The sequence below is a fragment of the Pelophylax lessonae genome (genome assembly GCF_965119305.1).
Source record: "Pelophylax lessonae genome assembly, chromosome: 6".
Taxonomy (NCBI): Eukaryota; Metazoa; Chordata; class Amphibia; order Anura; family Ranidae; genus Pelophylax; species Pelophylax lessonae.
In genome coordinates, this window is record NC_138773.1 from 76,365,853 (window position 1) to 76,654,210 (window position 288,358).

Genomic DNA, 288,358 nt, shown 5'->3' on the forward strand with positions numbered 1-288,358 from the left:
AGGGGCCCTCCCTTTTTCCCCTAGCCACCCAGGGGTCTTCTCCTTTTCCCCTAGCCACCTAGGGGTCCTTTCCTTTTCCCCTAGCCACCCAGGGGCCCTCTCCTTCTCTTCCAGCCACCCTCTCTTCCCCCAGCCACCCAGGGCCTTCTTCTTCTCCTCCTCCTCCACCAACCATTCTAAGACTCTTCCAACTTCCCTGGGGCTACTCACCCCCTTTGCGTAGTAGACACCACAAATCTATGACCAGCCTGCAGAGTGACAAGTCAGGGGCCTGGTTACCTGTATGTTCCTGGGCCAGGGCAGAGCTCTACTCCCAGAGCAACAACCGATGATAGAGTGAGCTGGTCGGGCAGTCACTTCCTTCTGATGCAGGTACCCCACCGATTCCTCTACATCTTAGGATTACATGATCAGACGGCCAATCCCCAGGCAGAGAAGGCGGGGTAAGTGTCAGCGGACAACAGACACCTGGCAGCCGCAGTGAAGGGTCTGCAGCTCACTGCTGCAACTTTTATATCCGAGGATTTAAAACAATCTTTTACTTGGGAGATTTCCCTGACTGCGCCCTTCTAAATGTTGTCGCTCCGCCACTGGCCGTGAGGCCCCTGTAGGTGCAAGGCCTTAGGCGACCGTCTAATTTGCCTAATTAGAGAGCCGCCTATGTATGAATCAAGTGTACAAAATGCAGTCCTCAGTTAGTGAGCTAAAAACCTACCTTAACTGTCTTTTTATTGTTGGCTTTTGATGATCAGGGGTTCTTCTGCAGGGGAAACTGATGACACCTGTGGTCTTTGTACTTCCCCCCACTTGCTGTTGGTGAAAGAGAACCCACAATAAAGCTCCTGATCTTCTTCTGTAAGTTCAGGCTCATTTTCTTCTTTGGGAGGAGAAATGATTCCCTCCATTTCCATCTCGGTCGTTAGGTCAATTGGTGGGCACTGTGAAGAGAAGAAACATTAGTATTGGAATATGTACAATGATGGCCCTTCTATTTGAAATGGTTATGCACACTCAGGTGCTGGGAGAATATAGAATACAGAACATTGGACAGTGCACTGCCAAGGACCCATATGTGGTTCCTATACTTACCATCTTCATAGTAAATGGCGGGCTTACTTCCCCAGCCTCCAGTTCCACCCAGTCTATGGTCATAAAGAATGGGTGGCTTCGCAGATTTTCACAAAGCATTGCTCTCATAGCTTGCCATTCGCATAGGAGCTGTAACAACAAAAAAAAAAATAGGTTATTAATGGTAAATAGACAATAACTCTGCAATTCTGTTTTTAAAATAATAATGGAATAGCCATTTTTTTGCTGGCTACAGATGATGTTTACTTACTATGTTGCCTATGAGGTTCTTGAGATCCATATCAAAATCTTCAGGGAAATGTGGACGATTGTTGAGGATGGAGCATGCAAGCATGTTCTTTTCTAAGCCCATAAATGGGTAATTTCCAGTCGCCATCATATAGACTATAACTCCCAGGGAGAAATAGTCAGCGGGATATCCATATGGCTGCTCCAAATAGATCTGTGGAAATATCAAAAAGAATAGAACGGTCATTAACCACTTCTGGACCGGAAGATTTTCCCCCTTAACTGCTTGCCAACCACCCGCCGCAGTTGTACGGCGGCAGTCTGGTGCTCCCAGACAAAGTGCCGTGCATGTACGGAGCTAGCCTGGGAAGAGCTAGGGGGCGATCGCGCGCCGCCGGAGGCGCGCTTCCGCCCCCACTCGTTGGCTGGGGAGCCAGCACGTGTGCCCGGCGGCTCCGATGCCCGCCAGCCACTCGCGATCTTCCGCTGCAGTGAGAGAAGGACAGATGGCTGATGTAAACACAGCCGTCTGTCATTCTCACTAAAGTAATCACAGAGGCTATGCGATCCTGCTATGTAGGATCGCATGTCTCTTGTGATTACATCACAAGCCACGCCCGCCCACAGTTATAATCACGAACCTAGGGACACGCTTAACCCCTTTATCAGTGAAGTTAACCCCTTCCCTGCCAGTGTCATTTTAACAGTGACAGTGCATATTTATAGCACTGAATACTGTAGTAATGTCACTGGTATTCCCAAAAGTGTCAAAAATGTCAGTCAGGGGTCCGATCTGTCCGCCGCAATGTCGCAGTCCCGCAGTGACTATGGGGCTTCGCGTAGTTAGTAAACGCAATAACTTTTGCGCAAACCAATCAAAATATGATTTTTTTTTAACAAAAATATGTAGCAGAAAACAAATTGGCCTAAAATGTTAAAAAATTTTGATTTTTTATTTTTCTTTTGAGAATTTCATATAAAAAATGTGAAAAATATTAATATTTTTTCAAAATTGTCGCTCTTTTTTTGTTTATAGCGCAAAAAATAAAAATCGCACAGGTGATCAAATACCACCAAAAGAAAGCTATATGTGGGGAAAAAAAGGACGTCAATTTAGTTTGGGTACAGCGTCGCACGACCACGCAATTGTCTGTTAAAATCAGGCAGTGCCGAATCGCAAAATAGGGCCTGGTCTCTGAGCAGACAAATCTTCCGGGGCTAAAGTGGTTAATAACCAGGCCATTTTTTGCAATTAGGCACTGCGGTATATTTTTAATGAAAAATTGCGCGTTCATGCGCCGCTGTACCCAAATAAAATCGATGTCCTTTTTTTCCCCACAAATAGAGCTTTCTTCTGCACAATTTTTTTTATGTGCTATAAACAAAAAACGAGCGACAATTCTGAAAAAAAAACTAATATTTTTCACATTCTGCTAAATAATTTTTCATAATTTTAGGCCAATTTGTATTCTGTTACAAATTTTTGCTAAAAAAAAACCCAATAAATGTATTTTGATTGTATTGTGCAAAGGTTATCGCGTCTACAAACTAGAGTACAGATTTTTTTCATTTTTATTTATTTTATTTTTTTACCAGTAATGGCAGTGACTTTCTACCTGTGGGAGGGGGGGGGGATGGGTTAATGGAATCAATACAGAGACCTGTGTTCCTAAATAGCAGGAACACAGCTCTGCATTGATACCAGAGAGAACAACAGTCTGCTGTGTTTATAAGAGCAGACCGCTGTTCTCTCTTTATGGGGAGCGATTACGGGTGCCCGGCGGCAGTGGTGGCCCCCTGGCCCCATGGATCGGCTTCCCCGCTGGCGAGTGGGCGCCTACAGACCACCTTACGGTCATTCGTTGAAACCTGCTGACCTGCCGCCGTATAACTACAGCAGCTGGTCGGCAAGTGGTTAGTGATTATTTTACTGATAAAAAGAAAGAAAAACCAAAACGATCCAATCAATACTTACCTCTGGTGCCCTGTACCTTGGAGTGCCGACCGAGTCATAAAGAGCCTTGTAAATAGGGCTCACACCTATTGCTGATAAGCCAAAGTCGCCGATTCTCACATGTCCAACGCTATCCATCAGAATGTTATCTGGTTTGAGATCGCGGTGTACAATCCCACGGCCATGAAGGAACTGCAGGCCACAAATGATCTCTGCAGTGAGGAATCTGATGGGGAGACAGAAAAGATTGATGGTAAGCATTATGTATGGTAATCTAATCCAAAAAATAACAAAAAATTTACCCTAACTCTTCAATTATCAGTAATAGTCATGTATGCGTGCTATAACCAAATCATGTTGAAATTCTGCCAGTAACAGCAGAATTTATCACACTACACAGAAGTGGTTTATATGAATATTTAAAATCACTGATGAATTTGTAGCAAATACACATGGTAAACTCTCACAAATTGTTTTTTTGTGATAGTAAAAATGTTTAAATATGATTGAATGTGATTGTACAGTTTCTTTTAACTTGTATAGCCGTCCATACATTAAGCAATTTTGTAGGAAAAAAAAAATTGCTCAATTCCCTCATCAGCACAGTCAGTGTTGATGAATTCCTTCTGTGGAGCTTCTGTATTTTGACAGCGGGAGGTTTCCCAGCAGTCAGAATACAATGATCCCTGCCGGTGACTATAGCATGAAAAAACCAGACAGGCTGGTTGTACAGGAGTCATTCAACTTCAGTACAACCAGCCTGCCCAAAGATGGATGGAAATTCAGCTGTTCCCTGCTCAACTGGCTGACTTTTAATCCATCTATGGGCAGTTTATGTAAGGCCAAAACAGGAAGCAATACAAAAAAGCTTCCCCGCTCCATCCAAAATTACAAAAAATGTTTTACATTTACAAACTAACTTTAACAAAAATGATGTTATGCAAGGACCTGTTATACCTATCTTCTACCTTCTTTCTGCGATCTCATATCTAGGACAAGCCTACACTTTAATGTGATCTATGTAAAGTACTATGTTCTACCTCCATCCCTATTATCATGGTACCCTATTGTCTTACTTATCTCATATCTAGGAAAAGCCTACACGTTGATTTGATCTATCTCTAGTACTATGTTCTACCTTCATCCCTGTTATCATGGTACCCCATTATCTTATCTATTTCATATCTAGGACAAGCCTACACTTTAATGTGATCTTTCCAGAGTACCATGTTCTACCTCCATCCCTGTTATCATGGTACCCGTTATCTTATCTATTTTATATCTAGGACAAGCCTACACTTTAATGTGATCTTTCCAGAGTATTATGGTATCCATTGTCTTACCTTGTTGTTGCGATATCTAGTGGTGCTCTTTCCAATAAGAATCCCATCAGGTCTCCACCGCTCAGGTATTCCATTGCGAAGAATACATTGTCCTGTACAGAAGAAAGAAATATCAAGGTTAAAAATGATTTTCTATGGAATCCCTATGCAATCTTGGGTAGGTTGTGAGAAAGGTAGGTGTCCTCCAGTAGCAGTATTTTGAGAGGCTAACTATTTCACACCGACCTCTCCCACAAAATTAGTAGAAGGCTGAGTCACTTACCTCTGTCTGGAAGGCACCATATACATTGATGCAGAATTGGCTGGTATGAACTTCCTGCAGAATTCGGCTCTCATTGAGGGTCTCATTGACGTAATATTTGTCCTTGGTCATGATTTTGAGAGCCAGCAGTTCATCAGTGGAGGTGTGTGATGCCAAAACCACCTGGAGTAGACAGAAGGAGAGAGAATTATAGCTGACAATTACAGAAGTTCATTCACATTGTTTATTATTTCATCTATGGGTGCACCCCCCCCCCCAGTTTGGAACATGAGCTTTGCTGATTGGAGAACTCTAGCCTGGACTTATCAGGGGGCGTGGTAAACCACTGTAGAGAGATCACTGCTTCCCAACAGAGAGCAAATAGCCCACTCTGCAGCATGTTAGCAGAGGACAGGCTTTTCTACTTTGGCTTTAGCTGCTTTATAAAAAAAGTAACTGTAAAACCTTTTATTTTGATGCACCTGGAATGTGTTTAGAGTTAGAGTTAAATAAAAATATGAATTGGGCTTTTGGTGCCGGTTCACACATATGCGATGCAGGAACCCAGCAAATCCATTACGGGTTCCCGCATCGCATTCAAATCGCAGGCAGTTCACACTGCCATATGTGAATTGCTGGGGGTGTCAATACAAAGTTAACGACACCCCCAGATCATGTGATCTGATTCTACTGCGGACCGATTCTGATGCAAATTCATCCATACAATCTGTATGGCTGAATTCACATCGCACAGACTTTGCATGTGATTTTCAGAGCAGTGCGCTCTGAATCATATGCGATGTCTGTCATCGCTATAGTTTGAACCGGGACTAAAGTGTATGCCCAGGTCTGCAGCAGCCACATACACAGAAATAAAAATATGTTTCTGCAGTGGAGTAGAGGGAGGGGATTTCTGTCTATACCCTTATTTTAGATTCACAATTTCTTCCTATCTGGTGAAATCATCATCAGCAGGACAGGAAGTGAGGGGAAATTTCTCCAACGGAGCCCCGGACAGTGATAAAACCCGACAGGGGTTCTAATCCTCCTCCACTCTATTTGAACATTTTAAATCAGGGAAAAGATCTGACCACTTACCTTTCCAAAACTACCGGCTCCGAGGAAGCGATGGAATCTGAAGCCATCCAATGTGATTGGGACAATCTCCCTAGTGCTGAGGGGTGTCTCAATCTCAATGTCACGTTTTGGTGAAATCTCAATCTCAATGTCACATTTTGGTGAAGTCTCAGTCTCAATGTCACTTCTTGGTAAAATCTCAATGGGAATATCACTTGTGGCTGATATCCCAATTCCGCTTTCTGGTGAATGCTCAATGTGAACATCACATGTTGGTGAAGTCTCGATGGGGAGTTTACCATCAGTCTCGATCACTGTGGCAAGCCTGCCGTGTGAGCTGGGTCTGTGGTAAATTCCGTACATATCTGCAATAAAAAAGAGGAAATGGATTTAGCACCTTAACCTTCATTTGATCTATTTTTCTTTATACAACATCAAATTATAGAGAGATAAGTTGAAAACTCCAGTGCCAGGGACAAGAAATAATCCTGACACGACAGGGCATAGAGGCAGCTACTCCATTGTTATATGTATATTCATTTCTATATTTATATTTGAGCACCCTATTTTGGTTAAACATTCAGCGCCATTCCATATATTTTGATAATCACAGGGGCAGCTTTTGTTATTATTCATAATAAAACGCTGGTTTGCCTGGCACTTATCCCAATCCACTGATTGTGATAGTTTCTCAAAGTCAGAGAGTCAAGAAGCCACCAACAAGTATTTTCAGCAGTGTGACAATGACCTTTCATTGTTAAATGAGTGGGCCAATCACAAAGGAAGTTGCATAGTTGCATCAGGAAGTAGTGATGTCACCTCCCTGGTTGTGCATTGTGGCAGGGGTTTGTGAATTAGGGATAGACTGATATGTTTTTTTCAGGGCCGATACTGATACCGATATATTGGTCACAACGTATCGGTATTGGCCAATATGGGCCTATATTTTGTACATCCTATGTCAGGGTCTGAGACTAGGGGATTAGGGGATTGGAGGACCTTAATTATGAAGAGCTAACTAGTCTTCTCCTCCTCCAACCATTAGGTGGCGATGCTCATGTTGGGGTAAAATGATGTCACATAGCATAATTCTGTTTAGAAATGTTATTGAATCTGCCACTCACATAATGTACAAAAGATATAAGCAATTCCACATTGGGTGCGATATCGGGGGGGGGGGGGGTTGAGAGATGGAGCAGGTGAGGGCCAGAGCGGTATTGAGTGGATGCCGAATGGAGCAGTATCACCCGGGTATCACTTACGGCAAGTGGGTGAGAGATCCAGATCTGCCAATGTGGAATTGCTTATATGTTTTGTACATATGTGAGTGGCATATTTAATAACATTTCTAAACGGAATTATGCTATGTGACATCATTTTAACCTTACATGAACAATATTTGGAATATCGTTAATATCGGCCATTCCGGGGCCGATTCCGATATATTGGCAAAAGTGAATATCGGCCCTCCAATAATCAGCTTTGCCGATAATCGGTCGATCCCTATTGTGAATCATCAGACCGGCTAAGACAAATATATTTGAGTACAAAAGCAAGGGCTTTGTTAACTGGCAATGCTGCTCCGAAAGTGTGACTGGATCCCCAACCGTTTACACCCGTCGCTCCATAGAGAAGAATGGAGGTTCATATTGGGTCCATGTGAAAAACAGCAGAGCAGATCGGAACGTCAGTGTGAAAGGAGCCTATAGAATAATGTCTGTCAGCTGGGGGTAGGAAGTAGCTAGGAGTAATGCCTGTCAGCAGAAGGTATGGAGAGGCCTGTGGTATGTATGTATGCTGGGGGGGGGGGGGGGAATTGGCTGATGAATGATATCTGTGGGTTGGGAAATGGTTGGTCAGTGATATAAGTTGAAGGAGGTAACATGGGAAGTGGTGTTCTGGGTAGTGGTGAGTGTGAAATGGATGATGTGTGTCTGCGTTTACGTTTCTTTCACATTTGCGGTAGCGATCTGGAGGATTGCCTTTCAGAGGGTGGTATAGCAGCAGCTGACAGGTATCCAGGAGGTGCTATCACTGCCTCCTGGTGCCTCCTGGTACTATATATATATATATATATATATATATATATATATATATATATATATATATATATATATATATATGTGTGTGTGTATGTATATATACACGTATACATACACATGTATATATAATATATGTTTACGTATATATATATATATATATATATACTCACATATATATATATATATACACACACACTCACATATATATATATATATATATATATACTTTAACATTTTTATAGTTATTTATTATATTATAATTTATGATTTTGTGTTTCAAACTTTATCATACCCGAGATTATAAAGAAGAACGCACAGTAAAAAAAAATCACATGTAAATCGTTGGTTTGAGCTGCTCGTCCTTAAGAATTATGTGCAAAATAATGGTACCGCTTTCAGCACCTAAAATTGGAAACAATCACACCGCCAGAGAGGTTAATTGAATCTGTAGTAGGTTTGGTTATCTGTGTTAGAAAAGCATTTTCTCATTTGTTGTCATTTTTAAATTTACCAGTAGATGGCAGTGTGAGGCATTTTGTGTCCCAGCCATAGACTTACACTTAATGCTATTTAGGAAGAGGGTGACGGCGAGACTTCCCACCCCCGCTGATGAATTCCCTCATTGGACAATACATGTACAGGAGGTGGAGCCGCTCCTCACCCACTGCCTTCCTCTGATCATCTGTAGTCGGAAGCTGTGATTGTCGCAGCGGCACGGCGTCTCCCGTCACCAGAGGGCAGTGTTACCGGAGAGAGCTGTTCTGTTATCATCTGCTTTTCTCTATGGAAGTGCGCTCCTGTCTTATGTTTTAAATAAACAGTTCAAAACGGAGAGCGCTTAGATTGGCTTTTTATTTCATGTTGTGATTATCGGAATCAGTCCGGATTTGACCAGTTCCCTGTATAAAGCGGTGGGGGTGAGGAGTCGACCTCTGGTGTTTAACCCTTTCAGGGAAAGCGCTGATTTTTATATTTCAGGTGAGCGCGGTGTAATCACAGGGGGAGGGGATCGATCTGTTTCCATTTTTCCTGCACCATATGGACTGTTCTGGGACTTCTGGCTTTTATTATGGACTATTCCCTCATAATATGATCTGCTGATTGCGCTGCACTATATATATTAATGGTTCTGTATGAGATAAGAGTCATTTATCTTTGGTGTCCAGCTTGCAGTTTTAGTCTTTAGGTTCATCTGTCTGCGCTGATTGTTTTCTGTCTTTTTGTACACTCAGTATACAGATCCAGTACCGTTAAAGAACATTTTCTTTCTCTCATTTTTTGCTGAGTACAAGGAGATTTAAAAAAAAAAAAATGCTGTTATTGTATAAGATCTGTATACGGAGTGTACAGGCAGAATTTACAAAGCTAACAAATCAGGACAGGTTCCTTTATAACAAAATGTCAGTTATTTTTTGCTAAATACAAGGAGATTAAAAAAAAAAAAAAAAAACTGACATTTTATAAAGGAACCTGTCCTGGTTTGTTAGCTTTGTAAATTCTGCCTGTACACTCCGTATACAGATCTTATACAATAACAGCATTTTTTTTTTTTTTTTAAATCTCCTTGTACTCAGTAAAAAATAACTGACATTTTTTCTCAAAGGGACCCTGTCTTGGTTTGTTAGCTTTGTGAATTCTGCCTGAATGTGACCCGTTATACATGAGAACAAAGAATACCATGAAAGGGTTTCAGCCGCCATGTATCTATAAATATTCACAATACTTACCCAAAGAGTCTTCTGTCTGATTTGGTCCAAATCCATAAAAACATCCAGCAGCCGCTCTAATGCAGCCGCGTAGGAAAGCCCGAAAACTCTTCAGTTTTGTGGGCATCTTGGTTGGGGGATCTGCCAGCTGTTCAATGATCTCCCCTTCCATATGTGTCTGTATATCATTGGTGTTCATATGATAAACAGGTCGTTTGCGCTGAAATAACTTCATTATGTAGAATAATGAACGCTCTGAGGGTGTCACAATGAAATCACAAAGAAATCAATGTGAAGGAAATTGCTAGAATGGAATTGCAATAACACAACCGCCAGAGTAGAAACAGGTCTGTACAGGTACAGTGAGCGCTCTGTTTCTGCCAGGATCTTTCCCGCCGCTGCCTTATAAAGGCTGCTCCCAGGCTCCTCCCAGCCATGGCTCCTCCCAGCCATGACTCAGCAAAAAATAACTGACATTTTTTTTTCTTAAAGGGACCCTGTCCTTGTTTGTGAGCTTTGTGAGTTCTGCCTGTACACTCAGTATACAGATCCAATACGCTAGCAGAAGTTCGTTTTTTTTTTTAATTTCCCGGTACTCAGCAAGAAAAAAAACGAATGTTTTTTCTTTGTTAGCTTTTTTTAATTCTGGCTGTACACTCAGTATACAGATGCAATACACTTAGAGAATGGATTTTTTTTTTTTAAATCTTGTACTCAGCAAAAAGTAACTGACATTTTGTTATAAAGGAACCTGTCCTGGTTTGTTAGCTTTTTTAATTCTGCCTGTACAATCCGTATGCAGATCTTATACAATAACAGCATTTTTTTTTTAAATCTCCTTGTACTCAGCAAAAAATAACTGACATTTTTTCTCAAAGGGACCCTGTCTTGGTTTGTTAGCTTTGTGAATTCTGCCTGAATGTGACCCGTCATACATGAGAAAAAAGGATAACATGAAAGGGTTTCAGCCGCCATGTATCTATAAATATTCACAATACTTACCCATAGAGTCTTCTGTCTGATCTGGTCCAAATCCGTAAAAACATCCAGCAGCCGCTCTAATGCAGCCGCGTAGGAAAGCCCGAAAACTCTTCAGTTTTGTGGGCATCTTGGTTGGGGGATCTGCCAGCTGTTCAATGATCTCCCCTTCCATATGTGTCTGTATATCATTGGTGTTCATATGATAAACAGGTCGTTTGCGCTGAAATAACTTCATTATGTAGAATAATGAACGCTCTGAGGGTGTCACAATGAAATCGCAAAGAAATCAATGTGAAGGAAATTGCTAGAATGGAATTGCAATAACACAACCGCCAGAGTAGAAACAGGTCTGTACAGGTACAGTGAGCGCTCTGTTTCTGCCAGGATCTTTCCCGCCACCTCCTTATATAGGCTGCTCCCAGCCATGGCTCCGCCCAGCCATGACTCCTCCCAGCCATGGCTCCTCCCAGCCATGACTCAGCAAAAAATAACTGACTTTTTTTTTTCTTAAAGGGACCCTGTCCTTGTTTGTGAGCTTTGTGAGTTCTGCCGGTACACTCAGTATACAGATCCAATACGCTAGCAGAAGTTCGGTTTTTTAAATTTTTTTTTTAATCTGGTACTCAGCAAGAAAAAAACGGATGTTTTTTCTTTGTTGGCTTTTTTTAATTCTGGCTGTACACTCAGTATACAGATGCAATACACTTAGAGAATGGATTTTTTTTTTTTAAATTTCCTTGTACTCAGCAAAAAGTAACTGACATTTTGTTATAAAGGAACCTGTCCTGGTTTGTTAGCTTAGTAAATTCTGCCTGTACACTCAGTATACAGATCCAATACGCTAGCAGAAGTTTGTTTTTTCTTGTTTTTTTTTTTTAATCTCCTGGTACTCAGCAAGAAAAAAACTGATGTTTTTTTCTTTGTTAGCTTTTTTAATTCCGGCTGTACACTCAGTATACAAATGCAAAACACTTAGAGAATTGATTTTTTTTTTTTTTTAAATCTTCTTATACTCAGAAAAAAAATAACTGACATTTTTTCTTAACCACTTCCAGGCTGCCCGCTGTGTTTTTACATCGCTACTTTGCCGTTAAATACCGGGGTTTAGGCAGCAGATAACTGCCATATCCCTGGTATTTTTTTACACAGCAGGCGGTCCGCTTTAACATTAAAGTGGTCCCAGCTGCGGATTCGGCACAGGATCCCTTTTATGGGAGGCAGGAGAGGTGTCCACCCCCCTCCCGCCGCTTCTCGGTCGTCTCTAAGCCGTTGGAGGACTGGAGTGACATCAAACATCATTTCCACCCAACTTCCTTAACCACTTGCCGACCGCCGCAAGTACATTTACTGCGGCAGTCAGCCGCTCCTGGGCGAAAGCGACGTAGTACTACGTCGCTCGCCCAGGAGCCTCTAGGAGGCGAGCGCGCACCGCCGGAGGCACGCTCCTGCCCCCGCTCGTTCACAGGGATCCACGCGCCTGTGACCGGCGGCTCCGATGTCCCTCGCGATCTCCCGCAGGAGAGGGAGAAAGGCAGACGGCTGATGTAAACACAGCCGTCTGTCATTTTCCCTGATGTAAGTGCAGAGACTATACGATCCTGCTATGTAGGATCGTATGTCTCTGTGGTTACATCACAAGCCACACCCCCCACAGTTAGAATCACGCCCCTAGGGATACATTTAACCCACTGATCACCAATAAAGTTAACCCCTTCCCTGCCAGTGTCATTTTTACAGTAACAGTGCATATGTATAGCACTGATTACTGTAGTAATGTCACTGGTACTCCCAAAAGTGTCAAAAATGTCAGTCAGAGGTCCGATCTGTCCGCCGCAATGTCGCAGTCCCGCAAAAAAAAACGCAGATCGCCGCCATTACTAGTTTAAAAAAAAAAACAATAAAAATGACATAAATCTTTCCCGTAGTGCAAATGCAATAACTTTTTTGCGCAAACCAATCAAAATATGCTTATTGTGATTTTTTTTTTTTTACCAAAACTATGTAGCAGAAAACAAATTGGCCTAAAATGTTAAAACATTTTGATTTTTACATTTTTTTTTGAGAATTTCATATAAAAAAATGTGAAAAATATTGTTATTTTTTTCAAAATTGTCGCTTTTTTTTGTTTATAGCGCAAAAAATAAAAATTGCACAGGTGATCAAATACCACCAAAAGAAAGCTCTGTTTGTGAGAAAAAAGGACATCAATTTCATTTGGGTACAGTGCCGCACGACCGCGCAATTGTCTGTTAAAGTCACGCAGTGCCGAATCGCAAAATAGGGCCTGGTCTTTGAGCAGCCAAATCCTCCGGGGCTTAAGTGGTTAAAGGGCCAATTTTTTTTTTTTTTAATAAACTTTTTATTTGATTTTGCTTTTAAGTGTAAATGTTATATCTGAGGTCTTTATGACCCCAGATCTCACATTAACCACTTGCCGACTGCCTAACGCCGATCTACGTCGGCAGTCAGCCCCTCACAGGCAAAGTGACGTAGGGCTACGTCACTAGCTTGTGAGGGTCTAGGGAGCGAGCGCGCGCCCCCGGAGGCGCGCTCCCGCTCCCGCGTGGTCACGGACCCCCCCGCGCGTGTGACCGGCGGACCCGATGATCACTCTCAATACATCTGAAGCCAAAGCCAATCACAGTAGAAAGCACGCCCCTAGGGACACACATAGCCCCTCCCTTTCAAAAAAGTTAACCCCTTCACTGCCAGTGTATTTTTACAGTAACAGTGCATATATATAGCACTGATTACTGTAGAAATGTCACTGGTAACCCCAAAAGTGTCAAAAATGTCAGTCAAGGGTCCGATCTGTCCGCCGCAATGTCGCAGTACTGCAAAATAAATCGCAGATCGCCGCCATTACGCGTTAAAAAAAAAAACAACAAAAATTACAAAAATCTTTCCCTTTGTTAGTAAACGCGATAACTTTTGCGCAAACCAATCAAAATATGCTTTTTGCGATTTTTTGTACCAAACATAGGTAGCATAAAACAAATTGGCCAAAAATGTTAAAAAATTTAGATTTTTACATTTTTTTGGGGGGGAATTTCATATAAAAAAATGTGAAAAATATTGCTATTTTTGCAAAATTTACGCTCTTTTTTTGTTTATAGCGCGTGATCAAAAAATCGCACAGGTGATCAAATACCACCAAAAGAAATCTCTGTTTGTGGGAAAAAAAGGACGCCAAATTAGTTTAGATACAGCGTCGCACGACCGCGCAATTGTCCGTTAAAGTCACGCAGTGCCGAATCGCAAAATACCCCCTGGTCAGGAAGGGGGTAAAATCTTCCGGGGCTTAAGTGGTTAAAGAGGACCTGTCCTGCTTATTTCTATTACAAGGGATGTAACTCTGTAACTCTAAACTGGTAACCTGTAAAAATGTTTGTTTAAAGCATCGCTTTTGGAGATTTTTAAGTACCAAAGTTTGTCGCAATTCCAAGAACGTGTGCAATTTTAACCACTTACCGACCGCGCGCTGATGATTTACATCAGTACTTTGACGCTAAATACCGGAGTTATGGCCGCAGATAGCTGCCAAAACCCGGTCTTTTTCTAAACGGCGGGCGGTCCTCTTTCAGATAAGGGTGGTCCCAGAGGCGGATTCACAGCGGGATCACCCTTACGGTGCGGCCGGACACGCCGGCAGCGGGGAAAAAGATCTGGTCCACGCTCCTCGCAGACAGGAAGTCAAGTGAGGGCAAGATGGCCCCCACTCGACTCTATGGTCTTGGAGGACCAGAGCGACGTCAAACACCGTCTCCTAGCTACCGGTTTAAAGTGCCAATTTTTTTTCAGCAATTTTTCTTTTTTTTTCTTTTTTAGTGTAGTTGTGAGGTTTGAGGTCATTTTGACCCCAGATCTTACAAAAAAGAGGTCCTGTCATGCTTCTTTCTATTACAAGGGATTCCTTGTAATAGGAATAAAAATGATCACAAACATTTTTTTTAAAAAAATACTGTGTAGCAGGTTTTCCAGGCCTGTGGCCTGATGTGGGTCTGCCATTGGTACCGGTTACCCCTCCAGCCCATGTGAGCTGCGGCCCTGGGTGTGAGCACTGAGACATTGACAACTCCGGCTTCTTTGTTTTGTTGTTTTATTGTATTTAAAGGGATGGGAGAAGTGAGTGAGTGGGATACTCCTTTAGGCACAACTAGATACAATTGTGGGACTTTTGTGTCAAAAATGCCTATTAGCACTGTCTTGACGCCAGCCGACGTTAGCCAACGCTTCCTGACGCTTGTACACTGTGTAATTACTGAAACTGTGCTGGATCCTCGACTTTAGTCCAGAAGTTCCAGGACTGTAGAACTGCTTGACTGGTAACACTGCAATAGCTCAGAGTCACTGAATGGCTCCCTCCAGCTCTGCACTGGCTGAGAAAACTCCTTGTAATTTCCTGTACTGCTGCAACTCTCAACTGGCACACTTCACACTATACACTGACACTTCAGGGCCCAAACCACAGGCGCCCCCTTTACACTTTAAGCTCTTCAGGGTCCCCTGACTATGTACCCCTTCTGTCACTTCAGGATCCTCAACCTAGGTACCCCCTTTCACCACTAGCTGGCACTGGATCCCTGAACCTCTTCTGGAGTGGTCCCCTCTGACTTCAGGCAGACCCCAAGGGGCAATCCTCAGTACTCATGACCTGTGTAGGCTTTCCTGGGACTGGACCCCTCTGACTCTCCGCAGGTTCTCAGCACACCGGATCCCCTCAGCTTAGCTCAGCACTTTCTGGATCTTCAGGCAGCACCCCGAGATCCTTTTCCTCAGACAGGAGGGGAGACAGCCGTTCTCTCCCTCCTGGGACTCTGCTCCCGCCAAAGACATTGTGTCATGTGCTAACCCCAAACTAATACCCACTTCCAGAATCCTTTGCAGCATAATCTGCCTTCTGGGGTAGTTACAAGCCTGGATGTGTCCCCTGATTGGGTTTCCTCCACCGCCCTATGAGAAGCCTCTCACAGGAGCCCATGGGGAGACTCCCCCTTCAGCAGGCACACCTGGAAACCATGACACCCTGACTATTAAATCACAGCCCCGCTGTTAGGCAGACAAGGCCCACTATACCTTTACCTAGCACCTACCTGTAGGGTGCTACAACTGTAAAAATAAAAAATAATAAATAAAATAGGGAAAAAAAAATTAAAGCGCCCTGTCCCTGTTAGCTCGCACGCAGAAGCGTACGCATACGCAAGTCCAGCCCACTTATGTAAACGGTGTTCAAACCACACACGTGAGATATCGCCGTAATCGTTAGAACGAGAGCAATAATTTGAGACCTCTTCTGTAACTCTAAGCTGATAACCTGTAGAAAATTTTAAAGTGTCGCCAATGGGGATTTTTAAGTACCAATGTTTGTTGCCATTCCACGAGCGTGTGCAATTTTGAAGCATGACATGTTAGGTATCTATTTACTCGGCGTAACATTATCTTTCATATTATAGAAAAAAATTGGGCTATTTTACTGTTTAGTTGTTTTTAAATGCAGTGATATGTATTTTTTCCCCAAAAATTTGCTGTTTTCGTATTTTTTAATTCAAAAAAAGGAAACGTTTCCAAAAAAATTGTGTTTGGAACACCGCTGCGCGAATACAGTGGAATAAAAAATATTGCAACGATCTCCATTTTATTGTCTGTCTAGGGTCTCTGCTAGAAAAAATGTATAATGTTTGGGGGTTCTAAGTAGTTTTCTAGCAAAAAAAAATGATTTTAGCTTGTAAACATCAAGTGTCAGAAATAGGCCCGGTCCATAAGTGGTTAAAGCATGACATGTTAGGTATCAATTTACTCGGCGTAACATTATCTTTTCACATTATAGCTGGGTTTTAACTTTACTGTTTTCTTATTTTTTTAATTCAAAAAAGTGTTGTTGTTTTTTTTTTTTTAAATTGTGCTTGTAAGACTGCTGGGCAAATACGGTGTGATATAAAGTATTGCAATGATCTACATTTTATTCTTTAGGGTCTCTGTTCATATATAATGTTTGAGAGTTCTAAGTAATTTTCTGGAAAAAATACTGATTTTAACTTGTAAACAAGTGTCAGAAATAGGCCTTATCCTTAAGGGGGTAAAGGGACCCTGTCCTGGTTTGTTAGCTTTGTGAATTTTGCTTGTACTCTCAGTATACAGATCTAATATGGTAGCAGAAGATTATTATTTTTTTAAATTTACCGCTTAAGGACCGCCCCACGTACATATACTGCAGCACGGCGGCCCTTAGGAGCGAAATCACATACCTGTACGTAATTTTTTTTCTTCAGCAATGTGCAGGAACGCTGTCTCTCTCCTCATTGGACAGATTAATAGCAGCAGGAGCCATTGGCTCCCACTGCCGTCAATCAAAACTGGTGACAGGGTGGGGCCGAGTACCGCCATCTTTGTCAATGGACGCAGCGGGACTCGGGAGCGGGCACGCATCAGTGCACTCAGGGAAAGCGGCTTTCCATGGTGACACCCGATAAATAGGGGGGGGGCCTGGAGCTCCGGTGATGGACCCCAGAAGAGGAGGATCAGGGCTGCTCTGTGCAAAACTATTACACAGAGCAGGCAAGTATGACATGTTTGTGTTTTTTTTTTTTTTTTTTTTTAATCAAACGTTTACAACCACTATAAAGCTAAACCTCCAGCCTTCCCTTCAGTCCTGCACACTATATCTGAGCAGCGCTCAGCCATTCAGATAAAGCGAAGGATGCTAGCAATGAATACAGAGCTTCCTCTGATTGGCAGAGTCAGAGGTTGTGACATCATCAGCCAGCTTCTCTGACTCAGTCAATCAGCGGAAACTTTTTATTCATTGCTTTTTTTTATTAAAGCTTTGTATGCTGTTCTTTAAAACATTGTGACTACAATTATGCAGTAATTTACAGACAGCCAATGAGATGGGATGGCATAGATAGATGGCAGTATATGGATGAGATGGGATATGGAGGGGATGGGATGGCATAGATAGATGGCAGTATATGGATGAGATGGGATATGGATGAGATGGGATGGCATAGATAGATGGCAGTATATGGATGAGATGAGTATATGGATGAGATGAGTATATGGATGAGATGAGTATATGGATGAGATGGCATAGATAGATGGCAGTATATGGATGAGATGAGTATATGGATGAGATGGGATGGCATAGATAGATGGCAGTATATGGATGAGATGAGTATATGGATGAGATGGGATGGCATAGATAGATGAGAGTATATGGATGACATGGGATATGGAGGGGATGGGATGGCATAGATAGATGAGAGTATATGGATGAGATGAGTATATGGAGGGGAGGGGATGGGATGGCATAGATAGATGGGAGTATATGGATGAGATGAGTATATGGATGAGATGGGATGGCATAGATAGATGGCAGTATATGGATGACATGGGATATGGAGGGGATGGGATGGCATAGATAGATGAGAGTATATGGATGAGATGAGTATATGGAGGGGAGGGGATGGCATAGATAGATGGCAGTATATGGATGAGATGAGTATATGGATGAGATGGCATAGATAGATGGCAGTATATGGATGAGATGGGATATGGAGGGGATGGGATGGCATAGATAGATGGCAGTATATGGATGAGATGAGTATATGGATGAGATGGCATAGATAGATGGCAGTATATGGATGAGATGGGATATGGAGGGGATGATTGGACTGGGATGTGTTGGGACATTAGCAGCTGCAGTTTGCTTTTTGGACACAAGATGGCGCAGTGAAATCTCCTCCTCCCCGGTAATGTTTAGTTAGGAAAGCTCCCGGTCCCGGTGATGTGTGTCTCGTGTCTTTCCGTATTATACATAAAAACACGTGTTACATAAATTAGCTTTTTATAGAATCTCGGAGGGGTGGCGGCGTGCGCGTTCCCGCGTGTGCCGGCTTTGTGACGTGCGCGGCCCCGTCTCCTCTCTCTCTCTCGCCATGATCTGTCTGATGCTGACCATCTTCGCGCACATTTTCCCCACAGGTGAGTGGTCGGTGTGGGGGAGGGGAGCGTGTTGTGTCCTCCTCAGGATGTGTAGACAATGTGGGCCCCAATGTGTCTCTCACCTGTGTGGGGGGTGTTGCTTGTGGCACCCATTGTACTCAGAACATGCAGCCAGGAATTGGGGACAGTCCATAAGTAATAAAGACATTGACAGTGTAATATAAAATGGAGGGAAATGATTATATTGTCTTGGTATTAGAATGGTCTGGTATATGTCCGGGGTCTGGAGTGACCCCTATGGGGGGGTTTCTTTGCCTTGCACCCCAAGCCGGGGGGCTAAATCTTCACACGCCGTGTGTGGGGGGACACATGTGCAGAACGGACGGTGCACAGGGAATCATGGGACATGTAGTATGAGGGAATTGCCCCCCCCCCCCCCCCCCAGTTCAGGGGGGTGCTGAGTAAGATGAGACCAGGTAAAGTGCAGATGTGTGTCTAGACCGGCCACACCTCTGAAGAGTGATCTAAATTCGAATCACTTTCCAGGGATAATTGCCAGGCACTATAGATGTGACCCCTCACCATCTGTTTTAACTGTATTTTGGAAAAAACAACTGTGCTGCACCTCCCTGAATGACATGCAGTTGTAGGACGTTTGCACCACTTCCCCATTTGCTTGTGTGGGTCGCGTTTTGTGGGCTTGTCCCCCACCAATTTCACAATGTCCTGTCAGCACCCCATTCATTCACTGCCATCAATTGCCTAAAGCAGCACTAATTGCAAACATTTTTCATTTTGGAGGGTTACAACCTAACCTGTCTGCTTGTTTTTTGCTATCTGTGTCCCATTAGGGGAGATTTTCCTTCACTTCCTGTCCCATAGCCAAAAAAGGAAGTGAGAGGAAATCCCTCCAAAGTGAGGGAATCTCAGTGTGTCACCAGAGCTAGTGTCCCCATTGGAAGATTCCTCCTCTATTCCTGTTTTGGTGACCGCTCTAAATTTGGGATTTTCTTTCACTTTCAGTGACATCGGTAGGTGAATCTCCCAAAGGCCCCTTTCACATAGGCGGACCGTTCAGATCCGCCTGTCAGATTTTTTGGCGGATCTGAACGGTCACCCCATGGATCTCTATGGGGCATCGGATGTCAGCGGAGACATGTCCGCTAACATCCGATCTGTCAAATCTGGACGGATGGAAACCCTATTTAAAATGCAATTTTTTTTTTTTTTTTAGAAAAAAAACACTTCAATTAATAAAAATAAAAAAATAAAAGCAGTAGTTAGCCCAATATTTTTTGTATAACGTGAAAGATGATGTTGCGCTGAGAATCGTGAGAGAATTGTGATCTTTATTTCAAGCAAAAAAATTGTGATTCTCATTTTATCCAGAATTGTGCAGCTATACTACCCAGCATGCACCTCCTGTTCTTGCGCAGTGAAGACTCTCTGTGGTGCGCACTGTTAACCGGTTGCCGACCGCCGCACGACTATTTACTGCAGCGGTCAGCCCCGGCCAGGCAGAGTGACGTAGATCTACGTCACTTGCTTGTCCCTTCCTTGTGAGCCAATAGCGCGCGAGCGCATGCCCGCCGCGGCTCGTTCACAGGGAAGTCAGTGCGTGTGACCAGCGGACCCGATGTCACTCGCCGATCGTCGGTGCAGAGGGAGAAAGTCAGACGGCTGATGTAAACAAGCCGCCTGTCATTGTTGATCACTATTCCTACACTAGTAGCCACAGCCAATCACAGTAAAAAGCACGCCCCTAGGGACACACTTAACCCCTCCCTCCCCAATAAAGTTAACCCCTCCCCTGTCTTCTTGCATTGCGTTGTTTCCAAAGTGGAACTGAAGGGATTACAGGTGGAGTTAGGCGCCATTATAGAATTATAATGAGGATGCCTGACTCCTAGGATTGATGACATGGATATCCCCGGAGTCCATGGAAATTCTTGATGTACATCACCCTGGTGAAGGGAACCGGAAGAGGTGGCAATTTTATAATAAAAAAGGCGTTTTGTTTAGTAAATACACTAAAAAGCAATATCCAAGCAGTAAATGCGGAGGGATCAGCAATTTATTGGGGCAAAGTTGTTCAAGAAGGTGAAGCTTCACTTTAAGCTGGGGGGGGTTGCTTAACCACTTGCCGACCGCCGCAAGTACATATACTGCGGCGGTCAGCCCCTCACAGGCAAAGTGACGTACTGGTACGTCACTAGCCTGTGAGGCTCTGGGGAGCGAGTGCGCGCCACCAGAGGCGCGCTCCTGCGCGGTCACGGACCCCCTCCCCGCGCGTGTGAGCGGCGGACCCGATGTCCGCCGCTCACTCACGATCGTCCGTGACAGCGGGAGAAAGGCAGGCGGCTGATGTAAACAAGCCGCCTGTCATTCTCCCCTGTGTAGGAACAGTGATCATATGGTTCTAATATGTAGGATCGTTGTTCCTACACCTCAAGCCACAGCCAATCACAGTTAGAATCACGCCCCTAGGGACACACACAACCCCTCCCTCTCAAAGAAAAGTTAACCCCTTCACTACCAGTGTCATTTTACAGTAACAGTGCATATGTATAGCACTGATTACTGCAGTAATGTCACTGGTAACCCCAAAAATGTCAGTCCAGGGTCCGATCTGTCCGCCCCAATGTTGCAGTCCCGCAAAAAAAAATCGCAGATCGCCGCCATTACGCGTTAAAAAAAAAACAACAAAAATGACAAAAATCTTTCCCTTTGTAAGTAAACGCGATAACTTTTGCGCAAACCAATCAAAATACGCTTTTTGCGATTTTACCAAACATAGGTAGCATAAAACAAATTGGCCAAAAATGTTAAAACATTTTGATTTTTACATTTTTTTGGGGGGGAAATTTCATATAAAAAATGTGAAAAATATTGCTATTTTTGCAAAATTTACGCTCTTTTTTTGTTTATAGCGCGTGATCAAAAAATCGCACAGGTGATCAAATACCACCAAAAGAAAGCTCTGTTTGTGGGAAAAAAAGGACGCCAAATTCGTTTAGATACAGCATCGCACGACCGCGCAATTGTCCGTTAAAGTCATGCAGTGCCGAATCGCAAAATACCCCCTGGTCAGGAAGGGGGTAAAATCTTCCGGGGCTTAAGTGGTTAAAGAGGACCTGTCCTGCTTATTTCTATAACAAGGGATGTTTACATTCCTTGTAGTAGGAAAAAAGTGATCAAAACTTTTTTTTTTAAAGGCACAGTGTAAAAATAAAAAATAAAAATAAAAAAAAATTTAAAGTACCCCATCCCTTCGAGCTTGCGCGTAGAAGCGAACGCATACACAATCAAAATACGCTTTTGGCAATTTTTTTTTTTTTCCTAAACATATGTAGCATAAAACAAATTGGCCGAAAATGTTAAAAAATTTTGATTTTTACATTTTTTTTTTGGGAATTTCATATAAAAAAAATGTGAAAAATATTGTTGTTTTTGCAAAATTTACGCTCTTTTTTTTTTTGTTTATAGCGCATGATCAAAAAATCTCACAGGTGATCAAATACCACCAAAAGAAAGCTCTGTTTGTGGGGAAAAAAAGGACGTCAAATTCGTTTAGGTACAGCGTCACATGACCGCTCAATTGTCCGTTAAAGTCAGGCAGTGCCGAATCGCAAAATACCCCCTGGTCAGGAAGGGGGTAAAATCTTTCGGGGCTTAAGTGGTTTAAACACGGCTCATCTGCATGTCTAAACTTGGCCTAAGAGCTGAAACCATGCACCATACATGACATGAGTGTATTTCTGCACCCGGGGATGAGGATTTGCTGTACGCTGATAACTGCACATCCAACCATTTACTTGTATACAAGGACAGATCCGCTGCCCTGGATACAATCACTGTGTCAAGGAGGGCTCCTCTGTCTCTGTGTACAGATCTGTCACAGGTCATCTGAGCATTGGTGTACAATCACCTGTCACAGCCCTGTGCCCATGTAAATGAGCCCTATCTTCTAAAAAGTAAGACTTGGCGGTACAGGAGTGGAAAATTACATTATATTAGCTAGTATTTCGTCTTCATGCTCCCTGGGTGGATAGGTGAATAAGGAAAGCATAGGTGCACCATCCATCCCCGCTGATGTCAGCTTGTAAAGGCTTGTATACACGATAAGAAAATCGGAAGTAAAATTTCGTCCGGACGTTCTGCCGATTTTAGGATCATTCGTATGGTGCTTTCAACAGCCGATTTATAAATTTTTGGATGACAAAAATTGAATGTGCAGGCTATAAAATTTTCATCGTACGTGACCACATTGTCCGATTTTCGTTTCTACAGTTTTTGTCTGAAAAAAAAAAAATCGGAAGCGCAAGACTAGGCATGCTCAAGAACTAAAGAATACAAAAAAATTAAACAAATCTCACCTACCCAAGACCTACGCCTGCTTCTCCTGGGCAATCTCTGGCTCCCCTGGAAACTTTCCTTGCTTCCTCCTACGATGCAAACCTTCTTTCAAGCCGGGAGGATGTTGGGGGCCGCACAGGAGAAGCTGACTGAGGGTCCTACACAACGGATTACCTTGTTGCCATTCAGATTCCTCGAGTCCAAGATATCCTCCTTGACGACATCCCAGTTTGTTCTCTTAGGTGTATCTGAATTTTCACAGTTCTATTCGGCTGTTACTCTAAGATCCCGGCGGAGTTGATACGTAATTTTAACCTACCGCCCTCAATCTCTTTCGCTGCTCTTCGCATTCACCACTTCCTTACACAAAACCCCTGCAAACTCTCCGAGTACCCCTCAAAGCCTGGCACTTCTATACCTCTGACAGAAAAATCTCCAAAGGTATCTCTTTATTCTATGATTCCTTGCTACACGGGAAAGACCCTCCTAAATCGACCCCCATGCTTAGATGGGAATGTGACCTCCACTGCACGTTCACTCCTGAGCAATGGTCCATTGCCTCTCGTTCCACATACCAACTCTCCCATTGTACATCCCACTGGGAAATGATGTGGAAGATCACGAACAGCTGATACTATACCCCATACCGACTAGCAAAGTTTTCCCATCCCAATCTGACCTATGTTGGAGGGAGTGTGGTCACACAGGTACACATGCCCACATCCTCTGGGACTGCCCCTCCCTCACCAGCTTTTAGAACCAAATTTTGCGATGCATTTCCGCCTGTACTGGTATCCTAGCCCTGCCAAAAATAGAATTAGCGTTGTTGAATGGTATTGATGCATATCCAACGATGTACAGGCAGATGGTCCTGCATATTCTCCTGGCCTCAAGAACACTAATGGAGAACCCTGGACATCCCCAACTTCTCTGAAGTAGTCGACATTGTCAATGCTAATTACCGCTTAGAAAAGTCCTTGGCTTTCAACTCCCTTTCCTTCCATAAATTCAGCAGATCCTTGCAACACTGGATGTACTTTCATTAATATTGTTCTTTTTGGCAACATACAGTGGGTATGGAAAGTATTCAGACCCCCTTAAATTTTTCACTCTGTTATATTGCAGCCATTTGCTAAAATCATTTAAGTTCATTCTTCTTCCTCATGAATGTACACATAGCACCCCATACTGACAGAAAAACACAGAATTGTTGACATTGTTGCAGATTTATTAAAAAAAGAAAAACTGAAATATCACATGGTCCTAAGTATTCAGACCCTTTGCTGTGACACTCATATATTTAACTCAGGTGCTTTCCATTTCTTCTGATCATCCTTGAGATGGTTCTACACCTTCATTTGAGTCCAGCTGTGTTTGATTATACTGATTGGACTTGATTAGGAAAGCCACACACCTGTCTATATAAGACCTTCCAGATCACAATGCATGTCAGAGCAAATGAGAATCATGAGGTCAACTTCAGGAACTGCCTGAAGAGCTCAGAGACAGAATTGTGGCAAGGCACAGATCTGGCCAAGGTTACAAAAAGATTTCTGCTGCACTTAAGGTTACTAAGAGCACAGTGGCCTCCATAATCCTCAAACGGAAGACGTTTGGGACGACCAGAACCCTTCCTAGAGCTGGCCGTCCGGCCAAACTGAGCTATCGGGGGAGAAGAGCCTTGGTGAGAGAGGTAATGAAGAACCCAAAGATCACTGTGGCTGAGCTCCAGAGATGCAGTCAGGAGATGGGAGAAAGTCAACTATCACTGCAGCCCTCCACCAGTCGGGGCTTTATGGCAGAGTGGCCCGACGGAAGCCTCTCCTCAGTGGAAGACGCATGAAAGCCTGCATGGAGTTTGCTAAAAAACACCTGAAGGACTCCAAGATGGTGAGAAATAAGATTCTCTGGTCTGATGAGACCAAAATAGAACTTTTTGGCCTTCTAAGCGGTATGTGTGGAGAAAACCAGGCACTGCTCATCACCTGTCCAATACAGTCCCAACAGTGAAGCATGGTGGTGGCAGCATCATGCTGTGGGGGTGTTTTTCAGCTGCAGGGACAGGACGACTGGTTGCAATCTAAGGAAAGATGAATGCGGCCAAGTACAGGGATATCCTGGACAAAAACCTTATCCAGAGTGCTCTGGACCTCAGACTGGGCCGAAGGTTTACCTTCCAACAAGACAATGACCCTAAGCACACAGCTAAAATAACGAAGGAGTGGCTTCACAACAACTCCGTGACTGTTCTTAAATGGCCCAGCCAGAGCCCGGACTTAAACCCAATTGAGCATCTCTGGAGAGACCTAAAAATGGCTGTCCACCAACGTTTACCATCCAACCTGACAGAACTGGAGAGGATCTGCAAGGAGGAATGGCAGAGGATCCCCAAATCCAGGTGTGAAAGACTTGTTGCATCTTTCCCAAAAAGACTCCTGGCTGTATTAGATCAAAAGGGGGCTTCTACTAAATACTGAGCAAAGGGTCTGAATACTTAGGACCATGTGATATTTCAGTTTTTCTTTTTTAATAAATCTGCAACAATGTCAACAATTCTGTGTTTTTCTGTCAGTATGGGGTGCTATGTGTACATTCATGAGGAAGAAGAATGAACCTAAATGATTTTAGCAAATGGCTGCAATATAACAAAGAGTGAAAAATTTAAGGGGGTCTGAATACTTTCCGTACCCACTGTAAGTACAGCCTCTCCCTCATGGAGGGGTGGTTCAACTACCCTTGACGCGTTATTTCCCAGTTGGGGCGTCTGGAGTAGCTGCCCCTCTGCCCTACCAACTCACAATCTAGCTGTACACCCCCGCCACACTAAAAGTGTTCCTTGGGTCATCTCACCTCTAGCCATTACTACATGGAGGTAGCCTCCCTCAATATAACTCAGTTATTGTGACTTCATTATGCTTTGATTCTGCATGGTTGTATGTGCTAAACCTGCACTTTCTCATTATTGAACCTATCCCTCATTGTTGGAATATCTTTACTTCTTGCATTGTTTCTTATTTGTTGTTGCTGTTACCCTTTTGCTGCTTCTTTTGCATTTTTGAAATGTATGTTTTGTGATCTAACAATAAAAAATATTATTTAAAAAAAAAAAAAAATTAACACATGACATGACATAACTTCTGAAGTTGAATTCTGTCGTAAGAGAATTTTCGTATGAAAGTAACCTCTTCACTTTTGGATATGAGACGAGCATGTAACAAAAATAGACACAAATTCGTCCGATAATCTCTGATCGTGGGTACGAGGCTTTAGGCCGCTTTCACACGGGTGGAACTGATCAGGTCCACCTAACATTTTTTTTAAGGCAGACCTGATCTGACCATTTGTTGCTCTGTATGAAGCGGCACGTCCGTTGACACCCACTGACCTCTTATTTGTTCTTGTCCGCTAAAAACAGACAAATGGGGATCTGTTCCCAATCAGTCTATCGGATCAGATGACAGTCAGGTGGAAAGGGACAGGCGGTCTGTTTCCATCTGACAGCTCATAGAGAAGAGTGGGCGGTGTCCCATGTCCGCTCTGCATAGCGGAGAGATCCCCTGCTGAGCAGGCAGATCCGATGGTGGACTCTGCCAGTGTGAAAGGGTCCTTATACCTCGTACACAATAAGAATTTCAGCCCAATGATCGTCTGCTTGTTTTTTTTTTTTTGCATGCTAGTCTCTATCGTACCTCCCCTTTAAAACTGAGAGGCTGAAAGCTGCTGAGGCTGGACGGTGCACTAAGCGGTACTAAATGTGCATGCCCAGGGACAGATTCCTGGAACACAAGCAGTCTGCGTTCTGGGCATTCATCCCTGGGCTCTTCCTGCCTAAGATGGCACAGGCAGATCTACTAATGCCTGCTGCTGTTCTGATTGTCAAGGTGCGTCCAGCAAGCCCATAAACGTCGTTGTCAGTGGCCGCAGTTATTTGTGACTGTTCACAGGGTCAGTGATTACCTGCGGTTACACTTTCTGCACATCCAGCAGCGATCACTGCAGGTAATCAATGGCTGTGCAAACCACATTGAATAGCTGCAGCTGCCGACAACCTGTCATTGAAGGGTACTTGCTCAGCAACCTCAGCTCGCTGCTCAACACAGCAGGTTCCTGTTGCTGCCATTCACACTGGGGTAAATCAGCTTGTGCAAATGTAGCCTAAATATCACTATCACTCGGTACACTGTCCAGCCGCAGCAGCATTGGTTGTTAGAGAACAGGCTGCCAGTTCGTGGACGGTGTCCCTGTGCCTTCTGCCCGCACCTAAGCACTGGCGTTTCACGCAATCGTATAAGAACCAGCAAAATCATATTATAGTCATAGGAAATAAAACTTTGAGTTGAGATGTAAAGCACAAAACCTGGGGGAGGGGATGAATTTATATATTCAGGGCTCACTCTCATCGTGTCCGCTGATCAGCAAAAAAAAGGCCCCCATTTGATCTAAAAATATAAAACCTTACAATCACTGAGCTGTGTGACCTTTATTATTCAACTTCTTTTTTGATGGGTTTATTTTTATTTGCTGTAGAATAGTAAGAAGTGTACAACAACTAGGACTGACTAGATACACATTGTTACCTGTCTGTTCTCTCTCCAGCATGGACGGGGATTAATGAGCGCACGTTTTTGGCTATAAAGCCAGATGGGTGTCAGCGGCGTTTGGTCGGAGAGATCATCCGGCGATTCGAGAAGAAGGGTTTCAAACTGGTGGCCATGAAGATGATGCAGGTGAGTCACTGAAGTAAAGAAGACATTTAACAAAGTACTTTCAATGTTCCCATCCAGCCAATCAGATTCCAGATTTAATGGTTCCAATGCTAAAGTGATGATGGAAAGCACGGGGGTTGGTGTGATGTCACCAACATCGGTTTTTGAAAAGATACAGCCCATTCAGAAATAAATTCTGATGAATCTTGATGACCCAACCAACAAGCCAGGTCACAAATTAGAAATCTTTGCAAATGCAGCTTTGCATAGATCTGCAGTTCTATGCAGTTGCTGATCCTTTTTAATTTTTGTTTAGGAGGTTGCTTGGCTGGTAAGTTTACCCTTCACTTTAATGAATAGCCAGTTCTGACCTGAATGAAATATGCAACCAGTAGTGTTTTTAAGAATGTTTGTTTTTTTTTTCAAATGTTAGAGGGGTCACGTTCACGTTCATTTTCAACCACAGTGATGAGAAATTCAAAGGAGCAAAATGGAAAATTTGTGTTGATCAAACAAATTTCTAATGGTGAATGTGAGTTTCATTCAGGTAATTACAATAATTCCAAAATCAACTCTTAAAAGCAAACAAGATTTTGAAGTACTCTCGATCAACATGCTTCAAGTAATTGAATGTTCTGAGAAATTCTGTACAAATTTTTGTATGAACATTCGCTTGAAAATTTAGTGTATTGTCAGCTTTAGGGCTTCTCTGGGAAAAGTGTACCAGCAATCGTTGCCTGTGACAACCTGAATATTGTTGGCCACTGACCAAAATCCTTGTTTTAGGAATGAGATTACTTACTGTAGGCAAGAAGAGAGTTTGATAAAACCATTTCCTTTCATAATTATTATTTTACAGGGTTTATAGAGCACCAAAAGTTTGCTTTGCACTTTACAAAATAAAGACAGAGTTACAATGCAATTTACAGTGCCTTGAAAAAGTATTCATAACCCATTGACAATTTCCACATTGTCATGTTACAACAAAAAAACGTAAATGGATTTTATGTGATAGCCCAACACAAAGCTGCAAATAATTGTGAAGTGGAAGGAAAATGGTAAATAGTTTTCCAATTTTTTTAAAAAATATCTGAAAAGTGTGGCGTGCCTTTGTATTCAGCCCCCTTTACTCTGATACCCCTAACTAAAATCTAGTGAACTAATTGCCTTCAGAAGTCACCTAATTAGTAAATAATTTAATCTCAGTATAAATACAGCTGTTCTGTGAAGCCCTCAGAAATTTGTTAGAGAACCTTAGTGAACAAACAGCATCATGAATGCCAAGGAACACGCCAGACAGGTCAAAGCTAAAGTTGTGGAGAAGTTTAAAGCAGAGTTAGGTTATAAAAAAAGACGTATAATAAAACTATTGCAAATACGGTGTATGTCTCCCTAATTATTGTTGAAATAAGATAATAAATAAGTGACAGGTGACTAGATAATAAACGCTTATAAAGTGCCAAGTGCAACAATAATCTGGGTGATTGAATAAATGAAATCAATAGTGGGTGACCCAGTTCAGTGAAAAGGTACACTGGAATATTGTGCCAAATCCGAAAACAAATGTGATAACAAAGATGTAAATTCAGACTGATGATAACAGTGTCAGGTGTGTGGTAATATCACAGCCTGTTATGAATAGGTAATGTAAAAATTATAATAAATAAACCATAAACTAAAATCAGTAGTGACATATAATAGTGATAACAAGGTGAACAACTGTGTTTATCCTTGGGTGTGTCAAATAGATCCGCTAGCAATATCGTATATCGGCAGGCAGCTTTATATAAAACCTTACAGCAGGTATATGGAACAATATAAATCAACCATAGATAAATATAGCAGCAGTAATCAGAGCTTCAAAGGAATAAATAGTCCAAAAATAGCCTAAAAAAGGGATGATCCCACAATTAAGAGAAGTCCATAGGTATTTAGTGCAAAAAAAGGTGACTTCAGTGCAGGTGCTTCTAAATATTGCTTTAAGGGTGCCCGGACTCCGGTGATCACTCTGTGCTCCCCGCACCCCCAGGACCGCACTCACCAGAGTTAGTTACCCCTACAGGGGTACCAAGCCTTGGGTATATAATCTCTGAGTCCCCCTCTGGTCTCCCTGGATGGTGCTATGGATACGAGTGTTGTCCAACAACCTGCCCGAGTCCTTCGTCACACTATCCGAGTCCAACCATTAAACATCCGCCAACTCCAACCCGGAACCCAAACACAAGCCTCATATATGCTGGGGCTGTGTGGGTGGTCTGGTCCCATCTCCAGGGGTGGGGGCAGGGCGCTATGCTGGTGATGGGGCAGGGGGGTGCGCCGCCGACGACCGGACGTTAGGCTGTGCGGGGGGGTGTACCTGGTGGGGGGCTCCTGCCTTGGCCTGTCCTTGAGGCCTAGGTATTCCCTGGGGGCCTTGTGGTGCCGCTATTTTCTTGTAGCCTGTGTGCTCAATGCATGGTGGCCATTATTGTGTAGTCCAGCGGCTATTTTGCGGTGGTTTGCAATTGAAAATAGGGGCGCCAATTTCGGCGGTGGGAGCCCCTTCTTATCTTCTGGTGCTGACTCCTGGATCCTTTTATTTTCTGATCGCCACTCGTGCAGTGCAGGTTCTCCTAGTGGCTGCGGTGCCTGGTTTCTGCGGGGTGGTGGGTCTGGTGGGGTCCTCTCCCTCTCTGCTGAGGATCGATTGGTGCTCTGTGACTGGCATCTGGGTGGTGCTGCCAGAGTGGAGGGGGTTGTCCCTTAGCAGTGTTTTACACTTTTTGTGGAGTCCCCCTGGTGACTCATGGAGTCTTTGGAGCACGTCTCCCCTCCTGATCCCCTCTCTAGGGCTGCGGGGCTCATCCATCCATCGATGCACTGATGGCGGTCCTGGAGTCCCTTGTGTCCCAGGTGGAGGTAGCTTTTGGGCGACGGGCTGGCATAAAGCGCCTCCTGCCTTTCCCTGCCTCATCTGTCTCCTCAGATCCTGAATCTGATTCGGCCACCACAGACGTGGGTCACCCTGCTGGGTCTGCGACCATGAGCCTTGAATCCTCAGATAGTGAGGATAATTCCTCCTCTTCTGCAACCGCACACGAAAATGCACTGGTGGACCCACTGATTGTTATCTGTGCTTGAGACTTAAAGTTGAAGGACGCAGCTGCGCCTGGGATGGAGGCGCAGGTTCCCTTTGGCACTCACAAGCCATCCAGAGCGGAAAAGGAGTTCCCTTTCCCCTCCTATTTTGACAGAATTGTCACTGGGGACGACCGAAGCGTCCCTTTGGGGTCCCTAAGCGAGTTGCTAGGCGATACCCCTATGAGGAGCCCCTTCTTAAGAAGTGGACTGTTCCACCGGTGGTGAACCTTCCGGTTTCCAGATTATACAAGGCAGCCATGATTCCGGTTGAAGAGGACCCGACTGACAGGAAGGCGGAGGCTGTGGCCAGCAATTTGTACACCCTGGCTGGTTCGGCAATGAGGCCAATTTTCACCATTGCCCTGGTGTTGCAGACTCTGACCGTGTGGGCTAAGCTTTTACGCCGTGACCGAGAAGTAGTACTGCCCCCCCCCCTGCCTTTTCTGAACTGGCAGGCCAGCTGGCCCAGGGGTTGCAGTTTATCTATGATACCTCTTTGGATGCTGCTCCCCTAGTGGCTCGGCTCTCTGTTTCGGCAGTGGTCCTTCGGCATGTGTTTTGGCTCAAATGCTGGTCTGCGGACCAGACTTCTAAAAAGGCCTTGACTGATATTCTCTTTCAAGGATATATCCTGTTTGGTGCTACCCTGGATGGTTTCACGGGGGGGGGGGGGGGGGACAGTACCTTTTCTTCCACAGGCTACTAAGGGCAAGGACTCTCATTGTAGAAGTGGACCCTCTTTCTTGGCTCAGTTTTTTTCGTCCCTCAGGGTCGACTGACAAGGGATCGGAGCCCTTCAGGGCCTCCTCCTGGAGGATTCAAGCGAACTTGGTTTGGCAAGTCAAGTGCGGGCTTCTCCAGACCCGGACAAGGCCCCTTCAGCATGAGAGGTGCACCCTCACCCGTAACTGGGGTGGGGGGGCGTCTTCGCTGGTTCCCAGACCCCTGGACTCCCCTGGTACAAGAACAAGTGGGTCCATGAGGTCATTCGATTTAGCTACAAGATTGAGTTTTGTTCTTACCCTCCGGTAAAGTTTTTTCCTTCCAACGTGCAACTGTCCCCGGTCCGCTTTCAGTCTCTTTTGGGGGCGGTGCAAGACCTTTTACTTTACGGGTGATGGTCCTGGTTTCAACTTCAGAACGTTTTCAAGGGTTTTATTCAAACCTGTTTACAGTCCCCAGGAAGGAAGGCAATGTGCGTCCAATTCTGGACCTCAAGGTGCTGAACTGCTTTGTGCGGGTGCAGAATTTCAGGATGGAGTCTGTTCGCTTGGTGGTGGCTTCCCTGCATCAGGGGGATTTTTTTTTCCTCCACCGACATCAAGGACGCTTGCCTTCACATTTCAATGTGTCGGTCTCCTGCGCTTCCTCCACTTTGCTGTGGGAGAGGAGCATTACCAGTTTGTAGCGTTAACCTTTTTGGTCTCGCTTCTGCTCCTCGGGTCTTCACGATAGTGTTGACCCCGGTGCCAGAATTGTTATGGCAATGGGGGATCACGCTACTTGGACCTCCCTCCCTCCCTCCCTCCCTTTCTTTCTTTCTTTCTTTCTTTCTTTCTTTCTTTCTTTCTTTCTTTCTTTCTTTCTTTCTTTCTTTCTTTCTTTCTTTCTTTCTTTCTTTCTTTCTTTCTTTCTTTCTTTCTTTCTTTCTTTCTTTCTTTCTTTCTTTCTTTCTTTCTTTCTTTCTTTCTTTCTTTCTTTCTTTCTTTCTTTCTTTCTTTCTTTCTTTCTTTCTTTCTTTCTTTCTTTCTTTCTTTCTTTCTTTCTTTCTTTCTTTCTTTCTTTCTTTCTTTCTTTCTTTCTTTCTTTCTTTCTTTCTTTCTTTCTTTCTTTCTTTCTTTCTTTCTTTCTTTCTTTCTTTCTTTCTTTCTTTCTTTCTTTCTTTCTTTCTTTCTTTCTTTCTTTCTTTCTTTCTTTCTTTCTTTCTTTCTTTCCCTCCTCCTTTCTCCCGAGGAAGGAACGACGGACAGGGGCGAAGTACCACCAGTAAAGTGAACGTCAGGATAACACCGCCAATTCCGTCACCCTGCGTGCAGAGGTAAAGGCCACCTTCTGAGACAGCGTAACTAGGAGAATCTCCCGAAGATTCTCAAAAAGAGGCTTGGGATCTATGGAAAGGTTCCTGGTGGTCAGGGTTTCTTGCTCTGATGCCCTGAAGACCTGCAGGACTCTGTCTGGCAGGGCAGAAGACTTGACTGTTCTCTGCTGCAGATAAGTGCCACTGACTATTTTTGTCCCTCCCCCAGCCTGTGACTGGACAGTCAAAGGAGAAGCAGCAAACCGCTTATTATCTCCTTGTGCTGCGTCTCTCACCTGATCAGAGCTCTGATGTACAGCAAGAGGCCGATACAAAGGTAAATTTAGGTACATGTAATGCTTTCATTAAAAAGTTGTACATTTATTTGAGTGAATAATAAATACAAAGCTTTATTAGTTTGTGTATTTTATATCTGCTTTTAAGTTCAGGTTTAAGAAACTGGGTGCAACCAGCTGCCTTTCAGATTTGTTGGCTGTCTATCTTGGGGGGTCTTGTCCATCCCTAGATTTAATTTTTTTATGCACTCTAGAGCTGTATCTATGACTTTTTTTTTTTTTCACACAGGCATCAGAGGCTCTGTTGAAGGAGCATTACTTTGACCTTCGAGACCGTCCATTCTACCAGCGTCTTGTAAAATACATGGGTTCTGGACCAGTGATTGCCATGGTGAGAACTAAAGAACCCCATTATTGCACATTTACACCTAAGGTTATCAGTGTATTGGTATCTTTATGGTATAAAATGACATTGAACGGGAGATTTGGATTTTTTTTTTTTCTCCCCTTTCCTATTTATTTACTAATGCCAGCAGCACGAATAATCTGTGTTGATTAGGAGAGTGAAGTTCACTTTTAAATACAGTGCCCTGTCCCCTTTTCTTGCTTTTTAAGCCTTGCTCAAACAGCTACCCGGCTTTGTATTCAGTGAAAGCTGGGACTTCCTGAGCCCCCACACAATAGCAACAAAAGCTGCCCTTCAGCTTCTGTAATACATTGTCAGATATTCCAGGACCAATAAAATGTAATTTGCATTCTTCAAACAGCATGCAAGAACTCAAGATCTTTAGGGGGTTAAATATTTCCCTAATAGTGTTGTTATAGGGAGGAACTTTTTAGCACAGTTCTTCCAGAGCAATTATTATTCATATTTCTCCTGTTCAGCTTGTTATAAGTCTACACAGCAAACAAAGTTTTACCAGGCAGTATATACCAAGTCTTCTACACTTGAAAGGCAAACTGGTCCTGACGCTGATGCTTTTCCGTCTTGCAGATTCCACTGGCTAGCGCTCCAAGCCATGCTTTTGGTCCTGAAACAGCGATAGTACTTCTCCTCTCCTCCTATCGCCTATTCAGTGTGCAGCCTTTCCTGCGGCGCTGCCCTCTCTTCTACCCTTAGGTCACAGCTGCTAGTCTGTCCTCAGCCCGGAGCCTTCCCCTCACACTTCTGCTCTTCCTCCGGAGTCCTTACTATCCTTACAAAACACAGTAAAGAACACTGCTCCTTGTGTGGTAAAAGAAACCAAATTATTACTTACACATATAGCAATGACACACACTTTTTAAGGTATAGACTCCCACAGGTACATTGTGTCTAAGTCCAACACCAGAAAACAGACACCTAATAGGAAATGCTCTCTCCTTTCACACTGACACTACTGACCCAAGGCATTGCCCAGTTTCTTCTCTGAAGGAATAGCTCGTTAGATCATGTCTTGTGCATTGTCATTCTGAATGGGAGTGGCTTGGTATTGATCGAATAACATTATATTAGTGTTCCCGAAGACTCTTCCTGTCCTGATCATCTTCTAGGCCATTTAGGCATTTCTGAAATTCTTTTTCATCTATTTTTTTGAAATTCACCAGGTATATAAAGTATGATGTAGTTTATATTATATTTGCATGTGTGTAATAACACATTTTGGTTTCTGAAGGTCTGGCAGGGGCTGGATGTAGTGAAGACTGCTCGTCTCATGATGGGGGAGACCAACCCAGCTGATTCCCTGCCTGGTACCATCCGAGGGGATTTCTGTGTAGATGTCAGCAGGTAAGCTACCTCAAGGAAGATCCCCCCCTATATTTTCAGGGCCCTCGCACAGAGGGTTCCGGTCTTCACACCTCTCCCAGGTTTTCACAAGAAAAGCTATTGCAGCACAGTATTCATGAAATCCAATTGTTCTGTATGGGAAGCAATCTGTTTCATTGAGCAGGTACCATTCTGTTACTACAAGTGTCAGTGTGATTTAGATCTGCTTTTGTTTAGGGGGGGACAGGAATCCCTCTACGCAGAATGGACTTGAAAAGAATAGGTTATACCTAATTTTTTTTTTTTTTCCAAAATCCAATGTTTTGTGTAAGATCTTGAATTCTTTATTTGCTTTTGTTGTACAACCGTGTCACTCCCAGAGTTCCTAAATTCAAGATTAGTAACACTTGGAAATCATGCCCTGATTTATTTTGGCTGTACCCATGTCCATCTAAACAGCACTCATGTTCATTTTACTGCAAGCCTATCACACATGTTGGGATGTATGGTGTGGAAATGGCTTCCTCACAACAGTAAGCTGAAAGCTATTCTAGAAGAGGACACCAAAAACATACCTTGAGTGAAGGATGCCTTTCTCTGGCTGCCGCGATGACTGCTTAAGACCCCGTTCACACTGGGGCGACCTGGTCCCTTTTTTACATTTTTTTTTTTTTTTTTGCTGTCAAATTGAATCTAAACATCCCTTGTGACAGTAATAGGCAGTGACCCCAATTCCCTCCTTTGCACTTAAAAGCATTTAAAATGCCAAGTTTGGCTGTTATGAATGCTGTCAGTTTTTTAAAAATCTGGCGCCTTTAAGGCTTCAGTAACCAGAAGTGATGTCATGACATGGTTTCCACATTGGAGACTAGATCAAAGCCGATTCCCGCTTTGTTCGGGTGTTCGGCCAGCCAGCAGAGGTGCCGGTTGGTCACTCGGGCCTCACAGTGGGATGGGAGACCCGGACAAGCTGCGGAAGGTGAGGTGGACGTCCCCTCCCACTGCTTGTAATTCCAGCCAAGCGGCTGATTAGCCGCATCAATTGTTACTACATCAAAGCCAACCGTCGGCTCTAAAAAAAAAAAAAAAAAGGTACCAGGGTGATGCCTCTAGCTGCAGGCATCACCCCAGTACAACCACTTGGAAGCAGAGGCTGCATATTTGCGTTACATTTTTGGGAAGGGGTTAACTAGAGGTCTATAGTGGACGCCTTTTTTATACAGGGTTCATTCAAAAGAGAGATATGGACATCTGTTGTGGTTCTCAGGATTGCACTTTTGGTCTTCTGTGACCCAGCCATCAGCGGGCTATGGGACAGCGATTACTGAGTCACTGCTTTCCATCCTGTGCAGAGTAAAGACTGATCATTGGTCATGTGATTGTCAGTTCTCGGGCTAGAGCCGATGCAGGACAGCTGCAGCATCAACCGTTTTTGTTTGTTTTTTGTTGAAACCCCAATCTTCTCCAGTAAATTTTTTTTTTTTTTTTTTAATTTTAGAGAAAATTACTGATATTATTTATGGATATTGTGCAGTATTCTAGGCATTCGCCTCTGACATGCCATCCCTTTCTGATACAGCGGCTTACTTGGGAATCTGCTTATGGAAAACAGGTGAATTTACTTGACTCCTTTTTATTCTTCTTTCAGGAATGTCATACATGGCAGTGACTCCACAGAGAGTGCTCAGCGTGAGATTTCCCTCTGGTTTAAGGATGACGAGCTGGTCTGCTGGGATCACAGCGCTGAGAGCTGGATCTATGAGTAATCCACTAAGGAACAGAGAATTTTGAGAAGCTGTTGCAGAGAACAAGGTGGATTCTTCTCATTAGGAATAACAAAAAAAGAAAAGTGGAAAACTTGAATGTAAGGCAAACTAGGGGGGTTACAATTTGTAAATTGCTTACTGAGGGGTATCTGCAAGCAATTAATCTTTCCGTCCAATCAGCATTCATCCAAGGTAGGAAATTGTTACCACCATTGTCCTTTCGGCTCTCATATTACTACAGAGCTAAACCCTTTCTTGTAAAAGATAAAAAATAAATTTAAGTGTTACATGTTCAAAGACACACTACATAGCACTGTTATTTACTGGCATTAATAAAGTTTACAGGGGTTAGTTCTGCTGATTGCCCCCGTTTACACCAATAGCAATGACCTGTTAGCAATATGAGTAAAAGGAAAATCAGCGCAGCTTTAACCTTTGTGACCTACAAATAATACTGTGGTTTTTTTTTTTTTAAATAGGGAAACTGGGGTTTTAAAATGTCTAAGTGCTGGAATGACATCTAAAAACTTGAATATTTTTGAATGTATTTGTTAAAGTGCTTTTGAATCCACAGACCCTTGTATGAGATTTATGTCTGATAAACTTGTGATAGCCCAGCTGGGTGGGACTTGTCCGTGTGTTGCCCCATTTTCTACAATATCCTCCACAAGGAAGGAAGCTACTGCTTTATCTGTGAAAGCAGACTTGTAGGAGGATAACGCTTCTATCTATACTCCTCACTCCTTTAAAGAGATCATGTTGCTATGCCCATTCAGTGCTAAGTGACAGGTTCTCTTCAAAGGCCACCCACTAGTACTCACCTTTTGGGTGCTCTCCATCACTCCCGGTCATCTGTTGGAGCCTTTGGAAATAACTGGCGATTAGGGGTTTGCTGGCTTGTGTTAACCTCCAGGGCAACCCACACATGATTCCTTCTTTTTTTTTTTTTTCAGTGGATTGAATGAGAGAAAATGAATCAATGTATTGATGGGGGAATCTCTCCCTTGGAACTATTCTATTCTGACAGCGGGGAGGCTTCCCAGCCATCAGAATATTCTGATCAGCACTGCTGGCTACAGCCAACAGCACTGATTGAGTGCAGACTGGTTCGATCAAGGGTCCTATGGCTGGCCTTATTCCTCTAGGGATGCAGTATTCAGGCCTGAGCGGCCAACTGCTATGGCCTGAACACTATACCAAGGTGGAGGAGGTCACAACATTAGTCCTGTTTAAACTTGGATGCAAATTGAGACAGAGCTTGCGATCTAAGGCTCCAACAGGCAAGCAGCGGTGGGAAAGTTGAGCATCAGTGGGTTCCCAAGAGAACCCTTCTCTTTACTATTTTTAAGTGTCTGGAAGAGCAATGAAGGGTTGGAACCAGTTTATAAACAAGCAGCTATTAAAAAATCTTTATTACCCTCTTTTATATTCGTTTGGGGAAGCGATTCTCTTTGAGGTTTATAATCTCCACCCATTGCAGGAATTTTCTTCACCTCTTCTACAGACAGTGTTCATGGGAAGGGAATTGTGGGGGAATTCTCATCATTCGAGTCAGATGGCAATGAAAACCTGACGAAGTTCTAACCTTACATCACACTTTTAAAAACTAAAGGAGAAAAAAATATATCTGGAGTTGCACTGTAAATGAAGCCCTAAAATTCCTGCCGGTCTTGCACAGAATGTTGCCCCCCAGTTGATCAACACTCAGTAAAAATTGTCGGCTTCTGCACAGGCTTCAGCACAAGATTCCTCATTAACAAAGTTGTGTTCAGTGGGAGAAGAATACGGCATATTCCTAAGCACCCTCGTACCACCCCCAAAGCCCCCCTCCCTGTGACAGAAGGTGGGGGTTCTTCTCCCCCTGCAAGCGTTGTCATTATTATTTATTTTTTGCCCACACAGCCGAGTCATTCATTCACAGTGATTGAACTACAAGTCATACTTGAATCTTCCTCCAGATTTCTACCTGAAAGCTTTACAGAGGTACAGGCAGAAAGCTGGAGGGGGATTGTGCAGGAGCCTGACATTACACCTGCGATCCACTGATCACGGGTGCAATGCTTTGCAGGCTTTTGTGGAAAAGAAAATAATAAATGCAAATTTCTTCCCTGCAAAAATTTCTTTTTTTTTTTTTTTTTTTTTTTCTAAAAGGTGAACTTAGCCTTTAAAGTGGAAGTAAACCCTCCTATAATTTTCAGCCAAGGAAGCTGACATCTTGGCCTCTTGTTAATCTTCAACTGCCATGTATCTGCACATGTGATCACTTATGACACCAGGCATTGGATTGTTTGACAGGTTGTTTTGAGAGCACAACCAATGTGGCAGTTGGCATGTTTTTTTAAGCAAATCAATGGATTTACTTCCGCTTTTAAGGACAGTTGCTTTAAAGTGGAACTCCAGACTCCTCATTACCTTTTTGCTGTTGCCTTCATCCCAGTTTGAGATTTTTCCTCACTTCATGCGCTCAGTGAGATTGTTGCCAAGACAGGAACGGAGGGGAAATCTTACTAATGGAGACATGGACATTAGTGAAAACCTGATGGGAGGTTGTAACCCCTGACTCTATTAAAAAAAAAAAATGCCTGGTCAGGTTAATAACCATAGAAAGGGTCTCAATAAAATGGACATCTGCTGTAATTTTTACTTATTCATGTCAATGGTCATTCTAGGTAAATGCTGCATTTTTTTTTTTTTTTTCAAACCTATGCAGCTGCATTTAAATGGAAAATACCATGATTGACAAGAAAAGTCTGCATTTGAAATGCTTTGCTTGCAGTACAAACACAATTTAAAAGGAAACGCTGCATGCAAAGAAAGCGGGCCAAACAGTCTCTGAACTGCTCAGTTACAGTCAGTGGGGTTTGATGACCTGCATTTGAAGTGCATTCCAAAGCGGTAAATCTTCACCCATAGACATGAGCTCTGAGGCGCACAGGCATGCAATTACTGGAATGTGTACATTGTTAACATTGATAGCCTTTTGTGCAAAGTGTGTGTATATCTACAGATTGTATGGGCAACAAAAGGGCATCTACATGGTTTACAGGGATAATGATGGTTTTTGTTTTTTCTTTATTTTGCCCCTTTTTATAATAAAATAATTCCACAATGCATTCCACTTGTGTGTACTTTTGTATCCCATGAGACCGTATAACAATACAGGTAAGAAAGGGCTAAAGAAACCCATAGAGGAGTCTTCTGTTGTGTTTTTTTTTTTTTTTTTTTTTTTTTTTTCAAACGACCAGCAGGTTAGACAAAAATAAAAAATTGATCAAATCCTCCATCCACATACTCGATGATGGGGATGGGGGGATCCCCTCCTCTGAGGTATTGTATTCTGACAGCAGAGAGACTTCCCCGACGTCAGAATACACTGATCAGTGCTGCCGGCTAGAGCCTGTGCTGCTGACTTAGCAAGGAAAATCGAATAGGCTGGTTGTACAGAAGTCAATCGGTAGAACTGGCTGAATTTCGATCCATGTAGGAGGGCAGGGACTGATGTGAATGTACAATAAATATGTAAAGCGCTGCATTAATTGATGGCACTATGTAAGTACCTGTGAAAAAAAAAAAATGACCTCCAACCAAATCAGCGCAAAGCAGATAAAGCCTTCTAACCCTTTTACTGCCACCTCTGTATATCACAGGTGGGGTTTTACACAAAAGGAGGTTGTTTTACCAAATATACTGTGCACCTGCAAGTGCAGTTGCTCTAGATCCGAGGGGAAGCTTTGCTGATTTCTATCATCTAATCATGTGCAAGCAAAAATTCAGTTTTTTTTATTTTTCTTGCATATGATTGGGTATTTTTTGCAAAATGAAATGAAGCTTTACTAAGCTCTAGAGCAAAAGCACTTGCTGTGAACAGTAAGTTTGCCTTCAGTAAATCAACTCCTCTGTCTGTGTACACTCCCTAAGTGGACTGTCGGCTTTCTCATAAAAGCGATCTAGCAGCTGTACAGCAAAACTTTGAGCTCCCCCCACGAAGGCGCACATGGAACATAAACGCACTAATGGGAATACCTACGTACAAAAACAGTACTTACACTACATGTTTCACATATGGCCATGCACGCTGGAGTTAGAGCAGTAGTTCTAGGATCATAATCATGGGTAACTCTAAGGTGTAGGGGCTTTTAAAGCTTTGCCTATGGAAGATATAGGGGACTGAAAATGGTCATAGTCTTGCGGGCGTTTGCAATGTTAAAGTTTGACATGTTGGGGTATCTATATACTCAGAGCAACTTCATCCTTCATGGAGAGTGCAAGGTCTGGGGCAGCTCTGCATGGAAACCAATCCGCTTCCAGCTTTTGTTTTTTGTCAAAGCTTAACTGAACAAGCTGAAGTTTAAGGTCTCTTTCACATGGCACCTCCGCTAAGTGGAATCCGCTTGCCCAGTGGGGGACCTCTCCGCTGGTCCCCGCTGAGCAGACAGATGAAAGGTCCATGTCCGCTCCACTATGCAGATTACACAGTCCCGCTCTCCTCTATGGGGCAATTGGATGGAAATGGACCGCCTGTCCAATGCCATCCTATCCGCCGGACGGATGGTGAATAGGACCACTAACCGTCTTGTTTTGGTGGATTGGATGGCAGCGGGTGTCCGCTGACATCTGCCACTCCATAGAAGAGACTCGAGGGTCCAATCCGAAGCTGACAGGCGGACCTGATCAGATAGCCCATGTAGAAGGGGCCAGAAGCTGATTGGCTAAATATAGCCTAATATTATATAGCCATTTTTTTCCAAACTGCATACTGTTGTTTCAGGTTATTTAGACATCATCAGTGCGTTGGGGCCCAAAGAGACAGTGGAACCATACAGGTTTCCCAAGATAGTAGCAACATGAGAAAGATGGAGCACACATGGGTTCAGCCTACGATGTCATTTTGTAATACATTTATTACATACATAACAATTACATGGTGTTCATGTCACAAGGGGGAGAGCAAGAAAGCAGAGAGCATTATTGATACAGCTGTCTTTACATAATGCCACCAATAGAACCAGAGGACAGACAACATACACTGCGGAGTTTACAAGCCTTATTAAAGAGACACGTAGGAGCGCCCCCTTGTGACACTCTCTTTACATACATCACCGCTGTAGGTAGAATGAGCCGATAGAGCCAAGCTTGGAATACTTTTGCTGGCTGGTCAGAATGTGCTTTTTTTGTTTTCAGTTTCAACCCCCTGAACTCCAGAAAGGCCTGCAGCATCTGGTACTGAAAGCAGTCTGGCAGTGCGGGAGTGTTAGAATCACATGCAGGGAAGCCATCTAGGGAAATAGCACTTGTGGATTAAATTTGTTCTGTCCCAGCACTGCCCTTAGCCAAAAGAGTATTACTATGAGACTTCTCATGCTGTTCTAGGGCTCTGATTCCAGTAAATCAAGTTAAAGTATGGTCAAAAAAAAAAAAAAAAAAATGGCACACTTCTGCAATGTCCCTAATGTTTTGTCCCTTTAAAAATGTGGCAGCTCAGAAAAATAATGGTTGCTTTTACTGCCTCTGGTGTCAGCATTTTTCTGAATTTATGACCAGAATAAGCATGCAATCAACATCTGATTAGCAAACTTGCTTCTGACTCAAGAGTATTGAAACCATAGGATAGACTTGACAGCCAGGCAACTAGCATTTTAAGAAGGGAAGGTTAGCATTGCAGCATGCATGATACTCCTTTCAGCCCATATGCCTAAAGTCATGGTTTCACAGTTTACGAACTTTGGAATTTCTTGGGGAATTAATAGATTTTGGCCAATGAGAAGTACATTTTGTAGGGTAATTTTTCAGTTGAAGTACATTAGTCACTCCTATGGCAGTCAGCCATTATGTGAGCCGGATTATTAATTCTTGAATGATCTTGTGCATTTTTGGTTCATATTAATGACGTCTGAAAATGGCAGAGATTAAAACAGTCATGGTACGGATCTCTTTTTTTTTTTTTTTTTTTTTTTTTCCAATTCGCATATTTCTTGCTTGTACCAAAGTAATGTGACCTTTAGAGTAGGATCACATGAGAAAATCATAGCTGTGATATTTTTTTTTTACATTTCTGAAACTCCTCACCAATGATTGCTGCATCATCTCTGTGTAGCGTGTGGGGGGGGGGGGGGGGTATCCAATGGTTACAGTTATTCAGAGTAGATCTTCTCTCTGAGAGCCTCAAAGGGTGAGTAAGTGCATCTCTATGATAAAAATCTCATGTCCCTTTCCCCTCATATCTGGTTGAGTTACCATAAGATGATGCTTTCTGTATAGTGTATGCCTTTATTACAGTGTGGGAAAACATGTGTAGGTCATGTCATCTGGGGAGGTCCTGAGATGCCCGTATGGGCATTCTCTGTAGTGATCAAAAAAAATGTGCTGGTCCCTTGTTGTGGTATTGCCTGTATAAACCTGCATGTTTAGTTCCAATGTGCATATTGTGCATCGATCGTTTGGAAGACGCAAAGGTAAAACAAGAGCAGGGAGCTATTACTTATTAGGGTTAAGGAACTGTGCAATGTGATCTTTTCATTCTCTGTGAGCCTGGCATGACAGAAGCTCCGGGGAGATGCACAGGACACTCCACTTTTCTTAGGGTCAGTGGCGCCAGGGAACCTCTGGACACAGTGAACACTTCTCCGTGCTGCTGTACTTCTCTCCATTCTTTTAAGGAACACCTGCCTGGTCTGAAGTGTGAAAAAGCCCTTGGCTGTATCCAGGCAAATGCATCTTAAAGCAGAACTCCAGACGTAAAAGACACAAGTTAATTCAGCTGTGTATTCACTTTAACACCAGGCCTTTCTTTTTATTTATTTATTTTTAATCCGAGGCCCTAGGGAATAAAATGGTGGGTTTTGCAATTTTTTTAAATGTAAAACTGTATATGCGCAGCAGTTTTTGAATGCAAATTTTTTTGAAAAGAAAAAAAAAAAAAAAGACTTTTATGAATTTTAATGCACGCAAACATAATATAATGCCCATTTTCTTTTTTTAGGTAAAATGTAAAAGATGGTGTTATGCTGATTAAATAGATACCCAACATGTCATGCTTTAAAATTGCACATGATTGTGGAATGGCGCCAAACTACGGTATTTATTGGTATCTCCATAGACAATGCTCTAAAAGCATTTTCAGGTTGTCAGTGGAGCGTTACACAGGTCTGGTGCTGGAATTATTGCTCTCGTTCTGACGTTCATGGTAATACCTCATGTGTGATGTGATCGCCTTTTTTTGTATGCGTGCAGGACCAATGCATGCATTTACCTTTCTGTGCGAGCATGGGGGGGGGGCTTTTAATTTTTTACACTTTCTTTAAAAAAAAGTATTAGGTTTATTGTTGTCAGAAGGAATGTAAACATCCCTAGTGACAGCGATAGCCAGTGACGGATACTCTTTATAGAGCGATCTGGGGTCTATTAGACCCCAGATGTCTCCTCTGCCCTTAGGAGCATCTAATCACACCCAGATAGGTGTGATAAGATGCTTTCCTATTTTAAAAATGGCACTGCTTACATCCGGAAGTGACAAAGTACAGGTTGCTCCAGTTTCCTATACAATAGGGCTGATCGGGGACCTTCCGGTTCAGTTCTAGTTTCTCTGGTGGGACAGAGAATCTAGAGAGGCACGAGTAATTAGCCGCTAGGATGGCTTTACAAAAAAATAAAATACCAGGATGCTGCCTGTAGCTGCAGGCATCATCCCGGTATACCACTTGAAAGCTGCCAAGTAAATATAGGTATTGCGGTCTTCAAGTGGTTAATACATCTTTAAATACATTTTTTTAATGCGGTTTCTGTATTTGACTTGATATCAGGCTCTTGCATTCCCTATACAGCTACATGGAGTTTGCATGTTCTTCCTGTGTTCACATGGGTTTCATCCAGCACTCCAAGACCTACTGGTAGTTTAATTGGCTCATATCTAAACTGCCCGAGTATGTGTGTACCCAGAGGCGTAACTAGAACCTTCAGGGCCCTGGTGCAAGAAACCATGAAGGGCCCCCCGGACCCCTGGCCGGGCCCTTTCCTTTAAGCCTGGGGCTCTTCCCACTGATCCTGGGGCCCTTTACTCTCATTTCGGGGCCCTTTCACAAGTTCTGCACTGGGCCCCCTTCCTGCCATCTTGGGGCCTCCCAATGGTGGTGGAATGCCAGGGCTCTGATCGAAGATTTGACCTTTGCGATCCTGGAAGTTCACCCACTGGTGTCAGTCGTTTTTATTTTTTGGTATTTTAATTGTATTATTTTTTATCATTTTATTTTATTTTTTTACAATGTCACTGACTATGACTCTGTCCGTTCAGAAAAGGAAGGAGCTGATAAATGACATATTTACCGACCCCTTCCTGGTTATCTATTGTGAACCATCCCCTTCAGCAGCCAGCAGGAGAGGGAGCACAGTGGGGGGGGGGGCAGCACAGTAGGGGCGGGGGACCAGGGAAGCACACAGGGGCCCAAAGATAGCAGAACACAAGTGAAGTGGGTAGGAGGAGTGGCGGGGGCAGCATACAGAGGAACCAATCTCCTCCATGTTTCTCCTGCAGCTACAGGAGGAAAAAGGAGGACAGTGATTCCTCTACATGCTGCCCCTGCCGCCCTCCTATCCAGGTGTACAGGGGAGCTGAATGGGCCCCCTGGAGCATGGGGCCCGGTTGCGATTGCAACCCCTGTAGTTACGCCCCTGTGTGTACCAGTTGGCTATGCAGCAGTGTTATCAAATTCTGCAAGCAACATAATTTGGGAGGGTTGAAGAAAGACCGGCATCCTACCTCATAAATAAAACCTCCATAGAATTTCTGAGAGTTGCATATGACTAAACAGATTGAAGACGCAACAGCACTGGAGAAGAGAGGGGCAGGACTGTGAGCCAATCAGTTGTGGTGCATGCAAAGGTGTTGACAAGGGACAAATGCGGATAGGAGGAGAGAGCAGATTGACAGAAAGATGACCTTTTCTGTCTGCAGCTTCTCCTTTCACTGTCCAGTCACTGCCTAGGGAGGGAGTAGAGACAAGATGTGTAAGTACAACAAAGGAAATGTTGGTCTTCTCCCCTGCCAGAGCTCTGTAAATTTCAGAATTGGTTGGACAGAAACACAAATCAATTGGCACGTAAATAGCTCACATGTGTATTTCTTGGTATTGAAGGTTCATTACACACTGCATAGACAGGCACACAAGTTTTTTCATCCCACTGTAGTGCAAGCAGGTACAGCCTTATGAGAGTGGCAACTCTGCTCTGAATTCAGGAGCAGTGCAGCATTGTTGCCACACCATCACAGGAAGCTGCATTGGGATGACTTCAATAACAGGACCAACAGGTATTTGTGGGACTTTGCAGGGGGGCTCGGAGAAAACTGTAGGTGAACATGCCCTTATAATTAAGCTCTGCAGCACATTTTTTTTTTTTTATGTAGGACCATTGCTCTACTTTAATTATGATAATTTCTCTAGTTAGGCCCAGTATAATCCACTATTTTTAAAGGGGAAAAACTGAACTTGGAAATTAAAAAAAAAGTTAAATATTTATATGTATATACTGTATATTGCTTCCCCCTTTATAAACAGACCTCCTCCGGTGTATGTATAGAAAAAGGTGAGCCTTGTTTGGTAATTCGTATCTAATGAGTTAGATTGGGATGAACATCAATAAAACACAGTATAGAAAATGATCTTGCATCAAAGCAGAAAGTCTCAAACAATATAGAAGTCCATCCCACACCAGTTCCTTTTAGCAGTAAAACCGATGGTGACCATCTTCAGTGTAATGCCACAAAAGACACCCAGGAGGGCTAAGAGGACAGTGGCCAGCCAGTTCTGCCCAGAGAATAGTTGTTGTATCTTGTTTGTCACTGAGTAAACCATATGCTGGCAAGATCCAATCAGAATGAAGCAGAAATAGATTGCATTTCCGGGACTTGGTGGCGGCTTCATTGGGCTCTGGAATGGAGGGAGGTGCTGGGAGCATGAGATAGGAGATGTAAGAGGAGATTTAGGAGTTTACAGTAGTGCTGGGTCCAAGTCTCAGTTTTTTTTTTCCAGCGGGTGCAGAAAAGCAGGAGGCGTCTTGGCATTCTGGGAAAAAGGCGAAGGGTGTGTTTATTCCGGGAGATACGACACCTGCCACACAATGATGTGGCTTCTCTCTGCCTTGGAAAGCACAGGTTTGTTCTGGTTGCCACCATCTTCTGAGTGCTCTTCTGTCTCATCGTCTTCCCCGTCCCCTAAAACAAAAAAACATTGCCTCTTATCTCCTCATTCCAACCTGTGTAATAATTATTTGTATTAAAAATTCAAAACATTTTTGGTTGTGGAAAGATGCATACTTACCCCAGTTGGACAGGTGCGCTTTGTAGCAATTTTTTTATACTAAGGCCAACATTTTCCTAGCATTGCCCTTGCCTGTGTAGTCAATCCCCATAAACCTCTATGGACACATCTCCTGAACTCCTCTTGTTTCCATGGGGATCGAATGCGTAGGCATGACCAGAGTAAAGAAATGTTATGTCGCTAGGGTCTAAAGCTGGCAGCAAGCTGTACTTGGCCAATTCAAGTGTGCATCATGGGCACGTTAAAGTAGTATTAGGCACTTCAGCTCCAAAAGATAAACCCCCCCCCCCCCCCCACTTCATGACCAGTCCATTTTTTGTGATATGGCACAGTGTTACTTTAACTGACACTGTGCCCAATTAAAATTTTTGTCCTTTTTTCCACATAAATAGAGCTTTCTTTTGGTGGTATTTGATCGCTTCTGCGGTTTTTTTTTTTGCGCTATAAACAAAAAAAGCCCGACAATTTTGAAAAATATATATATATATATATATATATATATTTTGAAAACATCGAATTTATTCATGAATTTAGGCCAATATGTATTCTACTACACATTTTTGGTAAAAAAAAATCCCATTAAGCGTATATTGATTGGTTTGCGCAAAAGTTATAGTGTCTACAAACTATAGGATATTTTTATTTATGTATTTATTTGACTAGTAATGGTGTCGATCAGCGACTTTTAGTGGGACTGCGATATTGCAGCAGACATTCAGACACTAACTAACACCTTTTGGAGACCAGTGACACTAATGCAGTGATCAGTGCCAAAAAATATACACTGTCACTGTACTAATGACACTGGCTGGGAAGGGGTTAACATCAGGGGCGATCCAAGGGTTAACTGTTAGTGTTTTACTACTGTGGGGGAGGTGCTTTTACTAAGGGAAGACATGCTTTGCAGAGTCACAGGATCCATGCCTTCCCTCCTTTCAGGGATTTGCCTCATTTACATAGGCAGACCACCATTCACGTCCGCTACCTGGAAGAGCCGGATCACGTGGTAAAATTCTTACCCTAGTACCTACAGGTTACTGTAACCTGTAAGTACTAGGGTAACTGTCATTGCTGCTGGCTCCTGCTGTCTAAATGCTGCTTCCCTGAACTTATCTTCAAAGGAAAGAGTTAATAGTGGAGTCTCCATTCAGCCTGTTAGCTTGGAGAAGGAGAGAGCAGGGGAGGGCTATGCCATCCCAGGCTATGGGGCTGTGTGTTTCTATTGATGCACACTGTGTAGGAAGAAACCACTCGAAGGAGAAAGTCACCCTGGTGTCCATGGACGTCCTCCCAGAACCAATCCCTGTGATCGCTGTATGCTTCGGACACAGCTGATTACAGATTGCATTAAGGGGGCAATTACCACGCCCCTTTACCATGTGTCCAATCACAGCTGATCACATGTAAACTAACTTGCCAGTCATCGGCATTCCTTTCCTCACGCACTGTCACAGTGCGAGAAGAGGAAAGTCGCTAACCAGCAAGTGTTACAGGGGACATTTTAACAGATAATCAGGGCACTGATTATCAGTGCTGCCTATCAGTGACGATTCATCAATGCCTCCTGATCAGTGCCCATCAGTGCAGCCTCATCAGCACATATCAGTGAAGGAGAAAAATTACTTAATTGCAAAATTGTATAACAGAAACTAAGAAAAATGTTTTTTCTCTTTTTTCATAATTTTCGGTCTTTTTTTTGTTTAGCAACAAACACAGTGGTAATTAAATACCACCAAAACAAAGCTCTATTTGTCTCAAAATAAAATTATAAAGATTTCATATGGATACAGTGTTGCATGACTGCGCAATTGTCATTCAAAGTGCGACAGTGCTGAAAACTGGCCTGGACAGGAAGGGGGCAAAAGTACCCGGTGTTAAAGTGGTTAAATTAGAACATATGCAAGGATTAAAAGATATAAATATAATATTTAAAACATAAAGAAGCTGCATAGTAAGCGATTAATTCAGCTGCTTGAAAGTGCTTAAAGAAAGGAGGGTTTATTATCACTGAATGAAGCAGATAGGCCAACTGTACCGGGAATGGAGTATAGACCAGTTTTAGCATTCTGTCACAAAGCAAATAACCTGTAAAATGATGCCCTTAAGGAGGTAGTCATTCCCTAAATCTATCTAGCTTCGCTGAAATACCAGTGCCCCAAAACCAGAACGAAGCCTAGGAGGTGGAGAACTGTAGCTTCCATCTGAGGCTTCTCGGCTATAATGCTTCCTGACATATTCATAAGCTGTAAACTGTTTAGAATCCAGAACAGGATTGGGGCTCACAGTAATAGACTGATGTCATGTAGACACTCAAAAACCTTCACAAGAGAAACTGTTTCCTTCACACTCATTAGTTTGGACTCACCGATACGGAAGTCAATGTATCCCTCTCCTCCGCTTAGTACTAGCACATTCTTTAGTTTTTGCTCCTCGGTTTCAGCAGATGAGGTTCCTGGGTTCTCAGACGGACTGTCCAGTATGCTGCCATTCAGTGTGGCCAGAACATTACCTATGAAACATACAGAAGAAGGTTGGTATTTTTTTAATGTAAGTTTTAATTGATTTATTATTACTATACAAATTGGTTGATGCACATGCAGGGCAGACATTTGTTTTCTGTTTGTGTACATTCCAATTTTCTGTCCTGAAGATGGATCTGAAGTCCGCCCAGCAGGAAGACGCACTATCAGTCACTACTTTTTCATGTTGAGGTTGTGATATTTCAGTAAATGGTGTGGGGAAAATGCAAGGAAGCGGGGCTTAGTGACACCATGGTTCCTGCCATTTCTGAATGTTGCTCAGCACTTAATTTAAATGTGTCATTGTGGATAGTTTCCCTACAACAACACTTGGTTGCAAGAGTGGTGCAGTGCAGGGACAGGGGACCTTTCAGTAATACATGTCTGCATGAATACATTTCTGGCATGTCATAATATGTGGCAAAATAACATTTATTTTTCGTTCTTTGACGGACACAGCATCTGATATTCTTAACCATTGGGCTATACTTCCCCCTACAGGAGTAGGACACGAGTCACAGCGTTCCTCCTGGCCAACAGCCCCCATTTCGATGGCGAGGGGTTCTGTCCAGAGCGGTGCTCGCCTGGTTCCTGGTATGGTGAGTAGCTGTTCCCCCCTCTCCCCCTGGAGGGTTTTTGGGGTGGGGGTGGGCCCATCCATGGGACTCTCAGGCACCTGGGTTCCCTCCCTTCCTGTTAGGCACCCCCCTCGCCTGTCTACCCATCCTACTCCCCCTCCACTAATGCTGGGTCTGTGTGGGTGGTCTGGTAAACCTCCCGGGATGGAGGCAGGGCGCTATGGGGGCGGGGGTGCACTGCCAGCAACCTTGATGATCGGCTGTGTGGGGAAGGTTGTACCTTATGGGGGCTCCTGCCAGCCCCCCTCCCCTTTCCTGCCTATGCCTGTTCTGAGGCCTAGGGATCCCTCTTGGGTCCCTAGGAGCCTCGTGGTGCCGTGCAGGACTGCCATTTTCTTATAGCCTTTGTTAGCCATGTTTGTGTAGTCCAGCAGCCATATTGCAGTGGTTTGCCGTAGAAAACACTGGTGGCCATGGCAGTGGAGCCCTATAGGTGGCGATTTTGGCAGTGGGAGCCCCTCCTCATCAACTGGTGCTGACTCCTGGATCCTTTCCTTTCTTGATCATCGTATGTGCAGTGCAGATTCTCCTGGTGGCTGCAGGTGCCTGGTTTCTGCGAGGTGGTGAGTCTGGTGGGGTCCTCTCCCTCTCTGTTGAGGATTGATTGGGGCTCTGTGACTGGCAACCGGGTGTGCTGCCAGAGCGGTGGGGGTGTCCCTTAGTGTTTTACACTTTTTTGTGGGGTCCCCCTGGAGACTCATGGAGTCTTTTAGAGCATATCTCCCACCTGATCCCCTCCCTGAGGCCGTGGGGCCCTCCGGGTCCCAGCCATCCATCGACGCACTGACGGCGGACCTGGAGTCCTTTGTGTCCTGGGTGAAGTTGGCTTTTTGGGCCCCTTAGATCCTGAATCAGATTTGGCCGCCGCGGACGTGGGTCATCCTGCATGGGTCTGCGACCAGGCGCCCTGAATTCTCAGATAGTGAGGAGGATTCCTCCACTTCTGCAACCGCGCACAAAAAGGTGCTGGGGTACGCACTGATTATATCTGTGCATGAGACCTTAAAGATGGAGGACGCAGCTGCGACGGAGGCACAGGTCCCCTTTGGCACTCACAAGCCATCCAGAGTGGCAAAGGTGTAACCTTTCCCCTCCTATTTTGACAGAATTGTCACTACAGAGTGGGGACGACCAAAGTGTTCCCTTGGCGTCCCTAAGCGCTTTGCTACTTTACTACAATAAGGAGTCCCTTCTTAACAAGTGGACTGTTCCACCGTTGGTGGACCCTACGGTTTCCAGGTTAATCAAGGCAACCATGAGTCCCTGTCCTTTAAGGTATCGACTGACAGGAAGGCGGAGGCTGTGGCCCGCAATATGTACAACCTGGCTGGTTCGGCACTGAGGCCGATTTTCACCATTGCCCTGGTATCGCAGACTCTGACAGAATGGGCTAAGCTGTTGCACCATGACCTGGAGGGGGAGCAGCCCCCCTGCCTTTGCAGTTTATCTGTGAAGCCTCTGAATGCGGCTCCCCTAGTGACTCAGCTCTCTGTTTTGACAATGGTCCTTCAGCATGTCTTTTGGTTAAAATGCTGGTCTGCGGACCAGACTTCTAAAAAAGCCTTGACTGATCTTCCCATTTAAGGAGATCGCCTGTTTGGTGCTACCTTCACAGGGGGGAAGAGTACCCTTCTTCCACTGGCTACTAAGGGCAATGACCCTCGTCGTAGATGTGGGCCTTCCTTCTAGGCTCAGAAGAAGTTTTTTTGTCCCTCAGGGTCGACTGACAAGGGATCGAAGCTCTTCAAGCGAACTTGGTCTGGCAAGTCAAGAGCGGGCTTCTCCAGACCCAAGGACAAGGCCCCTTCAGCTTGAAGGTGTGCCCTTACCCATATCTGGGGTGGGGGGACATCTGGTTACGTGGACTTCCCCTGTACAAGAGAAGTGGGTCCATGAAGTCATACGGTCCGGCTACAAGATCAAGTTTCGTTCTCACCCTCTGGAAAGGTTCTTTTCTTCCAACGTGCGACTGTCCCCGGTCTGCTTACAGGCTCTCTTTGGGGCGAAGCAAGACCTTTTACTTCAAGGGTGATTGTCCCGGTTCCGACTTCAGAACGCTTTCAGAGGTTTTACTCAAACCTGTTTACAGTCCCCAGAAAGGATGGCAAGGTGCGTCCAATCCTGGACCTCAAGGTGCTGAACTGCTTGTGCAGGTTCAGAAGTTCAGAATGGAGTCTGTTTGCATGGTGGTGGCTTCCCTGCATCAAGGGGATTTTCTTGCCTCCATCAAAATCAAGGACACTTACCTTCACATTCCACATGTCGGTCTCCAGCTCTTCCTCCGCTTTGCCGCGGGAGAGGAGCATTATCAGTTTGTGGCGTTGTCCTTTGGTCTCGCCTCTGCTCCTTGGGATTTCATGAAAGTGTTGGCCCCAGTGCTAGCCTTGTTATGTCAGCAGGGGATCGCAGTCCTGGACTACTTGGACGACCTTCTTCAGCGGACAGAGTCTCCTACTGTGCTGGAAACCTGGAGATCTCCATACGGACCCTGAGGAAGTTCAGCTGGATTTTGAATCTTCCTTGGTTCCTTCCACGAAACTAGGCTATCTGGGTATGACTCTGGACTCTGTCCAGAGGAAGGAGTACTCTGGGTAAGGCAAACTCCAGAAACTGCAGGCTGCAATTTGCCTCCTGCTGACCAGCAGACGGTCATTCTTCCGGACTTGCATGTGAGTGCTGGGCCTGATAGTGTCTACCTTTTGAGGTGGTCCCATATACATGGTTCCATACGAGGTCCCTGCAAGGGAGATCAAAAGGGACAAGATGAAAAAACAAAGCCCTCCAGTGAGGCGGTGTAATCACTGGAGGCAGCATCCATCTTCACACAGTCTTCAGGCCTGAGCCGGGATGACGTCATTCCTGCCCATGCGCGGGGGAGCCATCATTCACGGCACAGGTATCTGAAGGTACGGCACGTGTGGCCGTTCCTTCAGAGCGCATGAGCTGATGACCTCATCGGCTGCATTTAATGTAAATATCTCCTACACAGTACACAGTTTAGGAGATATTTACAGTACCTATAGGTAAGCCTTATAGGCTCACCTAAAGGTACAAATTATGCCTATGAATTTACTTCCTCAAGGTTTTACCTTAATGCATTCAGGTAAAAAACCTGTGCTGCAGCTCCCCTCCCCCCCTTTTTCTTACCTGAGCCCAATTCGATGTAGCTATGTGCAGAAGCACAGCGGCTCCAGCTGTTGTCTCTCTCCTCATTGGACAGATTGCTCGCAGTAGGAGCCATTGGCTCCCTCTGCTGTCAATCAAATCCAGAGGCACGGGAGCAGGGTTTGAGTGTGAGCCCCACCATCTGTGTTAATGGACGCAGCAGCAGGACTTGGGAGCAGGCCCACACATGTGCCCCCAGGGAAAGCTGCTTTCCGTAGGGGCACCCAATGCAGAGGAGGGGTCTGGAGCGCTGGCTGGGCACCCCAGAAGAAGAGGATTGGGACTTCTCTGTGCAAAACAATTGCACAGAGCAGGTAAGTATAGGCGTGGTTGTTATTTTTACTTAAAAACAAAACAAAACAGGGTTTCCAAACCCTTTAACCCCTTTGTGCCGACAATACACATATATGTAGCCCCTCTGGACTGGGCTTTTTTTCCATGGGGCTGCATATATGCGTATCTGTCTTTGTGCTGGGAGCGCTCCCAGCACAGTGACCGTACTAACGATCGTGTACCGGAACTCCTGGTTCCATATCACCTGATCACTGTAAAAGCCTCTGATTGGCTATCACAGTGATCAATCATTGTGAGGCCTGCCCCTGTGTTTTTTTTCTCTGTGAATGGAGAGGAATGATACATTGTATCTCTATCTCCATACAGAAAGTAATTCAACAACTGTGTGTAAAAAAGAAATGAAAAAATACCTAGATCAAGGTTTGATCTAGGTCAGTGCCAGGGTTAGCATTTGGGTCAAGGGTCAAAGGCCATGGTCAGTATATTTTGGGCAGAATTTTTTTCTAAAAACATTTTTTAAATTAGTATTAGTGTTAGTCAGTGTGTTTTAGGTAGGATAAAAAAAAGAGTAAAATGTGCACCTATTGTTTCTTGGCTGTACTACGGGTACAGAACTAACATACACATATGTGGTATCGTTGCGATCATCCAGAGCAGAAGCATATATTTTGGGTTTTTCTTTGGTGGTAGGGTATGGTAGTAACAAGAAAATTTCAAGCTAAATTTAAACAAAATATATATATATTTTTTAAACTACAGTATTTTGGGCCAGTTTTTCTTTGATAATAAAAAAAATGCCAGCATCTCACTCTAGGAATTAGATGTTGAGATTAATTAAATTCTGCCTGAACAAAGATGGCCCTGTCCTTCTGGAGAGAAGAGTATAGGAAGGCATTGTTTGGGAGGTACTTTGATATCTGTAGTAGGTGTGGAGGTGTTAGACTTCCATCTTTCTTAGCATGCATGCATGTACTGCACATAAAAAAGGTTTAGTTATTAAAAATAGTGCCAGGTCCACTTGATGTTTTGCCATTTTTGCATATAGCGCTGAAGAGCTATCAGATGGTTTTCCCTGCCTGACATTTCCTCAAGGAGGTTTCCCATTGCTTCCTGTGCTGATAACATAACAAGGACAGGAAAAGAAGAAACATCTCTAAAAGGGGACATAAACAGCAATAAAAGGCTGATAAAGGTTCTAGGCTTCCTTATTTTACCTTTCCCTTACATCCTGTCCTGATGAAAACTGAGATGTAAAAACCAACAAAGGTTACAGCCATTTTACACCACTAAGTGCCGGTTCACACTTATGCGCTTGTACTGCGAATGCGATGCGTTCTAAATAGTCTCCAATCGCATGCATTTACAAAATACATTGAATTCGTGACGGTCGTTCACATCTATGCGTTGCGATCCAGATGCGAATGTGATGCGATGATAAAAAGGGTCTTGTGCGAGTTTACAGTGTTGCGTTGCGAATTTAGTCTCCATAGACATCAATGTAAATCGGTCTGGACTCGCATTATCAGTTCAGATATGTGCGAATTCTTATGTGCGAATTCTTATTTTTTGTTTGATTTTCCCCTCAGCTCCACCCCTCCTGAGCTTAATTAACATAATCAACGCAATCAAATTTTCATTACAATCGCGCTGGTACTATTGAAAAACATAAGGTAAACTCGCACTGCAAATTCGCATTGCAAGCGCAAGCACATAAGTGTGAACCGGCACTAAAACAAAACATTTATGGCTGGAGATATACAGTAAGGGCTCCTTTACACAAGCTTGAAACCTCTGAAGAGAGATTTGTAGGGGATTCCTTCTCAGAGGGCATTTGACATTATGTTGCCTCCTCACTGCTTAGTTTAATCCCTAAAAGCCTGCACCATCGTGTCTCAACATTGTGGCCACAACATGTGTATATCTCCATTCGGCTTTTGCAACTTGGTGGGGGCAGTTAAACCACGGCTCAACCGCCTGCCTTTGCTATCCCCAAACCATAAGTATAAACTAGCCCTCCCTAATACATACTGTATCTCTGCTTTCAAAATGTAGTAAAAGTATATACTGTACAACTTGACACAATCATTAAAATCTATTCTCTGTCAAGCAGTGACTGGATCTGGAACAAGGCTGCTTTACATGCTAAAAAGAGAGTCCCCAGAATGATTTTCTTGGTAGTCACTTGGTTAGACCAGTTAATATTTTGGCTTTTAGTAGAACCTCTATCATTTTAGGTCAAAGAGGCACAGCAAATTTGGAAATCCCGGAACAATATTGCAGGGACCTTTATAGGCATTGCTCTACGAGAAGTGAGGCCACCGGTGTAGAAAAGAGCATGGAAGCCAACAGAATTTTCACTCTGGGCTTATTCTGAGGACACTGATTTGTACCATGTGGGGCTCAATACACCATTCAAGATGTTCAGCCACGTACGTACCTTTTAGCCCATAGGGGATAATGACAGATGAAAAAAAAAATGTCATGACAATATGTATGTATCCAAAATATGATGGATTATCTGTGCAAGATCTCCACCAACCTCTTAATTTTCACATGAGTAGATTCTTATTATGGACTTACCTGGTACCGATACAAAGAACTTGACAGCATCACGGTGACCATGGAAGCAGAGCTGTGCCTGAGCCATGGAGCAGTAAGGGATGAAGCTCCCGGCAGTCTTGTCACTGTTTTCATCGCTGTACACATGTATTACTCCGCCAGGTCTTGCTCCCTCTCCAGAAGAAGTGGGAGATGTCTTATTGGCTAAGGATACAGATTAGTCATTAGTTTCTCTGAAAATGGTCCCCCCAATACTAGGAACGGCTGACTAGGCAAGTTTTCCTATTCTAGAAAATTCTATTTGTAGAGAACTACCATAGAATAATTACTGCAAGCTATTGTTGAAGTGTCAGACCACCCAAAATAGTATTCCCAGGACACCCTGGAAAGTGTCAGGTATCCAAAATGATATTCTCAGGACACCTTGTGATGTATCGGGCCACTAAAATGGTGTTCCCAGGACACTCTGGAAAGTGTCAGGCCACCCAAAATGGTGTTCCCAGGACACCTTGTGAAGTATCAGCCCACCCAAAATGGTGTTCCTAGGGTGCCCTGGAAAGTGTCAGGCCACCCAAAATGGTGTTCCTAAGGTGCCCTGGAAAGTGTCAGGCCACCCAAAATGGTGTTCCTAGGGTGCCCTGGAAAGTGTCAGGCCACCCAAAATGGTGTTCCTAGGGTGCCCTGGAAAGTGTCAGGCCACCCAACATGGTGTTCCCAGGACACCTTGTGAAGTATCAGCCCACCCAAAATGGTGTTCCTAGGGTGCCCTGGAAAGTGTCAGGCCACCCAAAATGGTGTTCCTAGGGTGCCCTGGAAAGTGTCAGACCACCTTAAAGTGTTTGGGAGCATCCAAAACCTCAAGGTGAATTAAAATAAAGCCATTAACTATAGCAGGGAGATTTTGCTGTTGGAGCCCCTCAATGACATATGAAGACAACTGGTGCACCAAACTCCATCTTTAATGAGAATCTGTCACAAAAAGGCAGGTTTTCCTTGACTGCATCAATAAGATTTTATGGTAAAGCTATTCCTTTCAGGGGTTTTATATGCAAGCAGCGGTTGAGTGTAGGAAAGGTAGGCATACATGATCACATGTAAGCTTCTTTATTAAAAACTCATCTTTCTGGCACTTGGTAACAGGACAGGGAATTTCCAAGGGAAAAAAAGGAATGGTTTCTAAAAAAAAATAGCATTTATTCAAAGCTGATGTTCATACGGTAGGACGTTTGACACAGTAACATCACAGAAAAGGTAAATAAGTAGTTTGGTCCATTAGAAAATACTCCACCAGCATGTTTGTCCTCACACAAAAGCACTTCCAAAAAACTAAAAAACAAACCAAGGAAGGATATTGTCTTTTTAAGTTCCTCTTCTAACAACATGAAAGGGCTTGCAATACCCTAAGATCTTTGTGTGCTAACCCTAACTCAAAGCCGCTCCAAATATAATAACCTAAACCGCTAGACAAGCCTACTGAAAAATACATTGAATGACATGCTGTATATTTATTGTACATAACAAGTTTTGTTTTTAGATCAGAGCAAAATCTTCCACAATAATATGTAACAAAAAAAAAAAAGATTCAAATTCACTCAAACACCAAAAAATACAGAATGGTCATGACATTGTTTGTGGCTGGTGTAAGGGGGGGGGGGGGTCCACTGATTTATGGCTACACTTTTTTTGATTAATAACTGATATGTTATACTTATAACTAATTTGTATTACAAAATATATTTATTTTTAACATAAATACTTCAATGCTTTTTAAAGCATGCTGGATTTTCTAATAAGAAAGCCCAGCATTAGCTTTATATTGGCCGCCTGCTCTTGCAGACTGGAGATCAAGATGGTGCTGTCTCTACAGGAGAGGTAGAGGGGCTATAGGCCCGTACACACGTACCGATTGTCGGCCGAAAATGTTCGGCCGCCGAACGATCGGCCGATTTTCGGCTTGTTAGTATGATGCTTCCGACAGCCGACAGCGCACTTTCGGCCGAACAGAATCTATCGTGCAAGCATTAAAATTTTTGTATGCCGACACCAGAATGGCCGATTGTTCGCCAGTCAGTACAGATTTCGGCCGACAGACAGCAGATTTGCAAGACTGAGCATGCTCAGAAAAGAAAAAAGACAAGGAAAGTTAACCATCACATGACATCACTTCTGCAGTCGGCTATTGTTGGCCGACAAAATTCGTGTGCAGTCTTTTGCACTTTTCAACAGACAATACAGGCCCTCGGACAAAAGAAGGCCGATCGTTCGGCCGACGATCGGTACGTGTGTACGGGGCTTTTGACCTCCATTTACTGCTGGGGAAACAAAAATTATGATTTCTAAATTGTACTTCTCACACTTCAGAAATAGACTACATACTGTTTTAAATAGGTAGCCACTGTATGAGCTTTAGGTAAGTCCTCCCTATCCTTTGTGACTCCAAATACTTAACAGCAGAAAGTAAAATGCAAGGATCCCCGCTTTCTTACTTCTTATTCTTGGTCTGCAAACATTTCTCTCTAAACCAGGAGTGTCAAACTCAATTTCATCGTGGGCTGCATCAGCATTGGGCCCCTTTAACACAGGCTTTCTGATCAGGTCTGTCTGTAAGTTTTTCAGGCGGACCTGTTTGAACGATCCATTCACCCCTGTGGGGCAGCAGGTGTCAGCGGTGACATGTCCACTGACACCCGCTGCTATCCAATCCGATCCTGTCCGTGAAGTCCAGACGGATGGTAACCCTATTTTCCATCCAACTGGAGGATCGGATGAAAACGGACAGGGGGTCTGTTTTTATCCGATCTCTCAATAGGGGAGAGCGGGGCACTGACAAGTCCGTCTCCGCACAGTAAGTGGAGACGGACCTGTTATCCGACTGCTCAGTGGGGAATGGTGGATCAAATTCCGCTGAGCAAAACAGAGTCCACAAAAGGCCGATTGTATCTGTGAGACTATATAAATTTATGCAGAGCTTTTTTCCTCAGAGAATAGGTGTGGGAACTCAACCACACCCCCCCCCACGAACTGCATCAAATAATGGGTGTGGCCAAATTGCACTAACAGTGGGAGGATCTTAAAGGGACAGTAAATACCAGGAGTGCGTTATGTGCGGAGTTCAAGGATGCACTACGTACAGAGTTCAGAGGTGCGCTATGTACAGTGAGTGGAGTTTTGAAAAGTGCTCTACATGCAAGTTTTAGGAGTTTGCTATACACATTGTGCAGGAATCAACTCTGTTTCACAGGCTGTTCTCATCTCACTTCCACCCCTCCCCCTGGGTGGGAGGGCCATATGAAATGGCCTGGAGGGCCGTATTTGGCCCCCAGGCCTTGTGTTTGATACATGTGCTCTAAACGGTACAGTGCAGACGCAGACAGGCTGAATTTAAACAAATACTGAGACATCCCAAACATGTTAATGGGGTAAATAAAAAGAAAGCAACTGAAAAAAAAAGTTGAAAGCAAATACTAATCATGCAACAGATATTAGAGAATACCCCTTCAACTACAACCTACCTTTCTCCTTCACATTAATATGTTTATTATAAAATGACAGGTGCACTTTTCTTTTACCCATCAGTTACAACCTTGGTGCGTTTTCCCCTAAATGTTGTCAGAATTTTATTTTGATTACAATAATGGGATCAAGTCAAAAGCACAAAATGACTGCTTGTTTTGTATGACAAGTGCACTTTAAAGAAAATCTGCCTTTACATAAAAAGTATAAAGTAGCAGTGTTATACAAGCATGTGTCATCTGTTTTTCAAACTAAACCTCAAAAGTGCTCAATAGTTCACCAAACTTCCTAGGCAAGGCATAAATGTCCTGAAATTTGGTGCAGAGGCATTCCCCCACCCCACATTTGTACAATCCTAAGTTTGATGTATAGTGATCTACTGAGAGACCCATACATATCGGATATGGCATGAAAGCAAGTGTGCCTATATCCAAAGTTAGTTGCCAGTTGCAGAGGAAGCCTACTAATTCATCCCTTATACCTTCATCCATTATACGTAGTCATATACCAAGGAAAACTACAATGGAACTTTCTGGGTACCAAGGCAACTGCTGAAAGTATATAATGAAATATATATATTTATTAATACTTCATGAAAAATTCATAATGATATATAACACTGGCACATGTATCCACATCCATAAAGGTGGTCCATAACAGTTATGACTAAGGCCTTGTAGGCTGAAACTCGTCAACTGATTTTATCTGTGTTTGTACACTGTGGTTTCTGAATAAATATGAAGATTTTTGAAAGTGGTTGTAAACCCACTTTAAAGACTTTAATCCATAGGTAAGCCTATATTAAGGCTTACCTATAGGTGCTATAAATATCTCCTAAACATGCACAGTTTAGGATATATTTACAGTGCATGCAGGCGATGACGTCATTGGCGCATGAGCTCTGAAGGAATGGCCACCTTTGCCCTTCCTTCAGAGCCCTGTGCCCTTAACGGCGGCTCCCGCGCCGTTAAGGGCATAGGAAGCAGGACGGCCGGACATGTCGGCCGTCCTGTCGCTGAGTGGGCGGCACTGCGGGGGCTTCATTTTAAGGTAAGTATTTCATAATGAGCTAGTATGCAATGCATACTAGCTCATTATGCCTTTGTCTTTACAGGTTTTTTTTTTGCGAGGTTTTACTTCCTCTTTAAGAGCAACAGTTGGTTGTGCAGATCATCTTTATGGATTACCTTCTCAGATAAATGACTGTGGATCAAGAACCAATCAGCTCTATTAATATTTTGTATGGGTAGAAGCTCGGAAATTATTTGCTTGCAATACATGTATCCACATCACATTTCTACAGCATCCCAGTTAACACCCCATCATATAGTCAATTAGCAATAACATTACATTTATGAGTCCCTTTTATTTTCAGGGGGATGTCTTGATGCATTTCGTTGTCATAAACCACTTCTTCAGGAAACTTAGGGGATAACAATCTAGATCTTATTCAGACACATGGTTACAATTATGTTCATTGCATATGCCTTATAATCACCAAATTATCCAAAAAACACATTGCACTTAAAGTTCATACAGTTTATAGATTGCCCTCTAGTCTCCTGAAGAAGTGGGCTTCTTATGTCCACGAGACGCTTTGAGGCGTCACTCTGACCCCATCATTATTCAACATGTAGGAAACTGGACTCCTATGAATTGAATGTTATTGTTATTTGATTATATGATGGGGCTTTAAAGGGGATGCTGTAGCAATGTGATGTGGATATATTTTATTATGAATGAAGCATTAATAAATATCTATATTTTAATATATATTTTCAGAAGTTGTGCCAGCCAAATATTTTACTATATTAATATTATATATTTTTAATAAAGTATTAATAAATATATAATTACATGGTTACATAGTTAGTCTGGTTGAAAAAAAGACACAAGTCCATCCAGTTCAACCAATAGAAGGAAAATGTATATATATATATATATATATATATATATATATACACACATATACAGTGTACATATGGTAAATTTTGAGCAGTCGTATTGAAACCCACAAAGTCCCATGGTAGCCTTTTCTTTAGAAATTTGTATAGGAAGCTTGGAGGAAGCCCAGAGCACTCTGGGGGCGCAGCCTGAAAAATAAAACGTATGTGCTGCCATCTTGTGCTGAATATATATAAGTGGTTTAAGCAGCAATGTCGGTTGTTACTGTTGAGAAGCAGGTTGACTATGACAACACGTATTATAACACAGTCACTGTTAATGAATGACATCCCTCCACCAAAACCCACAGACATGAACGGCATATCAGCCTTGTGAACACCAACAATGAACGGATGAGGATGGAGAAAGATGGGATGAGCTGAGACAGAGACAGGTCCTGGACTTACCCCTCAGCCCCAGCAGCTGCCCCCGATGTAGGACTACCGCTAGTGGAGGTGGAAGGGTGGGGAGCAGATTGAAGGAAAGAGGGAGAAAGGGAAAATTGGGGGAAGGAAAGGGATAAAGCATGAAGAACACAAAAAAATAAATTATTGGTAGGACTTTCAGGGTGTAAAAACTCAATTTGGGATTAAGATGCAACATTCCCAGGTTTCTATTATTCAACAGTGATAATATATCGGGAATACAACATATAGAAAGATACAGTTTGTTTTCTGAAAAATAAATTGCCCATATGACTATTCATATTAAATAAACAGTATATCACCACCATCACTGTGTTTCAAGGTCGTTAAAAGAGAACCTGTCGGGGGACAAATATGTGAGTCGGTAGGAAGAGAGGGCTAAAAAGCCTTTCAGTGAACCGCATGGCAGAGCCGCCCAATGTGGTTTGCCTAAGGATGGGTTGGAGTCATCAATTTTGACAAACATGAAATAGCTTTATTTCACCAAAGGATGCATTGCATGGCTATCACTCTACACTTCCTCAGTTTATGGTGATACACAAATGTTTGGCATTTCTTAATTTACTCTTCCACCCTAGTTTGAGAAATGAAATTCATCTTTTAATGAAATAAAGCTATTTGATGTCATCAAACTTGATGACTCTGACCCATCCTTAGACACATCACATTGGTCACCTCTGCCATTCGGTTCACCAGTAGGCTTTTTTTTATCTCCCCTTATCCTACTGGTACAATACCTACCTGAGAACCCATAGAAGATCCAAGATTGGAACCCCTGTGGTATCAAGAGCAACCGATTTCACTTTCACGTAGATACAGGGTCTTTTCTCCCCCTGTGTTTACAAAGTTGCATCATTCTACCTGCCTGGGTCACCGCACATTCACTAGATATACAGCTGCAAGAAAAAGTATGGGAACCCTTTGGAATGATATGGACTTCTGCACAAATTGGTCATAAAATGTGATCTGATCATCATCTAAGTCACAACAATAGACAATCACAGTCTGCTTAAACTAATAACACACAAAGAATGAAATGTTGCCATGTTTTTATTGAATACACCATGTAAACATTCACAGTGGAGGTGGAAAAAGTATATGAACCCTTGGATTTAATAACTGGTTGAACCTCCTTTGGCAGCAATAACTTCAACCAAACATTTCCTGTAGTTGCAGATCAGACATGCACAACGGTCAGGAGTAATTCTTGACCATTACTCTTTACAGAACTGTTTCAGTTCAGCAATATTCTTGGGGTGTCTGGTGTGAATCACTTTCTTGAAGTCATGCCACAGCATCTCAATCGGGTTGAGGTCAAGACTCTGACTGGGCCACTTCAGAAGGCGTATTTTCTTCTGCTTAAGCCATTCTGTTGTTGATTTACTTCTATGCTTTGGGTCATTGTCCTGTTGCAACACCCATCTTCTGTTGAGCTTCAGCTGGTAGACAGATGGCCTTAAGTTCTCCTGCAAAATGTCTTGATAAACTTGGGAATTAATTTTTCCTTCGATGATAGCAATCCGTCCAGGCCCTGAGGCAGCAAAGCAGCCCCAAACCATGATGCCCCCACCACCATACTTCACAGTTGGGATGAGGTTTTGATGTTGGTGTGCTGTGCCTCTTTTTCGCCACACATAGTGTTGTGTGTTTCTTCCAAACAACTCAACTGTAAATGTGCAGCAATATTTTGTTTGGACAGCAGTGGCTTCCTCTGTGGTATCCTCCCATGAAATTCATTCTTGTTTAGTGTTTTACGTATTGTAGATTCGCTAACAGGGATGTTAGCATTTGCCAGTGACTTTTGTAAGTCTTTAGCTGACACTCTAGATTCTTCTTCACCTCATTGAGCAGTCTGCGCTGTGCTCTTGCAGTCATCTTTACAGGATGGCCACTCCTAGGGAGAGTAGCAGCAGTGCTGAACTTTCTCCATTCATAGACAATTTGTCTTACCGTGGACTGATGAACAGCAAGGCTTTTGGAGATACTTTTATAACCCTTTTATGCAAGTCAACAATTCTTAATCGTAGGTCTTCTAAGAGCTCTTTTGTGCGAGGCATCATTCACATCAGGCAATGCTTCTTGTGAAAAGCAAACCCAGAACTGGTGTGTGTTTTTTATAGGGCAGAGCAGCTGTAACCAACACCTCCAATTTCATCTCATTGATTGGACTCCAGTTGGCTGACATCTCACTCCAATTAGCTCTTGGAGATGTCACTAGTCTAGGGGTTCAAATACTTTTTCCACCTGCACTGTGAATGTTTACATGGTGTGTTCAATAAAAACATGGCAACATTTCATTCTATGTGTGTTATTAGTTTAAGCAGACTGTGATTGTCTATTGTTGTGACTTAGATGATGATCAGATCACATTTTATGACCAATTTGTGCAGAAATCCATATCATTCCAAAGGGTTCACATACTTTTTCTTGCAGCTGTAAGTAATTTTTTCTTCACTTCTTTTGTTTCTCTCTAATAAACATTAACTGAGGAGATAACTACATTTTGATACATACTCGACTATAAGGGCTCTCCTGCTTCTCCCCTCTCTTTTCCTTGGGCCTTTTTCATCCAGCTACATACTCCTAGCCAGCCAACTAGGAAATATAATCTTGTCATAATTTTTGGGATCTGTCCGATAGCCGCCCCCTTTCCCTGCTGAACGTGATTGTTACAGGCCACATAAGGCACCCAAAGCTCAGGATTTAGCAAGGAACTGCACTTCAAGACTGCTATAGCCTCACCCACCTTAGAAAGTAATCGCAGCAACGCTGCACAAAAACCTGATCTTGTTCCCTTAATTATGGCCATAGGAGAAAATAGGGAAAAAGCCTTGCTTACGCAAAAATAAACAGCAGGCATTAAATAAGCAATAGTCATAATCACATATAGTCACTTATAAGCTAAATGTGGCTCTCAGCTAGTTGGGTGTTGCCTGGTGTTCAATCAATTATCGGTATCAAAACATCTTTTGTTATAAAGCTGAGCTCCAGGCAAACAGCTAAATACAATAGATGCAATATTGTACATACATGGGAGAAGTTTTACATGTCAAAGGATATGTATTTCTGTCCACCCAGTCCTGAGATTTACCCAGCTCTGCTTCACAGAACAGCCTTGTCTAGCATGGACCCGATCTTGCCCTGTTGCAGTTTAATTTTCACTTTCAGTTTTCCACCCAAACCACACCCTGTGATTGGACATTACAAAGCTCTGCCACACAGTACAATCCTGTCTGCCAGGGCAGGAGACGTGATTTTTCTCAGCTGCAGTCAGTGAACACCTATAGGTCCTCTTCCTTCCTGGCCTGTGATTGTAGTTCGAAAGGAGACGCATCATGGTAATGACTCCATTTCTCTCTGTCACTTTTTTCCTAATATTTTACCGCTCCGTGTACTACAGCACACATAATTAGCTTCTTGTGCTGCTTCTCTCTCCTCCACCCTGAGCTCTGCTGTACAGACTGTGCAATAAACTTATAACAAGTCAGATTCAGGTATTTACACTGCTTGTTTTTTAAAAAATCAAATGATGTATTATTGATCACAGAGCTGCATTGATTTGTGCCTTTTTAAGTATATAGGTCTGGAGTTCAGCTTTAAACTAGCATTATGGAGGTAAATAGGCTGCAATGCCCCAAAACATAATTATTTGTTTCCAGGTCACATATAGCAATTCCTGTTATTTCTTCCATGGAACGCTTGCCCACCCATGAAATTTGCACCCAGCCCTCTCCGGTCAGTGTCTGATGCCAGTTCTGCTTTAAACACTTATTTGAGAATCATAAAATCCAGTGGAAGTTTATTATACATAATGAAAGTGAACCCAGGTTTTCCCCATGCTTCCCTACTCTTCCATTCTCCTGTGAGTGTAGGGAGAAGTGGGGAGAAGAAGCCCTGTGAAATGATAGCCATACATTCCTTTGGGCTAAAAATTAAATTGAATCCCCCATCCATGTTATGCAGAGTAATGAAAGAATCTCTACTCCTTTCTATTGTAATCAAGCAGTCGCAGCTTTCACGGCTTCCTGAATACATGAACAGTGACTGCATCTGACGCAATCAGTGTTCAGCTGATCATTTCCCACCTGGCTTAGACAATTTTTACAGTATCTCACAAAAGTGAGTACACCCCTTACATTTTTGCAAATATTTTATTATATCTATTCATGTGACAACACTAAAGAAATTACACTTTGCTACAATGTAAATTAGTGAGTGTACAGCTTGTATAACAGTGTAAATTTGCTGTCCCCTCAAAATAACTCAACACACAGCCATTAATGTCTAAACCGCTGGCAACAAAAGTGAGTACACGTCCCAGACGACGTCAACCTATGATGAAACGCGTCGGACGGTACCAGACGTGGCGTTACCACGCCCCTTTGGATGCCGACTTCGCACTGTGTATGCGGGACGCTGCGGTTTTACTCACTCATTTTTGTGTAGGACATGCCCTTTGTATCCGGACGTTTGTAAGTGCATTTTTTATTAAAGGATTTTATTTACTTTAAACAATATTACGCTATGTGTTCCTTCCATCTCCCTTTGTATTTATGGCTCGGCACTTGTGATGTGTACCAGGTCCCCCATATAGATCCCCCCTTACAGCAGGCCAGGGTGAGGTGAGGTCCCCCATATAGATCCCCCCTTACAGCAGGCCAGGGTGAGGTGAGGACCCCCATATAGATCCCCCCTTACAGCAGGCCAGGGTGAGGTGAGGACCCCCATATAGATCCCCCCTTACAGCAGGCCAGGGTGAGGTGAGGTCCCATATAGATCCCCCCTTACAGCAGGCCAGGGTGAGGTGAGGTCCCCCATTAAGATCTCCCCTTACAGCAGGCCAGGGTGAGGTAAGGTTCTGTCCCACATATAGATCTCCCCCCTTACAGCAGGCCAGGGTGAGGTGAGGTCTCCCATATAGATCCCCCCCTTACAGTAGACCAGGGTGAGCTGAGGTCCTGTCCCCCATATAGATCTCCCCCCGTACAGTAGGCAAGGGTGAGGTCCCCGAACCTCACCTCACCCTGGCTTGCTGTAAGGGGGGATCTATATGGGGGACGGGACCTCACCTCACCTTGGTCTACTGTAAGGGGGATCTATATGGGGGACGGGACCTCACCTTACCCTAGCCTACTGTACGGGGGGAGGTCTATATGGGGGACGTGTTGCTGCTACACTTTTTATTGGTTAAGCTGACACGCAGCTCCTTCGTGCTCCAAACGGCTCCAAAACAAAACATAACGCGGCAGCACACACAGGAAACTTATTTTTAGTGTAATTGAACACTTTGTATATTGGCCCCCCAAAATAATACCTTGCCACCCCTTTGCCACCCCTGTTTTAAAAGTCTAGCTCCGCTACTGCATGTCTCCAGACCTAAAACCTATTGAGCATCTGTGGGGCATCCTCAAATGGAAGGTGAAGGAGCGCAAGGTCTCTAACATCCACCAGCTCCGTGATTTTGTGATGGAGGAGTGGAAAAGGACTCCAGTGGCAACCTGTGTAGCTCTGGTGAACTCCATCCCCAAGAGGGTTAAGGCAGTGCTGGAAAATAATGGTGGCCACACAAAATATTGACATTTTGGACCCAATTTGGACATTGTCACTTAGGGGTGTACTCACTTTTGCTGCCAGTGGTTTAGACAATAATGGCTGTGTTTTGAATTAGTTTGAGGGGACAGCAAATTTACACTGTTATACAATGCTGTACGCTCACTACTTTGCATTGTAGCAAAGTGTAATTTCTTCATTGTTGTCACATGAAAAGATAGAATAAAATATTTACAAAAATGTGAGGGGTGTACTCACTTTTGTGAGATACTGTACATTGATTTTGTCAAGTTGTGTGGGCTGGAAGGCCCAACCAGAGTTTGAAGCCCGATTCACACATATGCAAATTTGATGCAGGTTTCCCCGCATGCACGGGAGTTACTGTTTAAGGCACATCTCTAAAGGAACGACAAGGGTAGGCCATTCCTTCAGAGCGTATGCGCAGGTGACGTCACCAGCTGCATCTAAAGTAAATATCTCCTAAACGGTGCACGTTTAGGAGATATTTACAGTACGTATATTTAATTACTTATATTTATTACCTAGATCCTGTGAATGGCAGTGTATTTTTGGGACCAGAGCAAAAAAACTGAACTTTTTTTAAAGTGTACTGTATGTCATGCCAAGACAGTTTTCTAGTTTTGGATAGAGGAGGGAAAGTGGAGTGAGGGTAAATCTCTTTAACAGAGCCACAGATAGTGGTATAAAAACTAACAGGGTTTCTAAACCTCCCCCACATTTTTCATGTTAAGAAAAAAGTTTTGACTAAACATAAACTTTAAAGTTAAATCAGCCAGAATAAAGAAGGATGATGTTTGATTGATTTACAATGAGGTATGGCACTGTACATGTTTTTGGTTTTCTTTAATTTATGATAGATCATACTTACCGGAAACCGGAAATTTATAATTGCATGACCTTACTGGTGCAAAACAGTGCTGCAAATGCATGTCACAGCCCCCATAAAGTTCAAATGTAAAGCCTATGAGCTAAGGGCTTGAGCTATAACTTTGTAATTACATATGACATGGAAGTGATACCCATATTGTTTTCCAAGAACTGTATCATTTTCTTTATAAATTAAGGCATAAATAAGGAAAAAATATGCTTTTTTTCCCAAGTCATCCTCCAGGACGGTCACATGAGAGATAGGCTCCTCCTCCTGCAGGAAACACAAGCACATATAGGTTTAAAAAGGCCGCCCACTGGCTGCCCCTCAGTTCTTGTGTTTCCTGCCCTGCAAGCATGAGCTCTGAAGATGACAATCATCCCCAGTTTGTTATTTTTTTACCTTGTACCAGGCAGGCGTCCCTGAACACATTCTCTCTCTGCCTGTATTCAACTGGTGAGGCAGCCAGTTGCCTTACGATCGGCGTGGCAAAAGTGATGTTTTCATGATGGCGCCGCTACCAGAAGTAGACCGGCGGCCATTCTGAGTAAGGGCAGAAGCCGCTGCTAGCACTGGGGAAGATTCCCTTGCAGGGATTTGCCGGCGGCTGAGTGAGGGGCGAATTGGGTCCCGTCCCCTCCCTCTCTATTTCAGCCTTCTATTCTCCCTTATATATAGGCCACCCACAAGATGGTGACAGCACTTTTCAGGAGGTTAGCGTCCTCCCTTCCCTCCAGAGGGTCCTAAAGGCGGAGGACCTAGCCCCCCTACCAGAGGCTGCAGAACCAGGACCCAGCCTTGCAATGGTAAGTTGAGGGAAGGATGTGGGTGGAGTACTGCCTTTGGTGGGCAGCTGCTTTAGGGGGGGGGTGCCTTTCATGCATGTCATGTTTTTTTTTTGCTCTTAGCCCAAAACACAGGAAGCTGCAGAGGTGGTAGACAAAACAAAAAGGAAGAAATAGTGCCGCACTTGCGACGTAAAGGTCCCCCCCGGATACCGACAAGCTGTTATGCCATAGATACATAAAAAAAGATTATCAACGAGGAGACTAAGCCATTGACAAAAGATTTCCTAGATTTCAAGAAGGAAGTGACATCCACTCTAAAATCCGTTCAGGCATCCATTAGCAAAATCAAGAGTGCAGATCAACCACCAACATCGTCCGCTAACCCGAAGAGTGCACTTCGAGAGAAGACTTGGAGATCTCCAACCGTCCCTCAGCCTAAATTGGCCTCCTCCGACTCTGAATCTAAAGAGGAAGGGGAGCTCCTCTTTCAAGATAGCTTTGACTCCGATGGCGAACTTAGACACCTAAACACCTGTTCCCAGCAAAAGAATTGGAGGAACTCCTTTAAAGCTGTCAAAGGATATACAGGAAGTTCAAACCACCTATTCTGTTTGTGACCGGTTATATAGATGTCTACAGGAGACTAAAAACAGGTCCCTTCCAGTCCACTAATCTCTTAAAAGAATCAATAAAAAAGAATGGGAATGCCCAGAAAACAAATAGTTTTTTCCTAAAGCCCTAAAAAGAAGATTTTCTTTTGAAGAAATGGAAATCGTCCCGGCCAAATGCCCAAAATTAGACGCATCTTTTCCCAGGGTTTCTAAGAAATCAGATTCATCCTTTGAGGATATGGGTCTTCCGAAGGATCCATTGGATAAGAAAATTGACGTGATGCTAAGGAGGGCTTATGAGACAGGGGCGGCAGGATTTCAGCCAAATGTGGCCAATACGTGTGTAGCCAGGAATGTGGCATTCTGGCTTGAACAACTACGTGGTCATCTGGAAAAAGTCCCCAGGACAGAGAAAGCGCAGGATTCCTTACTCTTGATATAAAAGGGAGTGGCGTATATGACTGACGCCTCTGCGGAAGCTGTTAGGGTTTCAGCTCGCACCACAGGCCTAGTTAACGCGGCTAAAAGAGCCCTCTGGCTCAAGACCTGGGACGGGAACGAAGCGTTAAAGAATAAGTTATGTAACATTCCCTTTGACGGTAGCTTACTGTTCGGTCCGGAGCTTGACAAAGTGTTGGCAAGGTCAGCCGACAAGACCAAAGGATTCCCGTCCAAAAAAAAAGAGAAGCTGAAAAAATGTTTTTTCTTTGCACTAGAGGAGAAGCTCAATCAAAAAGGGAAAAGACAAATCCCCAATGAAGATTGGTCTTTAACAAAAACAAGGGGAAGTCGAACGTCCTCTTCCCAAACTCAAGGCCCAACAGTAATAAACCCCAATAATGCCACCCTACAGGGGAGAAGAAGGTTACGGCATTTTTTCCATCAATGGCAAAGTTTCTTTGCAAACCCTTTCATCCTGCAGAATATTAAGGAGGGATACAGGATAGAATTCATGACAAAGCCACCAACCAGCTTCCATGTCACATCTCTCCCAGATTCACTACACCTAAGGAAAGCCATTCAGGTAGCTGTCACAGAGCTACTAAAAGAAAGAGTGATCATAGAACTACATCCTTCTCAGCAAGTGTCGGGTTTCTACTCCCGAGTTTTGCTCAGAACAAAACCCTTGGCAAACATCGCCTAATCCTAAACCTGAAGGACCTCAACCAATAGATCAAATGCAGAAAGTTCAAAATGGAAACCATCTTCTCAGTGAGATCCTTACTTCCATAGGCGCCCTTTCTAGTATTGTAACCCTCTACCTGAAGGAGGCTTACCTCCATGTCCCGATCCATCCTAGCCATCAAAAGATTTCTGAGGTTTGCTATCCAAGTGAAAAGGCAAATCTGTCTCTTCCAGTACCAGGCTCTCCCTTTTGGAATTTTGTCAGCTCCTAGCATATTCACAAAAATCGTGGCACAAGTCATGCAGGAGCTCAGATTGAAGGGAGTCCAGATAGTAAGATATCTGGACGACTTTCTAATCTATGGTTAGACAAAAGCAGAAGTGTTGGCAAACCTTGGAAAATCAACACGCAAAAATCAAACAGAATCCTATTCCAGAGGGTGGTATTTCTGGGTTGTATACACTATAGATTCAGTGGCCCAAAGGATCTTCTTGCCAGAGGATAAAAATAATAAAACTGACCAAAGAGACAAAACAGCTGATCACCGCAACCAGGGCGATAAGAAGGAACAAAATGGTCCTCCTAGGACTCATGTCGGCTTCCATTCCAGTGGTTCATTGGGGCCAACTTCACATGAGAGCACTACAGTGCCATCTCTTAAGCCATTGGGATGGCAGGACAACCTCGCTGGAGAAGGAGATCTCTTTCTCTCTCATCAGAAAGTGCTTAGATTGGTGGCTAAAAAAGGACTCGCTGACAAAGGGAAGGCTCTGGCTTCCGCCTATCCAGGTCAGAGTCACAGCGGATGCAAGCGCCCTCAGTTGGAGAGCCCACATAGGCCACCAAGTAAGACAGGGAGCCTGGAACTATACGGGGCCAGAAGTTTCCTCCAACTCAAGGGAGCTTGCGGCAGTTCGGGAATCCCTGCTCACTTTCCAGAAATAAACGATGGGCAGACACACCCAGGTGCTGTCAGACAATGTCATGATGGTGGCGTACATCAACCACCAAGGGGGCACGCGTTTGAAACTTCTCATGAGGGTGGCTCATGACCTACTATCTTGGGCAGAAACTCATCTGCTCTCCCTTTTAGCCGTCCACATAAACGTCAACGGTTCTGGCAGATATTCTAAGTCTTGGACAGCTGGATCCAACAAAATGGGAGCCGAACCACCAAATCTTCTCAGCACTCACTCTAAGATGGGGTTCCCCAGAGGTGAACCTGTTTGCCACAGCGAAAACAAGAAAGTAGCGAATTATTTCTCCTTGAAAAAAGAAGAGGATTCTTTAGGGATTGACTCTCTGGGATTCCCTTGGCAATTCAACCTCGCCTATGCATTTCCACCAATCCAACTCATTCCAAGTACAATCAGGAAGATTTGGCTAGAGGGGATAAGAGTGATTCTTCTAGCGCCTTACTGGCCAAAAAGGGCATGGTTTCATGCCTTTGAAAAAGATGGCGGAAGAGGACCCTTGGATCCTACTGAGCCAGAGCGATCTACTATCACAATCAGAAGCTTATCACCTACAAATTCATACCTTGAAACTTTTTTCCAGAGTCCTTCTAACCAGAGAGAAGAGGTTTTCGCTACACGGACTTCAAGAGGCGCATCCTACATTATTTGGAGATCACTAAACCCTTCAGGAAGGCGTCTAACCTCTTCATATTGTTCGGAGGCACTCACAAGGGAAAATCGGCATCTAAAAGTTCTATAGCCAGATGGCTCAAGATGGCGATAAATACAGCCTACTCGACCCAAATCCAGACTAGTCATCCAGATGTGAAGGCACACTCCACTCATTCTGTAGCTACTTCCTGGGCGGTATAGGCTGGGGCATCCATCAAGCAAATTTGCTGAGCAGCCACCTGGTCCATTGACTCCACTTTCGTGAGACACTACAGGTTTGGTCTGGTCTCCACCCAAGATCTAACCTTTGGTCGTAAGATCCTGCAAGTGGTAGTCCCACCCTAGGTATGCATCGTTGGGGTCTCATGTGACCGTCCTGATAACTCCCTTTCCAGGAATACTCTAGGATGGTGGACACCCACCCTTACTAAAAGGAAATTGTAAACTAGATATATCAGGCTGTTAGCCTTTGCTGTCCAGGTCATCTTTATATGACTGAGGGGCAGCCAGTGGGTGGCCTTTTTAAACCTATCTGTGCTTGTGTTTCCTGCAGGAAGAGGAGCCTGTCTCCCAGGTGACTGTCCTGGAGGATTCCTGGAAAGGGAGGTATCAGGAAATAAATCGGACTTTCATTTTTCCCAAAGGAAATTCTAAAGTTAGTGTTACATTAGGTACAAAGGAGGTAATTCATTGTGCTTTTCATCCCATTTATCAGGACACCAAATATCGCTTGCAATTACCGGGCAGTTCATGGCCACCCTAAAATGGATTAACATCTATGTGAGCGTATTAACACACATTAAAAGATTTCAGCAATGTGCGTTGTGATTTATTCTAAATGCCATCCTAATGCAAATATACAATAATAAAAAAAAAAACGGATGTCCTACAGTGTAATCATAATACACAGAAGTGAATGCTTTGTGCATTGTGATATCCAGCACTGCCTAAAAGTAATGAAGGTATGTTTTTACATTGGGAAAAAAAACAAAGGGCTGCCTTTGCTTATTACATTTGAGATTAGTAACGTCACCAATATTTTAAATAATTCTACTCCATGTCTTTTTTAAATTGACTCTATACTCCAAAAATACACCACAAAATGCTTGCTTTTGACAGTATTAGGCAGAAAAACCTCTTCTATGTCCCTTTCTGGTTTAGTTTTACTTTAATGCATTGTGTGAGTTTCCATAAACTAATGGATGGGTTCCATTGACTGCCATCCCCTGAATGCTTGTTCACACAAGATGCTTTCAGGTGCGTTATTTTCACCCTAGTTCACTCCATCCTATTCAGCTCCAGTTCTTTAACAAAAAGTACCTAAAATGTAAACTGAAGCGCTACACCACTGCTAAAAGGTCCACACACTACTTTATTTAAAAAAAAGGTCAGGGGTGATGTTTTATTGATATTGTATTAATATAGAGATGCCCCTATGTTTTCTCATGCCCTGCTGAAGGGAGAGTTTTGAACCCCTCAAACAAATTGGTAATTCTTTCGGTTATCCCCCTCACTTTTATTGGAATAAACTCATACCTGGACTTTGTAGCTGTGGAGTGGTGCTTCAATTCATTTTTCTATACAGTACATTACAAGCAGAGTAGACCATGGATATCCTCTGGGGGTAGAATTTGCCTGCCTCTGAACCAGATTATGTAAATTAACATCAATAATTTAAAGAGGAGCTTCAGTCAGGTATGTGAAAATTAAACGTTAGCAGCTACAAAAACTGCAGCTGCTGACTTTTAATAAGCACTCACCTGCTCAGGGATCCAGTGCTGTGCTCTCCCAACCCAGTTTATGAATGGTCCAGTTTATGAATGGTCTCAGAAGGCTATGGGCCGCAGAGGGTGAGAACTTCCACTTGGAAATCCGAGCAGCAGTGGGAGCGGGTACCAGTCAAATATATATATATCATTCAAATGTGATAGAGGAGAAGGGAGGAGGAACAAGAGCAGAACTTCCTCCTTTGGGTGAAGTTCTGCTTTAAATTAGCAATACCATTGAGATAACCTTACATGTCCAGTGCTATTTTTCCATTTCCCTCGACTATTCAAAAAAAAAAGTAAAGAAGCATGCATTTTTTGCACCAGAACTCACTGGAACACAATGGCCAGCACAATGAATTTTCCTGTAAGGGCAGACTTCCTTAGCACTATGAAGATTCCCCACACTAATGCACACACCAAACAATGGAGAATCCTGGGGAAGAGGCAGGAGTGACCTCGAAAAAAACATTCTAGCATGCTCCTTTTCGAATGAAGAAAAATAAACCGCACTGGAACGCATTACAATAGCACAGTAAAATGCAGGTAAAAGTGCATGTGGAAATGCACACTGAACATGGAGATTGTGGTGTGAACTAGCCCTTTACTCAGTGAACGCACCATCGATGACTACCAAGGTGTTCTAAATGGACAGTGGAATGGCAGCTGGTAGAGCTTAGCCATGAAGACAGGGAAGATCAAGCCCTTGCCACAAAGTAAATCTAAAACAGAGGAACAAAGAAAATGCTTTTGGTGCTAATAAATGTAATAGCTTGTGATATCAACCCAAAACAGTCCTCTTGCTTTTAACAAATTAAAATAGTGTACAGGTTCCCTTTAACTACAATGGGTTAATATGTTGCTCCCCTATCTATACACACCTTGCCATGTAATCCTGTTAACCTATTAACTTAAACCATAACAGATTAGACTTTGCCATGTTAAAAGAAATATCCTTCACAACTTACTCTCTGTGAGGGGAATTGAGATGACCACTCCATTTCCTGTTCCCACCCAAAGACGATTGCCGGCAATAAGCAGAGCTGTGATCCGCACAAAGGAGAACCCTAATTTTCCAGTTCCTAATAGCAAAAGAGAAAATAATGACTTAGAGGAAACCTAACATCAACAATGGATAACATTTTTTTTTTTTTCTTGTAAATTCTAACAATGTATAACTTTTTCAGTCACAGCACCTTTTAACCACTTCTGGACTGGAAGGATTTACCCCCTTAATGACCAGGCCATTTTTTGTGATATGGCACTGCGTTACTTTAAAAGGGAAGCCAGAAGTTTTATAGTCTTTGCAGACGGTTTATCCAATACATGAATTCATATAAACAGTCCTAGTTATCCATTGCATCTAATGGATGAAGCAGTGGCAAAACATTAAACCAAAATGAGTGGATATGACTGGTCCTTCCCTCTCATTGTGCTTTCAGTACCCCTACTTTTATCCCAGCACCATAGCTTTCCCCTACTACTTACTGGAAGTAGTAAATTCACATGCTGCTGATCCTTTGCTTACAAAAATTTTATTCTGTCAGCAGTGGAAGAAAACTCCATCCACATTCTTCCTCTGATGTGTTTCACCTACTACTGGGGCTTAGTCACAGAGCTCTAGGATTTAGCACCAGTAGCAAGTGAAACGTGTCAGTGGTAAGAGATGGGTGGAGTATCTCTTTCCCTGCTAGCAGAATAGAGATTTTGGGGTTGATTTACTAAAGGCAGATACACTGTGCACTTTTAAAGTGCAGTCTCTCCAGAGCTTAGTAAATGAGGCAAAGCTTCACTACAAAGAACACCCAATCACATGAAGGAAAATAAAAAACAAAACAGCATTTTTGCTTTGACGTGATTGGATGATGGAAATCAGCAGAGCTTCCCCTCATTTATCAAGCTCTGGAGCAACTGCACTTGCAAAGAGTATAGTTGCCTTTAGCAAATCAATCCCTTAGAATGCAAGGGATCAGCACTGTGCTCATTATGTGCTTCATTATGGAGCTGCAATAGGAGCAGATCAATTCTGATCACGGTCAAAGTTACTTCAACCCCTTAGGCCACTCACCTAACATTTTACTGACATAAGGCTCAATATCCACATCCTGAAGGTGTTGGTGGGTGTGTGCATGGTACAGCCTGAGTGTGGAATCTAACCGAATCGATACCCACACTCCGTCCCCAATCCAGGCCAACTGCCGCACCTGGCTCTCCCTTCGAGGATGAGCATCAAATGACTTCTGTAGATCAGAGAGAAGAAACAGACTAATAAACAAATAGTTGTTGATCCTGTGTTGAAAAAGTATTCTATATAAGTAGATTTAGGTAATTACGCAAAAACTAAGGTAAACCATGTGAGTTAAAGGAGCTATTCAACTATTATCTGCACGTCTAAGAGGGACATACAGTAAAATAGTTATAAGACCCTCTTGACCTTTAACCTTATTCCAAAGGAAACCCCATCCCAGTCTGTATATATGTTCAGGTAATACAGTACATCCAGATTACAAGCAAAATTCTGTGACTGCCTGAATAACCCAACCCATTATACCCAGGGCTGTGTTTTGGCCTAGGCCAACAAGGCCCAGGCCTAGGGTGGCACTTTGCAGGGGGGCAGCAAAAAAGCCACCCCCCTCCACCTGAAACTCTATTGGCCACCAGTTGCTAGAGCCGCCTCTCTCATTCCCCCCTCTCTCTCTCACCCCCCTCCTCTCTCTCTCTCACCCCTCACTCTCTCTCACCCCCCCTCTCTCACCCCCCTCTCTCTCTCTCTCACCCCTCCTCTCTCTCTCTCTCATCCCCCTCTCTCTCTCTCACCCCCCTCTCTCTCTCATTCCCCTCTCTCTTTCTCCCATCCCTCCTCACCCACCCCCCTCTCTCTCTCTCCCTCACCCACCCCCCTCTTGTGAGATCTCAGGGCTTCATGCTGGGACTTGTAGTCCTTCAATTGTGGAGGGAGCCACATCCTTTAAAAAAGGAGTGGGGCAAATTTACATAGGGGGGGGGATGCCCAATTTTAGTCTTGCCTAGGGCAGCACAAAACAAAAATACACCACTGATTATACCACCATGAGGTTCTTTGGTTACTTTGTTTGTTCTCTAGTTACCTCTATCTGCATAGTTTTAGGCTGAATCACATGTATTTTGTTCTTGTATCCACACCATACTCTGTCATATACCACAGCCATACACCGGATGGAATGATGTGTGTGTCCGAGGTCCATTAAGTGGTAATTACTGAGGTCCCACTGTCGGTCTTTTCAATAGAAAAGGAAGATAACATTATACTCAAGCAGCAATGTTATTAGGAGCACACGTGAAAATGTAACAGTAGAGAAATGCTATTACCTTCTCCCCGGTGGAAAATGGCCAATGTCCCATCTGCTAAAGCCACCAAAACCCGTCCTTTGACGTGGCTGAGAAAAGGAAAATTGGGAGATAAAAAAAACTATGCAGAGTTTTATTGCCATTAGCCTTTTCTAGTGTCAAAACAATGTCACCTAATACAAACCCCAAAGAATGACTGTACATGTGAATGATGCCAATACTCCCATCTACCAACTCAATTCTATGTTTTTTTCCTTTTTGAGAATCAAATCTATAAATAAGTTAGTTGCTATGACTAGTATATCTATTTCCCATTCCTTTAGTTTAAAAAATAATTATATGAAATTTGTGTTCTAAATGGGCTATAGAAAAAACATTTCTTTTTCCCACATTTTTCAAAACGTGTACATGTGGGAATAGCAAATTTGCACAAATGTGTTGTAATCCATTACAGCACCATCCACTGTCATTTAGTTGTCAAATGTCATGATGTCAGTGGGATTCAAAGAGATAAAGGGATTGATTTGAAAACTTAGACCTGAAAACTCAACACTTTTGTAAACTTAAAAATATGAAAAGGCAGACTCATTTAGGATCCATGGTACCCAACTAGCAGTGTTGGCACCTACAGTGCCTTGAAAAAGTATTCACACCCCTTGACACTTTCCACATTTTGTCATGTACAACCAAAAATGTAAATGTATTTTATTTTATTTGGATTTTATGTGATAGGCCAACATAAAGTGGCATATAATAGTGAAGTGGAAGGAAAATAATAAATGGTTTTCAAAATATTTTACAAATACATTTCTGAAAAGTGTGACGTGCATTTGTATTCACCCACAACCACCTTTTGCTGTTATTACAGCTGCAAGTCTTTTTGGGGATGAAAGCTCTATTTGTGGGAATAAAAGAACATCAATTTTATTTGGGTACAGCGTCACGCGACCACACAGTTGTCCGTTAAAGTAACGCAGTACCGAATCGCAAAAAAAATGTCCTGGTCAATAAGGGGGTAAAACCTTCTGGTCCAGAAGTAGTTAAAATGGCTCCCAGTAAAAAAAAAAAAAATGGTTTATTTTTTTTTTTTTTACTATAGTTTAGTTTGTATGTTTTGTCCATCTATTTTTATTTTAGTAAGGGGAGCCTAATATGGAAGCAGTGATTTGTAAAAAGGGCTGTAATAGCAGCAATCTCTAGCAGTTTTGTGTAACTTGTCCACAACATCTAGTCTCCAACATCTCCTATAGCATCTCTGACCATCTTCTCTGGCATGTCTCCAGTCTTTGACAACTTTTTGTAGCATTGCATTCACTGAATATTATATGTGGCCCTCAGCAATGTTAGAGGCCACTTAAGGCCCCTATATAAATTAAGTTGACCACCACTGCTTTAAATTATACAATGTAATGTACTTGAAGGAGCAATATCTTGAGTAACAGATCAATGTGTACATCATGGGTAAGCACCAATACCCTAATAATAAAAAATAAGTGACTAGTATGTACTTACACAAGACTCAATACTGAATCCTTTAGCTTTATAGAATGCAGACACTTCTTCCAATTGGAAACTGCCGAGTGAACATATAGCCTGAAAAGTGAATGGAATTGTTCATTAATGGTTTATACACTATAAGCTCTTATCAAGTGTTAAACGCAGGGCCGGGACAAGTGGTGGGCAGGAGGGACCGCTGCCTGGGCGAAATGGGTTATTGCAGGGATAGGGGCACCCTGACCCTAACCCTAAGGGAAGGGGGGGGCACAGTTTGGCATCTTTGCCCTGGGCGCTGGATGACCTTGTCCCGGCACTGGTTAAACGCTTTTATCAGTACACACTCAAGGATTATTAATCAGACAGCACAAAAAACAGCAGTATGCAGCAAACCAGTTTCCTATTTTTCCCATGTAGGAAGTCAGAACAATAAAAACAATTATTTTTTCTGTATGATTCCTGTTGGAAGTACTGCAGGGCACACTGCAAGACAGTGAAGGTCTGCACATCTATTGAAAAGCCAGCAAAAGTTAATTCAATGTGTGTGGGGGGAGGTATAGATCAAAGTTGTGTACAGTTTAAGGGTATTGTTCTTGTTTTAAATATATTGGGAACTGAAAGGGCAAGTAGGACTTTAAATACCCCACCAAAGTACACACAAGTACAAAAATATATATAAAAATATAAAATATTTTTTTAGTTATTTGACAATAAAAATGTGTTAAAACCTACAACATATGAAAAAATGAGCTTGCACATTAATTCCACCAAATATAGCCACCATGGAGTTGCATAGTATATGATCAAGATGTAGGATAGAGGTCTACGCGTTTTGGGGGAGTTCCACTTCTACGGGACCACCTAACTCAAGGAATCATAGAGATTGTTTTTAACCACCTCCCACCCGGCCACTGCACATATACGGCTGGGTGGGAGCTTCCTCCTTCTGAGTGGACGTTCCCGAACGTCCTTTAGAAGGAGGGCGATCGCGCCGCTGAATGCACGTGCAGCGGCGCAATCCCGATGTGTCTGTGTCCCTAGGACACAGAGCATCTCCGCTCGGCAGGAGGGCTCTCTGATTGGCCCTCCTGATCACATGACGGCTGTGTCCAATCACAGCCATCATGTGATGTCAACAAAGCCATTCTAACGGTGATCGGCTTTGCTTCTCCTCTGACAGAGGCTGTCAGTGAGGAGGAGAGCAGATATCAGCTGCCAGCCAGGGATCAGTGAGTATACAGCATTTTTACTGCTTTTTACTCACTTATCTGGGTAACCAGTGAGTAAAAAAGCAGAAAAAGTGCTGTATACAAACTGATCCCTGGCTGCCAGCTGAGATCCGCTCTCCTCCTCACTGAGAGCCTCTGTCAGAGGAGAAGTGGATCGGGTTGCTGTCCCCAGTGTCCTGCAGTAAAAACACCTGTCCCACACATGTCCCACATCTGTCCCACACATGTCCCACATCTGTCCAACACATGTCCCACATCTGTCCCAATAAAATATTCTATCCCAGTAAACATCTTTTACATCTGTCTGATCAACTGGTGCACACCTGGCGCACATCATCTGACACATCTGTCCATGATCCTCTATCGCACGTCAGTCCTTGATCTGGTACACATCATTTACCACATCTGGCGCACATCTGCCACATCTGTCTGCGATCATATGGTGCACATATGGAACATCTGTCCGTGATCATCTGGTGCACATCTGGCCCACATCATCTGCCACATCTAGTGCACATCTGGCCGTGATCATCTGTCACATCTGGCACAAATATGCCACTTCTGCCCTTGATCATCCAGCGCACATATACCACATCTTTCATCCCAGTGATCAATCTGCCACTTCTGTCGTGATCATCCGGCGCACATCTGCCACATCTTTCATCCCAGTGATCAACATCTGGCACATCTGTCCATGATCATCTGACACATTTTTCCGTGATCATCTGTCACACATCTGCCACATCTGGCGCACATCTGTCTGTAATCTGGTGCACATCTGCCCCATCTGTCATCCCAGTGATCAACATCTGTCACACATCTGTCCCAGGAATCATTTGCACACATCTGTCTACGTGGCTAAAAAAGGATCCAGGGCCTTCAAAAATGTGATAGGTAATGAAATGAAATGAAATGAAATGTGTAATTTATGCTCCTAGAATGTCTGACGGTGCTCCCTGCATGTTGGACCTCTGTATGTGGCCGGGCTACGTAAATGTCTCACACATGTGGTATCGCCATACTCAGGAGGAGTAGCAGAATGCATTTTGGGGTGTCATTTTTTCTATGTACATGCTATTGATCTAAATATCTTATAAATTCACAACTTTGTGTAAAAAAAAAAAAAACTTTTCATTTTCTTTTAGCGTTTTCCATAAACTTGTGGAAAATAATGACATGTTCAAAAGACTCATTATGCCCTGTAGAATATACGTTGGGGTATTCTTTCATTTTTTGGGTCATTCCATTGTCCTGGTGCTCCCGGGCCTTCAAAAATGTGATAGGTACTCAGGAAATGAAATGTGTAATTTATGCCTTTAGAACACCTGACGGTGCTCCCTGCATTTTGGGCCTCTATATGTGGCCAGGCTGTGGAAAAGTCCCACACATGTGGTATCGCCATACTCAGGAGAAGTAGCAGAATATATTTTGGGGTCTAATTGTTTAATCTAAAAAAAAAAAAGTTTATCTATGCCATTTGAAAGAAATAACTTGTTAATATGACAAATTTGTAGGAAAAAAAAATGTTTTCATTACCCAAACTATTGTGGGCAAAAAAAATTGCAACTTCAAAAAACTCACTATGCCTCTTACTAAATACCTTGGACTGTCATCTTTACAAAAAGGGATCATTTGGGGGGTATTTGTATTGTCCTGACATTTTAGGGCCTCAAGAAATGAGATAGGTAGTTAATACATCAGGATTGATCAATTTTCAATGATACATAGCCTAGCTTGTGGGCTCTATACCTTTCACACAAACCTATTATCATACACTTATTGGCATTTTTTTTACCAAAGACATGTAGCAGAATACATTCTGGCCTAATTTTATGACAAAATTTGATTTTATTGGATTTCTTTTATAACAGAAAGTAGAAAATATTGTTTATTTTTTCAAAATGTTCGTTATTTTTTCGCTTATATCGCAAAAAAATAAATAAAAAACCTAGCGGTGAATAAATACCACCAAAAGAAAGCTCTATTTGTGCAAACAAAATGATAAAAATTTCATTTGGGTACAGTGTAGCATGAGTAATTGTCATTCAAAGTGCGAGAGTACCGAAATCTGAAAATTGGTCTGGGAAGGAAGGGGGTGAAAGTGCCCAGTATTGAGGTGGTTAAAGATAGAAGAGCATATCTGTATATATCGCGTAGACCTCTATCCACTATCTCAATCATATACCATGAAAACCCATGGTGGCTTTATTTGGTACAATCAATACGCTTGTACATTTTTCATATCTTGTATGTTTTAAAACATTTTTATTGTCAAATAACTAATAAAATATTTTGTATTTTTATATATACTTTTGTACTTGTGTGTGCTTTGGAAGGGTATTTAATGTCCTACTTACCACATCTATAGAAAAGAATGCATACAACTGCATTTTTATATTTCAATCTTTTTAAATTTTTCAGTTTTTTTGCAACTTTGCTTTTATCTGATGTGCTAATTGCTGCAATTGCTAATTTGCTGATGTGTTTTAAATTATATGCCTTGCAGTAACCCCTGTACCTTGTGGAGGATGTATGCAGGACCACAGACAGCGAGTAAGCAGAGAAGTGCTAACATAAATTTTCAGATCTTTAGGCAAATGGTAGGGCAGTCTCATTATATAGATACCAATGTTTTAGCAAAGTATTGTTTTTTTATCTTCAATCCAAAGCATAGAAATGAAATGCATTAACGCAATAATACAATACCACTGACATACCAGCCATTTTGTGCTCCAAGCCACATTGTGGGTGCCGCACTTGTGACTGCAGGGGTCTCACTGCTTGGCTCTGTCTCTTGCTGTGCTGTGTTTACTTCTGGTTTTAGATGTCCATTTTCACTAGAAATGGGATAAAAAGCAAAAACCAGTTATATGTTTCCACAAAACACTCTAACACATTCTTCTTTCAAGTGAAAGTGAAGGATAACTTCTTTTATTTTCTATCTTTTGGTCTAGTAAATATTTCCATATTCCTGTCCTCTCTGCCCGTGCTGCACTCTTACTATTTTCTTTTTAATTTCCAGCTTTCTCTTCGGACTACTAAACACTTCCCCTTAAATTATGTAAAAAAGGTAAAGGGGAGGTATTTTGCAGCTTTTCCTAGGGTAAAAACACTGCTCCATCATTCTAGGTGTCGAAAAAACAAAAAATAACTAAGGCAGCCACCACATCTAAAGGACTGGTAAGCTTAAATACAGGCAAACCAACATACAGCCTGGTCCTGGACCCACCCTAGCCCTTTTTTGAATAATGAAGGAGCAGCAGCACACCAATGACATCATCACTCTGCCCTTCTCTCTATATTTGTAGATTTCAGCATACTAAGAAAATAGTCTGATTGGCTCAGTGATCTGCCCTTACTCTTCCAATGTGGGTGCTGCTTGTAGGCAGGTTCAGTCTCTGTTCTCCACTGTAGGTGGCGCTTGGCCAGAGTCGTACTGCAGCTGGAGAGAAAGTCTAGGGAAACCTGGTTCCTGTATGGTTTCCTTGATTCCCTAGGCACTGTTCTGATTGGCTACGCTGCATCCAGGTGACCCTGGCAGCCATCTTGGGTCAGCAGAGCCTTTTTAAGTGCCTGCCCTCAGGCTTCGGCGTGCTCTCTTGTGAGTGGATAGCATAGGGGCAGTTCAGCCGCCTGTCAGGGAGAATGAATAGCGATAGGAAAAGGTTCTGGATGAGTAGGGACAGGCTGGGTAAACGCCATCCTGCAACCGAATCCTCCCCATTGGGCTCAGACTAGCCTGGCCGCATTCTGCCCTCAGAGAAAGACACTGTTGGTGTATCAGAACATTCTCCAATATACAAATTTGCACATAACTGTGAGTGTTTCCTGCAGGGTGCCTTCCTGCTGGATTGTTTGTGTCTTTGGAACGTTCTTTCAATACAAGTTTTGTTGATTTTAACTGGACCCTGTGTATATACTGCCGTACTGCACCCCCCTACATGCTATGGCAGGGATTACGGGAAAGTTTCACATAGTTGATCCTGCCAGTAGAACCAATGGATAGACACTTCCTTTGATAGGGTTACAACCCTCCCTTCTAGGCATTAAAATCACAGCATCATTGCCACCCTTACTGTTGTTGTAGCTACTTAGATTTTGACACAGTGGATAGCTCTATTGGTGATTAGCCACACCAAGCCCTGCTCCCATCCCTTTAGGCTGACAAATTCTGTTCAATCTGCTGAAGCTTATGAAAATTACAGTATGTAAATTCTCTGCTGATTCCATCCCACCACTCCAGCTTTGTCTAGCATGTTGCAGGAGAAATCCAGCTTTCCAGCTGCAATAACCATTGACATTTAATTAAACACCATTAGTTTAGAAATACTCAACATGCCAACTTGCAATAAAAAGATCTATGCATTACTCTAAGAGGGAAAAAACTGAAGGGTTTAGATGGACTTTAAATATGTTACGTGTTTACATTGCCTGTACCTGCACAGCCTGCCATTGGCGACAGGTGCTGGGTCAGTGAAAACATGCTCTGTGAGGGGTCCTGGTCGGACCTGTGCTGGTTCTGCTTCACTGGTTGTGGTTTCTGATACCTCCAAGGCTTCTGTGGCTTCCTCTGCTGACTGGTGCTGGTTGAGTTTACCATTACTGGTTGTGGAGACCTCCCCTGAGGGACAGATGGCATTACCACTATTATCACAGTACTGCTGAATAAACCTTAAGGTTCAGATAAAGACAATCTAGAGGTAACAAACCAATAGTAGAGTGCCCTTTTGGTTTAAGAATGCATGATTCTAAAACAGTATTTCGGTAGGGATGAATGTTCTGAAAATAGTTTCTCACTATATTTTTATTTCTGGTCAGTGTTACAACACTGACTATTAGGTAGCAATATTAATCACTATGAATCTAGAAACAGTTCTTTTTTCCAGTTTATTTTCAGTTGCCTTCAACCTTTTCTTTTTTTCTGTTCTTTCCTTTTTTCCCTTTCTCTTTCATTTACCCTCCCTATCCTTTTCTTTTTTTTTCTTTTCTTGCTTTTCCCTTATCTTTTCCTTATTTTGCCCAGTCACTCGCTTTTGTGTTTTCCATGACTTGATCTCTCCCTCCTTTGTACTCTTCCCTCTCCTTTCCCTTCCTGATTTTTCTGTTTTTCTTTTCCCTACTATCTTTCCCTTTCCCATTCAGTTTCCTGCTTTCCTTTTTTTTTTCTTTGATTTCCTTCTAGTTGTTTTTTTTTTCTTCCCCCATTTCTTTTCCCTTCCTCTGTTTTTTTTCTGCACCTCGCACTTAAAACATTACCCAAACCTCAAGTAGCAAAAAAAAAAAAAACAAAACCTAATTGTGGGGATACTTAGTACACTCCTGCTTCTTTGGCCTTTCTCATGTCTGGACGTGTTCCAACTATCTCCAGACTCAGCTGCTCCTAGCATATGAGATACTGAATCTTGTGCTCAGCTATCTGTACAAACCTTAAAGCCATAATCAATTCTTTAGAAACTGGCAGTAATTTTGTACTTGGATGTGGAGATTTTGGAACCACTAACCCTGACTCTTGTCCAGTACTGGGGTATCACCCCGAGAGGAACAGTTGCTTCGTGGCACATTGCATCTAGTGGCGCACCCTACAATGGTGATTCCTGCCAGGACCCCGTCAGTGTCACCTGAGTCCTCGGGGTTGACATCTCCCTCCAGAAATATCTCGCCCGGTGGGTAATCACTGTCACTGGCAGCTGCAGAACACAAAATTACAGGTTAGTAAGAAGTAAAATAACTTACAGAGATCTACTAGTAGATATATTAGATATAATCCTTTACTTCTAAAGTGCCAAAATATAAGGGTGCAAAGTTTTAGAGGATCACGGTTTTTATTCTATTACTCATTCCCCTCTTCATCTCAGAATGCATTTATTTTGTTTGCAGTTAGTAACTTGAGCCCAATACATCATGGGCTATGGCTATCCAGGGACCTCCTTCCACCAACTTCATTAGAGCAAAAGCCAATAAGTATAGAAATACTGCTATTTACAGTTTGATGTGAAGTATCTCACAACAGGGATTAACCAATGGTAGATGTAACCTTAGAACATCTCATACTGCTAGGATGGAGGACAGCAGATCATTTTGGGCCGAACTGTCCAAAAGAATCCCACGGCTGTAGATAACAATAATGAACAGGTCCTTGATGTGTAATTACTATTTTAACTCTAAAAGCTTTTTATGATTTTTTTTTTTAAAGAAAAAAAGTATACAATTGACGTTTTTAAATTAGCAGATAGGTGTAATGTAATGGTACCTAATATACTGTACTTAAAAAACACACTTTATGGACAACAAATATTGGGATACGCGAATGTATTTCTTACGAACTCCCTACAAATGTATGTTACAGTTTGGTAGCACTGACAATTTAGCATTGTTTAAAACAAGCATGACATACTGTAGGCTGAATGACAAAGTGGGACTTCACTCTACCATTAAACATTACTGAACATATTGTAACATTAAGGATTAATTCTAATCCTTGTGCTGCTAGCATTAGTAAATAGATAGGAAAGTATATCATATTTACTTGTGTTAAACTTTTTTGTTTATATATATTTCTTTAGTTACTTCCTGGTTTCCAGACCTAGGATTCTTCAGGATGGGAGATCAAGAGGAGGGGTTTTCTTAGCTAAGCACACTCTCCTGCATTTATGTTTGAGCTAAGGGCAGATGGATTCATGAATCATTTGTCCTTACTCAAGATGACCACAGTCAGAAATGCTAGGGGGTTAATTTCAAAGTGATTTCTCAACAAAATAAAGCATAGAGACATGGATGGATGGGGGAGTTTGCTTTGAATAATATAAATCAATTAAATCGTGTTTTTGGTTTGTGGTGCTCAGGTGCAGTGAAGATCCGCTCTAAAGCATAAGGGTCTGTGTTTATGGGCGTTTGCTGCAAACAGTTTACAAAGTTTATGAGAATGCAAAACCCACTTGAAACAGGTCAGTGCAGCTCAAAAGGAGACAAACTTTCAATGGATTCTGAACAATCTTAGAAGCTTCCCAAACTGCTGCCATTGCCACAATACCAAAGGTTGTTAAAATGGAATCTAATTAAATGGGTATCTGTCTCTGAACAGAATTTTCAAAAACCTCAATAAAGGTGTCTCCTCCCCAGTTTGTTCTGAACAATAAAGAAATATACATGTGGCCAGTTTGACACATTGGTAAAGAAGCTCGAAACGAATCTCATCATCCACGTAGAACATCACATTTTGAAAAATGTCAGTCTACTGGAAAAGATGGCTTGCATTAGAAGTAGAAATCTTAAACAAGGTTTGCTAAAATCCTAGTATTATATGTAGTAGTACTTGGAGGTTGGATTATTTTTATATAAATCTTAATTGTTATTAAACAGGTGAAAATGGATTTTATTCTTGGAGCATTATCATACCAGGAATACTGGCGATGCACAGCACATGGGCATTGCAGACTGTGAACTGGTCTACAAGGGTGCCGGGCTGATTGGCATCAATGATGACAACTTTGCTTGTAGACAAAGTGCTGGTCAGGATCCATACTCGGCTGGAAGTGGCATCAGCTTCATGAAGCTCTTTAGTCTGCAAATAGAATTGATCCATTATTAGGCACTGACTCAACACACTATTTAAAGCACAACTCCTACCACCATTTTCACAATTCTGATACTGTTAAGCAAGGCAAACCTTGGGAACAGTATTCATTACTTATTTTTTTCTACTCTATAAGGGCTCTTTCACACGGATCGGACCGCATTGCGATCCGCTCCGGCACTTTTTTTTTCACGGAGCGGATGACGCTTGTGTCATCCGCTCTGTATATCCGCATATCATCCCATCCGTTTGCGGATGATATACAGACATAATGTATGACTATGGGCATTGCGGATGTCAGCGGATGACTTTGCTGACATCCAATTTTGCATCCTTTCCATTTTTTAAATGGAACAAAAATAGGGTTCTGTTCCATTCCAAAAAACATCCGCAATGCCATTCCTGACATCCGCAATGCCATTGACATACATTATGTCCGTATATCATCCGCAAAATAATAGCATGATATACGGACATGCGGAATGGAACGCCCGTGTGAAAGGGCCCTTAAGTTTCTTAATGTACTAAATTGAAATGCCTAAAGTGCCACATTTTGTGTGTCTATGGGGGTCAATTCACTAAGCTTTACCACATGTGGAAAGGGTATCATGTTACTCATTTGCACAAATTATCGCGTGGGGTAAATAAAGTCCAATTATGTGTTAAACAGCGAAAAAAAAATAATTGTCAGTATATATCGCAAAAAATCGTGCTGCTGAAATTCAACATAAAGAACTTTTAAAAGAAAAATAATTTTTCTTTTTTTTAAAGTAAACGTTTACAAAAGTGCAGCAGTGGAGTATGTCAACCATGACTCCAGCTAGGAGTGACCTAATTGGCCACTCTAATACTTTTGGTTATATACACCATTATGACAAGTTAAACTCGGATAGAAACATGAAAAATAAATAAAAATGTTTAAAAAATTATAAAAAAATATAGTCAAGTTTTCTTTAGTTTCCAAAATATAAACATAGGCAGCAGCACAGAATTGGGTCAAAAACATACAAAAAAGCACTTTCAACAGCTCCAGTAGGCCATACATTTACCAAACAATACATTTTTATGAATGTTTGGCATGATGGATTTAGTTCAAAAAATTTTTTTTCATGAATGTATGGCATGATGGATTTAGTAAAAGAGCTTGGATTACCAAGTATCAGGAGATATACATTTGAGAAAGTAGTTCATATTTCAATGCCTCCAACTACAGATTACTGTAAAAAGTGTTAGATTAAAAAATAGTTTTTTTGCAAAAGAAAAATAACAAACATGCTAAAAACTTATAATGTTATAATGTAATAAATGACCTTAAACAACCCTTAACCACCAAAACGTGCGATAAATTACCGGATGAGAAAATACGGTAGTTACCGAACAATCGAAAAAATACTGCATTCGTTATTTAACTCTAAATCCTTTGTGAATTGAACTTTCACAACTGATTTATCGCATGCGTTATTTTACCACATTTTTTTGCCGTTATTGAACTCTTAGTGAATTGTCCCCTATGTCTTTATAGCTCTGTCTATAAGTGATAACAGAATGTTTGCTTATTACTGTACATGCTACAGTCATCCCACAGCAAGTAACACTTGAGAATACTCCATTGAACACAAAGGATACTTTTAAAACTTGCACAATCACAAGTACACAAGATAATAAATATTATTCATTAAAGAGGAAGTAAACCCTCCTCTGCAACTTTTACCTATAGGTAAGCCTATTATAAGGCTTACCTATAGGTACTGTAAATATCTCCTAAACATGTACCGTTTAGGAGATATTTACCTTACATGCAGCCGGTGACATCACTGGCGCATGCGCTCTGAAGGAGCGGCCGCTGGTGCCGTTCCTTCAGAGCCCCGTGCCGTGACTGTCGGCTCCCGCGCGCGTGCCAATCAGATGGCTGGATGCCGCGATCCCAGAAGACGGGCGACTGAACATGTCGCCCGTCATACAGCTAAGCGGGCGGCACGGCGGGGGCTTGTTCTAAGGTAAGTATTTCATAATGAGCTAGTATGCGATGCAGACACACAGTGTATTTAGTAGTTTTCACAGACACACAAAATCAGGTTGTGTTTGAGTGGATACTTCTCATGCAAATGCTGTTGGATACAATGGGAACTTAGATATCCTTGTTGTATTCAGTTGACAGTTTCAGCAGTGTGTTGTCTCTATAGCTGTAGTAAACAGGTAATGGGCATGTATCTTGAGGTAGAATTTGAGAGTGCCTCTCTAATTCAAAACTACAGAGAATTTTTTCTGTTGTCTGGTACCTATAATAAGCAACCTGACATATAAAAGGGTTGTCAGGCATAAGCTAAACAGGACTCCATCATGCCTTAAACATCAAGAAACAAAAGTCTGTACCAGCCAAGAAGAAGATACATGATTTCAAGCAACTGCTTATAGAAACTTTGGGTCCTCGTTTCCAATGGAAATCACAAACGGTTCAGTAACCGGAGTTAAGTAAATTTTACTTAGACGCTTGCTATAGACAATAGTTTCTGTTTATTTGCTAGGCATTGTTTTATCTGTCAGTCTTGTATTCCTAATATTGTAATAGTTTTGTATGTACAGCATGTTTGTATAGTAAAAGCACATTTATACACTGCAGAGGTCTGAGCTTCCTTGATTATACCGCAAAGTAACCTTGCTAGATAGACGCAAGCAAAACACTATAGCATTGTGTATAAGTCTTGGGGCAACAGAGTACCGGTAGGCCTGCTTTCCTTATAGGAAAGGGGGCTGCTATAGGTAAAGAATACAGACACCAGCCATAGTGCCTGACCACTTGCATTAGGGGTAAGCGTGACAATTTGATTTTATAAGTTGGAGTAATATAATTTGACTCATTTGCTTTGTTCTTACCTTTTTCTTCTCCGGTGACGTATGTGTGCTCTTGCTCTCCCCTTCCACTTCTGATTCAGTTGTCAGAGGATCCCGACCAGTTACTGTTTTGACTCCAAGTACAGATTCCTCCTCAATTGGCTTCCAACCAGTTAAATCCACTCCAGCCGCACACCACAGCTGTGAGAGACAACATGGAGCTTTTATTGTCTAAAAACAGTGTTTTTTAGCCTTGAATATCCTGGGTGTAACTATGACTAGGCACAAAGAGATGGTTATGCTATTACCTTCATAGTAGGGTCTTTCTCCACAAGAGGCCTGCAGTAGACAGGCACTGGAACATTCTTCATGCGATTATCCTCCTGGCCTCCATTTGGACTCAGCTGAAATATTATCAAGACAAAACATATAAAAATTCTTGGGGATTTACAACTTGCATGAAGGGTAAGTGTAAAGCGTGCCATCATAGTTTACCCAGGCACTTTTGTTGGATAGTCAGTTGGGGTGTTCAGCCAGATGGAAACACCTCTAGCAAAAGCTCCAGTAAACCAGAAAAAAACATCAGAAAATCTAGTGGTTTGCATCAACTGTTTGTTCTGATAAGAGTGTGTTTTGTCTGAAACACAAACTGTGTGATACACACACAAATTAGTGCAACCTTTCTCAACAAGGGTTCAGGGGAACCTTTGGGGGTCCTTCTAAGGTTAAGCATGGCAAAATAATTTTCTACTAACACTGACCACCAGTTCAAGGAGGCACTTTTGCAGCAACCATTAATGTTAGGGCATACCACAAATTTTACTGTATGCGTTTCTTTTCTGTTATTATGAATAAGTAATAATAATAATTAAATTTCAAAATGATATTGTACAGAACAGGAGGGCTTAAAACTATCTGCCCATGGGGTAACGTATACTAGGTATGCCAAATTATTTATTCTTATATATAAAATGTTCTACAATTTAGTGATTATGCTAATGTACCAAAAACATTAGGTATAATTATTTTTAGTAGGTGTTCCTGGAGACCTGAAATATATTTCAAGGGTTCCTTAGAGGTAAAAATGTTGAGAAAGGCTGCATTAGAACATTCAGGTATCCCATGCAAGGATGGATTTCTCTTTATTTTGTCGAAATTGAAAGCAAACCTGTACTTTGCCCACCGATTGCAAGAAAACATGTTTGCTTTTGGCTGGCTTTACACTGATAAATATTTTTCATTCAACCTGCAGATTAACAGGTTCCTCTATCCACATTATACAGCATGAATGGAAGAATCTGTCTGCTGGGCTATTTTATTCTGACAGTGGCAGCCATTAGAATACCCAATTATTGGCGACATCTGATTGGATGCAGCCGTTGTTCAGCCAACAATTTTCTGTCCAGCTCCTTTGATTTTTTAATGGAAAGATTTTGGGTGGAAGGGGGCTGACAGTGCTTCTCTTTGACTCAAATTTTGGCTGGTTTATCAAGAAGCGCCTTAAATTTGCACAGTGTAGCTTTAGTCACTCCACTGACTTGTAGCTTACACGGTACTTTCTGTTCCATTAGCTGCGAGATGAGTGCTTGGAAATATTTGTATTGATCATATCTAAGGATGCATGTGAGGCAAAACACACTGGGAGACATTTATTAAGCAAATTAACAACACCGTTAGACGCAAATCAGTGTGTCTCTCACTTAGCAAAGTCTATGTGACAGTCCTTTTGTATATTTGTGACCCCTACACCTGTAATCTTGGGCAGTCAGCTATGATCGAGTTATCATTAAAGATGGGACAGATCTTCACTCTAAACAGAGGAATAGTTAAGAAGTGGTCAGGGTCAGGTTGCATTCTGTAACAGTGCTATTTTATAGCAGCTGATGAATACGTTTGTGAAGATATTTATAATTTCTATGGCACAGCAAGACAATGTTTAACGAGAACAGTGATACATATTTTGCCTGAGATTAACAACAAGATTACATTTTGAATGGTACGCCAACAAACTAACACAAAACACCCACACTTCAGCTAATCACAAAGTATAGCATGTATGCTGTGGTATGCTGTGTAAGAAAGAAAAAGGTATGTGTGTTTTTTTTGTCCATTGCTAAGCATTGACAGCCTATTCATGATGAATGGGCTGCCTTGACACAACACACACTAAAGTGCAACATAATGCAAGCTAACACACAAGCGTTAATACACCACAACAGATTGCACCAGTTGAAATTGGCCCACATACTTTCTGCCTCTTGTTCAACTGTCTTTTGTCACCCTCTCCTACTCCAAGTCCATGGAAATCATGCTAACAAGATTGGATATAATGGCCACAATAGTCCCCCAAAATGTGTTTGCATAAATGTGGCTTTTAATGCAATCTACTGATAAACTTTAAAAACTGCTCCTGGTGCTTTCCTTTCTACACACTAGGTCTCTGTTGATGTCTGCATGCCTATGTAAGGAGATTTAACCTGATTGTTTGTTATCTAAACCAGGGGTCTCCAAACTTTAGAATCAAAGGGCCAGTTTACGGTGCTTCATACATTAAGGGGGCAGGACTGTGGCCATTGGGCAAAGAAAAGGTCCTGATGTCAGTGGGAAAAAAAACACCCCATCTTTGGTGTCAGTGGAAGGAATAGTGCCCCATCTTTGGTGTTATTGGGAGAAATTATGTCCCATCAGTGGTGTCATTGGGAGGAATTGGGCCCCATCATGGGTATCAGTGGGAGAAATTGTGCCCCATCATTGGTGTTATTGGGAGGAATTGTGCCCCATCATTGGTGTCATTGGGAGGAGTAGTGTCCCATCATTGGGCCCCATTGGTGATGTCATTTGGAGGAATTGGGCCCCATCGTTTGTGTCACTAGGAGGGATTGTGTCCCTTAATTGGTGTCATTATACCATACTGTTTGTATCGGTGGATGAAAAAGTGCCCTAAGGGCCGGATATAATCAAGCAAAGGGCCACATCCCTGTCCCCTGGGCCGCAGTTTGGAGACCACTGATCTAGACGATTACCTCTGGGAAAAAGTGAAAGGGTAATGTAACAGTTGTCACTGGGGCAGAAATAGAGGGGGAATCTTCTAATGGGGCACTTGTTCTGGTGACAACTGTCAAGGGTGGGATTTCACCTAATTTTGAGGAAATTTCCACTTACTTGCCGTGGGGTATCTGGAGACTGATTGAGACACAAACAGACAGTTTCTCACCATTAAAATTAAAAAGTTTTATGTATAGAGTTACACTTTTTGTATCATTGCCCATCATTTGTATCATTATCACTTTTTATTTCATTGGCCCTTTAGGGAAGGGCCAATGAAATCAGCAGTGAATAGACAGCCAGCTACAAGGCCTCTCCATTGTTATCTGTCTGTCCTCCATGCTTGCAGCACTAAAATCAACCCCCCACCCCAACCCTTTCCCATTCTTGATATGCCTGTAGAAGTGTAACAGCTGCACAACTTCCCATTTCTCTAGACAGCCATTTTAAGGGCTGAAATAGCATTTCATAAGAAATCAACAAGAACCTCATAATTATTTTCTACTCCCCTGAGAGGATCCAAGATATCTAGGTACTGCTTCAATGTACAAAATGGCTGACTCCACTCCCTGTAGACAAAGACAAAGTAAACCCAAACCAATGAAGTGAACTTTAGCCACTAACCTGCTTGTACTTAGCAGGTAAGCTCCACCCACAGGCCTGCAGACGACCATCATCATTGCGCACATGTTCCCGCACTTGGCGGTACTGCTCCCGTTTTTGCTCACGGCGAGCTGAGGATGCGCAGTCGCTGAGGAGAGAAGCTACAGTGTTACTTCTCAATCTAGAAAAAAAGAAGGAGGGAGAGGGTGCAGAGCGTCAGGGGGAGAGCAGAAAGCAAAGCAGCAAGGGTTACAGGCAGTGCATGGGCAATGTTCCTAGTAAGCAGAGTGACCTGGAAATGGAAGAATCAAATGGTTATCCCAATGGGAGCTACATTGCTGGTCTGCCTTTTCCTGCAACCTTTTGTCAGCCTTTATAATGTGACCTCAGTCTTAGGCTTGTAACAGAAAACAGGTTGCCTAAGAACAGACATCATAAGGGTCTGTGTCGACAGGCTTTGAGCTTGTGTCAGTTAGGTGGAGACACTTCTGAGATCATTCAGATTTCTTTGATAGATGCATCCGACCTGCTCCAAGGGGTTCTTGTATTCCAATAGACTTGTATGGGAATGCAAAACCATTTGCAACGTGCAAAACCCCGTCAACACAAACCCTATGGTGCCCAATACTACCCTAAGGGTTCCTGCACATGGGGTGTACACAAGCATTCTAGATGCCTGGCATAATTTTCAGGTGCTTTCCCGTGTCCAGGAAGCAACACGTGCAACATACAGCCTGCCATACAAGTGAATGGCTGCATATGACTAAATTCTTGCCAGGCCTCTAAAATTTGCTTTTAATCCCCATGTGCATTAACCCTTACTAATCAGGAGAGGCTCTTCTGTGCCTTCTTTAAATTAGTTTCCCTTTTTTACTAGGTCTGACTTTCATAATTTAATGGCTAAGCTCCACCAAATAACATTCTACCCTTAAGCAGCATGCTTGCTTAAAAACATTAAAATTGGAGCTGCACAGTGGCATAGTGGTTAGCACTACTGTCTCGGCTCTAAGCACTTGACTGAGACACGTGACAGTAGAAGGAATGCAGAGACAGGAGACTGGTATGCCCCCTTCCCTCTGCATTCTTCTCAGCAAGTGCTTAGAGTCAAGACGAGGGCCTGTTATCAAGCAGTCTTCTCCTTGCTAACTTATACACTATATTGTCAAAAGTATTGGGACACCTGCCTTTATACACACATGAACTTTAATGGCATCCCAGTCTTAGTCCGTAGGGTTCTATATTGAGTTGGCCCACCCTTTGCAGCTATAACAGCTTCAACTCTTCTGGGAAGGCTGTCCACAAGGTTTAGGAGTGTGTCTATGGGAATGTTTGACCATCCTTCCAAAAGTGTATTTGTGAGGTCAGGCACTGATGTTGGATAAGAAGGCCTGGCTCTCAGTCTCTGCTCTAATTTATTTCAATGGTGTTCTATCGGGTTGAGGTCAGGACTCTGTGCAGGCCAGTAAAGTTCCTCCGCCCAAAACTGACTCATCCATGTCTTTATGGACCATGATTTGTGCAGTGGTGCGCAGTCATGTTGAAACAGGAAGGGGCCATCCCTATCCTGTTCCCAAGTTGGGAGCATTAAATTGTTCAAAATATCTTGGTTTATTGATGCCTTAAAAGTTCCCTTCACTGGAACTAGGGGGTCAAGCCCAACCCCTGAAAAACAACCCCACATCATAATCCCTCTCCACCAAATGATTTGGACCAGTGCACAAAGAAAGGTCCATAAAGACATAAATGAGCGAGTTTGGGTTGGAGGAACTTGATTGGCCTGCACAGAATCCTGACCTCAACCCGATAGAACACCTTTGGGATGAATTAGAGCAGAAACTGAGCCAGGCTTCTCGTCCAACATTAGTGCCTGACCTCACAAATAACAGGACTAAGACTAAGACTGGGATGCCATTAAAGTTAATTTGCTTGTAAAAGCAGGTGTCCCAAATTCCCAATACTTTTGACAATATAGTGTATATTGGAAAGCTGTGGGGGGAGAGGGGGCAACCTGTCTGACCTTGTACCTTGGCTACTGGGGGACAGAACTCTAAAAAAATTAAAATAATACGGTGAGAATTCTTCTTAAAGAGCCTTGGACAGGATATATTGCCACTAACACAGAGAAGTAAGCTTACTAGTAACAAAGTAAAACTAAAACTAAATCATAGAGGTGCACAGAGCAGGGGGTATATTGCTAATAAAGGTAACAAATAAATATACATCTCCACATCACTGAGATTAGTAGGATTAGTATGCACAAGCTATTGGCAAGCAGTGGGGTACAAATGCAAAGGCTGTGGCATGGACCAATCAGAAACCTTGTTTGTAAGCTATGACCCTACTGGTTGGGTTAGATTAAAGATATTACGTGCAAACCAAGGCACACTTTTTTCATTTTTTTTGTTAGTAGCATACACATTGCAGGTTCAAAATTAATGAATAGTTAGTTAAATGGGAACACAGAAGGAAGACTGCTTAGAGAAAAAAGAAGGGTAATGCTTTGGTCATAATTATGAATATATTGTTTTAGATTTATCATTACAATTACATGTGGAAAATACTCATACAGCAAATATTTTGTAGCATGTGAAATGTACTTTAAGCGCTTGTTCATACCAGAACACGGTGCGGGAAACGTATGTTCTGTGCACGTTTCCGGCACCTCATTCAAAATGCACTGCGATCTGCTGCGGGTGTCAATGTATTCCTAACGACACCCCAAAAGCAGTGTGCTTGCCTGCACCAAAATCCTGCTATCTGGTGCAGTGAGTTTTTGAAAAGTAGTGCATGCACTACTTTTGGGGCGATCCAGTGCGATTTCAGTCCATTCAAATGAATGGGCTTAAAATCGCACTGCACTGAATCTCATAGGTATCGTACAGGAATGTGGACCGCATTCCTGTATGATTCCTGTGTAAACTGGAAGAGTTGTTTTACCAGTAAGGTAACATATACAGACGTACAGGCTACTTGATTTGATATAATTGAATAATAATAATGGAATATGTATGAAGGATGAAGGAATTTGTCATGAGAAATACAGTATATGTGGTTTGCTGATGCCAATTTCCTTATGATAATTAACTTGCTGGTACTCTGACTTGTATGCTTTATTAGGATAGGGCTACACAGGTGATTATATCCTATGAACAAACAAGAATTAGCAAAGCTCATGCTTCATAGTGATTGGACAGCTCCAACCTAGTAGGGAATGTGCCAGACCTCTGGAGAGAGACCACTGCTTCCACAAAGAGAGCAAGGCTCTTCCTCTGCAGCATGCTGGCAGGGTACAGGCTTCTCCACTCAGGCTGGGGCTTCTTTTTAAAGAAAAGGAAATATAAAACTTTGCACACCTTTTGCTTTGATGCACCTGCAATGTATTTAGCTAATTGAACCACTTGCCGACTGCTTACTATATATATATATATATATATATATATATATACATACGGCGGCAGGGTGGCTCGTACAGGCAAAACAACGTATGGGGACGTTGCTCGCTTGGTGGCAGCTAGGGGGCTGCCTGCGGGACGCTCCCGCCCCCGATCGTTATCGGGGAAGCCGATGCATGTGTCAGGCGGCTCCAATTGCCGCCTGACACCCGCAATTGCTCCCCGCTGAGAGATGACAGTCGGCTGTTGTAAACACAACCGACCGTTCTTCTCCCTGAAATGGTCATAGAGCCCATGTGATCCTTCTATATAGGATTAAATGTCTCTATGGTCATTTCAGAAGCCACGCCCCCCCACAAATCACTAGACTCACATTTAACCCCTTGATCACCCACATGGTTAACCCATTCCCTGCCAGTGTCATTATTATGGTAACAGTGCATATTTTTAGCACTGATTACTGTAGTAATGTCACTGGTACCCCCAAAAGTGCCAAAAATGTCAGTTAGGAGTCCGATCTGTCCGCCGCAATGTCGCAGTATCGCAAAAAATCGCAGATCGCCGCCAAAAACAATAAAAAAGACATAAATCTTTCCCGTAGTTAGTAGGCGCGATAACTTTTGTGCAAACCAATCATAATACGCTTATTGCCATTTTGTTTACCAAAAATATGTAGCAGAAAACAAATTGGCCTAAAATGTTAAAAAATTTAGATTTTTTAATTTTTTTTTTGAGAATGTCATATAGCAGAATGTTAAAAATATTGTTTGTTTTCAAAATTGTCGTTCTTTTTTTGTTTATAGCGCACAAAATAAAAATCACACAGGTGATCAAATACCACCAAAAGAAAGCTCTATTTGTGGGAAAAAATGACGAAAATTTTATTTGGGTACAGCGTCGCACGACCACGCAATTGTCCGTTAAAGTAACGCAGTGCCGAATCGCAAAATGGGGGCCTGGTCATTAAGGGGGCAAATCCTTCCGGTCTTAAAGTGGCTAAACAGAAAGTTCTGGTTTAAAACACAACTCCAACATGTTTTCAGGTTGGATAGGTGAGATAAGTATCAGATGGGAAAGGTAAGATAGTATCAGGTTTTTAATATCTGATTGAAACCCAATCTAACCTTTCTTCAGTCCATCCAAAGCAAAATGAAATGTTTTAGATGGAGTTGGGCTTTAAAACGAACTGCACAAGAGAGCCATAGTATACCAGAAAATGTGCTTACTCATCAGGGAAGAACTCTATGGTGCGCCCCCCTGTGGATATCTGGCACATGGTGTGGCTTCGGCGCTGGCTAAACCCAGCTGGTGTTGGGGACTTGTAGTGGATGTTGACAGGGGGGTAGGTCCTCTTTGCAGGAGGAGGGCTGGATGATGAACTGAACAGCCTGCTGAAGCTGAAAACCAAAAAAGAAGAGTTAATAATTACAGAATAGTCTTTTGCTTCAGAAAATAAATGCACTTTTATTTTACCAAATTTTTTTTGACGTAGGCTCAGCATCTCTTTTACACTCAACAATATTAATTCCTATTACAAATTTGATTTTTTTTAAATAGGAAGTAATACAAAGTTATTTCCTATGTAGGCTAAGCATCTCTTTTACACTCAACAATATTAATTCTTATTACAAATTTGATTTTTTTTAAATAGGAAGTAATACAAAGTTAGTTCCTATGTAGGCTCAGCATCTCTTTTACACTCAACAATATTAATTCTTATTACAAATTTGATTTTTTTTTTAATAGGAAGTAATACAAAGTTAGTTCCTATGTACATGAATATAGTGTACATAGGCACACCAATGCTTACACCAGAAACATGATATTGTTATCTACGAGATTACATTTGATACATGTGTTATGAACGGGCCAGTTTGCATTTTCATTCAGATATTAACGCTTCAACTTAATAAAATTCTCTGCTATTATTACAAGAAAATGCAGGCGAGTCAGTCTTTGATGTTTTGTTCAGTGTAGACTGACTTAGGCCCTGGGACACCTCCTCATATTTTAGGAAGTCTCATCAGTTATTATAACTAAAAATGTAGAATAAGAGAAAAAGATTAGAATAGAATGACAGCCATTCTGTATAGAATTCTTAGATTGGAATAGGAAAGGGTGACTTTCCAAGAGGTAAACCAGGGGTGTCCAAATTGTGGCCCATGGGCCGCATGCACCCCAAGATGGCTATAAATGCAGCCCAACACAAAATTGTAAACTTACTTAAAAATGTTAATGTTTTGGAGGGAATTTTTTGTAAAAATGCATTTACACTTAGCGAACACATGCGGCCAAAGAAAAATTGACAGTGTCTCTTTACTGGACTTTTATACGTTTATCTTCCCAAAGAAATTTATCTCATTTCACAATCAAGCCTTATTCATGTCATCAGTTTTTGGCAGCACCTAAATTTGTGAGCAACTATTTTCAAGGATGAAGCACACGGAAGACAAAATTATAACTAAAATATCTGATAAGCACCTTAAGAATTCATTTATAATTGCTACAACCAGTGATTAATTCATTTATCAAAAACAGTGTCAAATGTCATTTGTTTTATGTTGCCCTCTTACTTTTATGATAACAAGTATTACAAAAAAAAATTAGGTTTTATTACTCAGGTATATTATCCATATCAGTTATCATTAACTTATGATCTGCCCGACTTCTTCTGCTCATGAGCTATCCTCATTATTAATGTTTTTTGAGTGGCCCAAAATATTTCTTCTTCTTCCAATGTGGCCCAGAAAGGTCAAAAGTTTGCACGCCCCGAGGTAAACAGAAGAGCCACCAACACTTCACCATTATAAGTCCCCCCCCCCCCCCCCCCCTGAAAGTCCCACTTCCCTTTGTGCCCCTTCTCCCCTGGGCTTATCCTCCCTCATATGTCGTTTTGACTCTTTAGACAATCCTACCATAGAATTTGCTCCTCATTATGTTTGTAGTTATTTCATCCAGGGACTACAGGCCCTCTCAAAGAGTTCTCCTTTTTCATTAGCAAGGCTTGCTTTTTTGGCATGGGTGATTATCCAAGTTATTTTGTTCTTAAAGCAGAGCTTCAGGCTCCTTCAAAAAAAATACTGTAGCTGCTGACTTTTTTTTACTTACAAATACTGTAGCTGCTGACTTTTAATATTAGGACACTTACCTGTCCATGTTTCCAGCGGTGTCTTCACCCCAGCCGATTTATCAATCGGCTCTCGGGTGCCGCCGCCGCCATTTGTTGTAAGGGAAACCGGCAGTGAAGCCTTGCTGTGCTTTGTGAATGGCCCAGCGGCGGGGGAAGGAGGAGGGGGACTGAACTTCCAGGTGACTTTGCCGCGGTTGTGCCCACACTGCATTGGTAAACTGTTTGTTTTGTCCAGGGGAGCATAGAAAGGATACACTTACCAGATCCTTCGATCCTCCCAAAAACAGCGCTCTCCCATGCTCAGCGGTAGACTGATCCTGCCGTCCTCATGTCCAGAGTCGGTCTATGGGCGTGATGATGTCAGGAACAGTCCATGCACAAGACGGCTGGTGTGCGGGGAGGGCAGGAGCGGCAGATGCCGGTCTTACGGGCAAGTGAATGTAGTATTAGATAACTATATCTCTGCTCTGTTCAACCCTAGACAAAAACAAGCAATTAATCTATGCAGTGTGGGCACAGCCCCCTACTTGGGGGGGGGGGGTGGAGGGTGATTCCTGGAGTTCTTCTTTAAGGATCCTTCTGAGTGTTTCCAACTCTCCAGCTACATACTGCATGACTATCTTATGTGTGTTCAGCTTCTCCCCTCTGTTTGATGGTCTTGGGTCTTGCAGATGTTTCAACTAAACTGTAGTCATGATAGGCAAAAACTCAGCCCAATGTTTCAGAGTTCTAATAACCCTCAGTTTATGTGGGTAGGTTTCTTGTAAAACTCCATGTCCAAGTCAGCCACAAAATTGACATGAAACTAAACGTTACACTCTAATCAGCAGCATTTTCAGAACAGCACCATTGAAAGAAATCATATGTCCTATCCTGATGCCAATACCTGTCTAGACTCCTCCTAAGGGATAGGCTCACACAGTATCCACATTTTATTGACTGTCACAAACATGACATATTATTACTTACAACTGCCAGATGGTGGACTTCTTTTTCTCCTGGACGGACGGGTGTTCCCGGGAGGCTCTAAAACAAGATAGACATTATAATCTTTGACAGCGACATGGTGGGTCTGACAAATGAGGCAATGTGCAGGTTCTCACTGTACTATAAAACAGCCTTGTGTGTTGTGACTTTAAAGTGTATGTCTGGGAAAAAATGGATGCAAAACATCTCTACAATGTATGAGCATTTTTTCTATGTTTGCTACGTGCAGCACAGAGAAATACCCATTGATCTACCAGAAATGCACTCAGTTCCTAATTTCCTGTCGTAGACTGACAACACATGTCTTTTCAGGACTGAAATTGCAGCACCATAACAAGAACTAGGAGGTCTGATGAGGTCCTCGCGATGACACAGGAAGTGTGCAGAGGACACAGAACAGTTCCAAATTTCTGATAAGAGCAACAGGTATATTTTTTTTCAGAAAAAAAAGTACTTTTGATGTACATTCAAAGGTATATTTTACAGACCAAAATGGAGCAAATAGATGTTTATTGTTAGGGTTTACAAAAAAAAAAAAAAAATCACAAGAGAAACAGGGAGCCTTCAATTGCTGACGTCCTACTGAAAATGTTCGTTTCCTGGCTTTTATGTTGACTGACTGGTCTCAATACCTCCTAAGTTATTGCCCTGGCTTAAATAAGCTATTTTGGCCCAACTTTTCCTGTAGGTCTTGTGACCTACATTCACTCAACTGATCCAGGCTATGAAGAGATTCCAACTTTAATATCACTGAGAGCCTGAGCCAGCCGCTCCTGCCCCCTCCACAGCCCGGCACTACAGTAAGCACCGGCGGGTCAGAGCAGAGAGCCGGTGACTGACAGTCACTGTCTCTCTGCTCACTGAAGATTGAGAACTGAATGATCAGTGGCCTTTGATCTCTCAGTTCTCGATCTCAGAGGCAGCAAAGGACAGATGCAGCATTGGACCAATGCTGCATCAACCTAGGTGAGTGTGTAAGTTTACTTTTTTAAATCCTAAACTTCTCTTTTAACAAATGTTTCAAAAAGTGCATACTGTAAAGAAAACACTTGACAATTATCCATCCTGTAGCCAACGTTGGTGATCTTCATTCGCTTGTTGGGCTATGGTGGTAATAAAATCTTCACAATCTAACACACTTCCAGGTGTGTTGATGCCTGATCCCCCTTTGAACTCTGCAGTTCTAGCCCCTACAGAACACAGTAGTGACCTGGGGGATGATGGGAGAAAGCATGCATGCTGAAGAATCTTTATCCCCCTTCACAACAGAGCAAGGAAAAGCTGGCAGTGGGGCAGGTGAATACAATTATCTAAACCCAAGAACAAAAACATTTTAATGGCAGCTTATCAGTCCTTAGATGTGACAGTTGCATTCATTTTTTTTTTTCCCTGAATCTTTTTCTTTCCATCTGGTGATCCTGCCAATAACACACTTCCCATTCTAGGGTGACAATATTCACTTATTGTACTCTATCTAGATATATTTTATCTGTATAGAGGAGCAGTGCTGCCACCTTATGACAGCAAGCATTTAGAACTACAGAACTTTTCCTGCTCTCCTTAAAAAATGTTTTATCTAGTGAGCGTCACATTAGGAAAGTCACAGTAAAGTCAACTAAGTTTTTACAGGTCTTTTGCATTCATGTTATTAGTATTGATCTACAGGTTTTATTTTTATTTTTTTCTATGTTTGACTTGAAAGACTAAGGGAACATGGCTGCCATTTTTCACAATCTGAACCTATTAGGCCTCTAATAATATGATGCCGGGTATTTTCTTCCCTGGTGTCTATATAATACACTAAGAAAAGATGGCCACTGGTGCCTGATGTTTTCTTGGTCCTTTTGTGGCTATTCCATGGCAATTAGTAAGCTATGCATAGGACAGGGATCCCAACATCAGTATGGTAGTGTCTCCTGAAGACGTGCTCTTACACAAAATGCGTAGGGGCGGAGCTACGTGCTGATGTCATACCGCTGTTTCCAGATCCTCTGTTTGGTGGATGAAATACAGGGACACGTGGATTTAATTACAAAAATGTGCCTTTTATTTATTTTTTATTTTATTGATTGATTATATTTATTTATTTTTTTATTTAAGGGGATGGTCTCGCATATATTCAGCTTGATATCTGTCATTTGTTGGTTTGTTTGCTTTTTAGCACTGCACCCTTAAACAACAGTAGAGTAGAGAGGTTTATGTATATTGGCCTGCATTGCTAGCTGCCAGTACTATTCACTCTAGCGCTATTCTACATATTCCTTGTGTTAATCAGCCCAATTTAATGGGCCTCCTAACAAACCAAAACACACCAAGAAAAGTGCATCCATATTTTATTGTAATGCACAGTGATACCACACATCATACTGCAATACCAAGCGTTGTGGGGCGCTGCAACATAGGGGCATTGATAAGGTGCATTTTGGTGTCAATTCAGACACAGCCAGCACTTTCAGAAGAATAGGTGAGTAATGGCTGCTTCCATATTCTATCACTATGGATTTCCTTTAGGACTTGTTCACATCGCAGCTTGCATCAAAAATGCAACATCAAGAGTTAAAATTCTTTTTGTTTTAGTATTGCATTGTATTATGCTAATGTGCATTGGCATGCTAATGTTAAAAACAGGGCATGTAGAAAACAATTATTTTCTATGCATTCTTGCAATGAGCCTGCATTGATCTGCGCTGAGGTGGTTTGAAGTCCTTCAAAGGAATCTATAGCATTTTTATACATTTTCTTGTGCTATGTTATTGTAACACAGTAAGTAAAGCATACCCAGTCTGCATATACAATATTAAAATATGGATGCCCTGATGAACATATACAATTACAAACTACATACTGCAACAACTTTAAAAAAAATATTAATACACATTCATAATATTCCTGATGCTTAAAGTGTAAGTCCACCCTTAAACTAAAATCCCTGCATCTATACACATCCATGATCTAACCTATCTAGCCCTGTAAAGAAGAAATCAGTACACATACCTTTTTTGAAGCCGATCCAATCCGGTCTCAAGCGGCGGAAACTCTGTAGAGGATACGGCCGACAGTGACTGTGAAGTGAACGGGGAATGACATCACCCATAGACTTACTATGGGGCTTCCGTTGTCGGCTGTGTCCTCTGCACCCGCCTCCACAGCGAAGCCGCGGCTGACACCTCAGCATGGGATCGGGTTGGATCGGCTTCAAAAAAGGTAAGTGTACTGATTTCTTCTTTACAGGGCTAGATACATTAGTGTTAGATAGTGGAGGTCTATAGATGCAGTGATTTTAGTATTAAGGTGAACTTCTACTTTAAAGTGGAGTTCCACCCTAAAATGATACTTACCTCCATCTTCTCGCTCCGGGTCACCTGAAAAACAAATGGATAATCCCATTTTTTTTTCTTTACTTACCTCGTAGAGAAGAAAATATACTTACCTTACTTCCTTCTTCCTCCCCTCGGCGGCCACGGCCCGTCGTCACTTCCTGGCTTTGCAATGATTCCTGGGAGCTGAATGTCATCGCTCCCATGAATCAATGCGCCCGCACCGGCCCCGACGTCAGTTCCGGGGCGCGTGCGTCATTCCCTTCTAAACAGCTTCTGGGCATGCCCAGAAGCTGTGGAGGGATGAAGCGCGCACCGGAAGTGACGGCAGGGCCGGTGCAGTGCATCGTGGGACCGAAGAAGACGGAAGAGGACACAGAAGAGGATCGCGCTGGCTTCAAGCTGCCCACACCTAAGATGGCAGCGCTGGACAATACTTTTTCAAGGTAAGTATTTGTCCTAAAAGGTAAGTGCAACCCGGGACAGATCAGAGGCTAGCCATTGTGGAATGTACTAGCCCTGACTGTCCCGGGGGTATTTTTATTAAAAAAAAAGTATTCCAGGGTGGAACTCCACTTTAAGTTATCCTCCTATTACACCTATAGCAAAAAAAAATAAAAAATACAGAAAAAAACTGTATGTTGCTTTGAAGAGATGAAGTGTGTTTGTGCTCCTAAAATTTTTATCATAAGAAAGCCCCATACTTGATATGATTGGAAAGAAAGATATCACCTGATCATCTCTGTCCACCTGACTGCCTCCTGCAGTTCCATGAGACGCTCCTTGTACTGATTCCTTTCCATCAAGACTCGAGCCATCTCCACACGGGTAAAGCGCCTGCGCTGAGCAATAGGGATGTTATCCTGCAGCGGGGAAGAACTCTGAAAAAAATATATGAAAAACAACAATACTCAGAGTCAGCTCCATTTAAAGAAGATTTATGGAATCATTTAAAAATTATTAAAAAGTGAGCATTGCTTTGGACACTTCTTATAAACCAGAAATCATTTATATAATACTCAGAAAGCAAATCTAGACTGAGGAGGTATAAACAGATGGCACTGCAGGCAATATCTGCACTCTTAATTTCTGGTCCAAGGATGTGCAGTTAATGGGGTCCCTAAATTTCCTAAAACACAATTTTCGTGGAAATGCTACATACTCAGCTAGCATTGTACATAAGACAATGTTCTTAAAGTTTTACTAAACCCACAACAGTAAAATCAATCTGTATATGCAGTAAAGCATGCTTGTTATACTCACTGTGTAACCTAAGGGCTTAATCCTCCGCACTATGTAAAAAGTCTGTTTGATCCTGTCTTCTCTTACACTCCCCTTCTTCCGCTATCCCTAATCCATCTCCTGATAGTACAGAACCTTTGGAGTCACTCTGCACATGTTCAGTTTGGTGTGTATTGCTAGAGAGTTTTTTTTTTTTTTTCTTGGGAGGGTGCATGCGATCAGCACAGGGCCAATCAACACTGTCCAGACAGAGGGTCAGGGGTCATGCAGCCTCATAGGACAGCCAGAGGAGAATGAAAACTCCTCCTACAAGCTTTACCCAGACACTCATAGAAGTCACAAGACTGTTATATACTGCTGATGAGAAAAGGTATTTAGCAGTTTATATTTACTAACGTAATTGCATTTCCATGTTCTGTGGGCAGGACTGGGATGAGGGGTAGGCAGGAGGGGAGGTTGCCCTGGGCGCAATGGTTTAGAAAGTTATTGGCCATAAGGCCTATCACTACTATTGGTCCCTTGGTCCCATGCAATCCTACAATGGCCAGTGAAAGGACCCACCCCACTCCCAGCAACCCACTCTGAAGTTTTACTAAACCCACAACAGTAAAATCAGTCTGTATATGCAGTAAGACCTGCTTGTTATACTCACTGTGGAACCTAAGGGGTAATCTCTCTGATCCTCCCCTTATATCACTATCCCCAATCATCTCCTGATAAGACAGAGCCTTTGGGGTCACTCTGCACATGTTCAGTTTGGTGTATTGCTAGAGAGTTTTTTTTCTTAGGAGGGTGCATGTAATCAGCACATATTCTCATGTGATCAGCACAAGGCCAATCAGCACTGTCCAGACAGAAGGTCAGGGGCCTGCAGCCAGAGTCACAGGACAATCAGAGTTGAAATAAAACTCCTCCTACAGGTTTTAACCAGAAAATGATAGAAGTCATAAAACTGTGATATACAGCTGACGAGAAAAGGTATTTAGCAGTTTATATTTACTAAACTAATTGCATTTCCATGTTCTGTGTACTGTGGGCAGGAGGGGAGGGGTGGGCGCCCTCCAGTCACCTGTCCTCCATTTATCCATCAGAATACATGTGCTTTCACTGTGGAGACTCATTAAAGTTAGAGTTAGGGTCTGCAGATATCAGGGTGCCTTCCTGGGGCCTGCAGCTTATGCATGTATTTGCAAATGTGTGCAACTAAACCCCTGTTTTTAACGCATACTGTTAGGCAGGTTAATTTGGTTGGTCGCAGGCTGGTTGGTAAGTTGTGACTGGAAACTCCTTGGCTTTTTTAACAGGAGGGGAGGCTGCCCTGGGCGCACTGGTTTATTGCAGGGATGGGGGTGCCCTGACCCTAACCTAGGGGAAGCGAGGGGCCCAGTTAGGCATCTTTGCCCTTGGCGCCGGATGACCTTGGCGCACTGACTGTGGGAGACCAGATATAGCGAATGCAGGGTCCTGGGTTCAGTAACACTTTATGTATGACAGTGAGAGCAACCCCCCTCCCTGGCAAAAAGTTGCAAACGAAAAAATTTAAAGGGACTTTGTCATGAGATGTTGGGGAGGGGGGCTGCCATTTGTGGCCTTTGTATGACACTCATTGTTAGCATGTATTTTTCAGGTCGATATCTCAAAAGATTGAAGCACCTGGCATTCAGGAGAAGGTTAGCAATGGCAGCCCCTATACTTCTCTCATCATGGAATTACTTTAAGGCCAAGTAATGTCCTTGTAACACCATAGAAGCAGTGCCAGACCAAAAACAGCTACACAATTTACAACTGATCTCAGCAATATATGTTGTAATAAGTTGTTCATTGATGATAAAACCTTTCTTTTATAAATAAACACACAGTAGTATGTGGTTCTACATGGAAATACATATGGCACGTGTGACCATGGTTTAGGCATTAAGGCCAAAGAGGAACCACAGAGAGTATGATTCACGGGACATTTTGTTCTTCTTCTGCAGCAGAATTACAGTTTTACTGAATCACTGAATGTTGTGTAACATTTTTGAATCTTTTTAGATGCATAAAAAAGTCATGGAAAAGCAAATGTTATTTCAAAATGTATTGATTTTTAATACTGCCATACCCCTAAGGTCCCCTGTACAGAGGCTTTTGTTTGCTTCTGAGCTGCTTTTCTTCCCCATACAAATAAATGTGAATGCAAAAACAGCTTGCAGTAGCTTTAAACCTTTCAAATCAACTCTTTGAGCAGCTAAGGCAAATCAAAGTAACTCAAAACTAAGTCAAAATAACGTAAGGAGCATAATGCTATGAACACAGACCCCTCTTTACACTAGCAATTGCTGGATTCTGGCCATTTGCTTTTACTCAGATAGAGTGACCTTCATTACTGTTAATTGAATTATACGTTTGGAAACTATATAGATGACTCCTTCACTGCCGCTGGCCCCCCTCTGGACCCTATTTCACGGCTGTCTTTCCTTTCTCTATCATGGCATGTGGTGAGTGACTGGGCCCTTAGGCCAAGATGATTCTTCATAATTATGATGACACATGTATATGTATACCCTTTCTTCTTCAGATCAATTTTGATACAATACTAGACTAGCAGCTCCTGAAGAAGTGGAGTATTCCATGAAACCCGTCAGCCACAAAAGACCAGCATATATGTATATCACTTTTACAAAATGTTTTGGTGAAACCGGTAAATAAGACTGTATCTTGTATCCATTTTATGTAATATTCTATAGTATATTAGTATGTTTTTATACTCAATTTAACAAAAAAAGTATGTTTTTGAATAGTTGTGCCTCAAAAATCCAATCTTTCACAATGCATTACTGAAAATGACTGAGGAGCAAATTACAGCCACTCAAATCACCTGAAAGCATAGTGCATTTTATTTGCATCTGCGTTTGAAGCCTGTGTACATGAACCTTAGGAAAGCTGGTACTGTTAGCAAATATGTACTTTACATCAATACAGAACTAAAGCAGTTATTTCTATTTAAACTGACAACAAGCATTCTCATAAATGAGGACTAATCACCACCAAGCAGAATCACTTACCTCATCCACCTCCTCTTTGGGTTCTTGCATGGCCACAATGGCTTCGGACCTCACCCTTAATTGTAAAGCAAGTATTAGTTTTGAAGTTCAATTAAAGCAGAATAATGAAAGCAAAATGAAAGAAAATAGGAATCTTCTCCTCAACTTTTCTTGTGTCAGGTACAATAAAGCCAATTCCAGACATTTATTTCCATTCAATTCATGGCACAACTATCAGTCCATCCTTAAATGCCAGGGTGCTAGGGGAAACCCTGGACTCTAAACTGTCCTTTTGGGCCCACATCCAATCCCTGTCCAAATCATGCCGCCTCAACCCCCGCAACATCTCCAGAATACACCCCTTTTTAACCATTGACCACTGACCCCTAAGCTTCTAATTCACATCTGGTTATCTCTCCCCTTGACTACTGCAACTCCCTCCTCAATGGATTATCTTTACAAAGGCTATCCCCCTTTCAGCCCATCATGAATGCAGCTGCAAGAATCATCCACCTTACCAACTGTTCAGTGTCTGCTACCCCTCTCTGACAATCCCTTGACTGGCTTCCGCTCACCCAACTAATAAAATTCAAAGTACTAACAACAAGTTACAAAGCCATCCACAACTCTGCCCCTAGCTACATCACTAGCCTTGACTCAAAATTTTAACCAAGCTGCTCTCTCCAGCTCTTCCAAGACCTCCTGCTCTCTAGCTCCCTTGTCACCTCCTCCCATGCTTGACTCCAGGGTTTCTCTCAAGCTTCTCCCATCCTTTGAAACTCCCTACCCAATCTGTCCGACTGTCTCCTAATCTATCTATCTTTAGATGATCCCTGAAAACCCTTCTCACTAACCCAATACCATGCCATTTATTCTCTTTATGGGACAGGCTTTACAACGCTTTACGGTCTACAACCTAATCATAATTCTATGCTTTATTTCCTTCTAAATCCAATGTTTTACCCGGCATGGACATCTTCCTCCTCCTTTTCCGCATGGTTCTCTGCTGGTTTGATCCATGCTCATCATTTTTTCTTTACTTGAGGCCTATAATATACCCTCTTCGGAACTCTTTCAGTATATCTAAATTAAGCACTTTCTTACCCCCTAACTCCCCTTGACTCCTTTGCCTCATACCTATCCCTATTCGAGCCTCATCTCTGACTTATATAGACAATTATTAAAGCCCGCAAACTCTGGCACTCCCTCTTATGTTGCTAAATGGGAGAGAGATCTTGTTCTCACTCTAGACCCCGCCTGGTCCCATATATGGGAAGTCACCAAGTCAGCTTCACAAAACATTGTGGCCTTAGAGACCAACTAAAAAGTCCTCACAATATGGTATTTGGTCCCCACCAGGATCTCCAAATATTTGCCTCAATACCCATCTCTTTGCTTTCAAGGCTGCATCTCGATGGCAACTCACCTACACATATAGTGGGACTGCCAAGTGGCACAAGCCTTTTGGTCTGACATTTTCCACATTCTTTCAAAACTATCTGACATCCGTAATACACCAGATCCTATTGTGGTGTTTCCGACTTTGAAACCACTGGCCCTCACCCACCAACAATTCAAACTAGGCCTTCAGGTTACAACAGCAGCCAAACAAACAATAGCAAGGGTCTGAAAAACCTACTCTCTTAGTACACAGGTGGCCCAAAACTGGGTCACGCAAGCTATGATCTATGCTAAAAAAAAGCCATATTGCTAGACAATGTGCCTCAATATAAGAAGCTCTGGAGACTTTGGGTGGAGAACTACCTCTGGTATACCATGCCTATTCTTTCATAAGATTTCCATTTTCTATATTACCATAGGTCTTCCCAACTGTTTACCACCATATCCCCAGACTTCGGTATATTTTGACTCAATGTGTCAGGTTTTTGTTTTTGTTCATCTTTATCTTTACAATGTGCCTTTTTAACTCGAGCGCAACTGGTTTTCTGTGCCCAAATTACAATGTTTCTCTTACTATCATTTCAGCCCTTAGCATTTTTGTCTTGTTTGTACCCGTTCTTGAATCAATATCAATGTGTTGTACTCTCATGACACTCTGTTTGCAAGTGACATACCAATTGTTTACTGTACTTATTTTTCTTTCACCAATAAAACATTTGAATAAGAGAAAAAGCATCAACCCAAAGCTCTAACCCATCCCCACTCTATCCAAAAAGGAATAAAATATGTTGCCTGCATCCCTCCTATTCTGGCCCCTCTCTGCCAGCATCCCCCTCACTTCCAGAAGGCCCTCGCAATAGACAAGTCATTGAGGGTAGTGACCTTCTGGGTCACGTGCAGTTAGAAATGTCTTGAAACAGTATCGACTGAGTAGAGATTTGTTTCTTTCTCCGCTCTACATGTACGTTGATAGTCTTTCATGGTAGGACTGCATCAGGTCCGTGGAAGTGTTTTGAAGCTGTTTCCTAATGTTGTATGTAGGGTTGAAAAGTGGAATGCTCAGAATACTTCTTGTATTATGACTTTTACTGTTTTGGCATCCTCTATGTCAGTGTCTCCAAACTGTGGCCCGGGGCCGGATGCGGCCCTTTGCTTGCTTTTATCTGGCCCTTGGAGCACTATTTCATTCACTGACACCAACAATGGGGCATAATTCTCCCATTGACACCAATAAAGGGGTACAATTCCTCCCAATGACACCAATGATGGGGCACAATTCTTCCAAATGACACCAATGATGGGGCATAATTCCTCCCAACCTCCCAACAACACCAACAATGAGGCCCAATGACACCAATAATGGGGCACAATTCCTCTCACTAACACCAAAATGGGGCATTGTTTACTCCCATTGATGATGGGACATTTTCTACTCCCAATGGCCACAGTCCGGCCTCCTAAAGTCTGAAGGACAGTAAACTAGCCCTTTGTATAGAAAGTTTGGAGACCCCTGCTCTAAGGAATGTAACAAGTTCTGACTTGAATAAAGAATTATAAAAAAAAAAAAACATTTTAGCTGGTGTGTAAACCTGCAATAAAATGGGCAAGGTTTTATTGTCATTCATACCTCTTAAGTTCCTCCTCCAGCTCTTTAATGCGTGCCTCCATTTTAGCCTTGGCCTGTTTAGCAGCTTCCAGCTCCCCTTTAAGAGCCTCCTGTTCTCCTGATAGCTGATCCACCTTTGCGATCAAGTCATTTTTAACCACATTTAATGCGTTCCTAAAAAAAATAAATTTAAACATAAATGAAACATATGAACACAGTAGCTTAGAGATCATCATTTAAGTGACCTAAAAAATAAACGTGGAACTTCCAAATAAAAGGTTTATATAAGATAGTTCTTCTAATGCCTAAATGTCAGCAGCAACTCATACTTTTATAGAGTGAAATTTTGGACCAATATCAGTTCTTTCTAAAGCCACTGAAGTCCCATGGTGCAGGTTACTTGTGGACGTAGAAGACATGTTCTTGTTTTTGCACAGGGTGAAATATCCGATGCAAGGGGAAATATTTTGATGAGGTGTGCAATCTATCTTTCGTTCATATCTGTATAGATTAAAATCTGGCCAAGAAAGTTCCACCCCTCCCTATCAACAATACCCCTACCCCTTTTAGTTTTTTTTTTTTTTTTTTTAGCTATTGTGGCTTTGTTTGTTTTTTTAGTTAGTAACTGTATCAATTAAACCCTAATCTAAGTGCCTTAAATACTTGCCTGTATCTGTGGTCACGTGACACATCGGGTCTTAAGTCTTCTCCTCGCTGTAAAGTGGGAGAGTCCTTCTTTGGGTGTCTACATCACTGTCAGGTGACAGGACACTTTCTCATTAAATGTCCCTCGGGTTCAAACATACAATGGTGACACCAACAGCGGCGTGGTGATGTCAAGACGAGGGGCAGCAATAAGACCGGTGGTGGCCTTAGACATCTGCCTCTTGATCATTGTTCTCCATTAGTGGAATTGGTCCTGACAAGTGACATGTGGCCTTGGTTTCTTTTTATTTGGTAATTGGGTTGGAAGTGGGAAGGTGTGAAGGACATTAAACTGTTTGCAAACAAGCTAATCATTTTTAGGGTCATGATAAATGGGTAATTCCACCACTGGCAACACCTTACTAGCAGCAGAATTGTGGAGAAGAGTTGCCATACACTTGCCACATTGGACTGTGTCCCTTTTCTGGCCTATATTTTACCAAATCTAACTTGCTAGGGAGAATGTGACATCTGCTCCAGCTAGCAGGAGACTCCATAGCAAATGGTAAGTGGTGCGTTAGCAACTAGTTAATGACAAGTTGGTTTTTGTCATAAACATGATCCATCACATGACAAGTGACGGATCCTGGTCACCTAGGCAAATCCCAAATATGAGAAGACTGTCCAAGCAGCTAAAACGTTATTAGGGGCTCAGAGGAAGAGGGCATCACACCTCAAAACGCATCAGACACTTGGACAGTCTTCTCATGTTTGGGACTTACCTAGGTGACCAGGCTGCTTCAAGTATATTGTGGACTTTGATGTGCCTTATTGCTGAAGTTGTTTATGAGCACGCATCTGTCTTTTATACACAATAAAGTTAGCACAAACGTAATGCCCCAGGTTGGTGCACCCTCTGTTTCTTTTTTTTTTTTTGCAGTATTTCCTTTGGACTTCCCCGGGCCTGCAGGGGGGCAGCAAAACCGGGGCACAACTTGGATCTGCTGAAGAGTATGGATTGTCTTTGGCCAGTGCACCCCTCTGGAGCGCAGTAAATTTGTCTTGTTGTGTTTACATGTTAATTTATGGCAGTCCCACCAACAAACGTGAGATCAAACCAAAAATTGTGATTGGTTGCTAATCTGTGTTATTGTCAAATAATAGGTTGGTAATAGGTTGGTGAAAATGCATAAGGTTGCCCAGAAATGTGCACTGGCTGGGACAAACTGGAGTTGATCATTGTCTAGAGTCTGATTAGGAACCAGTCACATGTCTACAGTTATACCGCAACAGAAATCACCTGACTGACCAACTCTGGATTAAATAAACATCCAAAATGGATTTTCCCAGACCTCTACTTTTGTTTCTTCAAGATCATTCAAAGACATAGAAGAGGCATTGTATGACAAAATTATATTGTGTGTTTAGGATATTATAATTCTACAGAACACTCTAATTTCTATGGCTAACCTAAGTGCCTAAACCTAGAAACATACATTTCAAATATGTTCCCTTTTGGTCTGTTGAAAATACAGTGAAAAGCATTTTGTCATGAAATTCTGTGCTCTTTGCCAGTGATGACTCTTATCAATTACTTTGTTCTGAGGGATCTCTGGGGACTACAGATCCATGCTCCTCTATGTTGTAAAGATTAGTAGAGGGATACGTTTCTATTTTTCTATTTTGTTTCTGTGTCCTGATAAAGTACATTGAATGAGTGTTGTTATCCTGGGGACAGAAGATGAGTTAAGCTGGCCATACAATGATCAGCAGGGACCGGTGAAATTTAGATCAGTGGGTGGCCATTTCAAATCGATAGAAATCGATTGTTGTTTAACTTCTGTCAATAGGATGAGACATAATAAGGAAAAGGATTGGTCAGCACTGCACACTTAGTCAGCACATAGACTAAGTTATGACTAAGGACTAACGTCCGAAACGCGTAGGATGTTTTTATAGCATTGTACATGTCTTTTCATTAAAGGAATACTATTTTTCGGATGTCATCCTGAGTGCCAACCATCCCTTTTCTTATTCTGCAGGTGTCTTCAGCTTCGAGGTCTGGGCACCAGGCAGAGATGTAATGTGGGAAGGTTGTCGCGCCTACAACACCTGTTTTTTGATTGGCAGCTGCAGCCAATGAACTGTAGCTGCTGATCAGTGTATTTTGGCAGCGGTGGGTGCCACTGTCAGGATCCAATATCTTGGCAGGGGAAAGACTGCCTGAGTAAAGAGAACCTAACTGTGTATGGACAGCTTTCCTGGCAGAATCAGAAGGTGAAAATAAGAGAAACATGCTGAAAAAAACTTTAAGCACCTCATCTAAGGACTGGTAAACTGGAATATATTACATTTCTGTTTTTAGATTTAGGAATGCTTTAAAACTCCCAATCTGTTTTGCGATATTTGTGTATAAATGGCATACTGCACCTATTAAACCCCATCCTAGGGAGGAATGACAGAGTCTGTAGCGTTGCTCAACAGAGTTGACTCCCAGCCTACTTGTTAGGAGCCTTGTAGGACCTATCAAATCTAGCGATAGCCCTAAATTGCACTTTACAATACAGAAAAAAAGATAATATCTTACTTGGTTTCAAGAAGCTGGGAGTTTTCTAGAAGTAAGTTGCCCACTTCTTTTCCCATCCCTGAAAAAGCAATGCACAGTTAATGCTCTGGATACTCAAGCAGTGATTATTAAATTTGCATTCTCATTATAAAATAATGTCTCATTCCTCCAGGCAAACCTTTTTATAATTTAGGTCAGAATGAGGAAGGCTAAGGAGCTCTGTCTGGTTTTTATTGCTGTTAAAGAGATTTCCCTTAACTACTATATTTTATATTTCCGTGTCCCTGTTAAAGTGTATCTAAAGCCAAAACCTTGTTCTATCTCCTAATGGAGCAGGGAAGTGTACAGCCCCTGTCTGGTTTAAGAGGAAAAACACAAAAGGAGTGCCAAACCGATCACTTTGATGATTCATAATATGATAATGTAGAACTGCAAACACATTTCAGGGACCAACCCACTCCCCCTTCATCAGGCTATAAAGTACAGTGCCTTGAAAAAGTATTCATACCCCTTGAAATTTTCCACATTTTGTCATGTTACAACCAAAAGCGTAAATGTATTTATTGGGATTTGATGTGCAAATTTTTATTTTTTTTACATTTTTTTATTATAAACAATTAAAAATAAACAATTTTTTATTTATTTTATTTTTTATTTATTTTTACAAATAAATATCTGAAAAGTGTAGAACCACCTTTCACTGCAATTTCAACTGCAAGTCTTTTAGGGTATGTCTCTACCAGCTTTGAACATCTAGAGAGGGACATTTTGCCCATTCTTCTTTGCAAAATAGCTCAAGCTCTGTCAGATTGGATGGAGAGCGTCTGTGAACAGCAATGTTTAAGTCTTGCCACAGATTCTCAATTGCATTTAGGTCTGGACTTTGACTGGGCCATTCTAATACATGAATATGCTTTGATCTAAACCATTCCATTGTAGCTCTGGATGTATGTTTAGGGTCGTTGTCCTGCTGGAAGTTGAACCTCCACCCCAGTCTCAATTCTTTTGCAGACTCTAACAAGTTTTCTTCTAAGATTGTCCTGTATTTGGCTCCATCCATCTTCCCATCAACTTTAACCAGCTTTCTTGTCCCCACTGAAGAAAAGCAACCCCGCAACACGATGCTGCCACCACCATGTTTCAAAGTGGTATGTTCAGGGTGATGTGCAGTGTTCATTTTCCTGCCACACATAGCGTTTTGTTTTTAGACCAAAACTTTAAATTTTAGTCTCTTCTGACCAGAGCACCTTCTTCCACATGTTTGCTGTGTACCCCACATGACTTTTTGCAAACTGCAAGTGGGACTTCTTATAGCTTTCTTTCAACAATAGCTTTTTTCTTGCCACTCTTACATAAAGGCCAGATTTGTGGAGTTCATGACTGATAGTTGTCCTGTGGACAGATTCTCCCACCTGAGCTGTGGATCTCTGCAGCTCCTCCAGAGGGACCATGGGCCTCTTTGCTGCTTCTCTGATTAATGCTCTCCTTGTCCGGCCTGTCACTTTAGGTGGACGGCCATGTCTTGGTAGGTTCGCATTTGTGCCATACTCTATTTTATTATGATGGATTGAACTGGAAATTTTTATATAACCAAACCCTGCTCTAAACTTCTCCACAACTTTATCCCTGACCTGTCTGATGTGTTCCTTAGCCTTCATGATGCTCACTATGGTATGTTCACTATGGTTCTCTAATGGTTCACTATGGTTCTCTAATAAACCTCTGAGGGCTTTACAGAACAGTTGTATTTATACTAAAATTAAATTACGCACAGGAAGACTCGATTTACTAATTAGGTGACTTCTGAAGGCAATTGGTTCCACTAGATTTTAGTTAAGGGTATCAGAGTAAAGGGGGATAAATAAAAATGCACTGCACACTTTTCAGATCTTTGTTTATAAAAATGTTGAAAACCATTGTATCAGTTGTGGATTTTTTAACTGATTCATGACATGTTCCCATACATGTGTAATAATCTCTCTCACCCACAGGTGGTAAAGTCTCTTTTAAAATGGCTGCTGCATACTCAATGAGCCATGTGGTTGTGCAGCCATGTGTTGACCTCACTCACAAAAATGAGTGAGGAGTGGTCAAGAGGAATGACCACATCCTGTGGGTGGTCTTTTGTATACAGGACTATAAAAAGGAGTACTTAGCATGAGAAAGGCCTCTCCTCTGTGAGTCTGAAACTGTAGGACAGCCAGGATGTAGCCAGGAGATCGTTTGGTGAAGGTTGGTTGTTTGGAGTTGGAGAAACATGCGGCCAAGACCTCTTTGTCTTGTTGTTGCAGAGATCCATTGGAAGCTGTTGAGTCCACCACCAGAGCTAAGTATTTATTCAATATTCTTGGGACAAGGGTTGTATGTTTAAGACGTGGTATTTTGTGTATTTGTTTATGGTAACTTTTATGTGTAAGGAAGATTTATGTATTATGATGTCCAGTAAAGTTTTGTTTTATGCTTTTTATCAAAACTGCTCTTGGTGTCTGCTTTCATTTTAAATATTCACAAGATATTTCAGTGGCTGTCCAGTATACCTACATTATAAATTTTGTTGTTTTCACCATTTGATACACCATTTACCATTTTCCTTCCACTTCACAATTATGTGCCCCTGTGTTAGTCTATCACATAAAATCCCAATAAAATAAATTTGTTTTTGGTTGTAACAAGTGTGGAAATTTCCAAGGGGTATGAATACTTTTTCAAGGCACTGTATATATATATATATAAAAAGGATGTGTGTATCCGCATACCTACACACATACATGAATATAAGGCCACCTGATATTAAAAAGTAAATAACTTAAAAAAAAAAACGTGATGATAGAAGTGTTTAGATACACAATCCTACTGTATAAAACCAGAAAAATGTGTTTTGAACTAAAATAAATTATCACATAAAATAACACACATAGGACCAATAAAATAACTACTGGCCTCTTTCACAATTTGGATTGGCGCTCCTTTTGAGTCTTTACATTTTAAATCACATTCTGGGAAGTAATCAGGAAAAGCCTTGCAGAGGGACCAAGAAAAAACCTGACAGGGATTCTAAACATTCCCTATTCAATTAAAACACAATTTGGCTTTAGATCCACTTTAACAAGAGTTTCCTTTCCTTATCCTTTTAACAGCATTGGAGTGTCACCAACAAAACAGTGAGGGGCAATCTCTAGAATAGGGATACAAACAGCAATACAATTCCAACAGAGGTAATAAAGTTCCCAAATACTGACCAACAATTAAAAAATGTTTTTGTTAAAAAACAAAAAAAACAAAAAACTAATGTAAAAAAAAACTAAATGTATCGCAGAGATTTCAAGGGCTACAGTAGAAGGGGAATTGCCTTATTATAACTATTTACACGGCCTCACTTCCTGCACAAAAGCCAAATGCAAGGAGCTCAGCCTTTGCTTAGGGGTAAGTGGGCAGAGTCATGCAAATTATTAATTTTTGCTCTTATTAGCCATCGGTACATTCAAAAGCATTGGTGTTTAGCACAGATATATAGCCATCATTTTACAAAGCCGCTTTTATACAGCTATTTCAAGTTTATTAGTCCTCATCATAGTCAGATGCAGCCCATTTCTTGTCTTTACCTTACCTGCAGGGCACCATTCCTTACACTGACACCAACGATCAGGCACAATTCCTTCCACTGAAACCAACAACGGGCGTAATTCCTACCGCTGACACCAACAATTGGGCAAAATTCTTCCCACTGACATCAACAATTGGGCACTATTTCTTCCACTACTACCAATGATGGGGTGACCTAATTCTCCTTCTACTGACCACAGGTACTATGTAAATTTTCTATTCCAATTGACCACCAAGCATGGGTAGGGCACTATTCCTGCCACTTATACCAAGTTATTAGGCACAATTCCTTCCACTGACACCAACAGTGGGGCATAAATCCTCCCATTGACACCAACGATGGGGCATATCCCCTCTCACTGACACCAACAGTTAGGCAAGCTTTCTTCCACTGACACCAACAATGGGGCAGTATTTCTCCATCTGATACCAACAATGAGGCACTATTCCTCCTACTAATACCAATGATGAGGCACTATTTCTCCTTCTACTGACCACAGGCACTATGTAGTTTTTTATTCCCACTGACCACCAAGCATGAGCAGGTAACTATTCCTCATGCACCAATGACACTAATGATGAGGTATAATTCCTCCCGCCAACACCAACAATCGGCCATAATTCCTCACATTGACACCAACAATTGAACAAAATTTTTCCCACTGACACCAACAATGGGGCTCTATTCCTCCCACTAATACGAGACCTTTTTCCTCATCCTACTGACCACAGGAGCTAAGTGATTCTTTTATTCCCACTGACCACCAAGCCTGAGGAATTGTTTATTTCCACTGAACCTGGGACATGTTCTACTCCTGCTGGCCACAGTCCGGCAACACTGAAGTCTAAAAGTCAGTGAACTGAACTTCTGTTTAAATAAATTGGAGATCCCTTGTGTAAGATATGGCAATTTTTACTTGCTGAAAAAATGTTTTAATGTACAGTATCTCACAAAAGTGAGAAGACCCGTCACATTTTTGTAAATATTGTATTATATCTTTTCATGTGACAACGCTGAAGAAATTACACTTTGCTACATTGTAAATTAGTGAGTGTACAGCTTGTATAACAGTGTAAATTTTCTGTCCCCTCAAAATAACTCAAAACACAGCCATTAATGTCTAATCCCCTAAGTGAAAATTTCCAAATTGGACCCAATTAGCCATTTTCCCTCCCCAGTGTCATGTGACTCGTTAGTTTTACAAGGTCTCAGGTGTGAATGGGGAGCAGGTGTGTTAAATTTGGTGTTATTGCTCTCACTCTCTCATACTGTTTACTGGAAGTTCAACATGGCACCTCATGGCAAAGATCTCTCTGAGGATCTGGAAAAAAGAATTGTTGCTCTACATAAAGATGGCCTTGCAAAGACCCTGAAACTGAGCTGCAGCATGGTGGCCAAGACCATACAGCAGTTTAACAGGACAGGTTCCACTCAGAACAGGCCTCGCCATGGTCGACCAAAGAAGTTGAGTGCAGGTGTTCAGCATAATATCCAGAGGTTGTCTTTGGGAAATAGATGTATGAGTGCTGCCAGCATTGCTGCAGAGGTTGAAGGGGTGGGGGGTCAGCCTGTCAGTGCTCAGACCATATGCCGCCCACTGCATCAAATTGGTCTGCATGGCTGTCGTCCCAGAAGGAAGCCTCTTCTAAAGATGATGCACAAGAAAGCCAAAGAGTTGGCTGAAGACAAGCAGACTAAGGACATGGATTACTGGAACCATGTCCTGTGGTCTGATGAGACCAAGATAAACTTATTTGGTTCAGATGATGTCAAGCGTGTGTGGCGGCAACCAGTTGAGGAGTACAAAGACAAGTGTGTCTTGCCTACAGTCAAGCATGGTGGTGGGAGTGTCATGGTCTGGGGCTGCATGAGTGCTGCCAGCACTGGGGAGCTACTGTTCATTGAGGGAACCATGAATGCCAACATGTACTGTGACATACTGAAGCAGAGCATAATCCCCTCCCTTTGGAGACTGAGCCGCAGGGCAGTATTCCAAAATGTTAAGAACCCCAAACACACCTCCAGGGTGACCACTGCCTTTCTATAGAAGCTGAGGGTAAAGATGATGGACTGGCCAAGCATGTCTCCAGACCTAATCCCTATTGAGCATCTGTGGGGCATCCTCAAACGGAAAGGTGGAGGAGCGCAAGGTCTCTAACATCCACCAGCTCAGTGATGCCATCATGGAGGAGTGGAAAAGGACTCCAGTGAAAACCTGTGAAGCTCTGGTGAACTCCATGCCCAAGAGGGTTAAGGCAGTGCTGGAAAATAATGGTGGCAACACAAAATATTGACACTTTGGGCCCAATTTGGACATTTTCACTTAGGGGTGTACGGCGCCCCTAAGGTGCCAGCGGTTTAGACATTATTGGCTGTGTGTGGAGTTATTTTGAGGGCACAGCAAATGTACACTGTTATACAAGCTGTACACTCACTACTTTACATTGTAGCAAAGCGTCATTTCTTCAGTGTTGTCACATGAAAAGGTATAATAAAATATTTACACAAATGTGAGGGGTGTACTCACTTTTGTGAGATACTGTATATATGAATATTTGCATGATAGTTGTCTTTGAAATGACTTTAGAAAGCATTCCTGAAATCCAAGTGATACATATTACAAAAAGTAAAACTATAATACCCTCCCCCCCACACACACACACACATACAGATACGCACACACATACAGATACACACACACATACACATACACACACACACGCACACAATCATAGAATGCCAACTTAGTAAATTTTATTCTTTGCACAATAAACAATTATAGAAGCTGCAAGAAAAGTACATGAGGCCTAGACTGGCAGGAACGTAGGCCTTAGCCTTACCAAAGAAATCATCCCTCACTAGGAGCGCAGCCACATGGGGAGAGAAAAGGGGGCAGCGGGAGGAAAGGTGGAAAAAAAAACAGCAGCAGTTAAGAAGTGATTGGAGATCAGCCAATATAGCAACCATTGCCATGCACTAAGACTCTTAAGTGACCTATGCCCTCTGGACCCCTAAGAAGAAAGTGTACACAGAGCCTATGGCACCTCCTCCAAGGGGGACATTAAAGTATATCCAAACCCAAGTATATAAATTATATATATTGCAGCTTACCCGTCTTACACGTGTTGGCTTTATCAGTTTTCTTTCTTTTTTTTTTTTCAGGCTAAGTACATTTGCTGCGAGTTCAGAAAAATGAAAATAATCCTGCCAGAAATCCAGTGTCCTTGTAACTTCCTGTCTACTTGACTGATTTAATAAACAATGTTGGTAGCTCTGCCAGCTATACTCTGAGAACTACAAAACACCTCCCCTCTATGTTCTGGAGATGAAAAGAGGGGAAGGTGTTTGCAGTCCAAATCAGGAGAGCAGTTTAGGGTGACAACACTGCTCCTTCAGAGACACAGTGCAGTGAGTGAGTGTTGTCACCCTAAGACAGGAAGCGTGTATTGGCAGGATCACCAGGTAAAAAGAAAAGGAAAAAAAGCCTGAAAAAAAAAAAAAGAATAGGAATGCAGTGACTACATCCAGGGACCGATAAGCTGCAATATAGTACATGTTTGATTTTGGGTTCAAATACCCCTTGGATATAACTGGTTACTAAGGGAATCAAAAACACTTTCCTTTCAGGCTCTTTACACAGGCGGTTCATGCATGTTCTTAACACAAAATTAAAATAAATTCATAGATATAAACCTGAATGTAATCGTAAGGTTGGAGTTGTCATTGAAGCTGAAAATCTATTTAATTGTATATTGATGAATTATTACACCAACTATTGGTCCACATTTATGTTAAGAGGAAATGCTATGGTTACTGTTTAAAAAAAAAAAAAAGTCACAGTACTTCCAATGACAATACTTCATCTTACCATTACTTCATGACATAGCTATTTTTATCATTTTATTGTGTGTGATATTATTATATATATTAATTATAGTTATTATTATAATATTAGTATTATTATTTTGCATCCCTTTTTAATGTGTACATGTTATACTTACTGCTTTAAAAAGTCAAAGTACTTTTTTTTTTTAATGATATTGTTGGTGTATTTTGTGACATGTCAATAATTTTTTTAGGCAGACTTGTAAAGTTACTAACAAGTTTACTTTAATTACTTAAGAGTCAAATATTTCATATTACACCCTGGAAGACCTGACTACCAATTAAAGTGTACCCTACCACACAATGTAAAATAAAATCTATCAGACAGGCAGGGCACACCCTATTATGCTTTCTGTGCATTCTTATTGGGCACTTAGGCAGCCCATTGCATTGTTGCACCAATAGGAGTGTGTGGAGGATGGGAGGCAGCAGCAAGCGTTAAGACTTTTGGGCAGTGCCGTAGCTTTGCCTCTCTGAACAGCCTGGTGTTCCTTGCCGGAAATGTTTTAAAGGCAAATTTATTTATGAGCCCACACCTCTAGTTGCCTGTCCTTCATACCCTAGGAATTTTTTTTTACATGGATAATGACAGAGACACTTTTAGGGATAAGTTCACTTTTTGGGAAAAAAATATAAATGCACATTTTTTTGCAGGTAAAAAAATGTGCATTTATTATTTATTTTTTTGGAGCCTGTAAAGCATTGTACCAGTGATCATCAGATCGCTGGTGCCATGCAGGTCTCCTGCAGATCTGCCATTGTATCTGCCTACCCGTACATCCTGTACAGACAAGCAGATACAATCTGACTACAGGAAGCATGTCTGAACTACTACGTGGTAGGTCATCGAAAATTACAAGACGCCACATTTTTTTTTTTAAATTGTGACAGCTAGCGGGGAGGGAGAAGAATCCCACTAGCTGTCACAGTGGGGAGCAGGAAGGTGCAGGGGGCATGTTAGTTCGTAATATGTTACATGTTACACCCAGAATGTAGGTGTAACATGTAACATGTTACGAAAGATGAACTTATCCTTTAAAGCCATCTTGAGAATTAAACCAACATTCATTGAAATAACCCAGCCCCCCAAAAAATAAAAAAAACGAATAAAAACATTTTTTTTTTAAATCAACAAAATATAGGTTAGTGACAATATAGCAAAAAAAATGGTATCCTTTTCTGGGCCTTAGAGCTGGTTCACACTACCACTACCAGAATGTTGCCCCATGACTTGAAGAGACTTGTTTAGAGACTTGGAAGAGACTTGGAAGAGACTTGTGCACTACTTTGAAGAGACAGGCGACTTTGTCTGTGGGGAATGCCTGGCTAATCTCTTTCTTCTTCCTGGAAAGTCTAATAACAAGTCGCTTCAATTAAGATAAGGAGGCAACTCCCATTGAAGTATATGGGACAAGTCGGATCACAGGTCGCCTCAAAGTAGTACAGGACCCTTTTCTGAAGTCGGAGCAACTTCAGTAGTGCCAATTAAGACGGCACTGATTGATTAACATTGGTTTTGTTATGTCAAGCGACCTGGGGCAACACAAGTTGCCTCACAAGTCGCGCTAGTGTGAATGGGCTCTTAGGGGGCCAACTTTAAGAGCAGCCTTACCACTGCGAAAGTATAGAAAACAATTGCACATTTATTAAGCACAGCAGTGTGCATTATAAATGTGCTTTGCGCTTTGCTGGCTTTAGGAGTCTGAAGCCAGAGGAGCGTAAAAAAAATGAATGGGAAAAAAACAAAGCCGGAGGGCGTCGTCACGTGACTTGTCAGTCACAACTACAGAGCTCTTTTTGCTGTGTTTGGTAGAAAATCTACATGGGGCATTTCAGGCTCCACATTGCAGCCTGCATTTTATGAATGGACCATAAAATATGGGCTGCGGTGAGCAGAAAGCAATATCCACTCTCCATTACCAATTGCTTAATGATGAAGTTGCATGATGTGAAAACTGTGTTTTTTTCTTATCTACAGCAACCAATCAAGTTCCTCCTTTCATTCTTCCGCAGAGGTGCGTGAAATTCAAAGGATCTGATTGGTTGCTATGGCTAATTAAAGCATTCCTTTCCATCAAACAAGTAATCTTTTGTGTGACATATGTGACAATAATACGGTATGTAAATGTGACTAATACAGAGTGGATAAAGCCTGATAGAACTTGAAATGGGTTTGGCACCAAATATTTAGTATGTTCTAACAAGAGAAGGCGAACTGCAGGTAGATTATTTAAAGGCAACAGACCAGCCAGGAAAGGTAGATTGCCATTCATTCAGGAGTAAGGCAGGATTCTGGGAAAAAGGGGGAGAAAATGAAGAGGAGATCAGATGACAGATGCGGAATACACACCTGAGAACTCTCCTATGTAGACCGTCCAGCGATGTGACATGAGGGGGTATAGGGAGAGAAGGGAACAGAGGGAAAAATAGGGTCAGTCAATGCTTTTAACCAACAAAAGTCACACCAATACTAGCTAGCACATGCAAGTTCATGGTAATCCTACCTGATGAAAAAACACTATTAGAGATAGAAGATTTAGATTATCACTATGACCTCTGAACTGTAAATGAATAGGCTTGGGCTTCAGGTACATCAAATAAATCTTTTCATTCATTTTACTCTTTATAACCTTATTTGTATAGCTTTTTTTTTTAATGCATAATTCCAAAAAAGTTGAAGTAAAAAGGTAAGTAAAAAAGGTAAGTGAGGAATGCTGGGCATAGGAGTACTTATCCTTTTTAGCCTCTTTCCTATTCCTAAACTAGCCCACCATCCCCAGATGTATACTAACCTATAAACCTCTATAAGGGTTATCTCTTGAGGCCACAGATGATCGGTAGACAGCTCCATAGATGTTAAAGGGAAGCTACTGCGTAGAGGTGGTCAATGCACAGCAAATGTTTGGGTTGGGATGTAAACAAACAATGGAGGTGGAAACTACCGGTCTGAGTTAAGTATGTATCTAAGGAGGGTGGGATAGTTTAGGTTTAGGAAGAGGCAAAAAGTGTAAGTGTGCTTTGTTTTAAATATGGGAACTGCCATTGCTGGCATTTGTAAGAATCTGAATCTCTACAGTTAAATTGTAACAGTGCCTTTGGTCCAGTTACACTTGAAGCAGAACTCCACTCAAAAGGGGAAATTCCTCTTCAGGTTCTCCCCCCCCTGTTTTGCCATATTTGGCATATCATTTTAGGTGGGGGGGGGGGGTTACCTAGATTTGACAGGCTTTGACAGGTACCCACTCCCACTTCTGCTCAGATCACCTAGGTGATCCAAGCAGATGTTTTCACCCTTCCCCTCCCTCCCCTCAGCCTTCTGGGATGCATCACAGGTCCCAGAAGACTGCAGGACCATTCACAGAGCACAGCCTGGCTCGCCCATGCACAGTGGGCAGCCGGCTGTGAAGCCGAAAGAAGCATAGCTAGCTACCCACAGTAAGGGTTCCGGCGCCAGGATCCTGAAAGCTAGTGAAGAACTAGCCCAGGAGAGGATGGCGCTGTAGCCCATGAACAGGTAAGTGTAATATTATTAAAAGTTGGCAGCTACAGGATTTGTAGCTGCTGAATTTTTTTTTTTATCCTGAGTGAACAACCACTTTAAGGTGTATCTTTTTGATGCCCACAGCCTCCACTGCAGGTGTTATACTAGCCTGTTCTTGATCTGGTGACAAATCACTGATAAAGTTGCTTAACCGTTTATCAAAACCATCTATGAATGGAGGGAGAGCATGTGTGGGAGAGCATGTGTGGGTTATATCAGAAGGTTTTGATAAGAGTCTCTATCCCGCTCGATTGGGTACAGGTAAATATAATACTGGTGATTGTGGTGGGAGTAGTTGGGTCAGGGGCGTACAGCGGGAAAAGGTACAGCATAAGTGTAGAGATCCAGATTCTCACAACTGCCCATTCCTGAGTAATTCTGTTTAAACATGACAGCTGCAGTTTTGTTTTTTGGGTCTATTGAACAGGAAGTCTTCAGTGTTGGTAACTAGATATTTTACTTCTATTTAAGCATATTCCCTGTAATAGGTGCCTGAAATTGTGTACACGTTTGTCCACTAGTATGTTAGACACTCCTTCTCACAATCCCTCATATTATATATAGTGAATATTAAAACTAACATAGTACCAGTTTAAGCTGGTGCACTATGAAAGGTTTTCATCCTTGCAAACAAAGAAATAGGAAGGCAAAGCAGGCAACCATTAAAGAGCAAATTAAGTAAAAAGATCAATGATCCTCCATGCAAAATGTCAAATGAAACGGTCTGTCTACTGGACATGCCACTACTATTGAAAGACCAGAAAAAAAATACTATGCACATACAGTACCCATCATACATTTCTAACCATTGGTTTGAATCTAATGAAGTCTACTCACCAAGTAGATCTGCTCCTTCATCAACATCACCGATAACTTCTGACCCTGCGGTGGACAACTCATGGTACAAAGAGTCAGTATTGATCCCAAAAGCTTTGTTTACAATGCCTTGAGTTGGACTGGACAATACATAATGAAGAGCGGGTTAGAGGGTGAGGGACATTATGAAATGTCTGGTCAATGGTTGTGAATGAAATGATGATATCTCCAGATCTCACCTGCTCCCTGTACGCTCTAGTCTTGGATCCTGACACATGTCCAGTTCTGGGGTGGAATCGATAATATCTTGGACGTCAGACCACTCATCACTGCTTCCCATGCCTGTGTGTGGAGAACCATAATATCATACGAGGCTAGAAATGTACAAAAACTAGAAACTCTCCTACCAGTATGAAAAAAATAATACTAATTACACTGTATTTTGTAGAATGTTTGGGAGCACAATAGTAAATGGCATCTAAAGGGCTAGCAATGATAATGGGATTAAACCTAAGCAAGAACATTTTACCCAAGCTTCTTAGCAACAGGGAGCACCTGGATTGCATTCTCCATCATAGCCATTTTTAAACCCTGTCCTGTCACAAGTGTAACATGAAGACACGTCCTTAGAACTGGCCAGGCTCCCTTCCTTCCTCCTTCTCCCTTCCCGTATTTGTACATCACCTCCTCTGTCTACATCTGGTGTGAGAGCACTCAGCACCCCTGTATCCATTAAACACTACATTTATTTGGTCACATCATATTCACAGTCAATACTATTGGACTTTATCTTTACATGCATTTTGTATCATGTATTGCCCCCCCCCCCCCTCGGAGATCTTGAAGAGTGTTGTACATCTTCTTTTTATAGGTCTTAAGAATTTCAATAAAATATATTCTTTATAAAAAACCCAATAAAAAAAAATAAGATTTTTGTAAGACCTTACCGTAAAATCTTTTTCTCTGATGTCCATCAACAGACGCAGCCTCATCTCCATGAGCTGAGTGGGTTTATGCTCCTACCATCAGGAGTAGTCTAGGCAGGAACATTTTAAATACACACACCCAGGGGGCTGTCCCTCCAGGCATAAAACCCCACTGCACAACCCAGCATATCAGTTTAGTTTAAATCAGTGAAGACAACAGAACCAACCTCAAACAGAGGGGCGAGTGCTGCGTCTGTCCATGGACATCAGAGAAAAAGATTTTACGGTAAGATATTACAAAAATCTTATTTTCTCTATCATCCATCGATAGATGCAGCTTCATCTCCATGAGCTGAGTGGTACGTCCCAAAGCAGTATAGGCATGAGGGGTGGGAAAATGCAACCAGACAGTAACGTCAACTCCAAAAAGGCTAAACATAGCCAACCGGGCAACATGGAGCTCAACCAAACAACAGGAGCTCACCCAGTTAAAAGACCCCGAAGAGAAGTACAACAAACATTCTCTTATGAAATAGCAGCCTGCAAAACCTTGTAGCCAAAAGAGGCATCCAAAGAAGCCAACAAATCCACCTTGTAAAATTTGGTAAAGGTGTGCACAGACGACCAAGTCGCTGCCTTAAAAACTTGTACAACAGAGGCCTGATGGCAAAAAGCCCAAGAGGCACTCAGCGCTCTAGTAGAATGCACCTTCACAGGGAAAGGAGGAACCTGACCCTTGATCAAATAAGCCTGAACAACCGTCTGCCTGATCGAACTCTGTTGCAGCGGACGCAGCCAAACCTTTGCGAGGACTGTCCGGAAGGACAAAGAGAGAGTCCGACTTCCTGAAGGACTCAGTAACCGTCAGATAAACCCTTATCACCTGAACCACAACCAGAAAAGGCAAAGCAACTTCCTTGTGATGTTTAGGCTTAGGACATAAGGAAGGCAACACAATGTCTTCATTCAGGTGAAAATCTGACACCACCTTAGGAAGAAAGGACGGATTAGGTCGGAGGACCACTTTATCCCTGTGGACCACCAAATAAGGCGAACAACAGGACAATGCCACCAACTCAGAGACTCTGCGGGCAGAAGTGATAGCCACTAGGAAGGCAACCTTCTGCGACAAAGAAAGCAGAGAAATCTCCCTAATATTCTCAAAAGGAGGCTTTTGAAGAACAGACAAAACCAGATTACGATCCCACGTTGGTAACAGGGATCTCCTCGGAGGGGCCAGGTGATGCACCCCCTGAACGAAGGTGCAAATCAAACTATGTGTAGCCAACGGAAATTGGAAATAAATAGCCAAGGCTGGCCCTTGATAGTACCCAACACCAAGCGCTGCTCAACCCCTTTTTGTAAAAAGGCCAAAACCCTAGCTATAGAAAACAAGCAGAGGTGCAGCTGCAGCAATTCACACCAAGAAATGTACGATTTACACGTACGATGATAGATCTTCCTAGATGTCAGCTTCCTGGCCTTCAAAAGGGTAGGAATTAGAATAGATCAGGCGATTCTGACTCCAAGGAGCCACAAGAGCGTCTGTGCGTCGGCCAGAGGATCCCGAGACCTGGCCACAAACCTCTGAACTTTCCTGTTGAGGTGAGACGCAAACAGATCCAGGTCTGGGGTCCCCCCACCAGACACACAGCAGGGACCATTCCCCCTGATCCAACACCTGACGACTTGGATCCGCTTGCCAATTCTCCACACCCGGGATGTGGACTGCGGAAAGAGCCGGAACCTTGTTGTTTCACCCATACCAGAATCTAGGCCACCTCCTTGGCCGCCAGGGCACTCCTGCTGCCCCCTTGATGATTGATGTAAGCCACGGCCGTTGCATTGTCCGACTGGACCTGAACCGGTGAGCCGTGTAGCTGACTCGTCCAGTGAAGCAGGCAGAGCTTGATCGTCTCAGCTCCAGAATATTGATCGGCAACGAAGACTCTTCCGACGCCCAAGTCCCCTGAGCACAGAGCTTCCCCAGCACTCCACCTCCGTGTGTCCGTGGTGACCACCATCCAAAACACCGGCAGGAAGGACTTGCCATGGCCCAGGACAGGTGACTGGATCCACCAAGAGAGAGCTGACTTTGTGAGATGGCTCAACCGCATCTTCTGGTCCAATGACCGAGGATCTCTGTTCCATTGTGACAGAATCTCTTTCTGCAGCTATCTCGTGTAAGACTGAGCAAACGGGACTGCTTCGAAGGTCGAGACCATCAGACCCAGGGCCCTCATGCAAGCCCACCAGGAGGACTGATCGGCCTCCATCAGCAATTGGACTGCCCTTTGCAACTTCTGAAGCTTGTCCAAGGGAAGGAAGATTTGGCGACATTGATCGTCCACCCGAAGTCCTGAAGGGTCTGAATTGTGATGGAGATGTTTTCCAGCAGATCCAAATGGGAAACTGCTCGTCCAGATACCCCACAATGGAGACACCTCATCAATGCAACAAGACCAGCACAGGGGCTAGGACCTTGGTAAAAAAAAAAGTGCTCCTTCTAGAAGTTCTGAACGGCTTACCTTTTTCTTGCACCCCGGAGGCACGAAAAAAACGTTCATGAGCAGAAAAGGAGGGACCCCGCTTAGGACTTGTTGTCTTACCCTTGGAGGATTGAGGAAGAAGAGTACTCTTCCCACCAGTCAGGTCCTTAATCACCTCATCCAATGAGTCGCCAAACAACCTGTCTCCCAGAAAGGGGAGATCAGCTAAGACTTTTTAGAAGCTTGGTCAGTCGACCAGCTCTTCAACCAGACCATGCGTCATAAAACAATGCCCACGGCCGAGACCCTGGCCACCAGGGGAGCCGCATCCATAAACACATCACAAAGGAACACCAGAGCCTGGATCACCTGGTCCAACAGTTCCAGCTGTTCCAGAGGAACAGTCTCAGGGTTCAAAGACTCTCAAACCCCAAAAACCAGTTTCAAAATGGAACCTGCCAGCACGTGAAGATGGCGGGAAAGGGATTCCAGCCATCTGTCCACTGGATCCGTAAAGACTGGGGAATCCTCCACAGGCACAAGAGTAGTTTGTTTAATCTGGAAACAGAATGGTCCACTTTTACAGTTGGAAACCTTTTCAGCAAAAGGATACCAGCGTTGAAAACGTTTTGGCACCCTCACATGTGCTTAACGCGCAGCCATTGGTCATTTACAATATCGTGAAAAGTATCGGGAAAAGGGAAAACCCTGTCAGCATTTGGAGACTTCTGGGAGCCAAAAGCCAACCGCATCCCTGCCGGCGTGGGGTCATCAGCCAATTTTAAAATATCCCGCACTGAAATAATCAGGGCTTCCACCGAAGCGCGTTCCTGCACTGCAGCTGAAGAAGACAGGTCCTCTTCCCCATCTGACTGCGAGAACAGTGACCCCTCAGGAAGGGGAGCATCTGGGGCAACTACTTCAGCCTCTGAATCAGAGGACACCTCCACAGATGAAGAAGGCAGCGGCCGTTTACGGCTATCAACCTTTTTCAAGACTAAATCAACTTTAGTCGCCAGGCTTTCCAGGGCAGCTGAAATCATGGCCAGCGACTGTGATCCAGACTGTCCGGGAGTCGCACAGAGTGGGTCTGAGGGTGAAATTCCAGTTTGGGAATCCATAGTGCAATTTGCAAAAAACTGAGTACTGTAGCTTTAAGAACGCCAATGTTGGTATCCACCAACAATCGCAGCGGTTTGCAGGGAGCCCCTCTAAACCAAACTGATAGCAGAAAGTGCAAGGATATGCCCGCAGGGACCCTCAATACTTTACCACCTCAGGCACACAGCCTCCTGAATCTTCCACAGCATGGAGAGAAAAGCAGGAAGTGACCTTGGCTCAGGAGCAGGAAATGACCACACAGGAAGTGATGTCACCTGATAGGGATACACTGGCAACTATAGCACCAGGGCTACACAAAGATGGATGCCCATACAAAACAATAGGAAGCTGCAGGGAAAATGACTGCCCCATACAAGTGGGGAAAAAATTCCATTGCCGAAATCTAAGATGGCGGCGCCCACGGCACACCATGTGGCTAGGGACCAATACATGAAGGCCTCAGGAACCACAACAGGGACCAGCAAGCCCAAGGTACCATGTCACCCCCCCGAGCGCCAGAGCACTCCAGACACACAGCCCCCGCAGGGACAGGGAGAGGGAGAGGGAAGGACACACAGACTGTGCACTGGGCAGACCAGGGGGATCTCTTGGGAGGCACAATTCCATTATCCTCAGGGGAGGGCCCACATCCCCCCAAGGCCAGCAGGGACAAGGGGGGCACAGTTACTCACCATACCATGGACCAGGTGGGTTCTGCTCTGGGCAGACTGCCTCCCACCCGAAGTGAGGGTGCTGCCAGCCAAAGGGTACGCTGAGACTCAGGGCATTCCAGGTCATTGCGTCCTAGCGAGGCATCCACTTGCAGGCTCGTCCCCCTCCAGACAAGGTGGCACCGTCATGGCTAGGCCTAGGTCGGAACTATAACCTGCTCATACTTGTAGGCCAGACTGGGGGGACCATAAGGATCTAGATTATTCAGTACAAAGCCCCAGCCCGCATCGTTGCTTGTAGATCACCAGGAAATTCTTCCCTGAACACTAGCTAGCAAGTGAATAAAGAGAAATAAAAGAAATTATTCTGAAAAGAATAAAAAAAACCTGAGACCGGGATCCCAGCAGGAAACCTAGGTCTACTCCTTCTCTAGGCAGAAAACAAACTGATGTGCTGGGTTGTGCAGTGGGGGTTTATGCCTGGAGGGACAACCCCCCAGGCGTGTGTATTCAAATTTTCTTGCCTAGACTACTGATGGGAGGAGCATAAACCCACTCAGCTCATGGAGAAGAGGCTGCGTCTGTCGATGGATGATAGAGAAAACATGTTTTATGAAACAGTGACACCTAAAGGAAAGTAAAAAATATGGGAATTGAAAATTGATGATGTTTTTTTAGGTACAAGTTACAGAACTCTCATTCCACTCCAGGATCAAGTCAATCATTGATCTGGAACAAGTACACGGCCATTCAAATCTGAAAAGTATAACATACCTACTTACTATTTACAGGCCAATAAAGCCAGAAACAGGAAGATAATCCTTTAAAATACAAATCACTTACAGCTCCTATAATTATGTCATCACCAGTTTACTTTAATCAATAACTTAAACCTTAGAATTCAATAATGATTAGACTGTCACCCCTCCGACTGGGTGTTTTCGAAAAAGAGGTCAACAGGAGAAAAGGAAATAATGGGCTTTATATATTAGCCTCATGAGCTTTACATATTAGCTGTGAGCGGCCACCTGTAAAAAGTGCGTGTGCAAACATTTTATAAAGTCATTTCAATTCATGTTTTATCAATTTTCATCACATGTTTAAAATTCTTCTGTATATGAATAATATGAAGTACATTAAACAATCTACAGTCTTGAATGCAGTTTTTAAATATTGAATATTAAATGCACAGAACCACTGATTATCAGAGGTAAGGGATGCATTATCTTGTATAATATATGACACATGTTAATCTTTACCGCGCAGTGATGAGACTGACACTGGTGATAATCATCTACTTTAAATATCCTCAGTAATTAATGTCAGTGGTGGAGGAAACCCCAATAATTTGACAGCAGTGTCAAAATCACTTAAAGGGAAACTCAAGTCAAAACTGTCTGTCTTCATGCCTATATATATACTTCTACATTGTCTCAAATGCAGGGATTTTCAGTCTACACATGTATTGAATCCAGATAAGTGAATATTGGGTGGGGTTTCTAGTGACTAAATGCTTGTTCTGGTAGAGTTAGTCATTGTTAGTTAAAGTTTATTTTCAATTCTTGATACTGCCTTTGTCACTCGACCAAACAAGCATACAACCAGAGAAGCTACGACTCCTGATTTGCATACTTGATCTGGTTTTGTATATCAGGAGATGCTGGAGCCATTAAATCAGCATGAGAGTCAGGTATTTAGCATTTTTTTAAGAGAAGCCAGGAACATTAGTTTGCACATTTGTCTCCACATTTCCTTTACACAGATATAGCATGACCACATATAGCATATACACATTAAATTAAAGACATACAACTATGTCTTGCAATTTAACAAAAATAATTTTACTCAAGCTTACTCACTGACCTTAAAGTGTATATAAACCCAAGAATGAAATGCCAAACTTACAGTGTGTGGCATATCAATTGAATGGTTTGTCAACTAAAGATCATTGATTCCTACTGGCAGCAATCGATTGGAAAATAAATCAATCAAGTATCAAATGATTAAAGGAATCCAGTTGATGAAATTCCTTACCACTGAGGCTGGGTTCACATACTATATTATCAAAAGTATTGGAACACCTGCCTTTACACACACATGAACTTTAATGGCATTCCAGTCTTAGTCCTTGGGGTTCAATATTGAGTTGGCTCACCCTTTGGAGCTATGATAGCTTCAACTCTTCTGGGAAGGCTGTCCACAAGGTTTAGGAGTGTGTCTATCGGAATGTTTGATCATTCCTCCAGAAGCGCATTTGTGAGGTCAGGCACTAATGTTTGAGAGAAGGCCTGGCTCACCGTCTCCACTCTAATTCATCCCAAAGGTGTTCTATCATGTTGTGGTCAGGACTTTGTGCAGGCCACTCAAATTCCTCTACCCCAAACTCGCTCATCATGTCTTTATGGACCTTGCTTTGTACACTGGTCCAAATCATTTGGTGGAGGGGGAATATGGTGTGGGGTTGTTTTTCAGAGGTTGGACTTGGCCGCTTAGTTCCAGCGAAGGGAACTCTTAAGGCATCAGCATACCAAGACATTTTGGACAATTTCATGTTCCCGACTTTGTGGGAACAGTTTGGGGTTGGCCCCTTCCTGTTCCAACATGACTGCGCACCAGTGCACAAAGCAAGGCCCATAAAGACATGGATGAGCAAATGTGGGGTGGAGGAACTTGACTGGCCAACACAGAGTCCTGACCTAAACCCGATAAAACACTTTTGGGATGAATTAGAGTGCAGGCCTTCTCTCCAACATTAGTGACTGACCTCACAAATGTGCTTCTGGAAGAATGGTCAAACATTCCCATAGACACACTCCGAAACCTTGTAGACAGCGTTCCTAGAAGAGTTGAAGCTGTTATACAGTCAGGTCCATTAATATTGGGACAACAAACCCAATTCTAATATTTTGACTCAATACACCACCACAATGAATTGGAAATGAAACCAACAAGATGTGCTTTAGCTTCAAATGGCAGGCCAACGAAAAATTTAACCTTACGGACTATGACTGGGATGCCATTAACCACTTAAGCCCCGGAAGATTTTACCCCCATTCCGACCAGGGGGTATTTTGCGATTCGGCACTGCGTGAATTTAACGCACAATTGCGCGGTCGTGCGACGCTGTACCTAAACGAATTTGACGTCCTTTTTTTCCCACAAACAGAGCTTTCTTTTGGTGGTATTTGATCACCTGTGCGATTTTTTGATCACGCGCTATAAACAAAAAAAGAGCGTCAATTTTGCAAAAATAGCAATATTTTTCACATTTTTTTATATGAAATTCCCCCAAAAAAAAATGTAAAAATCAAAATTTTTAAAAATTTTCGGCCAATTTATTTTATGCTACCTATGTTTGGTAAAAAAAATCGCAAAAAGCGTATTTTGATTGGTTTGCGCAAAAGTTATCGCGTTTACTAACAAAGGGAAAGATTTTTGTCATTTTTGTTGTTTTTTTTTTTAACGCGTAATGGCGGCGATCTGCGATTTTTTTTGCGGTACTGCGACATTGCGGCGGACAGATCGGACCCTTGACTGACATTTTTGACACTTTTGGGGTTACCAGTGACATTTCTACAGTAATCAGTGCTATATATATGCACTGTTACTGTAAAAATACACTGGTAGTGAAGGGGTTAACTTTATTTGGAAGGGAGGGGCTGTGTGTGTCCCTAGGGGCGTGGTTTCTACTGTGATTGGCTGTGGCTCTAGCTGTAAAGACACTGATCAACGGATCTACATACCAGATCCGTTTTATCAGTGTCTTTGCAGCGAAGAGAATGACAGGCAGTTTGTTTACACAAGCTGCCTGACATTCTCCCTCTCCCCCGCCGATCGCCGAGTGACCGGCGGACATCGGGTCCGCTGGTCACACGCGCGGGGGGGTCCGTGACCACGCGGGAGCGGGAGCGCGCCCCGGGGGGCGCGCGCTCGCTCCCTAGACCCTCACAAGCAAGCAACGTAGCCCTACGTTAGTTTGCCTGTGAGGGGCTGACCGCCGACGTAGATAGTCGTGCGGCGGTCGGCAAGTGGTTAAAGTTTATGTGCGTGTAAAGGCAGGCGTTCCAATACTTTTGGTAATATAGTGTATATGCGAATTGGATGCATTTTAGACTACATCTAATTCGCATGACATGTAAATGTGACCAGTTCTCAATGGAGCCGGTTCACGCATGTCAGGAACGGTCGGGGTGCAGTTTTGAAAAGGGTCCCGTGCTTTTTGGGGCAGGTTCACTTGCAAATTCAGGGAAACATACAGCCCTGAATCGCACCTGAACCGATGAACAGAAACGCACCGGACTCTGAACTGAAATCTGCAGATGGGTCAAAAGTATCCAATGCTTGAATTTGAAAAAAATAAACAATTAGCTTGCAACCTAGTCATATGGTCTCCAGCTATCAATCATTACGGTGTATTTTCTTTTTACTGAGATCTATCTGATTTACTTGCAATGTTATAAGAGGATCAGCAAACAAAAATGAAGCGGGGGGGCTGAAAAATGATTTCATTTCCTCCAGGAGAAACCAGAATTTGAAATTACCTATGCTGACATTTCTCATCTCCTGGGTCACCTGCACCTCCATATTATGGCTGTGTCTTTTCTCCCGAGACCTCTTGCTTTTCCCAGCCAAGCTGTAGTCCTGAAGGGGCTGAAGACTCTCATGTAGCGGGGTCACGGCGGCTGATGGGACGGATGAAGTGGGGGTATTGGATTTTGTACCCGTGGTGCTTGGTGTTGCTGCCACTGAGGACTGGCCAGACTCTGACATCTCATCCTGTTAAATGGATAAACAAGTAAAACAAACAGCGTGCTGGAGTCACATACATTTGTTTTGTTTGAGCTCCATGTGCGTTTTCCTCAGAGAGAACGTTACAATGAATTAAGAATTTGTAAATGGCGGTAATCGGAAAAGTGGGGAAATTTTGTATTTACAGCCACCAAACTGCTTTCATGGGGAAAACATCAATCTTCCATTGAGAGTTTGTTAGGTTTTAACACCAAAATTTTGGCGCTGAAAAGCCCTGGACTTATAGCTATCCCTAACACTTACCTTTAACCTAACACTTAACCCTTAACATGTAACCTACACTTAATGCTGATAACACTGCCTGAGGTTTCAATGCCGCAGAGGTAGACTTCTCAGCTCAAGCAGGAAGTTAGGGGTTTACTGGATTTTTTACAGGATCATCTGGTATTTTTCTATACTTGCAGTGTTTTAAAGAGACAAATGTATATGTATTACAGAGATATGCTAAATATGTTCTAATTCTATCTTGCCCCCACACGCACTTGAACTCTGAAAATTAACCCTTAAGACTAAATCTAATCATGACACTTAACCCTAAACCTAAAATTTAAACCTAACTCCTAAGATTAGCCCTACAAACTAATCCTAACACTTACAGTAAGCCTATTTCTTTAGCAAATTTTAACTGGTAACCTAACCCCTGCCTTCTCCTATCTTAACCTAGCTTTTAAAACTAATCCTTAACATTGAATCTAGCCCTTACACCTATTCCTTAACCTAATCCCCTGAAAGTTTCTAGCCCTTACACCTATTCCTTAACCTAATCCCCTGAAAGTTTCTGTTTATCTAGTAGATTTAGGTATGATTGCTTTACACAAATACACTAACCCTTGGCTGCAGGCCTAATAAGTTAACTAGTTCACCCTTAACCTACTTCCTGGCCAACTCTTAACTTAGCTTAATGGCTCCAATAACTATAAGAGTGTTGTGCCAAGATGTAGTTGAGCCATGCTTTCGATGGGGAAGTCGAATAACCTGAGCTATGATTTCCAGCCAATTTTTCCTTCCTTCTCTTTCCCCTTACCTTGTGTTGATGGGGTTTGGGCTTGTATTGATGGCATTAGTTTGACATCAGTTTTTGACCCTTCTGAGACTATTTAGAATTTATTAACAGGTGCATTTGACCTGCAAGTGACCTCCTTCTGATTAGACAAATCCATGTAAAGCAAACAAAAGTCCTTCGACTCAGGCCCTAAACATGTATGCTCAGTGGAGCTAAATGTACATTATAAGGCACTCTGAAGCAGTGTTTCACTGCCTTTTTTCAGTCAAGGCATCCTTTAAAATTCTTCAAAACACACATTTGCACACAGGTACAGACTAGTATTCCAATGTTTATCTTCCTTGCTCAGCTAATGTGACCTCAGTGCTGACAGAGAGGAGCAGAGGAGTGGCAATCAAGGATGCTATGCAGGCGCCTAACTTCCTCCTTATCAACCGACGATGTCATTGGTTGTTAGGAGGCCAGCAAATAGAAGGTTGTAATGGTGCGCAATGAAAACCTGTGGCTTTCTGTAACTAAAAGGCATGCTTGACCCACCCTTTGGTTTGTTACCAATTTTGGAAATTTTTTAGGAATTTTGCCAAGGCACACCGGGGTGCCTGGGCACCCTGGTTGAAAAAGGCTGCTCTAGACTTTAGAACCGTAGGCAAATATAGATGAAGAGATAAGCAGTTAAGATTCCAGGACAAGGAGCTTCAAAGAAACACCAGTCGTAGATGCCACTCCCCATTACTATTTTGGCTCTACACTGAAGAAAGAGCCATTTTACAATTCATACAAATAGTGGTTCATCTCACAAAATAGCTGTCCCAATGGATAGCTAGTATAACATTTAGGGTAGCTACCTTATTATCTACACTATGTAGGCATGAAATCCATTGTTAGTAGGTAAAAAACCGCCACATATTGAAAAGGATGAAAAGTATAAACAATGACATGAGGATACAGGTGATGATCATGGTTCAAGTGATGCTTCCCAAAGTTGGCCTTTACAGTGAAGTCACAGGGTATCTACAATATGTTTTAACTGTTTTGCCACAGATATCTCTTTCTCTAACATTGTCAGCACCAATGGCCCTGATTCGATTGTACAGCTTTTAAGGTAAACCTGTGCTATGTCCTCATGTCCACCACTCCATTCACTCTACAGAGAGATGTAAACCATCCAGTAGTTCCAGGTATGGAGAGCAAGTCACATACACTAGGCAGTTTTGTGGTAATTTGGTGGTTCTTAGTCAGCATTCAATTACCTCGTTTCCAGCTACCTTATGATATAAAATAAGGTGAAAACTGACCAAAGCCACATCAGTGATATCTAGAAAGGTCTTTATGATTCTCACCCTACTTTTTTACCATTTGATTGCTTGAGACCAGTAAAAAACATATGTGGGTTAAGGTTGATTGGCTAGCAAAACAGGATGAGTGAGATGGGTTCAGTGATGGAGACACATGGTGGGAACTGGGTTCCCATGACTGTCTGAGCCAACCTTGTAGCTGAAGCTGGACTTTAGCTGGCTGAGGTCACTCAGGTGCCAGTGGTCCGAGCTTGGGGTGATCTTGCCACCCATGTGTCCACGTACCATTCCATCCGCCAGTGGAAAGACATTTAGCGAAGTTGGGCGCTCCTTTCGGCTGGAAAAAAAAGGAAAACAAATTAGAATTTTGGTGACACTAAAAGAATTGAAGCAACAATAACCACACACTAAAAGTGTTTCATAAACATTGAAGCAAAGAAAAAGACAGCACTGTCTTCCCATGTCTCTTCCATTTTATGTTTTTTAAATCAGCTCCAGCATACCAGGGTTGTATCTGAAACTTGGGTGATGTTAGATTTGGACTGAATTTCGTAAATTTGGATGTCCCAAGGATAATATGAAATTCAGTTTTATTTTTGGCAGTTCAAATTCCCAAAAGACTTCTGGGAGAAAGGACAAAAGGCTGCTCCAAGTGCAGTTTCTGCCTTTTACAGTATCTTTCTCTGCTGTTTCCTAGGCACCCTTTTCTTGACTGCCAGCACCACCAGCTCCCCCTCTAATATATTTGGTACAACTTTTAAAAGTTTTAAACTTTTAAGTGACTCTGACTGATTTCTGCCCCATAATCAGGCAGAGCTCCCAGTATATTCCCAAACCATTCTGCACCATTTACTGCCCTGTAATACACACTTTTTGGAGCCTTGTTTGGATTTCCATGAACTACAATGGAACTTCCCATTCAGAAATTAATTCCAAAATACAAAACAAATTCTGCCAAACCACAGCTGAACAAACTTTTTAAAACTTTGCTTATTTCTACTTCGGAATAATCAGAAGATTTTAACTGATCTGACTACTAAACTAATCTAAATGGATATTTGGACTTTACATACAGCACCATTCTTGTGTGGTTTTCTGAATAAACCCAACTATAATACAATCTTCATGAAACCTTCAATGGGGTCTTGTACTCAATAACTTTGTTAGACAAAGTTTGGGTTCACACTGGTGCGATTTCAATGGTGCTTGTTCACCTCAATACAACTGTGCGGTGAGATTTTAGAAAAGGTTCCTGTGCAACTTTGGTGTGATTTTAATACAATTTGGCTCCATTGATTATGCTAATCACATCTAAAGCTGCCTCAAAGTCGCACTACATAATTGCATCACAGTAGTGTGAACTGATCCTAATACAGTACACCTCCAACCTTTAAATAAAGTATATATAAAATATTGGTTTGTTTCCCCAGCTTCATACTGTGTCATTTAGCCTTCTTTATATCATCAGTGGATGGAGGGGGAAATAGTGTGCTTGTGCTCTATTTTAACATTTAAAAAAAATCTCCAATTGTTTTAAAGAGAATAGAACAAAAAAATGTGATTTTTGACTTACCGTAAAATCCATTTCTCTGATGTTCATTGATGGACACAGTTCCTGCCATTCTTGACCATTGGGTTATACAGTAGTAGAACACTAGGCAGAAAAAGCTTCTGGCTACACCCACGGGTAGTCCCAGGGGGTGTACTCCCTCTCCCTTCTATAGTCACTCAAGTTTTGTTACAAGCAGTGTCAGGAGAATTATAACTCCACAGAGGGTGGGTGCTATGTCTGTCAATGAACATCAGAGAAATGGATTTTACGGTAAGTCAAAAATCTAATTTTCTCTTTCGTTCATTGACGGACACAGCTCCTGTCATTCTTGACCATTGAAATTGTCCAAATCAGTGTTAAACATGAGGAGTGGATTCCAGTGCTTTATGCACATCCCACTGCTCGCATTCGAATCAATGGGGAACTGTCAGATACCTTTGCAGGTACCCCCTTTCACCCTTACTATTTGCCTTTGCCCTAGAGCCCCTGGCGGCACATACAGTGGGTACGGAAAGTATTCAGACCCCCTTAAATTTCTCACACTTTGTTATATTGCAGCCATTTTCTAAAATCATTTAAGTTCATTCTTCTTCCTCATGAATGTACACATAGCACCCCATACTGACAGAAAAACACAGAATTGTTGACATTGTTGCAGATTTATTAAAAAAGAAAAACTGAAATATCACATGGTCCTAAGTATTCAGACCCTTTGCTCAGTATTTAGTAGAAGCCCCCTTTTGATCTAATACAGCCAGGAGTCTTTTTGGGAAAGATGCAACAAGTCTTTCACACCTGGATTTGGGGATCCTCTGCCATTCCTCCTTGCAGATCCTCTCCAGTTCTGTCAGGTTGGATGGTAAACGTTGGTGGACAGCCATTTTTAGGTCTCTCCAGAGATGCTCAATTGGGTTTAAGTCAGGTCTCTGGCTGGGCTATTCAAGAACAGTCACGGAGTTGTTGTGAAGCCACTCCTTCGTTATTTTAGCTGTGTGCTTAGGGTCATTGTCTTGTTGGAAGGTAAACCTTCGGCCCAGTCTGAGGTCCAGAGCACTCTGGAGAAGGTTTTTGTCCAGGATATCCCTGTACTTGGCCGCATTCATCTTTCCCTCAATTGCAACCAGTCGTCCTGTCCCTGCAGCTGAAAAACACCCCCACAGCATGATGCTGCCACCACCATGCTTCACTGTTGGGACTGTATTGGACAGGTGATGAGCAGTGCCTGGTTTTCTCCACACACACCGCTTAGAATTAAGGCCAAAAAGTTCTATTTTGGTCTCATCAGACCAGAGAATCTTATTTCTCACCATCTTGGAGTCCTTCAGGTGTTTTTTAGCAAACTCCATACGGGCTTTCATGTGTCTTACACTGAGGAGAGGCTTCCGTCGGGCCACTCTGCCATAAAGCCCCGACTGGTGGAGGGCTGCAGTGATGGTTGACTTTCTACAACTTTCTCCCATCTCCTGACTGCATCTCTGGAGCTCAGCCACAGTGATCTTTGGGTTATTCTTTACCTCTCTCACCAAGGCTCTTCTCCCCCGATAGCTCAGTTTGGCCGGACGGCCAGCTCTAGGAAGGGTTCTGGTCGTCCCAAACGTCTTCCATTTGAGGATTATGGAGGCCACTGTGCTCTTAGGAACCTTAAGTGCAGCAGAAATCTTTTTGTAACCTTGGCCAGATCTGTGCCTTGCCACAATTCTGTCTCTGAGCTCTTCAGGCAGGCCCTTTGACCTCATGCTTCTCATTTGCTCTGACATGCATTGGGATCTGGAAGGTCTTATATAGACAGGTGTGTGGCTTTCCTAATCAAGTCCAATCAGTATAATCAAACACAGCTGGACTCAAATGAAGGTGTAGAACCATCTCAAGGATGATCAGAAGAAATGGAAAGCACCCGAGTTAAATATATGAGTGTCAGAGCAAAGGGTCTGAATACTTAGGACCATGTGATATTTCAGTTTTTCTTTTTTAATAAATCTGCAACAATGTCAACAATTCTGTGTTTTTCCATCAATATGGGGAGCTGTGTGTACATTCATGAGGAAGAAGAATGAACTTAAATGATTTTAGCAAATGGCTGCAATATAACAAAGAGTGAAAAATTTAAGGGGGTCTGAATACTTTCCGTACCCACTGTATATGTGCATCGCCTGAAGTGGTCGGATTTAAACGGGGTCCATATACGGATATTATCTCATTATATGCTGATGACACCTTATTATATCTTGGGGACACACAAGATTCTTTGAGGAGGGTTATGTCTATAATTGATGATTTTGGAGCCCTATCTGGGTTTTCTATAAACTGGAATTAATCAGTTCTCATGCCCCTGGGCCCACTGCCTGGCCCATTACCATCATGCACCTCCTCAATACAAATAGTTTCCACCTTCAAATATCTGGATATCCACATATCTCCGGATCCAAATGATTTTATTAAGTTACACCTTATTCCACTGCTGCGTACATTTCGGGAGAAGTGTGCATTCTGGTGTAAACTCCCATTGTCTGTAGTTGGCAGAATAAACTTAATTAAATAGTTTGGGCCGCCCAATTGTTATACATACTTAATAATTCCCAGGTGTGGCTACCTCAGAAAGGGTTTACTCGCATAGATTCCCAATTTCGGGATTTAATATGGCGTAAGAAAACAGCTAGAATTAGTTTGTCTGCACTGCAAATAGGTAAGGAACAGGGTGGTATGGTGTTTCCACATTTTAGAGCATACTACCTGGCTTCTCAGATGCAACAACTTGGGGGATGGGGACACATAGACCCACAGGACTCTATCAGGGCCCTACTAGGAGGCAGGATTTACCCATATAATAAAGAATGCAACAACAGTCATGCTCCTTAAAAAATGTGGACCTGTGTAAAATCAATCTTGGGTATACAGGGCTTTTTTCCCAGTACCCCAATCTGGTGTAATTCGCAATATTAAGAGCTGTTAGAGCTAAAGGGGTTTGGTCGGTGGGAAACAGTAGGGATCAGATATTTGTCCCAGCTATATTTGAATCACACTCTCAAATCTTTTACAGACCTACAAATAGAATTTGAACTTCCCAGGACCCAATATTACAGATATCTACAATTGAGACACGCTCTAAATTCTCAATCTCGGCTATCAATACTCAAGCTAACAGAAGATCCCTTACTTACTGATATATTAATGGTGAGAGACAAAAAGGGCATGATATCCAGGTCATACACCAGTATAGTTAATGTCTTACAGTAAACATTTACACTAAAATGTAAGGGAGGTTGGGAGAGAGATTTGGGCATTATTGATGATAAAACTTGGGATTTATGTCCTTCATCCATGACTCAGGTTTCTGTGTCAGCCTCGGAGAGGCTTTCTCATCTTTTTTTGTTGCATAGTGCTACAGAACACCAACTCTGCTGCATTAGTGGGGAAGTAGAGACACTCCTTTTTGCCCAAAATGTGAACAAGAACACAGAGGCTTGTTGCATATAATATGGAAATGTGTGTCCCAAGCTACTCTAATACTGGTCAGAGAGCATAAGTACTATTTCGCAGGTATATAGTTTTGGCTTCCTAGAGACCCTGTGATATGTTTGTTGAGAGCTTTGGAGGAGGAGTCATTGGGTCCAAAAGCAATTGTAACGGTGAGGCGCCTACGATTTATTGCCTGTAAACGAATTGCCCGCTACTAGATGTCTTCACGTGTTCCTACCAAGAAACAATGGGTGGAGCAGGTGAACGCCACTCTTATACGTGAAAAATTTACATATCAACACCCCAATGTGCCCAGGAAATTATTTTCCTTGCGGCAACCATAGTTAGATATTCTGAGACTGGCACCACATCAATTGATACTAACCAGGCTTCTGGAGAATTGAGGGGAGGAATGATGAGGTAAAGTGATAATGGTTGGAGGAAAATTTTCACTGGCTTGTCTGTTTGCTCCCCCCCCCTTCCCCCTTCCCCCTTCCCTCCCTTTCTTCTTCTTTGTAATACATGCTATGTAGCCTACAATGGGTAAAGGTTTTTACCGTAGTGCACAAGATTGCACATCTTGCAAACATTGGTATAGTACAGGGGTATTTAATTAAACTTCATGGAAGTCCGATTAGTAAAATGTTCTTCCAGCAGAGGTCCAGATTGCATTTTTGTGTGATGACTCGGATTCTTTACATCACAGCCCAGGTGTGCAGGCACGACAGCCCATTCATTTGAATGGGCTGCTGTGTCTGCATTTTGCTAGCCCGTTGCCAGCAAGCCACTTCCTCCCGGGACACAAGGGACTGCATCAGTGCATGGATAGTTGGTTAGGACCAGGAGGGCCCTGCAGCTTCAGAGAGGGGATCAGGTGGGGAAATGTGCTTGAAAGACTCCATGAGTTACTGGGGGACCCCAATAAAAAGTGTAACACACTGCTAAGGGACAACACCCACCGCGCTGGCAGCACCACCCTGTCACCAAGCACAAGGCACAGAGCTATCCTCAGCAGAGAGGGAGAGGACCCTAGCAGACTCACCACCCACCGACACAGGCACCTGCAACCACCAGGAGAATCTGTACTATACGTGCGGTGATTAGGAAGCAAAATGATCCAGGAGTCAGCACCAGGGGATAAGGAGGTGCTCCCTCCGCCTAAATCATTGCCCACAGGGCTCCCCCATCATGGCCGCCGCTATTTGCAACGTCAAACCACAAAAAAATGGCCGCCGCACTACACAAACATGACCACCGTGTATAGGGATACACAGGCTTCAACAAAATGGCGGCCCCGCGCGGCACTACGAGATATACAGGGATCCAGAATTGGGAGATTAGGCCTCAAGGACAAATTCAGGAAGGACGGGGGGCCCTAGCAGGAGCCCCCACCAGGTATAAGCCCCCCCTACACAGTTGATTGTCCAGTCGCCGGCAGCACAACCCCCCCGGCCCCCATCGCCAGTTAGCGCCCTGCCTCCATTCTAGACAAGTGACCAGACCACCCAAACAACCCCAGTGTATGTAGAGGGGGGGCAGACTGGGGATTTGGCAAAAACAGGGGGGGTGTCTGCGGGAAGGAGGGGAACCAAGGTTCCGGTCATCCCAAGGAGGGGCCCGCATCCACCCCAAAAACCTCCAGGAGCAGAGGGGGGACGGCTACTCACCATTCCAGGAACCAGGTGGGCACTGCTCCAGACAGATCCTCCTCTCCATTGAAATAGGAGGCTGTCGGCCAGGAGGAACGCTGCAACTCAGGCTGAGGCCAGGTTGTATGCGACCTCACAAGACATTTAACTCACAGGGTCAGCCCCTGTCTAGTGGGGCTATGTCACGGCCAACCTAACGCGGAGCTGAGGCCTGCCCTGCTCGCTGGCCAGACTGGATCTAGATTATCCAGCCCATCCCCCAGTCCGGCAGTAGATAGTAGATCTCACAGGAAAAATCCAGGAGGAAAAAATGTTCTATCTAAAAAACTTTGTCAGGACCAAAAATCTCAGCAAGGAACTAGGTCCTTACTCCTGACTAGGCAAAAAAAACGAAGTTACTATAGCAGGGAGAGGGACTCCCATGGGTGTAGCCAGAAGTTTTGTCTGTTGGGTGTCCTACTCCTGTAGGGGGCAGTATAACCCAATAGTCAAGAATGACAGGAGCTGTGTCCGTCAATAAATAAAAGAGAAATAACATTTTTGGTTAAAGCTTCAAGAAAGTCTACAAGGGTTAATAAATCAAGGCAGTAAAATCCCTATGTAATATAAGTATACAGCCATTCTGATCGTTCGGGAGACAACACAACTGCGGGCAGTGGGCACAAAGGACAACAGGGGGATGCCATTCAACAGCAAGCATAAGCTAGACACACAACATTCTTACTGGCCAATTACAAGGCTCTGGACACACTATTTGGCTGCAAATATTGATTATGTCAAGGCAAAACTTTTTTTTAAGTTTTAGACGCGGGGAAAGTTTATTTCCTCTATGCTTTTACTGCTTTCTAGGGCTTTGTTAAAGAGCCTGTTTTATATAATTTCAACTGGATACAGATTTGCAGTATAAAGTAAAGAGACAGAAACACTGACAGTCTCCTGTGAGTCTTTGTTAGTTACATGCATTATATACTGTACAGTATATGACAATGATAATACAAATAGGCAGATATACATTGATTATAATACTGGTGACTTTTGGAACAGTTACACCATAGGATCCCACATTTTTTGGAAATAAAGAGGATATTTCCTATTCCCATACCTAACTTTTCATAGGGAATAATTTGACTACAGTAGGGGAGGATGGGTTCATCCATTTAAGAGTTATGGCTTTACAGGCCATAAACAATGTTTCTCACAACAATATTCTAGTGTAATTGCACAATACTCTTTAACTAAGGCTATACATACACTTTAAGTAAATTGAGATTATAAGACTAACAGTATCTTAAATACATTAATTTTCTTCTGAATTAATTCACAGCTAGAGCATGGGATGGCTTTTATTCGTGTGGTTAGAGTTGCCCTCTAAAGCAGAATTTCCAACTACAATGAAATGAAGGGGGAGGCATTTGGAGGTTACAAGCATGGATTTACTTACTTTATTCATTGTTGAAAGGCACTGACCAACCACTGCTGGCTATATGCTCATCTGTCCTAAGTCAACCTGAATTCTATAGAACACAAGTCACTAACCCACCCAAAGAGTTTCTGTCCACACCACTGAAGTGATCAAATGATGAGACAATGTTCTGCACAGTTCAGAACTGAAAGTGGAATATTATCCTAAAGTTTATCTCCAGTCTCCAGTCCAGTTATCTCCAGTTTGGATACGGTAGGGAAAGGTCAGAACCTCGCTCAGCTTTCTAGTGTTTTTTCCAAACTACTATGGAAATACGGAGGTCCCCTCTGTGATAATGGTCACCAGGACAGAAAATGAAAAAATTAACAAGAACAAGAGTTGAATGAGGAGCAATCTTCCAATGGTACTCCAGTTTTGGTAATAACTGTCCAGAGCTGGGTACACACTATACGTTTTTTTTTTTTCCTGCAACCCACTAGGCTGAAGGAATAAAAAAACTTACAGATCAACGTACTAACAGATCTCATGTACTTGCAAAGCTAATGTGTTCTGACAAGGGGAGTGCCCCCCACCAGAACACACTGATCAGCGCTAGCAGATCGGGGGGCTGTTTTTTCCAGCATGCTCATTCATCAGAGGAGAACGAGGAGCTGTACACGCAGACCAAATGTTATCCGGTTTCTGCCGAACTGACCTTTTTCAGCTGTGCATACCCAACATAGAAGTTACGGGGCAATCGACCATTTTATTTTACTCTAGGAAACTTCTCTTGTTAGCCTGATGAATGAAATTTAAAAGCCCTAAAGAAATTATGAAATTACCTTCTCTCTATTATTCAAGACTACATCAGGGCAAGTCTATTGAGTAATTGAAAAAAGCTGAAACTCTATAAAGAAACCTTGTCACCAGCTTAAAACAGAAAACAGTGTTTTTACCAGTGTTTCTCTATTCCATAATTTAGTATGTAGCTGTCAGACAGGAGAGGGAAGGAAATACTAAGAAGTGTCACTTTTTAAGTATTTTACAAGGTTTACAATAGCTTTTAGGTTTTTTTTTTTTTTATGTCTTCATGATCAAGGTTTTTAGAGCTAAATAATATAATCTTATGGGAACATTTTTATTGAAATGGTAGGTCTGGCAACAGAGTCTCTTTAAGGCAGGACTAAAGCTGGCCATACATTTTAGAATTTTCCTATTCAATTTCCTGTATATTTACCTTCAGCTATGTAGTGCAAGGGCCTGCCGTATTGCATACAAATTGAAATTGTTTAGGTTTGACATCATATTATATGGTTTTGTTAATTCGAAAGTTGTATAATGTATGGCCAGCCTAAGTGGCTATCAGGACTTGATAAATAACCTTTCTTTACATTGATACAGTGGCAGTGACAATTACCTCTTCCTCCATGTATGGCGGTGACTGAAGGGACAATTCACAGACAAGACACCCAAAACACAGCGGCAACAGCACAAAAATCAAGACAAGAAAACAGCAGTTAGATGCCCGTTCATGCATAAACGTGTGCCAAAAATGAAATACAACAAGCGCTCACAACAGCAATATGATCCACAGTCATGGCTGGTTCTTCTGCTAGTTAGGCAGGGTAACTCCACCTTTGTCAAGATGATTCCCAGCAGTGACTGTGCCATGGTTCTGGAGCACCAAATGTGTCAATCCCGAGATCCCAGACACAGATTGTGGATTCTAAATCAAAGTCTGTGTCCTTCTTCCATACCTCCCAATTGTCCACATTTTTTTCTACTCATCAAGGTGAAGCCCAACACCAGCCAAAACGTATTTTCTAGCGTGTGGGAGGGTTAGAAAGCATGTCAGATTGATCTTTGTGACTCCACTAGGGAGATTCTATAACCCTGTGACTCGAGGACAAGAAACAAGGTAAGGGGCGGGGGACTATAGGAATAGGATGAAATAAAATAGCTGAAAAAATGGCAGTGGTTTTAAATCACCAAACTAAAAATAGTGAATATGTTGCTGTCTCTGTCTTCGATAAAGTTACTTTTCATTATTTCTTCTCTCTTTGAACCCTGAGTCAACAGGACATTAAGATATATATATACTCAGTGGGAGCAAAGACAACCCTTCCACACTTAAAATATCACATACCAATATAAAAGAAAAATCTTTTTCTTATCTCCAAATATGGACATATGTTGTGTTTACAAACCAATTGTAAAAAAATGTTGCAGAATTCTTAATTTATGTAGATAGAGGTATGCCATGCTACAGAAATTGGTGCTAGCAGCATGCATTTGAATCACTGACGACATTATCACAGTGCCAACCACAGCCAATAGTGCATACAGACACAATATATACATATATATATACACATACATTTACACACATCTATAATTTGTCATATAGAATACCTATAGCGTGTTTTTAATAAGTATGAGCCTTGGTTCACATATACGATTTATGATGTGAATTGCATAACATGTCAAGTAACATTGTTTTCTACTGTGGCCATTCACATACATGCGGTTCACTCGCAGTGCAATTTTAAAAAGGGTCCTGTGCATTTTTAGAGCAGCACGGTACGATTTCCCGGATCATTGACTTCAATGGGAATGTTTCCCAATCACATATCTCCTCATTTGTGAACATGATTTTGGCACAGTTTGCTCCCCTCCTCCTCCTACACCTCCCTTCCTCTCCAACACATCTGAATCGCACCAGAACCACAGAACACCTTTGAAAATCGCACTGAAAACTGACATAAAAATTGCACCACATGTATGTGAACCCAGGCTTAGGGATTTATTACTGCTGTGTTTTCAAAGGCTATGTAATGCGAAGTTTGAACTTTGAACTGGATCTTAAGGAGCATTGTTCACTTCTGTTGCTTGTGCAGTATAATCTGTTGCTTTGCTTTTACTTCTTCATATAAACGAATGTGAGATAAACACTTCAGCTCTTCTAATAGACAGCAATCACATAATAAATGGTAAATGTACTAAAGTAATGCAGTCCCCTGCAGCCTCTACTAACTGCAAGATTAGATTGGGATTGTAACCACTATGTTATACTAGCATAAAAACAAATATTTTAAGGGCCCTTTCACACGGGCGTTCCGTATGTCCTATTTTTTTGCGGATGATATACGGACATAATGTATGTCAATGGCATTGCGGATGTCAGCGGATGGTCATCCGCTGACTTCCCATTTTCATCCTTTCAGTTCTGTTCCGTTTTTTGGAACGGAACAGAACCCTATTTTTGTTCCGTTAAAAAAACGGAACGGATGCAAAATCGGATGTCAGCGGTGTCATCTGCTGACATCCGCAATGCCCATAGACATACATTATGTCCGTATATCATCCGCAAACGGATAGGATGATATGCGGACATACAGAGCAGATGACACAAGTGTCATCTTCTCCGTGGAAAAAAAAAAAGTGCCGGAGCGGATCGCAATGCGGTCCACTCCGTGTGAAAGAGCCTTAAGTATAAATGTTTAATCAAGAAGCAATAAAGCAGCAAAAGTGATAATAACAGGCGCAAAACAAATATATCTCAACAACCAATATCTGCATATAAAAGAATAAAACCACTTCCTAAAGTACAATTAAACTTTAAGTTAAAATCATCAAAATATAATCCAGGTGCATTAAAAGAAAAGGAGTATCAAATCTTTGTTTTCTTTGGAAAGCAGTCACAACTTGAACATAAAACTGATCTTCCAGTGAACAGCAAAGAAAAATCCTTTGTCTTTGTGTGGAAGCAGTGGTTTCTCTGCAGAGATCTGTAACGCCCACTGCCAAGTCAAAGTTAGGACACTCTCATTTTCCCCAGAGCTTAGTAAATCCCCTTCAGATTCAGAAGATTTTATTAATCCCAAAGGGAAATTATTAAATACAATTACATGCAATGAAGACAATTATGATCACAATAACGAACGGAACAAGACACAATAATACAATAAAATTACCACTAAGAACAATTTGTACCAAATAAAACTAAATTAAACCTATACTGCAATAAATCATCCATACTATTAAAATACAACATCAAATAAATAACATTTTCATAAATAACATGGCAAAGCTTCACTTTGATAAGCATTCCCAATCAGGTTCAAGAAAAATAAAAAATAAACATTTTTGGTTGCACATGATTGGATGATGGAAATCAGCATAGCTTTACCTCATTTACTAAGCTCTGGGGAAAATGACTGCAGCTGCTCTTGCACTTGCAATGTGCACAGTCTATTTGCCTTTAGTAAATCCACCCCATTGTTTCTTTCTTCATCTACAACACTTCAGGAGGTCAAGCTGAGGATCTGACTATGATCACCATCTTCCGCTGCCAAGGCACTCCAAAATTGCTGTACAAGTTTTAACTTTCTGCAAGGCGAAACCAGCTCAAAGCTGAAGAAGCACATTCTGACCCCCATTTGATGACACTTGGGCATAGTGATGGTCCACTAAGGAACCCACTACTGTACTATAGGACGTTCCCCTGTTAAATATTTAAATTAGTTTATTTTATAAAAAGGGATTTTAAGGATTGCTCAGTGAACATTAATTGTAATACAAAGGTACCCACATCCCAATATTTCATGAGCTGATTTTTTATAGGGTACGCTTACCCTTTTTCTTTGCATTGAAATGGGATCCTTGTGACTCCTGAATATCTTACCTAGACATGCATGGTTTGGGGGATCGGTATCCTGTTTTATGTATACCATTCTTTTCTTTAGAACACGCTCATTGCAATATATATATATATATATATATATATATATATATATATATATATCACTGAATACATGGAAAGGGAAGTGAGGTACATTTATCCTTTGATTTGACCCTCATTTACTTACTACCCCACCGCCTAACCCAGCCTTTGATCTTTTTCTATTTTACCTTGATGGTATGTATACTATGTTGTACATGTCATTGTATCTGCCAATAATGTACCGGAATCTCTTATTATCATCAAACATCATAATACACTGCATTATATTTAGCATTCATAGGGAGCCCCCTGGATTTGCTCCCATGCTCACCCAGGGACAGTAACCTTGGTGCTTCTTCTGGTCTATTGTTTGGCTGGTGTTGACTAGTCTTTTGAGGTAAATGACCTGATATACATACTTTGCAATAACTGTGGAAACAATGGCATACTATTATGAAAAATATATCATGTATTCATGTTTTCAATTGTCATTTATAGTATGTGGTCCCCCTATTTTGCTGTCTTACTCTCCTGAAGAAGCAGGCAACCACAAAACATGTCGGGAGTTTACACGTCTACACCTACAACCTTTTGGGAGGTAGTTTTTGGTCAGCACCCTCCTGTAAGGGTGTAAAGGACTACATAGAGGGACCCTTTTATATACACTCTGCATACGCTTCTGTGATTTTAAATTGGAAGTTTGTTTGTATATGTTCAATAAATATCTTTTTGATTTTATCGAAACTGTGTAATGTCTGAGGACGGTACCGCTAAAATCCTTTTGTCCCAACCTTCCAAACAATTTTTTCTTTTTTCTTGTTTATTTACATTGAAAGTGAAGTCAGAGCTAGGAATTCTATCCAGAAGACCTTCTGTTGGAGTCCCTAAGTGATATAAAACGTCAGCAGATGCCTGAAGCTACCAGAATCCACCCATAGCTGAATTATTAGTTGAATATTGAGATTTTAACAACACCAACCTTCTGCCTGTGACGCCACCCTCTGACTGACTGTTTCCAGCTACCTGCTGCAGTTTTGACCGTTCAATGTGTTCCATATACGTCTGGATCATCTGTGAGGGGAAAACAAAATGACTGATTAAGTCAAACAAAAAATATAACTAAACCTAATATCAAGGGAACAAAGAGTGAAGAAGCCTAAAGCAGCTCAAACTATATCTGCTTAAAATATATGTTATCAAATGTCATCCTAGAATAAAAGGCATTTGTATATTTTTTAACATATTGGTTTGGAATGCCCCCATTTCAGCAATATTGGGAATGTACTCCTCAATTAAGTATGAGTGGAAAGATGGACAATGCATTTGGGCCTGTGGATAGCTACACATCCTGATCTGGAGCTTTTTTGAGGAGTTTTGTGGCATATGTAATTATGTATGCCAGGTAGTACTTCACGGAGGTCCAGGTAAGGCACCTGCCGGTCAATGCCTAGGGCAGGAGGTAAAAGGTATGTTGAGACATTTGTGGGTAAATCCAGCAAAATAACTGAAGGGGGGAAAGGGGATGTTGAGAGGTGTTAGAAGGTTCACAATAGTTCAGAAAATAGGAAATCATCTCTCCTTCTCAAAATTGTAAAAGAAGCTCTCAATGATATACTGTATGTTACATGTCCTGATTGTATCACTCTGCATGCTGTACTGTATGTTACAAACTACTTACTTCTCCACTTTGTATGTTACATTATATATTGCATAGTCCTTACTGCTTCACATTACATGCTGTACTGTTTGGTATTAAACCTGTCAACTCCACTTTGAACACTACTGTACATACCCCCGAACTTATCACTTTATATACAATGTACTGTGTGCATTACATACTCCTGACCTTACCACTCTATTATGTACACTATATGTTGTCCAATCACATTTTAGATATTCTTTCTGTATTATGTGGAAAACATTTTTATATAGATCAATAAATTGTTTAATTTTATTATACATGCCTTTAAAGTTCATTATTGTTCTAGCAAGTTCTCTGTACACTATAGTGTATGCTACACATTCCTGACTACACCACTTTGTATACTGTACTGTATGTTGCAAACACCGGACTGCTCCACTCTCCACTCTACTGCATATCCCATACTCCTGACTGTATGACTCTGTATGCTGTACTGTATGTTCCATACTTCTGACTGCTTCACTTTGTACATTGTACTGTAGATTACATACGCCAAAATTCTCCACTTTTTACATTTTGTTCTACATTACATACTCCAGACCACCCAAGTATACACACTTTGGTATACATTACAGCCTCTGGACTCACTCTGTATGCTGTACTGTTCTTTATATACTCCAGACTGCTCTACTTTGTACACTGTACTGTATGTTACATCACATACTCCTGACCACCTAATCTGTAAACTGTGCAGGTTATTAAGGTTTCTGCTTTTTGTTTTTTTTAGATACGAAATATAGTTGTGGATGGAAGGGAACCCAAAAATAAAAGTTTTGCCCTCGGTCTACCAGTGTATTAATTTGGTACTGCTTCAAACTTCTCTTCGTTAAAAGACAGTTTTTAACTTTGCATACCTCGGTGTGCCGTTGGTGTAAGGCATTGTATTCCTTTTTCATCTCTGACTCTCTTTCTTCTAATCTGGAAACTGGAAGAATGTGAAAACTATCATTAATACCTTTATGGTATTATTTAGAACCCATTACATTTTATATTAACACAAATGGAAAAAAAATGAAGTATACTATAAATATGACCACATTCCCTAAGCTAAGGGGAAATTCCTTTGTAAAGTGCAATTTCCCTTGCACAGTGGACAACCTATTTGCCTTTAGTAAATCAACTCCTTATTGTCCACATTAGGCTTCATAATACACAGAGGGCAGCATGTATAAGCTGACCACTCCAGGAGGTCTCCCAAAGCAGAAAGGAAGGATATCCTTCCTCTGAGTCAATCAGCTATGTGTAATCTGCACCCCTGCTCTTCTGTAGGAAAGCTCATGCATTTGCTTAGAGCATGTCACCTTCTAGTGCAAAGTCATAAAACAAAAACCTATTAGAAATGTTAACGCTTCTGTACTCTATCCAAAACCAAAATGACATGTCTGGAATTGGACTGTTTTTGCTGAAGAAAAGTATATTTAAGGACCTCAACAGCTCAAGCTCTGATTACGTACACAGTTAAATGAGTTAGAAAAGTGACTCCCCAAGTCACCCCTTCCTTTGTATGATGGTCTGAAAAAAACATTGAATAACAGTCTGTAAACATTCAGCTCTCACTGATATATATACTTATAAAAAAATAAATAAATAAATAAAAAAAAAAAAATATATATATATATATATATATATATATATATATATATATGTGTACATACACACAATGGAATCTAAAGTTACATCTTTCCTTACAAAAGGAATTACAATCATAGTAACCACATACTGGGTACATAGTAACCTTACGTTGTAGAAGTGTTCGTAGTGTGTTTCAAAGAGCTGTTTTTATATTTAATGTACATATAGTTTTTCAGTTGTAACCAATGTCAGGTAAATATCGTGAAAGAGTTAGGATATTTAGTGGAAGGAATCTCCAAGAATTTTTAACGTCACCTACTTTGGTCAGCATAATTTTTGGTCTTTAGCTCCTGTTGCCGGGACTGAAATTCCAAGCCTTCCACCTGATATTGGAGGTCCTTCTTCTCTTGTTCAAGAGCATCTTCAAATTCAATAAATTTCTGTAAAAAGAAGCACAAATATTTTATAAGTTGTATATAGAGACATTTTATATGATAAGTACAAAGCAGTTATTTCGATAGCTTTACTTTTAATAATAAGTATGCAGATCAGGAAAGTCAGAGAGAAGTCTGAAGTCCTTATCTGCAAATTTGTTGTCAGTTATGAAGCAAGTGGTTTAGTTGGAAAACCAGGCAACCAACATTTTCAAAATCTTTAATGACAGATTTTCTTAAAAAACTATTTACCTGACCTGCCTATGGGAGATTATAGCGCATACCACACAGCATTGCGCCTTACCTGTTATTACCAAAATAATGCTACCTCCCCCTTTGTTCATTGCTCCATCTAGATTATAGAAATTAATCCAAACTTGAAATTCAAATACTTTCCTGTCCTACTTTAGGCACCACATAGCATACATCTCAGGTTAGTACCTCTGTTCAGGCCTCGGGGTTATGTCACACTAGTGATACTGCCACTGGTGTCAACTCACTAGTCACAGAATCCCCAACATTGAGGTGTTGCTCTACCTCTGCTATCGTGTGCTCCCCCGCTGGCTAATTTTACTTGTACAAGTAAAATTAGCCAGCGAGGGAATTTTCAGATTGCCTAGGAGTCAACACTATAGAAATAGATAATGTTCTCAATAGAGATCCTACTGCTGCTGAATTATTGCCAGAATCAGGATTGCTAGTATGATATAGCCTTACTGGCTAATAGATGACAGTGCCAGAAAGTGTAAAATTTTACAGAAGAGATTGAAAGGTATGTGCACATACGTAGGTCCCCACATTTTAGACCTGGGGCCAGCTTAGTACCATTATCATAATATATGCATTTTAGGCCTGGGACAGCTTAGTACCATTATCATACTGAAAGTGCTGTTGAAATGATTCATTAAATATAACAACTTATTTATTAGTTAGTGATTTTTCAGGCCACTGCTTAACACCCCACAAACTATTTCTTTCTGTTCAATTTCATTTGCATGCTGAGCTTTTTTTTGCTTCACATCTGTTCAGTTATGATGTGGTGGTAACATTATTTTTTACATTTTTGTATATTTTTTATTTTTTAAGGACACGGACATAGTATCACAGTGTACATTATATAATACGTCAACATCGTTTGTAGAATAGGGCATTGGTCAACTGTCTGTGGGTCAAAGGAGATCTACAATACATTCACAAGAAAGTCCTTAAACAGGTTGAATCCGAACAGTGACATAAATGTCAGTATATAGTATCCACCTTTGGTGTTCAAAAAAATTTGTAAAAAAAATAGCTCTAATGAGAAAAGAAAATAAGTCTCATGAGAAAAGAAGAAAAAAGGAACAAATAGAAAAAGGATTGGGGTCAGTGTGGGGATGGGACAAGGGTAGGGCAGAAGGGATCCAAAAGGTGGAGGAGATATGCCGTCAGGCTACTTCCAAAATCAAAGTTTGCCAGTTTTTTATTTAACTCTCCTACTTTCGCCCAGAAATTGCTAAGGTTACTGCATAACCTGATCTGAAGAAGCCCGCTCTTGACTTGCCAGACCAAGTTCCCTTGGATCTTCCAGTGGAGGCCCTGAAGGGCTTTGGTCTCTTTTCAGTTGACCCTAAGGGACGAGAAAACTTCTTATGAGCTGATAAGGATGACCCACGTCTATGGCGAAGGTCCTTGCCCTTATTAGTCTGCGGAAGAAAGGTACTCTTCCCCTCTGTGAGACCTTTAACGATGTCACCCTGGGGTACCACCAAACAGGCGATCTCTTTGAAAGGGAAGATAAGTCAAGGCCTTTTTAGAAGTCTGGTCCGCGGACCAGCATTTGAGCCAAAAGACACGGTGAAGGGCTACTGCTGAAAAAAGCAGAGCCACTAGGGGAGCCACATCCAAATAGGCATCACAGATAAACTGCAGCTCCATCACCGGTGGAACAGTCCACTTCCTAAGAAGGGACTCCTCGAAGTGGTGACGCCTAGTGAAGCGCTTAGGAACCCCAAGGGGTTTGGTAGTCCCCACTCTTTAGTGACAATTCTGTCAAAGTAGGTGGGGAGATGTGCTCCAAACACTCCATCAGTCACCAGGGGGACCCCTCAAAAAAGTGTAAAGCACTGCTAAGGGACAACCCCCAACCCCCTGGCAGACCCGACTGGTTGCCAATCACAGAGCACCAATCAATCCTCAGCAGAGAGGGAGAGGACCCCCACAAGACTTACCACTCCACAGAAACCAGGCACCGCAACCACCAGGAGAATCTGCACTGCACGAGTGGAGATCAGAAAATGAAAGGATCCAGGAGTCAGCACCAGGGGATGAGGAGGGGCTCCCACCGCCAAAAACGCCACCCAAAAGGCTCCACAGACATGGCCGCCGCTGTTTTCTATGGCAAACCACCGCAAAATGGCCACAGGACTACACAAACATGGCCACCGCGCATTGCAGCACAAGGCTACAACAAAATGATGGAACCTGGCTGCTCCCAGGGACCCAGGAGAAATCCCTAGGCCTCAAGGACAGGCCAAGGCAGTATGGGGGGCCATGGCAGGAGCCCCCACCAGGTACAGCCCCCCCCCCCCACACAGCTGATTGTCTGGTCTCCAACAGCGCACCCCCGCCCTTCATCGCCAGCATAGCGCCCTGCCCCCATCCCAGGAGGTGGACCAGACCACCCACACAGCCCCAGCATAAGTGGAGGGGGGTAGGATGGGGGTACAGATAAGGGGGGTGCCTGACGAGAAGAAGGGGAACCAAGGGGTCCCACGTCGACCCCAAAACCCTCCAGGGGGGAGAGGGGGGACAGCTACTCACCATACCAGGCACCAGGTGGGCACCGCTCCAGACAGAACCCCTCGCCATCAAAATGGGGGGCTGTCGGCCAGAAGAAACGCTGTGACTCGGGCCGAGACCCGGTTGTATGCAACCTCGTAAGGTGTTTAACTCGCAGGCCAGCCCCCGTCCGGTGGGGCTATGTCGTGGCTGACCTAGCGCAGAGCTGAGATCTGCGTGCGCTCACTGGCCAGACTGGGGTGACCACTGGATCTAAATTATCCAGCCCCTTGCCCAGTCTGGCAGTTGATTTTACATCTCAAAGGGAAAAAAACAGGAGAAAAAATCTATCTAAAAAGAAAACAATTGCCAGGACCAGAGATCCCAGCAAGGAACTAGGTACTTACTCCTGACTAGGCAGAAAAAAGTGAGTACCTATAGCAGAGGGAGGGAGTATACCCCCTGGGACTGCCCAAAGGCATAGCCAGAGATTTTTTCTGCCTAGTTTTCCGGGCAGTATAACCAAATGGTTAAGAAGATCAGGAGCTGTGTTTGTCAATGAACAAAAGAAAAATGTATTTATTAACCTCCTTGGCGGTAATCCCGAGCGTGACTCGGGGTGGATTTTTCATTGCAGGATCGGTAACCCCGAGTCACGCTCGGGGTAGATGTGCAGAGAGCGCAGCGGTGTTCTCTTACCTTATCCTGGCGATCCAGCGATGATCTCTCATTGCTGAGACCGCCAGCCGAGAGTCCCGCCGCTCCTCTGTCCCTCCGTCGGTGTGATCAGCAGCAATGCTGCATGGGAGCGGAACTAGGGAGGGAAATTCAAAAAAAAAAAAAAAAAAAAAACGTTGCACAAAACACATTTTATATTATATATATATATATATATACATATATATATATATATATATATATATATATATATATGCACATATATATATATATATATATATATATATATATATATATATATATATATATATGCATATATATATATGCATATATATATATATATATATATATATATATACACCGGTATATATATATATATATATATATATGCATATATATATGTGTATATTATATATATATATATATATATATATATATATATGCACACACACACACACACACACATATATATATATATATATAAAATTATATTATTGATTCAATTATAATTAATGCGTTATATATTATATAATATTATTGATTCGATTATAATTCACGTGTTTGTGTTTCAAATTTATCACATCTGGGATGTCTACTAGAGTCTTGTTTTGGTCAGGTTTAAGTCAGTAATTACTAAGAATTGTAGGCCTATAATACATAACGCCAAATTTCCATGAAAACAATTGTATTATATCTTTTATTAATTTTGGATTATCTGCATATTTTGCCATTATGTTATAATTATGGTTTCAATTATTGGTATATCATGAATGAGAGATATTCTTCTTGCCAACTCAACATATAGGGATTATCAATAATATCTATTCAGTCAGTCCCTTTAAAGCAGTTGTTTGTTGTCTAATATTGTGGGATTTATAAATATTTGTTTATATGTTTTTTTCATATTTTGTCTTGCAGGGTTCTGCTGATGTCAGGTTGTTCTGATGTGAGCCTGGTTAGCTATGAGCTTTCTCCACATCGGGTGGATTCGGGCGCAAAGCAGAGGAGACACGCCCCTCCACGGACGTTTGTTCCTCTCCCAGTAATGGGATTAGTGCGCACTGCCCCTCTGGCTGTAGTACCATCTTTCGCCACTCCGGTAGTGACGCAGATGCATTGCGCCCGCACCGGAAGTGACGTCATGACGCTGTTAGCGTCGCACTTCCGGTGGGATCTCTCCCTATTTATAAGCCCACGAGGCGAGGACGCCGATAGCAGCGGCAAATTGTGCCGCAAGCATCGGCACTCGGACCTCCATGCGATATTTATCTCTAATATAGGTAAGCACTAACAACAAAGGAACTTTGCCTTGCTACATTTTATTTACAGTATATCTCTTGGCTATCCAGCTACAATATATCTTCATTATTGTCTTTTTTCCCATATTTTGTTTTTATACCAGCACTGCAGAGCTATCTGGGCTGATACATATTGACCATACCCTTAACCATCGTGCTAATTTTTGCTAGTACCTCCATACTAATACATGGGGGGCATCCATCTGCACTGAATAATGATATAATCAATCATTGGGGTAAACCTGGAGGAGGTCCGATCCACCCTATCTCATCAGAGGGACCCTGATCCCTCTGTAGGATCTGTTGGAGGGAAGCTTTGTTTGTCCTGGCTCACATTGGACGATTTGGGCATCTTGAACCCTTTCCTAGCTAACCTACAATATGACCTAGGTGAGCAAGTTAACACACTAATAAATCCTTGTATATTTGCCTTGATATTAACTTTCAAAGGCATAGCTTGTTGATTATATGTATATATGATGTGTCTTCTTATAATTTTTGTTTTTTCTTCTTTTTTGTTAATGTTCATATTAGAGGCCCTTGCTGCCTAGAACTTTTTGGTTCCTGAAGAAGATGACTGTTTCAATCAGGCGAAACGCGTCGAACCAATTATATTCACACATCCTTAATGTTACTACATGGATAAGTCATTTTTGTGATACATATGTCTACTATGTCCGTGTATTTTGTATATGTTTTTAAATGATGCACTTTCTTTTTGGTTAATAAAATATTATATTTTTAATCTCGTTGTTGTTCACTAATATACCAGCCCTTTAAAGTCCATATCCCCCCTTACTGGGAGTATCACCTGGGTTTCTATCCCACAACCCGGTGACCATATGGTAGCTCCATCTCCCTCTCCCCTATCTTTGATACATTTTACTAATAGGATGCGGGCTTGGTATTAAGGTCTACGATCAACTGTATATTCCTGTTTTCCCAAAATGCATATATATATATATATATATGTATATATATATATATATATATATATATATATATATATATATATATATGCACACACACACACACACATATATATATATAAAATTATATTATTGATTCAATTATAATTAATGCGTTATATATTATATAATATTATTGATTCGATTATAATTCACGTGTTTGTGTTTCAAATTTATCACATCTGGGATGTCTACTAGAGTCTTGTTTTGGTCAGGTTTAAGTCAGTAATTACTAAGAATTGTAGGCCTATAATACATAACGCCAAATTTCCATGAAAACAATTGTACCGCTTTTGGTATGTAATTCCTGACATAATCATACCGCCAGGGAGGTTAAATCTGTTAACAATTCAGATTATAATTTATATTTATTGCCCAACATGTTTTTTTGTTTCATTGCATATTTAACTCTCAGGTTTGACTTGATGAAAGCCAACCTTGACTTCTTTCACTGAAGACGTAACCTCCTTGCAGAATAGAAGGAAAAGGACATACAGGGCTACCATTACCACAACAGATCAACCAAAGTACAATACATAAATCCCAAACAGATAGGATCTGTGACTTGGAAGCTTATCATAAAACACAAATTGGACACAAAAGCAGCAACTTTCTTATGCAATATTGCTTATATCTCACTGTTACTCTTAAATTTATGAACATGAATTTAGCTGGATATAAAATGAAGGAGAGTTATGTAGAGATTCTTTGAAGAAGTTCAATAATAAAAAATATGTTCAGATTCATCGACACTTGAATGATGATAAAGTCTGCACACAATAGCCAAATGTATGAATGGGAAAATTGGGAATGGTAGAATGGGAATCCAGAGAATGTATACAGTACATGGGAAAACATATCATCCAGTCCCCTATCTTTGGTTCCTAAAAGAAAACCATTTGACTGAAAGAGTTGGAAGCCCTTTGAACAACTAGAATGGAATGCCAGGTATATTCCATTAACCAATTTTTTAAAATGAACTATGAGAATACCTTTCCTAAAATCTGAAAGTTCAACTTGTCTGACCAATAGAGTCTTTGGCAAAGATTGGCATTTAGAGGGATCAATAAGGAAGCACTGGACATAACACTAAAGACCCGAAGCAGCAAGAGGCAGGTCTAGGTCCACAAAGCAACAATCCAGGTGTTGCAAGGGCTTTGTAGAGTAGTTAGCAGCAGATAGACAGAGACCCAATGAAAATCTAATACAAGTGAAAGAGACAGATGGAAAACATCAGGTTATGCAAGGTTGGTTACAAAAGAACTAATATACTGTATATACATAATTATAAATCCATGTTTTCTTAACCAGTTCCCGCCCGCGCTATAGCCGAAAGACGGCTACAGCGCTGGCTCTAATTTCCGGGAGGCCGTCTTTAAACGGCCTCCCAGTAACAGGCCCCCCGCGTGCTCCCACACGCGCGCATCGGGGAAAATCTGTGTCGGCTGTGTCCCTTGGACACAGCCAATCACAGATCCTGGTGAATGGCCAATCACAGCGGCCATTTGCCACGTGATCGGAACATCCAATGAGAGATGATCTCAAATGTAAACATATGAAATCATCTCTCATTGCCAGCTCTCCTTCCTCACAAAGAGACTGCGTGTGAGGAAGAGGAGAGCCGATCAGCGGTTAGGGGACACAGAGAAATGTAATCAGGGCACTGATCACCAGTGCCCTGATTACACAAAAGGGAAATAAAATGCCATAACTGCCCACCATCAGTGCCCACAGTGCCTGCCATCAGTGCCCATAGTGCTGCCAGTCAGTGCCCATCAGTGCCTGCTCATCTAGGCACTGATGGGCACTGACTAGCAGCACTATGGGCACTGAGTGTGGGCACTGATGGTGCTGCCCATCAGTGCTCATCATTGCCACCCGTCAGTGTCCATCAGTGCCACCCATCAGTGTCCATCAGTGCCACCCATCAGTGTCCATCAGTGCCGCCTCTCAGTGCCCATCAGTGCTGCCCGTCAGTGCCGCCTCTCAGTGCCCAGCAGTGTCACCTCTCAGTGCCCAGCAGTGCCACCTATCAGTGCTCATCAGTGCCGCCTATCAGTGCTCATCAGTGCCACCTATCAGTGCGGCATATTAGTACCTCCTCATCAGTGCCACCTCATCAGTGCCCATAAGTGCCACCTCATCAGTGCCCATAAGTACCACCTCATCAGTGCTCATCAGTGCAGCCTATCAGTGCCCATCAGTGCCGCCTCATCAGCGCACATCAGTGAAGGAGAAACATTTATTTATTTTCAAAATGTACTCACAGAAAATAAGATCCATAGTGCAGACACAGAACAGCCCTCACACCTCTCAGCCAGGACAAGAAGCCTCCATCTTCCATCGGGGACACGGAGGAGAGACAGAGAAGATCCTCACACAGGTCAGAGCAGAATCATCTTCATGTCTACAGTCTGCACATTACAGGCCTAGGACCCCCCCCACAAGGTGGAATGACACTTTAAGGGGAACTTTCCCCTGATTGTGGACACTTGTGAGCAGGAGGAAGAGAAGCCGAGAGTTGGGAGAGATTTCCCCCTTCATGTCCGGTCACTGTGCTGGGAAGAGTCAGAAGTCACCCAACCATAGAAGAGTCATCAGAGGAGCTCCACATCAACCTCCAGAACAGGACACCATCAGCCAGATCCTGCTTTTGGTCTGAGAGCTTACCATAGGACTATGGGAATTTGGAGCTGAGGATCGTATATAGATTGGATCTAAATGTCTATGTGACCCCCTATAATCAAGGGGTCATATACTTCTGGTAAGAAGTACCTTGCTTGAACACTGGGTGGAAGTGTGGAGGTGGAGGCTTTTAACACTGCAATCAAGTCTTTGATTTTATCATATTTATTGTCGCTGCTTAATGGGCTTTTATTGATTCATTGTTGCTGCTTTATGGACTTTTTTATTTGATATTAAGCTATTATAGAGACTTTTTAACCCCATATAACCACAAATAATATTTACTATTTATATTTGCACAAGCACTTTGATGTACGGCACATGTTGAGCGCAATATATCTACCTCTTAAAATTTGGGAGAAGTTGTAAACTACCCCTAAAAGGAAATAATCAGTTAGCTTTGGCAGAGTCTGAAAAGGTTTCCCTTCACCTCCTGAATGTAATAAGACTTTCATTCACTCCAATAAAAAGCTGCTAAAATCATTTACTCAATTATTGGAACCCAAGTTACAGTCAGCTGCATCTCTTCAATGCCAGACCACTCATGATAGCAAGGTAAGTAGCATGAAATGTACACACAGCAACACAATGATAGATTTCAAAGTCATAAAACCTTCCATAGCGCTTTCATTACTTTGCCAGAGTACCAGAATATTTTACTTCTATCAAAGACAGAAATCTGTTTAGTCGCAAACATACAGCTTCTCTCCATGTAATAAGACAATAAAAAAACTATGTAAGAACCTAAAAAAAATGTTTATGAATGCAATACAGTGTTAATAATATAAACGCAATGCAAATGAATAAGGGGCACTTCAGATAGACAGCTGAATATGACCCTCACAATGCAGGAAAATGTTTACCTCACTCACAGAAGCCTATCAACTTGTATAACAGTCCACGGGCAACTCCAAACGATAATGTGCAATTTAAATTTATCAAAAAAATCATATAGAAAAGCATATCATTTCATACTGGTTCTAGGACCAACCAATACCTCAGCAATTTCTCAAGTGTTTTTGTGTATAGGAACGTCCATGGAAAATAAAATACATTGGTGGAAGCTGGACTGGATGCACTTCAGACTTGTATTAAATAGACTTTAAAGAGGCCATGTCACCAGACCAAACATTTCAACAAAAGTCTTCCCATAAGATTACATACTGTATGTATTTACCAAATTTTGTTAATGGTATTTACAGTATCCCACAAAGTGAGTACACCCCTCACATTTTTGTAAATATTTTATTATACCTTTTCATGTGACAACACTGAAGAAATTGCACTTTGCTACAATGTAAAGTAGTGAGTGTACAGTTTGTATAAAAGTGTAAATTTTCTGTCCCCTCACAATAACTCAACACACAGCCATTAATGTCTAAACCGATGGCAACAAAGGTGAGTAGACCCTTAAGTGAAAATGTCCAAATTGGGCCCAAAGTGTCAAAATTTTGTATGACCACCATTATTTTCTAGCACTGCCTTAGCCCTCTTGGGCATGAAATTCACCAGAGCTTAACTGGTTGCCTCTTCCACTCCTCCATGACGACATCATGGAGCTGGTGGATGTTAGAGAACTTGCGCTCCTCCATCTTCCATTTGAGGATACCCTACAGATGCTCATTAGGGTTTAGATGTGGAGACATGCTTGGACAGTCCATCACCTTTACCCTTTAGCTTCTTTAGCAAGGCAATGGTCCTCTTGGATGTGTGTTTGGGGTCGTTATCATGTTGGAATACTCCAAAGGGAGGGGATCATGCTCTGCTTCAGTATGTCACAGTACATGTTGGCATTCATGGTTCTCTCAGTGAACTGTAGTTCCCCAGATCTGGCAGCACTCATGCAGCCCCAGACCATGACACCCCCACCACCATGCTTGACTGTAGGCAAGACACACTTGTCTTTGTACTCCTCACCTGTTTGCCACCACACACGCTTGACACCATCTGAACCAAATAAGTTTATCTTGGTCTCATCACACCACAGGACATGGTTCCAGTAATCCATGTCCTTAGTCTGCTTGTCTTCAGCAAACTGTTTGTGGGCTTTCTTGTGCATCATCTTTAGAAGAGGCTTCCTTCTGGGTCGAAAGCCATGCAAACTAATTTAAAGCAGTGTGCGGTGTATGGTCTGAGCACTGACAGGCTGATCCCCCACCCCTTCAACCTCTGCAGCAATGCTGGCAGCACTCATAGGTCTATTTCCCAAAGGCAACCTCTGGATATGACACTGAGCACGTGCACTCAACTTTTTTGGTCAACCATGGCGAGGCCTGTTCTGAGTGGAACCTATTCTGTTAAACTGCTATATGCCCTTGGCCACCGTGCTGCAGCTCAGTTTCTGGGTCTTGGAAATCTTCTTATAGCCTAGGCCATCTTTATGTAGAGCAATTCTTTTTTTCAGATCCTCAGAGAGTTTTTTGCCATGAGCTGCCATGTTGAACTTCCAGTGACCAGTATGAGAGTGTGAGAGCGATAACACCAAATTTAACACACCTGCTCCCAAATTCACACATGAGGCCTTGTAACACTAACAAGTCACATGACTCGGGGAGGCAAAATGGCTAATTGGCCCCAGTTTGTACATTTTTACTTAGGGGTGTACTCACTTTTGTTGCCAGCAGTATAGACATTAATGGCTGCGTGTTGAGTTATTTTGAGGGGACAGCAAATTTACACTGTTTTACAAGCTGTACACTCACTACTTTACATTGTAGCAAAGTGTATTTTCTTTAATGTTGTCACATGAAAAGATATAAAAAAATATTTACAAAAATGTGAGGGGTGTACTCACTTTTGTGAGATACTGTACTTGTAAAGGCCTTCCTCAAAACTGCTGTTGGGTACCACCATCTTAGGTGTAACTTTATTTTTCTAGGCTTTTTACCTGCATTTTTTTAAATTGGTGATAGGGTCTCTGCTATGTACACGTGTTCAGGTAAAAGTCTGCATATACATGCATGATCCTTAAAAATCTAATTTTGTGCCCTTGTGGAGAACCAAGAACAAGGTCCCAGTAGTACACATGACCACCACTTCTGTCAAAGTCAGCATTAAGCCCTGCTCTCTCCTAGCACAGATCTTTGCCCCCTGTCATTCACCAATCCAATACCAAAACCTAGATATCAAGTAGTGGCCATGGCAATGGGCTTCTAAATGGCACAGGAGGGGCTTAGCTTGTTATTGCTCAAAGGTAAATACCCTTTGTACAGCCTGGATTACCACAAGGACTGGGAAATTCATCAGTTCAATGCAAGATCTTGAAGGCACAAGAAGTTGCTAGCACTTCAACAATATTGTTAGCCGAGAAACTTTTAAGGCCCTGACAGGTTCACTTTAAAGCAGACATTTACTATCACACACATTGCAGGAAAATCTTCTTGTGAATTCCAAGCATCTCACTAGGATTGTAATGTCACTCTCACCTAAGCACAGCGGGCAGAAGCCAGGTGGTGTCAAGGTCTTACCTTGCTTTCCTGTTGGCAGCCATCTTGAACATGTGCAGACTGCTGTCTCTTATAAACTCTGTTTGCATCATCACTTGTCTGCTGTCTGGGCGTCGCTGAGTGATAATGTTGCACACCTGGCTATATATATCGCTTGATGGCTTTCAGACCTTGCCCTTGCGTTTGTGCTCCAAGGTGCATCACTGCTACCAGTCCTCTGGTCTCTGTGGTTTCTCCGTGCATGACTTGGCTTGTCTGAAGACCTTCCTGGCTCTGGATTCCACATCGGCAGACGACCCCGCATCAGACGATGACCCAGCTTCAGCAGACTATTCGCTTCTGGACTCTATCTCGGCTTGGATGACTACCTGTTTCTGGACTCGATCCTGGCTTGGATGACTACCCACTTCCTAACTTGACCCTGGCTGTTCTTGATTTTGCTCCTCTCTCTTGCTGTGCGATTATTATTGTTGCATAAATAAATTGCTTTATTTTACTTGCATCTTTGTGTGGTCTGGTTTCCTGGCACCCTGACAGTACGCAAGGGCCATGAATCCTGACGATGTGGGTGATCCTATGCTTCCCATGCTGGTTACCAGGCTCGATCAACAAGATAACCTTTTGGGTCAGTTCGCTCAGGCGTTGCAGACGTTGCTTGCACACACAGCACACCTTGCTCCTGGTGCTGCTAGGCCGGTGGTTCAAGCTGTTGTTGCACCCGCTGCTGCTCCTGTTGCCGCTCCTGCTACTGCAGCTGAAGTCACTGTTATCAGAGGGATGACTGGTTCAGCACCCCTCCCACATCGGGATGAACCGAGTCAGTGTCATAGCTTCCTAAACCAAGTGGGCATTTATATTGAGATGGTTTCTTGGGCGTTTCCCTCTGACAGGTCCAAGGTGGGCTTCCTAATCTCGTTGCTCTCAGACAAGGCCTTGGCCTGGGCGAATCCCTTATGGGAGAATGATAATTCCGTGATTCTCGATTACCCGAGTTTTGTTGCCTCCTTTCGTAGGGTATTCGATTTGCCTGCTTGCTCTGCTTCTGCTGCTAAGCTGCTCCTGTCCATTCAACAGGGTATTCAAACCGTTGCCGAGTATGCCATCAAATTTCGTACCCTGGCAGCAGAGGTGGACTGGAATAATGAGGCTCTGGTGGCAGTCTTCTCTCATGGTTTCTCCGATGCATTGAAGGACGAGATTGTGGCCAAGGATCTCCCCGATGAGCTTGAGGCTCTCATTTCCTTTCAGATTTTGATCGATACCAGGCTCAGGGAAAGACCATCGTTTAAGGAGCGCCTGCGGAGGCCTCCTACCATATTGGCTCCTACATTTTCTTGCCCACCCATTCCTCATGGGGATTGTGCGTCTGGCTGTGAATCCATGCAGCTAGGGTTCACTCGCCTTTCTGAGGCTGAGCGGGCCTTTAGGAGGAGGGAGGGCCGGTGTCTGTATTGCGGCCTTGGTGGACATTTCTTGAAATCTTGTCCTACCCATCTGGGAAACGCTCGCACCTAAGATCCTGTCGAGGGCAGATCTTAGGTGGAATTTCCTTGTCCCTGGTTTCCCGTAAAGATAAACCGATAATCACACTTGTTCTCTCCTGGGCAGCAGGCTCGGTGGTTACCCACGCGTTGATAGACTCCCGTGCTGGCGGTAACTTTATTGACAGTACGTTTGCTGCTGCGAATTACATACCCTTGCAGCCCCGTGTTGCTCCACTGGTCATCGAGGCAATTGATGGCAGACTTCTGCAACTGGCACAGGTTACCCACGAGACTGTTCCAGTTGACATGGCTATAGGGGCTGTTCACAGGGAGTCAGCCTGTTTCCAGGTTTAATCGTCCCCACACTACTCTGTTGTTTTAGGGTACCCTTGGTGGGGGGTGGGGGGGGGGGTGTAATGACGACTAATCTTATTCATAGGTAAGATTTCGATCACCTAACAGTTTCTTAGTTAGAGTGATTTTGGGTGATTTTTTCCCATTCAAGTATAAAGTTAATCTCATGATACCGATGCCCTAAAAATTACCCAACCATCTCCAATAGCACAAATAAGGGACTTTTACACCAATTCTTATCAGACCCTGTGATTACAAAAATGCCTGTGTAAACCTAGACAGGTCAGTCTATCAAAAGCGATGCTGTATTTCAGCCTTTCTCAGCCAGCGTTCTGTAGAATCAAAGGGTTCCTCCACAGGTTACTAGGGGTTTGATGAGCAATAGGCAATGGGAGTCTTGGGCGTGCATGCCCACCTTTGCTTTTTTCTGGCTCCTCCTATTGCATTTTCCATAACAAAAAAACAAATTAATAATCCAACAGAAGGACTGAGACCCTTCACAACGATGACTGCAGATCGAGGAACTTGTGTATTGGAACCAATAAAGTCATTGAGAGCTAGAAGAATATGTCAGTAGCTTTTCCTCTCCAGCATTAACTAAAAACAGAAATATTAAGTTTGAGTGGAAGGACCATTCTGCTCGAACATCCTAACTTCTTTAATAAATTCAGGCAAGTTAATTAAAATATGCTGTTATTACGGATGGTGGATATTCATGTCTGAATGAACCAAGAGGAGAGAGGAGAAACTCCTGAAAGACATTACCATATAAGAGAGGAACAACAGTGATAAGGAAAGGCTTTCTACCATGATCATGCCTTTGTTCCCCCAGCAGATGCCAACTGGCGAGGTTCTTTGCTTATTCTAACCAAAAATGGCCAGATCAAACCACAGTCCTCTTAGGTCTTTGGGTACCATTGAAAATGACCATGGTGAGTTTACGATGACAGAAATAAAATAATTCAAGGCCCAGCAACAGGGAAAAAGGAAAACACTAGGTGTGTTTGAAATGGAACTAGTGCAGACATTTTCCTTTATAATTTCAGTCTGGGCACTAATCCATCTTCCTGGACAAATCCTCTGGGAGTTAAAGCTCTAGATATCAAGAACCATACCTAGCAGACAATGTGTATAAGACTGCAGTGGAGCCCAGATTTCTCAACGTTATGGATAAGCACAGTAAGGTAATATGAACTGCTGGCAATTAATAATTTACAGTGGGAATAAGCTTTACAAGTGCTTCCTCCAGGCTGTTTATCCAGAACAGATAAATGACTGCACTTTTACTGCTCCGTCACTGGGTGCCACTATTATCCTTTCCGCTATTTCGTCTATTACCATCTGCTGGCTCAGCTATTTTCCATCACTAGTGAGGGTCAGGAAAGGATCTTGTTTGGCTTTGGGCAAAATTAAATGAATATGTAATGACTTTGATCCAAGACAGTCGCTGAGCAAAAAGATGTTGGAAAAATTAAAGCATAAAGGGAAGATTATTTTATTCATACTTCCTGTAATTGTTGTTTTTTTTTTTTTTAATGCCTGGCCTTTTCTAATGCCAGCAACCGATGAGTCAGATCCCTGAAGCTGACAGTTTGGGATTTGATTCATAGATGCAAAGACAGTTATGTCAATTAAACACTGCCTGTGGTCTTAGGTACAGGGCTGGTGTAATGATGATTGTTAAACAAAGATGTCATTGCACTGCATCTGTGAGAATGTCATCACTTATTTGCAAAAGTAGTCTCTGCTACTGACCTGCCAGGAAAGAAAGGGGCTCATTTGGATAAGCGTGTACATGCCCAAGAATATAATAATGCAACAGCCTTGGGGTCCATGGAGGCACTGGGAGTCCCAAATTGGGACTTTGTCATCCTTAGAACATGTGTCAATGGGCTCGTCTTTGCTTCTGGTGGGCTTTGCATTCCCATACAAGTCTCTATGAGTTCAAAATCTACTTAAAGCAGGTCCACTACACTTTCTGAATTCTGGATTATCTCAGAAGCATCTTACATTCATGGCAAACTGATGCCATCAACCATATCATTGCAGTTCCAGTTACAAAAGTGACTTTTGTCTATTGGGAGCTCAGTTTTAAGAAATGTTTCATTTAGGGGCTAAAACAAAAACTCTAAGCTAAAGTAGACCTGAACTGAAAGAACTGAAAGAGTAAAGATTTGCTTTGTTTCATGAAACATCTAAAAATTGTTAATTGTGCCAAAACAGTACCTTAACCACTTAAGCCCCGGAAGACTTTACCCCCTTCCTGACCAGGGCCTATTTTGCGATTCGGCACTGCGTGACTTTAACAGACAATTGCGCGGTCGTGCGATGCTGTACCTAAACGAATTTGGCGTCCTTTTTTTCCCACAAACAGAGCTTTCTTTTGGTGGTATTTGATCACATGTGCGATTTTTTGATCATGCGCAATAAACAAAAAAAGAACATCAATTTTGCAAAAAAAACAATATGTTTCACATTTTTTTATATGAAATTCCCCAAAAAAAATGTAAAAATCAAAATTTTTTAACATTTTAGGCCAATTTTTTTTTACCATATGTTTGGTAAAAAAAAAATCACGAAAAGCGTATTTTGATTGGTTTGCGCAAAAGTTATTGCGTTTACTAACAAAGGGAAAGATTTTTGTCATTTTTGTTGTTTTTTTTTTAACGCGTAATGGCGGCGATCTGCGATTTTTTTTTGCGGGACTGCGACATTAGGGCGGACAGATCGGACCCTTGACTGACATTTTTGACACTTTTGGGGTTACCAGTGACATTACTACAATAATCAGTGCTATACATATGCAATGTTACTGTAAAAATGACACTGGCAGTGAAGGGGTTAACTTTTTTGAGAGGGAGGGGTTAAGTGTGTCCCTAGGGGCGTGTTTCTAACTGTGATTGGCTGTGGCTTGATGTGTAAGAACAGTGATCAAAAGTCCTACATAGTAGAACAGTGTGATCACCATTCCTACACAGGGGAGTCTGACAGGCGGCTTTGTTTACATTAGCCGTCTGCCTTTCTCCCGCTGTCACGGACGATCGCGAGTGCCCGGTGGACATCGGGTCCACCGGGCTCACGCGCAGGGGGGTCCGTGACCGAGCGGGAGCGCGCATTCGGCGGCTCGCTCCCAAAACCCTTACAGGCTAGCGATGTAGCCCATACGTCGCTTTGCCTGTGAGGGGCTGACTGCCGACATATATAGTGGTGCGGCAGTCGGCAAGTGGTTAAAAAATCAACCTTTTGTCTGGAATTTCTGAAAAAAAGCAGTGCACTTCCTGGTATGTGAGGGTGCCTAGGCTCTACTGTGTCTACAGCCTCATATCTTTAGTGCAAGTTCTAAGGCAGTGTTTTTCAACCTTTTTTCAGTCAAGGCACCCTTTAAAAATTATGGACAATCTCATGGCACCTTTTAAACATCGAGGCTTCCCATTCTAAAATGTAAAAATTATTCAAATGGGTTTGCATAAGGCAGCAACATCCACACAAGTAGGACATCCAATGTTAGAGGTGATTTATCTTCCAAAGAAAATAGACTTTTGAAAACTAGTACTAACTAGTATTCCAGTGTTTCTCTTCTACTTAGTTTTTCTCCATCACTTAGCTAATGTGCCCCAATGCTGATGGAGAGAGGCTGGGGAGGTTCAAACAAGGATGTTAGGCAGGCCAGGCGACTGACATCCTACTTAGCATCTGATGCCATTGGGTGTAAAAACACCGGCAGCTAGAAGGTTTTAATAGTGCACAATGAAAACCTGTGGCTCTGAGTAACTAAAAGACAGTTACATTTACAGAAAGGCTTCATCCGCACGTTGGCTTGTATACAATTTTTGGGCAATTTTTAGGCATTTTGCCAAGGCACCACTGAAGAAACCTCAAGGCACCCGGTTAAAAAAGGCTGTTCTAAGGCACTGCTGCCTCTAATTCCTAGTCATAGGAGATTTGGAGTGACATTTGGTGATGTTACTACTGTGCTGCTCAGTGTTGGAGGCTCTTACACAAGGAAGCAAACCCCTGCCCCAGCCAAGATTGCTGCACAGAAATACCTTGCAGAACTAAACATGGTAAGTTTGTAATGGGGACAAACAACTGCAGTGAGAACACATGGAATAGTGCTGACTAGTCTTTTGTCCTCGAGCCACATTTTTTTGGGCAGAGCTTCCAGAGTTCATTTAACCGCTTGCCGACCGCCGCACGACTATGTACTGCGGCGGTCAGCCCCTCACAGGCAGAGCGACGTAGTACTACGTCGCTAGCCTGTGAGGGTCCAGGGAGCGAGCGCGCACCCCCGGAGGCGCGCTCCCGCGTGGTCACGGACCCCCCTGCGCGTGTGACCGGCGGACCCAATGTCCGCCGGTCACTCGGCGATTGTCGCTGCAGAGGGAGAAAGTCAGGCGGCTAGTGTAAACAAGCCGCCTGTCATTCTCCCCTGTGTAGAAACAATGATCATACGGTTCTACTATGTAGGACCGTTGATCATTGTTCCTACAGCTCAAGCCACAGCCAATCACAGTTAGAATCATGCCCCTAGGGACACACACAGCCCCTCCCTCTCAAATAAAGTTAACCCCTTCACTGCCAGTGTAATTTTACAGTAACAGTGCATATGTATAGCACTGATTACTGTAGAAATGTCACTGGTAACCCCAAAAGTGTCAAAAATGTCAGTCAAGGGTCCGATCTGTCGGCCGCAATGTCGCAGTATACCGCAAAAAAAATCGCAGATCGCCGCCATTACGCGTTAAAAAAAAAAACAACAAAAATGACAAAAATCTTTCCCTTTGTTAGTAAACGCGATAACTTTTGCGCAAACCAATCAAAATATGCTTTTTGCAATTTTTTTTACCAAACATATGTAGCATAAAACAAATTGGCCAAAAATGTTAAAAAATTTTGATTTTTACATTTTTTTGGGGGAATTTCATATAAAAAAATGTGAAAAATATTAACAAAATTGACGCTCTTTTTTTGTTTATAGCGCATGATCAAAAAAAATCACACAGGTGATCAAATACCACCAAAAGAAAGTTCTGTTTGTGAGAAAAAAAGGACGTCAAATTCGTTTAGGTACCACGTCGCACGACCGCGCAATTGTCCGTTAAATTCACGCAGTGCCGAATCGCAAAAAAACCCCTGGTCGGAATGGGGGTAAAATCTTCCGGGGCTTAAGTGGTTAATCTTTAATATAAGTAATGTTTTCTTTGCCGGAGGTCTTACAAGGCCTTAAAAAAACATTTCAAAGCCAGTTTTGGAGAATAGCATACCTTTATCACACTTTATCACACTCACTAGTATAAAGTTCTGTTTGTGTTACTATAGACAGAAAGGGGAGTATATTCACCTTAGGAAGTGTGTGGCTCCATTTGCTACCTACACTACTATATATCTAGTCAACTACTGGGCTAGGTAAACAAGGAAAACAACAGTACAATTACTTTTGTTAATCAAAAAGCGCAACTATTATGTTGCTGACAAGTGTTCTTTAAAAAATAATTGCCATTTCATAGGACTCCTATAATTGCAGAATGTTAAAAGTCCTCCATAGGCTTTGCAGTTAGTGAATCATTCCAGGACCATCACTCATTTTTGATATGTAGCCTGAAGCTACTGCGACATGAAATGCAGCTGTTCATTTTAGGATGATGGAGGGTCTGCTGTTGCACTTGTTTCCCCTTATCATCCCATTTACCCCCATACATCGCTTCTCATTGCTCCCCGTGGGCCGTGTACGAACCCTGCTTACTAAAAGTCTCTGATGGCCAAACTACAAATTGAATTTCCAGCAATACTGAGGGCTGGGGACTGAACAGAAGTGGACTAGAGGGTAATAAATGGAAACAGGGAGTAATGGGGCCCCATAAGACATGTTTGACCTTACTTGCTTTATTGAGTATCAGTAGTGTCTATTGAGGGGGACAGATTGACCTAACACTTCCACTTAAATTGAGCTTTCCAGAAAGAAACATTTTAAATGATTAAAATCCTTTTTCCCTATTATAATAAAATAATATATATTTGAGCTTGGTTGGCTGTACTCTACCTGACTCGAAAAGACGGGAATGTTTATCTTATATGGATATTATACGGGTATGATGTTTTCCTCTGTAGTATCTCTGATGTCATGCACTTTCTGGGATTGCTGTTTACAGATACCATTGACTGTACCTTAAAGTGGAGTTCCACCCTAATTTAATACTTACCTCCATCTTCTCGCTCCGGGTCACCTGAAAAAGAAATGGCTAATCGCATATTTTTTTTTTTTTTTTACTTACCTCGTAGCGAAGAAAATATACTTACCTTACTTCCTTCTTCCTCCTTCCTCGGCCGCGGCTCGTCGTCACTTCCTGGCTCTGCAATGATTCCTGGGAGCTGAACGTCATCGCTCCCAGGAATCATTGCGCCTGCACCGGCCCCGACGTCAGTTCCGGGTCGTGCGCGTCATCCCCTTCCTGGGAGCTGAACGTCATCGCTCCCAGGAATCATTGCGCCTGCACCGGCCCCGACGTCAGTTCCGGGTCGTGCGCGTCATCCCCTTCTAAACAGCTTCTGGGCATGCCCAGAAGCTGTGGAGGGATGACGCGCGCGCACCGGAAGCGCTGGACAAGACGTTTTCAAGGTAAGTATTTGTCCTAACAGGTAAGTGCAACCCGGGACAGATCAGAGGCTAGCCATTTTGGAAGTACTAGCCCTGACTGTCCCAGGGGTATTTAAAAAAAAAAAAAAAAAATCCAGGGTGGAACTCCGCTTTAAAGTATTTTTTGTTACTTGTTTTGTTCTTTTGTATGACTTAAATAAATAAAGAATTTGAAAAAAAAATAATATATATTTATCATCAGTGGTAAGTGGTACTTACCTTACTTCCTTCTTCCTCCTTCCTCGGCCACGGCCCGTCGTCACTTCCTGGCTCTGCAATGATTCCTGGGAGCTGAACGTCATCGCTCCCAGGAATCATTGCGCCTGCACCGGCCCCGACGTCAGTTCCGGGTCGTGCGCGTCATCCCCTTCCTGGGAGCTGAACGTCATCGCTCCCAGGAATCATTGCGCCTGCACCGGCCCCGACGTCAGTTCCGGGTCGTGCGCGTCATCCCCTTCTAAACAGCTTCTGGGCATGCCCAGAAGCTGTGGAGGGATGACGCGCGCGCACCGGAAGTGACGGCGGGGCCGGCGCAAGGCATCGTGGGACCGAAGAAGGCGGAAGAAGACGCCGAAGGGGATCTCGCTGGCTTCAAGCTGCCCACATCTGAGATGGCAGCGCTGGACAAGACGTTTTCAAGGTAAGTATTTGTCCTAACAGGTAAGTGCAACCCGGGACAGATCAGAGGCTAGCCATTGTGGAATGTACTAGCCCTGACTGTCCCGGGGGTATTTAAAAAAAAAAAAAAAAATCCAGGGTGGAACTCCGCTTTAAAGTATTTTTTGTTACTTGTTTTGTTCTTTTGTATGACTTAAATAAATAAAGAATTTGAAAAAAAATAATATATATTTATCATCAGTGGTACAGAAAACCTAGAGTTGGACTTTATTTAATTTTTGGTGACATTCCCAATTTTAACTTGCTTGCAATTTTATATTTTGTAATATGTAAATATTGTAATATGTAAATTTGTATATGCTGAGATGACTATAGTAGTGGTCTGTATATCCATGCTTTCATGGATTTGACGTGGTGGTAAATGTAAAGGTGTATTTACCTTTTCAATATGACAGATCTGCATTTTTGTCCATTTAGATCACAAAGTATATCACCTTATCTATATAAAATATGGTGAAGAAATCAACTATTTCTATGGCGTGTACATACTTTTTCACATGACTTTCTGTCCTATATTTTTCTTACTGAAACGTCTGCCATATGCACAGATCAACAAAATTCTCCCTATTATATTAAGGTAATGGTTCTCACCCACCTGCTGGGTAGAAGTTAGTGAAATAGGGAGTTTTTAGCTCTTTGAAATTTTGGTAAACATAGGAAGATTTTGGAAATATTTCACCTTTTTAGCAAAGCGCTTTGAAATTAAAGCGATTGTAAAGGTAGACATTAAAAAACAACAAACAAACCTGTCTATACTTAACTGCTCTGTGTAATGGAAGTGCACAGAGCAGCCGTGAACCTCCTCTTCTCTGATCGCCCCCTGGTGCTCCTGACCACTTCTCTCTGTCCAGTGCCCCCATGGGAAACCGCTTCTCATGGGGGCACCCATGGGTGCTTGCTCCTGAGCCCCGTTGCTGCGTCCATTGAAAAGACAGCAGGACTCCCCCCCCCCCCGCTCCCTCATCACTGGCTTTGATTGACAGCACTGGGAGCCAATGACCCCTCTTTCCCCAGCAAAGCCAGAAAGCCAGCGAGACCCGGAAGTGAGGGGAGAGAAGAGCTGCAGACGTGCACAGCGCTGGATTGAATGTGGGCTCAGATAAGTATAAGGGGGTGAGGGGGGATGTTGATACCTAAACATTTTTTTACCTTAATGCAAGGAATGCATTGAATTAAAAAATGTTTAGGCTTTAGAACCACTTTAAGAGGGAAGGCAAAAACAAGGTGCTTTTGAGGGTACAGTGAGATTTAAATGGGCCTGAAGAGTGAAGAGAGCTTCTCTTAGCTAACCAGGACCTGTTCTTGTCCCCCTTTATTAGCCTTATAATTAACTTTTAGTTATTATCTTTTTTTTTTCTAGAAAGAAAGCCAGGAAAAAAAGAAGTGAAATTAAAAAAAAAAAAATGAATAATTTGAAAATTACACATAAAAAAAAAATTGTAACATAAAAAAAAAAAAAAATTAACTACCTTAAATACTCCCCCCCCCCCCCCCCCCACAAATCCTGAAAAAAAAACATACTCCCTAAATAGAGGGAAAAATTAGTAAATAGCTGGAATATCAGTTTTGAACTCTCCCTGTAAGAATAAAATATACTGACTATAACAGTCAGTCCCACAATCTGCTAATTGCTAGATAGCATAACCTTTTTACCTCCAGAAAGGTCAGCTTTAATGATATTTTTACACCTCATTATTGATTTAGTCGGGCCATACATGTGACTGATTCAAGCATCACTAACAATAAGAAGACCATGTTTCCTCAAATCGTTTACAGGGAGCAATATTTTCTCTACAGGCAGCAATAGTTACCTACAAGTTCTGCCTTTTAAAAGTCAAATAAAAAATCTATTGCCTTCTTATAACCCTATAGATCTGAGCCCCTACATTTTGTGATTTCAGTGAAAATGCTGCTTCCTGCTGCCTCTGCAGTGCCCTGTGTTGGCAGAGATGAGTAACGGCCACACCTCCCGTCACAAGTTTCCTCCCCAGACTTGGAATGCAGAAGAAGTGAGTGGCACTTTAGACCAATTAAGACATTACATGATCATTACATTATTCAAAGGGAAATCTCACAAGGGGTCACAGATTGGTGTCAAATTTCTGACAAATATTTTAACTCTTACCACCTCTATCCAAAAAAAAAAGAAAAAAATGTTTAGAGTCATGCTTTAATGAAGCAAGGGAGAAGCACTACCAGGATGCATGTTTGTCTATATTTCTCTACCAAAAAAAGATTTTCAGCAGTTGGATTGTGCTGCAATAAGATTTAGATCCGCAAAAAAAAAAAAAGGTACAACACTCTATTACTAAAGAAAAATAAACAGACAAATCACCACTACTATTAAATAAGACATAAACCCTAAGGGGCAATTTTCCACTGGTGTTACATGCGTTGCTGTGAAATTATTTTAAACACCACTTCAATGCACTAAACTAAGGCGAGGCACATGCATTGAAGGGTGTCACAACACCCGAAATCGCACAGTAGTGTGATGTGTTCGAAAATGTGTGGCATGTCTGAATCAATGAGAGGACTACTTGGGGTTGTTGTTAAAGTGTTACTAAACCCAGGAGCCTGCATTAACTATATCTGGTCTCCCACAGTACACAGAACATGGAAATTTTAGTAAAAATAGACTGCTAAATAAGTTTTCTCATCAGCAGTATATAGGAGTCTTATGACTTCTATCAGTGTCTGGTTAAAGCTTGTAGGAGGAGTTTTCATTTAACTCTGATTGTCCTATGAGGCTGCAGGACCCCTGACCCTCTGTCTGGACAGTGCTGATTAGCCCTGTGGCCATCACTCGCACCCTCCTAAGAAAAAAAAAAACTCTCTAGCATTACACAACAAACTGAGCATGTGCAGAGTGACCCCAAAGCCTCTGTCTTATCAGAGATGATTGGGGACAGTGATATAAGAGGATCAGAGAGATTAACCCCTTAGGTTCCGCAGTGAGTATAACATGCATGCCTTACTGCATATACAGACTGAATAATTTACTGCTATGGGTTTAGTAAAGCTTCAGATGGGGGTCCTGGGAGTGGGGCGGGTCCTTTCACTGGCCATTGTGGGATTGCATGGGACCAAGTGAGCAATTGCAGTAGCGATAGGCCTTATGGCCACTAACTTTTTCTGCTGCCTGTTTAGTGGAATAATGTTGCCCCTTTTCAGGGATTACCTTGGACCCATTTTCTTTGGAAACACCCCCCCCCCCCCCCCGCCCATTTAGGATTACAAATAACTTTAATATAGAACACCTACCAAGGGCTGTGGTCCCAATGTAAGCAGGGCTAGTAGGGTAATCAGGGACTTTGTCTTCTTTAGTTAGGCCGTATGACCGTATACTGTGCCTTACTGTGTAGTACTGTTAGTACTGTGTTTCTGGCTTTATTTACATTACTATATATTGTGCTATTATACTGTTATTGTTACTCGAACCAAATATCTTCTTGCAGGATTTTTTATATTAATAAAGCCTTCTGAAACCTATAGGGTGTGTCAGTGAGTCCTGGGTCAGTTCTAGGCAGGTCATTATTAAAGCAGGACATACGGTCCTGATCAACACAGCAGCTCCTTGGGGGTTAATTCCTTTACAACTGCCCAACACATATGTGCGGTAGCAAAAGGGTGAACTTTAATGCACACACATTGCACATATGCGTACCTGTGGGCTCCCAGCACAAAGACCAAGCTGTCAAAGACAGATCTCGGTTCAGACTAAAGATCAGTAGCCGGTGGGACCAGCTTCTGATCATGTGACCAGTTTGACAGTGGATCCTTCCTGCCCCCCTGGGCATTCTGAACCATTTAAAGGGATGCCAGGGAGGGCGGGAAGGTATTAAGTGTTAAAGTTGCATGTCATTTCTCAGGACACAGCTGTTTTTTTTGGGTTGCAGAAGCCACTTATAGTCTCCACTAGGCAAGTATGTGACAAGATGACAACGCAGGAGCACAATTGGAGACTGTGCCGGGACAAGGTCATCCAGCGCCCAGGGCAAAGATGCCAAACTGCGCCAACCCTCCTTCCCTTAGTGTTAGGGTCAAGGTGCCCCCATCCCTGCAATAAACCATTGCGCCCAGGGAAGCCGCCCCTCCTGCCCACCACAGGTCCCGGCCCTGATTGGAGAGCAGTAAAAAGAGTGTTGTCACAGGAAGCTCCTTTATGGCAGGATCACCATGTATTATTTCAATGGAAGCTGCTAATTTAAAAATTAACAATGACTTTGAAATGACTAAACCTAATATGAGGATGTTAGTGATTGGGTTTACATATAATTCTTTCCACTCTTAAACATCAATATTTGGCAATTAAACTTAACTGAGAAACATCCATATGAACAAAACCGTATTCGGATTTTACTTTGTCCAACACAATGGCTTGAGGCTTGATACACTGGAAATCTGCTCTAAAGTGGATTAATGGACAGACCCAGCCCAGAGTGTCTCCAGGGACTGATGCATCGACCTTCATGCATTATTCCCATCGTATCATATTACTGCTCTCTGCAACCCTTTCACTCCCAGAATGCTCTGCAGCAGGTGGCGCACCACTGACTCCTGCCACAAAACAAATCTACACAATGTACATTAACCAGACCGTCTGTTACAGAGACCATCCATGCAGCCAGCCAGGATGGAAACCCAAAAGAAGAAGAATTATAGAATCAAATAGCTTATCATACAGTATCTTAATAAAAAAAAATACACAGTATATACAGTGCCTTGAAAAAGTATTCATACCCCTTAAATTTTTTCACATTTTATGTTACAATCAAAAATGTAAATGTATTTTATTGGGATTTTATGTGATAGACCAACACAAAGTGGCACATAAATGGGAAGTGGAAGGAAAATGATAAATGTTTTTTTTAAAAATGTTTAAAATAAATAAGTGAAAAGTGTGGTGTACATTTGTATTCAGCCCCCCTGAGTTAATACTTTGTAGAACCACCTTTCGCTGCAATTACAGCTGAAAGTCTTTTTGGGAATGTCTCTACCATCTAGATTCTAGAGCATGGGTGTCCAACCTTTTGGCTTCTCTGGGCCACATTGAGTGTAGAGAAATTTTCTGGGGCCGCATATAAAATATAAAATATAGTTAAGGTATATAAGTAATAAAACGCCACCGTGCCCTTCCCGCACTGCTGCCCCCCCCCCAGCACTAATTTAACACAACTAGAGGATGATCCCTTCCAAGGCTGCCTACAGTCAGTTGGATGCCACTGTGGCCGTTTACCCGACCCGACTTCCTTCTTCCCCATCAAAAAAAAAAAATTGTCAGGGGGCAGTGGGCCGCATTGCCTGGGGCTCTGGGCCGCATGCGGCCCCCGGGCCGCAGGTTGGACATGCCTGTTTTAGAGAGTAAGATGCTTCGTTGGTCGCAAATCCGACTAAAGGCACTGATACATGCACATATACTCTCCTTGAACCTAGGGGGTTTCCTAACCTAGAGGTGATCCTTATCTCAATCATACATGCTTTCCCTAATTTTGGGGTCTATTTGCCTGTATTTAATCCAGTGTCATTTCCTGTTATGTGCTATTACCACCCTGCTATGGTTCACTATGTTGGATGTATTTTCTCTCTTTTCGTTTTTCTGTTGTTTGTAACGAAAAGTTTATCTAATAAAAATTATCTGATTTAGATTCTAGAGAGTGATATTTTTGCCCATTCTTCTTTGCAAAATAGCTCAAGCTCTGTGAGATTGGATGAAGAGCGTCTGTGAACAGCAATTTTCAAGTCTTAAAAAAAATAAATACTTGCGCTATAGTGAGATTAAAGTGGAAGTATTAGCAGCAGTTGTGCACCAAGTGTTAATCACTTGTAAACATGAAAAAATATAAAAACAGCGCTAGCATCAAATAAACATATGAAATAAACAAAAAAAAAAGTCCAAATAAACTGATGTAATCAATATAAAGCGCTCCAATCGTCTTTAAAGTGCTGAAGTGCTCCACATAAATTCATTCTGTGATGTGACACACACCCTTTTGTGTCCCTCCTTACCAGAATCAATGGACCCCCAGCTTTTCAGTCTGGGAGTCAGAGAGGTTTGGTAAAAAATAAGACTGATGGGTCACAAGGAACGGATCAAGGACTCCCCTGTAACCTCTTAGATGTTCCAAATAATCTTCAAGTGCAGAACAAAGAGAAGGAGCCGTTAGTGAAGTACTGTAGGGTTGCGATCTAATTGCGCAATAAAAACATACTTACAACACAGTAGTATTAAAACAGCATGTGAATAACAATATGCTCCTGCGAACGCTGTAACCACCATGCGTTCCACGGCAACCTGAAGTGACGTCGTTACAACTTGATGCTGGAAATTACATCAGCACGGACCCCCTTGATGACGGCCTGTGGGAGGGCAAAACGCTTTGACGTAATTTCTGGTATTGAGTTGTAAAGACACCACTTCCGGTAGCCGTGGAATGCATGGCTCCATAACCATAATGTGCTTCTTCTTGAGCCACTTTTTTGTCACCTTGGCGGTAGATTTTGGGTCATTGTCATGCTGGAAGACCCATCCATGACCCATCTTCATACGCATAACAATGGCAACATTCTAAACATAAAAGTCGGGATCTTGCAAAAAAACTGGTGCTCCTGAGGTAGGGTGGGATCTTTGGACACGGCACACGACCGGGCAACCATCAGAACCATACAGCACCTAATTGGCTATTTCATCCTGCTTACAAACCCTTCTGAGGATGCTTCTCTTATGATGCTTTCACATGGGCAGGATGCATGTTTTTCTTGTGCAGCTGCTTGCAAAGAAGCTGTTGAAATCAATCATAGGTGGCCAGCTGCACAGACCTACATAGATCTCGAAGTGCATCCTGATATGTACATCTGAGTCCAATGCATGGATCAGAATGAAGATAGACTGTGTTGTGATCCATGCATCAGTCCATCATGGATGTACAATTTGGGATACGATTCAAAATAAGTGCAGGTCCATGCAGCCAGCCATCTGCCATTGGTTTCCACAGGCTGCCTGCATGCGGCAGCATGGAGCACCTGTGCATCCCTAGCAGGTGAGGACGGCCCTTTGCACGGGATACAAATTGGTACACCTGTGTGAATGAGGCCTTATTACTCTGAGATTGATCATGTGATTACAGCAGGCTCAATTGTATTAAATCAGTCTTGATTTATATCACAAGATAATATGCAAAGAAAATATACTCTTCGTGAACAGCAACAAGAATATAAAAACAATTCAGCAGAATTCAAAAAACAAAACAAAAGATTGTTTACTTCTGATTATGCAGTGATGTCAGCATGGGGCTCTTGCTGATGCGTTTTATTATAAGTTACATCTTCTACCATGCCCTGGAAGAAGTCATTTATGACAAAATGTGTTGGGCGGAGCCCCATGCCAATGTCACTACGTTTTATCATAAGTTACATCTTCTACCATGCCCTGGAAGAAGTAATTTATGACAAAATGTGTTGGGCGGAGCCCCATGCGGACGTCACTACGTCATCGGAAGTGAACAATCTCACGTTTTGTTTACCTTTCTGGATTGCTTTTCATACAATGCACAATTGTCTACAGTTGAATGTAAGTGTAATACTTTTTATTAAAGTTGGGTTTTAAAGATTTTACACTATGTGGAGCGTGTTTTGCTTCCTATGAGAGAATATATATTGGAGGTTGGAGTGCCTATACAAGTGTAAACCCAGGCTGCATTCATTTGGATCCAAGGTGCCTGGTGGCTGGATTGATTCGGATAAAAGTTGCTGAGTAATAATATAATCCAGATATTTTGGATGAAAGCGTCTTTTGACTTCTCTTTATAGAGTTTTAAAATTAGCTGGTGAGCGTACATCTGTCACTAAGGGTAGTGGCAATAATATGGATCTTCTTTGAAAGCAATCATGCTGGTGGATGTAATTTACTCAACTGGAGTGGATCGCTTTTCACCATACGAACATTATTGTGTTGATATTCTTGTTGCTGTTTACTAAGGCCCTTTCACATGGGTGATCTGATTAGGTTCAGCCTGATTGGACCCTCCAGTCCCTGCTATGGAGCGGCGGATGTCAGCGGACACATGTTCACGGACACTCACCACCATCCAATCCTGTCCGGCAAGAACAAATGGATGGGGGACCTATTCCCCATCTGTCTGGTGGATGGGATGGCATCAGACGGAAACAGACATGCTGTCCGTTTCCATCTGATTTCCCCATAGAGGAGAGCAGGACTGTGTCCAAGTCTGCTCTGCGTAGCGAAGCAGTCACGGACCTGTCATTCCCTGGCTGAGCAAGCGGATCCCACTTCACGGTGGTGCCTGTGTGAAAGAGGCCTTAGAAGAAATTTTCTTTGCACATTATCTTGTGATATAAATCAAGTATTAATCATGTAATTAGCATAACAGATCTATTACTTTTGTAATAACTGTGATAGAATATCCCCCAGAACTGTTGCAGTTTGTGATTATTATTTTTTTTTCTTTTAGCACAAGCACGATTATACATATTTTTTTCTTATTAGTTAGCTTTACACAGAGGTCGGGAACCTTTTTGGCTGAGAGAGCCATGAACACCACATATTTTCAAATGTAATTCCGTGAGAGCCATACACTATATTTCAGGGGTCGGGAACCTTTTTTTTAATAATCATATTCATGGGCCGCAGCTATACAGTGAGTAGATGCTCCCGTGTGAAAGTACCTGGAGTCCGGTCGGGAAGAAAGCAGAGCAGGCAGGTATGCAATGAGGCCTTAGTGGTGAAGCGCCTGCAGGCCTGCGAGTGATGGAGGTGAGTATAGGCCCTGAGAAAATGGCGGCCATCCGCTGAAGGCCTCAGAAGTGGATGTGAGAGGCAGTTCCCGCGGGTCACCGGGTGTCAGAGGGGAAGGAGATTGTGTCTGTCGGGGGACAGGGAGCGGATATCAGGTCTCCTTACCGGGCAGTGATTGCCAAGGCCCTCAGATGCACAGCACACGAGTCGGCGGCGGTACCACGAGTAGGCCGCGGGGTTCGTAGTGCGGCAATCCGGTCACCCAGAGACAAACTGAGGGTAGCGGTGGTAGCACACAAAGTGTACCATTGATGGGTGCAGAAATCTCCTACGCGGATGGCACTGGATTGAGTGCGCGGAGCTCTGGGACTACACGTCCAGCGTGGCTCACGTCCGGACATGCCCCCCTTTTTTAAAGATTTGTCTGCGAGCCAGATGCAGCCATCAAAAGAGCCACATGTGGCTCGCGAGCCATAGGTTTCCTACCCCTGCTTTACAGTATATAATTGTATTTTAACCTTATTCTCAGCTTTCTCTGTGGACTACAGGACCCCATCCATTTAATGGAGAAGAAAAAAGGTAGATTGGTTCAGTAGTCCTAAAACACATCCTGTCTTAGGACAGGAAGTGTGTTACTGGCAGGATCACCAGGTAAAAATAAAGGAAAAAAGCCTGAAAGAACTAAAGCAGTCTGTACATCTAAGGACCGTTGAGCTAAAAATATTACATTTTTTTTATCCTTGGGTTTGGCTACATTAAAAGTTTGAAGAAGATTGAAAATATAGACAAACAATGACCACAACTGTCGTTCAGAAAAAAGACAGTCTGAACATTCTGCTCAATCCAGGTTTCTTTTAATGAAACCACTGAGCTAATTTTCTTTAGACAAATGGACTTTTGAAGAAAATCGCTCAAACAGCACTTAAACCCTTCACATCCATCAGTTAACATTTTCTGGCTTATTACTGCCAAATTACATCTGTCAGCAGTCCTGACCAGAAACAGGGTTGACCTAAGCCTAATGACAGAAAATAAAATGGGTAATAAATGGCAAAATAATGTGACAATTAAAACGGAACTCCAGAAAAATATTAAAGACACAAAATACTACTCTATGCTCACAAATACTTCATTAAATGTATTCCTGTAAATGCAAGAGAAGCGGCACTAAAAGCCAAAAAGTTGTGATGCAGTGCTAACAAGGGATATTCTGAAAGGAGGAGAGAGCAGAGACGAGAGAGATTCGCTCATCAGTTTGCTGCTTCTCCTTTCACTGTCCAGTCACAAGACTTGTAAGTGTTACTTAACCACTTGCCGACCAGTCACGTTGACTGTACTGCGGCAAAGTGGTTCGTTATCGTCTGGCGACATAGACCTACGTCACCAGACATTCCCCTCTCTCGGCAGCGCCGCGCTCCCGCTGTATTCAGTTACAGCGGGAGTCGGGCCAGCGGAGGAGCGGCGGTGATCACCGCCGCTCTTCCCCGATCATCGGGAATCGAGTGTGGAGATCCACCCGCTTGTGTAAACAAAGCAGGCGGATCTCCTAAGTGACAGACAGGGTCAGATTGCAGGATTCAGCATAGCTGAACCTGCGATCTGTCCCTGTGTCACTCAGTCACCTCCCCCCACACATGTCAGTAAGCACCAGGCGTACATTAACCCCTTGATCACCAATAAAAATTAACCCCTTCCCTGCCAGTGTCATTTTTACAGTAACAGTGCATATGTATAGCACTGATTACTGTAGTAATGTCACTGGTACCCCCAAAAGTGTCAAAAATGTCAGTCAAGGGTCCGATCTGTCCGCCACAATGTCGGAATCCTGCAAGAAAAAAAAAAAATGCAGATCGCCGCCATTACTCGTTAAAAAAAAAAAACACCAAAAATGCCAGAAATCTTTCCCTTAGTTAGTAAACGCAATAACTTTTGCGCAAACCAAAGCATGGTTGTTAAAGTCACTGTTGAACCTAAGTGGTTAATCCTCTGCATTGTGTAAAACGGCTGTTTGATCCTGTCTTTTCCTCCCCTTCCAAAACATATCCAGATAAGACAGAGTTACTGGAGTCAGGCTGCACACGCTCACTTTGGTGTGTATTGCGAAATAATTGTGTTTAGCTCTTTGAAGAGTGCATGTGATCAACACAGGGCCAATCAGCATTGTCCAGACAGAAGGTTGGGGTCCTGCATCCTGATGGGACAGCCAGTGCAGTATGAAAACTCCTCCTACAGCTTTACCTAGGCACTAATAGAAATCACAAGACTGCTATATACTGCTGATGAAAAAAGGTATTTAGCAGTTTATATTTACTAAAATGATTGTATTTCCATGTTCTGTGTACTGTGGAAGACCAGATATAGTGAATGCAGGGTCCTGTAGCAGAATAAAGGGTCCTGCCATGTCAGACAGGACTATACTGTGTGGCAGAGCTGTGTAAATGTCAGGACTGGAGACTTCAGAAATATAAATACTTTGGCAGAAAAAAAACATCTCTCATATAAGTATTTAATCTGTTCTGTTGTCAACTCATTTTTTTATTTTCACTCGCTTTCAGCTGCGGTGACAATGGTCAGCAGAGCAAATAGCGAGAGAAATAATGGAGACACAGACAGCAAATAAAACCTGGCACCTTACCACCCTATTCAAAATAGAAAAAAAAAATTGGCCATAGATATACTATACTTTATGCACTGCCACACGCTTTGCCCAGGCTACATACAGGGGTCATCAGAAAGCTAAATCCCCCCATCACCTGCCTAGGATTTGGCACTCAGCCAATATAGTTAGATCTGCCTGTGCTTCAGTAATCCACAATGACAAGGATGGGGATTATTCCAAATACAAGAACTGCCAGGTATTTACTTATTATTACCCAGCCGATGAATATTTAAATGCAGAATCCTGTGGGAAAAGTCAATACAATTTCTGACAAAAACCAACGCCGAGAGTAAAGAATAGGGAAAGTCTCCCGGGTACCTAGAGCAGAAGGCTGCTTTATCCAGGCTCATTATTTTATTCCTCAATCATTTGTCTCATCAAATTGTTTGGATCATATACATAAATATCATTAAAGTGTGCAATATCGTTATTTTTTTGTTTTTTGCAATGTCACCATGCCCTTGAATCGGCAAGTTGGCAGTGTCTCTATCTATAGCTATACTTTTTGTTATATGCAAATCTGGAGTATATCTAAAGCCAAACCTTTTTTTTTTTTTTTTTTTTTTTTTAGATAGAATAGGAATGTTTAAAACCCCTTTTAGACATTTTACTATCTTTGTTCAATTTGGGAGACCTTCCTTCACATCCTGTCCTGTTGACACAACAGGAAGTGGGAGGAAATCTCTCCAAAGTGAGGATAATTCCCTCTTAGACAGTTGTCACCAGAACACTTTTCCTCATTGGTAGGTGTCCCCTCTATTGAAGTTCTAGTGGCAGCTATAAATTTTGGATTTTTCCTGACATCGGTCATGGTGACTGTGACAAACCCAACCGGGACAGGGCTTTTTGGGGGGGCACTAGGGGCTTGCCTTCTACCCACTGATTATGGCCCATGGAGGAGACCGGGGATTTTGTCTGCTTCTCCCAATCAGAACATGGAAAAGAGCTCAGTTCAGCCTCTGATCCCATGGAGAGAGCAGTCTATTCTCTAATGATGGACAACAATGTGATGAACGCTGAGAACGAGGCTTGGATTCATTCTCTGAATAAAGACAATAAGGCTGGATGGAAAGGTGTAATATTAATCTTGTACAGGTTAATGGTAAGAGGAAATATGGTGGCCCTCCTTTTAGACTGGATTGGAGAATCTTCTAAATGATTCCACTTTTTCAGACTGCTAGAACTTTGTATGAGTTTTTTCTTATGATGACTTGTCTAGTGGACAAATTAAACAAGTTATGGCTGGTTAATGAGATTTGGACAGCCCTGGGTCTTCTTTCTGGGGAACTGGTGCCGAATTGTCTGGGTGGACATTGACCTGAATCACTTAGGCTTATTTAGGTGACTAGTTGTAATTGAGCTTACTGTTTAATTAGATTACTGTCTATTTTAGCTATTTATTAGGTGTACTGTTAGATGTACTAATAATATTACTGTTTACAGTTAGCCTTGTTTAGGATAATGTGATCAAGCTCTTATCTGTTTTTTTGTGGTATACATACTGTGTGAATTTACAATAAAGTCAGTTCCAATTTGCACCTAAGCTAGTGTTGTCTAGTTCTTGGGGCAATTCTATGCTATAATAAATAATACCTGGTTCCTGGTTTCAGAGTAGAGGAAGCTGTATCTTAATAGAGGCACCCAGTTTGGGTGCGGGGGATCACAGTGACAGCAATCGGTGGCCAGAACGCATTTAGAGAGTAAATCTCCCTTACAGGGACACAGAGAGCAATTATGGTTATTTCAAATTAGGTTTACACTATATGGCTAAATGTTTTTGCAGACCTGCTCATCACACCTATATGAGGTTGTCAGGCATGCCCCTCCCAAACCATGACCATAGTATGGGGTTGACTCCCTCCTTATGGCTACAGCAGTCTCTACCCTTTCATAAAGGCTTTCCACAAGATTGTGGAGTGTGTTTGTGGGAATTTGTACCTGTTCAATCAAAAGAACAGTTGTGAAATCAAGTACTGATAAAGAACAAAAAGACACAGCTCTCAATAAGCATTTCAGTTCATCCCAAAGGTGTTCAGTAGGACTGAGGTCAGGGCTTAGTGCAGGAAACTTGAGTTCCTCCACAGCAAACGCATCAAACCGTGTCTTGATGGAGCTGGCTTTGAACACAGTGGTACAGTCATGTTGGAAGAGAAAAGGGCCTTCCCCAAAAGTTCTTTGCACACTGTGGCATTAACAGTAAACTTCACTGGGGATACCCGTGCCCAATAATTTGTCGGGGTATCCATCCACATATTTTTGACCATATAGTATATATTGATTAGGATGTGCATCTCACTTTAATTAGTAGTCAAGAAAGTATTAGTACTATTAACTAGTTAATATAACCCTCCAGAATACTAGAACAGAACTATTTAGAAAAAGGCCATTTAAAGTGTTACTAAACCCAGAACCTGCATTCTCTACATCTGGTCTCCCACAGTACACAGAATATGGAAATGCAATTCTTTTAGTAAATATAAACGAATAACTACCTTTTCTCATCAGCAGTATATAGCAGCCTTGTGACTTCTATCAGTTTCTGGTAAAGCTTGTAGGAGGAGTTTTCATTCTCCCCTGACCCTCTGTCTGGACAGTGCTGATTGGCCCTGTGCTGATCACATGCATTCTCCCAAGAGAAAAAAAAACTCTCTAGCAATACCCACCAAACTGAGCATGTGCAGCCCATCCCCTGGCTATGTATTTATCAGGTTATTTTTGAGATATCTTTTTTAGATATGACTGTGTATTTCTTCAAACATATGAGTGCAATAACTTTTAATAAATGTTTTTTATTGTAAACGGTATCATGCTATGTGCCCTGTGTTCCCTTTATATATGTGGTTCCCATGTGTCTTACTGCGAGTACATTTTGAAGGTCTTCTCTGATGGTCTGCACCTGGTGGGTTTAACCCTTTTACACGCATTTGGCTTTTCCAGTGATTTGGAAGCCAACATCATCTGGTAAGCAGCCACTTGTCTCTATGTTTCACTGGGGGCTTCTATTTGCTTTGCCGTGAGATGAGCGCCCTCTCCACCTGCATGCTGGGACATGTGGTTCTTCTATACAGCACAAAGTTTTTTACCACTGGTTTCGTTTTTCTCTTAATTTATGGACCTTTATATGGACTCTTCACATTTATATAAATATAATATTTTTTGATTCATGTGTAAATATATTCAAGAATTTTTCTAGCGCTACACGTTTTTTTTATTATTACTCAAGTGCATTTGTAACGTATTTTAAAGTGTTGTAAAGAGTGTGGTTGGTCGCCATTGAGATAGTCACCTATCCTAAAAAGACCCTTATAAAGCCACCATTAAAATGGCATCGGAGTCATTCCAGGAGAGAACTCAGGATTGCAAAACAGGGGGCCAGTGGGGTATGTGGAGATGACAGGGGTTTTTGATGTTTTACTCCATCCCAAACCGCTAGGGAATGAGACAGGGTAGGGCATAAAAAGGGGATATAAAAAAGAGTAGATCTAAAAAAACAACTAAGGGCTCTTTCACACGGTCCGCCTTCGTAGGCGGATCCGTGCTGCTCAGCAGGGATCGATCCGCCGATCTCCGCTGAGCCAGCGGACGACAGCTCCGTCTCCACTTGCAGTGCGGAGTGGGAGGTGTCACAGCCCCCACTGCTCTCTATGTGGGATCGGATGAGAGCGGACCGCCTGTCCGCTCTCATCCAATCCGATCCCTGAAAGGATGGAAAAATAGGGTTTCCATCCGTCCAGATTTCACGGACAGGAGCGGATGGCAGCGGGTGTCAGCGGAGGTGTCTCCGCTGACATCCGCTGCCCAATAGAGCTGCATGGAGGATCCGATCAGATCCGCCTAAAAAACTGACAGGCGGATCTGATCGGATCGCCCATGTGAAAGAGCCCTAAATATGCCTGTCTGTCACATTCTGTCAATATCTTCAATATTTTTTCCAAATTCATTCAAGTATGTTCATTCTGGCTTCTGACTTCACCTGCTGCATGCCTGTTTGAGGTCAAAGTGTAAGCAGGTGCAGTCTGTTGTCTCCACTGCAAGTGGCCCTCAACCCCAGCTGCAATGCAGAGGGAGAGGAGGTCATGGGGAACAAGTTTTCTCTATGTCAATGTTTCTCACTAGGGTAACGATCCAATTGGATGCTGGCTGCCCATGTGACTCTGGCGGCCATCTTAGTTGTGGCAGAGTCTATTTAAGACCCTAGCCCCTGGGTTTGTTGTGCTTTGTGTGAGTGGGTAGAGTAGATAAAGATACCCTGTCTGTGAGGGACAGTACTAGCGATAGGAAAAGGTTCCTGACAAGGAGGGAAAGCTTAGGGTCACATCTCTCTGGATACCTTCCTGATTGGGCACAAGATGCCCAGGCCGCATTCTGTCCCCTTTCAACAGACGCTGTCAGTTCGGCTGTTACCTGCTTCTTCATGTTATTGGCACTGTGATTGCGCTCGGCTGGGTAGCTGTCACACGGGTTTGTTGAGAACTGTTGCTGTATTACTTAAATACAAGTTTTCCATTGCCCCTGACTATGTGAATTATTGCTGCCACACCACGTTGTACCTCTCCTACAAGTGTCTCAAAAAGTATTGATAAAGGACACAGTTTGGCAAGTAGTATTTTTACAAGGAGATCAGTGGTGGCAGTCTACTTATTTATTTTGGTGCGGGGTTCTAAAAACACTTTATCAAAGGTTAGAAATTCACATTTCAATTGTTGGTTATTCTTCAACACAAGTCAACTGATGGCGTTCTAATTGGGGGTGGGGGGTTAGTGATAGATGGATCGCATCCTTGCTGTGCCGTTAGCTCCTGACTCGCTTGTTGCCTCTTAGACCATGGATCAGAGTGACAATCTGAATGTAGAGCCAAGAGAAGTCTTAGGCTCCATTTTAGCTTCGATGTGTCATACAACACAGCTGAGGGAAGACCTTGGAGGACTTTCCTCACTTTGCCGTGCGCTGCTGTATGTAACATCTAGGAAATTCAATTTTACAGGGAGAGGAAGGAATTTTTGCTGTGGTTCTGACCCCTGTCTTCTGCAGTACCTACTCCAGACCTTTGATCTCTGTATTACATACTTTTGACACCAGCATTGTGCATTACATACTACTGACCCCTGTACTGTGTGTTACATACCCCTGAACTCTGCACACTGCATTACTTACTCTGCGAGTAGGTTATATACTACTAATTTCTGCACTTATGTTATGTATTCCTGACCCCTACACTCTGCATTACATACTACAGACTGCTGAACTCTGTGTCTGTCAGTGCTAATCAGTGCCACCCATCAGTGCCGCCCGTCAGTGCCGCCCGTCAGTGCCGCCCGTCAGTGCGGCATATTAGTACCTCCTCATTAGTACTCTTCATCAGTGCCCATAAGTGCCACCTCATCAGTGCCCATCAGTGCAGCCTATCAGTACCCATCAGTGCTGCCTCATCAGTGCACATCAGTGAAGGAGAAAAATTATTTATTTTCAAAATTTACTCACAGAAAATAGGAAACCTTTTTTTTTTTCAAAATGTTCTGTCTTTTTTCTTTATTTTTTTTTTTTTTTGTAAGAGATAAAAAACCTAGTGGTAATTAAATACCACCAAAAGGAAGTTCTATTTGTGTGAAAAAAATTATACAAATTTCACATGGGTACAGTCGTGTTGCATGATTGTCCAATTGTCATTCAAAATGTGAGAGCGCTGAAAGCTGAAAATTGTCCTGTGCAGGTGCACTGTACTGAAGTGGTTAAATAACAAACATGTTATACATACCTGCTCTGTGCAATGGTTTTGCACAGAGCAGCCCGGATCCTCCTCTTCTAGGGTCCCACACCGGCGCTACTGGCTCCTCCCTCCTGCCGGGTGCCCACACAGCAAGCAGCTTGCTCTGGGGGCACCCAAGCAGGTGCTCTCCCAAGCCATGGCTCTGTGTGTCCATTCATACATGGAGCCATGGCTCGGCCCCGTCCCCTCCGTCTATTGCTTGGCTGACTGGCTGTAATTGACAGCAGCGGGAACCAATTTCTTCCGCTGCTGCCAAAAGCCAACCAGGAGTGCAAGTCCCCGAAGAGGCAAGGCTCTCATGGACATCCCTGGATCCAGAGGGGGCTCAGGTAAGTATTAGGAGGGGGCTGCTACACACAGAATATTTTGTTTGACCATTCTTCCAGAAGCACATTTGTGAGGTCAGGCACTGATGTTGGTTGAGAAGACCTGGCTCGCAGTCTCCGCTCTAATTCATCCCAAAGGTGTTCTATTGGGTTGAGGTTAGTTCCTCCACCCCAAATTCGATTGTCCATGTCTTTAAGGACCTTGCTTTGTGCACTGGTGCGCAGTCATGTTGGAACAGGAAAGAAGCGTGAAATTGTTCAAAATGTCTTGGTATGCTGACGCCTTAAGAGTTCCCTTCAATGATTTGGAGCAGTGCACAAAGCAAGATCCATAAAGACATGGATGAGGTGGAGGAACTTGACTGGCCTGCACCTCAACCCAATAAAACACCCTTGGGATGAATTAGAGTGGAGACTTCAAGCCAGGCCTTCTCTCCAACATCAGTGCCTGACCTTACAAATGAGCTTCTGGAAGAATGGTCAAACATTCCCATAGATACACTCCTAAACCTTGTGGACAGCCTTCCCAGAAGAGTCGAAGCTGTTATAGCTGCAAAGGGTGGGCCAACTCAATACTGATCCCTACGCACTAAGACTCGAATCGTATTAAAGTTCATGAGTATGTAAAGGCAGAGTTACCAATACTTTTGACAATATAGTGTACATTCTCTAAATTCTTATCACTAGAACACTGCAAAAAACAACTGGGGTGAGCACGCTATTGGGTAAAGGGGAAGGCCATGTCTGCTTGTGTAGGTACAGCCAATTTTTTATTTTTTTTATTTTGAATAGAGTGGTGAGGGGTTAGAACTCTGTCGGTTTATTATATCTATCTTTGCTTCTGGATGGGAGATCAACCCTCTCCATTTGTCCTGGGGACCTTTATCTCCAATACAGAAGGGAGTAGGAAATCCAAATTTTATGAGTTGTCACAGGAACAAATGAAGAGAAATTGTCCTTATAGGGGTACTTGTTTTGGTGACAACTAAGAGTATATATCCTCTCTCTGGAAAGATTTCCCTGTATGTCTTGCAGTCTTTAGGTCAGAAAGTGAAGGAAATCACCCCCACTGTACTTTTACCATTTTTTTACTCTATCCAAAACTAATAAAATATATTTTTATAATTTACATACACTTTAAGAAAGCACTGACAAGACAAGATAGGACTAGATAGCCTCATTTACCATTGTAGATATAGCCAGGCAATACAGCAGTGTAAAGCAGTTGTCTTACATTATCTATATTGCTATTTCATCAATGTCAGACGCCCACAGAAGGACATTTTATTGATTTCAGTTCACAGTTTCCTGGAAAGGAAATTTGTATTTTTGATTCTGTTGTTGTAGGAAAAGAAAGATGTTGAAACGTCAGGACTACTATCGTCTTCCCAAGGCCCCGGTACTGTGGGCATAAGCCTGGAAATGCCTTGCTGCTGGCAACCTTATCTGCCTCTAGCCAACTCTGGTGCAAAAAGGCCAGGAACAGGAGACAGAAAATAATTGGCCAAGCTCTTTCTGCATCCAAACTGCCGCATATCCTCAACATCGTTAACGAAAAAATTACTCTATCCTTAAAAAATAAACAATGTTAATTATTTCTGCTTATTAAGTCCGAGTTTTCTAAGGCAGTGAGATACTCTGAGTGGATGTTCCAATTCCTCAGCATTTTAAAGCTGCCATTGGGTGCAATCCCAACTCTGTTGTAATGTTTTGTTTTCTGAATGTCCCCCCCAAGTAGGTGAAAACAAAATCAGCTTTGGCTCTAATACTCACCTTCAATCTGGAGTTGTCCCCGCAGTAATCTCTTTCAACCACAAGATGTCCTCAGTTTTCCTGAGAGCACATAGCAAGTGCAGGGCATCATGAACCGCCCTCCCGAGGGGGCCCCACAAGGGCACCCTGCATTCACAATGTGCAATGGTGCAGAGAGTTGCCCTGATGCCATTCCATCAACATTAGTCTCTGTAGTTTTTGGTCTCCAAAGCTACAAGTACTAGGTAGGCTTAGCAGGTTGGTGGAGACGTGAAGGAAAAGAAGGTGCAGCTGTTGGCAGATGACCGTTATCTATAGCCAAACCCTTTTTAATTTCAATTTTGGATAGAGAAGGAAGTCTGTCTGTAGGTTGGTGGGTCAGTTAGTGTTTGAGTCAAGTCACCACTCACCAGTGGAAAAGCTAGGACTGCCGTAAAATTCAGCAGCTACCTAAAGGAGAAGTACAGCCAAAACTTGTTTGGTTGTACTTCTCCTGTGGATTACAGGAGTACAGCTTGTTCTGCATTTCTGAAGCCTGCTGTCGGCTGAAGTCACAGAGCCGGTCCAGGCTGGGGGCAAGTTTGTGACAATATGGTTGGGATCCGCTAACAACCCTGGAGCGGCACCTGGCTCAGCCTCTCAGCGAGGACCTGGCTTCTGCCCCCCTCCACAACCCAGCGATCCAGTAAGCGCAGGGCGGCAGAGCATAGAGCCGGTGACTGACAGTTCTGAGAACTGAGCGATCAGGAGTCTTTGATCAATCAGTTCTCTTTCTTAGAGCCCGCGGGGGAATGATGCTGCACCCACCTAGGTAAGTATGATTCTTCAAAAAAAAAAAAAAACATTCAATACTTAGTAATAAAGTATAAATCCACCCGAACACTAAAATTCCTGCATTTACAGACATCCACCATCTAACCCTAGCCTATTTAGCCCTGTAAAGAAGAAATCAGTATACTTACCTTTTTTGAAGCTGATCCGACCCAATCCAACGCTGTGTAGAGGACACAGCTGACACCGGAAGCCGCATAGTAAGTCTATGGGTGAGGTAACTTCCCAATTCATTTCACAGCTGTTGTCAGCTGTATCCTCTGCAGAGTTTCCGCTGCTGGAAGCCGGGTTGGATCAGCTTCAAAAAAGGTATGTATACTGATTTCATCTTTACAGGGCTAAATAGGTTAGTGTTAGATCGTAGAGATCTATAGATGCAGGGATTTTAGTTTTACTGTAGACTTATCCTTTAAGCTTGCCATATACTGATAGATTTTTGTTCAAACTTTCATATGGGAAATGTCATCAGTACATAATGCCATCAGAAACTTGAGAAACGTCATTCAAAAGTATCTCAAAATTTTGTCCGCTTTTAACATTTGATTTAGTAAAGAATGCAATTTCCCATACAAAAATCACATACATTATTCGAAATGTGTTTATTTTAGAAAAAAATTCCATTTTGCCCCTCCCAATTTTCTTGAAAACAAAAATGTTCGACCAAAATTCTACTAGTTTAGGGCCAGTTTTTGGGGGTTTGAGCTACATACAACAAAGCAGAAAACCTCTGTGAAAAATAATAAGCCCTTTCATTTATCAGAAGCACTCATTTTCACCACCTCAGGAAGCCATAGATGGCCCATCATCATATAAGGGTCAGACTAGGTTCACACACATGCAGGTCATGCATGCTGCGTTTGCCTGGAGCATAGTAACCGATTCAGGGAAATGGGAATTGCAGGGAGATCGGAAAAACCGATTGCAGGGAAAGTCCCTGACCCTGTGGCCACAAGAAACCACAGGGTGCTGCAGCACCATGTGGTTTTGTACACCCGAAAACACACCACATTTTCCGATGCATTGGGGGTGCCATTAAGAATTAATGGAACTCCCAGGTGTCTGCTCAAAGTAAAAATATTAATAATCCTGTGAGCTACTATCTATAAAACCCAGTGGACTAAGCTGCTGGCATTGGTCACAATCCCACTAATGTGCTAACTTAATCGATTTATAGAAATGCTGCGCTGACAGGTGCTAAGAACGACAAAAAAACAAATCAAATATAATGGTGTAATATAATGGTGCGAAAATTACATAGATGAAGCAAAAATATTCTGCAAAATAACAGCTTTTATTATAATATACTGTGTGCAATAAGTGCAATCACCATATATTAACAAAATTGTCCATGCAAGTGTAAATAAATTCTTCCAATGTGATAATCAAAGCAACAGTGCTTGATCCGCCGTGCTATTCCTTCTCCGTGCACTAAGCATGGATGTGCCACCTCAATGGGCTCCCGCCCAGAGGATTATTATCACCTGGGGTAATGTGACCACTGCAATTAAGCGTGATCTAAAACAGTCTTTTAGCCTAAGGGCTCTTTTCACGGCGGATCCGTGTTGCTCAGCGGGGATCGATCCGCGATCCCCGCTGAGCCGGGCGGATGACAGCTCCGTCTCCGCTTGCAGAGCGGAGAGGGAGGTGTCACAGCCCCCGCTGCCCTCTATGGGGGATCGGAGGAGAGCGGACCGCTTGTCCGCTCTCATCAGATCCGCTCCGCTCCGATTACTGAACGGATGGAAAAATAGGGTTTCCATCCGTCCAGATTTCAGCACAGGATCGGATGCGGATGGCAGCGGGTGTCAGCGGAGGTGACCTCCGCTGACACCCGCTGCCCCATAGAGCTGCATGGAGGATCCGATCAGATCCGCCTAAAAAACTGACAGGCGGATCTGATCGGACCGCCCGTGTGAAAGAGCCCTTAGGCCCCTTTCACACATACAGTCCGTTTGTCCGTTTTTCATCCATCCGTTGACGGATGAAAAACGGACATCAATGTATCTCTATGTAAAAACGGATGACAACGGATGATCATCAGTTAACATCCGTTTTCATCCACTTCCGTCAATGTCCGTTTTTTTGAACGGATGAATGCCCTATTTAATAGGGCATTCATCCGTCAAAAAAAACGGATCGGACGAAAAATGGATGACAACGGATGACAACGGATGAAAAACGGATGACAACGGATGAAAAACAGATGACAACTGACGAAAAACAGATGACAACTGACGAAAAACAGATGAAAAACAGATAACAATGGATGAAAAACGGATGAAAAATGGATTAAAAACGGATGGAAAACTGATACATTTTGACGTGACTGAACTGATGAACTGAACGGACCGTATGTGTGAAAGGGGCCTAACAAGCGGCTACATTCAGCTCCAACCTCCTTTAGGCTTTTCTCATAGGGGATTATGGTATCCAGACATCATGAATAAAAGATATAAGAAAACCAATAGTGCTTATATCCTTTAATAAAAAATGAATTTATTAAAACAAAACACAAGGTACTCACTCTTTCATGGTGCCACCAGCACACCAAACTATCACAAGTATTAACAACAAGCTGAAGATAGATTGTTGTTGGGAAGATCCAGTATGAGACATCTAAGCAGACGCCTTACAGACACTTGCCAGCCACCAGCTCCACGCTGGTTCTTTGGTGTCGCCACTGTCCTGGCCCCTCCCCTACGCGTGTCGACACAGGGTCATGTGTCTTCCTCAGGGATATTTCTTATAAGGGTCAGGCTAGGTTCACACACATGCAGGTCCTGCATGCTGCATTTGCGCGGGGCACAGTAACCGATTCATTGGCTGTTGTACCTGCAGAGAAAGTCCCTGATCCTGTGGCCACAAGGAACCGCAGGGTGCGAAAACACACCACATTTTACGATGCATTGGGGTGGTCATTAAGAATTAATGGAACTCCCAGGTGTCTGCTACAGAGCAGTGTATTTTGCCTGCAAGTCGGGGAATGCATGCAATGAGCACGCTTTCCCTGACCCGCATATGTGTGAACCTAGCCTAATGGGGGCAGGATTGAACCTCCTCGTGTCCACCTCAATTGTCTATGGAAAGTTCCCACAGAGGCAAACAGGAGACACAGCAAACCAGAACATAATATACAATGGGAGATACGAAGTCATACCTAAAAATACCTTTAAAGCCTATATGACAAGTACTGTAAATCGGATTATTATTTTTACCAGAGTTGTCACTGTCCTGGGAAATACAGCTATTTGCTATTCTCCTTTTGTATGAGTATAATATTATGCAAATAGTTGCAGCATAGTAAATGGAGTGTGACAACTTATTATAATTAGTGACGATTCAATCAGAAAAAATAACCGAATGACAAGATTTTTATATTCTTCTGGATATCTACGAAAAACCGTCTGATCCATAGACAATCATCCGGTCCAGGAATGAGGACAATCCTGAGCCATAAAACATATAAATCCTAGCTGACTGGACACATCTACTGCCATATGTTCAGTCACATCCAAAAATTGCAGTTTGCTGTTTTGTCTGATTTTTCAAATCAATTTGCTTATCTTTAAAGCAAAACGACACTGAATCTAAACACCACAAGCAAAAAAACGCTGTTTAATTCATTGTGAATATAGGAAACTTCCCCATCCATCCATGTCTCCACTCTTTTTTTTGTTGAGAAGTCACTGTGAAAAACACCCGCTAGCATTTCTGGCTGTGGCCATCCTGAGTAAGGGCAGATGATTTATATAGAACTTACTTCCTGGAATCCACCTGCCCTTTGGCTCAGGCATGCAGGCAGTAGGGTGTGCTTAGTTGAGAAAGCTCCTCCTCCCCTCCTAAAGACTTCTGGGATGTATGACATTATTTGCCTAGGCCAATAAGTAATTTAAAAAAATGCCAGTAAAACAAATGTCATGACAAATAAAACTGTGCAGCTACAAAGAGAAACACCAGTTCCAAGCGTGAAGTGGTGGCGAAACGTCAGGTTGTAGCTCCTGCCCCATACCATAGCTCCCAACTGTCCCTGATTTGAGGGACTGTACCTGATTTGGAATAATGTACTGTATATATACAGTATTTATATATATATATATGTATGTATAAAATGCAGTTTATAAAATGCAATTTTTATCTTTCAAAAAGTGTTCCCAGTGCTAAACCTTTCATACAATTTCTAAATTCCTGCATCTGTAAATTCCAAAAGCCAATATAAAGTAATAGAAGAAGTGTTAAAAAAAAAAAAAAAAAAACTTGTGGGGTCAATTGATCATTTTTTTGTACAATTCTCCTTTAACCGGTTGCCGACCACACGCCGCCTATATACTGCAGCAGTGTGGGTCTCCTAGGCAAACCGACGTATGGGTGCGTCGGTCACGCGCCTGCAGCTAGAGGGCGAGCGCGCGCTTCCGCCCCTGCTCATCAGCGGGGAAGCCGATGCACAGGGCAGGCGACTCCGATTGCCGCCTGACACCCGCGATCGCTCCCCGCTGAGAGAGAAGAACGGTTGGCTGTTGTAAACACAGCTGACCGTTCTTCTCCCTGGAATGATCATAGACCGCCTGTGATCCTTCTATATAGGATCACAGGTTTCTATGATCATTCCACAAGCCACGCCCCCCCACAGTTAGAAACACGCCCCTAGGTACATATTTAACCCCTTGATCACCCACACTGTTAACCCATTATTACAGTAACAGCGCATATGTATAGCACTGATTACTGTAGTAATGTCACTGGTCCCCCCCAAAAGTGTCAAAAATGTCAGTCAGGGGTCCGATGTGTCCACCGCAATGTCGCAGTTTCGCAAAAAATCGCCAATCGCCGCCATTACTAGTAAAAATAAAATAAATAAATAAATAAATAAAAATGACATCTTTCCCATAGTTAGTAGACGCAATAACTTGTGCACAAACCAATCAAAATACGCTTATTGCAATTTTTTTTTAACAAAAATATGTAGCAGAAAACAAATTGGCCTAAAATGTTAACAAACTTTGATTTTAACATTTTTTTGGGGGGGAATGTTATATAGCAGAATGTGAAAAATATATTTTTTTTTTTTTCAGAATTGTCTCTCTTTTTTTGTTTATAGTACAAAAAATAAAAATCGCACAGGTGATCAAATACCACCAAAAGAAAGCTCTATTTGTGGGAAAAAAAATTGTGGGACAATTTTATTTGGGTACAGCACCGCACGACACCGGACGAATTGTCCGTTAAAATAACATAGTGCTGAATCACAAAATATGGACTGGTGATTAAAGCGGAGTTCCAGCCTCAAAATGAACTTTTGCCCATCCGCTTGCTCTACATAACCTGAAAAAGAATTGGATAATCACAATTTTTTTTTTGATTTACTTACCTTGTTTTTAAAGAAAATATACTTACCTTCCTTCCACTTCCTCCCTCTGCGGCCGCGGCCCGCGTCGTCACTTCCTCCTTGCATTGACTCCTGGAAGATGAGCGGCATTGATCCCAGGAGTCAATGCGCCTGCACCGGCCCCGCTCGTCACTTCCGGTGCAGGCGCGTCATTCCCTGCTGAACAGATTCGGGGCATGCCCAGAAGATGTAGAGGGATGACGCGCCCGCACCGAAAGTGACGAGCGGGGCCGGTGCAGGCGCATTGTGGGACTCCGACGTCACCGAAGAGGACACCGAAGAGGACGCTCTGGCTTCAGCTGTCCACACCTGAGATGGTAGTGCTGGACAAGACATTTTCAAGGTAAGTATTTCTTCTAAAAGGTAAGTGAAACAGGGGACAGTTCAGAGGCTATCGTTGCCCTGACTGTTCCGGGGGTATTTTTATCGAAAACAATTTTTTGAGGGTGGAACTCCGCTTTAAGGGAGAAAATCTTCCGGTCCAGAAGTGGTTAAAGGGGGCGTGTCAGTGGGTGTGTACTATGCCTACATACTTTTGCTAATAGGTGTCCCACATTCCCATCTCAGAAAGTTGGGAGGTGTGCATACCTACTACTGGGATTTCCAGCTTTCACAGGAATGGCACATACATACTTACATTGATCCAAACGTTGCCAAACCTATACTCCAACTTTAAAGAATTTTGCATTGTCAGAGGTATTTTTTTTCTCCCTAAACATAAGTTTGTAACTTAAAGCTTTTACTCTCCCAACTATTTTAATTCTTATGCTGCTACCGACTTTGGGCGACTTTGAAGTCGCCCGTGCAGCATGACTTCATCGTGGCTTGCAAACGACTTCTCATAATAGAAGTCAATGCAAGTCGATCCGACTTCGCCCAAAAGTAGTGCAGGAACCTATTTTCTAAGTCGGAGCGACTTGATTAAAACGGTTCGATTGCACAGCATGGCGCTACTTGTCAGGCAACCAAGTCGCCTGACAAGTCGGAGTAGTGTGAACCGGTGTTCCGTGAGAAAACCCTACCCGTGAAAATTCCCTACCCTCGTCACTTCCGGTGCACCTACGTCGCACCTATGTCATGGAACAGCTGAGCAGGTTACCATTGCGCATGCTCAGAGGTCCGGAGGGTAGGGAATTTTGATGGGGTAGTGTGTTGTAACGTTACACCGCATCACCTGTTGCCGTGGTAACATTAAAACATCTCGGCTGCAACATGAAATCATCTCCGCTCCTACCCCTGTCACTTCCCTGATCTCGGCTACTAAATGTAAAAGCGGAGGCGGGTGTATGAAAATATAAATCACGGAGCCGAGATGTTTTAATGTTACCGCGGCAACAGCTGATGCGGTGTAATGTTACAACACACTACCCCGTCAAAATTCCCTACCCTCCGGACCTTTGAGCATGCGCAATGGTAACCTGCTCAGCTGTTCCATGACGTAGGTGCGCCGGAAGTGGCACCGGAAGTGACGAGGTATGGAATTTTCACGAGGTATGGTTTTCTAACGTTACACCGGCTCTTATACAAGCTGTATACTCACTACTTTACATTGTAGCAAAATGTAATTTCTTCAGTGTTGTCACATGAAAAGATATAATAAAATATTTACAAAAATGTGAGGGGTGTACTCACTTTTGTGAGATACTGTCGTTTTGTACACCTCTAAATACAGCACTATAGTAATCAACAGGCTCATGCACACAGCTGCATTGACATATGGAAATACGCACTGCGTTTTGTGGTGCACAAAAAATGTAGAACACAGCTGCAAATTTTATGCACGTAGATCTTCAGATTATACGCACATATGTGTATAAACACACTTCTAGGCATATAAACGCACAGAAATGAGAGTACACTAGGTGTATATTTTATGCAGGATCCTGTAGCTCAACTTTTCTTTCAAGAAGAAAATACATGTCTAAACGCAGCATTTTTTCTGCCTGTGTGAATGAGCCCCATGACAGAAGGAAATAAATATTGAACCAAGGTTGGTCATAAACAACTCTTTTTTTTTTCCACTCGCCAGCGGCTTTTAAAAAAAAAAAAATAAGCTGATTCCTCTATCCACACAAGCGAAGCGGAGATGGAGGCAGTGTCAGGAAAAGGTCATGTAGAGCCCAGAGCAAAGATGGCAAACTGCACCCCACCAAGATGTATGAGCATTATGTGTCAACAATATTACCCCCACAAAAACACTGAGCACTAATCTGCATGCTTACCCCTAAGCATTAATTTCCCCTCCTCCCAGTATGAATCTGCCCCCAAATCCTCTGCCCCTAAAATTTCCCCTCCCAGTACACATCTTCTACCCCCCACACTTCAAATCCTTCCCCTCCAGCACAAATTTCCCCCAAATCTCCTAGCAATCTACTCCCCCCTTTCCCCCCCTCCTAAACACAAATCCTCTTGGATCACCACTCTTAGCAACCCCCTCCAATTTCCTACCGCCCACCCCAATTTCCACTCCTAAAACAATACTTTCCCCCTGAACACCTATTCCAACACAAACCCCCTCCTATCTCTTTGTGGTACCCCCCCCCCCCCCACATGATACCACAGTGCCCAGGGCAGCCGTCCCTGCTGCCCACCCCTTGATGGAGGAATTCTTCATCTGAACCTGCCGAATCTCGATCCCTCTGTGGCCAGATTGAGAGTTCAGTAATGTCCCTGCACTTGTACTCCAATGAGATCTGTGAGTCCCTGCGCCTTGGTGGCAGATGGGAGTTGTAGTCTTCCCAATCACAGATCTCTATGAATAAATGAGATGTCTGTGCAGGTGGAGCTACGCACAGCTGTGCCATATTCGAACAAAAACAGCAGACTGCAGAGGGAAGCCCCCCGTGATTCAGGTAAGTGGGGGGCTGGTTGGGGAGTGTGACCGTGTCTCAGGTTACCCCCTAAATATGGGTGTAACATGGGGTATGATTTTAAAGGTGGAATGCGTATTTAAAATTGCTCTGCCAGCATCCACACAAAACTGAAATATCAAGTTTGGATCAAGTTGGATTTCAAAAATCTGCAAATCCATAAGGGTGCAATCACGTGTGCCGCTACTCTGAAAAGCGATCCTTCCTAGGACCGCTTTTAAGAGGTGTTTGACAGGCAGTTAGGAGGTGTTGTATCGCCTCATCACCTCCTGATTTACCCCCTGAACCCTGCACTAGCACACTGCAACCATGTGCATTGCATAGGATTGCGGGATACATACACGGTGGCCCAATTCACTGGAATGGGTCGCGATCAACCCAAAGCAACAGGGGGAATAATTCCTGCTGCAGTCACAAAGCATCACATCTGCGTCATATTCTGCCACTGAAAAGGAGGATAAAGGGGAGGTAAAACCGCAGCTCAACCGCTGGGTTCCCCCCTACCACCACCACCACCACCACCACTCAACTGCTGTCATTTAATGGAAATCTATGCGTAAATTATACTGTGTACTTAGTGACACGGTCACCAACAGATCATGCTGGGACCTGTGGTCTTAAGACAGCTGGAGGCCACCAATATCTTTAAAGCAAAGACAAAACCTCACTGGTGATCTACTTCTTAAAATGCTAGATACCCAGCTGTCTCTGGCTGTCACAGACCTTAAACCAGCAATGCAGCAAGTGAAGTCTGATCATCTGATCGGCATGCTGGGTCCAAAAATGTTGCAGCCTTTGGCTCGTACAGACAGCCAGGCAGCTAGCATTTTCAGGAATCCAGCCTACAAGTTTCATTTAATGCTAGTTCCATCTTTAAGTCTTACATAGCTATGCATACATACAGTGCATCCGGAATCCGGACTTTTTCCACATTTTGTTATTCTACAGCCTCATTCTAAAATGGATTAAATTCATAATTTTCCTCTAAATTCTACAAACAACACCCCATTTTTTTTTCTCTTTAATAAATTTGCAAAGATTTCAAACAAATTTCTTCCACATTGTCATTATGGGGTATTGTTTGTGGAGTTTTGAGGAAAATAATGGATTTGATCCATTTTGGAATTAGGCTGTAACATAACAAAATGTGGAAAAAGTGAAGCGCTGTGAATAAATTCCGGATGCACTGTATTGTCTATATATCATTCGTATGCTTAATCCTTTGTCTCCAGAGGAGAAAGGACACAATTTAAAATGATAATAATTTAAAAGGAAATAAATAATAGGACATAAAATTTCCTAATACACACACACAGGTTGTGGTTGTACAAACCTTATCCCATTTAGGCTCACCATACATACTACAATTCGATTGTAAACTTTCATTTTCTTTTTTTTTTTTTTTTTGCTTTTTAAATAACAAACATGCCTATACTTACCTGCTCCTATTCTTCCTAATCTGTCCAATAAGGAGAGCAACAGAGGCTTGAGCTACTGCGCTCATGCACATCACTGGATCGGATCGGGCTCAGGTAAAAAAAAAAGGGGGATTCTGGGGGGGAGCTGCAGCACAGAAGGTCCATTGGGGGTGCAGGAGCGCGGCCCCCCCCTATCCATGTGCCCGGCCCCCTAATCTATTGTCACACGGATTCTTCTCCTGGCCATTCAGGAAGTGGGTCCTGAAACCCGTTTCCCGATTGACCGAAAGGAGAAGCCATGCCATTGCCCGAAGAGGAGAAGGGAGCAGAAGCAGGAGACTGATGAGTAGGCCCCCGCCACCGCCGCCGCTGCTGCTGACTGCCCTCCACATGTCCAGGGTGAGTGAGCCGGCGACCGGGGGGGGGGGGGTTGGGGGTGGTATGGTGTGCGGGCTGGTGTGGTCCGGGGGGGGGGGGTGTATACCAGCCGCCACTGATAGAAGGCATTATGGGGAAAAACCTTAAGGCTTTACAACCACTTTAAAGCATGCCATAGATTGTGATTTTCTTAATTGTTCGATTTCCCCATCAACACATTCAGTGTTGATGGGAATCCCTCCTACTGAGCTATTGTGTTCTCTCTGCTCGGAAAACACAATGATTATTGCTGGAACCAAAAGCTGCTGGCAGTAATCACATGTTAGATATCGAACATGCTGGTTGTACCCAAGTCTATTGATGGATCTACTACAGTCAACTTGCCCATAGATGGATCAAATCTCTGCTGCTGAACCGGCTGGGATTCGAACATCAATGGCTGGGTTATGGCTACAGTATATAGGTGTGACAGTGCACATGGGTTTTTGCATGTTTTGGTCCATCGCATTTTCAGCAGCCTGTTCATTTCAATGGGATTCTCTACACACAAAATTACACGCTGCACCAAACACGCGGTACTTTGATATGTTTTGACACGTGATTTCTCACGTATGTTAGCTAGGTGTGTTGGAGTGCCACTTGACCTAAATGCTGTAAATGCAGACATCAGACTATAATTTCCTAAGTAAGTTGGATTCTGACTATACAAATCTGAGCATCAGAGATCAATAAGTAAAACCAAACGTCTACAATCATGTTACAAGTTCATTGTACACTGTAATAAGTTTAGACTGACTTCTACAAAAATCTTTACGTGTGTGGAGTTCAAAAACATTCCAGTCCAATCATAAAATTTGATGAAGCTGTAAATGAATTGGATGAGGTTTATAGTAGATCAGAGAGTGTGTGCAGTCTACAGTTTTATAGAATGTTCTCTATGGCAACCAGAAGGATTATACAATCAAAATCTTTGTGTGTATTGTGAAAGGTGACCATTCAAGCCGTAGTAGTTCATTGGTGTCATGCTGCTGGCTGTGCCAGCTGGCGTTGGCCCCAATACTATGCAGGGACCCTCAAATGTGAGGTCAATCAGCTAAAGATCAAGGAACCCTTAGCAACTTCCCGAGCAGCCACTCACACAGGGTTTCATGGAACCCTACGGTTGATAGGAGTTCCTTGAATTGTAGCTGATTGACCTCCCATTTGATGGTGACTACATATTTATAGGGCTGTTCTATAGGGGTGTCTATAAGGGTGGCATTTTGACCACTAGCCACCAAGGGACATTTTTCCCATTTAACCCAAATGATTTAGTTTTAGAAGGAGTTCCAAAGACCTGAAAAAAATGTCAATGGTTCTTTTGGGGTAGAAAGTTTGAGAACGGCTGCTCTGGAGGAACTCTAGCGTTCCACTGAAACCGGGTTGAGAATGGCTGCTCTATATTGAGATATATATATATATATATATATATATATATATATATATATATATATATACATAGGGCTTTTTTTCAGTGGGAACGTGGGGGAATGCAGTTCCGGCACCTCCAGCACTGAATGTATGCCATGGCAAGGGGTGCTGGAGGGTCTACTGATGCTGGCTACTGGGGGTACTATTGATGCTGGAGGCGATCTATTTTTGCACAGCAATCTATTGTTGCTGGTGGAGGATCTTTTGATACTGGGGGTTAATTGTTGCTGGAAGGGATCTACTGTTTAGGGAGGGGTCTACTGTTGCTGGCTGCTAGAGAGTCTATTGATGTTGGCTGCTGGGAGATCTTTTGCTGCTGCTGGGGGGGGGAGTCTATTGCTGCTGGCGGTGGGGAATCTATTTTATTGCTTTTCTTGTGATCATAACCAAATTCCATACATTCCACTACAAAATTATACTTGGCTCTATATTCTCTAAAAGGGACTGTACTGGAAGCTGGGTAGGGGGTGGATTCAAGGGTCGGTGCTCGGAGGTGGGTAGGGGTGAAACAAAGGGTTAGTGCTCAGAGGTGGGTAGGGGGCGGAGACACAAAGTAACTTAGAAGGGGGAGTTCCTGCACCTATTCTCTGAGGAAAAAAAGCCCTGTATATATATATATATATATATATATATATATATATATATATATATATATATATATATATATCGACATCATTGTACAGGATTTTCCCAAAATCCTGCAATCTGACACAACCAAGAAATCAAAAGCTTACTCATCCATTATCAAAGTCATTCTGAGTGTCAAAAGATTAGTCATAGTGTGAATCACAAAACTTACAACAACATAAAGAGAGCTCTGAAAAGCACAGTGGAGTGTAAGCTGTGAGGACCAGTGACTCAGTAGCCATGATACAACATTGGCCATTTAGAAGATCTGCACCCACCTCTTCCGCCTGCTTCCTGAGGGCCTTTTCCCGTTCATACTGCGTCAATAACTGCTCATTATCCTCCTTCAGAAGCTCCAATTCCACCTCGTGTTCTTGGTTCTCGGTCAGGACAGCATCCAGGTTCTCCAACACGTTGACCACCAGGGGCATCAACTCCTTGACCACCTCTTCGTCATAACACTGGATCAGACGCTCAAACTCCCTGTAGATGCTATTGGCCAGCCCCGACACCCGTTCTGACATAACCGACCCCGAACAGTAGTCATCCTGGTACACCACCCCATCGTCTATCTGTATTTCCATCATCTTGGCGGCTGGTCTGGCACTCCAAGGATAACACCCAATAAAAGAAGGTTACCACCTTTTAGATCTGTCCCGTTGATTTCTAGGGAAATAAATCCCTTTTTAGCTATTTCTATCCTTTCCTTAAAAAAGAAATCAGGTGCATTGATTTGTTTTTTTTTAAGACAATATGGAATCAGTTCAGAGTTGACTGTCTATCAATGAATTGGGTTGTCCTTGTTCTTTTTTTTTTCTTCTTGTTATTAGTGCAATATATAAGATAAAAAATAAATAAAAAGGTTAAATTCTTCAAAGGACTGTCCGCTTATCTTCACTTAAGGTGATACTTTAGGTAAATGTCTACATCAAATGCTACATGCATGTCTCCATGTACAGTATATACAAGCAACCTTGACGTGGCCTGCTATTGCTATAAGGGTTTATATCTGTGCCAAGGTAACGCAGCGCCGCTCTCCATCTGACTTCGCTGCCCCCAAATCTGTGCAAATCTCTTATCGTTCCTCTTCTTCAGCAACCTTTACAATCATAGCTGTCTTGTTGACGGGCCCGGCAGCAGCAACAACAAGCCAAGATGACGTGCAAGAACACCGATTTTCACCTGCAAATACAGTCAGTGCAAACATTTACCCACCAAGCTTAGAACATGCAAGATTTATGAATCAGAGGGGGGTTAGGGCATCCTTGCCTACGTACATGTACTTGATTGACGCCAGATCCTAACAGTCCATCCCTGCCGGTAATTAAAGTAATGGTTTATACGGAGGTTACGTCCATGGTATGGATGGTCTCCAAGGCAGAGCCCTGAAATAGATGCATCTTCCTTTTCTCGTATAGGATCCGTGCACCTGATTCCTCTCCCTCCCCCACCCTGGATGCAAAATTCCTGTCTGTAAAAATGGATAGAACACACCTGCAGCGGTCCTGGGGCTGATCCTGATGATGATGATGATGTTGCTGCCTAGGTGTCACAGGGACCCCTCCATCTCATTATAGAGGTGATGGTGGTCCCAGCAAACAGAGGCACCTCCCAGCTCTGCTGTGTGTAGGGATAGGAGGCAGGCTCTCCCCTCCTTCCTCTGACAAGGCTGCTGATCTGACGTCAGGCTTGTCTGCATTATGGGTAAAGAATACAGCTGATTCACTCCCAGCATCTCCCGCACTGCAAAGCCATTGCCTGTTTGCTATTGGAGGACAGAGCAGGAGGGAGGGGGGAGGCTGGCTGCTGGTACCTAACCAGATCCTCCCTGTGCTGCCTCAGATACCATCACATGCATCGTTAGCTGTGCAAGTGTCACTAATGAAGAATCGAGGAAGCTGCATCTTAGTCTTTAACCACTTAAGCCCCGGAAGATTTTACCCCCTTTCTGACCAGGGGGTATTTTGCGATTCGGCACTGCGTGACTTTAAAGGACAATTGCGCGGCCGTGTGACGCTGTATCTAAACGAATTTGGCATCCTTTTTTCCCCACAAATAGAGCTTTCTTTTGGTGGTATTTGATTACCTGTGCGATTTTTTGATCATGCGCTATAATCAAAAAGAGAGCGACAATTTTGCAAAAATAACAATATTTTTAAAAAAATTTTATATTAAATTCCCCAAAAAAAAAAATGTAAAAATCTAAATTTTTTTAAATTTTTGGCCAATTTGTTTTCTGCTACATATTTTTGGTAAAAAAAAAAATCACAATAAGCCTATTTTGATTGGTTTGCGCAAAAGTTATTGCGTTTACTAACTAAGGGAAAGATTTTTGTCATTTTTGTTGTTTTTTTTTTTTTTTAACGAGTAATGGCGGCGATCTGCGATTTTTTTTTGCGGGACTGCGACATTGCGGTGGACCAGTGTTAATTTCGTCGACTAAAACCGACTAAAACATTTTCGTCGACTAAATGAACACAATTTTAGTCGACTAAAATACGACTAAAACTAAAACAATTCAGATGACTAAAATACGACTAAAACTAAAATGGCATTTTAGTCATAAGACTATAACTAAAACTAAATTGAAATTTGCTGCCAAAATTAACACTGGTGTAGTGCTGTGCTAGTGCATGCTCAAAGCTTAATACCATAAATAATAACATATTCGATTTTTCACTCCAGGACCAGCAGTAGTATATAATGAGTTTGGAAATTGTAGAGAAATGCTTAAATTATGCATTACAAATTACAATTGAACTACACCCATTCGATTATAGATGACTAAAATTAGTTTTATTCGACTAAAATGTAAGATTGTTTTAGTCGACTAAAATGTACTGGAGTTTTAGTCGACTAAATACGACTAAAACTAAAACACTTGCAGAAGACTAAAATAGGACTAAAACTAAAATGCCATTTTAGTCCTAAGACTAACACTAAAACTAAATTGAAATTTGCTGCCAAAATTAACACTGCGGTGGACAGATCGGACCCTTGACTGACATTTTTGACACTTTTGGGGGTACCAGTGACATTACTACAGTAATCAGTGCTATACATATGCACTGTTACTGTAAAAATGACACTGGCAGGGAAGGGGTTAACTTTATTGGAGAGGGAGGGGTTAAGTGTGTCCCTAGGGGCGTGCTTCTAACTGTGCAAGGATGTGGCTGTGTGTGTAACAGCACAGATCAACGGTCCTACATAGCAGGACCGTATGATCTGTGTTTTTACACAGGGGAGAGTGACAGGCTGCTTTGTTTACATTAGCCGCCTGCCTTTCTCCCTTCACAGCGGACGATCGCGAGTGACCGGCGGACATCGGGTCCGCCGGTCACACGCACGGAGGTGTCCGTGAACGAGCCGGGGCGGGAGCGCGCCTCCAGCGGCGCACGCTCGCCCGCTATTGGCTCCCAGGCTAGTGACGTACCGGTATGTAACTGGCAAGTACTCAATTTGTCTACTTTCTGCTATAAAACATATCCAATAAAAAAAACGTAAAAAAATTCATTTTTATTCATAAATTCAAGCCAATATGTCTCCTGCTACATGTTTTTGGTAAAATCCCAATAAGCGTATATATTGATTGGTTTGTGCAAAAGTTATAGCGTCTGCAAAATATGGGATATTTTTGCGGAATTTTTTAAAATTCCTTTTTACTAGTAATGGCGGTGATCACGACTTTTTGCGGCGGAAAAAACATACACTAAGTGATACTTTTACATATACACAACGTTCGACCTGTGCCAGTGAAAAGGTCAAGTACATTCGGTCTTATGAAAAAAGTTTCAACTGTGGCTGTAGTTAGTCTTTTTAGGAGGTATGCAAGATAGTTCAATCCCTGGGGTTAGTGGAGATGGATGGTGGAGGTGGCTGCAGGCTTCATACAGAGCTAGAGGGACTCTGCAACAGACAAAAAGGGGTAGGAGAAGAAAAGCAGCGCCACCTCAGTGTAGATTAAAAGGTTATTTATTACATAAAAACAATGCAGTAACTCACACAGAGGAAATCGTTGATCAGCAAATAAGGATGGTTCATCTGCAGCACTGTAGGGATGTTAGGTAAGTACACTGTGGCAGCCTTGGTCCTGGCTGGGCCGGTGGAGTCCGACAATTCCTTACATCCAATAGTGGCAGGGGGGTGCTCGAGCTCGGAGCATGCGCCTGAGGAAGGAGCACGCATGCTCTGAGCTCAAGCACCCCCCTGCCACTATTGGATGTAAGCCTGGATACTGAACGCTGCCAGAAACACAGGAAGTGTCGGACTCCACCGGCACAGCCAGGACCACGGCCGCCACAGTGTACTTCCCGAACATCCCTACAGTGCTGCAGATGAACCATCCTTATTTGCTGATCAACTATTTTGAGTTACTACATTGTTTTTATGTAATAAATAACCTTTTAATCTACACTGAGGTGGCGCTGCTTTTCTTCTCCTACCCCTAAGTGACACTTTTGACACTTTTTTTGGGGACCAGTGACACTAATACAGTGATCAGTGCTAATAAATATGCACTGTCACAGTACTAATGACACTAGCAGGGAAGGGGATGACATCAGAGGCGATCAAAGGGTTAAATGTGTCCCTAGGGAGTGCTTGCTAACTGTGTGGGAGATGCTGTAACTGTGGGAAGACAGAGATCCATGTTTCTGCCTAGCAGAAACACAGAATCTCTATCTTCTCTTCTCACAGAATGGCGATCTGCCTTGTTTACATAGGCAGACCGCCATTCTGCCTCTCTCGGAAATGATCGGCGGGTCTGCTGGATCTGCTGATTGGCCCCCGCTTTGTCCAATCACAGAGGGAGCAGGTCGCTGGCAGACCCAGAAGCAGGAGATGACATAACTGTATGGGATTTCGCGCAGAGGAGTCGCTGCCCCGCAGTATATGTATGTGTTCAGGTTGCAGGGCCGGCCCTAACATGGGTCCCGCTTTGTCTATTGGACCCAGGCGGAACGTTGAGAGGGGCAGCAAATTGACGCCCAAGATTTTTTTTTTCAGCAGTTTTTTGTGTCATCAGTTAGCGGTGCATTACAGGTGGCATTTCCCCATCTCATACTGCCGCCTGTAGTGCAAATTGATGAGTATGAGGCCGAGCGTCTCCTCTTCATAACATTCATCGCATGATCGTGGTGTGCGCAATGACATCAGCGCACTCCATCTCACGCAGGGCAGGCTGGATCTTCTAGGGCGGTGCTCACGGCAGACACAAGAGAGACAGGAGGACTGAGGATAGACACCAGGTTTTTGGTGGACCGGTCTGGTGGTGGGTTATGGAAGAAGAAAACAGTATATAAAATATTTTTTAAATTTTATATTTATATAAAATAATGGATGTGGGGCCTTTTGGTGGGTGTAATTTTTTATTTGGGGGGGGGGGGCAGTATTTCATTCTTGGACCCGGGCAGGACAATGTCTTGGGCCAGCCCTGGGCGGTTGCCAAGTGGTTAAAATGTTTAACAGATGACTACGCCCTCCTTAACTACATCCCATCCGCGCTACAGCCTATATACGGCTGCAGCGCGGACTCGGATTTTCGGGAGGCCGTTTTTAAACGGCCTCCCAGAAGCAGGCTCCCCGCGCGCTCCCGCGAGCGCGCATCGGGGAGAATCTGTGTCGGCCGTGTCCCTTGGACACGGCCGATCACAGATCGTGGTGAATGGCCAATCACAGCGGCCATTCACCACGTGATCGGACCATCCAATGAGAGATGATCTCATATGTAAACATATGAGATCATCTCTCATCGCCGGCGCTCCTTCCTCACACGGAGCCTGCAGTGTGAGGAAGGAGGGGGAGCCTCACAGCGCTGGGGACACAGAGACATGTAATCAGGGCACTGATCACCAGTGCCCTGATTACTGCAAGGTAAAAAAACATACACACATTGCCCCCAACAGTGCCCACAGTGCCCGCCATCAGTGTCCCCCATCAGTGCCCACAATCAGTGCCCATAGTGCTGCCAGTCAGTGCCCATCAGTGCCTGCTCATCTAGGCACTGATGAGCACTGACTGGCAGCACTATGGGCACTGAGTGTGGGCACTGATGGTGCTGCCCACCAGTGCTCATCAGTGCTCATCAGTGCCACCCGTCAGTGTCCATCAGTGCCATCCGCCAGTGCCCATCAGTGCCGCCTCTCAGTGCCCATCAGTGACGCCCGTCAGTGGCGCCTCTCAGTGCCCAGCAGTGCCGCCTCTCAGTGCCCAGCGTGCCACCTCTCAGTGCCACCTCTCAGTGCCCAGCAGTGCCGCCTATCAGTGCTCATCAGTGCCGCCTATCAGTGCCGCCTATCAGTGCCGCCTATCAGTGCTCATCAGTGCGGCATATTAGTACCTCCTCATCAGTGCCCATAAGTGCCACCTCATCAGTGCCCATAAGTGCCACCTCATCAGTGCCCATCAGTGCCACCTCATCAGTGCCCATCAGTGCCGCCTCATCAGCGCACATCAGCGAAGGAGAAAAATTTATTTTCAAAATTTACTCGCAGAAAATAAGAAAAACTTTTTTTTTTTTTTCAAAATTTTTTGTCTTTATTCTTTTTTTTTGTAAAAAATAAAAAACCCAGAGATGATTAAATACCACCAAATGAAAGCTCTATTTGTGTGAAAAAAATGATAAAAATTTCATATGGGTACAGTGTAGCATGACTGTGCAATTGTCATTCAAAGTGTGACAGCGCTGAAAGCTGAAAATTGGCCTGGATGGGAAGGGTGTTTAAGTGCACAGAAGGCAAGTGGTTAATGACCGCGCATCCCTGCCAGTTTCAGATCATGGAAACTGGATGTTGGCTTTGAAATGGGTTTCTGTAACTCCATTTTCCGTAAGGTCCTTTCACACAGGGGGTTCAGTCTGGATCCATCTATCAATTTTTCCAGACAGATCTAGACTGAACCGCCATTTAGGTCTATCGGTGAGAGGATGTAAACGGACATACGTCAGTTTCCATTTTTGTGGCCATAGATGGATGTAAATAAATTACACCTATTGACGTCTGATCCGCTTATAACTGTTTATCATCTTTTACTTTTCTCATCTCATATAACACTAGTTTCTTCTACAACTAAAAAAAAAAAGAAAAAAAAAGGGCACGTAAGAAACAAATGCAAAAACAGATGTAGAGGAAAAAAGAAAAAAACGAAAAAAAAAAAAAAAACAGATGTAGACTGCTATAAACTGAACTGAACTAAACTAAAGACAAATATGCGGACTGATGTAACCTCAAAGTAAGTATTTATCTTTTTTTTTTTTATAGGCCCATTTCACACAATCCGTCCAATTGGGTCTGCCTGTCCATTTTTCAGGCAGACCCGATTGGACCTTTCACTCTCACCTATGGAGTGTCAGATGTGAACAGACTTGTGTCCGTTTACACCCGCCTACCTCCAATCTGATCCGATCTGCTAAAAAAACAGAAGGGGTTCCGCTCCCCTCCATCTGGGCAGTTTAGATCAGAGGGCAGTCATGAGTAAACAGGCCGGCTGTCCGTTTACACCCGACCGCCTATCGAGTGGAATGGGCTGTGTCCGTGTCCACTCTGCATAAGCGGAGCAGACATGGACCTGTCCTCCACCTGTTCTGCTCTGCTCAGCAAGGGGATAAGTGGATAGATCCCCTGCTGAGCAAATGGATTTCACCCCGTATGAAAGGAGCCTTAAAAAGAGAAAACTCATTTGGCTGTACTTCTCCTGTGGATCACAGAAGTGCAGTTCATTCTGCACTCCTGTGACCTGTTTTCAGCAGACGTCGCAGAACCGGTCCAGGCTCAGGCAAGATTGCGACAAGTTGTAATCCAGCTAGATGCCTGGACCGGCACTCGGCTCGGCCTCTTAGCAAGCTGCTGAGAGCCTGAGCCGGCTGCTCCCGCCCCCTTCACAGCAGAACGAAATGCACTCCTGTGACTTGTTTTCAGCAGAAGTCGCAGAGCCGGTCCAGGCTCGGGCAAGATCGCAACAACGAAGTCTGGATTCACCTACATGCCTGGACCAGCCTCTTAGTGAGCTGCTGAGAGCCTGAGCCGGCTACTCCTGCCCCCTCCACAGCACAGCGCTCCAGTGAGCGAGGGGGGCTGCAGAACAGACCACCACTGACAGTCACCGGCTCTGCTCTTGGAGCTCTGAGAATCGAGCAATCGTGGTGTTTGATCGCTCTGTTCTCAGTGTGCAGAACAGACCACCACTGACAGTCACCGGCTCTGCTCTTGGAGCTCTGAGAATCGAGCAATCGGCGGTGTTTGATCGTTTGGTTCTCAGTGTTAGAGCCAGCAGAGGACAGATGCATGCGGACTGATGCTGCCTCCACCTAGATAAGTATTATTCTGAACAAAAAAAAAAACTAACCCTATACTTCTCTGTTAAAAAAAAATATGACTGAGCTGATGACACCCACGTGAAAGAAGAGCCATTGTGCTATAGCTAACAACATTTTGGGACTTCATTCACACCAATGCATTGTGGGAACGAATGCAAAACTGCTTGCTTGATTGCTTTCCCACAATGCGCAAAAACGCGCTGCCCCTTTGCAAAATCCCGGTGGTGCCATTGATTCGTAATGGCAGCCCCATGCGTCTTGCAAACATGCATGCAAAAATTGTGCAAGCACCTTTTTTTCATGTGTCTCATATAAAGGGAAGCCCATTCAAATTATTGGGCTGCCCAGGAAAACGCACAAAAAAAAAAAAAAAAAAAGAAAAAAAAAAACGTGCTTGGCTGCAACTCCTGGTGTGAAATGAACTAGAGGCTCATGTCGACAAACATTGCTTTCCGGAGTTACGTGTGCGTTTTATAAAGCAGGTTAGCAAAATCCTATTGACTTTACTTGACCAGCACATATGGCAGTCCAGAGCTTGCATTTAAATGACAAACGCAGCTTTTGGAAAAAAAAAAAGCTGCATTTGACCTGTTTTGGCAGTTCAAATGCACTTCTTTAGGACACGCTGCATCAAAAGAAATGCACAAAAACGCAAAGCAGGTTAAATGCAGCCTTAGAATTGCCATGTGTACTGCCCATGTGAAGTCAGTAGGAAAGTCAGTCCAAACGCATGTCAAGCGCAGGAAACCACGCCTGTTGCCATGAGCCCAAAGCAGGGAACATGCAGCCTTCCCTTGTCAAATACAATTTCCAATCAGACACAGTTGCATAGAAAATTATTATTATTATTCAGGATTTATATAGTGCCAACAGTTTATGCAGTGCTTTACAATATAAAAGGGAGACAATACAATAAAATACAAGAGGATTAAGAGGGCCCTGCGAAGAAAAGCTTACAATCTAATGGGAAAATGCAGCATTTGACTAGAATGTCTATGAAAAAAACTCTAGAGGGAATGTAAACCGTATGCATTTACAGTAATATTTATCAGGCAGTAACAGAAATAACAAATGCTTCCAATGGTATAGTTAGCAGAGAAAAAGAGAAATTTATTGTTAGGATTTACATAAACCTAGGCTAGGTTCATACTGTCATGGTAGCCCAGCTGTGTAACACACCAAAAAAAAAACCACAGTGCACCACAACACATGGTTACCACATTTCTCGTTGAACATCAAAGCAGGTCCATTGACTAGGTGCTTTGGGGTGCCGTTAAGACTGAATAGTGCTGCAGCACACCAATGTGCTTTTTTGGGTGTTGAGGAAATGTGTGGGTAGCCACAGAAAAACTGTGTGAACCCAGCCCATCTGTCAGTTGATTTAGTCCAGGAATGGAGTATTTTGTACCCTGTGTTGCTGTCACTTTCTCATAATGTCATTGTGCACAGATACCCCTGTAAGAGGGGGAGGTGTACACCCCTAGGGGCAGATGCAGCAACTGCAAGCTATTATTTTTCGAAAAAAGTAGAACGCCACACTTTGGCACTTTCTGAATAGCAACCTCCTAATGCATAAAGTACAGAGACACCGTGATATTATTTAGCTGTAGCACTGCCCCCTAGAGGACTGCTGAAGAATGACACTTTTGGATTCCCCTGGGTTACCCGTAGCAACTGCTTGCAGAAAATGTAACACTTTTAAGTTCCTTGCTCAGTCAAAGATCAGTCCAGGGGTTGTTGTTTTTGTGGTTTTATTTAAATTGGGATGAGAGAAGGGATGAGTGGGATACTTCAACTGTTAACTATTCACAATGCTGGGGACTTTAACTTGAGAATGTGGCAAGGCCACTACTTCATCCTGCCACTTGAATGAAGATAAAATAAGTGTTCCTTTAATAATTCTCTTCAGGGTACTCCCCTAGTACCCCCTTTCTCTCCTGGGCTAGCTGACACCCGTCCACTGACTCTACACTCTGGAGTGGTCCCCTTCCTGGGCAGACCCCTGGGAAAGATTCTCTGTACTCACGACACTGTTTTTTCAGATTCTCCAATGCCCCAACTCCTGTAGTCAGCACTCCTGGACCTCTGGGTTCAGCCTCACACACCCGGTACACCAGGCTGACTGCCTGTGACCACCATCAGCTGCTGCAGAAGAGGAGGCAGCCGCCACCCTCCTTCTGGGACCTGGCTTCCCGCCCAAAGACCTCTACCTCATGTGCCCTTGGCTTTTTGTACCCTGTCCCATAATGCACCACTATCTGTGCCAACCCCTGGGACAGTACCAAAAGCCTGTGTGTCATTGGTCAGGTTTCCTTCAGCATCCAACGGGTCTCCCCATTGGATCAGCTGGGGAAACTCCCTGAGACCAGATGAATAGACACTGAGCACACTGAGTAGACCTATCCTGCTCCCTGATAAGCAGAGTGCACAAATGTTTTACCTACCGCTCTTCTGTTAAGCAGAGAGAGCCAAAAACGATACTCTCTTACCTAGCACGTGATTAGGAGGGTGCTACATCCCATTTAAGAGAGGCATGTTGAGCATATCCTACTCTCCACCAGTACACCACATCTCCCCATGATGCCACCTGTTGTGCACATTAACAGGACTTTCATTCTTGACTCCCAGGCCAGGCTCAGATCACCCCAGAGTCACAGCAGGCTCCAATATAGAGACTGAGCCGTGAAGTGGGGACACTGGCCACCTCAGTCTGTCACCTCATCGGGGATGCTGATACCTGCCACAGACACTCGCTTCACATACTGATTGCTAACTTCTGTATTATTGCCGGTACACATTATAGCTATAGCATATATAGATGTCTGGCATTGCATGTGATTCGCACCACACTGCTCTGCAAATCACATGTGATGTCTGTGTGATGCGAATTCAGCCATACAGACTGTATGGCTGAATCCACAGCACATTTGGACCAAAGTCATGCAGGACCTTTTTTTGGTCCGCACCAGAATCGGATTGCATGGGTATTCACACCTATGCAATCCGATTCCTGTTTGACTTGACAGTTCGCACTGCGATATGCAAACTAATCTGGGAGTGTCATTCACTTTGTATTAACACTCTCAGCATTCTTCGAATATGTCAGTGTGAACTGTCTGCGAGTCGGGTGCGATGCGGGAACCCGCTGTGGATTTTCAGGGTTCTCACATCGCACCAGTGAAAACCGGCACTTGGTCATCCAAACCGTGAAGGTTATGTGTGTAGTCCACTCTGATATACGTAACTACAAGGGTTAAACCATTACACCGATTCTACATGAGCTTGAAGCTCTCAACCCAGGGGGTTTAATGGCTTGTACTCCCTAGATTCAGATCCTAAAGCCTTGTACACACCATCAGATTATTGGATACATTTTTGTCCATTTTTTGTTGCATGCTAGTCTCATATGGAAAGTGAAGAGGTTACTTTCATACAAAATTCTCGTACGACAGAATTCAACTTCAGAAGTGATGTCATGTGTTGAATTGTTTTGTAATTATTCTTTTGTTTCCGAGCATGTCTAGTCCTTCTCTTACGATTTTGTTCAGACGAAAATTGTACTAATTAATCGAAAATCGGACATTGTGTTCACTTACGATAAAAATTTTATAGCCTGCACATCCAGTTTTTTGTCGTGTGAAAATTCGTAATCAGCTGTCGAGAGCACTATACTAACGATCCAAAAATTGACAGATCGTTTGTCATGCGAAATTTTACTTCCGATTTTTTTGTCGCATGTACGGGCCTTAAGGGTACACATAGGCTACACTTATTTAATTCAATGGGTTTGGTGAGTATCTCATGAGTTAAGGGCTGCTCCGTCCCTTCTCACTAAATACAACAGAAGCATCTTCCATGGAACTTTATGGCAGGCAAAAAATATTGAAACAACATGATTAAAAGAGAAAACTTTTTTTTATACAAAAGGTTAAAATTGCATCCATGCATAAAATTCTATGGTCTAAAAACTATACAGAATTATCTGATTATCTCCCAGCTAGGAGTAACCACAAAATACACTTCTGACTTCTTCTCATTGAGCCCACATTGACATGTCAAATCGCATGCCAAATCAGGGCCTATTGCTCCGTCCAAATAAGTGCGACGCTGACTTTGCGGCGCCGCACTGATTCCCAATAGGAGTTTCTGCACTACTTTTGGCGACTTCGGGGGGCGAATGTCAATAGAAATCTGTGCAGCAACCCACACAAATGTCTGTCAAATCGCTCCGAAGTCGGGCGGAAATTCCGGTTTGAAATTGTGCCAGTTCAGCTGAACTGGCACGATTTCCATCCCGCCCTCAGTGTGAACCTAAGCTAAAGGACACAATCACCTTCTTCACTTAGAGTATTTTTTACTGGCAAACTTGGAATACCATGTACAGTTTACATTATTATTCACATACATGTACCATTGAAGGCATTCAATTGGCTGTGCGACTTGGTTGAGGTAACATGGCGGTGCTGCCGGTTGAAGCACTGTCCTTAGCGGTATACATAGCATAGGTGCAAAGAGAACATGTGTGGCCCATACCTACGATGGATATGAGGCCATTAGCAATATGGTTCATGAGAATGTGGATCCCTGGCCCTATTGAAGGTGTTACAGAGAAAAAAGATGTAATACATCATAGCACTACTCCTCACAGGTCTTCTTCCTATATCAGACTCTCCCATGATGTCTGCTCCCCTGCATAAATGCCCTTTTCAAAGGGGAAATTACATACCTGCAGGAGAAATGTGTCACACATGACCCAACCTCTGCAGAGATCAGCCAAAATATTTAAAGTACCTCTACACCATAACAATTAACATAGGCAAAACACAACAGAATAGTGACATACAGTAGAAACATAGAAACATAGAAACATAGAATGTGTCGGCAGATAAGAACCATTTGGCCCATCTAGTCTGCCCAATATATCTGAATCCTATCAATAGTGCCTGGCCCTATCTTATATGAAGGATAGCCTTATGCCTATCCCATGCATGCTTAAACTCCTTCACTGTATTTGCAGCTACCACTTCTGCAGGAAGGTTATTCCATGCATCCACTACACTCTCAGTAAAGTAATACTTCCTCGTATTACTTTTAAACCTTTGCCCCTCTAGTTTAAAACTGTGTCCTCTTGAGGTAGTTTTTCTTCTTTTAAATATGCTCTCCTCCTTTACCGAGTTGATTCCCTTTATGTATTTAAAAGTTTCTATCATATCCCCTCTGTCTCTTCTTTCTTCCAAGCTATACATGTTAAGGTCCTTTAACCTTTCCTGGTAAGTTTTTTCCTGCAATCCATGTACTAGTTTAGTAGCTCTTCTCTGAACTCTCTCTAGAGTATCTATATCCTTCTGGAGATATGGCCTCCAGTACTGCGCACAATACTCCAAGTGAGGTCTCACCAGTGTTCTGTACAGCGGCATAAGCACTTCTCTCTTTCTACTGCTTATACCTCTCCCTATACATCCAAGCATTCTGCTGGCATTTCGTGCTGCTCTATTACATTGTCTTCCCACCTTTAAGTCTTCTGAAATAATTACTCCTAAATCCTTTTCCTCAGATACTGAGGTCAGGACTGTGTCAAATATTCTATATTCTGCCCTTGGGTTTTTACGTCCCAGGTGCACTATCTTGCACTTATCCACATTAAATTTCAGTTGCCAGAGTTCTGACCATTCTTCTAGTTTTCCTAAATCCTTTTCCATTTGGCGTTTCCCTCCAGGAACATCAACCCTGTTACATATCTTTGTGTCATCAGCAAAAAGACAAACCTTACCATCGAGGCCTTTTGCAATATCACTTATGAAGATATTAAACAAAATTGGTCCCAGTACAGATCCCTGAGGTACCCCACTGGTAACATGACCTTGTTCTGAATGTTCTCCATTGACTACAACCCTCTGTTGTCTGTCACTCAGCCACTGCCTAATCCACTCAACAATATGGGAGTCCATGCTCAATGACTGCAGTTTATTGATAAGTCTTCTATGTGGGACAGTGTCAAAAGCCTTACTAAAATCTAGATATGCAATGTCTACTGCACCTCCACTGTCTATTATTTTAGTCACCCATTTAAAAAAATCTATAAGATTTGTTTGACATGATCTCCCTGAAGTAAACCCATGTTGTTTTTCATCTTACAATCCATGGGATTTAAGATGTTCCACAATCCTATCCTTTAATAGGGTTTCCATTAATTTGCCTACTATTGATGTCAGACTCACTGGTCTATAGTTGCTCGATTCCTCCCTACTACCTTTCTTGTGAATGGGCATGACATTTGCCAATTTCCAATCTTCCGGGACGACTCCTGTTACTAATGATTGGTTAAATAAATCTGTTAATGGTTTTGCCAGCTCACCACTAAGCTCTTTTAATAATTTTGGGTGTATCTCATCAGGACCCTGTGACTTATTTGTCTTCACTTTAGACAGCAATCTTAGAACGTCTTCCTCTGTAAAGACACATGCATCAAACGATTCATTAGTCATCCTTTCAAGTGGAGGTCCTTCTCCTTCTTTTTCTTCTGTAAAAACTGAACAGAAGTATTCATTAAGGCAGTCGGCTAGCACTTGCCTACACCTTCATCCACATGTAGCACCCTCTAGTGTGCAATGTAGTGAGGTAAATTTATGCTGACCTTGTGTGAGTCTGATAATTTGCTGTGGGTTCAGTTTAAGGTCAGGCTAAAATACTCTGCAGATCAGTCCTCTATCGCCTCCCCCTGGTTCTGGATGTCTGTGTAAACTTCTAGAAGCTAGTGGGTGGAGGTAAGGAGGCTGGATCTGAATGTTGATGGGAGTTTGGACCAATCCCCAGGCCCATAAATATTGAAGAGCCTGGCCAGTTTGGTGGTCTTGTGGAAGATGGAGTGTTAAGGCTGGATGTCATGAGGCCTGGAAGGGAACCCTGGGGCTGGGGGGCTCTGTCTCCAGGCTGGAGCTGAGGAAGGAAAGAGATTGATCTCCCTTCAGTCTTATTCAGAAGACACCCTGGCTGGCAAGAAAAAGACCTGGACAGCATGAGGCCTGAACAGTAGTTTTATCTAAAGCAGCAGTATTTAAGGGACAGTGTGAGTACCTCTGCACCCCAGGGCCTACAAGCGGTGGTGTATTTAGGATTTATGCTGTCCTAGGCCTGACTAAACTCGTGCACCTCCTAATTTAAATATGACCCATCCCTTCCTGTCAAGGCCACACCCCTTCCTGTTTACAACCTACCCTAACATTTTCCTGTGGGGACACTAGTTCTGAGGGATGTAAACGGGGAGGGTGCAATGAATTCCCTTAAATTGCAGAGATTTCCTCTCACTTCCTGTTTGGTTATGGGCAGGAAATGAAGGGAAATCTCCACAATGGGACAGGGATGGCAAAAAATAAACTGACAGGATCCATAACCCTCCCTTACTCTATCCAAAAAAAATAAAAAAAGTGTTGCCCATAATTCTAGTTCACAAATTCTTCTAAATTTTATGACGAGGACTAAGAGGATATAACCATGCCAGTGGTGCAGCAGAAAACATATAGCACAGTGATAAGGGTAGGTGGTCCAGGCATTGAGCAAAGGAAGGATTGGGGGCAGGAATAAATAAATACATCTATTTTACACATCAGCAATTACCAGAAATAAAATTACGATTTCTTATTATGTACAACTGACATAAGCAAAGGATTGCAGGAGAGTCCTACTACCTACCTGCCAGGTACAGGTGACCATGTCAGTGTCCCTTTTCTCTGCACCATCCCGAGATTAAAAGCCCTTTGGCAGCTAGGTAGGTGCCATGCAAGTTTCATCCAAATAGCATAGCTTTCCTTTTACCTTGGGTAATACCTACTTCCTGTATTGATTACCAGTACCTGATATCTATGGTAAGTCACTAATAATATATAGCAGCTCCTCTGCCAAAGGCAATCAAACCCCCCTCCCCCCCCCCCCCAGTTGCAGAACGGTGGCCACTTACATATGGGGGCGCTAGACTGATTTCTCTCCTGGCCCAGTCCGCCCCATAAGACTGGTGCATCACTAAAAGTGTAGCGCAAGCCGGAGGGGACTCTTTCTGTGCTGCCCCCCTGCAATATGATGCCCTAGGCCTGGGCCAAGATACAACATTGCCTACAAGATAGAAGGCTGCCAAATGCAGCATGCTTTCACAGGGACAGTGTCTCAGCTAAACCTAAGTGGGCTGGTATTATCTGCAAGTGTTGGAACTTTGTGAAGTTCTACTAAAGAAATCTTGCTACTGATCCATTAGAGACTGCTATTATTCTGAATGGAGTACAGTCCAGGACCTGCATTTTGTGTACATAGTGAAGGGGGTTTGTCCTTAAGTTGTTCTACCAAGTCAAGTTGGGCATCCCATAACCCCTTTTCCCCATCCAAGTTGTTTTCCCCAATAAAAACAACAAAAACAAGCCATTGAATGGTTTTCTGTTTCTGGATGCAAGTTGGAAAATTTTGGTTGCCTGGCTGTGCAGGAATAGGGGGAACCAACATATAGCGGGTGCCCAATTAATGGGAAACTCTTATGGATATGGAGAGACCAGATCTGCCTGTCCTTTAAAAGGGGCAACAAAGGGGAGGCTGCAACCTAAGGGGACATGACAACTAGGTGTGGCACATACCCAGTAACAGATTCCAGTGTATAACACAAGACTTCAGATTTCTGTCGTTTGTGCCAGTGCAGTCCAGCCGATTCATTATTTCCACCTCTACACAATTTTTGTTAGTAGAAAAGATTTGTGCACTTATAACTGAACTGCTACCAGAGTAGAGTGATAGCTTGATTTTCTAGTTATTAATTCTAAGTGCAGTGACGCAGTGTGGGCAAACTGTCTTTTCAGCCTCTTCATCCCCAGCCTTGGTATGCCTTGTGAGGCTATGATGTCCAGTGTTGTTAGTATGATCTTAAAGTAAAAACTATAGGCAAAACTTTTCTTCACTGTGTCCCATTTTGGAGATTTCCCTTCACTTCCTGTCCCATAACCAAACAGGAAGTGAGAGGAAATCCCTGAAAATTAAGGGAATTCTTTAGGGACCCCAAGGTCACCATAACTAGTGCCCCCATTGGAAGATTTCCCCTCAATTAATTTTCTGGGGGACAACCCACAATTTAGGATTTTCTTTTATTTTGCCTTTCAATTATAATGGTAAACAGGAAAAATAGAGAGGGTAAATCTCCATACAGGGGCACAGACAGCAGTACAAACTGACAGGGGTTCTAATCCATCTCCAATCTATTCAAAACTAAAAGAAAATAAAAATATTTTGCCTTTAGTTATATTTTAAAGCAAGCTAGTCTACTTGGGTAGGGGCAAAGTACAGCTGGTCTAAAGAGGCCAGGAAATAGGATTGCCACCTTTTCTTCAAGCCAAACCCAAACACTTTAGCGGTGCAGGGCAATTTTTTTTCTCATAGTATACACTATAGTATTATAAAAGACCTGGGACACCTTTGGGTGGCCCAAGGATAGTAGTAATGCAGCGCATTAAGTGCACCACGGCGAACAGTGCGTATGGCCAAATTGCTCTTGCTGACATCATCGCTCCGCCCCCCAGTGATGCCGAACCTGCCCCCAGACAGCCGCCCACAGCTCCTGGATATCAATAGATTTTTAGGTGACTGTCTTGGTTACTTGGGGAGCCACAGGCCGACTGAAACCTAAACACATACAGTATCTCACAAAAGTGAGTACACCCCTCACATTTTTGTAAATATTTTATTATATCTTTTCATGTGACAACACTGAAGAAATTACACTTTGCTACAATGTAAAGTAGTGAGTGTACAACTTGTATAACAGTGTAAATTTGCTGTCCCCTGAAAATAACTCAATACACAGCCATTAATGTCTAAACCGCTGGCAACAAAAGTGAGTACACCCCTAAGTGACAATATCCAAATTGGGCCCAATTATCTATTTCCCCTCCCGGTGTCATGTGACTCCTTTCATGGTCTCAGATGTGAATGGGGAGCAGGTGTGTTAAATGTGGTGTTATCGTTCTCACTCTCTCATACTGGTCACTGGAAGTTCAACATGGCACCTCATGGCAAAGAACTCTCTGAGGATCTGAAAAAAATAACTGCTGCTCTACATAAAGATGGCCTAGACTATAAGAAGATTGCCAAGACCCTGAAACTGAGCCGCAGCACAGTGGCCAAAACCATACAGTGGTTTAACAGGATGGTTCCACTCAGAACAGGCCTCACCGTGACCGACCAAAGAAGTTGAGTGCACGTGCTCAGCGTCATATCTAGAGGTTGTCTTTGGGAAATAGACATATGAGTGCTGCCAGCATTGCTGCAGAGGTTGAAGGGGTGGGGGGTCAGCCTGTCAGTTCTCAGACCATGCGCCGCACACTGCATCAGATTGGTCTGCATGGCTGTCATCCCAGAAGGAAGCCTCTTCTAAAGATGATGCTCAAGAAAGCCCGCAAACAGCTTGCTGAAGACAAGCAGACTAAGGATATGGATTACTGGAACCATGTCCTGTGGTCTTATGAGACCAAGATAAACTTATTTGGTTCAGATGGTGTCAAGCGTATGTGGAGGCAACCAGGTGAGGAGTACAAAGACAAGTGTGTTCTGCCTACAGTCAAGCATGGTGATGGGAGTGTCATGGTCTGGGGCTGCATGAATGCTGTCGGAACTCGGGAGCTACAGTTCATTGAGGGAACTCTGAATGCCAACATGAACTGTGACATACTGAATCAGAGCATGATCCCCTCCCTTCAGAGACTGGGCCACAGGGCAAAATTCCAACATGATAACGACCCCAAACACACCTCCAAGATGACCACTGCCTTGCTAAAGAAGCTGAGGGTAAAGGTGATGGACTGGCCAAGCATGTCTCCAGACCTAAACCCTATTGAACATCTGTGGGGGATCCTCAAATGAAAGGTGGAGGACCGCAAGGTCTCTAACATTCAGCAGCCTGTGATGTCGTCATGGAGGAGTGGAAGAGGACTCTGGTGGTAAACTGTGAAGCTCTGGTGAACTCCATGCCCAAGAGGGTTAAGGCAGTGCTGAAAAAGAATGGTGGCCACACAAAATATTGACCCTTTGGGCCAAATTTGGACATTTTCACTTAGGGGTGTACTCACTTTTGTTGCCAGCGGTTTAGACATTAATGGCTGTGTGTTGAGTTATTTTGAGGGGACAGCAAATTTACACTGTTATGCAAGCTGTACACTCACTACTTTACATTGTAGCAAAGTGTCATTTCTTCAGTGTTGTCACATGAAAAGCTATAATAAAATATTTACAAAAATGTGAGGGGTGTACTCACTTTTGTGAGATACAGTAATTCAAAACCTGGACTGTCCGGATGAATCCTGCACAGGTGGCAACCCTATCAGGAAATAATAACCCAGGCCTGGTAGTGGGGTGCAACAGTCCAGTGATCTGAGTGACAGACAACTTACTATCAGGCAGGGTTTCCTCCAGCTGTTGGGCAGTAATGCTCAATCCTAGATCACGATGGTATAAAATGTTCTCATTTGAAAGTAAATCTCTTTGCTAGAGAACATATTATATCAGGGTATGTGTGTAACTCACATAGTGGGGATGGCTTCAACATCCACAACAAAGCCTGCTAAAGAACAAGCATAGGACGCAACAGATGACGTTCTGTCTAGCGCCAGTTTCATACTATGGTCCAGCCCAAGGTCACACAGGCTGTAAGAGATCTGCCCTGTGCCAATTATGAGATGACAGAGACACTGCTGCAGTAGGCTTTTCTGTAACAGATGAATATTGCTCTGCATCTTCCATTCAGAAATGGTCTGGAGCAATTAAGGAGGAATCTGGTCATTATCAGCTTGATGAGGATGTCACAAGTCTTGTCTCCTTCCCACAACCTCCTGATCCTGCATTGAGATTAATTGACTCCTTCACATTAGTCCTTGTCCCATGGGAAGCTCACAGTCTAATGCAACTTGTACCACAGTATATATAATAAAGGGCCAGTATTTAAAATGAAAACCAATAACCTACCTGTATATATTAGGATTGTAGGAGGAAATTGATATATACATAAAGAGGAACCTACAAACTCCATTCAGATAGCCTCCTTGGTGGATATTTATCCCAGGATCCTAGAGCCACAAGGTAAATGTGCTAACAAATCACCCCCCATACTGCGCTATACGATGTTTCACATTGTGCTTTAAAGAGGACCCTGCATTAAAATGCAAGTCTGCTAACGTTGCAGCTGACCACCCCCGAATTGAATACACTAAGTGAAGCTATACAAACATTATAGTGTATTGTGAGGCACTTACTGGCAGGATTGTGTTGGGTTGCCACCTAGGTTTCTAACGTACATATGGTGAGGAATTACAGTGTTTGTGTCTGATATGGAGAAAACAAACATTTTGTTTTCTCAGTTAATAAAAAATTCTGGCCTAGGTCCTGAGGCCTGGAGGCTTTGTAGAGCACTGAGTGGGATAAATTCTTCCTTCCGAATTGCACCTGTTAGATAGTTCTTATTAATTAGTCTCAGTAATCCACAGACATTTTTATTGGTGTAGCCGAACTTCTGGGCTACAGCGAAATGGAGAAGGAGACATTGCCTTTTATTATTTTCTTCCTCTATTGAGGTACCAATGTTATGCTGCACCATTCACCTCCGGCCAGCAGGGGGAGAGCTAAAGCCAAGTAAGCCCATAGATTTCTATGCAAAGCGGTGAGAATTGCGGGAGTTCGGGATGGCAGCCATATAATGGAGCCAATTGACTCCTCACACTACAGATCCCATTGGCACCGTACAGTAGGATATTTGGGAAATGATTTTAATAAAATGCCTGTTAAAGTTCTTTCTCTTGGTGCTGAGGGAGCAGAACCTCTTTCTGAATATTCGCCTGCCAGTGGGAGACCATACCAGCAGAGAACCGAGCCTGAGACTGGGAGTGAGGGCACCTGGGACAGTGCAGCACCGCCCACATTGCAGCACCTACACTGTTACTGCAGGAAGACTGGAGCATCCACTTACCCTCTGCTTCCCACCACTGATCACCAGAGGACTTTGGGGAGAGACTGAGGGAGCTCCCCCTTCTACAGTGAAAGGTTACCGTAGCATCCTAGAGGTAGTTAAATGGCTATTTGCCCATTGATGATATTGTTAGCAGGAACTAATCCACTGAGAACATGACACCAAGTGTACTCAATCCATACCACACCCATACTGCACTCCATACTGCTCTTAATTTAAACCAAGACTGCACCAATACAAAGCCTGTACCAAGCCTGTACTGCATTATATCGTACCTGCACTGCATCTCAACCTCATCTATCTTGCACCTGTGCCAAGACATACCATTACGTTTTCTATACTTATATACTGCATGCAGCAGGGGCGTAACTACATAGGTTGCAGGGGTTGCAATTGCAACCGACCCCATGCTCCAGGGGGGCCTGTGCTGCTCCCCTGTACACCTGGATAGAAGGGGGCGGCGGGGGCAGCATGTAGAGAAATCACTGTCCTCGTTTTTCCTTCTGTAGCTGCAGGAGATAAATGGAGGAGATTGGTTACTCTGTATGCTTCCTCTGCCACTCCTCCTATCCAGTTCACTTGTGTTCTGGGTCCCTGTGTGCTCCCCTGGTCTCCCCCCCCCCCCCCCCCACTGTGCTCCCTTCTCTCCTGCCGGTTTCTGCAGGGGATGTGTGACAATAGAGAACCAGGAAGGGGTCTGTAAATATGTAATTTACCAGCTCCTTCCTTTTCTGAATGGACAGTTATAGTCAGTGACATTGTAAAAAAATAAAATAAAATGATAAAAAATAATACAATTAAAATACCAAAAAATAAAAACTGCTGACACCAGTAGGTGAACTTCCAGGATCGCAAAGGTCACATTTGCAACCAGGCCCTGGCATTCCACCACTGTGGGGCATCCCCAGGATGGCAGGAAGGGGGCCCACTGCAGAACTTGTGAAAGGGTCCCGTTGCGGGACTGTAATAAAGGGCCCTGCAACGAGATTAAAGGGCCCCAGGATCAGTGGGAAGAGCCCCAGGCTTGAAGGGAAGGGCCCAGGCCAGGGGTCCGGGGGGCCCTTCACGGTTTCTTGCACCAGGCACCTTTAGGTTCTAGTTACGCCTCTGGCATGCAGATTAGCTGTGACTGTCGTTAAGTGCACCAACAATCTAAAAGGGCCCCAACGATAGCAGGCAAAAGAACACCTCAAAGCACTGCCCCTTCCGTAATAGATATTATGAAGGTCCCCTTTGTTCCCCTGCCAACCCCCCCCCCCCCCCCCTCACCATCCTCATTTTTTTTGGACAGTGCTTATCTAGTCTGTCTAGGACTAGCATTGCTGCCATAAATGCGCACTGGCAGTAAAGTTTCAGCACTCTGTAGATTTAACATTAGGCTGGCCACACATTATTCAGATTTCTTACAATTTCCTGTACAATTTTCTTTAGATTTACCTTCAACTACGTAGTACAAAGGCCTGCCTTATAGGATACAATTGAAAGTGTTGTTTAGTTTTGACCTATTATATGTTTTTTGGTAAATCTAACAGAAAATTGTACAAGAAAATTGAACATGTATGGCCAGCCTTAGTCCTGTGCAATGCTGCACTTGAGGTGGCCTTGTTATGCTGGCCTTGCATCTATGCTGATCTGGATGCCCAATGTCATCTAATGCCTAGTCCTTACTGTTAATCACTTTGTATGTTTCCAGCAGGGAGAAATTTGCACTGGGAGGAGGGTGGAATTTTAGCATTTTTGTTTGGGGAGAATTTTGGAGTGCAGAGGGAACTTGTGCTTGTGTGTAAGCATGTGAATATACAGATTAGTACTGGATTTTTTTTTTTTTTTTTTGAGGGGGAGGGGGTATTTTTGCTGAGTGGGAAAGTGGGGGAGAGTATTGCTTGAAAGGGGGAGTATTGCTTGCTCCCCCCCAGAATAACAATGCAGCCATTTAAGGGTGTCTCTATTGATCCTTCATCCAGACTGGGGGCACTCTAATACAGGAGGTGTGTTACTGGTTTGATCACCAGGTAAAAACAAAGGGGAAAAAAGCCTAAGGGCTTGTTCACACCATAGAAACGCAGTCTGGTTGTGTTCCGAATGATTTTCTGCATGCAGGGCCATCTTACCGAATAGGCACTCTGGGCAGTTGCCCGGGGCCCCACTTGCCCAGGGGGCCCCAACTGCCCAGCAACCCAGCCCCAGCCAAGCATTAGTCCCGATTCCTGTGCATCCTGCCACCGAACTTAGCAGGTGGCAAGCACCTGTCGGCCCTGCACTGCTGCCAGGCCACTTGGGCCATGGAGGGGGAGCCCACAACTGCAGGAATGCCTGTCTGCCTCCAAGATAACAGGAGCACACAGGACAATTGAGTCTGACTCCCGTCCGTATGTGGATTCACCGGACCCAGCCGCCGAACTTGGAAGCTGTTATTAGCCTGGCACTGCTGTACCAATAAATATTGGCTTATCGATTATTTGCATTTTTATTCTCGTGGGTGATTGTATAGGCGGGGCCCCAGTGCACTGCATTGCCAGGGGCCCTTTAATTCTCTTCTTAAGATGGCACTGTCTGCATGCGCTTTTTATGACATGTTTTTGGTGTGTTTTTGACGCGGTCCAGTGCTTTTTTCCCTCTTTTTTTTTTTTCTTAACCCTAAACATGTGTGCTCGACTGCGTTTTTGGTGTATTCCGTTGCGTTGCTTTATGTGTTTTACTGCGTTCCAGTATAGTCCAGTGCAGGAAAAATGCAGCATGTTCTACTTTTTTTCTGGAACTAGAAGGCACTAGAACTAACCGCACTGATGCGAACTATGTCATTGAAAACCATATGGACCAGTTTACACCACATGCAGTCCAATGCGTTTTTTTCTGCATCAAAAACGCATGGATAGTAGGTTATATGGTTTCCAATGGCATCGTTTACACCAGTGTGGTCAGTTCCATAAAAAAAAAAGTCGAACATGCTGCATATTTCCTGCACTGGACTGTACTGGAACACTGTAAGGGCTGGTTCCCCCCACAAAAACGCACTCCAGGTCTGTTCCAGATGCACTTTCTTGTGTGTGTTTTTGATGTGATTCCAGATCCTTTTTTTTTTCTTCTTTTTTCTTGTTTTTTTTTTTTTTTTTCACTGTACTGGGATTCATGTTTCTGATGCTTTCCAGTACATTCCGGTGCATTTTTGATGCGTTTCACTGCGCTCTAGGAGAGTTCAATGCGGGAAAAATCCAGCATATTCTACTTTTTTTACTGGAACGCACTGTAACTGACTGCACTGGTGTGAACGATGCCATTGGAAACCATATAACCTACTATCCATGCGTTTTTGATGCAGAAAATGCGCACTGGACTGCATGTGGTGTGAACTGGCCCTAAAATGCATCAAAAATGCACTGGAACGCACCGGACCCCAGTACAATGAAAAAAAAAAGCAAAAAAGCATCTGGAATGCATCCAGAAATGCATTAAGAATGCACTGGAATGCACTGGAACGCATTAAAAGCGCACCGGACCCCAGTACAGAAAAAAAGAAACAGGAAAAAAAGAAAAAAAATAGCATCTGAATTGCATCTGGAAACACATAAAAAAATGCACCAGAATGCACTAAAAACGCATTAAAAACATGCATGCAAAAAGCATTGTGGACGGATCTGGAGTGCGTTTTTCTGATGTGAAGCAGACCTATAACTTCTATCCATGCGTTTTTGAAGCACGCAAAAGCACGCACTGCATAAGGTGTGAACTGCCCCTAAAAAACGCATTTTGCCTCACTGGCCATAATTAATAGCATAAAGAACATATACTAACATGTGCGCCCTCTAGTGGACACGTTCGGCTCGACTGGCTATGAATAGTCACGAAGAGGGTGCGCCCTCAGGTGGACGCGATAGTACAACGGGCTGTGATTGTTCTCCTCCGCCCTCTGGCGGCCATGCTTAGTACGGCGTTCTCACTGTCGGTATAGGAAGAGCAGAGGGCGGGGTGATCAGAGTGTAGACACTGCCCTGGGCGGCATTCTATGCCTGTCTATCATCCCCAGGAGGGCGGAGCCAGGGTGCAGCTGTGAGTCTGTGCGATTGTCCTGGGATCAGGTTGGTGGTTAGTTTGGTTGAGAGGTGGGGGTGGGGGAGGGGAGATAGAATGTATAATTGATGTGTTGTTATGTGTGTGCAGGGAGGACGGAGAAGAAGCCATGGCCGTACCAGCAGAGAGAGGTCAGTGATCACCGGAGGGGTCACCAGGGGGGTTCCAGCTGAACTCAGGCCATGTGACTGTGCGGTCATGTGATCAGTTTAAATGGCCAGAAGTCACGTGGGCTGGATGAGCATGGCTGATGGAGGGAGGGATCCTGGGATCTCTTTATATTGTACAGATAGGAGGATGATGATGATGGGAGGAATATTGGGCTGGGGGAGATTCTCCCACCGTAGTATTCATTCCAAGTTTATTCCAATGATAGATTGTCCTCAAAGTTAGTCCCTAAAGACTGACACACACAGATTTAGCAAAAGTATCTCATATGTGTTCTAATTTCTAAAAGTGGTGCCGTGTGCGCCAAATTCACCTATCTGTCTAGCCACTTCCCTACCGAACCAATCCTGACTCTTCTCCCCTACCGAACCAATCCTGACCCTTCTTCGTTACCTGACCAATCCTGACCCTTCTTCGTTACCTGACCAATCCTGACCCTTCTTCGTTACCTGACCAATCCTGACCCTTCTGCCCTACCGGACCAATCCTGACCCTTCTGCCCTACCGGACCAATCCTGACCCTTCTGCCCTACCGGACCAATCCTGACCCTTCTGCCCTACCGGACCAATCCTGACCCTTCTGCCCTACCGGACCAATCCTGACCCTTCTCCCCTACTGGACCAATCCTAACCCTTCTCCCCTACCGGACCAATCCTGACCCTTCTGCCCTACCGGACCAATCCTGACCCTTCTGCCCTACCGGACCAATCCTGACCCTTCTCCCCTACCCGACCAATCCTGACCCTTCTCCCCTACCCGACCAATCCTGACCCTTCTGCCCTACCGGACCAATCCTGACCCTTCTCCCCTACCCGACCAATCCTGACCCTTCTCCCCTACCCGACCAATTCTGACCCTTCTACCCTACCGGAACAATCCTGACCCTATCCCCTACCGGGCCAATCCTGACCCTTCTCCCCTACCGGGCCAATCCTGACCCTTCTCCCCTACCGGGCCAATCCCGACCCTTCTCCCCTACCGGGCCAATCCCGACCCTTCTCCCCTACCGGGCCAATCCTGACCCTTCTCCCCTGCCGGGCCAATCCTGACCCTTCTCCCCTACCGGGCCAATCCTGACCCTTCTCCCCTACCGGACCAATCCTGACCCTTCTCCCCTACCGGACCAATCCTGACCCTTCTCCCCTACATGTAAATATCTAAAACATTTTTGCTACAAAATTACTTATAACTAGGGTTGCACAGATACTGTTTTTTATTGGTGAGTACGAGTACTTACCGATAACGAGTCCTGATACATTGCTGTGCGATTTGTGTCAATACAAAAAAATTGGCGCAAATCTCACTGCAAAGAATCACATGCAATTTCCGTGTGTGTGTTTTATATAGAAGCGCCATCTAGTGGGCAGTTTAGAACTCACAAAATGAATGCACAACAAAAGTACAATACTGTAGTCCAAGCTCAACTGTGCTGTTGTCAAAAAGCATAGGATTAAAATGCTGGGAAACTGAGAATGACAAAAGGCTGACGCACTAAAAGACTATGCATGGACTGGAAAATAAGATGGCTACAATAATCCATGGTCAATCACCATTGAAATGCTGATAATTTATTGTAGCTTTAAAAGAATAGAATTCATATTATAGACATAGCAACGTTACCATGCAGATTGTGAAGCTAACTCGGGGGTGGGGGGGGGGTCAGGGCGCCGACCGCCAAGGCCGCAAGATGGAACGGGACAGCAGGATGACTTTACTCGTGCAAAAAGTGCGGTGCCCAAAGGAGGAAGCCACTGGGACCCACTAGAGCTGGAGGTATCGGATTAAGCATCGGAGCATTTGCATGAGTACAAGTAGTCTAGTATCTACTAGTATCGGTATCCGTGCAACCCTACTTATAACCCCCAAATAGTATATATACATTTTAGTATGAAAGATAATGTTACGCCGAGTAAAAATCTACCCAACATGTCACATTTTAAAATTGTGTACGCCCGTGGAATGGTGCCAAACTATGGTACTTGTAATTCTTCATAGGCAATGCTTTGACTGCCTTTATGGGTTACCAGATTAGAGTTACACAGGAGGTCTGGTGCTGGATATATTACTTATGCTCTGGCATTTGCGACGATGCCTCACAAGTGTGGTGCGATCACCGTTTACATATGTGTGCGGGACTTATGTATGCATTCACATTTGTGCGTAGAGACGGGGGGCGCTTTAAAACGTTTTTTTTGTTATTTATTTTAGCTAAAACTTTTTTTTTTACATGGTCTCTATAATTAAATTTTTTTTTTTTTACTAACTTTATTGCTGTCACAGGGGATGAACAGCATGGGCTGCAACAGGTCCTCTTTATGGAGAGATCTGGGGTTTATTAGATGCCAAATCTCTCCACTGGCTTCCAATGCAGCTGATCAGACACCGATCAGTCTGATTGGCTTCTTTCCTAGCCGCTAATGGCCAGGTAAACAAAGAGCCAAAACCATAAGTGACTAAATCTACGTCGTTACTGTTTTCCAGGGTCACAGATGGAGGAACAACATTGGTTCCTCTCTCTCTGTGTAGTGCAGCCGTTGATCCCAGGCTCCACAATTGGATGGGAGAGGTCGGGAAAGGTGGCGGGAGTAGGAGGGGGACCCCCTTTTGCTACCCACAGATGTGATCAAATGGCTGTTCTTCTGCTTAAGAGGGAATCACTGGCTGAAAACTTTGATACCGGGATGATGCCTGTAGGCATCATCCCGGTATAACCACTTCAACTCAAGGATGTCCATGGAAGTCCTTGGGTGGAAAGTGGCTACAGCTTGTACTTGATTTTGGCGCACACTGCACCACTTTTAGAATGCACATGAGACATGTTTCTGCTCCAACTCTCTCTCTGTATGCCAAAAGAGAGTTGGTCCCAATTACTTCCACTTTGGTAAGATAAGAACTGGTCAGCATTCAGTATACCACAATGCAAAAGTGGCACATTTTAGGACTACCTGAATTTGGTGTAGGGGTTGTTGCCAGAATCACAGGTGTCACAGATGCTTCATGAATTTGGGGCAATACATTAACGAGGGATTAATGCCAGAAAAGCGGCACATCGGCTTTATTGAATTACCCCCCAATGTGTTTTGGGAACTCTTCCCCCTTCAACAGGAGTTCAAAGCTGACCTTTGGCAGTTCACTCCACTTGCAATGGGGGGGGGGATGCCACACATCTTCGAAAATGCTGTACCATTGGGTTGGGTGCGACATGGTTTATAAAAGTCACGCCTGGCGTATGTTTTGCGCATTCAGCAGCCCATTGAATTTAGTGGGCTGCTGAAATTGTACTGAACAGGAACACTCTATGAAGGACCCCCCCCCCTTTTATATTTTTAACTTTCTTATGGTCTGCATGTTACACACCCACCCCTCACCCTTCATTTCCGCCTAGATGAGCACGGCATGCTGTGCTCCTGGGATATGCACATTACCTATCTCAGGAGGCATTTATGTGTCTAGGCCACGGATTCTCTACCAGGGTTCAATGGCATCGTAGGGTTCCTTCAAAGGTTTTCCTTGAGCAATTCCTGCTTCTCAGATAAGTTCTGACTGATGTCATGGATCTTTTTAGCTATCTGTAAGGGGTTATTCTTCCCAATGACCATTACACCAATGTATCATGGGTTGTAGGTATAGTCCTTTTTAGCCGGGGTTCCCTGAGACTGGAAAGTTATTTCCAGGGTTCTTCTGTGTTGAAAAGGTTGAGAGAGGCTGCTGTAGGCTGTAGTGTCATGTACAACTCTGACTTCTGCTCACCTGTGCAGTTGGTGCTGACTACATTATACAAGTTGAATGAAAGTTAAAGTTAGCGGAGGAAGGGAAGTCTCTCCTGGAGTGCTGCTCTGGGGATTGAGTTCCTTCTGTCCTTCTTACTAATGCACTTGCGCGCCACATCAATCACCCTGGTTAGCTTCCCCCCCCCCTTTTTTATTTTTTTTATTTATTTTTTTTAATCTCCATTTCCCCCCTATCATTTTCTGTTTTGGCGCCCATAGTTGTCCTTTTGTCCCTTTTTTGTTCTTGTTCCTTTTTCTCTAAAAAAACAGAAGCGTCCACCTGTGCAAGCCTTGGCATATTGTCTACAGTTACCCCCTCATTTTTGGAAGTGAGAAGATAATATGGGTTTTAGTGATGTCGAAATATCTTGCATTTCTGTATCTTGCTTTATATTACCATGCCATTTTTGGATTGTCTTTATATTATGTGTGACATTGCAACTTTTCTGTTGTACATTGCTCTGATGGATGCTTTATTTTTTTATATAAATAAGACATTTTAAAAGAAAGTTTGAGTTTGTTTCGACTGAAGTATGCAGATCAGAGCAGGTCACTATCCCTGTAGCTCCTCCGTTCAGTAAAACATTGTGCTTTCTTTTTAATGAATGCAAGGTACTCTTTGATTGGAGTAGGGGAGGTTGTGACATTCATCAGCACCTCCTCCAATCACACTGCACCTTGCATTTGTTGAAAATGAGGCATTTACTGGAGGATCTGGAGTGGTACCTAGGCTGAGACGAATGCATGGTGCAGTGTGATTTGAACATCATGATCTTTCCTCCTCCAATCACAGAGTGCTTTGCATTCGGAGGTGTGAGCAGCCTGATGTGATCTGAGCACAGGAGCTGGAACTGTTAGGCTCCATGTAGACGGGACTTTGTTAAAAGTCCCTTGAATGCTGGAATTTTTTTAGGACGTTTAAAATGTCCGTTGTGTCGTGTTTGCAGCCGCGTTTAGCGGGCGTTTTCGTTTAAAACTGTTTCTAGAGGTCAAAAAAATCATTCCCCTTTAAAATGGAAAAACGTGAGCGCCAAACGCGGGTCATCGCGTTCGGGCGCGTTTTTGCGTTTGAAACGCCGGGAAACACACGTTCGAACGCAAATAATTGCGTTGCAAAAAACGTCCATGAACTCAACTGCCTGCAAATGACTGTAAACGACCCTGTGTACATGGACACATAAGATAACATAGAGGAGGGTTCAGGGGCTTCTGAAAAAAACGCCCAACTGCTCCAAAACGGCCATTTACAACGTCCCGTGTACATGGAGCCTAACTCTTAGCACTCAGCATTGGGCACTGACTGCACTGTACCAGGTGTGAGTGTAAAGACGGCTATACAATACACTATTAGATTTTTGAACAAATGTTCATACGGATATTCGCATGAACATTCTTAGTACATTTGATGACTTGACTAACATCGCTTTAAAAGTACTTCAAAATTTCGTTTGCTTTTAACATTTGATTTTGGAATGCGTGGACTTTCCTAATCTCAAACCACATGCACTGTTAGAAACAATTTAGTTTGAAAACCTTTTCCTACTTTTCTGAATTTTCTGATTAGACCCCACCAACAATTAGAAAATCAACCAAACATTCTTAAAATGAAAAACATGACATAAAGTACATACATGTATATTGATGTAAAGTGCTTTTAGAAGCCGGATCACCCTACAGATGGGTTTCCTGTGCATTTTGCTGCCTCAGCATCAGATTGTCATGTTGACAGGTCAAAGGCTAAAAAGCTTTGCTGGTTTTTGTAAAATCTGCATTTTTGAAAGCTGATTTTGCTGCTCCTTTTGAGATGTAACCCTTGTGTCTTTTGAACTGCGGAACCCAGGACAGGGACAGAGGTCAGCAGTAGAGATCTACCCCCGACTAAAGGGAACCTGTCAAGAATCAAAGCACTTGTCCTAATGTTTCAGTGTTATTCTTCTATTTTTCAAATCTTTTCTTGGCAGATCTGCACAGGGAAGATCCTGAATGGGAAAAGGAAGTGTGGTGGTGCCTTCCCATTTGTCTCTTGCGCTTGGAAGGAAGATCTCTCCTTAGCAGATCTGCACAGGGAAGATCCTGACTGGGAAAGGAAGTGTGGTGGTGCCTTCCCATGTGCCTCTTATGCTTGGAAGATCTCTTCTTGGCAGATCTGCACAGGGAAGATCCTGATTGGGAAAGGGAAGTGTGGTGGTGCCTTCCCATGTGCCTCTTACGCTTAGAGCTCCCCTTGGCAGATCTGCACAGGGACGATCCTGACTGGGAAAGGGAAGTGTGGTGGCGCCTTCACATGTGCCTTTTGCGCTTGAACATGCAGCGAGGAAAGGCCAGAAAACCAGAATTGAATTCAGGCCTTCATTTAATCAGTAGAGTGTGGCGGTCACTTGGCAACAGTCATGAGCAGTGATTCGAACATGGTCATGTTTGAATACCTTAGGGCAGTGATGGCGAACCCATGGCATGCATGCTACAGCTGGTACGCAGAGCTTTCTCTGTGGGCACGCAAGCGCATACTGACCGGCCATCACTTTCACATCACCTTCCTCAAAATCCTATATGCGAGTGAGCCTTCATATTAGCCTCACTCTGTGCTCCCCAGCGCCACCTGCTGGATGCTCAACAAAGTCAGAGAAAGCGATAGAAGAAGCCAAACAAAGTGAAGAAGCGTCTTCTCCTTAGTCCTGTGCCAGATCAGTCCCTGGCAGCCTCCGATGAAGAAGCAGGTGGAGGACATGGAGGACGATAAGCTGGAGCTGGGCACCCAGAGGGAGCGCTGGATCAACTTTATCCGACAGCAGTGTCAGCCCCAAGGAGGCGGCCAAACATCTGCTGGACTGCTAGTGAGTATCCTGCTAGAGGAGGGAGGCCTAGCATTGGGTCTCTTTACTGGGGCCATCCTACTGGGGGCCACATGGACTGGACACCCTGATGGGTTGCATGGTATATAAACCTGCACACACAGCTATAGGGGGGGTTTGAGGTTTGGTGGACCATCTATGATAGAATCCATCTGATCTCCATCAATAGTACTACAGCACACAGGGGCAAAAAGAACAGATAAATGTAGATGGAATTATACCATGGCCAATGGCACTTGCTCTTTTAGCTGGACACAGGGCTGTAGGAGCTTCCTGGGGTCACCCAGTGTTGGGATCTAGTAAGGAGAGGCAGCAGTAGGAAGAGGGAAATCACAGGCACCACCAAAAGGAGAATCTGCTGCCAGGCACACTGACACTGAATGCCTGGAGCCAGGTGAGTGCTGAACTGACTGCAATCCCTCCTGGGGTGGGTGATCATCACCTGGGGGGCTGGGTGTCTGCATCAGAAACAGTAAGAGGAAAATATACAGAACTTAATGTGAGCGTGCTGTGATGTCTAGGGGTGAACATGGGACACATCAGGAATCATTGGGATGTGTCATGAGGAGGAGCAGTGATCTGATTACAGCTATGTGCTATGACAATCCTCCAAACACCGTATAAAAGGATAGACCATGTTGTCACTCTAAAAAACACACTCAAGGGCCCAGGCACCATACACATGCGTTCCACTGACAAACACGCACAGCATAGCCAAAGATGGTTACAAAACTGTTTTCTAAAATAAAATCTCAGTGTTGGCACTTTGAAAAAAAAAAAATTGTTCGTTTTGTGTTGCAGTTTGGGCACTCAGGCTCAAAAAGGTTCGCCATCACTGCCTTACGGTCATCCTGATTTCAGCCAGCCCTGATTGGGAGTTTTTACATTGCATAGATAATGATATATAGATTGGCTGGGTTCTGAAATCAGTCGTTTACTGCAAGGGAAAGTTTTTTATATGACTTATTCTGTGTGCCTAATGTTGGGTTTTTATGACTTTCTCACAATTTTTGAAGTCCATGTCACCTCGAAGGGGGCCTACCCAGCATGTCTCTGGAACATTGTTTGTTCATACGCTTACCATGTAGATCTTCACTCAAAAATAACATTCTAATCCTCCTTTCTCCAATTTATTAAAAAATTACCTTTTTTTTATTATTTTTTATTTTTTTTTACCTAGGCTAGAATGTTTGTCTGCAGCCTCCTGGGATACCAACATCACCAATCCCATTACTTTCCACCATACAAAAAACATGGTAACCGACACAGTGCCAAATCTGCTGCCATGTCTGTTTACTTGTTCTATAAATGGCGGAAAGGTATGCTCCCTGGGACATTGGTATTCCAGAAGGAATTACATTCCAGTATTCATAGAACAACACAGCTCCAGATCTCCATCTGTGCATGTATGAGATCTGGTGCTGCTCCATTGGAGGGCCAGCTGCAAGAACCAGGAAAAGACAGCCAGCTCCCCATGATGTAAAAAAGAAGATATTGGTTTGAGAGAACAAAGCTGGAGCCATTGGGCATGTTAGAATTAAATTAAAGTGGTAGTCGGCAGCTTGTGAAAAAAAAAAATCCCTGTAAGGCAGTGTCATAATGTGCTAGTATGCATCACATACTAGCACACTATAAGGAACTTACCTTAGAATGAAGCCCTCCAGTGCTGTGCTGTCACCACTGAGAGCGCTGACATCTTCCTTTTGAGTTCGCATCCTCTGGCTACATGAGTGGCCTGGGGGGGTTACGATGATGTCACTCCGGCGCATGCGCACAGGAGCTGAGGTTTCTGGCACGGCTTCTGATGGTCTGGCACTGTAGTTACTCTGAATATCTCCTAGACCAGTGTTTCTCAACCTTTTTTCAGTCCAGGCACCCTTTAAAATTATAGACAATCTCAAGGCACCCTTTAAAGGTATGGACAGTCTTGAGGCACCCCATTCTAAAATGTAAAATACTATTCAAATAGTATTACATAATGCATCAGCATCAAAACACGTTGGACACCCAACATTAGAGGTGATTTATTCTTCCAAAGCAAATACACTTTTGCACATTGGTACTGACTAGTATTCCAGGGTTTCTCTTCTCCCTCAGTTTCTCTCCATCAGTAAGCTATTGTCACCCCAGTGCTTGATCCACCTTCTGGCTTGTATAGAATTTTTGATCAATTTTTAAGCATTTTGCCAAGGTGCCCCTGAAGAACCCTCAGGGCACCCCAGGGTGCCTGGGCACCCTAGTTGAAAAAGGCTGTCCTAGACAGTGCAAGTTTAGGAGATATTCACAGTACCTACAGGTAAGCCTTATTATAGGCTTACCTGTAGATAGAAGTGGTGTAACAGTTTACTAACACTTTAATGAAGCATTACAATTAGGTTGACCTGTCAGTTTTTAAAGGGGGCCCAGTTTAGACGCTCCATTCACCCCTATGGACCAGCGGGTGTAAATAGGCTTGTGTCCGTTTACACCCACCTACCTCTGATCCGATTTGGTCTGCTAAAAACAAACAGAAGTGGTTTTGTTCTCCTCTGTGTAGGCAGGTCCGTTCGGATGTAGTCACGTGTAAATGGATAGCGGATTCCATTTACTCTTGGCTCCCCAGACTCTGTCCATGTCTGCTCTGCTCTGCATAAACTGAGCGCACACAGACCTGTCATCCGCCCGCTGTGCTACAATCAGCATGTAATCCGCAAACAGATCCCCTGCTGATCAAAAAAGAAGGTGCCCATTTGAAAGGGGCCGAAGCATTGAATTTAATTCTGGTGTGCCACCATTCCTGCGATACATGACCGTACTCTACCACCATTGGCCATATTCTCATCCTCCTATATGGACAGCAGTAAAAACCTGATATAAATTATAATAGTTCTCTCTAATTTTAACGCGTCATTCACATAGGTGTACTGCTCCATATACCCGTGCAGAGGGCCGTGTTTACCCATTTAGGTGTTCTGTACTGGCAGCCTTCTGAAACCAATGACAGACGGACAGCTGCACGGATCTCCCAAGTGTATCCCCGATTGTACATCCGAGCGGGACCAGTGCATGGATCAGAAAGCATTTGGTCTGCATGTAGATTAATGCAGCCGTCCACCTAGTTATTGATATTAAAGTGGTTGTAAACCCTTACATATACCCAGTGAAGTGTCCAGCCTCAGATGAAACAAATCCTCCTACGTAAGTTATACCTGTTTATCTACAGTTCAAAGAATTTAAAAAGCTTGTCTGAGCTTTTAGAAAGCGGAGGTCAGGGAGCTAAAGTTACTCTGCAGAGGTCAGTGAGAGCTGATTGGAGGAAAGGGACACACCCCCTTTAAACAGCACACAGGAACATCGCTGAGTCTGGCAATCACAGGCTGTGTGCTGGAGCTCCCTCCCCTGTTACCTTTTTTTCTCTTGGTATGAGGAAAACCTGCCAGAAGTGCTGATAGCAGAGGAACAAAGCAGCAGTCTAAAATGAAACACAGTGCTCTGGATTGAGACAAATACACACTATAGAGGGAGATGCTTTGTTCATATTTCATGTCTGAGGTTTAGAACCACCTTAACATACTGCCTGCATGCAGCTGCACAGAATCCTATGCCTCCCATGCAGTAAACATGGCCATCTGCATGGGTGTACAGAACGGTGCATTGTTATAGGAGTTATTTCAAATTTCTTTACCTGTTTTTTATTGCTTGAAACTTTTCTGTAGACTTTCTCTCTGTTGTAGCTTCCTCGTGCGTTTATTGGGTAAACCTGGTTTCTTGAATTGTAACCATTTGGTGTCGTCTGTGCAGTAATAAAATTGTCCTTTTGCTTTTGCAGGGTATTACCGCTTTGTGGTTCTCTTTTTCAACTGCATGCTCACCTTTGGCTCCTATTTCTGCTTTGATATTCCCAGCGTTCTGCAGGATCAGTTCCAAGGGGTAAGTGTTGGGGCTCATTTCAAAGACGTAATAAAACTATCCTAACATTCACGTGAGTGTCCATCCAAAACTTTTAGACAGTGGGTAAAGCCAACTATACATGGATTTAAATTCGGCAGGGACTGGCTGAGATTCGATCTCTGTATGGGCAGGCTCATTGTACCCAAGTCAATCCATCGATTTGATTTATGTAGAAAAGGCCTGTAGGATTTTATTTTTTTACATTTTATTACTGCTGGTGTCTATAGCTGGCCAGCAGCGAGCATGGTGTTCTGCCGCCCGGGAAAGCTCCCTGTGCCCCCCATTGGCAGAATACAGTAGTGCAGCTGGAGTCAGCGTTGATGGGGGAATCAAGCATTTTTCTTTCCTTCCACTCGTTTTTGAAGGAAAGAAAATCAAGTAATTTATGGGCTGCGTAAGAGTTAGAACTCCTATCTGGTTTTCACTATAGAGGACTCAAAATGATTTTCCCTCACTTACTGTCCTGCTGACAAAAGTTTTATCAGACAGGAAGTGAGGGGAACTCTCCAACAACAACACAAATTGGAAAAAAAGGTGAAGCTAGAACCCCTGTTAGAAATTGGTGTGCTCCTCTTGTAGATTTCCCTTCACTTCCTGTATAATAACACATGAGCAGGACAAGCAGAAAAACTGTCTAATGGTGGCCATACATGCTTCAGTTTTATTATCAGATTGATGTGTGATTTGATCAAAATGGCTGAATTTGCAAGCAATTGAATAGCCAGAACGTTCCTTTCTGATTGCTATAGACCCAATTTAGATCAGATTAGATTAAACTGAATCAATCGACCAGGGCCGAATATTATCAATCGCTTTGCATTGATTGGCAACACTGAGATACTTTGTTCATGTGTTTTGATTGATCAGGTATGAGAATGCATGGTGGAAACAGAGATGCGATCTATGACTTGCATTCTTAAGTTACGATTGCATCTTAAAGCGGATCTTCACTGCATCTGAGCACCAAAAACACTATCGGATACATTTATAATATTCAAAGCAAACTACCCCATCCATCCATGTCCACATGCTTTATTTTGCTGAGAAATCACTTTGAAATACAACCTTCTAGTATGTCTGTCCATGGCCATCTTGAGTATGGGCAAATGATCCGTGTAGCATTTACTTCCTGGAATCCATCTTCCCTTAGCTCATACATGCATGCATGCAGGAGAGTGTGCTTGTCTGGAAAAACCTCTCCTCCCCTCCTGAAGACTACTGGGATGTATGTCATCATTTGCCTAGGCAAGAAACCAAGAAGTAACTGAAGAAATGTAAAAAAAAATAACAAAAGTTCAAAACCAGAAAATATAATATACACTGCTCAAAAAAATTAAAGGAACACTTTTTAAAAACACATCAGATCTCAATAGGTAAAATTATCATGCTGGGTATCTATACTGATAATGACTGGGTAATGTGTTAGGAATGAAAGGATACCACGTTTGATGGAAATGTAAATTGTCAACCTACAGAGGACTGAATTCAAAGACACCCCAAAAAAATGATGCAGCAGACTAGTCCATTTTGCTGGAATTTCATTGTAGCAACTCAAAATGGTTCTCAGTAGTTTGTATGGCCCCCCACCTGCTTGTATGCATGCCTGACAACATCAGGGCAATCCTAATGAGACGACAGATGGTGTCCTGGGGTATTTCCTGCCAGATCTGGACCAGGGCATCACTGAGCTCCTGAACAGACTGGAGGTGCAACCTGGCAGCGTCTGATGGACCAAAACATAATGTCCCAGAGGTGTTCTATTGGATTTAAGTCAGGTGAGCGTGGTATCAATTCCTTCATCATCCAGGCTGCAAACTCTCGCCACAAGAGGCTGGGCATTGTGGTGCAGCAGGAGGAGCCCAGGACCCACTGCACCAGTGTAGGGTCTGACAATGGGTCCAGGGGTTTCATCCTTATGGCAGTCAGGGTGCCACTGTCTTGCCTGTAGAAGTCTGTGCGTCCCTCTATGGATATGCCTCCCCAGACCATCACTGACCCACCACCAAACCGGTCATGCTGAACAATGTTATAGGCAGCAAAACTTTCTCCATGGCTTCTCCAGACCCTTTCACGTCTGTCACATGTGCTAAGGATGTACCTGCTGTAATCTGTGAAAAGCAGAGGGCGCCAGTGGCCGACCTGCCAATTCTGGTGTTCAATGGCAAATGCCAATCGAGCTCTTGATACTGTGCTGGGAGACACAGCAAATCTTCTGGCAATGGCATGTATTGATGTGCCATCCTGGAGGAGTTGGACTGCCTGTGCAACCTCTATAGGGTCCAGGTATGGCCTCACTACCAGTAATGACGCTGACCCTAAGCAAATGCAAAACTGGTGAAAAACAGTCAGAAAAGATGAGTAGGGAAAAAAGTATTAGTGGCCTTCACCTGCAAAACCATTTCTGTTTTGGAAGTCTTCTCATTGTTGCCCATCTAGTGCACCTGTTGATAATTTCATAAACACCAAAGCAGCTGAAACTGATTAACAACCCCCTCTGCTACTTAACTGACCAAATTAATATCCCAGGAGTTTTATTGACTTGATACTATACTATACTCTGCATAAAAAGTGTTCCTTTAATTTTTTTGAAAAGTGTTCTTTCCTATCAATTTATTAAAGAGGAAGTAAACCCTCCTCTGACACTTGTACCTATAGGTGAACCTATGATAAGGCTTACCTATAGGTACTGTAAATATCTCCTAAACATGTACCGTTTAGGAGATATTTACCTTACATGCAGCCAGTGACGTCACTGGCACATGCGCTCTGAAGGAACGGCCGCTGGTGCCGTTCCTTCAGAGCCCGTGCCGTAACCGTCGGCTCCCATGCGCGTGCGCGGGAGTGACGTCACCGCGGCTCTGGCCAATCAGATGGCCGGATGCCGCGATCCCGGAAGACGGGTGACTGGACATGTCGCCCGTCATACAGGTGAGCGGGCGGCGCGGCGGGGGCTCGTTCTAAGGCAAGTATTTCATAATGAGCTAGTATGCGATGCATACTAGCTCATTATGTTTTTCTCTTTCAGGTTACAAAAAAAAAAATATATATGTATGTATATGTGTGTATATATATATATATATATATATATATATATATATATATATATATATATATATATATATATATATATATATATAGGTTTACAACCTCTTTAATACTAGCAGCATGAAGATTAAAAACCATCAATGTTGATTGGGAGAGTGAAGTTCCACTTTGCCGTGTGTTTGTTCATATCGATTAAATGGGTTAATGACTATGGATCGATTATTCCTATTGGAAGAGATTGATTGGGGAAGTAATCAATGATTTATCGACGTGTGTATGGCCACCATATCGGACCCCCGGCTAGCAGTAAAAACAGGACAGAAGTTTTATTCTTTCTTGTTGTATCCAAAAGTAGAAAAAAATACATTTTTAAAAGGCAACTGCAGTAAGCTGCATACAGAAATTATCGCTTTTAATTTTGACATTTTTGTTACCTGTCAAGAGATTTGTAAAGGATTGCATGTACACACAGCCAGACTTTTGGTGCACTTTGGACATTGCAATCCCTCATTAGAAGACATATTGGATAAGATGTTTTTGTATATATTCCCATTCCTGTAACTCTCCGTAATGTCTTTTTCTCCCATCTCTCTGCATTGTTTCCAGAACCTGACCTGTAACGGTAGTCAGCCAAATGGGACGCACCGTAATGGCAGCACTGGCTGTGTGGAGGGGCTGGGCATGACCCCAGAGCAGTATAATCTGCTATACGCTATATATGCCTGGACGTGAGTATACGTGACTTTATTACACTGCTACGAATAGAATAATTGGGCTTGTCTATAAAAAAGATCCAAGAAACAGTCTGGTTCACTGGGCAATCCATTCGCCTTAAAGCCCTACTGAAGGCTTTTCATTATTGTTATGAAGTCAGACTGCACAAGTAAATGTTTTTAAAAAAAAAAAAATAATGTGTAAGTGCCTAAGGCCCCTTTCAAACGGGCGATTTGATCCGATCCACCTGTCAGTTTTTCAGGCAGACCTGATTGGATGCTCCATGCATCCCTATGGGGCAGTGGGTGTCAGAGGAGACCTCTCTGCTGACACTCGCTGCTATCCGATTCCGATCCTATCCGGACGGATGGAAACGCTATTTTCCATCCGTCTGGAGGATCGGATCGCATGAAAACGGACAGGCGGTCTGTTCTCCTCCGATCCCCCATAGAGGACAGCAGGGATCTGACCGCTCCATCTCTGCACACAGAGTGGAGATGGAGCTGTCATCCGCCTGCTCAGCAGGGTTTGGCAGATCGATCCCCCCTGCTGAGCAGAACAGACCCGTCGGGCAGGGCGCCTTAGTGCCGGGTCAGACTTGTGCGATGCGGGAAGGCTGCGAATTCGCAGCCTGTTCCCGCATCGCATCCGCACAAGAGGCAGTTCACACTGCCATATGCGATACGCTGGGGCTGTCAATGAAATGTTAACGACACCCCCAGTTTGATCGCATATCGCAGTGCGATCTGACAGTTCGCACAGGATCGGATCACACAAGTGTGATCCACTGTGCGATTTGATCCTGATGCGGCTGAAAAAATGCCTCATGTGCGAGTTGTTCGGGTGCAGTGCAAATTTAGCCATACAAAGTGTATGGCTGAATTCGCACTGCACATCTGATCACATGTAATGAAGGAGCAGTGTGCTCCGATATTACATGCGATCGCCGCACACGCGGAAGTGTGAACCGGCACTAAAACTGTGTAATGTACGCATTTATATATTCTCTTGTCCCACGAGGCCCATATTCCACCCCAAATAAATGTGCAATTATTCAAATAAAGTAATTTTGTTTGTAATATTGTAATAAATACCTATGTCATCACTGGGTCTGCTTGCTGGTCAGTGTTCAGAGTTTGATGGAAAGGGCTGACAGGCTCCTGTAAACTTCAAAGCACGCTTCTTTCAAGAGTGTGTAGCACTGCCCCCTTAAGAGCTGCTGATATTTCACACTTCCTGGATTCCCCTGGGTTACCCGTAGCAACTGCATGCAGAAATCTTATACTTTACTTTCTTGGCTCAGTCAATGATCTGTCTGGGGTTTGTTGTTTTTGTTGTTTTATTTATATTGGGATAGGAGAAGGGATGAGTGGGATACTCCAACCTTGAACTATTCACAATTCTGAGGACTCCTTAACTTGAGAATGTGGCAAGGCCGCTGTTTCATCCTGTCACTGGATGAATCTGAGGTAAAATGTTCCTGTATGTATTTCTCTTCAGGGTACTCCCCCAGCACCCCCTTTCTGTGTACCAGCCGACACCCGTCCACTGACTATACTCCCTGGAGTGGTCCCCTTCCTGGGCAGACCCCTGGGCAAGATCCTCTGTACTCACAATACTGCTTTCCAGATTCTCGCAGTGCCCCAACTCCTCAGTCAGCTCTCCTGGACCTTTGGGTTCAGCTCTACAATGCTGGTTCACCAGGCCGACTGCCTGCGAACATCACCATCCACTTCAGAAAAGGAGGCAGCGGCCCTCCTAGGACTCTGCTTCCCGCCAAAAACCTTTTACCTCATGTGCCCCTGGCTTCATATACTCCACCCCACAATGCACCGAGAAAACTGTCTGTGCCAATCCCTGGGGCTGTGACAAAGCCTGTGTGTCGTTGGCCAGGTTTCCTCCACTGTCCAATGTGCCTCCCCATTGGACACAGTGGGGACACTCCCTCAGACCATATGAATCACACACTGAGCAGACCTAACTCACAGATCCTGCTCTCTGTTAAAGCGGAGTTTGCCCCCCCCCTTCCAAAAATTTAAAGTCAGCAGCTACACATACTGTAGCTGCTGACTTTTAATATTAGGACACTTACCTGCCCTGGAGTCCAGCGATGTCAGCACCGCAGCCGATGTTTCCATAGGCTGTCGGGTGCTGCCGCTGCCATTGCCGGTAAGGGAACCCCGGCAGTGAAGCTTTGCGGCTTCACAGGCGAGTCCCTACTGCGCATGCTGCGCATTCGGATTGGAGGAGGGGGCCAAAATTCCCAGGGACGGAGCTGTATCCTGGAAGTGGGAAAGGGTACCTGTCAAAAACAGGTACCCACCCCCCCCCTCCCCCCTATAAGGTGCCAAATGTGGGGGGGGGGGGAAAGCAAAGCAAATGAGCGGAAGTTCCACTTTTGGGTGGAACTCCGTTTTAAGCAGGGTGCAATATAGAATTTACCTGCTGCTCCTCTGATGGGCAGACAAAGCCAAAAACTATACTCACTCTCTAGCACCTATCTAGGAGGGTGCTACAAGTGTTATATGAAAGAACACATCCCTGGTATCCCTTTAGATGTTCATGCTCCTCCTCCCTGTTGACCACTGGGTACTGGAGACTTCAGTAGCTTGAGCATGCATGTGTAAAGTTATGCTGGGGATGTGTTCTATCCTATAATGCTCAGAAAAAAAATGATTGATGGTAGAAAGGAGCCAATAGCTCATAGAAGTGGGCAAAGGCTGAATGGATCAGGAGGACCTGGGGAATGATAATGATTGTTGTCATTCATTCATCAGATTAAGGCAGGCTCAAGAAGGCCACCCCCCCCCCCCCCCCCATCTCTGATTAAGATACTGAAGAAAGGAAAGACACTGCTCCAGGTGTATAGTGTGTGGTGATTGCCAGGAGATAGGATATCCAATAGAGTGTTGGCCCCGGCCCGCCTCCGTGGGAACACTTGTAGGAAAAGAAATAGCCGCACATCCAGGGATTCCAATAGGTTTCACATACCTCTTTTTCCAAAAAGTTGCAATTGAAGACACCAAAGACACCAGCATGAAGTCTCGTAGACGCGTTTTACACATACATCTTGTGCTTAATCATTACCCATCCCTGATTAAGCATGCATTTTTTCAAATCAAGTAATTTTGTTTTTAATAAATACCTCTATTGAGACCTAGTGATGCCATCACTGGTTCTGATTGCTGGTCAATGCTCAGAATTTGATGAAAAGGGCTGACAGGCTCCTGTAAACTTCACAGCACGCTGCCTGAAATCTTCTTTCAAGAGTGTTAAATGAAAGAACACATCCCTGGTATCCCCTTTTAGATGTGCATGTTCCTCCCTGCTGACCAGTTGGTGCTGGAGACTTCAGTTGCTTGAGCATACATGTGAAAAGTAATGCCGGGGATGTTTTCTATCATATAATGCTCAGGAAAAAAAAATGATTGATGGCAGAAAGAGCCAAAAGCTGATAGAAGTGGGCAAAGGCTGAATGGATCAGTAGGAGATGGGGAATGATTGTTGTCATTCATTTATCAGATGAAGGCAGGCTCAAGATGGTCGCTGCAGCTTCAAGGGGATATGTGGAGATCTACATTTCCGTGGAATTGAGAGTAATCAGTTTTAACACTGGAGAGTGGTCTTGCTACAAGTGTGGGAAAAAGATAGGATTGGAGTTCGGCTTTAAAACTGTTAGAATTTACGAATTTACTAATTTATTATGTGCTGGCAGCGTGAAGGAGATCGGACTGTTGCTCTTCCACAGAGCAGTCTTGTTCTCCAGTGATCTGACATTCCCTCTGCACGGCACTCTAACAAACAATGCTCATTCTTTGTGTTGTTGATTGGGGAATTCATTGTGCAGGGAGCTGTGTGGGAGCAGCAGGGATCTCTAGGGTGCTACTGCAGGGCAGCTTTCTACAGTTTTTTTTTTTTTTTTTTTTTTTAAGGCAGAAACATAATTAAAAAAAAAAAAATGCCAAATTCTTTACTCATTAAGCAGCTTAACTATAAAGGAATATTTAAAAAAACAAGACTTCGTGCCAGTTCACACTTCAGCGATGTCAACATCACATGTGACTCGAAGTGCACTGCTCTGCAAATCACATGCTATATCTGTGCGTACAATACAGATTGTATGGCTGAATTTGCATCGCATTCCGACCAATGTTGCACAGGACCTATTTTTTTGGTCTGCAGCAGAATCGATCGTATGGGTGTTCACACCTTATGCGATCCAAATCATGTCCGAACTGACAGTTTGCACTGCGATATGCGAACTGATCTGGGGGTGTCGTTAACTTTGGATTGACACACCCAGCGATTCACATATGGCAGTGTAAACTGCCTGCGAGTTGAGTGCTATGCTTGAACCCGCAGTGGATTCGCAGGGTTCCTGCATCGCATATGTGTGAACTGGGACTTCAGGTGTTCTTTAACAAATGCAATCAGATTGGTTGCTAAGTACAAGAGTGCATTTTTCATTTATTTTTCGTATGCATAAAGTCAAGGGTAACCTCATGTGTTCATATTGGGTATTAGTGCCGGTTCACATTTGTGCGATCACAGAGATCGCATGTAATTCGGAGCGCACAGTTTGCACTGCGACAGGTTGTAATGTATCCCCTAAATCCACGTCCATGAAGCAGATTTATCTGATAGATTTTCATGTTGGTTCAGGGGCATTGAAGCATTTGGGGCAATTGTCAGTAATGTACCTGCACTGGGAGTAGCAGGAGGCCAACTCTTGCACAATATGGTGTCCTTTGCATACATGTGAATGGTAATTGAAGGGGTAAGACTGAATCACACTAGACAGCACAATATCCAGAAGACTGCAACCTACATTTTATACTCTGAACTAGTTGTTATATCTTGTTCATAACAAATATAGTTGCAAATTATGTTCACAAATCTCCTCCACATTTCAGCTTTTCTGTGTTTTTTTTTTTTTTTTTTTTTTTTTTTTCTTCTCTTTCTCAGCAATGCGTTGGTTGTGATCATGGCGGGGTTCCTCATCGACAAGCTAGGGAACAGATGTGAGTTCTAAAGCATTTATTTGTGTGTTTATATGGATTCTTCAGTAGATTTAAAGATCAGTTATGGTGATAATATAATTATATATATATATATATACATACACACACTCTGCAATAGCTGGGGGACACTGAGAGCCAATCAGGTGTGCTGCATGCACATGTGCTGACAGGAGGAAATTGCCAGTCCATGGGCTTATTTGTCATCTGTAGCATTTTAACTTTCCAATCACAGACCTAGCTGTGTTACCCCCACCCACCAACCTGGCTGCGCTGTGTGGCAGATCTATGTAAATCTACAAACTGAATAAACAGAATCACGAAGCCTTACAAGTATATCCACTCCTGTATATGTAATTCAAGTGTATGAGCTGTATGCCTGGAGTTCCGACTTTAATTTGAATATTCTAAGAATTAATGCATGGTAGATGTTCCTGAAATCTGCTGATCCCTCACTCTGCTCCAGGACTGAATAGACCTATTGAATGCTTGTTCGAATATAGGAGACCATAAACAAAAAATTTATGAAAGAATTTAATAATCAGATTTTATTGCATTTACTAACTGAAACAATAGCTGAATGTGTAGGGTTATAAAAGAGACAAAAATGTTTTTAAAAATGCATGCTTTTGATTTATTTTGCCAGTCGGGCTCTTCCTCTTTTCCTTCCTGACCGTACTGGGCTCCTCCATTTTTGCACTGGGATCACACTTTAAAGGAACCCCCTACTTGCTGCCTCTGATGTTAACTGGACGCTTGTTGTTTGGCTCTGGGAATGGATCACTGACAAGTAAGGTGCTATAAATCTCTCCCAAGATCTGGTATTGTTCTTTAAATGCAGAATAAAAAAATTGCTTTGGTGACATTTTTTCCTGTTTATTTCCTGGTGCATGATGGGAGAACATAGCTACTCCTGTGAAAAAGTAAATACACACCATGGAAAATGTTGACTGCATTCAAATTGTGCCTAAAGATAAATGTGATCTACTTGAACAAATGACACATAATATTGACATGTGTATTCATTTCCATGATCTAAATTAACAGAAATGTAGATTTTAGGGATAGACTGATATGGTTTATTCAGAGCCGATAACGATATTTTGGTCACAACGTATCGGTATGGGCTGATATTTTGTACATTTAAAGTTTTGAAAAATAAAGACAATTTTTAACACAAATCTGGTACTGAACATGTTAATTTTTGTTTAATCCTTTAATGGCTGGCTTGCTGGCACCCTGAGGTGGGTGGCTGTCTGGCAACTGTGGTGGGTGGCTGCCTGGTAAAGGGCCTGTGGGCGGCTGGCTGGTACAGGGCCTGTGGGTGGCTGGATGTCTGGCACCCTGTGGTGGGTGGCTGGCTGTCTGGCACCCTGTGGTGGGTGGCTGGCTGTCTGGCACCCTGTGGTGGGTGGCTGGCTGTCTGGCACCCTGTGGTGGGTGGCTGGCTGTCTGGCACCCTGTGGTGGGTGGCTGGCTGGCACAGGGCCTGTGGGTGGCTGGCACAGGGCCTGTGGGTGGCTGGTACAGTGCCTCTGGCTGGCTGGTACAGTGCCTCTGGCTGGCTGGTACAGGGCCTGTGGCTGGCTGGCTAGTACAGGGCCTGTGGCTGGCTGGCTCGCTGGTACAGTGCCTGTGGCTGGCTGGCTGGTACAGGGCCTGTGGATGTGGGTGGGTGGCTGGCTGGCACCAGGCTGCTGTAGGTGGGTGTATGGCTGTGATACACTCCCACGAGACTAGTCCCGACTCCAGACGAGGGAGGCGGCCTAAGAAGGAAGAATGACGTCCCAAAAATATCAGCCAGTTCCGGGGGGCCGATACCGATATATTGGGGAAAGTGCATGTCGGCCCCAGATGTATTGGCCTCGGTCTATCGCTAGTAGATTTGTCATATGGAAATGCAAGTACACCCCTACATTTACCACCACTTAAAATCCCCAAAAAAATTAATCTGATCTATGCCAATGATTATTACCTCTTAGGGAGTATGCAGGTGGAAGCTGTCTTATTTAAACCTCAGATATCTAGGCAGCACAGTTTTCTAAGTAGTTAGCATTTCCGCCTGGTAGAACTTGGGTTCAAATCACAACCACGGCACAACCTGCTTGGAGTTTGCATGTTCTCACTGTGCAGTTTTCCTCTGGATACTCTGGTTTCCCCCCACTCTTTAAAGACATGCTGGTAGGTTAATTGGCTCCTGTCTAAATTAGCCCTAGCATGTGTATGTACAGTATGAATGTGAGTTAGGGACCTTAGATTGTAAGCTCCATGAGAGCAAGGACTGATGTCAATGTATAATATACATGCAAAGCGCTGCATAAATTGATGGCGTAAGTATAAGGAGAAGGATAAGTATCTGTAATAAATAAATCTAGGGTTTGTTCTCTTTGCTGTTCATTTGTGTAGCGTCATCATGCCAAGATCAATATAGCTCTCTAGGCCCTTCATAAAAAAGATGTGGGTGCCTATGAGTCTGGAAAAGGATTTAAAAAGATTGCCAAATATTTTGATTATTTTCCCTACAGGGGAATGAATGTTTTATACGTTTTGTAAATTTTCACAAAATTGCTAATTTTTCAAGGACCTAAGCTAAACATTTGCTAAAAAAAGTCTGCAAGAACCCCAGAATTTCATAGTTGGGTATTCAGGTAAATTGCAACAGTTGGGGTCAAAGTACATGCATCTACAATCTAAATGGGATTGCATCAATTCAACCTGCATGAGAAGTGTGTTAGGAAACAGCATTTCCTGTCCCGAAAAAAGGCAAGATTACAGTAAGAATATTAGAGTAAGATTACAGTTTGCCATTGAACATATAGGCAGAAACTAGCCCTTCTGGAACAATATGTTAAAAATTGATCAAAGATAGTTGTTTGGTCTCAGTGATAGTAGACCTATTTACCGCAAACCACAGACAGTATTTCAATAGATGAACCTGATACCAATTGTGACGCATGGTGGTAGGAATGTTATGGTTTGTAGTTGCTTTAAAGTGGTTGTAAACCCACTTTGGTGACATTTACCTATAGGTAAGCCTATATTAAGGCTTACCTATAGGTGCTGTAAATATCTCCTAAACATGCACAGTTTAGGAGATATTTACAGTGCATGCAGCCGATGAAATCATCGGCGCAATCGCTCTGAAGGAACGGCCACCCGTGCCGTTCCTTCAGAGCCCAGTGCATGCGCAGGAGTGATGTAATCGCGAACAATGAAGCAGGGTCGCCGGACATGTCGGCCGCCCTGTCGCTGAGCAGGCGGCACTGCGAGGGCTTCGTTTTAAGGTAAGTATTTCATAATGAGCTAGTATGCAATGCATACTAGCTCATTATGCCTTTTGTCTTTTACAGGTTTTTTTTCTCCTTCCTTTTTTTTTTTTTTTTTTTTTTTTTTTTTTACTTCCTCTTTAAAAACATGCCATCTGTGCAAAAGTTGAAGTTGAGCTTGAAATGAGTCTTTCAACATTATCATGATCAGAAGCACGCTAGCAAATTCAAGAATGGCTCAAAAAGAGGAAATAGAACCTAGTGAAAGCTCTGATTTGATTTCTGTTGAAATTTTCTAAGGGGATTTTGAAACGGGCTGTCCATGCAACTGTTCATTCGTAGGCACTGTTTGAATAAAAGATCAAATGCTTGCCTATTCAAGTATGTTTGTTTGAAGATGTCAACAATTTTTATGCGGTGTACTTAATTTTTCACGTAACTGTATATGTATAAATGGACAATATATGGTTTTCGTTGCACCCAATGTCCTCCAATGTTGAACAAGGTTTTCTTTGATTTCTTCAGTTGTACAGAATCGTATCACAGCCTTCTGGTTCAAAGGCAAAGAGCTGGCACTGGCCTTTGGTTTGACCCTGTCATTCTCCCGTTTGGGTAGTGTTCTTAACTTCTTCCTCACCCAGAGGTTTGACGAGCACTTTGGAATCCAGTGGACCCTTTGGGGAGGTGAGCAGCTTTTTTAGAGGTAACCTATAATTTTTTTTAGTCCGTTTTTTTGTAAATTCTTTGTCCAAATCCATAATATAAAGTATCTAAATGCAAATTCCAGCTCCGTAGTCTAGTCAACGGTCGTGCTGCTGGGTCAGGCTGGGACAGGGAGGTGTCCTCTGTCTCAGTCTAATCCATCTAGTGCCTCCTCTGTCTTTTCGAGCTGGTGCCCTTTCTTCAGTCTTATCCAATTGTGCCCCCTCTCTAAGTACTATAGAGCTGGTGTCCCCTGTCTCGGTCTGATCCAGCTGGGGCCCCCTGTCCCGGTCTGATCCAGCTGGGGCCCCCTGTCCACACTTCTCCATACTTAGCTTGCCATCCGTGCATCAAAAAGCACCTGCTTTGACCCTTTTGGCACAGATGCTTTGCTTTGTGACATACTAATCAAAGGAGATTTCTTGCAGTGCTTATTTAGATATTTGTTTGCAGGAACCATTTTATGTGTCCTGGGTTTCTGTTCTGCTGTTACCGTCAGTGTATTAGATAAAGTGGGCATGAAACAGTTGGGTCTTGATGGAGCCATCCAAGAAGAGTCCAAGAAAGTTGTAAGTAGTAGTTCCTTCAATCCAGGTATTTATATGGATGTCCCACAAAACTTTGCACCATCTATGTTTAGGGCCAGATTTCTATTTCTGATTTTTCCTAGGCCCGCTGTCTTGTGCCAGCCCACATCCAGCTAGCCAACATTAGTATTATATGAAAAATATCAGACATCATTGCAACACAAGCAACAGAAAGGTGCACATGTACTCACTTTTATACAGAGGAGAGTTCTAAACTAGGAACTAAGCTTTTCAGGATGGCATGTTGATGTTGCTCTAGTAGGTGTCAGTAATAACAATTAAATGTGATATTTTTTTTCTTCTCACCGTACAGCGAGTGCAGGACATTCGGCATTTACCACTACGATACTGGCTGCTGGTCCTTACCATCATGTTCTTCTATAATGGGGTCTTTCCATTTGTGGCAGATGCCAGGTAAATACTGTGCAGTACAGGGTTCGTCATGAAAAACCTGGGGAAAAGTCATGGAATTTTAAAATTGCAATTTCCTGGCCTGGAACAGTTTTGGAAAATAATTTAACCCACAAAGTTTTGGAAAAGTCATGGAAATTTGTTTCACAATCACTGTATATTCGAATATGCAGAAAAGAGAGAAAGGTGCCACTCAGTGTAGCCAGATATAAATAATTTTATTGACACATATTAAGAAATACATGGAGGTAAGCATCTACCTTCATAGCTTGGCGTCCTGGGTCCACGGTGTTTCCGTCCCTGAGGCTGGCCAGCAGCCGGGAGATGACACTAGGGGAGAACCAATCAGGGGACTCAGTCAGATCGAGGCAGCGGTGAAGCGCATACCTGCACACTGGAGGGCCGCAGGAACGTGATGAAGCGCGGGTAGGGGGGGGTTTCGGAGCACGCGTGAACCACTCCTTAGGACACTACACTGAGTGGCGCCTTTCTCTCTTTTCTGCCTGTTCGTGGGACTGTTGCTTCGGCCTAACAAAGAGCTGCCCTCGATGTAAGCGCCGCATTTGTGCATCTGTGCCATCCATGCCAGTCCGGCTGCACCTTATCTATCATGACTGTACACTACAAAGTTTGTCATTTATTTTAGTCAAAATATGCCCGGTGTAACATGGATTTTCTTCTTATTATTTAACGTGTATACATTATTATTTCATTATTATTTCATTTTATGAAACATTAGGTTAAGAATATTTACTTGAAGTCATAGAATTTTATTGGAAAAAATGTGTACAAACCCTGGCAGTATATATCTCTAGAATCTAGATTGTAAGTGATTCTCTTTGTTGAAAACTAACACTGTTTTCTTTAATTCACCAGCAAATTCATTCAAGACAAATACCCAGGATATGACCAGCAGACAGCGTCCTATATTGCTGGAGCTGTATATGACAGCTCTCTGGTTCTATCTGCAATTGTGGGGATACTAATTGTAAGTGTCGTGTAATACCCATTATGCAGCTTTCTGATCCACGGCTGTGTTGTCATGTCTGCACTGTGGCTACAGCCCAACCTGCATGTGGATCATATTTGGACCATGCGGTTTTCCTCCATGCAAACAGAACATAGAAAATTGGCTAAAAATATCCTCTACCTGCGCACCCTAAAGTGAATGACTAAACAAAAAAATACATAAATTTATGTGCAATAAAATCGATTAACTCAAAATGAGTTATATGAAGCAGCTGGTGGTCGTAAGGCTTCAAAGCCTGAAATGTGAACAAAATCAAAATTGACAAACCGCGCTCCTACAGTAATGGGTGAATCCAATATATACCATATTAGACTATAATAAAGTGCATAGAAATACCAAAGTGCTGTGTGGAGTCATTCACTTTAGGGTGCGCAGGTAGAGGATATTTTTAGCCAATTTTCTATGTTCTGATTGCATGGAGGAAAACCAAATGGTAAAACCATTGTGTATATATAAACCAACAAATCTAGTGCATTAAAATGTCCATTAACACCAAGGTGCTCATATACGTGCAATACATAAAATTGCAGGGATCTCCTCTAAGTTCTCCATTAAATAAACCGTGATCTTTGTGCTCTTGTCCAACATCATTAGGTAAAAAACCTACTGACCAGAGGTAAGCTTGGGTCTCACATTATAGAGTTTGACGAAGGGGACCCTCATAGCAATAGAGAGGCCCCTTGAAACGATCCACTCCAAAAAAACTCCAAAAACGATGCACCATAAATCGAAGGAAACAGAGCAAAAGATATTGGATGTAAACATAATTTTCTGTACCAGAGACAACGATCACCAGGACTAATAGACTGGGCTATCCTCCCTGATGGGACACAGATGGCAATAAAACCCTGACAGGGATTCAAACCCTTCCCTTGCAGAGCTAAAGATTTTGTGTTTACATACACTTTTCAATTGATTCTGAAACTTTATAGCAGTGCAGAAAATGACAATGATGGCACAGTGCTGCAACTTAGAGCAACCAGTCAGAATTCAGTTTCTAAAGTTATAGCACCAAAAGATGACTTGTGATTGGATGCATTAAAGAAGATCCATTATTTTATCTATTACAAGTTCTTACTGTAAATAGCTCCTTCAATTTTACACAGCACTTTACATAGACATTTTTCATTCACAGTAGTCCCTGCCCTCAAGGAGCTTACAATCTATGGTCCCTAACTCACATTCATACATAATGTACACATACTAGAGCCAATTTAGATAGGAGCCAATTAACCTACCAGCATGTTGGAGTGTGGGAGGAAACCCATGCAGGCATCTGGAAAAACATGCAAACTCCAGGCAGGTAGTGCCATGGTCAGTATTTGAACTGTAGGCAGAAGTGCTAACCACTTAGCCACTGTTTTGCCCTCTGATTATAATTTTTATTTTAAAGTTCTGTCACCTATGGGACAAAGTAGTTCTAAACATGGGACAAAGTTCTTCATCTACCATGTAGAAGTGATTTTTAACCCGTTATGAGGTCCAACCTGCCTTCCTCTCCTCCAGCCGCGGTCTATATGACAACAGCTACAAAGGAGACGGCTGATTCAAAACTGCAGCTTGTCTCGGATCTGACCATTTTCAAGGAGGGGAGATGTCAGCCCTGCATTCCTCTTGCTATAGGGCACAGAACTGTAAAATAAAAATGATGATGATAGATCTACTTTAAGTTTCTGTACTTCTTCATATGTACTTTGCAGGACCAGAGATAAAGGAATTGGTATTGGTAAACCTTTTTGCCATTGCATTGACTCTACATGCAGGTTCTGTGCCAGTGCTGCTTGGCCTATACCAGAATGTTGTTCTCTTTCAGGACTATCTGGGCATGAGAGGGATCCTGGCCGTCCTCTGTGCGATCCTGACGTTGCCAGTTTTTGCTCTCCTGGCTTTTACCTTCGTCCCTCCGCTGGTCTCTACCCTGTGGCTCGGGGTGACATATTCCTTTGCTGCGGTAAGGCTATAATGGTTCCCCTAATCATGGCATGCCATTCACTCGAACAATTTAAGTAAGCTTGTGGGTGTAATTTAGTTACAGTAACAGATGACAATTTCAGGGTAAATTCTGTCAAGTCAAAAAGTGCCAGGGACAGGCAGCTCTAGACAATGTAAAGGTTTCTAAAATCACCCGGTCAACCAATGTGTAAGGGTATCAGTGTGCAAAGTGTAAAGCAAATAGAGATAGTGGAGTGGAGTGTCATTGCTGGCAAGTGGAGAGGAAGTTTAACTTAACTGGAAAAAACAAGGGGGGGAATAAAAACAAGTAGGAGGCCTAAAAGATAAGGGAGAGAGGGGGGATAGGGTTGGGTGGTAGTGGTGGTAGGACCCATTGGGGAGAGCTGGATCTCAGCCCTAAGTGTGGATCTGGAAGACAAAGGTGTAATTGACTTAGTTTTCTGTCAAAATCCACTAAAAGTTAGTTTCTCTTACGTCCTCCGACAGTCGCCGCCTCTTCATATTCGTCACATATGGGGTATTAGACTTTGCTCCGAAGGAGTAGCTAGGCAACAGAATATGTTAACAATAAAGCTTTAACATATCCCACCCTCAAGGGGTGGTCCCCTCAGTCAATACCCTCCTACTTCCTGCAACCATATCTCAGTTTTAATGTCTAGCTTGTCAGGAGTGGCTGGCTCTCTCTGTGCTGGGACTTTTTGTCCCAGACTCTTTCTTCTTTTTGATATTTTGTTTGAGTTTTCTCTCTGCCTTTACTTAGCTGTTATTTTTGTCAGCATTAGTTAGTTCTTCGGACGAAGAGGATCATGCGGACTGGGTCTCGGGCTGATCCCCCTGGTCGCAGGTCGTGGGTCAGTGGCTTCCCAGTCTGCCATCGAGCGTTCAGCCAGGTATCGCTCCTGGCACAGTGAACGACCCATCCCTGTTCGGTGCAGGGATGATTGGTGAGGTGGCTACCTCACCGGACGCTGTGCGGTTTCTGAACCGCCATTGTGTGCGTCTTGAATTGCGACTCTCCCTGCCTCATGTGCAGCGGCTTGTTCGCCTGTGCGGGTTCCCCACGCCATGTGAGGTAAGTGTATCTATGTGGGGACCTGTCTGTCTGGGGGGGTCTCAGTCTGGGACTGTGTAACCTGCCTTTAATCACACTGCTTGTCTCCCTATCTCTCGGCTGCATGCTGTGGGCTGCAAGGGGGGGGGGGGAGCTGTATGACACTGAGTATGTCAGGCTGGGCAGTGTGAGGAGCTGTGTGCTGTGGGGCATGTTTTTAATGGCATGTTGGGGCATATACAGCGATCGCTGCGGCGATCTAACATGTATCCATATAATGGGATAATATTGTGTGTGATTTTATGCACTGTGGAGCGGCGATTTCGGCGCCAAACGACGCCATTTTACCGGCGCCCGCTCCGGCCGCATGGTTTACATGCACGGCGGCCATTTTCTTGTAGCCTCCATAGGCTTACATAGAGCGCCCTGGCAGCATCACTTCCTCTCTCCTGGAAGCACCGATCGAGGCAGCAGCAGCAGCGGAGTCTCCTCAGGTTTTATCCTTCTATTCCTGTGTTCCATTGCCTGTATTCAGTCTGTATATTCCCTGTGGGGGTCTCATTGTGCCTGAGTGTGGTGCGGTGGGCTGCGCTTGCCGCGCTTGCTGTAAGGGGGCAGTTAACCCTTGGTTGTCTGGCATACAGGGGCAATGGATTCTCAGGAGGGCAAGTTTCCCACAGTATTGGTGGAAAGCCAGGGGACCGCTGTTTCCCCCCCAGGGGGGGATTTAGCCACTATTGTGGCTGGCCTTGCTGCACAGGTGCAAATGCTGGTGGCTGCTCAATCTACTAAACGGCCCAGAGTTGCTCTGTCCTCTGATTCTGAGGGTGAAGGTGATGGGGCTGTTCTGGCGGGGACCCCCCTATCGGGGTCCCGCTCCTCTCTTGATCTAGTGGGGTCTGAGGTAGAGGCTGAAGTTGAGGGGGTTGATAATTCTCCCCCTGGCTCGCCTGAAGAGCTTGCAATCATGGATGAGTTGATTGCTTCCATTAAGCAGACGCTACGTTTGCAGGACGAGGTGTGTCCCCCAGCTGCCTTGGCGGCTTATGGGACGCAGAGAAAACGCAGGACGCCGCAGGTTTTTCCCTGCAATGCTGATTTTCAGCGCGCTGTTAAGGACCAATGGCGCGATTTGCGCAAGCCTTTTGCGGTGCCAAGTAAATTTAAGCTGCGTTATCCTTTCTCGCCTGCCACTGATGAACGGTGGTGTGTGCCTCCGCCGGTGGATCATGCTATTGCGGTTTTGAACAAAGCCACTGCGATCCCTGCAGAGGGATCCCCTGTTTTCCGTGATGCCACGGATAGGAGACTGGAGTCTCTTGCCCGTCATACTTATTCTGTTACGGGTTCTATGCTTAAGGCTCTGTTTGCTTCTCTCATGGCGGCCCAGGCGATCGCAAGTTGGACGCAGATGCTTAGGCGCGTCCTAGTGGCCGATTCGGCCTCGGCGGCGACCCTGGATATGGTGGATCAGATCCACCAGGGTGTCATGTATCTGTGTGATGCGGACCTGGACCTGATTCCGTTGGCCGCGCGTGTGCACAGCGTGGCGGTGTTGTCTCGCCGCCTGGTTTGGTTGAAATGTTGGTCGGTGGACCAATCTTCACGTAAAACCTTAGCCAATCTGCCTTATGATGGGTCTCGCCTTTTTGGGGAGTCCCTGGATGTGTTGATTAAGGGGATTACCGGGGGTAAGAGCACTCTCTTGCCCCATTTCCCCAAGGCTAAGGGGGCTTCTGGGAAGAAGCATGCTCAGTTTCGGCCCCCTCAGGGGTCCTTTCGTGCCTTTCGGCCGCACTACAAGGGCAAACCGTTCAAGGGCCAAGGCTCTCAGAAGAAGCCCTGGTCTGGGAAACAGAAGTCCGGTCAATCCGGACCTGCGGCCCATAACAGTTCGGCCTGAAGGGGCGCCCTCACCCAGTTTTGGGGTGGGGGGACGCTTGCTCGGTTTTCTTCAGCCCTGGTTGGCCCGTGTGAGGGACAGATGGGTTCTGGAAATCGTTCGATCTGGTTACAAGATCGAGTTTCTCTCTCGGCCGGAGAGCAGATTTTTTCCCTCAAATCTTCAACTGTCTCCAGAGCGCCTGCGGGATCTGCACCTGGCGGTGCGGGACCTGAGGGCTCAGGGAGTGGTGGTTCCGGTGCCTCATCGGGACAGATTTCGGGGGTTTTATTCCAATCTGTTCACCGTGCCCAGAAAGGAGGGCAAGGTTCGTCCGATTCTGGACTTGAAAGCTCTGAACCGCTCTGTGCGAGTTCGCAAGTTCCGCATGGAAGCCCTGCGCTCGGTGGTGGCTGCCCTGGTTCCGGGGGAATTCATGGCCTCCATCGATTTGAAGGATGCGTACCTTCACATCCCCATATTCGAGGGTCATCAGAAGTACCTTCGATTTGCCATTGCGGAGGATCACTACCAGTTGGTGGCGTTGCCCTTTGGGCTCGCCTCGGCTCCGCGGGTCTTCACCAAGGTGCTTGCACCGGTTCTGGCATTATTGAGAGCCCAGGGCATTTCTGTCCTGGGGTATCTGGACGACATTCTGGTTCGGTCTGCGACCAGACAGGGTCTGGAGAAGGACCTGTCTGTCACAATGCAAACTCTGCAGGAGTTCGGTTGGACGATAAATGTTCCAAAGTCGACACTGAGTCCGTCGGTTCGTCTCCCCTATCTGGGAATGATACTGGACTCGGTGCAGGCGAAGGTCTTCCTGCCGGAAGACAAACTCAGGACTCTTCAGGAGGAAGTCAGGTCCCTCAGGGACGTTCCACACTCGTCTCTGCGGACGGGTATGAGATGTCTGGGATTGATGGTCTCGGCCTTCGAGGCGATTCCTTTCGCGCAGTTTCACACGCGGGGTCTCCAAGCGGAGATCCTGTCCAGGTGGGACGGGCGACCTCAATCACTGGATCTTCAGATCTCGTTGAGTCATCGCACCAGGGAAAACCTTCTGTGGTGGCTCCAGTCCCCGTTGGTGTCCGGGGGCAAGTCTTTTCGTCCGATCTCGTGGACGATAATCACCACGGATGCCAGCCTGTCGGGCTGGGGTGGTGTTCTGGGCGTTCTGTCCGCCCAGGGGACCTGGTCGGAGGGGGAGTCTTCCCTTCCGATCAACATTCTGGAATTGCGTGCGATAAGGCTCTGTCTTCATCGCTGGACGGACCGGCTGCAGGGCTGCCCGGTTCGGGTGCAGACGGACAATGCCACGGCGGTGGCCTACATCAACCACCAAGGGGGCACCAGGAGTGCCCGAGCGGCTCGAGAAGTGGCCGACATTCTGTCTTGGGCCGAGACTCATGTCCCGGCGATAACGGCGGTTCACATTCCGGGAGTGGAGAACTGGCAGGCGGACTATCTGAGTCGCCAGACCCTGGATCAGGGGGAATGGTCTCTCCACCCGGCTGTCTTCCAGTTGTTGTGCGCGAAGTGGGGTCTTCCAGATGTGGACCTGTTCGCGTCTCGCCTCAACTACAAGGTGAAGAGGTTCGTGGCAAGGACGCGCGACCCTCGGGCAGACGCGTCGGACGCGTTAGTGGCCCCGTGGCATCAGTACAGGCTGATGTACGCGTTTCCACCGATTCAGTTGCTGTCCAGGTTCCTTCGCAGGTTGCACTCGGAACGCAGCACGGTGATTCTTGTGGCACCGGACTGGCCTCGCCGGTCCTGGTACGCAGACCTCGTGAATCTGGCGGTCGACGCTCCTTGGCGTCTGCCTCTTCGAGACGATCTACTGTCTCAAGGACCGATTTACCATCCTGCTTTACAGTCGCTGGCTTTGACGGCCTGGCTGTTGAGACCGAGGTCCTGAAGGAGAAGGGTCTCTCTCCAGAGGTCGTTCATACTTTGATCAACGCGAGGAAGTCTTCCTCGGGGAAGGTTTATTACCGTACTTGGAAGGCCTATTTTGCCTGGTGTGAGTCCAGGGGGTTTTCACCCCGCACGTACTCGGTTTCCCGTGTGCTGTCTTTCCTTCAGACGGGTGTCGATCAGCGTTTGGCGCTGGCTACGATTAAGGGTCAGGTGTCGGCGCTGGCCGTTCTATTTCAACGTCCCGTGGCTTCCAACTCCTTGGTTGGCACTTTTATTCAGGGTGTGCGGCATCTGGTTCCTCCTAGGAGGGATCCTTTGCCCCCTTGGGACTTGAATCTAGTTCTGTCTGTGTTACAACGTGCTCCTTTTGAACAGATCAGGGAGATCTCGTTGTCTATGTTGTCCAAAAAGGTCGCCTTTTTGGTGGCGATCACTTCGGCTCGCAGAGTGTCGGAACTGGCGGCTTTGTCCTGCAAGTCTCCGTACCTGGTTGTTCATTTGGATAAGGTGGTCTTGCGACCTAATCCTTCTTTTCTACCGAAACGAGTTTCGGAATTCCATCTTAACGAGGATATTGTTTTGCCTTCGTTGTGCACGAAGCCTAAACATCCAAAGGAGGTGAGATTGCACTCTCTGGATGTTGTTCGGGCGATAAGGGTTTACCTTAAATCGACTGAGTCTTTTCGTAAGACTGACTCCTTGTTTGTTCTTCCAGAGGGTCCTCGGAAGGGCATGGCGGCTTCCGCCTCTACCATTGCCAAATGGATCAGGCAGACCATTGAACAGGCCTATGCCTTGCAGGGGAAGGTTCCCCCTGTGCCTGTGAAGGCGCACTCTACTAGATCACTGAGTACGTCTTGGGCCTGCCGTCATGGGGCTTCTGTAGCCCAGGTGTGTAAGGCGGCGACTTGGTCGACCGTACACACTTTCACAAAATTCTACAAAGTAGATGTTCAGGCATCGGCGGATGCTTCCTTTGGCCGCAAGGTTCTTAGTGCGGCTGTTCCATAGGGTCCCTTATTGGGGACTCCTGGCTGTTGGGATAGCTTTTTTGTATCCCCTGGTTTTTTTGTCTTTTCCTGGGTTGTTGCTCCTGTTGAGCACTTATTTTTGCTGTTGCCCAGCTGGTTTCCTTCCTTTGGTAAGGTTCCTTTCTTTGATGTGGAGACTGCGTTGCCTTTCGGCGCGGATGCGTTTCCCACCCCTCATGTTTGCACTGCTTTGGGACGTCCCCATATGTGACGAATATGAAGAGGCGGCGACTGTCGGAGGACGTAAGAGAAAACGGAATTTTTGTAAAATCTTACCTGTAAAATTCCTTTCTCTGAGTCCTCCGACAGTCGCCGCCCCCGCCCCTCTTTTGGGGTTTGAATGTATACTCTACTGCTATTCCACTAAAACTGAGATATGGTTGCAGGAAGTAGGAGGGTATTGACTGAGGGGACCACCCCTTGAGGGTGGGATATGTTAAAGCTTTATTGTTAACATATTCTGTTGCCTAGCTACTCCTTCGGAGCAAAGTCTAATACCCCATATGTGACGAATATGAAGAGGCGGCGACTGTCGGAGGACTCAGAGAAAGGAATTTTACAGGTAAGATTTTACAAAAATTCCGTTTTTTGATCCAGGGTGAGTGTACATTATTGAATTTTAGGATTGTGTTAGTAAGGATTGCAGATAATCGTGAAACATGTTTTTTATATGACTTTAAAGCTAAACTCTGGAAAGGGGGAGGTGGCTAGCTCTGGCTGTCTGCGTTGCGCTTAAAGGCGGAGTCAGCTGTCAGTCAGGCAGCCAGGTAGATCCTGAAAATATTGCAAAGATAGATCAGTTAGAGTATTAGTTTCATACTGTATTGGATATATCCTTCTAAAATGACTAGGATGTAGGTCATGTGATCTCCGTGAAAGGTGTAGGTCGGGTTGGCTGATTTACTCCTTTTGCAGAGATTACATGACCCAATTTCTAGACTGCTGGTTATCTGGGTGGTACAAGAGGGGACCTGGAGCAGCATTTCTCCAAGAAAATATTTGTTTCCTGGTTGTGATTAATTAGATGGTCCAGAAAGACTGGTAGTACAGCATTATGTTAAAATGAGAGTGTTGGTTCATTTTTATGACAGTGATATACCAGTAGTACATCCTGAGTTCACTGGCTTCCCAGCTGATAATGTCTGTTTTCTACCCTCAGGCCAGCATGTGGCCCTCTATCCCTCTCGTGGTCCCACAAGCTACCCTCGGAACAGCCATGGGCCTGGCTACCTCTGTGCAGATGATTGGTATTGGAATTTCTAATCTTATTGTTGGCAGAATCCTTGGAACTAAATCCAGGTGTGTCCAAAATCTATAAATAACATTGACGTTTTACATAGAACCATCATATCAGTCTGTGTGGAGCTTACCCTTAACAATCCCGCTGCCAACACACACACACACACACACACACACACACACACACACACACACACACACACACACACACACACACACACACACACACACACACACACACACACACACACACACACACACACACACACACACACACGCAGTAGGCATAGTTTGTGAAGAGGTCAATTACTGAACCTGTATCATATGGGTGCTGAGAGGAAGTATTTATTTATTTTATGTGTTACAGGTACTTGTATAGTGCGGTTCAATTTATGCAGCACTTTACGTATACATTGTACATTTCACATCAGTCCCTGCCCCAAGAAGCTTACAGGCTAAGGCAGGGCTCAAAATTTCAAGTCCTGAGCTACTAGCCTGACCTTAAGAGTTACTCACCACCAGTTGCCCCACCCAACCCCCCTCCTGCCCAGCCCCTAATCCTGCCCCTAAACACGCCCTCATAAATGTATCTCATGAAATTACACTAGTAAATGTTTTATGCAGAATTAAGTTACAAAATTAATATTGGCAAAAACTTGATCAGTGCAGCGGGATCACAGGGAGGAATCGGGAAGAGAGCCAGCCTGATCAAACAGAGGATCTCCCACTGTGACATAGCCTGACTGTGAAACGCTGGCTGCTGTCAAACAAAGTCGCACCTTCTGGACCGGCTCCTATGATAGACGTCCCACTACTTCAATTTCCCGCCATTGGACCAGCGTGCTGTCTATCATAGAAGCCAGTTCAGGAGGCAGGACTTTGACAGCAGCCGGCATTTCAGATCCAATCTGTGTTGTAGGAGGAGTTCCCCTCTCTCTGAGATCGGCTCGCCCGGCTCTCCTCTCCCCACACTCTCCTGGCCAATCACTGGGAGGAGAATCGGCTCCCATTCAACCCCGCCCTGTGGCTCCACACTCGCCTTCAGCTTATTTCCACTTGCCAAATGCAAGCAGGAAATTTTGAGGGCTGATGTAAGATCCCTAACTCCCATTCATACATACACATACTAAGGCCAGTTTAGACAAGAGCCAATCAACCTACCAGTGTGTCTTTTGGAGTGTGGGAAGAATACCAGAGTACCTGGAGGAAATCCACTCAGGCACAGGGGGAACATGCAAATTTCAGGCAGGTTGTGCCATCGTTGGGATTCGAACCAAAGATCCTAGTGCTGTCAGGTGGAAGTGCTAACCCCTTGGCCATTGTGCTGCCCAGGAAGTTTACCCAAACATCAGGGGAAAGGGGGGGTTTGTAAATACAATGTTTTAAAGGTCTTTGTGGAAATTGTTCAGTTGTTCTAATTTATTTGATTTCCTTTTGTCTCTAGTGAAGCGAAGATCCCATTGTGGCGCTGGCAGCAGATGATGATATTCATGTTGGCAAATACCATTGCTTGTATAGTGACCTCTGTGACCTTGAATATAGTGGATAAAAAACAGGTAATAGTTGCATAGAAAGCCGATCGGTGACGGCATAGAACACTGAAACACTGTATAGAATGATGTGAGCAACCAATCACTGTATAGAACGTTGAGCAAGCATTCCCTGCATAGAAAACTGATTTTGTGTAATATTCAAAGAAAGTATTGGTGTAATTGATTTCTAAAAAGTTATGATAGTTTTGTCAAATTGTATCAGCTGATTTTATCATTGCACATGGCCAGCATTAGAGTCATGGCACACTTGCAATTTTATCGCTCTGAGGTTATTTTTTGTGACAATCTGCTGCTGGCTACAATACTTTATTCAGCTTCAGATTACTGGTATATGATCACGAAAAGTTGCATTGGATAACATGCTTAGGTACCAGAGCAAGTGTGCAAAAAGCCGACTGCTCAGGGACAGTAATGGTGGTGACACACACCTTTCATTGAGGGAAGTTTACTTTTTCTTGGAAACAGAAACTCTTAAGGCAATCAATCTGTACTGCTGTAGAATGACTCATGTGACAAGTATAACAATGTGTTATTACGTCCTTCGCTGATCTCTTCTTTCTGCATGTCACCAGGGAGGCACACTGAACAAGATGTCAAAGAGAAGACCTCAGACAGAGCCCGAATCCAGAGATGATGCTGACAGAACACCTATCCTGACTGATGAGGATGACCGCAACTCTATCAACTAAATTAGAGGATCACCAAACCCCAACGTAAAGGAAACCGCTATGAGATCTGTACGATGGTTGCATTGCAGAGATCACCTGAAACTGCTAGTTGCCTAGATTCATGCTGACCCTTCATTTTTTTTCAAGGCGCAGACTGGAAACCAGTATAGGTTTAAGGATTTTTGATTGTCATTTGCTGCCTTGCTGGTCCAGGCCATTGAACTCTGAAGCATTGAAGCTAAAAACAGCCAGACAATTAGCAATTTCAGAAGAGGACCAGCAATGGCAGCTAGCAGCGTTATCACATGACAGGTGCACTTTAATGCCTCATAGCTCCTTTCTAACCAACAATACATAAAGCAGAGCCGTGATCGTTATACTCAGCAAATTACATTTATCATTTCCCTATACTGGTTGTAGAAGTGTCCGTTGTATTCATTGAGGAAACTGTAGACACAACTCCCATTCACGTGCAGGGCTGCATTTACCATAATGACACACGTGAGCCAGTGCCTTGTAAAAGTGACTGGACGGCTGCACACTTCTACATAGCTAGGAGCCAGGAGTAAAAAATGCTATAGTGGCCAAGAATTTGTTTACATGCCACCACTGTCACTGACTTCGTTAGGTTGGTGGCAGCAAAAACATTACAGTTCAGGAAACATTAACCTTTAAACATTGACCTGGCCGTGCTGTGAATAAATACAGCAGATGTTGGTCACCGGGTGCCAGCCAATAGTTTTTCCCCCAGCACCCGGCGACCTTCATGATTAACACAGGACAGAGCCCTGGCTATGTAAACAGAGCAGAACCTCGTCCTGTCAGCGGGGAAGTAATGGATTTTGTTTCCCGGCAAAGCAAGCAATGATATCTATTACTTCCCATAGTAAAAGCACCTCACACAGTACACAAAAACACTGGCTAGGCAGAGATTTAACCCTTTGATCACCCTAGATGTTTAACCCTTCCCAGTCAGTGTCATTAGTACAGTGACAGTGCATATTTTTAGCACTGATCACTGTATTAGTGTCCCTGGTTCCCAAAAAGTGTCCGTGTCCGAATGTCCACCGCAATATCGCAGTCCCTCTAAGTCACTGATCGCCGCCATTACTAGTAAATAAATACAAATTCCAGCATATATTCCATAATTTGTCGATGCTATAATTTTTGTGCAAACCAATCAATATATGCCCAATGGGATTTTTTTTTTTTTTTTTACCAAAAACATGTAGCAGAATACATATTGGCCTAAATTTATCAAGGAATATGATTTTTACATTTTTTTTATTGGAAATGTTTTCTAGCAGAAAGTAAAACCTATTGTTTCTTTTTCAAATTGTCGGTCTTTTTTTGCTTATAGTGCAAAAAATAAAAATGCAGAGGTGATCAAATACCACCAAAAGAAAGCTCTATTTGTGGGGGGAAAAAGACATAAAATTTGTTTGGGTACAGCGTTGCATGACCGTGCATTTGTCAGTTAAAGGAACGCAGTGCCGTATCGCAAATAAGTGGCCTGGTCATGAAGGGGGGTAAATCTTTTGGAGGTCAAGTGGCTAAATTAACCCCTAGTGTCCTTTTTTATATTGATTACAAATTTTACAGTGAAGTTCACCTGAAATTATTTTTATTTGTTGTTCAATAGTGCGGTATGTTCTCCCTCTAGTGGCTATCTGTGTGTCAGTCAGTACATATGGCACCCTTGCTGAATGAGTGTTGAGGCAGGATGGGCCAGCAAGGAACATTTATTAGTAGCAGGGTAGAACATTGTGCTGCTTGATTGAAAGAAGTGGGATGAGTTAGATGGCCTGTCAGGTTTTTATTGATATGTGTCCTTTCCTATTCCTGTCTTGGTGACACCCAACCCGGGGCATTGCTGTCAGCTGGATTGATTGTTCCCTTTTTCTGTTTTCCACTGTCCATATATTCTTCTGGAAATCCACCGTGAGGTTGGTAGCAATGAAATCCTGGCAGATGATCTAACCCCTTTTGGCTGCAGACCCACTTTACATGATTATCTATCTATACTATGAAAACACTAAAGATTTCCTTAAATAGGTGCTACTTGCACACTTGATCATTTCACCGTAGATTAACATGCTGCAGTGTACATGGCTGGAAGGGACAGTGTGGATGGCAACAATGGGAACATTGCATTGTCTGAACGTTTTCTGCAATGATGAAGAACCATATAGCCACTAATACTAAAGCCCTTCGTACACCTCCATTACATTGTTTGTTTGTACTATGCTGAGCTGGGACATTTGTGCAAGGAGCTTGTCTAGGGAGAAGCTTGGTTTCTGTAAGAAGCTTGGAAATTTGCTGTATTTTGTGTAATATAATTTTCCACGATGATCGTAGGTGCCATCTAGTGGCCATAATGCAGTATTTTATTTTTTATTAAATTTTTTTAAATACCTCAACCAGGGAACCAGGGAAAAAAACAAACACACTATGGCCATCAGATGGCGCTTATAATCTCGGCTCATTACATTATATATATATATATATATATATATATATATATATATATATATATATATATATATATATATATATTATGTGTGTGTGTGTGTGTGTGTGTGTGTGTGTGTATATATATAATATACTTTTTTTTTTTTTTTTTAACTACTCTTTATTTAAGGGGTTACAAAACATAGCCTTGGGGCATACACCGGCTGTAGTACATTAACATAACACTTTATCACATCAACAAATATAAAGTGAATTGCCTTAACCAAACCTTAGATGCTCAAGTCTACACCTTGAAAGGCGTCATAAGGAGAATAGCAGATCATACTCGTGTCTCATCCCTCGTTTTTACATCCTGATCATATAATAAAATACAAGTAGTTCCCTGTCATACTACTGAAAATACAGTACAAATGGAAACTTTCTAAATTGTAAGCTGTAATGAGCAGGGCCCTCTAATTCCTCCTGTATTGAATTGTATTGTCTTCCCTCATATTGTAAAGCGCCGCGCAAACTGTTGGCGCTATATAAATCCTGAATAATAACTTGCTGTAGGACTAACTACCAACCCAGATTTAGATCATTATATTACACAAATTTTGGCACAATTCATTGGGCTGTGTGAATTTTTTTCACATTTGTACAGCAAAGTTTTTATACATTGATTCCCAAATATGAACTGTTTTACTTGTATATTTGGGATTCCGCTCAGCTACTTTGGATTGCCACTTCCCTGCTACACTATAAAATGGTGACACTGCTGTTACCTACTACAACAGTTTTTTTTGTCACCTTTCTGATGTTGGACTAGGAAAATCCATCATCACACTGTTGAGCTCCCCAGTTGCCTACTGGGCACTTTCTCCCTCTTCCTGCCTAGGCCAATTTTCACTTTTTAGCGCTGTTGCACTTTGAATGACAATTGTGCGGTCATGCAAATGCTGTACCCAAAATAAGTTTTTTTTCAGAGCTATCTTTTGGTGATATTTAATCACCACTGGGTTTTTTATTTTTTGTGAAAAGACAGAAAATTGTGAGGGGGGAAAAAAAAGGTTTTTCTTACTTTCTGTAATAAAATTTTGTAAATAAGTAATTTTTCTCCTTCACTGATGGGCACTGATGAGTCTGCACTGCTATGCGGCACTGACTGGCAGCACTGTTGGGGCTGCACTGAAAATCAGGACCCTGATAAACAGTGCCTTGATTATCAGTGTCGATGTCCCCTGTGTGGATTGCCGCTTCCCGGCTTTCCTTTCCTCATGCACGGTCAGCGTGAGGAAAGGAATGGCGATAACCGGCAAATATTGTTAACACTGTGATTGGACACAGCTGATCACATGGTAAAGTGCCACTGTGACTGGCTCTTCCGCCTGATCTATGATCTAGGGCGGTGGAAAAGAGGTTAAACTGTCTAAATCCCTCCATACTCTAGCCTCCGTGCCTGAAATATGTTCTTTGCCAGTCCACTAGAGCCCAGTTGGCTCAGATTTTGGTTGTGCAGTTGTGAAAATATAACGGGGAAGATTTTAGGCAGGTTTACACTTGTATCACCAAATATGTGCCATTTTTTTAAAGTCTTATTCAGATGTCAGATTAGTGCCATCCTTGTGCAGGGCCGCTGACATGCACACATGCATCCACCTCGCAGTTGCATGCAGGCATGCAATAGAAGTTTGATGGACAAACAGCGCTGGAATGGACGCAATTGCATGTCTAAGTTTGACAAGTAGGCAGGAATGGAAACACCACCCTGAACTAAGAGGCTCTGCGTTCGGATCCATGCACCCGCTCCTGCCTGCAGCGCCGAGGTGGATGCATGAGCATATGCCATTGGCTCTGCATGGAGAATGACACTTATCTAAATGAGCCCTTAAAGATATTAAACTAAACTAAAATTTCTGTTGATTGGTATACTGGTGGTTATGGTGGCTTTCTGTATGCAGGTGTCCTACTGTTAATGGTTAATTGAGTTCTAAGGTGTCTGTATTACAGATTCACAGGGTCCTTAGGTAAAACCCACAAGTGGTGCTGACCCCACAGCTTCTTAGCAACTCTACGCTGAAGTTTCTGTGCCATCTGCCTGATCTTTGGATTATAAAAGGACATCACTGCTGAGCTTTCCTTCAAACTGCCTGAACCCCTCACTCCCCAACCCCTAAGTCTTCCATTTGCTAGAGCGCCTGCACTATAGCAGGAATAGACACTGTATGTGTTCATTTTAATGATGGGAGATTCTTGAGCATTTTTTTAAACAGCTAGAGCTTACTTTGTGTTTCCAAGGGGTACTAGCAGATTATCTCGTTAAGTGTGATTGGGAGGGGGACTCAGTGTTGCACCTCAGCAGAGAATCTGCTGATTCCACAAGGAAAGCAAAGGTTCTTCTCTGCAGCATCCAAGTTGTGGCTGCTTTCTAAAGAAAGTGAACTGTAAGAACTTTAAAGGATAAATTCACCTTTTGAACTACCACAGCGCTGTTGAGGGCTGTGGTAGTTCAATAAGTCTTCCTGTCACTTTGGAGATTACGAAAGCTGGTGCATACAGAGTCTGGTGAAGCTGTGTAGAAGTAACCAATCAAAATCTAGGTTTTCTTTTCAAAGCTTAAATTTGTAAAGTCAGAAGGTTTTTTATTCTGATGTATTCTATGCATTAAGATAAAAATCCTTCTGTGTGTAGCAGCTGCCCCAGCACCCCCTAATACTTACCTGAGCTCCATCTCTATCCAGCGATGTCTAAGAGTCCCTCGGCTGTCTGTGACTCTTCCTCCTGATTGTCTGAGACACAGCCATGGCGCTATTGGCTCCCGCAGCTGTCAATCAAAGTCAGATAGCCAATCAGGAGATATAAGGGGCGGGGCTGAACCACAGCTCTGTGTCTGAATGGACACACAGAGCTGCAGCTCAGCTCGGGTTCCCTCATAACAAGCTGCTTGCTGTGGGGGCACTCAATAGGACGAAGGGGATAGGAGCAGCAAAGATGGACCAGAGAAGAGGAGGATCTTGGCTGCTCTGTGCAAAACCAACTGCACAGAGGAGGTAATTTTAATATGTTTGTTATTTAAAATAAAAAAAAAAAGAGACTTTACAATCACTTTAATTGAAGAAGCTGATTAGTTACTATGGACAGCTCCACTAGATTCTGCATGCACTAACTTTAGTAAATCTCCCCCAATGTAACTGCCTGGCCATATCGGAGGTATGGTAAGACAGATACAGACAGTCCTCGGGGCCATGGCTTTACACCCACGATCTGCTGATCGTGGTTGCAATGCTTTACAGCAGGGATATGTAAACTGTGGCCCTCCAGCTGTTGCAAAACTACAAGTCCCATCATGCCTCTGCCTCTAGGTGTCATTTTTGTGGCTGTCAGTGTCTTGCTATGCCTCATGGGATGTGTAGTTCTGCAACAGCTAGAGGACCACAGTTTGCATATCCCTGCTTTACAGGTTCATAACCAAAAATAATGCTTTTTTTTTTTACATGCAAAAAAAATTTGCATTTTAATGTTTTTTTTTTTTTTGTAAAGGTGAACTCATCCTTTAACAACCTTTGTTGGATGTTGGACCTCTGCAGGGAGAACACTGCTTCCACACCAAGCAAGGGTCCTTCTATAAAACATGCCAACAGGCTTGGTTATTGTCAGGTTGTAGTGGAAATATTGCTTGAATTAATTCTGTCTCTGTCCTCTACTGCAAAACCATATTGCTTATTCTGCATTGTGGTTAACCCAGCAGTTGGCCAATAACTGGAATTCTGGTTGGTTAGATTGGAGCAGGCAAGTATTTTAATTCAGGAACAACCACTGAATAATAACATTTGTTTTGGACGGAACTGTCCTTTAAAAAAATCGTAGAAGAAGCAGCCATCTGATGTAGCTGTTATAAGGCGTTTCAGCCAGATAGTGTATTGACCAGAGTGTTGGAGTGAGAGTGTCAAACTTGAGGAGCATGGCTGTTTTGGGCCATATTCTATTGTAGTTCACTCATCACATTATGTACTAAGTGCACTTTCTGCACTAAGATTAGCCCTATTGAACAACCTGTGCAAAGGATGCTTACTATCTTCAATCTTATAGCAACTAATTCAGCTGTTATTTTTCTAACAGAGGTGAAAGGCATCTCATTGTTGGCTGCTACAGGCCATTGTTTACAAAGTACCCCCCGGGGTGAGAGTCCTCTAAATCCAGGGGAGGACTGGGCCAGGGGGCAGAGGGGCATTTGCCCCCCAGGCCGCTCTTGAGGCTCCGTAAAAAGGCTGCACTGCTTCTGCAGCAGACATGCCTAAAGGATTCCTGGTGAAGAGAAGTAAAAAGTCCCCGCCACTGACCTACTGAGTGCGGTGTGAAGACAAGGACAGAGTACAGGCCTCACCCCCCCAGCATGGACGGTGTAAACTGTGTCTGAGCAGAGGCCGGTTCCATGCCCCACTGGAGACTCTTCTGCCCCAGGCAGCCTCGACCGAGCTGTCCCAGCTTCTCCCAACTGCCCCCTACTGACCAGGTCGGGAACCCAGATTCGGCCGTTGGGTAGAGAGTACCTGGAGCGGAGCTTCAGCCTGGAATGGGGGTCAGGAGGAGGCTGGGAAGAGGTAGACTGTGAGGGGGGGGGGGGGGGGGGCCGAGTCGCTGCACCATGAGCCTCTGGTTTGTACTTGCCCCCTGGGCCAAAAGTTGCCAGTCAGCCCCTGTCTAAACCTAAATTTTTATTTTTTTGGCCAACAGTACAGGTACATTTTATAGCCAAACCTGCAGCATCTTATACTTGTCTATTTACCTACAACAGGAGGGAGAAGAATTTTCAACATTGAAAAATGTCCCCCTAGTTTCTGTGGCGAATCAGATATTTTGGATTTCTCTATTATTAGCACTGGAGACCATGGTCACCAGGACAAGTCGGGTGGATCCCTTCAGCGGGGACATGGACAGCAATAAAAACCTTGTGTATGCAAACCATTGAGAGCACCAAACCAACGTTTTTGGAGTTTAATAATTGGACCAGTTACATTTAAAAAGACTAAAATGCATGAAACCAATGCATTTTGGGGGCCAGAAAACATCCCTCTACAGCTGGGCTTGGAACAATTACCTGGAGTGTTTGGTGGACTAGAAAATCCTCCTGGGCAGGCAAATCTTTAACAGGGATTTTGCAGAACGTTTAGTCAATGATTTTACCATTCAATCAGTTGTGCGAAAAAGGAGTTTGTGAAAAAGGACCCATAGGCCAAGGCGCCTGGAATAAGGTTTGTAAAAATGGGTAGGAGTCCTCAGCTTTACTGTGAAGATAATTTATTTTACCAAATAAAATGTGTTTTGTGGCTTAAATTTTCAGTTCAGGGTGAAATTAAGCCTATTTGGGTTTTGAGCAATGATGTCACCAGGTGTATTGCGGGCTTTCCCGTGCCTTTCCCCTTTCATGTGTTTCGGGCCTCGCTTGATTGACACCACAACCTCTGAATATAATATTCGGCCACTGACATTGGCACAATTATTGACGGCTAGTTCTGCTCTTCCTACAGATTGGTCTGCCCAGGAACATTTTTTGAGGCCATCAAACACTCCTGTACACGATCCTGAAGGGGGAGGTTTTCTGGGCCAAAAATGCATTTGATGCCTTTATCTTTTTACTGCAGCTGGTTTAATTATTAAAAACCAATGGACTCTCAAGACAGTTTGTCACTCTCATATGTTTGATTTGTCCAAACGCAAGTGATCAGGCACATGGAATGATCCCTTTTTTGAAAGTTTGTGCCCAGCGCCTCACTCTTGCCCCTTTCTGAGCAGTAAAACCTTGCACAAGTTATAATCCTTCCCTACTCTATCCAAAGCAAAAAGTTTTGTAAATACATATATTTTAAAGTACACCTGTCACTTTGCTCTGCATAGTTATCACAGGTTTACTTTGATATGTGCATATATATAACTAGTATTCTCCAAATAATCCATTATGTTTTTATATTGCTGTAATTAATATGTTTTATATGGTTTACTATTTTACAAAACTTACTGTTGTGTTGAAATAACTACAGTATACAGAAGTAATCCCCTGTGGTCCAGATAGCACTGGCTGGGAACCTCTGCTGTAGGCAGTGCCTTCACCTCTTTAGTTTCAGTGTTCTATATCCCTGCTATGTGAAGTTTACTGCACAGTAAAACCTGCATGTATAGAGATTAATTACATCCATTTTCTTTTTTTTTTTTTTTTAATACAGGTACTGGTCTGAATTGCTATATCATATCCCACAGTGCTACTGAGGCACTTTCATTGGTAATCTGTTAAATAGCATCTGCAGAATACAATTTGATTGGCTACCCTAAGTTCACGAATAATTGCATTGCTGCAGTATGCCCTATAAGGAGTGTGACTCGTCCTACCTATAACCCCTCCTAATTACTGAGAATCATTTGAATGAAGACATATGGGCAGGGTATAGTGTCATGAAAAGATCCAGCTAAGATACATTGCACTTGGCTTATACTAAAAGGAAAAGGCTACCAACTAGGGATGATCTTAGCCTGGGTTCACACTAGTGTGTGCGGAACACTGCATGTGATTCGCATAGGAATCACATCGCATCTGAACCAAAATGGTGTAGGCCCCTTTTTTCTGAACCTGAATCGCATTCATTGCGACATGCGATTCTCGCAGTCGCACTGCGTTTTGTGATCTGTTTGGGTATATCGCTAATCTAACATTGACACCCGCAGCAGATTGCATGGACGCCGTGTGATTGCTATGCAGTGCAATGCGTGACACAGTGAATCTTGTGTGTTTCCCGCATCCCCTCAGTGTGAACTAGAGCTTAGGCGTGTTCAGATCCTAGTCCGAACCCACCTGAGCGTGCCCTCCAGGAAGCAGTCACCAGGACTGGACCAATCATCTGCAGCCAGGGCATTCCTCCCCTCCCAGATGTATGCATACAAGGGGTGTGTATGTGTGGCTGTGAGGTCGGGAATGCCTGGGCTATTTATGATGGGCCAGTACAGTGATAGCTTCTTAGTGGGCTTGCTCAGGTGGGTTTGGACTAGGATCCAAACATGCCTGAGCTCCTCCCTATTACCAGCATTCACAGATATGCAAATGTTTTAAGAGATTATCAGGTAATAAAATAAGAGGCAGGGCTCTGATTACAAATGGAGCCATTTTTATACAGATAGCCAACTTCCTGTCTGTAAAACCCTTTATAGGACCATGCTTTAAAGGATAACTGTCAATGAGGTGTAAGCTCTAACGAGCAGGGCCCTCTAGTTCCTCCTGTTTTGAACTGTATTGTCTTCCTTCACATTGTAAAGCGCTGCGCAAACTGTTGGCGCTATATAAATCCTGTATAATAATAATAATAATGAGGCAAAGTGTGAGTATGTGGGGATTTCCAGTCATTCTCCAATGCCCCGACCCCTACTGAAGCAACAGTGATGTCAAGCTTCATTGTCAATAAGATCACTGACCCATAACTTATCTTAAAGTCTGAGAACCATGGCTTCCATTTGAGATTTAGGAACAGTTCGTGAGAGAGTCCCTTTTAAAGCAATCCTTTTATATATAAATAAGTTTATTGCTTAATAAAGTTGACTTATTCGACAGGGTCTCAAAGCAGAATAATAATAATAAGGCTGACAATAGGCTGTTCTTGACACAGGAAGGGTCAGTACAGCAAGTAATACCAACACTCCATATCAGTACGGGAGCTTTTACACATTTACAGTGGGTACGGAAAGTATTCAGACCCCCTTAAATTTTTCACTCTTTGTTATATTGCAGCCATTTGCTAAAATCATTTAAGTTCATTCTTCTTCCTCATGAATGTACACATAGCACCCCATACTGACAGAAAAACACAGAATTGTTGACATTGTTGCAGATTTATTAAAAAAGAAAAACTGAAATATCACATGGTCCTAAGTATTCAGACCCTTTGCTGTGACACTCATATATTTAACTCAGGTGCTTTCCATTTCTTCTGATCATCCTTGAGATGGTTCTACACCTTCATTTGAGTCCAGCTGTGTTTGATTATACTGATTGGACTTGATTAGGAAAGCCACACACCTGTCTATATAAGACCTTCCAGATCACAATGCATGTCAGAGCAAATGAGAATCATGAGGTCAAAGGAACTGCCTGAAGAGCTCAGAGACAGAATTGTGGCAAGGCACAGATCTGGCCAAGGTTACAAAAAGATTTCTGCTGCACTTAAGGTTCCTAAGAGCACAGTGGCCTCCATAATCCTCAAATGGAAGACGTTTGGGACGACCAGAACCCTTCCTAGAGCTGGCCGTCCGGCCAAACTGAGCTATCGGGGGAGAAGAGCCTTGGTGAGAGAGGTAAAGAAGAACCCAAAGATCACTGTGGCTGAGCTCCAGAGATGCAGTCAGGAGATGGGAGAAAGTTGTAGAAAGTCAACCATCACTGCAGCCCTCCACCAGTCGGGGCTTTATGGCAGAGTGGCCCGACGGAAGCCTCTCCTCAGTGTAAGACACATGAAAGCCTGCATGGAGTTTGCTAAAAAACACCTGAAGGACTCCAAGATGGTGAGAAATAAGATTCTCTGGTCTGATGAGACCAAAATAGAACTTTTTGGCCTTAATTCTAAGCGGTATGTGTGGAGAAAACCAGGCACTGCTCATCATCTGTCCAATACAGTCACAACAGTGAAGCATGGTGGTGGCAGCATCATGCTGTGGGGGTGTTTTTCAGCTGCAGGGACAGGACGACTGGTTGCAATCGAGGGAAAGATGAATGCGGCCAAGTACAGGGATATCCTGGACAAAAACCTTCTCCAGAGTGCTCTGGACCTCAGACTGGGCCGAAGGTTTACCTTCCAACAAGACAATGACCCTAAGCACACAGCTAAAATAACGAAGGAGTGGCTTCACAACAACTCCGTGACTGTTCTTGAATGGCCCAGCCAGAGCCCTGACTTAAACCCAATTGAGCATCTCTGGAGAGACCTAAAAATGTCTGTCCACCAACGTTTACCATCCAACCTGACAGAACTGGAGAAGATCTGCAAGGAGGAATGGCAGAGGATCCCCAAATCCAGGTGTGAAAGACTTGTTGCATCTTTCCCAAAAAGACTCCTGGCTGTATTAGATCAAAAGGGGGCTTCTACTAAATACTGAGCAAAGGGTCTGAATACTTAGGACCATGTGATATTTCAGTTTTTCTTTTTTAATAAATCTGCAACAATGTCAACAATTCTGTGTTTTTCTGTCAGTATGGGGTGCTATGTGTACATTCATGAGGAAGAAGAATGAACCTAAATGATTTTAGCAAATGGCTGCAATATAACAAAGAGTGAAAAATTTAAGGGGGTCTGAATACTTTCCGTACCCACTGTATGTAAATCCTAATTCTGAACGTTATTTATATAATCGTAACCTGTCATTTCAGGTTTGCTGCTCCTATAATTATTACTCATTGAGGTTTTGTATATTAAATACCAAGCCATCTTTGATGATTATAAAGCAAATAAAATTATACCCTTTCCAAAACGTCCTGCAGTCTTTAAAAAAAAAAAAAGTTCCTTGGCCATCCTGTTTCAGGTGTTCTAAAAGCTGAAAGCTCACCGATTGCTATAAGGAGCAATTACTTTTATAACACTTAGGCCCCTTTCACACTTGTGTGACTTGTCCTGCTATTTGGGACTGCAAAGTCGTACTCCATGATTTCCAATGAGTACCGTTCATATCTGTACCACTTCAAGTCTCAATGACTTTAAAGTAGTCCCTGCACTACTTTGGAACGATTTTAATGCGTTTTGAGGGCTAAAGACATAGGAAATGCTTCAAGTCCGGTCAAAATCACGGTAAAATTGTGGCAACAAAATTGTGGTAAAATCGTGTGACTTTTAGGTCGCACAAGTTTAAAAGGGGCCTTACACAAACGCTCTGCTATTTCAGTGGCATGCATTCACCGAGTGAACTGATTCCCTCTCATTTTCCTGGGTAGTTAAACACTTGCCGACTGCCGCACGACTATTTACGTCGGCAGTCAGCCCCTCACAGGCAGAGCGACGTAGGGCTACGTCGCTAGCCTGTAAGGGTGTGGGAAGCGAGTGCGCGCTCCCACTCTCGCGCGGTCACGGACCCCCCCCGCGTGTGTGCCCGGTGGACCCGATGTCCGCCGGGCACTCGCGATCGTTCGTGACAGCGGGAGAAAGGCAGGCGGCTAGTGTAAACAAAGCCGCCTGTCAGTTCTCCCTGTGTAAGAATGATGATCAAACGGTTCTACTATGTAGGACCGTTGATCACTGTTCTTACACACACAGCCACAGCCAATCACAGTTAGAAGCACGCCCCTAGAACACACTTAACCCCTCCCTCTTCAGTACAGTTTACTCCTTCACTGCCAGTGTCATTTTTACAGTAACAGTGCATATGTATAGCACTGATTACTGTAGTAATGTCACTGGTAACCCCAAAAGTGTCCAAAATGTCAGTCAAGGGTCCGATCTGTCCGCCCCAATGTCGCAGTCCCGCAAAAAAAAAAAAAATCGCAGATCGCCGCCATTACGTGTTAAAAAAAAAAAACAACAAAAATGACAAAAATCTTTCCCTTTGTTAGTAAACACAATAACTTTTGCGCAAACCAATCAAAATACGCTTTTTGCGATTTTTTTTTTTTTACCAAACATATGGTAAAAAAAAAAAATTGGCCTAAAATGTTAAAAAATTTTGATTTTTACATTTTTTTTTGGGGGGGGGAATTTCATATAAAAAATGTAAAAAAAAATTTGTTATTTTTGCAAAATTTACGCTCTTTTTTTGTTTATAGCGCATGATCAAAAAATTGCACAGGTGATCAAATACCACCAAAAGAAAGCTCTGTTTGTGGGAAAAAAAGGACGCCAAATTCGTTTAGGTACAGCGTAGCACGACCGCGCAATTGTCCGTTAAAGTCACGCAGTGCCGAATCCCAAAATAGGCCCTGGTCAGGAAGGGGGTAAAATCTTCCGGGGCTTAAGTGGTTAAGAAAACAAATTGGAAGGAGCTGGTTACTATGGGTAGTTTTTTCCTGCTCTGAATTCAGCAGCAGTGCAGCATGGTTGCCTCACCATCACATGAAGGTGCATTAGGTGGCATTCACTGGAAAGCTCAACAGGTATTTGTGGGACTATGACAATTATAAGTATATTGGCACTTACAATTTTAGTATAAAAAAAGGGAAAGCAGGGCTTTACCGCTGTTGACTCTGTAAAAAAATACAACAATCTTAAAAATTCATACTTTATTCATATCAAGTAAAATTAATACCAATAATTACAAATGGAGTCAATACAAAATTATTGCACACATTTATTGAACAATCCAATCCATAAAAAGTCACCCCCCCCAATCTAATGAAGCTCGACCTCCCACAGATCTGCTGTAAATACAGTATGGCCAATGTGCACACAGGAGGGTACAGAGCTCCTCCCAACACGTTTCGCCTGTCTGGCTTCCCCAGGCATATTAGGTGAAGAGAGTTCAAGTAGGTGAAAAGATAGATTGTAGTCTCAGAGGGGATTACGAGTATTCGTCTCAGCCGGGCAAATGGTTTGCCAATGTTTCAAAAAGAAATCATGTAAAGTGAGGGAAGGGCACAGCAATGTGTGTCCATGTTCAAGACCGGAAGAGGGAAGTGATCCACCCAATCCCGGGTGTCCAACCCAGTCAAGGAGGGAAGGGCTCAACTTCTTGGAGATACCACAAGGCCTTGGCTCCAAAGGATTCTATAATGGAGGGAACAGATCTTATCATCCAAGACCAAGGGATAAAAATGCACAGTGCTTTCACCCCAGCAGTAGTGTCAGATCCAAAAAGTACTTTTAAACACTACAACTGGTTCCAAACACCATATCCTCCACTTGATCTTACAATTTTAGGTGGTGCAGCACACATTTTTTTAAAGTGAAGGCCATAATTCTGGGCTTTTTTTTGTATGCAATAAACACAAAGTCAGACTTCTTACTGGGCTGTGTTGTGGTTGGGAAATTAGAAGAAAATATACATTCTAATGGATTCTACACAATCTCTAACCTTCATGTAACATCAAAGATATGTGGCACCTTATAACTAGCATCCAATGTCACTTGTCAACATTACAGTACAAACTTCAATTATCAGTAAGCTGATATGTTTACTATACAGCACGTATCATTTCTTTCCTATAAACAGATATGAACAAGGATTGGCTGTTTATGCACAGATAAAGAGCCATTTTGTTTGGGCCAAATGAATAATCAAAAGAATGGCAGCGCTTGCCTGGATAAATTATAGGAACATACATACGCTATCGTCAAGCATATCGGGACTTCTGCCTTTACATGCACATGAATAGCATCCCAGTCTCAGTGTTTTATTAAATACATACTGCAGTCAGCCCTGTAGGGACTGCATTGCTATATACAGTATGTACATCTACACTGTATTGTCAAAAGTATTGGGACACCTGAACTTTAATGGCATCCCAGTCTTAATCTGTAGGGTTCAATATTGAGTTGGCCCACCCTTTGCAGCTATAACAGCTTCAACTCTTCTGGGAAGGCTGTCCACAAGGTTTAGGAGGGTGTCTATGGGAATGTTTGACCATTCTTCCAGAAGCGTATTTCTGTGGTCAGGCACTGATGTTGGACAAGAAGGCCTGGCTCGCAGTCTCTGTTCTTTTTCATCTCATAGATGTTCTATCGGTTGAGGTCAGGCCAGTCAAGTTCCTCCACCCCAAACTCGCTCATCCATGTCTTTATGGACCTTGCTTTGTGCACTGGTCCAAATCATTTAGTGGAGGGGGGATTATGGTGTGGGGTTGGTTTTCAGGGGTTGGGCTTGGCCCCTTAGTTCCAGTGAAGGGAACTCTTAAGGCATAAGCATACCAATATATTTTAGACAATTTCATGCTCCCAATGTTGTGGGAAGAGTTTGGGGAAGGCCCCTTCCTGTTCCAACATGACTGCACACCAGTGCACAAAGCAAGGTCCATGAAGACATGGATGAGTGAGTTTGGGGTGGAGGAACTTGATTGGCCTGCACAGAGTCCTGACCTCAACCCAATAAACACCTTTGGTAAAAATTAGAGTGGAGACTGCGAGCCAGGTCTTCTCATTCAACATCAGTGCCTGACCTCACAAATGCCCTTCTGAAGAATGGTAAAACATTCCCATAGACACACTTCTAAACCTTGTGGACAGCCTTCCCCAAATAGTTGAAGCTGTTATACAGTCAGGTCCATAAATATTGGGACAGCCACACAATTCTAATCTTTTTGGCTCTATACACCACCACAATGGATTTGAAATGAAACAAACAAGATGTGCTTTAACTGCAGACTTTCAGCTTTCATTTGAGGGTATTTATATCCAAATCAGGTGAACGGTGTAGGAATTACAACAGTTTGTATATGTGCCTCCCACATATACATAAGGGACCAAAAAGTAATGGGACAAACGGCTGCTCAGCTGTTCCATGGCCAGGTGTGTGTCAGTCCCTCATTATCCCATTTACAAGGAACAGATAAAGAGTTAATTTCAAGTGTGCTATTTGCATTTGGAATCTGTTACTGTCAACTCTTAATATCAGCCCTCAAATTTTCCACTCGCCTGCTCGCATTTTGCGAGTGGAAAATTATGTAGGGCGAGCTCCGGTCAGGAGAAGAGAGGAGAGGAAAGCCGGCCGAAGGATTGGATAATGTAAGAGCGGCGGATCATGCCGCTGTAACAGCTTGTAATTGCCGGGCGCTCGTTGACATACACAGTCCCGCCTCCTAGCCCGGCTTCTTTGATAGACAGAACACCTGGCCAACCAGGACGTGTGACGTCAGTGTCACTGTGTCAGTGAGCGCCCGGCAATTACAATTAAAGCTGTTACAGCGGGATGATCCGCCGCTCTGACATTATCCGGCCAGCAGTACTGATGGAGAGGGACAAGCCGATCATCTCAAGGCCAGAGCCGGTACAAGGGGTGGATGGGAGGGAGGACGGCTGCCCTGGGTGTCTGTGTCATGGGAGGTGGAGGAGGCGCTGCTAGGAGTGTTTCTGTGACTATACTGTAAGTTGACAGGAGAGAGGGGATGTGCTCTCTCTCTCTTCTCGCCGGGCTTCACACTCCTGTCAATAGCGGTCGTCACATCGGGACTTCTCCTCACCTTAAAGAGTCGGAGTGGAGGTGGAG

At 43.2% G+C, this 288,358-nt stretch overlaps 3 protein-coding genes across 4 annotated transcripts; 2 read left to right on the top strand and 1 right to left on the bottom strand.

Moving 5' to 3' along the window:
• The first annotated feature begins 18,518 nt into the window (after positions 1–18,518).
• NME3 (NME/NM23 nucleoside diphosphate kinase 3) lies at positions 18,519–37,254 on the top strand. The gene is made up of 5 exons (XM_082260798.1): positions 18,519–18,641; positions 27,555–27,685; positions 33,387–33,488; positions 34,753–34,865; positions 36,493–37,254. Exons 1-5 carry the CDS (start codon positions 18,596–18,598, stop codon positions 36,608–36,610), a joined length of 510 nt encoding a protein of 169 aa, XP_082116924.1. The 5' UTR covers positions 18,519–18,595; the 3' UTR covers positions 36,611–37,254.
• Positions 37,255–46,115: 8,861 nt separating this feature from the next.
• On the bottom strand, positions 46,116–211,269 carry MAPK8IP3 (mitogen-activated protein kinase 8 interacting protein 3). Its single transcript, XM_082260365.1, is given in 31 exon segments — positions 46,116–46,814; positions 49,286–49,429; positions 56,117–56,299; positions 61,960–61,998; positions 75,304–75,417; positions 76,404–76,575; positions 77,443–77,591; positions 77,684–77,751; positions 79,175–79,255; positions 83,103–83,222; positions 84,823–85,006; positions 85,887–86,072; positions 87,781–87,946; positions 90,833–90,991; positions 91,099–91,194; positions 94,460–94,586; positions 99,057–99,227; positions 101,930–101,986; positions 105,997–106,145; positions 109,551–109,605; positions 112,558–112,710; positions 115,769–115,827; positions 115,829–115,853; positions 127,611–127,733; positions 127,833–127,935; positions 137,322–137,556; positions 140,080–140,224; positions 153,649–153,740; positions 155,226–155,296; positions 156,263–156,383; positions 209,874–211,269. Coding segments are annotated over 31 exon segments (3,981 nt in total). The 5' UTR covers positions 210,183–211,269; the 3' UTR covers positions 46,116–46,689.
• A 23,634-nt stretch (positions 211,270–234,903) lies between these two features.
• Positions 234,904–272,217, top strand: LOC309557576 (lysosomal dipeptide transporter MFSD1-like). 2 transcript variants are annotated; one of them, XM_082260363.1, is made up of 14 exons: positions 234,904–234,964; positions 235,047–235,087; positions 245,556–245,656; positions 249,329–249,450; positions 254,402–254,457; positions 255,101–255,244; positions 258,246–258,404; positions 258,876–258,991; positions 259,323–259,423; positions 260,297–260,408; positions 262,264–262,401; positions 269,450–269,589; positions 270,974–271,085; positions 271,655–272,217. In XM_082260363.1, exons 2-14 carry the CDS (start codon positions 235,066–235,068, stop codon positions 271,769–271,771), a joined length of 1,440 nt encoding a protein of 479 aa, XP_082116489.1. In that variant the 5' UTR covers positions 234,904–234,964; positions 235,047–235,065; the 3' UTR covers positions 271,772–272,217. The 2 variants fall into 2 exon arrangements, with proteins under 2 accessions (XP_082116489.1, XP_082116490.1); XM_082260364.1 differs by lacking the exons at positions 234,904–234,964; positions 245,556–245,656.
• The last annotated feature ends 16,141 nt before the right edge of the window (positions 272,218–288,358 follow it).

Coding starts and splice junctions, on each gene's coding strand:
- NME3 (XM_082260798.1), top strand. CDS start 18,596: ATGATCTGTCTGATGCTGACCATCTTCGCGCACATTTTCCCCACAG. Junction 27,686..33,386: donor TGGCCATGAAGATGATGCAG/GTGAGTCACTGA, acceptor TTTTTCACACAG/GCATCAGAGGCTCTGTTGAA. Junction 34,866..36,492: donor TTCTGTGTAGATGTCAGCAG/GTAAGCTACCTC, acceptor TTCTTCTTTCAG/GAATGTCATACATGGCAGTG.
- LOC309557576 (XM_082260363.1), top strand. CDS start 235,066: ATGGCCGTACCAGCAGAGAGAG. Junction 255,245..258,245: donor TGGGAATGGATCACTGACAA/GTAAGGTGCTAT, acceptor TGATTTCTTCAG/TTGTACAGAATCGTATCACA. Junction 271,086..271,654: donor ATATAGTGGATAAAAAACAG/GTAATAGTTGCA, acceptor GCATGTCACCAG/GGAGGCACACTGAACAAGAT.